Genomic DNA, 243,212 nt, shown 5'->3' on the forward strand with positions numbered 1-243,212 from the left:
ACCTTCCACTCCCTCCACCGCACATGGGAGATGCCCATTCACTTTATTTTTTATTTTTAAAAGCACTTAACATAAGATCTACCCTATTAACAATTTTTTTCATACAGAATTTTATTTATATGTATTTTGATACATATCAAATACATATGTATTTTGATACATATGTATATGTAATGTTTTTAAATTTTAGATTATAAGGGTACACAAATTTAGGTTACATACATTGCCTTTGCCCCACCTGAGTTAGAGCTACAAGCATGCCCATCCCCCAGACAGTGCACACCACACCCACTAGGTGTGAATATACCCATCCCCTCTTCCCCCCTCCTACCTGCCTGACATCAGATGAATGTTACTACCATATGTTCACATAAGTGTTGCTGGATTAGTATCAATTTGATGGTGAGTACATGTGGTGCCTGTCTTTCCATTCTTGTGATACTTCCCTTAGAAGAATGGGTTCCAGTTCTATCCAGGATGATACAAAAGGCGCTAGATCACCATTGTTTTCTGTGGCTGAGTAGTACTCCATGGTATACATATACCACCTTTGAACCAAATTGTTAAGCACACCATACAATATCATTGACAGTAGGTACCGTGTTGTTCGGCAAATCTCTAGAACTTATTTATCTTGCTTAACTGAAACTTCATGTCTTCTGTTGATTAACAACTCTTTATTTATGATGGCTAATTATATGTGTCAACTTGATTGGGTTAAGGGACACCCAGAGAGCTGGTAAAGCATCATTTCTGGGCACGTCTGTGAGGGGAGGTATTTCTGGAGGAGGTTAGTATTTGAGTCAGTGGACTGAGCAAAGACGAGTCCCCTCTCACCAGCATGGCTGGGCACCGTGCAATCTGTTGAGGGCCTGGATAGGGCAAAAGGCAGGGGAAGGGTGGCTTCTCTCGAGCTGGGACGTTCATGTCCTCCTGAATCTTCAGACAGGTTCTCAGGCCTACAGGTTTGGACTAGAACTACACGGACCAGCTCTCCCGGGTCTCTGGCTTGCAGACGGCAGGTTGTGGGACTCCTTGGCTTCCATAATTCCATGAGCCAATTCCCGCATAATAAAGGCATATCTACTTATTTGTTATATATCTCCTATTGGTTCTATTAGCATTTCTCTGGAGAACCCTAACTAATACGCCATTTCCCCCTTCTGCCGGACCCTGGAAACCACCATTCCACTCTTGGATTCTACGAACGTGACTGCTTTTGATAATTCATGTGAGTGGAACCAAGCAGTGTCTGCACTTCTGTGACAGCCTTATTTCCCTTGACGTCAGTCTTCCAGATTCAGCCATGTTGTGGCCAGTGGCAGAATATTCTTCTTTACAGAGGCTGAACACTATCACTATTACGTTGTACAGACAGACCACTGTTTTCTTTTTTCATCCATCCATCCGTGGACACTGAGGTTGCTTCCAGACCCACACACACTCTCAGCGCCATCTCTGCCCTGCTGCGGGGGTCACTAGTCCTGGGATGGGGCCAAGGCCTTCCTGGTTGGAATTCTTCCAGAATCACATAAGCATAAACTTTGTGGATAGAGGGAAAAGATTTTTTTCCTTGTAATCTTAAGGAAATCAAAGTCAATAAAACAAGATATGGATAACCATAACGATAGTAAAAATGAGCATCCATTGAGTACTAAATTGCAGGCACTGTGATAAGCAAATCACATGGAATATCTCATTTTATCCTCCCCCAAATACCGGAGCTAAGACCCTGCATGATCTGGTCCGTGCCAAGTTCCCCCGCCCTGCCTCTGCTACTCCCTTCACCCAGGGCCACTAAATCCTGCCACGTGGGTCTCTTTCTTCCACTCCATTCTCATTCTCACCTCCCACGCATGACCCATTTGGTTCCCTGTGTCCAGAGTTTTCCATCCCACCCCCATCACCACCAACATCTTCACCAAGACCCCACCAACCTTCAGCTCTTTCTCATCACTTTGGTTCCAACGTAACTTCTCTTTCTGGCTCACTTCTACAAAACATCCCCACCTTCTCTCCCTGCCCTCGTTGTGGTTCCTCTCTCCTTGAGTTGCGGTGCTCGGTGTGTGTGTGCATGTGTGGGTTTTTTTTCCTTTGCAAATGAGTATGTGTATTTTGTATGTGTTTGTTGCCTGCCGCCTCCACTAACGGGTAAGCAATTCCTGAGCAACTGGAATTCGGCCTCGTCATCAGACGGCTTGCGTTGAAATCCCACCTCCTCCTCATGCTAAACACGTGACCTTGGACCCCGCTTTCCTCACCTCTATTATGGCAGCAATGACAGCACCTGCCTCATGGGCCCAAGTAGAGACTAATTGAGTTCTCAGGTGAGAGCTTGGTGCAGAGCGAGGGCTTTGCGGGTGCTTGTTATGTGTGTCGCCACATTCACGGCTGCTTCTTTGTAGTCCCGGCCCCTGGTCTAGCATCTGCTGCATAGTAGTCACTCAATAAATGATGGATAAATTCTCTTCTTTTGTACATATTATATATTTGTACAAATGACAATAAAGTAAAAAACTTTCTTAATTGGCATTTGTGGGGGTGGTGGAAAGTGGCCAACACAGACTATTAATAACATAAACACACCAAATAATTGCCTCTCAGGGAGTCGGCATCCAGACTAGATAAGAACAAGCTGTGATTCTTCTGCTTTTCTTCTTTTGTATGGGAAAGAATAAATCCCAGGTGCTTCAAAATAATTTGTTCTCTTAAATAGTGTAAACATCACCCGGGCCATCTGTGTGCATTATTGATTTTCCCATTTAGCTCATTCTCTTTAGACCGTGCAAAGGAGCTGGGAGCTGAAAAATCCCCTACTCCCAAAACAGAGGAATCTAAGTGCCCACTGCCTCATTCCCCTGTCTGGGCCCTTCCTGGCCTGCCCGTCTGCTGAATCTCACCCACCACCACTTGTCCCTCGCTCCAGCTGTACCTACCGGGCTGCACAGGAGGTGCAGAAACCCTAATGAAATCGGGGTATTTATCAAGAGAAAGGGACTAGATCTGGGGGAGGCCACCACAATGTTCCTGAAAGGCTTAGAAATTTCACCCTTATGTTTTGGAAGAGAAAATTGAGATGTAGACATGCTAAGATCCCTTATGGCCACACATGTAGCAAAAGCCTGAACCCAAATCACTTCTGCTTCTGTTCTAGAGCTCTGGCCATATTGCCTCTCTTCAGATTCCTTCAGAACTCCACCTTTATTCCTGCCACAGGGCCTTTGCACGGACTGTCTCTGCCACCTTGAACAGTCCTCCTCATCTCCTGTGCCTTTTGCTTAGATAACCCTCATGGCACCACCTCCTCAAGGATGACAGCCCCCAGCCAGGTCACATCCCCCTATACAGACCCTCAGAGCCACAGTCCGCTTTTTCTAGTACTTCTCACAGTTGCGATTTACACGTATCTGTGTGGTTATCTGACTGATGTCTGTCCCCCCACCAGGCAGCAAGCTCTCAAAGCCTGGGACCCTGCTAGCTTTCAGCACAGTGCTGGACTCATAAAATGCATTTAATAAATATGTATGGGGTAAGCAAACAAATAAACAGGGGTATGAATGAACGAATGAATGAATGGACGACTACACAATACCTGTGCATGAGATCAGGACACTGGACCCGCCACGGGTGTCTCCCCTCTTGGCCGGAGCTCAGCATATGCGTATGCACTGGGGCGTCGTAGGCTGGGCCGACTCCTGGAACTCGGGGGGTTTGCGCTGGGCCAGGCTGGGGGCAGGAAGGAAGCGTGTCTGACAGCTTCCTCCTCTGGGAGGAGAGAGGGCCAGTGGGGCGGAGGGGAGAGGGAGAGGGGAGTCACAAACAATTTCTGCTTTAATTAGAGCTCTGTCGGCTTCGGTTAGCCTGGGTGTTTGTTCCCCTGTGTGTGTCAGGGAATTTGGAACTGACCTCAAGCTTGTGAAATAATTAGTGCAATAGTGCCGATCTAGCCATTTCTGAAAAGAGTAATTTACTCCCAGCATGGCCTCCTGGCAGAGCCACTCATTAATCAAACCGGGCCGCGCACATCAGAGCGGGTCCCCTCTCCACCGCAGCATCCATCACCCGGCGGTGAGGGACTGCGGGAGCCGGGACCAACGTGCTACCTCTGTGGGGCTGAGCCCGCCTCCTGTTGTCACCCAGTGCCCCGGGGGGCCAGGCAGGGGGCTGGTCGACACGGCAGCCAACACCGGGGTGCGAGGGCAGGGCTCCGGGCCCCTCTGGGGTGACGGGAACCTCCCCTGCTTGGGATGGGGACCTAAGATGATCACTTCCTCAGCGCAATGTCCACCTTCACCCCCAGAAACAAAGAACCTGCCCAGGGCGGCTGTTTGGTCTTTATCACTTTCCCTCCTGTGGCCTGCGTCTACTAGAAATCATCTCGTTGGTTTGTTTAGGGACTCTCTATTTTCTGTCTCAGGCCCTACAGGGTTGACATCAAGAGAAAAAGAACTTGGTCAGCGTCACCATTTTATTCCCAAAGCCTAGCACAGTGTCTGGCAAACGGAAAAAAGTTTAACACGTGGTTTCTGAACAGACAAAGGAGCGCCTGCTCAGACTTCTCGGCACTCTAAACTAACGGTGCTCTTTCATCTTAAGAATCCCTGCAGTTCTTTTCCTAAAGCTCTGTTGGCCCTCGTAGCATCTGCCTCAGAGTAGATTTATTTGTTTGCATTTCTCAGGTTTTTTTTAATTTAATTGTTAGGTACTGGTATTCGTTATCTGTTGCTGTGTTACAAATTATACCAAAGCACAGGAGCTTTAAACAACAGACATTTGTTATCTCCCGGTTTCTGTGGGTCGGGAATCTGGGCGCGGCTCAGACGGGCCCTCTGTCCCGCTGTCTCATGAGGATGCGAAGTGTGGGCTCGGGGCGGGCGGTTTGCTCTGAAGGTTTGACCGGGGAAGGGTCTGCTTCCACACTCGCTCGGTAGCTGCTGTCAGTATTCAGTTCCTCAAGGGCCGTTGGGCCACTGAGGGCCTCGGCTCCTTGCTACGGGAACCCTCTCCAACTGGCATCTTGCTTCCACAACGGATGCAAACCAAGAAGGCAATAGAAAGAGTCTGCCAGCCAGACAGAAGTCAGAACCTTTAACAACCTGACCGCCAAAGTGACATCCCCACAACATTGCCACGTTCTATCGGTTAGGAGCAAGCTACTCAAAGGGAGGGGATTACACAAGGCCATGACTACCGGGAGGTGAGGATCATCGGGGGGCACTCTAAAAACCGCATATTCGAGAATAATAATAATAATATATAAAGAAGGATATTCAGTACTTGCTATTTACAATAGCCCCAGACTGGTAATAACTCAAATACCTCTCAATGAGGAAAAAGTTGAAAGTATTAAATTAGGAAAATTCCATTAGAATAAAATGCTGTGCATTGAAATGAAAAGGAGATAAATGAAGAGTACACTCTGATCCAAATTATATAAGCACTTAAACACATGTTTATATGTGCATATACACCCCCCCAAAAAAATATTTCTTAGAATGTTTATGAAAATGTTAAAAATGGGCTTCGTATTGGGAGGGTTTAGCAAGCAAAGGTTTGGGCCCCTTGCCTAGATTGTAGACATCTTACCATGAGGTTTATTTCATTCCTCCACTTTTGATCATATTTTCAGCCCAACTGGGATTTAAAACACATTCAGCATTGTCTGCTTTTTCGTTGTTTAACCAGGAAAAATAAAAAGGGAGATTCATAAATTATATAGACTCACTTTCACAGTGAAATAATTCTATTTGGTTTCCGAAAAGATGGATTTTCCCCCCTTGTTGGATTCTCAGCTTATTCCAAGAATCAATTTAATTTTGTCCTCTTGTGTCCTCTCCTCCAGCTTCCACTGTCCTTTCATACCCGAGTGTCTGATGACCATAATCGTGACTTATTTCTCCCTCTTATCTCCCTGCAGTTGACTGCAGAACTTGGCACGATGTAATGAGACCAGTTGGAACCCAGCTCGGGTTCGGTTGTGTTGTAATTTCTCCCTGTGAGTTTTTAACTCCATTTCTCTATGACTAAGTTAGAAGTGAAGTTTACAATTTTGGGGGGATTCAAATACTTAGTGAGTGCCTACCATGGCAATGTTTTTTTTTTTTTTTCATTAAAGGAGGATGTTATACTATCTAGCTCAAAGGAGAAAAGAAAAGAAGGCGCAATGTGGAAGTAAAAATCAACAGAAAACAAGTAGATGGGAGGGGCGAGGAGGGGGTGGGTAAACTCACACCTAACAGGCACAGCGCACACTATCCGGGTGATGGGCACCCTCGTAACGGGGAGGTGGTAGCAGGACCTGCAGTTAATGCATTTTTTAACTCTTTGCATCACCAGTGACCTCATCTGAGCAAACACTTCATCCTGGTTTCCCACATGGGAACTCTCCCCAGCAGAGGCGGTGTGATGCGAGGGACTGAAAATCCAGAGTCATTACTTGGATTCACCAACTTGCTCAGCGTCGTCGTTGGCAAAGTCATGAACTTTTTTCAGACTTTGAAGTTTGCCAATATTCAATGCGCTTTTAAAACTGGGGTATCTAATGCCACAAGGCTGTTACGAAGCCCAGATGATGGAAAGCCAGTCAATGTCTCGTTTTGGAGAGCCAGAGAGTCTCTCCTACTCAATGCAAACCTCCCTTGGATGCCATGACAAAGCCACCTCTGCCTACTGCATGAACGAAGTCAGCTAATATTTTGAATATGTGCATGGCCTCACCAGGAAGAAACGGTTCTTCTGCGTGCCAAGAGCCACGGCAGATGTGATGCTTCAGAAATGAAGCCATTCTCAGAAGGCGAATCACAATCAGGGTGGTGGAGACCATTGCCTATCCTTCCCTGGTCTTAGTAAACTCCCAGATACCCAGAAAACTAGAACATAAGCTCTTGGTCATGGGGGACTGCGGCGCGACCTTGAACAAGCTACTGAACTTCAGTTTTTTCACCTGCGAAATGAGAATATGCACAGCGCCTACATCACAGTGTTTTGAAAACTGGGAGTGCCATGTTATTAACACAGTAGGTAGTAAGCGCTCAATACATGGTGGCTATGATGACAGCTGTCTCTGTTACTATCATCAGCATCCTAACTTCAGCCACTTTAGAGGCCATCCAGAAGCTAAGACTGTTAAAAAAAAAGGGGGGGGGGGACCTGAGGAACCAGAGATTAAACCACAGCTCAAAAGCCATAGTAGTTGGAGCTATTGTTACTACTGTTATTATTATTGTAGTTAGGCTGTTGTCATCTATTTATTTTCATCTTGGTATTGCTGGGTTTTTAATAGGACTTCTTTGGACATTCTGACCTGGCCCCAGCTGTATTAGGGTTCATAAAAATAAAGTTGTCCTTTCTTCACTGTTCTCAGTTAAAAGAGAATGCCAGTGACACTACAATTCTTCTTTCCCCAACCCAGCACTGTGATAATAGCAGTACTAAATGCAATAGTGAACATTTATCGTTTACATTGTAATAAACTCTTTGCACACATTAGTTCATTTAACCATCACAGTAACCCAGCAAGTGATCGCTATTCCCACTTTCTAAATTAGGAAACTGGGGCTTAGGGAAGTTAAATAATTTACTCAAGGTCATAAAGCTAGCAAGGACTGTGCCTGGCACCAAAAGCACTCAAAATGCTGGTTGCCTGCTGACAGAGCAGGGCAGAGAACGGAACCCAGGCATTTCAACCCCAGAGTCCAAGCCTGTAACCATTTTGCTATATTGCCCTCTGCTTGGAGAGAAATATCCCCCAGGGACACATTTTATTGTCAACCTTTGAGTGTCTGTGTATTATTTTTATTAAAACAGCTATTTCTTTTGGGCCACAGAAGTCTTCCTTTGCGGTGCGCCTGGTCCTGCCTTCATCAGCGTTGAGTGGAGATGATCATCTCAATGACAACTCCTCTGTGGTTCCCCAGGCCTTCCTGATGAGGATCCAGGTGTTCTCCGAGTGTTACTGTCTCACCTCTTCCTCTTCACCCCCCTCACTGCACACTCTAATTGCCTGTTTCCCCAAACAAGCTCATTTTTCTGAAAAGCACTATCAGAGACACTGCCACTCAACAGGAAACACAATAGATGTTTAAAGATGGTGGGACAGGATACAAGGGAAGGTGTGAAATCAGGGGCTGCACTGTTCCAGGTCAAGGGAAGACACACCTGTGTGGTCCCACCTTCCCTCCGGAAGGCCTCTCTATTTCTAAGCTGGCCAACTCACATCTGCATATTACCAGGTAAACAAAACTTTAAGGGGAGCAGAGCTACCCAATTAAGGGCTCCAGGTGAAAAGCAGGAGATAAAATGCTTCATTTCAGCAGGAGTGTCTTTATGGAAATGCCAGAGTTTGCTCACCAGTTGCATGTAAATGAGATACGCAGGCACCATAATTACATCACCTGGCTGTCTTGCATCAGTGCAGACACTGATGGGTCTTTAGTCTGCGGACGCTTTGAGGACAGGGCTCCCCTCTTGGTCCCCCCAAACCCAGAGACTGTGATCCCAACAGGGTAAACTTAGCTCAGCCTCTGAGCCTGCAAACCGTTCATTATAAACCCCAAACTGTCACATTGCTCCCCTAATGAGGGTGTACATCTTTGGCAGCCTCAGGACAGTAGTAACTTACTTAATGACACATTCTGGGAGTTTTATGTGCCTGCTCCATAAAAAGGAAATGCGCCGTTTCCATAGCAATGCGGGGTCTTTCGGGCAGCCCCGTTGTGACAGCCAGAGCCCCCGAGTTCTTCAGGGAACTGTTTTTTTGTTTGTTTGTTTGTTTTTCTGGAAGCTCTTAAATTGTCCCCCAAGCACCTTCTTGTCCTCCCCACTTCGGAAGGGACCAAATAGCACATTCCCAGGTTTGCCAGCAATTGGCTTAGCAATTCCTAAAAGCGCTCAGAGCATCCATTACAGACCCTGGTGAAGCTGAAGATGAGACTCATCTTTCCTCTTGGATTGGGGTGGAGACGAAGCATCGCGAGGCATCACACATTAAAACAGCCGGTGATGTCTGCTCATGTCAGTCTGTGGCCTGCAGAGCTACCCTGGAAATGCGCTAGAAACCGGGAGAATCAAGTTCTAGTGTTGGCTCTGCCACCAACTTTGAGCAGTTAACTGCTTCAGAGCCTTGTTTTGAGAGTCACACTGACTTTGGGTTTGATGAGACCTGCTACTTACATCACAGGGTTGTGAAAGGGTTGGACGGGATGATATATATGGAAAGTGCAGTACTGGGTGCTTTAGAAGCAACCCAGGAATGTTAGCTATTTTACCCCATCGCCTTTGACAGGTCCAACAAGACCAGGCCCTCTCCAACCATGACTCAATACTGTCAACCTTCCCACTTATCTCTGCAAACTTTATCAATGGATTTGCATGTAGATACAGACAAGCACAGGCCCAGACAGGAGCAAGTACAGGGAGGCTCCGAAAGCTGTCCGCAACCAGAGAGGCGCATTGCCCTATCCACCAAACTCCCTTAAGCTGCATGTCACGGCAACCCCAGCCCAATCGCAGGCTGCCTAGGATCTAGCAGGGATCTTATGGTGCCCCATAGGGTGATCCCAACAGTAACACGCCAGTCATTTCCTAGATAGGGACGGTGTACCCGACCGGAGGAAAACCACCCACTGAGCGACACTCGGACTGGAACTAGCGCATCACGTTCAAGAGCAGGGGGGCCTTTCCCCGAGTCCACTTTAGACTGTGGAGTAGCCTGAGGAGAGCTGTTTTGTTCCCATCTGCTCTTGTTTTCCCGTCTATAACAGGGGAGAGTTGTCCCTTGCCTTGAATTTCTATTGACTGCCCACTCCTCCTCTCCCCCAGCCCAGACTCTTAGCATCGTACCTGCAGCACCTTACCTGGACAACTTCGTCACAGGAATATCTTCCTCCTCTCCCACCCCCTCCCATCCTTCCCAGACAGTGCACCAAAGTGTTCTAGAGGCCACATCTGGTCATGTTGCTCCCCAGCTAAACCCCGCCCTCCAATATATCCCCGTGAACTAGAAGACAGTCCCAAAGCCTTACCCGGCCTCATTTCCCCGAGTCCACTTTAGACTGTGGAGTAGCCTAAAGAGAGCTGTTTTGTTCCCGTCTGCTCATCCGGCCTCATCCGGCCTGGACCACCCCTCTGCCTCACCTCTCGCTCTCCCTCTCCCCGTCCCGTGACTTATCCGACTGGGGCATCCTTGCAGCGCCTGGCGCTTACCTGGATCCGGGACATTTAACCCACGGCTCCCGCTGGGACCGCACATTAGAATCACCTGGGAAGTGTCTAAGGCTGGCAGTGCCTGACCCGACCTCCTGGGGAATCTTATTTCACTGATCTGGGGAACCCAGGGGAAGGTAATTAGCAGTCATGCTTGAAGGTTAAACCCATCACCAGATTGTAATTGCCCTTTAGTGTACCGGTTTCCTACCCTGATGGATTTTGGTTTTGTTTTGTCTGCTGTGTTGTCGAACTTCAGGTGCAGAAGTTGGAGTTCTCTGAGCCCCCTTAGTCCATGACACAAGGCCATCGTTGTTCTAGGGGAAGGACTTCTTTTGCTTTATTTATTTATTCCTTTTGCTATCGGTCCCAACGCCATTCCCCTCCCTCTCCTTAGGCAGCCATTCAACTGCGTTTGCTGTGTAAGTTTTCATTTCTTTGTGGTCCCATTAATTGCATATTATGGTTTGTACATAATTTTTCATTACAACTGTGAAGAGGGCTATAGGTTTCATCCTGTGCCTTTCCTTCTTGCACATTTTTGGCACCTGTGTTCTTAAGAGCACTCTGTGTTGCTCATCGTTGCTGTAGCAATTTACAGAATTCCACAATGAGCTCCCCCCACATCTACCTGTCCCCTCTCCCCAGAACCACACCCACACTCCCGCCAACCCCCGCCCCCAATGTCTAAGTGAGTATCGCCGTGCCTGGCCCTTTGGGGGCCTGGGTAAGAATTTCTTCACAATATATACCCAGAAATGCAATTGTCAGGAAATGGGGCATACACATTTTTATTTTAACCAACCAAACTATTCTCCAGAATGGCTGCGCCAATCTATACTCTTAAGCTGATGTTTCATTTTTTTATATTCCAATATTTGAAGAATCAAGGATCTCTTTAAGAATCTGATACGACGTTTGGAAACTTTTCTCCAGAATAAGTAAATACTATCATAATCATTTTTGAAAGGATATTTTTAAGAAAAATAACATTACTATTGATTTATCAAGGTAGAGGCATTAGTTTACTTAATTTTTACAGCAATCTTCTATACAAGCTATTGCTGTGTTTTTTTTTTAATTTTAGACTTTTTTTAATGGCAAGAGTAGTCAGTCTATTATGTAGCCTAGCATCATAAATACAACATTAATAAAGGGCTTTATTTTTACATTAATTTCAAATGGAAAAATATCCAATAGGACTAAGCTGATCAAAGAAATCATAGAGGGACCTACAGCTATTTGTAAATGCTTCCTTCAGTGTAGAAGCTTTTTAATGGAAATAAAGCTTGGCATGCAATTAACCATTTTCAAATGCACCATTCAGGGGCATTCAGTGCATTCACAGTGTTGTACAACACCCATTTCCCTCTAGTTTCAAGAATTTTTCATCCTCCCAGATGCACACTCTGCACCCTTTAAGTAATCACTCCCCATCACCCTGTTCCCTGGCAATCTATTCCCCATTCCCCAATTATCTATCTCTACAGCTTCGCCTGTTCTAGACATCGCACATAAACAGAATCACACAATACGTGACCTTCTGTGTCTGGCTCCTTTGACTTAGCATCACGTCAAGTTGCAGCACGTATCAGTACTTCATTCCTTTTTGTAGCTGAATACCACCCCATTTTATGAATATACCACAATTTGTTAATCTGTTCATCTGTTGATGGATATCTGAGTTGTTTCTGCCTTTTGGCTATTATGAGTAATGCTTCTGTAAACATTCACTTACAAGTTTCTGTGTGGACATATGTTCTCAGCTCCCCTGGGACTCGCTGGGAGTGGAATTGCTGGGTCATGTGGTAATTCTAGGTTTAACTGTTGGAGGAACCACCAAACTGTTTGTCCACAGTGGCTGTGCCATTTTACATTCCCACCAGCAATATACAAGGGTTCCTATTTTCCCACATTCCTACCGACGCTCATTAATTTCTAGGTTTATTTTATTATTATAGTAATCTTGATGGGTGGGAAGTGGTATCTAACTGTGGGTTTGATTTCCCTTTTCTTAATGACCAATGACATGGAACATGTTTTCACATGCTCTTTGGCCATTTGCATGTTTTCCTTGGAGAAATAGCTCTTCAAGTCCTGAGGCAGATAGTACTATTAACCTCATTTTACAAATTAAGGAATTGAGGCCAAACTGGGATCAGAACAGAAGCAACAGAACTAACCAGATGGCAGAGCCGGTGGCTGGGAACTATGCCCCAATCTGCGTTAGTTTTGGAAGGGAAGGGGGCGGGCAGGATTACTGACCAAACTCCCTCCAAGATTCCACGGGGTTCGAGTTCAGAATCCCACGCTGGACGGTGGGTCTAGTACAAAATCAGGCGTGTTGATTCTCAGTATGTGCATGAATAAAAGAATAAAGTGAGTGCAAGTCCCTTCAGAGCTTCCTCCATCTCGAAATGTACCCCTGTCTTGCACAACGCGCCCTGGACTCACAACTCAGCTCCAGATGGTGTGTGCGCCCCGGGACGGCTCCAGACCATCCGCACACAACCCCCGCCAGCAAACAGAGGCTCCGGCATCGTGCCTCGTGGGCACCAAGTGAATTGGAAGCCTGTGTGTCTTATCTGGCTTGTTATTACATCTGGATCAATTCTTAATCTTTCAGTTTAGCTTTGAGCCGCCTGGTGACCTCTGACAGATCAGATATAAATCATTCCACCCTGCCCAGGTAAGAGGCGTCTCGTCAGCTGTGGCCCCGTGACATTTGAGGCTTTCCTGGAGGCCAGTCCCCCTCTGAAGGCAGCGTGTGGTTCTCAGCCGTGACCAGTGCAAAGGCAGGCAGATTCAGGGGGCTTTAGCGAAAGGTGAAATGAACAATGGCATGTCAACTCTGTCTTCGCTCCAGGTAGAAAGAGGCCATGCATATAGTCCACGCAATACCTCCGTGCTGAGAGTAACTTTCTGAGACACCGTAAGACTGATCTACTTTATTGAACTAGTCCAGAATTTGCCCTTTTAAAATTCAGAGAGGCAACACGTAAAAGGTAAAATGGGAGAAACTAATGTTGAGTGGTCGCCGCCTATGGGCCACGCATTGGAAATGACATAAACACACCGTAAAGCATTTAGTATCTCCAGCAACCCCACGTAGCAATGATCACTGTCACCATTTTACAAAGAAGGAATTATAGTTCCAGACATTAAAATGCCTTACCCAGTTCACATGGCAGGTAAGGATTGAATCTAAGACCTTGTATTTCTCTGACTTTTATCTCTATTCCCTTTATCACCTCAAAATCTCAACAGGAACTTCTGACTTTCCCAGACGTTTCTACCTCCAAATCCATGTGGAAGGATGGGAAAGGCTCTGGAGTTGAAGAAACCCAAGTTCAAGTGCTGCCCGAGCCAGTACCTACCAAGGTACAAATCATTTCACCTCTCTGCATCAGTGTTCTCATCTGCAAAATGGGATTGCTGTGAGGGCCAACTGAGTTAGGAGAAATGAATGTAATTTGAAAACTAAATGTCTTATTGTTGAAGAAGTCTCTTTAATGAAGTATTCACATTTTAAAAGAGATTCTTAAAGATGACACAACTTCAAGACCCAAAAGGATGCACATATTGTGGTGAAATTTTAGACACTAAGACAGTTTAAGCTTACTGTGAGAAAGCCCCTTAAATTGGATCTCACAGGTAAACTCTCATGATGCATAGACAGACTACCATATGATAAGGTTGGCGGGGCCTAATCATTGAAGAAAAATGATTTGTATTTTGTATCGTAGGTAATCCAGTATCTCAGGGAAGAAAGGAACTGACATCTCAGCATTCTGTCTCCCAGGGCTTGTTACCAATGGAAAGGAGAGTCTAACTTCCATCCGATTTGCTTATTTTGAAAGTTATTATTTGATCTTTATGGTTTCTGGACACTGAGAAACTTAATTTTGGCCAACCAGGACTAAGAGAACCTGGTCAATGAAAATCATGTCTGCCTGCAATGCCCTATCAGATCCATAGTTCTCATTGAAGACAAGAGGGAGCGATGTCAATAGAGCTTTATTTTTCTGATAAGAAACCACAACCCAAGCTTAATCTTCTCTACTATTCATAAACTCTTTTGTTCTCTCTTGCTCCAATTGCTCTTGATTTCTTGATTTTGGATCAAGATGACTCAAGTAGTCAATCAACAAACCAATCAGTCTACAGGGAAGCAACCCTGTGTAGTTGTAGCAGTAATGGTGGTATTAGTAGCGATGGTGGTGGCAGGAATCATAGTAGTAGTAGTAACATAATAACTAACCTCATTTGAGTACTTACTATGTACCAGGATTTATTCTAGTTCTATAACACTTTAACCCATTTAATTATCACAACAATCATATGAGATAGATACATGAATTTCCCCAATTTTCAGATGAAGACGTTACACCATAACAAGGTAGGTTATTTGCCCAAAGTCGAAAAGCTACTGAGTGCTGAAGTCTGGATTTGAACCCAGACAGTCTGAATTTAGATCCTTTGCTCTTGGGAATAATTCTGTTAATAATAACAGCAACCACATTTTACTGAGTGATGATTATGTGCCTGACTCTCTCTTCTACACTCACAAAGCCAACTAAACCCTCCTGGGAAATAACAAAAGACATCAAGAACTTATATTGCAGCAGACTGACCCACTGTTCCAGCCCCATTCACCAGGACAATGAGCTCTGCTGTTCCCCAATCCAAGTCCCTTCCAGGTAACAATGCTTGGCTCACCTTATCCTCAAGACTGCGAGTAATTGAAAACAAGGAAGTCTCTATCCTCTATATTTGACTGTTGAGAGCAAATTCCTCTACCCACTCATTTTACTTTTATTAATTCATCATAAATCTAAACACTATGACTAGCCTTCATTACCTTTCTATTGGACCACCTAGATAAACCACTGAAAACATATTCCTTACACTTAAATGCCTTAATTATGCTTTAAACACTTTCTTTTGAAATAATATTAGATTTTTGGAAGAGTCATAAAGGTTGTATCAAGATTTCACATATGCCCTTCATTCAGGTTTCCCTAATGTTAACATCTTACATACTGAACATCTTGCTTACAAAACTAAAAAACCAACCTTGGTACAATACTATTAACTAAACCACAGGCTTACCTGGGTTTCAGGTTTACCTAGTTTTTCCACCAATGTTCTTTCTCTGTTAAAGAGCCCAGTCCAGAAAACCACGCTGCACTCAGTTGCCATGCCTCCTACATCTCCTCCAACTCATGTCAGTTTCTCAGTCTTCTCTTATCTTTCATGACCTTGGCGCATTTGAAGAGCACCAGTCAGGAATTTCATAGAATGTCTCTCAAGTGGGGTTTGTCTTATATTTTCTCATAATTGGACAGAGGTTATGGATTTGGGGGAAAGAAAGCCACAGAGGTGAAGTGCCCTTCTCATCCTGTTACCTCAAGGAGTATGTGACATCAACATGACTTATTACTGGTGGTATTAACATTTATCGCTTGGTTACAGTGGTATCTGGCTTGGTTCTCCACTCTGAAGTTACTATTTTTCTCTATCCATACTGTATTCACTAGAAGCAAGTCCCTAGATCCAGCCTCCATTCAAAGGGAAGAGAATTAATCTCCATCTCTTAGAAGGATGAGTATCAAAGAATTTGTGAACCTCTATTAGTAACCACCAGAATCAGCAAATTTGGGGAGAGGGAGAAGTTTGAGGGCTATGAAATGATTCTGTTTCTTCATAAAGTTTTATTTTTACCCACTACTTTTAGAATTAATCAGTGGATCTTGGGTGATATGATTATTACCTTGTTGTTCTAATGGTGAGTTTTCTATTTTCTTCATTCCTTCTACCTTAATTATTTCCGTTATCTTCCAAAGAAGATTGGTCCCTTCTCTCATGTTCATTTATTAATTCATTTATTTATTTATTTTTATCAGTGTGGACTTGTGAATATTTTATCTTTGGGCTATAATTCAACATTATCACTATTATTTTTTTTATTATTATTTGCTTAAATTATTCCAACTTGGCCATTGGGATCTCTACTGAGTTGGCTTTTAGGTCCTTTTGATCTTCCCTCATCCTTTTCCTTTTTTCAATTTGGGGCACTTCTTTACTTTCTAACACTGCAAGATGTTCCAGGTTCAACCTCTATTATCCCTACCACAGCCCTAAATTCAGATACTTTTCCAAGTAGCCCTGATGCCTTTAGTTGGAAAATGATACTTAGAATCTAAGATCTAAGTGTTAATTATATTTTAATGCCTACTTCTAATAAAAAAAAAACCCTACTATACTTCCCTCTTCCAATAAAATTACTTATCATTACTCCCCAAAACACTACCCAACATCAGGCCTGCTGGTCATCTTTTTATATAAATATAAACATTGTCTCAGTCAATCCTCAACAAATTCTAGAAGGCAGATCCTAGTATTTATCCCCATTTTATCAAGCAGGGCCCAGAGACGTTCATTAATTTTTCTACTGTCACATAGCTGATAAGTGGTGGAGTTGGGATTTGGAGTCATTCTATAAGTGGGGTCGTAGCAAGTACCCAGTGCATCTATAAACATCTATAAAGCATTTATAACATCTACAAGGCATCTACCACAGTGTTTGATGCATAGAAAGAGCTGAAGTAATACTGTTATCTACAGTAATACTGTTATCTACAGATAACAGTAATACTGTTATCTATTTGTTATCCGCATTATTATTTGAATCCCCAACACCTACAGGAGTATCTAATTTGATATATCTGGACAAAAGCCTTTGAATGAACTCAGGCTCTGCAAGGGTAGCCCACAGAGCACTCTTTTTCACTTTGGGATTGATGCGTGCATTCTGCCCATCTCCCTACACACCTGTCTAGCATTGCACTCACCTGGCTGCTCCGTCCTCCGCAGTTCCTCATTTCCCTAGGAAGGAGTCGCCGTGCAGTGTCCCCATGAAGAAGACGCTACTGTGATGAATGGTTCAGTTGGAACTGCAGGGCATTGACAAATGCTAGCGTCATACATCACAGGGCCATCAGGACTGGCACTTTGGTAATGTATTATGTGAGTACATCATCGGAACGCTGTCACTCTAGTGATGAATTCATCAACAGATGGGGCTGCCCTAAAAAGGAAGGAGAAGATGGTGTGAGAGGAAGGGAAATCCTCTTCTTTAGGAGGAAGAGGTCTTAACAGTGAAATAGAAGGTGTCCAAACCCTCTAGCTGACAGGTGCTAAGAGTGCTGCTGGGCAGGGAAAGATGGCAGAGTACCATCATGGGTGGATTTTCAACCCAGAGCCCTAGAGCCCTGGAACACTGGGCTCTGCTCATGCCTCATCTCATAACTCCTACACCAAGCCCTCCTGGCACTTTTGTCCTCTTCTACAATGTGAGTTTGCTATCCCCAATCAGTGCATCACAGGAAGCTAGTCCTATGAGATACTCTATGGAAATTCTGAATTTAATATATTTACACAGGTTCATTTACTCTGAAAGCTCATAGAAGCTAAAATACACCAATGTTAATGGTAGATTCTCAATTGGACAGAGAATGAGTTCTCTTTCTCAATATTACCTGTCTATGAAATGCTCATTTCTGATTTGATACCTCTTAACCTACTGTTCTGTGGTAACACTGGATTCAATGGTCTCCAAGATCCCTTTCAGTTCCACAAATGTAGTGACATGAACACAGCCTTTGGGGTCAGACAGACTTGGAGTCAAAACCTGGCACCACCAGATATGAGTTTGATGAGCTGAAAAGCTGCTTCACTTTTCTGTCCTATTATGTTTCCCTTTGTGATACAAGGGAGATAATCCTCTACTCGGGGTTTCTGTGAGGACCACATGAAAGGGTGCTACTGTGAATTGCCTACGAATCTGCCTGAATGCCGCTTATGTTCGCCAATTAATGGCTCTCATTGATAATAAGAGACAACATTTATTGACTGCTACTAAAAGTGGGGCACTGTACTTTTTACATCAATGATCTTATTTAAGCTACAAAGTTACCATGTGCAGGCATTACTAAAATCATCTGATTTATGTATATACCGGAAACTGAGGCTTAGAGAGAGATTAAATGACTTGCCCAAGAACAAATTGTGGCAGGGCAGGATTCAAACACCAGGTGCCAAGTCCCAAAGCCTATAGGCTAAACCACTATGTTACTATGCATCCCTAATGTAAATCAGGAGCCACTATTACCTGTTTATAAGTCCAGCCTGAGTACTAACTATTGAGCTACAATGTCCATTGTGCCATGCCTCAGCTTTTTAAAGGTCAGACTCTCGAAAACCCTGATTTTTCTTGGAAGTTTTGCTCAGCAAATACAAGGAATTCATGTGTCACCATGCTACAATGGTATTATTACAATGTCTTAGAATGTCATCTTCAGCAAATTCTCTGTAGCTTTCACGTCTGGCATTGAATACTGATGGCAATGAACGCATAACATATTGTTGCAATTGGGGAAAATCTTTTTACAGTGTTCAAACCCCTCACCTCCCTTTGGGCTTATGCAGTAAATAAGTTTGCTCTTACGTGGAACAATGTGTGGTTTGCCCAACTTCAATAGTAGCAGACCTGCTGAAAGATATGGAACTTGGAGTCAGGGTTATTGACTCTCACTAACCAGCTCTGTGACCACAGGCAAAACATTTTTGCTTCTCAGAGCATCAGTCTCCTGGTATTTAACAAGAAAATACCTGAGCTGGATTATCTCTGAGGTTTCCTCCAATTCTGCAATTTTTCTGAACACCAAGCCATGCCCTCACCTCATTTGCAGAGGTCCAGACTAGAACAAAATATATAAAAACACTCACGGAGTGAAGTATCACATCAAGTCGCAGCCACTGGCATACAAAAAGTAAAAATGCTAACACTACAGATTTGGATATTCACCCTGGTAATAGTGAGATTTAATTTCAGCAGAGAGCTTCCATATCACATAATGTTGTATCGTTGCACTACGTTTTACTTCCCCTAGCAAATAAAGTACACAGGAAAAAAAATTGAAAAGAACATACATTGTTTTATTGTCTTGTGAAATTGCTGGGTTTCAAGCCAATAGAATGCCTTAATGCTCAAGTTCTCGAGGGTGATACAAAGTGCAGAGCATCTCTGTTTGTGAGGCTAAATTTAATAAACAGAGTAATCCCCTGGCAGGCCCTGGGATTTTTCTAATATCCTGATGGTGTCAAGGGAGAGGGCCTTGATATGTGAAAAATAGCATAAGACCTTACAACCAAGACTTACTAGAAACAATTGCCCTTTAATTGAGGCATCTGCCTTTCACATGTTGTGGTGCTGAATTGGACATAATTTTAATTGTTTGTGCACCGTCCAGAAGCCATGGGGTGCTGTCCACATGTCATGGTGCTGAACCAGAAGTTTCTAAATCCAGTGTTACCCAGCCCAGTCTTGGGTATTAGGACACAAAGACTACTGTCCTCTATAAGCTATTAAGACATCCTTATTCTACACCCCTAGAGGATCTTTTAAATACAAATAAATGCAAAATTTCTGCTAAGAAACATCATATTACTGCAGCATAATCATCACCTCTACCATTTTTGAGCACCTATTGTGTCCCAGGCAGTGATAAGTATTTTCTGAACCATATATAAATATACAGTATTTTATATGTTAGTCCTATAATGACACTTCTATAGAAAACGCCATCCTATGCCAAGTTCCCTATAAGCATAGCCAAATTGGGGGAGGGGGCAGTTCCTATGCAAATGATTTACTACTAGAACATTCTCAGGGGAAGGGGAGCTAGGGGAGTTGGTGTGGGGAGCAGAAACCTAAGCAAGTGTGAAGAGACCAGACTAAAATGTAGAGCACAAACTGCATGACAGAGTTGATTCCACGTTGAGGGATGGGCCTTTTAGTATCCTTGTGTCAGTCATTGGCTGTAGACTTTCCAGGGAAAGGGACACCTCCCAGTTGGGGTGGCTCCCATTAGACCCGAGAAATTCCCCAAAGAGGGCAACATTGAGCAGCCAATCCATTCAAGCAGCCAACATTCAAGGATCTGGGAAATGAGTGCACCAACATGGTAAAGAGAATCTTAACATAGCCCCAACTGCATCTACTACACTGTTATAGTGCTACCTAGATTCCTTTTACCAGTTTCTTGTACATTGTTCCAGTTACTGCTACATAACAAGTCACCTCCAAAACTGAGTTGTTTAAAACAAGAACGATTATTTATTTTGCTCATGATTCTGCAACTTGAGCAGAGTTCAGCGAGGGTGGTTCATCTTGGTTTCGTGCAGCATCATGTGGTAGCTCAACTGAAGGATCCACTTCCAAAAGTGCTCACTAACGTGGTTGGCAAACCAGTGACGTCTGCTAATGGGAGATTAGCCAGGGCTGAGGGCTGGGATCCTTGGTCTCTCCCTACATGGGTCTCTTCATGTGGCCTGAGCTTCGTTAAAGCAGTGTGGGTGGATTCTAAGTGCAAGTGTTCCAAGCACAGAGCTGTCACCTTTCACAATCTGGCCTCATAAGTTAAATAGCCTTCCTTCTGCTGTTCATTCATCAAGGCACTTATGAAGCCCTCAAGTCAACAGACTATACCTCTGGATGGAGCAGTAGCAAGGTCCTTAATGTGCTTATGGGGGCCGGCCGCGGTGGCTCATGCCTGTAATCCTAGCACTCTGGGAGGCCAAGGCGGGAGGATGGCTTGAGCTGGTCTTACTTTAAGACCAGCCTGAGCAAGAGTGAGACCCTGTCTCTACCAAAAAGAAAAAGAGCTTATGGGATGGGAAATATTGCTGTGGTCACTTTGGGGAAATACTTGGAACTTGCATCTCCTCACCAGCTCTTGTGTCCTTTTTTTTTTTTTATTCTACCTGTGACTTGAGACTAGAAAGCACCCAGGAGTCTAGCCGCCCTAGGAAAGCCCTAGCTAGTGACTGACGAAGGCAGGGGTATAAAAGCTCCTTGCTGCAAACTGAAGCACACTTAGAGGGAAAGTTTACATTCCAAAGCTTCTCTGCAGTAGTAGACCGAGGCTTGGGCTTCCCTGAAACCACACTATTGTTTTGCTTCTTCCCATGCCCTGCCCTGCCCTGCTTCCCCTACTATTTTATTTTTTACCAGTTTCTACTGGGAGCATTTCCTTAGTCATTTGCACATGAATCCTCATCTCAGCCTCTGCTTCTGGGAACCTCACTTAAGACAACTTTTCTCTTAGGAAATCATATCCACCATGTCACTTTTCTAATATTTAGACACGTATCACCTTGCAATCTCCCGTTTTATGCTGTTTCACCAACTTGGATATCATCATTTATCTTTATGCTTGGTTTCCTAAGCACTGGATTGTACCGTATCCTATTTATCTCCATTTCCCCAATTCCTGAAAAATAGAGAATGAAGACTGTGGAGCGCTGACTGTGTGCTGGGTACTGCTGCCCTCTTGGATCTCATGATCTCACCTAATTATGAAAATAATTCTTATGAAGAAGATTATTATTGTATCACCCTCATTGTATAAATAGGGGCTGTGATGTTCAAAGACAGGATCATTATTCTACACAATTTCGGGAGGAGTCATGAACAGAATATTCTATGGGAAAGCACCCCTGGGGATTTGGGGTGAGTGATGCCCCCTAGAGTTGTGCAATATATTAGTCCTTCTCAGAAGGACAAAGAAACTCCCCTAACGTGACTCAGCAGGGGAGTAACGGAGCATGGATTTGACTGTCTATTTGGCTCCAAAGTCCTCTTTTAAGCCAAAATACCTTCTGGCAGTTAAGATCCGTAGGTTATTTTTAATCTCGTTCTTTTACCTCAACTAAGCTTTTTAATGGTTGTGTTCCTTGTGTGGTGGTAAAAAAATATATATATAATATATTTAATAATAGTAAAATAAATTCTTGAGCAACCTGAAAATAGCCTGCCATATTCTTTAACCAAAGTCTGTGGCGGGGGCGGGCAGGTATTTACAAGATCCAGTGGCCTAAGAAAGAGCTGCCTTCCAACAGGAGTTGAATGGAAAGTTACTAGGAAAGGGATCAGGGCCCCCGTGACCTGAAGAAACTAGAATTTTCTGCCAGGCACAGCCATGTTTTTCTTCTCTGATTTTCTAGCTGGCTGTCTCCCTCTCTGCTGTCTTTGCAATGCCCCCTCCCCACAGCTGTGACGGAGAATGACATGCCCGAGCATAACGACTCAACCCAAGTGTCAGCCTCCCAATCTCAGAAATTGAAGTTTCAGTTCTAGAAATTGCTGTTTTCAGAAGTGACAGCATTGCAACATCGTGCCCTTGACAGAGAAGAGACCCCCAAATGAATCTCCCAGGGTAACTGACAGGCCTTTGCAAGTCATTAAGAGCCTGGGTATTGGGGGCCAGGCAGGCATGGGTTTGAATCCCAGCTCCCAAAACCAACCAGTCATGTCGTTTAAACATTGCAAGCCTCAGTTTCCTCATCTGTGAGATAAGGATCCATTTGATTGTTGAAAAGATACATGGAAGAATAAACGTGAATCACTTAAGTATTCGCAACATACTGAGCTATTGTTAATTGTTGTTGGTTTTGCTGATAGCCATTATCGTTAGTCATAAGGCCATTCTAGATTCACAATTATCAGCTGCACTTCTACTTGAATGAAAAGTTCGAATTATTTTGATTATCCCTTAAACCTCTGGGTTTAGTTATAATTTTTCTTATGTTTAAACTCTCATCTTGCAATACCCCCAACCAAATAAACACACACATACACACACACACACACACGTACATACAAATACACACATGCCAACTTGTGAACATGTTTAAATCATCTTGCCCCGGTCAGTTTGCACAATAAATCACAGGGAGGCGTTGCAACAGCCAGGAAGCAGCAAGGCTGGAGTTAAAATTGCAAGGAAACTGTTGTCTAAAAGGCAGCACAGGATGAACTTTTTTTTTTGAAATGATTATAATGCCTTACATGTCTGTGGCATGTTACCATTTGTCTTCTTCCTGTGGCGTTCATTATATCACGTGACCGTCTCAACCACCCTACATGGTGGGTATAATTACTAGGCAAAATGACTTGCCCAAGGTCACACAGCCGCTAAGCAGAAGAGCTCAGCTGCAGATCCAATCGCATTTGCCTCCAAGCCCACTGCCCTTTCCACTTTACCTATTTGCCTCCCAGCATTGTTTGAGCGCTTCATAGCAGACGTTTCTCCCAGAGCTGGTTGATTTTAGGGCAGATAAGTAATAACCCAGCAGGTCCCACCAGGCATTGCTGAGTTTAAGATGTTGAAGCAGAAAGAGTTTGAAGGAGAGAGGAAATGCTCTCCCCACCGCCACTCCAGGAGGCTGACACATCCCTGTGCTCGCAGATGTCACCATTAATGTCCTTTCCCCCAGAAGATTCAGGCAGGGGATCTGGGCAAATTCATCATGGCCCTGAACATAATGTTGATGAATGATCTCATTAACCAGGCAGCCTGTACCATGTCAACAGCAGCCCCGATCCCTTGTGTGAAGCCTGGCTCAGCACTCTCCTCCTTCTATCGTCCCACCTCCCAGGCCTACGATGCACCAGGCTGTGGTGCCCCGAATAATTGCTCTCCCTTCACGCAAGCCTGGGAGCTGGTTAATATCAACTTTAATCATACAGATGAAGACACAGAGTCCCAAAGGAATCAGATGATTTAGCTAAGTTCCAAGAAATTGCAACTCAGGCCTAGGTAAACCCAAAGGTCTGCTGTTGTCTCAACACAGTAGCAACTTTCCGAGACTTTTTAATAGTTTGCAAAGCCCTTTTTTATCCATCGTCTCACTCATTCACCCAACCCACCCTGTGGGGCAAACTTTCTCAAAGGAAGACTTTATAAGAAACTCGACAAACTGGTTTAAAACATATATGGAAGAATAAAATTCCCAAATAGCTAAAGTAATTTTTGAGGAGAAAGAGGAGAAAGGAAAGGTCAGAGAAGGGAACTCACTCAGCTAGATATTGAGACATCTTACAAAACCACAAAAATAAAAATAATGTGGTACTGGTGCAAAGCAAATAGGCCAGTAAAATAGAAAAGCATGAAAGAGAAGAGGGGGTGATTTGATATATAAAAGAAGTAGGACCACAAGTCTGTGGAGAAAGTAACAGATTATTTTATAAATATGTTTGGATATTTGGCATATATTACATGTGTAATAAATGTATTTATAGATAAAGGTCAAATCCCTACCTCACACCATATACAAAAGCAAGCTCCAAGCCGGGCGCGGTGGCTCACGCCTGTAATCCTAGCACTCTGGGAGGCCGAGGCAGGCAGATTTCTCAAAGTCAGGAGTTTGAAACAAGCCTGAGCAAGAGCAAGACCCCGTCTCTACTATAAAATAGAAAGAAATTAATTGGCCAACTAATATATATAGAAAATTAGCCGGGCATGGTGGCTCATGCCTGTAGTCCCAGCTACTCGGGAGGGTGAGGCAGAAGGATTGCTTGAGGCCAGGAGTTTGAGGTTGCTGTGAGCTATGCTGACGCCACGGCACTCACTCTAACCTGGTCAACAAGCGAGACTCTGTCTCAAAAAAATAATAATAATAAAATAAAAAATAAAATAAAAAAATAAAATAAAAATAAAAACAAAAGCAAGCTCCAAATACATTAAAGGTAAGCCTCTTAATTGTAAACAAAAGAAAATTTTAAACAGCTTTTGACCTCAGGGTATAGACTGATTTCTTAGATGGGACCCCAAAAGCACAAACTTTGGGGGAGAGGATTAATGAGTTTGTTTCCTTGTTGACAAATGTGAGAAGTCTTTTCAGTGAGGAATATCACTGGCAGGTGGCAGACAGGAAGGAGGTATTTGCCATATCACGGAAGGAGAAAACAAGTTAACTAAAATGTAATGATGAGAGGCTCCAACTTTTAGCATTTAGTGAAATAAAAATTAGAGTAATAATGAGATGACATTCTATACCCCTTAGATGGGCAAAAAGTGCTATCTGGAGAGGATATGGGGAAAATGCAAACTCTTTGTATCACCAATGACACTGTCAACTCCTACAGTTCTCCAAACTGGCACCGTTAGAGTAGCTACATAGGCCTTAATGTCTATAACCCAGCAAACCAACTCTTGCATACATATTCTAGACACATTCTCACAAAGGTCCACAAAGAAACACACAGGAGGAAAATCATCCCTTGTTTATAGTACCAAAGAGTTGGAGGAAACCTAGATGCTCATCACTAGGGGGATAGAAAAATACAGTATCTGAGATTATGAAATACCATGAACCATTTAGAAGCATGAAGTAGATTTACATCTGGCAACAAGGATGGATCTCAAATGACAACACTGAGCAAAAACAGAAACAGAGAATTAAAACACAATACCATTTAGGCAAATTTCAAATACACCCACCCAAAGTAAGGCCTACACATACGTCTAAATAAACATACAGACAGTAGAGTGAAAATTTGTACATTAAGACAGTGCACAGAATACCTATGAATCATGGGAGAGAGAAGACGTTGGGGATGGTAAAGAAGAAAATTATAAATTTTTAGAAAATAAAATAGGAGCCATGTACAATCTGATTACAACAACGTCATGTTGAAAACCATGATTTTGTGCACACAAAGCACAAGGATGAGATGGCTAAGAGGAAGAGGCTGATGAGCAGAGATATAAGTGAGCAGAAAATATCAGGTCATCACCTCTCCTGCACCAAGAAGAAAGAAAGTGAAAAATCAGGGACTCGAGTACTGAAATATACAGAAGGAAGAACCAAGGCAGAGAAGGAAAACCGTTTTCAATGCAGATTTGGAAGAGTGTCGGAGAGAATCGTGCCAGAGGCTTGGGAACCTCTCTCTTACGCTGTACACACTGGAGAGTACAATGATGTGTGGCCAGGGCAGCACAGAGCGACCTGCTGGTCTCTGGCTTCAATCATCCCAAGCAAAGCCACTGATGCCAAAACGAATGTCACGGGAGGGGGTTAAAGAAAAGCTTATGACACCCATGGAGCTTTCTGGCTCAATTAAGTGAGGTCCGTCCATGCCCCAAAGCTGAGTCACGCAACGTTCTTCCTGCAAGATTCAGAACTTGTGTGGCTTCAGTTTGCCTCCCTACTCAACCGTTTGCTATCCATGTGATCTTGAACAAGTTCTTAGCCTCCCTGGGCCCCTGCTTTCTCAAAATAGGGGTGATTATAGTTCCTTCTCCCAAGGATTGTGCTCTTCCACCAGTTTTCTGGGAGGTCTTAAGCAAGACACCTTACACTCATGAGCCTCTGCCTCCCCATCTGCCAAGTAGAATGAAGCAGAACGGCTCGTTCTCTCCTGCAGACATGCTGGGCAGCACCCCGCCTCCCTGTGGGGTCTCAGGGTCTCGGGCCTCCCAGTGGGAAGGGAGGCCCAGCGGGAGCCATGCTTTCAGGATGCATTGCTGTTTCTACCACTAAGTCAGAGGGAATTATGATAAAATTAGCCTTTGCATGGGATCATCAATTCACACTTACAACACCCTATGGCAGGTAAGTGTTGCTATGACTCCATTTTGCAGATTGAAAACTGGGGATCGTGAGAGTGGATGGGGGCTTGTCCAAAGTTGTAGCTGGTCAGTTTAAGGGCTGAAATTCAGACCCTGCTCTTCCAGACTTCGATGCTCTGTTCTTGTCTACCAAACTACATTCCTGATGAAAGGCAGCAGGGGGGCGGTGGGGGGAACCCAACCCGAGAACACAGGAAGGCAGTGGCAGGTGTTTGAGAGGGCAGGACGTGAAGGCGTGTGCTGCAGGTTCTCTGAGTGCCTGGCCCCGTGTGGACTGGCGGCCGTGTTCGAGAGGCGCTGCCTTTGGTGCCTCCCCCTTGTGTTCTGGAGAGAAGATGAGACCAATGAAAGAGCTGTGTCCGACAGAGCTGGTGACAGGTGGAGCCGTCCCGTGTCATTCTCCAAGAGGCGGATGGCGGAGCAGTAACAAGATTTCTGACTGATCAAATTGCCCAGAAAGACGTCCATGGGCGAAAGGGGACGTTAACCCAGCAGGGAGAGAGGCGGGTAGGGATAGGGAGAGGTGGCCTCACAAGTCCAGCCAGCAGCCAACGTCACCATCGTGTGTGTCTGTCCTTCTGCACCTCTGTTCCTCCTCCACCAGTCCCTCCAGCTCACACTCCACCAGGACTTACACCTCCAGGTAACCTCGCTTTGCCACATGCTGTCTGACCAAGGGGAAGTTCTTCCCCTCAGTCTGAGCCTCAGTGTCCTTGCCTACACAGTAAGAATATTAACCGTTAACAGAGTGGCTATCAGGATTTTTTTTCAATTTTTTATTTTTAATCATTATGGGTACATAACAGTTGTAGGTCTTTGTAGGGTATGTGTGATGTTTTGGGACAGGCAATGTGAATTAATCAAATCAGGGTAATTAGGGTATCCATCACCTCAAGCATTTATCATTTTCTTGTGCTAGAACATTCCAGTGCACTCTTTTAGTTAAAGTATGCCCTAACTTATTGTTGACTGTGTAGTCACTTTGCTGCACTATCAAATATTGTTCATTGTATCTGACTATCTAACTATATTTTTGTGCCCATTAACCATAATGGATAACTTTATACCTCTCTCCCCTCTACCCTTCCCAGCCTCTGCTAACCATCACTCTACTCTATGTCTCCATAAGATCCATTATTTTTAATATTTAGCTCCCACATACCAGTGAGAACATGTGAGATTTGCCTTTCTGTGCTTGGCTTATTTTACTTATTTATAACATAATGTTCTCCAGTTCCATCCATGTTGTTGCTAATGGCATAGCTTCGTTCTTTTTTATGGCTATATAATATTCCACCGTGTATACATACCACAATTTCTTTGTCCATTCATCAATTGATGGACACTTAGATTGATTCCAAATCTTGGCTGTTGTGAATAGTGCTGCAATAAACACGGGAGTGCAGGCAACTTTTTGATATACTGATCTCCTTTCTTTTGGATGTATGCCTAGCAGTGGGATTGCTAAGTCATATGGTGGTTCTATTTTTAGTTTTTTGAGGAACCTCCATGCTGTTCTCCATAGCGGCTGTACTAATTTACACTCCCACCAACAGTGTATGAGGGTTCCCCTTGCTATGAGGATTCTTTGAGCATTAGTTTAGCATAATCCCTGGAATGTAATCACACTCAATAAAGGGAAGTAGTCTTATCATCACTGGTGAAGAAAAGCAAGTAAGTTTCATTGTGAAACATCCCCAAAGGCTCAGGCTGCGCATCAAAGGAACAATGAGAGTTTTCCCTGTCCCAGAAGGAGGAGATGCACTGAGACCAGATCCCCAAAGGATTGTGAGCCCCTCCTCCCCCAGTGCTTTACTCCAAATCTCAAAGCTAACCTCACCCAAAGCCACTAGGTGCATTGGCCACAGATTTCCTGCAGGGCTGGTCTTCGTGTTCAAATAATCTGGCAATAACTTCTGTGCTGCCTGACCCCTTGCTCTGTAAAAATTGAAGTTCCACAGATTCCTCCAAGCCATGATTTCTTGTTGAGCAGGTTGTCAACCCACTCACTGGAGCACCTTTGTGGGTGGCCTATGGAGACCACCGCACAGAGACTGACCTGAACAGGAAACACACGGCCTTCCCTCAGTTGGACCCACAAATCCAGGCGTATTACAGAGGCCTGGAGTTTGCATGGAAACCGAATTTAAAATGCTGGAGGTCACTTAAAATAATATCAGGGGTTAGCTTTTGCCTATATTCATTATGCAGCTAGAGCTGATCTAAGAGCTTTACATTATCCTACCCATTTGGTTTTCAAACCTAAAACCTCATTTTCTCTCCCTTTTATGGATTAGCAAACTGAGGTTTGGAGAGGAGGAAGTGACTAACCCAAGGGAAGGCCACCTTTAAGGGGAGGCCACCCCAGCTGGCCGAAGCTGATACTTTCAACCAACTGTACGGGTTCAGGTACCAGAAAATGATGTGTAGACATACCCAAAATGGTTGTCAGGAACACCTCTGAGTTATAAAACATTGTTAAGAGGATGGAAGAAAAAAATCGATGGCAGCTAGACAATAATCCTGTCACTGTGCAATTTTTATTTAGGCTAAGGTTTTATGCACTGTTCTTTCTGGGATGAGGTGTGGTTGTGTATGTTGTGGGTGGTTTGGGCACGAGGAAAGTCGGGGGTTGCTGGTGTGTGGGAGGAGAGAGCGAGTGAGTGAGTGGTAGGGCATGGGGTGAGAGAAAAATGTAACAGAGAAACAAAAGGCAGGGCGAGAAAACTTGGAGAGAAGTGAGTGATCAAAATGAGTGACTGTGGTACAGGGAAGGTGTGTGTGGGTTGGGGTGCAAGTGGATGCGTGTGTGTCTGTAAGCAGAGCTGAGTTAAGTGTGAGGAGTGTGTCGCAGTGGGTGAGGAGGGCGATGAGTGATGTGGTGTGCGGTGGGAATGTGACGTTAACGGTGGCACAGTCAGAGCGTGAGTGTCCACGGTTATATTGGGCGTGTGTCTCTGTATGTGCACACTCATGCGTGTGTGTAGCTGTGTGTGAAGCAGCCAACCTCACAGCCTCCTTGGCCAGGCTTGCGACACCACCAGTCCCAAAGGCCACCAACAGTTCACCGGGGATCTGCCCCAAGGGCACAGTAAGTTCCACCCCTCGACCAGGTTCCCTTGAAGAAGGGTTGCTGCTGCTTTAAGTAGCTAGCCGAGGAGAGAATGGAGCAAGGAAAAGCTGTTGTTATCAGTCCCAGGGTGTGGGAAAACATTTGTGGCTTAAAAGAAGGCTTTGTTCGACCACCAATTACTCCTGCCTTTGAAAATGCTTTTGCTTGCATTTGATTAGGACTTAAAAGTGCAGCTTAATATTTTCTGTCTCAACTGCAACTATGATTTCCCTCTCGCTTCCAAAGAAGTCTCTGTAAATTCAAGCATCTTTCCTCCTTGCATTCTCTCTCACCTGTCAGGGGATTTGGGGCTGGGATTGCAAGGGAATAAGCCTGCCCTCTGCAGGGTGGTTCTTGTAAATGAGAACCCTCTTAATTCAATCCTCCGGAAATTTGGGCTTGCCAAGCATCGACCACAGGCTATAAGCAAAATGTGAGTGATCTGTCTAAAGCACAGATCTAACCCCATCACTTCCCCGCTTACTTTCCCTAATCCCCTGCTGCCCAAAATAAATACAAGCACTGCCATAGCATCGATGCTATTCAAAATCCAGCCTTAATAAGCCTCTGAGGCATAGCTCCTATCTCCAACTCAACTCCACACAGCCTTTGCTGCTGACTCACCTTTTGACTTGTTGCGCCTCAACGTATCTTCAATGCCTTTGCCCTTGTCTGTAGTACCCCTTCCCCATCTCTGCCTCAGGAATTCCTTCCCCAGAGCCCAATGTCACCCTCCCTGATCATCCCGCACAAATGCAATCGCTCCTTCATCTGCACATCCAGAGCACTCTTGAGTGCTCTTCATTCATGGGTTCCTAAATTACCTTCATTTCTAATTTATATGAGTCTGTCTCCCTCATTAGCTCAGACTGTGCTTTATTCATTTTTGCATCTACAGAACCCAGCACAGGGCCTGGCACCCAGGAGGGACTCAAAATGCTGGTTTTGGGTGTAGAACACTGTTACTTTCACTGGTGCTTTGAATTCTGGGTTTATAATCATAAAACAAAGAGTCGGGCCATTATCCTGAGACATTCGGTATGACAAGAGGGTGGAAAGAGAAGGGGCAATGTGACAGAGGATAACACAGACATTCTGGGAGTTGGAGGGTGCTTCCCTGGTGGCAAGGAGCTTCCCAAAGCCACCCGACCAGCAACACAACCGACCCAGTACAGCAAAGGGACTCTCCTTTGAAGAGAAAGAATGACATTTATTTTCTCCTCCGAAGACCTACTTGTAAAGTAGACACAGTTTATTGCAAATCTCTCCCTGCCTGCCCCGGGATGTTGTAAAGATATATTAAATAATGGAGGAGGTGAGTTTTAATGACCCACACAGCTGCCACCCAGTGTGCTTGCTCCTTCTGCCGGGTGGGTTTCTTTACGGCTAGAACACGTTCCTTGAGATGTGCTCTTGATAGGATTGTCAGTCATGGCTGGAATCTAAGTAACGTGGTCTGAGATCATTTCAATTACATTGAAGGAGAAATACTTTGATATTTACCAGGTTTCTTTAGAGGAGTGTCTTTTCCGCTGGTACAGCTTGGTGTCTGTTGCTTTCTGGGAAAAAGGAAACATTCTGGGAGACGCACTGGAACAGAAAAGTGGGGCAGTGTGCTAGATCCTTGCCCTTCACACTGGGAGGCTGGCCAGCCTGGACCACATCCGTGGGATCCCTGGCTTCTGGTTGGGCCAGCCGGTGTGACTCTCCCCATGGAAACTCATGCTGAACTGGCTCTGTCCGTGGGGGCCCAAAGTCACTGCTCCTCCCAGAACATCCTCCCTTGCACAGTCCCCTCCAGGGTTCCAGCAACAGCCCCCTTCTCCCGCCCTCCAGGTTTAGCAGTGGTAGTGGTTATTGCTGGTCCTGGGCTGCAGCCCCATGCCTTGTAGTTCCCTGCACCTCACTCTCACCTGAGTGAGTGGTCCCTAATTAAATCTCCTGGGGTGCCCCTAACGTGAATGCGTCACCTATTCTGTCTGGGGACCCTGGCTGATACAGACAGGGTGACTGCCGACACCAGACAAAGCTTCGAATCCTGTTCTGTGTGGTTTGAGCCAGGGCATTCCATGCCTCCATATCTCAGTGTCCACAGCCGTACAATGGGAATAAAATAATCCCACCAGGAAGGACGGCCCGAGCATCCGACGTGTCTATACGAGGAAAGTATCCAGAGAAGTCCTGATCCTACAGTGGGAGGTCAAGAAATGCAAGTTATCTCCCTTTCATGCTGTTTTGTTTTGTTTTTTCTTTTGCTCCAACACTTCCTCTTGTCTTGTAACAATAGAAGGCTTTGGACGATTTAAAGGCTCTTGTCCGTTGCATGCGTCAGAAACAAGTAACAAAGCCAAGTGATAAATTTACCTGGGCCACAGACAGCCGCGTTTCTGTGCTTGTCAATAAAATGTTTAAAATAGGACTTGATTTGCTTTCACTTTAAAGCAGGTTATTAACTTGCTTAGATTTACCCGAGGAACAGAGAGGCATGTGTTGCTCCCCATTACTCACCGGGTTTTTAATCAGCTTCCAGGGCTCAGCAAGCCTCCGTGGTGGGGGCTGCGATGGCTCAGGGAGCTGTTTGGGTGACTGGGGGGTGACAGGGACTCCCTGGCGAAGACATTGATGAATGGGAGAATTCAGCTCCAGCCCCGGTTTCGTTCTCAGTGGTTTGCTTGCTTTCGCTGTTACTGCTCCTAATCTCCCTCACATTGCAACATTCCAGCTCTCAGCTTGCAAACAGAGGTGAAGGACCCAGGAAGATAAGCTGTGCCAATGCGTCAGAAGGGGCGCTGAGAACTACCCTTTGCCCTTAAAACCAACACACGTGCATCCTGGTGTGCCAAGCCTGCAGTGCCCCCACATCGCACTCTCCAGAAAATTATTTGAAGTGAAAATGTCAAGATCTTCTTCCCTTGAAGTTCAAATAAAAATAAAAGAGGATAAAATGACTTTATTTCCTTTGGGTACTCAGTAGTGGGATTGCTGGATCAAATGGTAGGTCTGCTTTTTGTTCTTTGAGGACTCTCCATATTATTTTCCATCAAGGTTGTACTAGTTTGCAGTCCCATCAGCAGTGTATGAGTGTTCCTATCTTTCTGCATCCACTCTAGCATCTGTTGCTTTTGACTTTTTGATAAAAGCCATTCTCACTGGGGTTAGATGATATCTCGTTGTGGTTTTGATTTGCATTTCCCTGATGATTAGAGACCTTGGGCATTTTTTCATATGTTTATTGGCCAATAGTCATTTTATCAAGAAGACACATGTATATGACTGTTTGTAGCAGCACAATTCACAATTGCAAAGATGTGGAATCAACTCAAGTGCCCATCAATACATGAGTGGATTAATAAAATGTGGTGTGGAGTACTACACAGCCATAAAAAGGTGAACTAACACCTTTTGTAACAACCTGGATGGAACTAGAGACCATTCTTCTAAATGAAGTATTGCAAGAATGAAAAAACAAACACCACATGTACTCTCTATTAACTTGAAACTAATTGATCAACACCCATGTGCGCATACAGTAGTAAAACTCCACGGAAACCAAGTAGGTAGGAGAGGAAAGGAGGGGAAGGGCAGAGTTACTCCTAACAGGTACAATGCATACTACCTTGGTGATGGGCACACTTATAACTTAGACTCAAACTGCACAAAAGCAAATCATGTAATCAAATGTTTGTACCTATAACATTCTGAAATTTAAAAAAAAAAGCTGGGGGATGGTCAGGCTGGAGACTCAGACTTGGGGGGGGGGGGAAATGGGCATTTATTGAAACCTTAAAATCTGTACCCCCATAATATGCTGAAATAAAAAAAAAAGCATAATAGATGAATAACAAAAATAAATAAATAAGTCAATAGAAGGGGAAAGAAAAGACCAAGGTTGGACTCTTTCCAGGCCAGAAGAGACACAACTTGGACAGAGCCTGGGATGCCTTTGCAAAGGTGGGTCCCAAAGACCAGGATCGACACTCATGCCTTAGCCCAGGTCCCTCCTTTCACCCTTAAACAAGGGCCAGTTGTGTGACCAGCTCTTCAGAGACATTGTCACATTTTTCTCTGCCTTTGGGGAGTTGCAAGTTTAAGCCATATTTTGATTAAACAAAAGAGTAATGACTATTTCATTCATTCATTCATTCATTCATTCTATCGTGACCCCCTCCCGATTCTGCGGACAACCACCCTGGTGTTTATGGAGTTTGTGGGGAGAAGGCTAACAGAGCAGTGATGTTTCTTTAAAAATCATCTCATCAAGGGAGCATGCGATGAAATATCTCAAGACACATGGTCATGGTAACCTTTTACAAAAACCCACATAGCTCTTTCCCCAGCCACTTATGCAGCGGCATCTTGCCAAGTCTCTTCCCCATTTTTCTCCTTCATTAATATCTAAATATTCCACAAGCAAGGATATTATCAAGAAAAAGCCTGAACACGTTACTAGGAGTCTCATTTAAAGAATCTCACACGCTGAACCTGTGACAGGTAGCAACTTATGCAACCTCTTCAAACACCAGCTTCCTCCTTTGCACAATGAACACGATATTACTTACTTTGTAGACTTGCTGTGAGGACTCACGAGATATACACAAAGCATTTCCTGCGCTGCCTGGGACAGAGCAAGCATGCAACAAATGCAAGTTCTTTTGCCATTTCTAAGTTGTCACTGTCATTTTCATTGTCCTCATCATCATCGTTTTTATTTTTGTGTCTTCTTTACAATTTGTGACATACAAAACAAACAGATTAATATAATAAAAAACCTCCACAGGTGTTTCAGACACCTCACTACTGTGCAACAGAGACGAAATTGAAAATATACTGAAATATCCTGAAAATACTATTTAGCTCCCTCCTAATCATATCCAAAAAAAGGCTAAGAAATGCTGTCAGAGGTTGGGCGCGGTGGCTCACGCCTGTAATCCTAGCACTCTGGGAGGTCAAGGAGGGAGGATCGCTGGAGCTCAAGAATTCAACACCAGCCTGAGCGAGAGCGAGACCCCATCTCTAATAAAAATAGAAAAATTAGCCTGGCATTGTGGCGTGCACCTGCAGTCCCAGCTACTCGGGAGGCTGAGGCGGGAGGGTTGCTTGAGCCCAGGAAGTTTGAGGCTGCAGTGAGCTACGATGATGCCACGGCACTCAGCCCGGGGCAACGGAGCAAGACTCTGACACACACACAAAAAAGCTATTAGACAAAATGAATTCAACATCTCCCTGGGCAGCAAGTCAATGACCACAAAGACACTAACAAGGAAGAAGAAGAAGACAAACCGAGGCAGGCCTGGGCATCTGTCTCAGGTCCTCAGCCCCTTTACGGGATGCAACATTCATATTTCTCCCCCATCTCTGATCTTCTACCCACACCTCTAGCCGCCCCCCCAAAAAGAGGGGGAGTTGCCAATCTGATTGTTCTGAGCCCTGTGTCGCCACTGAGCCACATCCACGGCTGGATGCGGTTGCTGTGCCTTAATGGCCTGCTTCCTTGACTGGAACTCCCTCTGGCTTTCCACCCCCGTATTGTCAGCACATAGAGACAGGAAATTGCAAGCAGGGGACTCAATAAACCCTCCTGCAGCCTTAGTCCACATTCCCCAGCTAGCGTTCTACCGCCATGCACCGGGGAGTATTGGGTGCTTACCCGGCTATTTAAAAAGCAATACTTTGTTTCCCATTTAGCTGTTGCTTTTTGCACATACTGTACTTTCCTCACTCAGGAATCCTTGGGAGAGACCACTGAGTGTCAGGGCAGAACTGGAGCATGTCTTTGTTTGGGTTCTCCCAGAAGCAGACCCCTGAGACAATAATCTGAGCGCAAGTTGTTTTTCTGAAAGTTCATGGAACACTGGAAGGAAAGTGAGGAAATCGTACAGGGGAAGGAAAGCAGCCAGTAAAAAGGTACATTAACAAGCCAATTTCCACAGCAGGAAACTGAAGCTTAATCCCACAGGGAAACTTTGGGGAAAGCCGTGAACACATACCTCAGCATGCAAAAGTTGGGTTATGTCTACACCCACTCCCATCAGACACCGGATGAGAGCTGCCCCTAGGGGTGTTAATTTCCTGGCACATTCAGCCCACCTTGCGCATGCACAGAAAGGCTTTTCAGAAGATGCCGAAATGTGGAAATGAAGATAGTACAGCTCAAAGACGTTTGGAGCACATTGAAATGGGATGATGCGGAAGACATGAGCAGGATCTGCTATAGAGATTTCAGGTCTCTGGCCACAATGTCACCCATATGCCACCAGAACCCTTCTTGGAAGTTGGAGCATCCATAGAGCTTGACCCCAGGGACATCTCATCCCAGCTCCCTTAGAGCGTGCCCCTCCTGGAGCCTTCCCGGCTCTGTGCAAGTCGCTCTCCCAGGACCTGCGGGCATCACAGCAGCAGAACTCCTCAAGGCGGCATAGCACAGTGGCTGACAGCAGGAACCCTAGCACCATAGCGTCCAGGTTCAAATTTCAGCTTTGCTCTTTACTGGTGCCGGGGCTCAGAAAACAGCACCCCAGGATAAGGGCCTCCGAAGCAGCCTTAGAAGCAGAAGTTTTTATCTGACTTCTCCTGTCCTCCTTTCTCTCAGCCCCATCCTTTCCCGAGGCCACCAAAAGAAAATAGCATCCCTCTTCCCCAAAGTGGATCACAAAAACCAGGACTCCTTTTCCAGAAAGCCAGCCATAAAACCTGAAATTATTCTATGTAAAAACTGGCCATAAAGAAATTGAGTGACATAACTGGTTTGACTGTAGGTCATGAGACCCCCATTCCAGAGAGAGGCCTGCCCCACACCCAGAAGGAAGGATGCTGCTCAGAGAAGCCAAGAAGAAGCTAGACAGACAGGCCTTGCTGGGTTTCCCACTCCGTCTATTAGCGTTAGATCATACCCTTTTAGCCTAATCGTATTTCTACATGGCTGTCCATACTTTGTTGAACCTAAGCATAAAAATGGACAATGGCCCCTGTGTCTTTGGGTCTTCATCTTGAAGGCTCCTGGGTATACACATTAAATAAGTGTATATGCCTCTTCTCCTATTAGTCACTCTGCCTCATGTCAGTGATTTTTCAGTGAATCTTTAGCTGGTCTATACACTAGCTAAATTACTGACATTCCTAATAAATTACTTAACATCTTTGTTCCTCCATTTCCTCCTCTGTAAAACAAAGGCAATGACAATATCTATATCCAAGGGTGGATATGAATGTTGAATGAGTTAATATCTGCAATGCAGTGTCTAACATCTAGTAAACATTATATAAGTTTTAAGTAAAACAAATGTGTCTGAAAAGAAGCCCAGTAAGTGTGAGAACCACCATGAGCCATTCATTGGGCCGTTACCTCATATAATCCTCGCAACAATCCTTCCGGCTAAGGACGAAGGTTATGATTTGACGTCCATGAAGCTGGAGTCTCAAAAGCCACTACTCCACCTTGTTCAATAAATTGTATCCCCAGCACACCACACACAGCGCTTAGGCAAACCATCAGCTTTATAAGAGACCAAGCAAATATTGCTCTCCCAATCATTCCTGCCCCCCGTGTAACTTAAGGAATAATTACTCGGCCAACCCGAACAATTGTATCAATATGTTTTCCCGGATGATGAATTGGCTTGATCATAACTTGTAAAAGAGTCATTCTGAAGCCTGTTGAAGAATCAGGTCTTTGTCAAGGAACTGGCCCACGGCAAATCCACTCTTGTGTATCTTGGGATGATATAAAGAAATGGGAAAAGTTTCCAGCAAAAGGAATATCGTAGAGGAATGGCAGAGCCTGTGCCTTGGAGATGCTTTCAAAGACGCAGGCGGGTGGTTTTCATTCTCATCACATCTACGAAGAGTCCGCTTTCGCCGGACACTGGGCATTGAATATGAACACGTTGTCTTCCAGGCAGCCCCTGGAGCTCTGGCAGCCTTCCTCGCCCTCCTTCCTCCCTCTGATGTAACACCGATCATCCGCAGAGCAGCACTCTCTGCCCTCTGGGTGTGTTGCCTTCCCGCGAATTAAACTTGCCTTTTTAGACTTCCCGCTGACAGAGGAACCAGCCCTGGCAGCCAGCCGCTCTGTTTACCCCGAGCTCTTAGGTATGCATGGCTTTTCGCCCCCAGAGCCAAAGCGCCAAAGTGTCACTGATGAGAGCCGAGCTTAATTAAGACCAGGCCCCTATCAGCATCCCCGCCATGCTTGGTGCTCCGCTGCCTAGAGGTCCCGCTCCTCCTCCAGCAATTCTGGTGGAAGATAAATCACTTAGGTTTTTTTTTTTTTTTTCTTTTTTACCCCCGCAAGCCATTCATTTTGGATCAGAGAGATTTTTGCGGAGTAACAAAAAGAGGCCAGGATACACGGTTGGATAAACCTAGATTTAAATCCCATAATGTACAAACTCTGATCTTGGTTGAGTTGCTTAAATTCTCTGAAGTTCCAAGTCCTCGTCTATAAAGTGGGAAGGAAAAAAAACTGGACTCATAAAGCCCTTTGCTGAAGGTTAAATCATACATATACCTGGTATGAGAGCCTGGGTAGGGCTGCATAAATAAATCCGTATTTGTCTGCTGTACATACTCCAGGCTTGGGGGTAGGCTGAGATTACAGCAGAGACATAGTTCCTGCTATCAAAGACTTTTTCTCCAAAAGGACTCCCTGAGAAACTGTTTACACATCACCATGTTTCGCTAGGGCGAGAAAATAATTTTAAATATGGCCCCCAAATCTGCTGGTGGCTAGTTTTGAAGGGCCTCCTCCCTTGGGTACCATGTTCTCAAGGTTGTTGGCACATTTCTGTGGCAAACAGGGGCTGACTTGAGCCAACCACTGTCTTGTCCCCTAACTCAGATATCCCTGGGTCAGATCTACTTTACCATTGGTGCAGGAGCTCTGGGTGTTCACATTCAGGTGTGTTTCCCCCACCCCCACCCCTCTTCCCATCTCCTCAATCTCTGGCGACCAGGCGACCAGGTTCATAGGCTGGTTGCCTATAAACCACCTCCTCAGGCCACTGGGGAAGAGACCAGTGATGAACATCTCAACCAACCTAGGGAATCGGGTTTCCTCTCTCAGGAATTTGGAATTCAGACTTGAACTAAGACAACAACACTCTGAAGGTCATTTTAGCAAGAAAAAAAAAATCGTAAAAAATGTTTTTCTCCCCTGAAGAGGGATAAAAATGAATCATATATGCAGAGGGAATTACAGATGAGAGATCAGACAGTCTTGTTGCCTGGCCAGTTCCTTGTCCCCAACTTGCCAAGGGATGGCATTTTGTATTTTCATGAGATGCTGTGATACCCTTCAATAACCCCCTACCTCTCCCTTTGTATTTTCTTATTTCAATGCCACTGGGTTTGCACCAGCAACTAAGATGGCTCCTCAAAGGCCCTGGACCCTAAAAGGAACTCATGGCTTTAGCTAGGAGTTCTTGTTTCAGCACATCACCGAGATGACCCTCCCTTGCACCCATTACTTGAGCAAACACTTTCCCAACCTTCCCCTGGCCTGGCCCTGAGCTGAGCTCAAGGAATGCAGAGGTGAATAACACCCGTTGTCAGACCTGAAGTCACCCTCATGGAGGACATGGGGTGAGAGCAGATTTAAGGGTGTCATGTCAAGAAGCAGCATGCAGAGTAGAAAACAACCCCAGCCTCTAGAGCTGGGTTACCTGCCTGCAGTTCCTAACTCCACAACTTCCGAGCTTTGGCAAGGTTACTTTTCCTCTCCAAGCCACAGCTTCCTCATCTTTAAAATGGACACGAGAAGAATGGGTTGTTGCAAAGATTAAGTGAGAGAATCCACAGAACACGCTTAGAACAACAGTGTCTGGCACCCTCTAAACATTTAAGAAATGTTGGCTTTAAAAAAAATACCTTTAAGCTCTTCGGTCCTATCTCTTGAAAGAAATGTGCCTTGGTCCCCTTGTAACAGATAAACAGGACAACTGGCTTTTTTCTGACCAACAGTTGTAACATCTTAGGCACTGTCATCACAGGAAGAAAATATAGAATGATAACTCCAAGTTCTCCGAGCAAGAATACATGAGAGACAATGTGGTGGATCACAGGGGAGACCTGCACTCCCGTGTGTATTGCAGCACAAGTCACAATAGCCAGGATTTGGAATCAACCTAAGTGTCCATCAGTGGATGAACAAACAAAGAAATTGTGGTACATATACACAATGGAATATTATATAGCCACAAAAAAGAATGAAATCATGTGATTTGCTACAGCGTGGATGGAACTGGAGAACATCATGCTAAGTGAAATGAGCCAAGCACACAAAGACAAATGTTGCTCGTTCTCACACATATGTGGGAGCTAACTGTTAAAAATAATTTATCTCACGGAGACAGAGAGTAGAATAATAGTTACCAGAGGCTGGGAAAGGTAGCAGGGAGGGAGGGATAAATGGGTACAAAAATATAGTTAGTTAGAATGAATAATATTTGATAGCACAACAAAGTGATCAATAATAAGTTATGGTATACTTTAAAATAACTAAAAGAACAGAACTAGAATGTTCCTAACACAGAGAAACTATAAATGCCTGGGGTGATAGATACACCAATTACCCTGATTTGATCATTACACATTGTAGCCTGTATCAAAACATTACATGTACCCTATAAATATATACAACTATCATGTACTCATAATAATTAAAAATAAAAGAATTATTTTTTTGAAAACCTGTCCACAAAGCACAAAGGGGCCAAATGGTCAACAATCCTTTTGAATGAGGCAGATGAACAAAACAGATTCTTGACTATAAGAAGCTAACATAAGGTAGGCATTACTACTAACTCCATCTGACAGATGGAGAATTGAGGACCATGGAGGTCAAGCAACTAAGTCAAGGTCATAGAGCATATATCTATATATAGAAAACCCGGGTTCCTTTCTTTCAAAAGTACCCTTCCAGTTTGGGTATTAATTTGCTATTGAACAGTTTTCTTATGAGTTTCAGAAATGTCCACCTTCTTCTTCCATATATTTTCTTTTGTTTCTATTCTGGCTGAACAACCATATGACAAATTGCATATCTCATTAGGGCCGGTGAGATACAGAGGTACATGGGCATCTTCACAGGCAACGTTTGAGGTTAAGCCTTGAGAAGGTGATGAAACACCCTCACTAATCAAGTTGACGAGGTCAGCAACACTCGTTCTCTTCATTCTTTTCATTCTTATTAGGATAATTTTACACTTCCTGTGCTTGGCAATTGAACAATGATTACTTTGCTAAATACTACATGAGTTTTGACAAAAACAAACCCCCGAGGAATCAAAATAAGTAATTTCTATTCAGCAGAAATCATTCTCAGATTAGTCTGCATGCAATATTATACAACCCAATTATCTCAATATGCAGACATGTATAATAAATAAAGAACACACCATCTTGCGTGAGCTGGGGTTAAGCAAGAGGTGGGGGTGGCAGCATTTCCAATTAGAAACTGTCAATTTTTCGCCTGGTACCTCCAAGAAATGAGGTTTAAGGAGGACTCAAACCTCCATCCTAGCAACACAGAAGTTCTTTTATAGGTGACTTTCCAGTTCCATACGTGTAATAAAGATGTGTTTGCTCATTTATTTAAATTTTTAACACAGACAACATTCATTGGGCCTTACACTTGTGTTCAACATGGTTCTGGAGATCCAAGATAAATACAACACAACCCTGGCTCACAGTGTGTTGTGTGGAAATTTAGGCCTATTGGCCTAGCTAAAGCATGAAGCACTATGTCTGGGTTGCAGTAGACACAGGTAGAGACTCAGGTTAGCACCTTGCTCTCTTGCCTCTGCAGATGCTGATTGACACCATCCACTTGCCATGTTCATTCATTCATTCATTCATTCCCTGTTCACTTTTTATTGCACCGGGACTACAAGGGTGAATGGAAGCAAACCCAGTGCCTGCCTTTGTGGAGCTAACGGTCTGGTGGGAGAGACAGACATTAAATAATCATACAAGAAAATGTCAGACTGCAACTGTGACAGGTGTCAGGGGGAAGGATGCAGAGTATGATGAGAACTCCTTACAATAAGGAGAAATAAGAAAATACAATATGAAAACCCCTTACAATAAGGGGTTTTTGCCCCAGTCAGAAAGATCAGAGAAGCCTTGCCACCCACGTCACATCTCCTAAGCCAAGAGATGAAGAGGGAACAGAAAGGAGTTAACTGTATAAGTGGAGGTGGGGAGAAGAAGAGTCATGTCTCAGTCCACCTGGGCTGCTATGATAAAGTATCATAGACTGGGTGACTTACAAACAACAAGCATTTGATTATTACAGTTCTAGAGTCTGTGAAGTCCAAGATCAAGGCACCGGCAGATTCAGTGTCCGGTGAGGACCTGCATTTTGGTTCATAGATGGACAACTTCTCACTGTGTCCTCACGTGGTAGAAGGAGCATGGGAGTTCTCTGGTATCCCTTTTATAAAGCCACTAATCCCATTCATGAGAGCTCCACCCTCATGACCTAATCACTTTCCAAAGGCCCCACCTCCAAATGCCATCACATTGGTGGGGTAGGCTTCAACATCTGGATGTTGGGGAGGACGCAAATATTCAGTCTATAACAAAGCACAATCTCAGTTAATTTTACAGCTACAATAAGGGAGCTGCTAAGAATACTTCTCTGCTTTATAGATGAAGAAATTGAAGCTTGAAGAATTAAAGCGACTTGTCCAAGTTTGCACAGCTCATCACAATGAAGCTAAGATCTGAACCCAAGACCGGAACCAGCACAGGGCTAATTTCAGATCGTGGTCTCTTTGTGACAGATATCGCTTGCTCTTTCATATCCCTTGGATAATCGCCATCTGATGTTCAAAGTAGGAAAAGCAGGTAGACGAAAGTAACCAAGACGTCACAGAAGGTTACCGAGACTTCACCCAGTCCTGCACATTGCTGGCATTCACATTTCTGCCCACGCCCAGGAGTAATGAGTCACCTGGCAATGAGTCACCTGTTAGTCCCTACACCAGAGGATTTACCCAATGCCCTCTGTGCCAGGATCGAAGCAACCACAGAGGGCTCTATGAAAAAAAAAAAAAAAGTCCAATAAATGTGGGAGGAAATGGAGCAGTATACAACCTTCCTGAAATGCCTGAGCGATGCCTGACCTTCCAATGGCCTTGGCTCTGAGTACGCTTCAGAGCTTCCCCAGTTCCATTTTCTAAGTAAAGGCTGAGGCCAAGTTTGAGCCCCTGGGTTATTTATTAGGCAAAGCGAGGCATTTAAGGTTCCAGTCAGTGAACAAAGAGACTGCAGTGAGGAGCTGTTTCTGATTAGATGTGCTCAAAGGAAGCCTTGTAAAACAGGAGCTTGGCGCTATAATTGAACAAGCAGCTCCGAGCACAGCCAAGACACTAGCAGTGAAGGAGAAAGGACGTTAGCACAGCCAACATTATCTTTACAGAAAAAGGCCCCTGAGATCCCACCTGCATTTATTTTATTTATTTATTTAAGAAGTCCCTATTTCAACCCCACAAAAATCTGAGTCACCTATAGAAAGAAAACAGGAAAAATACATGTGATTCTATAAACCAGAATAAAAGTAATATAAGGAATAGGAAACAAAGATATAGTCAAGGATAAAGTTATCCACAAAATACACAACAGACATTCTACGCACTTACCAGAGTGGGGCTAACATTTGGCTTGGAGCTTCCTGGCAGCCAAAGCAAAGAGAAAAATCATTTTCAGAAAATTAAAACTGAGACAGCTGCTTGAGTAGGGGGATACAGTTCCCTGATACTGAAGCCTGAAAGCAGTTTATCCTGATGGGAATATTGTTTTATGACCTCAATCACATTCCACAATAAATCATTGATAGACTTTAGCTCTAGAATTAATTAATTTAGTTCTATTATCTCATAATAAAACTTATTAATGAGAAATTCAGTACAAGTAGTTAGAAGAGGCCAAAATAAGGCAGGCCAGTTACAAAGCTCCCCGGTCTGCTTTGGTTAGAACTTAGACTTTAGGCCAGGTGTGGTGGCTCACACCTGTAATCGTAGCACTCTGGGAGGCCTAGATGAGAGGATCACTTGAGGTCAGAGCTTGAGACCAACCTGAGCAAGAGCAAGACCCCACTGTCTACTAAAAATAGAAAAATTAGCTGGGTGCAGTGGTGCACACCTGTAGTCCCAGCTACTCGGGAGTCTGAGGCAGGAGGATCACCTGAGCCCAGGAGTTTGAGGTTGCTGTGAGCTAGGCTGACACCACAGCACTCTAGCCAGGGCAACAGAGGGAGACTCTGTCTCCAAAAGAAAAAAAAAAAAAAAAGACTTTATAGAGAGCATGCTTCTCTGCATCTATGACTGGATCGTGTTGAACAATTGTTATCCTATTAATAAAAGAATCCATGACCAAAACATAAGATTGCTTTGGCAACTGGTTTGGGGATATTCATGCTAAAGACTCTGACTGGTTCCCTGGTTAGGAAACCTGCTCCTTTGCACACATACATGAGCACTGGACCTTTTCGCTGACATGGCATACCTCAAGCTCTGGACGACCAGCTTGATAAGAAAGTGTCTGTCAGATGTCTGGTTTCTATCACTAGTAGCTTCCCAATGAGTGGTTATTACATATCTTTATTTCATTTTATCCTTAACAGTCCCTGTGAGACGCGTAGTATGCCACCCCTTAAACAATGGGAGAAAGTGACAAGCAGACGGGTTAAGGGCATTGCTCAGTGGCACAGAAAGGAAGCGACAGAGCACCCGTTGTCGCCTTTCCGCCATGCTGGGAGGGCTGTCAATCACACCCCCTTAACCAATCACACTACCCAAGCCCATCATTAATCCCTCCCACAGCTGCTGTGATTGGCTGGGGCTGGCACATGTTCGAGGGCAAGGTCACTCATTCTCCCCCGAGATTAACGTGGCAAGTAGGGCACTTTCTGCTCCGCGGATACGGCCTACCTGGGAGTGATTTCCCCCGTGCAGAAAAACAGCAGCGGAAACAAGCGCGCGTGTGTGTGTGCGTGTGTGTGCGCGCGCACGTGCGTGTGTGAGAGAGGGAGAGGCGAAATCCCACCAACACGTTTGCGTCCCCAGGGCAGTCTGAAACCAATCTCACCTACACAGATCTCTAAGTTTCCTTTTGAGCAGTTTGACTTGTGTTTCTGTCACTTACAACTGAAACCATCTTTTGAATAAATATAGCATGCATATGTGGTTTTTCATAGAAGAGTATGTGCGTGTGTGTGCAAATGCACATGCGTGTGCATGTGTGTATGTGACAAATATATTTGCACATGTGTGTGTCTGTGTGACAAATATATTTGCGTGCGTGTGTGTGTGTGTGTGTGCGTGTGTGTGACAAATATATCTGCACCGGAGCCACACATGGTAAGAGTGGCAATAAGGTCCATTTGTCTAAATATCAGAACCTGAAATGGAACTAGATTCGGAACTAGGGAGAATAATAATAAGGATGAAGAAAGACATTTAAAGCAGATTTTGAAATCCCCACAGAACTCGGTTTTGTTGGGAAATGCTGACACAAGCCAAACCACAAAAGCACAAATGGCCCCACTATAATTAGTTTACCTTTCAATTTTATCTGAATTCGACTCCTGAGGACTTTGGCTGAACATTCCGAGAGGAGCAAAGTCATAGCCACTAGTATCACCACCAGAAGTCCCTGCAGAGGTCCTATTGACTTTGCTAAGTTTATTCTGCATAACCTCAGAGCAGCCTAGAAGATGGCTAACAGCCACATGCAATTCCCTTATGGGCCCCAGCCTCTGGATCACAGCCTTGGGAAGACCATGTCAGCAGGCTCTGAAACACCCCAGGTGCAGGGCGTTTAATGAATGCAGAGCACAGAGCTAGTAGGGCATTTGTTAATGGAGCAAGAGAGAAGATCTGTGTACAAAGCAAGCTTGAATACAGTATATATTGCTGCTGCTTAATTACATTGAGCTGCTGAGTCCTTCGCTAGTGGAAAAGCACCAAAGTTGCATGCACACACACACACTCACGCACACACATAACCCACACAAAGAATGAAAAGAAAGAAAAGAAAATCCATGCCAAGCATGCACAATGCAACTCCTGATTGATTTGCTAGCATCCTCCAAAGTCATTGATGCCAGCAACCCAGTCTCTGCAAGCTCTCGGCTTCTCTTTTAGGAAAAAAGAAAAGAGAAAAGGAATGCTGGCTCTCTTGTATTTGAAATTGTTACAAAACAAAATTATAGGGAGATAAGAAAATGCCCTAGCCTTATATGACAGAGTAGGAGAACAGTCTCCCATCACGCGGTCAATGCAAATGGCACCCTGAGAGCCATGCGGTGGACAGCATTCCTAACTATGGGTCTGCGCTGGGGGAGAAGAGTCCAGGTTTTCTGCCTGGCCATCCTCCTTTTGCTCCTAGTGTTATTCTCGATGTCCCCATCTTCATACATGTTTATAAAAATCCCTGTTTTATTGCCTCAGTTTCTTTATCTGCAACACGGGGTGTTGAACTAGATGCTCTCTAAGGAACTGTGCAACTTTATCAATTATATCTTTGAGATGGAAAAAATTATCTGGAATCAGAAAAGTTATCTGGGGGGGGGGAATGGGCATTTATTGAAACCTTAAAATCTGTACCCCCATAATATGCCAAAATAAAAAAAGGAAAAAAAAAAAAAAGAAAGAAAAGTTATCTGGTCCAGTCCTGTATATTTCAAACTCATAAGATCAACATAGTATATTGGTTAAGGATATAGACTTTGGAGTCAAAAAGAATAGAGATAGACTCATCTCTTCCAATGTGTAGCTGTATGCGGTTAGGCAAACCATCCCCCCTTACCCAAAACTCCATTTCCTTGTCTGTAAAATTGGGTGATAACAGATCTATGGGTTGTTGTGGGCATTCAATAAAATAAAGAATTCAGGGCTCTGAACTCATGCCTGGCCCTTGGTCAGCATCTAAAACATGTGCTTCTTTTTACCATTCATACTATGATGATGCTCATTTTTCACAGGCCATGATATGGGTCCCACAGCTGGTAAAGGAGGTAGAAGGCAGAGACTATCTCTCACTTTAGCATTCCTTACACACATCATTGACACCATGCAACAGCAACTAGGAGGATAGAGAAAACTTTATCCACCATGAAAAGGTAAGATGGCATCACCCATGTTCACCCTAACCCCAAAGTTCTACAATGGCAGCTATAGAATTTCAAAGAATATCTGCACATGTAGCTGAATTTTCAGGGTTCTGAGAAGGCCCTGAGTTGTCAAAAGTCTTTCCTGTTTAATGGAAAGATCTGAAATGTCACCATTAAGAGTTTTACCATTTAGGTAAAGATTCCGATCTTCATTAAAAGCCAAATATCCACAAGTGAAGAGTTAAGTTATAAGGAATTAAAAAAATAACCTGAGAACAGATTGAAGGAGAACTGTGAAACACTAGGGAGGAGAAATAATGCAGCTCCGAGAGGACTCCAACTTTGCCCAATTTTCCCTTTGCCAAGAGATAGCATGGGTCTATAGAGGACACATTACAGTAGTCATGTCTTTGGCTGTGGGCTTCAACTCAGTAAACTCACAGAGAATTTAGAGAAACCTAATCTTTTCTCCCTGAGTAAATCAAGCCCAAGGGAGGGAAAAAGAACCATGTGTGCTCCCATAGCAAGTTGGATAGAAGAACTCACCCCTCCAGTTGCCCAGGGCTCATTGCCTGGGTTCATTACATTAAATCATGCTGCCTCCTCAGCTAAAGGAGAAGTAAAGAGGCAAACTGGATTAATTCAAGTGTCATGGCGCTGGCAGAGAGTTAGGCTGTCAAAGCTAGACCCAAGAACCTACACCTCACAAAAAAGAAGGTAAAAGAACACAGGTCATGCTTCTGTTGATGAAGCCTCAGATGTGGAAGTAGAGGTATCAGATCCAAGTCCTGATCTTGTGTGATCTTGGCCAAGTTAGGAAACTTCAGTTCCCTCAACCGAGAAGCAGAAGTAATGGTCCTCCCTGTTTCATAGAGTTGCTGCAAGATTCGTAAGACAAAGCGTGAAAAATACCCTGCAAGCCTGTAGTGCACTGGGTCAATGTTTCCACTTTCTATTTTTCAAAAATCCCATTGTATGTCTCTGATTCCTGAGCTTATATTTAGAGGAAGCCCGCTTCCAACCCTTCCCTCCTTACCCTTTTTAAGTTTTCCCAGATATCCAGTGCTCCAACGTTCTGACGAAATGAGAAGACCCATACCTAAGCGTATTTGACAAATGAATCTATTTATTTTCATTTCAATTCTGCACGACGCGTACCAGTCTGTGACTATCTCGGCAATCATATCTTTGTGAAGAGTACCTGAAGGTACCTTTCTGATTGACTTCCTCAATCTATATGCAGATTTGTGCTAAGCCAGTAAATAATTTGTAACAATTTGCATTGAGTTTATGGTTTCTCTAATCCAACCCTGATCATTTGTAAATTGTTTCTATTCGTGTGCAGATCAACTATAATAAGATTGCTAATAAAAGAGTGGTTAATAAAATTTATAATGGGAAGACAAAGCATACTTTGGAGGCGGGGATTTTTGACATAAGGGCTTTTCCAGGCTGTAGGCAAAAATATATTAATAAAATTCTATTTGTTTTTATTTCACATTCTAAAGAATACCTTATGGTGAAATGTGGTCTTGAATCTTATTTCTTCCTCCTAGATTTGACTGCTGGTCTTGAGTGATAGCATTTTCTGATGTCTAGAGAAACTTTCCCAGTAAGGGCTCAGCCTTTCTGCAACTCAGTGTTCGTGATTAGGAAGGATATGAATGGTATGGACACATTTGTCTATTCATTTATTCAGGAAACATTACTGGAGTACCTACTGTGTTCCAGATACCATGACAGGTCATGGAAATACCACCGTGAGTAAAACAGGGCTGATTTTATCAATGAACGGACAAATTTGTAACAATCAAGATTTTATCTGTGTTATTTACCACTAAATCCTCAATGCCTAGAAAAGCACCCAATAGATAGTACGTGCCTAATACACGTGTGGAATAAATGAATATACTGGAAGCGTTAGGCAGGTCAACCATGCTAAAGTCGTCAAACCTCATCCCCTCCACCCATGACTATGGCCCTTTTAGGACTATAAATGAAGGCAAAGTCCATTTGGCTGAAAGAATCATAAAATATTTTGACATGTGTCAGATCATCAGAATCAGGTAAAGCCCCAGGCCAAATCTGACTCCACAAGAGATGTTTTCATATAGCTTTATGAACTCTCCTAGCTAGTAAGTACCTAAGAAGGTGAAAGACTCTGGATTCTACCATTTCATGGGTTACAACAGCCCTGTAAGATTAGTGTTATTATTCTTATTTTGCAAAATGAGGAAACCATGATTTACTGAAGTTAAGCAACTATCTGAGGTCACAGCTAAAAGGTGGCATATCTGTCTCAGTTCAGAGCCTATGTTTGCAAACAGCCATTCTCCTTTAGAGAGGTAGACTGAGGGTGGGGGAAAACTGTTATACTAGCAGAGATTCTTTCATGGGAAAGGAAACATAAGGAAGGAAGATGTGTTTCCCTCCCCCAAAAAAGTCTTCTGTTGTATTTGGAAATATTTCCTCTTATTTGGTCCCTTGTTGGCTGGTCTGAAACATATACACCCCCACCCCAGGAAAGACAGCCCTCTGCACCTGTCATTCTAATCTCCTGCTCCTCTTACAAACCCAGCTCAGTTCTTCCTTTTAGATTATCCTCCATCAATTTCCCAAATGGAAGGGTGGAATCCCCCATGGAGAAGTCAAAGGGTATATGCTTTGGAATAGAAAGCCCATAGCCAACATGGGCCGAACGTGTCAAATATTCCATGGGACTCCAGCAACGACGTGGTTTCACGCGGCAGCTGCCAAAGTCTTATCTTGGGAAGATTACCTCAATTTCCCCTTCTGTCAGTCAGGCCATCTTTCCAGGCCCCGTGTTTAGCTCAGAAGCCTTCTGTACACTTCAAAGTCACCCCACTTTGCCCCTGGGGCTCGGGGACTAGAGCCAATGGTGTCCACAGCCACCTTTCTCTTTCAATACTTTTTATAAAATAAGGAGTGATTGAGAGTGGGAATTGCAGATCAAAAGGAGACAGTGAAATGTCATCAGCATTACATAATTTGTACTATCACTTGTCAACATTGATCCCCCTAATACCATCCCTCTGACAGATGAATGAGGCAGGATTGTAGAATACTAAGAAGTAAAAGAGAGGGATAAAAGACAACCATGTTTGATTACCCTCTGCAGTCCAAAGGATTTGAAAGTCATGACACTGGTTATTACTATGGCCTTTGGAGAGATGAACAGAAACTTAATCTATCTAATAAAATTGCCTCGAGAGATAAACTTAATCTAAACTTTCTTTCAGCTATCTCTCAGTATAATCTAATGGATTTTTCTTGGTCTCCGTAGCAGCGCAAGACAGCTGGGTGGAAGATAGACCCACCACGTTAATTAATCCACTTCACTCTTGTCAAATGGACGTGGCGTGTGGAGCATAAGCTGGTACTTGTGACTGTATTGGGGGCCCATATTTAACAGAACTCGCCTGATGAGACAATCACAGTCTTACAGACCAGGGAGACTGCCAGAATGCCAGTGCACGTGGCTTGTAGAACTCTTGGAGGGGGACAACGGGTGGCAGGAGTGAAAGAAGTCAGGGACAGCTGAATGCATCCTTTTAAGATTTTCTGACCTGTCACTACAGAAATGTACTTAGAAGTGGGGAAAACTGAGTGGTCACCATATGCCAGAAATGGGGCTAGACCCCAGAGGAAACAATGGTATGTATGACAGATGGCCTGCCCTCCCAGAGCTTACAATCTAATACAGAGACAGCCGATTGAAAAAGCGCATCTCCTGATGGGTAACATATGCTGGATGGCACCTGGATGGAAGATGGACAGGTTGGGAAAGAATGTTGTCAGTCACCTGTATCCCTCCCTGCCCCAAGATAGAACAACTTTTTCCAGGAAGAGTTTGGTCATCCTAAATTCTCTAAGCTGTGTCAGATGCTATCTTCCCTATTGCAGGTAATCAGGCCAGAAATAAAACCAACCAGCATGCACTTGGACCAGTGCATGGTAGTGTGCAACCCAGAGGACTAACCAGTCTTAGAATGTATGTGGCAGGATCTCTGCCTCCCAGAGTGAGCAATTTCCACTGGCCTTTCTTCCCCAGTTCCACTTCCTCCCCCTAAAGGCAGAAGAGAGGTACTTGAAATGGAAGCAAGTCTTACTTGAAAGCGCGTAGCCCCCATTGATGAAAATCACACAGGGATGAGTGACAACCAGTTCACATTGCAAAGTAAGCAATTTCCTTCTCCATCCTGGGGGAGGGGTCCCCACTGCTTTCTGACCCTTTTTCTAATATCTGTGTCCCTTCGTCTCTATTTTTAACTTTTTTGTCTTCCTGGTATCTGTCTTTATATGTGAGATGAAGGAGTTGATGTGTATACAGACTTACTACGTGCCACACCCTGAGCTAGGTGATTTGGGTAATCATCTAAAGTCTTTTTCAGCAGAAGAAATGAGGATTCATCTTAAAGAAAGAATTACTCTCATGGACATTAACTGATAAGCCTGTTAAGGTTAGAAGCAAGTGTCTCCACCGTGTTTGATGGGAGCAGGGGGCGGATGTAATATTCAGGAGCAGGTGGAACGCAGGGTGCAGAACTGCTCACCCCAGGGGGAAGGGAAGGGCTGAAGGAGAGGCTCTCTCCTGATGGCCTCACGGGGGTGGGGGCTGGGGAGTAAATTGCGTGATGTGTGCAACCCCAGCACTCCACTGGCGCCCATGTAAAAATATTCCGAAAAGGCAACATTTCTCTCCAAAACACGGTAGAGTAGACTCACTGGGGGAGACACAACGAGACAAAGAGGAGAGTCCATCCAGCTTGTAAGGACACAGAAAGCAGAGAAGAAAAGCTTCATTGGAAATCTCTGCTATAATAGCCAACATTTATGTGCCAACCCCTCCCAACAGCCCAAGATACACTATTGCATTTTACTTCCATCTTACAGCTGAGGAAACCCATTCATTTATTTATCCGTTCAATCATTTATTCCAGAACTGTTCAGTGACTATGCGATACTAGAGAATGTACCCAGTGGTAGCTTACATCAATGGGCAAGAGAATGGGCAAGCTCTCGTTCTTTGTTTGTTTGTTTGTTTCTTTGGACTTTTTCTCCCTCATTTTTTTCATAGTCTAGAGGAGATAATTTCCACTCAAGGGGAGGGATGACACCTGGGCCCAACAGGCAGAAGAAGGACATCTTTGGAAGCTGCCTCTGACACAGTGTGTACAGGAAGTGACCCCTCTGCTCTCTATTTTGGTAGAAGTCACATTCACTCTTAAATCTGGATACAAACTCTCTATAAAATGGAGTAATATCCACCTAGCACAGTGCCTAGCCCACAATGAGAACTCAGGAAATGATAGCTACTTAGCAGTGGGCTAGAACCAAGCCCCTTCCAGCTTTATGAATCTGATTTTTCTGATCCTTTCTAACGGATGCTTATCCTATGAATTCCTTTCTTAGACCATTGGCAAGTGATTTCCTGATCCTTTGGGTAGCATTTCCTCAGCCCCTTTCCAAAAGTTACGCCTCTCCTATTGAGATAAACTCACGAGGTCACAAGAGACTGTTCATCTTGAAAGAAAACATCCCTACACAGATGAAGGCAAATCCATTAGACAAATGCTCCTGCTCATGCTAATAGACCTCTTGAATCATCTCCACGTCCCGGGCGGCCATAAAACACAATCACTCCTTCCTAGTTTTGCAAAGAAAACAGCAAGTTTGGCTGGCACGTAACCCTTTCAAAATCTCCAATTTCATCGACCACCTCACCTGTTAGCTCCCTTTCAAATGCCCACTTCCTGAGGTGTTTGTTCCTCCCTCAACAAACACATTCTGGGCCTCCCAAAGGTAAAACAACTCATTGAAGACAAAATCTCAAAGCTCACTTTTTCTTTGCAAAGCAGATAACTGACCAGGCAACTGAATTCACTGGGCTCCCAAGATGTGGTTTTCTCAAAGGCTTAGCAGAGAAGTTGGTTTGGTGGCAGAGAAAAAGTGGTTGTCAGGCACGAGGACAACGTGTAGGAAACGTACAGATGACCACAGGAGAGGACCAACAGGCAGGAAACTCAGGAAGGAGGGAAGGAAGATCACACCGATGGAAAACGACCACTCGGGACAGTGATCCTAGCCAGACTCGTGAGTGCAGGGCTTGCTGACTCATTCATTTATTTAATTGTGCATTTTCCCCTTAAAAAATATTTCTCATCAGCGTTATCAGCATGGCCTCAAAATGACTTTCCTACTATTGCGTATAAACAAACCTTTATCACAGATAGCTTGCCTGCTGAATTAAGACACTGTGTTAAGCAGTATATTGCTTCTGTCTGGCAGATCAGCTGTTTGTAGGAAGATAATAATACCAAAAGCAACCACAACAATCAGCTCCTGTAAATTAACTTAACTGTGTGAAATAATGCCTCCCCTATCAGATTAGCTTTCTGAATGACTTTATCCTTAAATTAAAGCTTGCTGGGGCTGAAGAGTAAATCATTTAAATGGTGCCGGGTTTTTCAGGTAATGTCTTCATATATTACTGTAATTTCAATTCGCCAAGGCATGCAGATGGCTTTGGTCTCTAGCTGCTTGTCTCCAGAAAACCTCTCCTGCGCTGCCATTTTGTAATTACAGCGCTGCGGCTCAGCGCCTGCCTCTGCTAGATTTCCCAGGGTGCACCGGCAGCCGAGGCAATGTATCTTAAAATTATTATTCTTGTGTGGCCCTCGTAACATAAATGTAAATCTTTTATGCTAACGCTGTCAGAGGGTTAGCTCTGGGGCTCCAAGGTGTGATGATGTAGAAATCACCCACCATCCATCAACTGCGGACCATTTGGGATTCGGCAAATAACTCGCTTTGGGGGGAGGGGAAGGGATTGTAAGCTGAATATTACTTTTGGAGTCTGGGTGGTAGCAAACAAGTCACTGTTTTTTTCTTCTTTCTTTTTTTGGGAAGTGAGGCCATCCTACAAAGCCATCTGTAGGTGGGGAGTCTCATAGCTCAGTAGTCCTCTCTTGGAAGGATAGGAAAGTTTGGCACAAATGTAGGTCACACTCTAATTTTGCAGTGATGCCTGCTGAGGATTACATTTTGGAGAGAAGATGGTAAGTAATATCTCCAGAACGTTCCTGGAAGTTAACCTCTTTGAGCTCCTGTGTTGGGTAGGCTAGTTTTGAGGAGCACCTCACTCCTCCAATGAAAGAAAGCAAGTTTATAGGTGTCTGAACTTGTGATTTGTTTGTGTGCAAATCCCTACAGCCCTCCCCTCTAGAAGAGTCAAGAAAGCAGAAGGAGGGATGGTTCTGCCAGGCTGGGGAGGGGAACGGGGAGAAAAGGCAACGAGAAGGCCACGGAGGCAATCAAACAACAGGCCCTGATGCTCACATGCTAGCAAGACAGATGAGCGCTAACTCCAGAGAGTGCAAAAGGCAGCAACCAGAGGAAGCTCCTGGGAGATAAAATGCTTTCTAAAAATCCAGGGAAATGGAGGGGGAAAGGCAGACCATGAGACCTTGAGAGAAGACAATATTAACAGTGGTAGTAGTAATGATAATACCAGTAGTGATAATGGCAATATTAATAATAATAGTAACAACAATGACATTTATTAGCCATTATTGTGTGCCAAGCACTGCTCCAAGATATTGACGTATCATACATTCTATCTTTACTAACCAGTCTTTGAGGCTTTTCTTTACCAACTCAGGTGGGAATGATAGGTGAATAACTCACCCTGGCTTAAAGACAGGCAAAAGGTGAATATTTTGCTTTCGCTGCCTGTTTCTTGGTAAGCATCTAAATTAGACGGTGGAAACTGAGCCTCATTCACTATCTGGCATGCAGAAGACAGTAATGAAATGAGTGTTGGGTTGAGTTAGAGGGCTTGTAGCTTGCCTGAGACATCTCTAATAAAATTGTCCCTGGTTGGTTTGGTGGACTATGACAACAGTGGCCAAATTTTATCAGCATGTGAATTCTTTATCCAAGATGGTTTTTTCCTCATTCACAAGTTTATTGATAATAATAAAAATAATAGTTCAGCAGTGGAGTGCTTCATTTGTGCGAGGCACCAACAAAGCATATATTGTAGATCATCTCATTTATTCCTCCCAACAACCCTGTTGGAGAGATACTGTTATCATCTTTGCTTTACAAATGAGAAACCTATAGCACAAAGAGGTCAAGTTACTTGACTGGAGAGTAAAGGGTGGAGCCAGGATTTGAGTCCTAGAAATTTGACTCTCTACCCTATTAACTGTTAATCTACATAACCTTGGATGTGAAATTATACCCATGTGACACTGACATCATGAGAAAGGTACTAACATTTGCAGGGTGCCTTCTAATGCCAAGCCTTGTTTTAAATGATACTCATTATTTTAATTCAATGAGGAAATGGTAAGTAACTGTATTGAGACATGTTCGCTCTTGTCCTCTTACCTCGGAATCTGCGCCTATCCACAGCCTCTGATATTTATGTGACACCCTTGTATACATATAAATAGAATATATGATAGGTAGATAGATTCTCCTATTGGTTCTGTTTCTCTGGAAAACCTAGTACAGGCAGCGAATATACAATAATATGATCCATCTTCTAACCCTACCACGAGACCTGCCATCTGCAGCTGATTATGGGACTATGGGTAAGCGCTCAGTGCGAAAATTGCTCATCCTCAGCTGGGGCCAAGGAACTTAAAATCATAATTTTAGACTCAGGAACTGGAAGCAGAAAGGTCATGCTATCTAGTGCGGAGAGTGTCAGCAGGTGGGTGTGCTAGCTGAAGAGTCAACAGGGGAAGCCCATTTGCAGGACAGGGAGACTAGACAGACACATGGACAGGCACAAAAACAGGAGAGATCCTGAAGCCCTGAAAGAAAGAGAGAGGAATTCCTTCCTATTGGTATTTAAGTTAGATCTTGAAATTCATACAGAGTCATTACCAGAGTAGGTTTCAGTGGACTTCTGCTTCTTATAGACAAAGCTATGGCCTCAGTTACGTCACTTGCCTAGCTCACATAACACTTTGGTGGGAGGAAGAGCCAGATTTCAACTCTGCATCTCTGAATACGCATCCTTGTCTACACTTATGATGACATAATTGACCTCCAAGAAAACATAATCAATAGTAAAATAAATATCTGCGCACCCATGAACCCGGGCTACAAACATCGTACCCATAGAGTACGATGGGTACCCTGTTACGATGGGTAACATCGTACCCATAGAGCTGGAACCTCTGTGTGCCCCGCCCGGACCCTGTTTCTCTTCCTTTCAATTGCCCCTCCCCACCCAAAAGGTAAACACGCTTCTTAAATCAGTATTTATCATTCCCCTGCTTTATCTAGACATGCGTAAAAGGTATATGTATATCCTTGTATGTGTTTAAATGTGATAAACATTGTGTTATTCTGTATGTCTTCTTCTAGAGACCTTCCCAAGCAAAATGCACTGACTTTCTCAAAGTCGCTGGTACGTGAAGGTCTAGCTTAGGATGGGCTCCCCACGGAAACAGACTCCGGGATGCCCACGCAGAAGGTGTGTTGCAGAGCAGCCAGCAGCACGGACACCTGCCGCAGAGGGGGCAAACCCGGCTGGAGGAAAGGGAGGAGAGACGCAGTTGCAGGTCTCAGCCAACCCCCGGGGAGCTCTGGAGCCGGGATGGCCTTCAGCATTGTCTCAAATCGAGGCAAGAAGCCCCCCAAGCTTTTATTTCCCCAGGTTGTCCACTGAATGCACTTGGGCTGCCCCTGGGGAAAGCGTGTGACCTTGGTCACTGTTGCTTTCTCAGGCCAAAGGCTACTTTGGGAGAGCAAGGTGGCTGAGCTGTGTCTGCCAACCACCCTACCAGCAGCAGGGGAGTGAATTCCTCCATCCCGAAAGGGTATCTGGGCAGTGCCACTCACCATCCATCACTGGTCCTACTTATTTTATTTCGGGGCCGAGGACTGCCCACCTTGCCTTCTGAGAGAGGTTGCTGCATGCTCACTTTAGATGCATCTGGAGACGACCAGTGGTTCATCCCCCATCTCAATTATAACGTGCAAGCCAGAGAGGGAATGCCTTGTTTAAGATTTTTAGAGTAATAGGCTATTATTTCTAAGGAGAAGAAATCCTCCCTGGGGGCTACTGACCTGTACAGCTTTTCCATTTTTCTCCTCCTTTTTAAAGCATTTGTGACCTGAGGTATCGGAGCTGCCGTATTATGTAAGAAGCTCCAAGCAAAGAGATTTGAACTTGACTTGAAGTCTTTCTTTAATATTCAATAAAAAGTTGGAGATTTATTGGCCTATGGCAGAGACCAATTTCCTGTTACATGGACCAGAGAGGAGATTAAAAAAAGATTTTTAGAGCAGCGCCCATATTTCTTGAGAGGCAAAGAACGGAGCTCACCTAATTTTGTGGATCGGGCTGCTAGCACGGTTCTTTTCTCTAGGCGGATCTGAAATTAGAAGGCTGGAACTAAAATCCCGCAGTCTCCCCCACGGGGACCATTTCAATTTTCCTCTGAGTAACAGCTCCGTAAGGATCGTCTTCACGATTCTAAGGTCAAGGTTGGAAGTGGCTGAGTGTGGAAAAGATTGAAGACCATGCCACAGGCTCTCAGTGATGTACATTGGCATGCTCTCTGCAGCCAGAGGAGGGAGGAGTAATTCTAGCAGGATTCTGAATTTAACGGCTCTGCTGCAAAGGTTTGGGACAGGGCCACAGGAAATATGGCATCAGGGACTGAAAACAGGTGCGTATGAGCTATCAATTCCCAAAGTGCACCCAGCTCAAGGGCAGACTATCTGAGTTTTGAATCCTGGTTCTGTCCCTCATTGGCTCTGTGACCTTGAGCAAGTTACTTAAGCTTTCTGTGCCTCATCTGTAAAATATAGACACTTACAGAACCTATCTCATACCTAGATGTATAGGTATTATAAAATGAGATAATACATGCCAAGCTTTGAAATGTTGTTGGCACATAATAAGTACTCAAAATGATAGGTTATTGCTATTATGGTATTTGCCCTTTGGAAAGCCCACTAAATGTGGTTTGAGCCTGAAATATCCAGTGTCAGCCTCTGAATGGATATACTGAAAGAAGCTTCGATGGAAATAGGAAACAAGAGATTCAGTTCAACTAGGCAAATATTATCAAGCCCATGATGTGCTGGACTCCAGCTAAGCACTGGAGATACACATATGATGAAGACGTGATCCTTGCATTCAAGGCATCTACAACACTGAATAGGAGACAGGTGCACAAGGAGCAGCACATGGACAAAACTTCCACGCTCAAAATTATGTTCAAAGCAGAACATGGAGTCACTAAACTTGTTCAAGAGTGGCCTGCAAAGGCATCATAGAACGGTGATATTGGAATAGGGTTTTGAAAGATGAATAGGAGTTTGACAAGGTGAACGAGATGGGGAGAAGTGCCAGGCAAGGTGATAGAGAAAACAGCATGTCTGTCTGAAAGTACATGACATGTGGGTTTAAAACTTAAAGATTTCAATAGCATGGGCTTGTGGGAAGAAATTTCAGGTAGAGAGGTAATCAGAGATAAGAGTAGACAGGGCCCTGAATGTCTTGATAAAGAGTTTGAGCATCCTGCAAACAACACAAAAGTTGCCATGTATATCCCCGCAATTGCCCCATTGTGTTCTGTGCCTTGACTTGTCAATATCACCAATCCTTTCTGGCTGCACCAGGTAGCACTTTTCATTCACCTCTTGAATTGGCCTTTTTCTTCATGTCGGGCAGAGTGTCATCCATCGGGATGGTTTCAAAAATAAATACGCCAGTATCTCTGCCCTGGAAACGCTTAACGTTGAGAAGGAAAGACAGATAATCACAATGCAACCACAGGTAATATGGGTTACTGCAGGAGCAGAGAGGAGGAAACCTGGGGATGAATAAAAAAAAAGGTGGGGGGGGCTACAGAGAAATGTGACATTTGCATGGGATCTGGAAGCACGAGTCAAAATTCCATCAGCTGTAGAACATGGGGAACAACATGAATGACCTAGGGAAGACATATTCAACTGTTCAGGAACATGAAAAGGTTCAAGATGGCCGAAATGACTGAGGGTCAGTGAAATTTCTCCCAGAATCCCTAGAATTCATTTTTAAAATCCCATTGGCCAGAACTGGGTCACATGTTTGTCCGTAAGCCAATCATGAACATAAAAGGTAATGAGGTCACCATATTTGGCTTAGATATTATGGATCATTCACTAGGGGTAGAGGGGTCATCCACTTTCCCTGAACACATGTCCTGTCCAGACTTAAACTAAATGGGATTTTGTGAACAGAGAAGGGAGGATGATTACCAGGTAGGCAGCCGATAATTTCTACCACAGGGAACGGATGAGATCTCATGTAGGAGAGTCCAGACAGAGTGGAAAACAGGGTCCATGACTGATGCCTGAGGAATGTTAACATTCTGAAGTTGGGGGACAGGAAATATCAGCAAAGAAGCCTGAGAAGGAACAGCCAGTGAGGTAGGAAGAAATCAAGTAGGTCCTGGTGTCACGAAGACCCAAAGAAGAAGTGTGAAACAGAAGGGCTATGAGAATGTTAATTGCAAGGAGGCATAAGTACCTCCAAATGACACAGAGTTTAGGCTATTTGTACATTCCAAGAGGAGCAGGCAGAAGGAACGACGGCAGCTGAAGACCTAAGGAATAACTTTTGACTGATAGAATTCCAAGTACGAAGGCACCTGGCTGAGAATCCTTCCCACCCCAACACAGAAGCAATGGCCTCCCTGTAAGTCAGCTCCTGCAGGAACTGGATCTGGGAGATTTCTGTCCCAGAAGGTCTGGCCATGACCGGCTTCAGGGAAAACGCTTCTCTGGGGGGCAGGGAGTTCTTTATCCTTCCTGAGCAGGAAGAAGGCGATCTCTCCTGGCAGTGAGGTGACAGGGCTCCGATAGATTCCCTTCTCCCAGATCAGAATTAAACTAGAGCCTGTCAGCCACTCGCTGAGCACTCAGTCTTCCATCTTTACGGGTTTAGCCGTGATGTTATTGCAGGACTCTTTCAGCAAGTGAAAGGGAGGTCGTCCTTGAAGAATAGATGCACAGAGCCTTCTGAGTTCTCCTTCTGGGGGCTCAGGACATGCATCTGGGCTTGGGAGGTAACATCTCGCACAGACGGATGAACAGACAGACAGACGGACAGTACTCGCCATGGATCCCGGCCACAACGAAAGCCAGCCTCAGCCTTCGATACCCCACCCACAAAAACTGATGTATTTTCTCTCGTGCTTATGTAAATTGGAGTTGTCTCGTGATTCAAAATAGTCCTGTGGATTCCACCGTCTCCGGGTTACTCCTTCTGAGCCGTGGTTACTTTCATTCATGAGATGGAAACAAATAGCATCAGTCCTGCCTCGCTCCTGTGGCTGGCAGGAAACTGTTTTTGCAAAATGTCAAGTGTCATAAGGCCGTAAGTCATCCTGGATACATGGCCCTGGCTGTGCAGAGGGCTGCGGAACTCTTGACCCGCAAAGCCTGCCCTTCCCCTCTGGTCCTCGTCTCAGTAGATGATAGCGCCCAGCTTCTCCGTCTAAAATGCACGGACTCGCTTTGGATGCCTCTCATTCTCCCGCACTCCACGTGCCATCCCTCAGCGAATTCTGTGTGCTCCGACTTCAAAATATGTCCCCAAATGGCGCCCTTCTCGCCTCCTCTGCAGTGACCCTCCCCATCAAACAATCACAGTCACCCTGCAACTGGTCGTGTTTCTGCCGTTGCTGTTCTGCAGACTGCCCCAGACCAAGCAGCCCTGAGATGAGACTCGGGTCAGGTCGCCGCCCTGCCATCAGTGCTCCAGTCACTTCCTGTCAGCTTCATGACACGCAGGCTTCTTCCCTTGACTTGCTTCCCGGCGTCCTTCATGAATCGGACTCCCAGCTGTCTCCTTCAGCTCAGTCTGACCCCACCGTCTGTGGTTCTCTGCTACTCTTTGAACATGCCAAGCATCTCCCATCCTGGGACCTTTGCATGTGGCCTTCCCTCTGATTGGAGTGATTCTCCCCCAAATATCAGTATGGGTCTATCCTTCTCTGCCTCAGTGATACCTCCCCAGAGATTGCTTTCCTGACAGTCCTGTTTAAAGTAACACAGAGACACCTGGAAACCACATAGACACACACTGCTTTCTACGTCTTGCAATCTCCTTGCCCAGCTTTGCTTTTTCCCCCCTCCTTGAAGTTATCATATTCATTTCTTTATCGGTTGATATCCTACTACAGAAAGTAAGGATAAGAAATTTATCTGTCTTGTTTACCAGTCTTCCCCCAAATCCTAGAACAGTGCCCTGAAATATAGGGAATGCAAATATTTGTTGAGCAAATGAATAAATGAATGAATGGGGTTATTCCCCAAAATTGACTAGCTGTAGAAAACAAAAACAAGTACTGATGTGCAACTGTGTATGTATCTAAATCTCTAACTTTAAGTTAGACTCCACCAAGCCCACTATTTCTATCAGAGGTGAACCCCTGTCCTTCCCTGGTTAACCAAACAGTGTTACAGTCTGGGCTCCTGTGTATTTCTGTCTCTAACCTGTTGAGGAATATACAGTCTAGACAGTTCCTGGAACCTAATCCTGAACATTGACATAGTCCCTAAACTTTGGAGTTCTCAAGCAGTGTGGTAATGGTTGACTCATTGTTTACTTTATTCTGAATGCTAATAGAGCTCCAACTATTCAGAAATCTGCTCTAGGCTAATAGCGTCGTGGTCCCATCTGAACACAGGAGCGGCTGTGGGTTGAGTACGGATATGTGAGTTAGTAAGATGTGTGTGTTTAATAACACCAGCTCCAGGTCAGAAGGAAATTTTTTTTAAAAACGGTATATTATCAAGTAGTTTTACTGTAATTACCATGTGGCCAAAGTTAGGAAAGGTAAATCATTAATGGGATTTTGAATTATTTCCTTAGTTCCACTCAGTTCGTAAGAAAAATAATAATTGCTAAAATCTTTAATGAGACCTTATTCTGCGCCAGGCACGATGCTAAGCAATTTACTTATCTTGTCATCTAATTTAAGAAGACATTCACTTTCTACAACCACAAGGGGAATAAAATTGATGGTAATCTCCAGTCTCTAACACCTGTCTTGAGATTCAGACCTACTTTTCCAGCTGCCTAACGAGGCACCCCCATCTCAATTCCCACAGGCACCCCTAAGTCACCTTGCCCCAGATGAACTCACAATCTCATTTCCTGGCCCTTTCCCTTGGATTATCCATCTCAGGGAATGCTATCACCATATGCCAAAGAATCAAGGACAGAAAACAGAGTGTGCCCCATAGTCTCTGCCTTCTCCTTCCTCCTCCTCATTCATTCTCTCTCTGTATTGGCAAAAGGATCAGTCTCCCCCTCTTTGTTAATTCTGTTCCTGCCTATGGTGCCCATCCCTTGGGAGGTTTATACATCCCTGCCTTGTTGAGTCCAGGAGTAACAAGACCTGTTTTGTCTAACAGAATATGAGTGGAAACATTATGTGTCTCTCTCAGGCATAACCTGTAAGAACCAGTATGTGACATGCTATGTCTACTTTTCCCTCTCCTACAAGAGCTGAAATGTTCTAGATAGAGGTTTCCCTGTCAGCCTGGATCCTGGGACAATGATAACAAGGAGCAGAAGCACCTCCAGCCTACAACAGAAACCAGCCTTGCAAGCCACCGAGATGTGTGGACTCACTTGTTACTGCAGCACAACCTGCCATATCCTGACTGATACATTAACTTAATAAATATCTTGCTTAGATTAACAACAGTTTACTACTAAGATTTCTCAACTTCCTGGTCATCTTCCCAACTGCTGCCATAGTGATTTCTCTAGTGCGATCACATTAGTCTCTATCCTCTAACTCAGGCATCGGCAAACTTTTTCTGCAAAGGGACAGACAGTCAATATTTTAGGCTTTGCAAACCATACGGTCTCTTGCCACAACGACTCAGCTCTGCTGTTGGAGTGCGAACATTGCCACAGACAATAAATAAACAAATGAGTGTGGCTGTGTTCCAGTAAATTGTATTTATGGACACTGAAATTTGAATTGCATATCATTTTCACATGTCACAAAATATTATTCTTCTTTGGAATTTTTTTCCCAACCATTTAAAGACAGGAAAGCCATTCTTAGCTAATGGGCCATTTAGAAGCAGCAGAAATTCAGGCAGCAGACTGGATTTGGTCTTTGGGCTGTAGTTGATGTGGTCCTTGGGCTGACTGGCCCCTGATCTAAGTGAAGATTCCCGAGTCCTAAGGATGGCATTGAAAGGCCTTTTCAATGTCATCCCAATGGCTTTGTCTTGCTCCCACTCCTTCCCCCCACCCAAACACATGCTGAGCTTCAGCCTTATTGACGCTATAGTCATTCTCTGAATCCATCTTGTTCTTACATGCCACTAGACCTTTGCATGTGCTGGTCCCTCTACTATGAATGTCCTTCCTTTTCCTGCATACCAAGTAAGCTTTTATTAATCTATCAAGGCTGAGCTCAAATGTCACATTCTTCATTAAAACAAAAAAACTTCCCCAATGCATGAGGCTTATTTAGTTGCTCTCTTTGTGTTTCTTTGGAACCTTCATGTGCCCTTATTAGAGAGCTCATCACCTAATATTCTGAAATAGGATTTCTTAATCTTGGCACTACTAACATTTTGGGTGAAATAATTCCTTCTTGTTGGGGCTGTCCCGTGCACAGTAGAATGTTTAGCAGCATCCTTGGCTTCTACCTATAAGATGCCAATAGCACACTCTTCCCAGTTGTAACAACCAGAAATATCTCTAGATATTGCCAAATTCTCTTTTATGCCCCCCAACCACCCAATGAGAACCACTTCCCTAAATATTTACTTAGGCATGTAAACTCATAACCCCCAACACCCCCCCCCCCCGCCAAGACAAAGGATAGATATTATTCCTTATTCTCAAAAGCACTGAACACCTGGTCTGGCCCATAGCAGACCTTCAGCAAATATTTGTTGAATGAAAAAAAAAAATGAATGAGATGTTGAAAATCATTGGCTCCCTTGCATCAATCTAAATAATTTTTAGAAAGATCTAATTCTAGTAATTCTGCTGTTATTTTTTTTCCTTTACCTTTGCAGAGAAGCTAGTTTTGTAAAAATCCGAGCATCGTGGAAGGATTTTCTAGTACATGTATTGTTTTATTTATGCTGCTCACAAGTGCAATTAACACTGCATCTGTTTTACTAACAACCCCCTTTGTTTTATATAGTGCTTTATATTTCTCCAAATGTGCACAGGCCTGGGCTTTCTACAATCTGCAAGTGGATAAATTGCTACATATGGATGGGGAAAAAAAAGACAACCAAAAATCTTCTAGAATCATTTCTCTACTCTCTGGCCTATCCCAGACTACAAATGCGAGTTGGTTTCTGTGGCCCATCCTACTTCCAGCAGAGCAGAGCAGCGATCATGCTCTCCAGCAAGAGCATCCTATTTGGGATCCTGTCGAATCTTCCCTTTGGTATTTGAGTAGGTCCTACTGGAGAATATTTCCTCTTAATAGTCAGAGATGGTTCAGTAACATCCACGTTGAAAACTCGTCATATGGCACATCCAGTACGCAAGGAATCTGAGGTCCATTTGGTCAAGGGAGATCAAACTTTAGTTTGGAAGCACATTTCTGTCCAATGCCCCAGACTGGCTAAGTTGATGCCAGAACAGATTTCCTTCCTGGTTTGAATATTAAAGATGATTGGTAAGTGCTTAAACTAATATTAATTACTAATGAGAGTTTTACTTTTCGGAGAATTAGGGTCATAAAACTTTAGAGGGATGGAGAAAAGTGGAATGGCGAGAAGCCTGAAATCACAGGATGTTTGGTAAGAATGAAAACACCAGTGTCCCGTGGATGAAGCCCTGATCCAGAGGAAAATTGAGATGAGTCTCCCAGAAAAAAAAAAAAAAAACAGATAAGAGAGAAAAGTATTGTGTGTATGCACTGTTCTGTTTTATTTCTTTTTCTTTTTAAGCCCGAATCACCAAAGCTCCTTTTACTCATGCCCTGGAGATATATATAAGCAAGACACAAACATTAACATTGAAGACCATTTTTCATTAGTATTTCTTTACCTCTGCACCAAGGGGGAAATATATTTATTCCAAACCTTAACGAAAGCTTGATTCCAAGCCTTGATGAAATGTGCCTCATTCTTCCATGAGTTACTCGTTTTGATAATCCTCCCCTAGAGATCCAGCCAGCTCAGAGTACAATGATTGCCATATTCTAAATTTAACTGACCGCATAGATGCATTACTTGCAAGCAGCAAGGAGCCTTTGCTTTCCCGGCTTGGAGAAGCGGGATGTTTATGACCTGTTTATAAAAGTCTGCATAAAATACAGCTTCGGAGCCTTGTCTGTGAGTAGGCTACCTGGAGTCAAGTGTGTCTTTTAAAATACGATGCATCACTTACAAGAATGGTTTCTTCGTCTTCAGCATCCCCCCATACCCCTCAAATCCATTGTTCTCCCATAAATAACGATATGAGGTGACGGCTTGACCACTACTTTCATCGTGCCCCCACCTGTACGGGATGTCTTCCCCAGTGGATTTTTGTTAAGAAACAAAATACAACTTTTATTGAGATCAATAAAAGATTAAGGTGACAAAGTGATTTATTGACTATCGAGGAGGCTCATTTTTTCCCTCACAACTGCTATATAGCTACCAGAAAGGATGTTTTTTTTTTACCCTGGATCTTCAGGAAAGTTGTGAGAAGCCAAGGCTCATTTATCAAGTCGAAAGAGAATGATTAAAAACCATAAGGAAACAGACAAAGAACACACATGAGCAAAAGATGCCCTATCATGGACGATCTTGCTAAAATACCCAGGTCGTAGAGCGCTAAGGGACGGGGGGAGAACATGGGGTATTACAGGGAACAAAGCTCAGGAGGACATGGGGAGTGAGGGGTCGGAACAGCTCAGGCTGCAGCCAGAGTAGGGAAAGAGCTGGGCATTGACTGAGACACAGGAAAACAGGCTGAGCGCCATGGAGTCAGTCGTTCACCGTGGTGAGGGGAAAACTAGACTCCCGGCAGCACTCACGTGACATGAGTGCCGGGAGGGTTACCTGCTGTGCGTGTGGCCCAGAGTCTTCAGTTTTCCAAACACCCTAGTGCTCTTTCACCTCTGTGCTTCTTCCCATGTTTTCCCCTATGCCAGAAAATTCCCCATAAAAAAAAAACCCTTCCCTTCCTGAAAACCTATGGCCTCATCCTTCAAGGCAAACTCAGATACCTGCTCCTCTTCCCCAACTCTCTCAAACAGAACGTGTCCCTTTCCACCCTCTGAGGGTGATAAATGCCAGAAGTCCCCGTGCACAGAGCCCCTGTCATATGGCAGGCACAATGCAAAGCACATCATATGCTAATCATATCCATGAGGTCAAGGAATTTTGTGAATTTTGTTCAGGTCTGCATTCCCGGAGTCTAGGATAGCCTCATGCAAGGGTGGGGTCTAGTAAATATTTTTTAAATTAGTGAATGCATGAGCTAATGAAATCCCCAAAACAGCCTCATGAGGAGTAGATATTATTATCCCCATTTTGCAGAAAGGAAAACTGTGGTGTCCAGAACTTCCCATAATGCTTAAGTGTGTCTAACGTTCTAAGTGGCCCTCTTTCTGTCCTGAGTCTTTTGCTGGGGAAAGCAGCCCTTCTAACCACACCTCATCTCCAAATGCAGCTGCACAAAAAGAGGGAAAATACCCTCTGGTGAGACAAGAGGCAAAGGCAAATCCAGAGACACTTATATTGAAGACGACCTGAACTTCGGGCTGCTTTGAAAGAAAATTAGGTCTTGTGCTGTTGTTAAGAGAAAATTATCCCATGAAACGCTCTGCCACGTACAGCCTTCTCCAGGCAGGAAGCAGGGGTAGGAGGGGAGAGCTTCCCATTTAAGAGTCATCGCAAGTCCCCATTAGCCGGATAACGAGTCAATTTTTAATTTTGACATAATGACACACAGCAGCACTGCAACCCTCCACATCAGCATTGTCATGAATACCCCTCTCGAGAAAACTGAACTTGCCAAACATTGATTTTTTTTTTTAAGTCAGCCAGCACCATTTCACTTCTAGGAATCCATCCCAGAGACATGCCTGCCTTTGTGAGAAATGATGCCAGCGCTGTGTTATTCATTACCGTCACGTCTGCAAGAGCAAACTATTGGGAACTGCCCAAAAGTCCATCAGCTCGGGACTGGTACAACAATATCTGCATGCTCGTATAATTACATAATAGGCAGATATTTAAAAGATCAAAGGTATTCTTCATGCTGCAATGTAACAGAATTACCAAGATACTAAGTAAAGAAAGTAAGGTGAAAAACAGTCTGTGTATGATGCTCCTACAGATATAGATAGATGTAGCTATAATATAGATACAGATACACACACACACAAACACACGTTTGTATACAGACCAACTCTGGAAGGAAATAGCAATAGCAGTTGCCTCATGGGAGTGAAGACCCGTGGCCCAAGGATAGTAGCAAAAAAGAACAATTTCCCTCCTAATACCTTTTCAATTTTATATTACATGCATGTGCTGTCATATAGATGTCATTCAGCAGATGTAAACTAAGTGCCCACTATGCGCCAAGTGCATAGCAGTAATCAATACATGACAATCCGTATGCCCCTGCTAGCAGAAAGATAGAAAATAAACAAGTAAATAAATATATATAGTATGTTTTAAAATAAATTTTATTGTATATATTTAGGGTATACCACTTGATGTTACAAGATACATATATAGTAAAATGGTTACTATAGTGAAACAAGTTAGTGTATTCCCTGTCTCATAGTTACCCTTTTTTCCCATCTGTGGCAAGAGCAGCTACAATCTGCTCATTTAGCAAAAATCCTCAATCCAAAGCACTGTTATTAACTAATGTCCTCATGTTGTTCGTTAAATCTTTTGACATGTACAAGCATTAAGGAGAAAGAAAATAGAGAAAAGATTGGGCTATGAATGAGTGAAGAGTGGTTGAAATCTTAGCAAGGGACTGAGGGCAGGACAGAGGGCTTAACTGAGAGGGTTACTGTAGAGTAAAGAAGTGAGGAGGGAGCTGGCCAGGAAGGTGCAGGGGGAAGAGCTGGCACTGTGGCGTGTTTGTGTTTTGGGCACATTTGAGGATGAGTAAAATCCGGGTGGTCAGAGTGAGCAAGGGAGAGAGTGGTGGCCAAAGAGGTGACAGTTGGTTATTCCTTTAGGTCTTGTAGGAAGGAGTTTGGCTTTTCCTGTGAGGGAAATGGAAGCCACTGCAGGTTAGCAGGAGAGAAATGGCATGATCGGATCGGGGTGACCACGAGTGGTGACTCCGGCTGCTGTGTGGAGAACAGATGACACAGGCCACTGCAGAGCCAGGGGACCAGACAGGAGGCTGTTGCAAATCCAGAAGAGAGAGGGCAGTGGTAGGTCTGCCGCAGGCTGGTGGCCACAGGGTGGAGAGAAGATGTTGAATTCCAGATACATTTTCAAGACAAGGATTTTGCAGTTGGCAGAATTCAGTAAGACATCAGATGGGAGGCATAGGGAAATGAAGGGAGCCAAAGATGGCACTGGTATTCTTTTCTTTAATTATCATCTTTTAATTGGCAAGTAAAAATTATATATGTGTGTAATGTACAACATGCTGCTTTGAAATATGGACACTGTGGAATGGCTAAATCAAGCTATTTAGCATATGTATTACCTCAAATGCTGATCTTTTTTGTGGTAAGAACACTGAAAATCTACCCTTAGCAATTTTCAAGTATACAATACATTGCTATGAGCCATAGTCACCAGGATGCCATAGAGCTCTCAAACTTACTCCTCTTGACCAAGTGCAATTTTGCATCTTTCAACCAACATCTCCCCATTCTCCTCCCTCCCGGCCCAACACCAATATTCTCTGAACCTCTGTCAGAACGTGTGCGTGTGTGTTTATGGGTAAACAAAGTCAATTTGGAAGAACAGGGAAGTAACTGGGAAGAGAGCCTATTGCTGGGCCAGCAGCCTAAGCACTCTTCAGAGCCACAACATCATTGTCAGCATCACTGGTCCAGGAGAGTCAAGGGATCCAAACATCCTGGCCCAGCTCAGGAGATGGGCCGGGTCACAGTCTCTCCACTCCATGGAGGTTAACACACAGACTCTGCATCCAAAACATCTGTTTTCTTGTCCCAGCTCCGCCACTTCCTGGCTGTGTGACCTCAGACCAATAACTTAACCTCTCTTGGTCTTTCTCTGTCTGTTAAATGAAGATAATAATAATAATATCTACTTCCTAGGGTTGTAGTGAACATTAAACAGTTTAATTCATGCAGAGGGGCTTTTAGCACCATGACTGACTCGTTGTGACCGTTCAGTCAATATCAGCGGCTGCTGGAAAAATGGAAATGATTTTACCTGTGTCATGGGTTTAACCTGTGGCTGGAAGAGGTAGTATGTTACAAAGCCTTGGGGCGTTTGTACTTTGGAAAGTGCCATGTAAACCTAAGTGGTACACGGATGATGATGGCAATGATAATGACGAATGCTGCCACCATCCTCTTGACTCTTGAGAACAAGATAAGAATCAAGCCCTCCTTAGGAGATCGAGGGGTAAACTGAGGTCCAACAGAGGGCAAGCTGGTTAAAGAAAAGATAGGAACTTGGTTAAAAGAACCAATAGTGCTGCTTATCCTGAGCACAAGGAAAATTCAGGGCAGGAAGCTGCCTGCAGCTGGCAGGAGAATGAATTGCTTTAGTGCCGCCAGCTCTAAGCACATTCCTTCATGGGAACTAGTGGATGCCGTTGTGGAGGTGCTGGTATGCGGGCCTCGTTAGCAGCAGAGGGGAAAGAGGCATCGATTTCAACCAGGTAATTCTGCCCCATTAGAGAGTTTTCAGCACATGGCTGCACAGAGCTGGGGTGGGGGGGAGGAGGAAGGCAGCCTCAGAGGGCCTGCAAGCCACGCCTCAGACACATCACAAGGATGGCTGCCTCTTGCCACAACAGTCCAAGCCAATAATTCTCCCCACACTTGAAAATGGATGATCTGGCTCCATCCACAGAAGAAAGAGGGGTGACATGGAAAAGAAAAGCATTTGCAAGGTAGGCACATGCACACACACACACACACGCGCGCGCGCGCGCGCACGACCTACACACCCAGTCAGATAAGCCAATCCTACGCACACACAGAGAGACAGGCAGACCTATGCGGGCACAGAGAGACATCACGAATAAACACTGACAGACATGCAGACACCGAAAGACCATGTAATAGTACGTCCACAGAGACGCCCATAAAGACATGCAGGAGAGAAGGTGTACACAGATATACGCAAATGCAAACACAGATCAGCATGGTGAGAAATGCAATATGCAGACACGCGCATACCCAAAGATGCACGCACATATGCATGCATGCACACAAGCATGTGCGCGCACACGCACATACACACACACACACACACGCACACAAAGTGCAATGATTAAAAGCTAAACTTCTACTAGCAATCAGCATGGAAAACATAAGAAAAGACTACGGTGAGAATTCTGCCATTCCCAATGTTCACAGAAGGCTGGGTAGTCCCCTCCCCGGCACAGACTCTGTGTGGATCTCTATCTAGTGCGGTTTGCTCTGCACGTAAGCAGTTCTGATTTACATGATAGATAGAAACCATTTATACAGTTAAACACAGTGGGGGTCTAAACGCTGTTCCCCGCAGAACACCAGATGTGAATAGATGAACATTTGATTGTCCTCGCGCCTGTTTCTGACAAGCTAACAGATAAGACACCATCCTACTGAATTCCCAGAAAACTGGAGACCACGAATACAGATAGCAACACGCAGGAAGAGCTGGGATTTATTAAGGCAGATTTCTAAATATTAAAGAGATGGCAGCTGGCTGTGCTTCCCTCAGCAGACTTTGTAGGCGGGATATCACTTGATAACAAAGATGAACGAGCAGAGCTGAAGCCAGGGAATTTTCAGAGCCTAGCCGAGAGCATCTGGGAATGACCTCACACAGGCGTTAAAGAGGTACCACGCACATGCCTGAACACTAGGGTATTCGGAACTAGGGCGGTCCCATGCCTACTATCACCTCCTAGAGCTGCCTGAAATTCCACTGGCAAATGCAACCCAGGCACTAGAAAGTTTTCAGAGGCTCACAAAATTCTTTATTAAAATAGAAATACACAGATGAAAAGATGCTCAACATCACTAATCATTAGGGAAACACAAATCAAAACTGCAATGAGATACCACTTCACACTCATGAGGATGACTATTTAACAGAAGAAGAAGAAAACAAGTGCTGACGAGGATGTGGAGACATTGGAAGCCTTGTGCACTGTTGGTGGGGATGCAAAATGGTGCAGCCAGTATAGAAAACAGTGTGGAAGTTCCTAAAAAAAACAATTAAACCAGCATGTGGTCCATCAATTTCATTTCTAGGGATATACCCAAAAGAAATGGAAACAGCAACTCAAACAGATATTTGTACACCCATGTGCATAGCAGCATCATTCACGACAGCCAAAGTGTGCGAGCACCCCAAGTGTCCGTCGGCAGGTGAATGAATAGACAAAAATGTGGCATATACATAGGAGGGAATGTTACTCATCCTTAAAAAGGAAGGAAATTTTGGCACATGCTGCAACATGGAGGAATCCTGAAGACATTGGGCTAGTGAAACCAGTCCCAAAAGGACAGTATTACATGCACTTATATGAGGTTACTAGAGTAGTCAAAGTCATGGGGAGAAAGAAAGTAGAATAGTGGTTCCCAGGGTCTGGATGAAGGGAGGATAGAGAGTGAGTGAGTGAATAGAGTTTCAGTTTGGGAAGATGAAAACATCCTATAGATAGCGTGGTGGTGATGGTTGCACAACAATGTGAATGGACTTAGTGCCCCAGAACTGCACACTTCAAAATAGTTAAAATGGCAACTTTTATGTTATTTTACCACAATAAAATATGTGTGTGTGTGTATACACACACACACACACACACACACACACACACACACACACATATATACTGCATTATGGGTTAATGCATGCAAACATCCACTATCAAAGGGATCATAAGAACTAGTTTGCAGTCAGCGGAAAGCAAGATGTCTCAGGAGGAAAGGAAAGGGATCTTAGAAATGTAATCACAGAGAAATACATCCAATGATAGAGGGCATCCGAATGTCTGCTGTGACCGCCCCCCAACCATGCCTACTCCCCCCATTGAAGCTGGCCTGCCTTGTGTCCCAGTACCTTCCAGTCGTCTCCACCCGAGCAAGGTAGCTGAGCCCACAGTACGACTCCTCTGTTCCATCGCTCCATCCCAACAAGATCACAAATCAAGAGGCAGTAAAGAAAGACAAAGGCCAACCTGTGATGGCCCCTAGGTCTAAGTATACTAAGGGCAGGAAGAATAACTAACACATGGTGCATCTTTTTTTGCACATGACCCCCATGCTAAGCATTTTGCATATATTATGTGAACTCACAACAGCTAAATGGGTTGTTATGGAGTTATCATCTCCATTTTTCAGATAAGGAAACCAGAGCAGAAGCAATTTTTAAAATTTGCCACCAGTCACAGAGCTAGCAAGTGGCAGCACCAGGATTATACTAGAATATCCACCTCCAAAGGTTCAAAGTCCATGTTCCTTCTTTACTTACTTACTTACTTATTTATTTAAGGAAGGCGCAGTGGCTCACGCCTATAATCCTAGCACTCTAGGAGGCCGAGGAGGGAGGATCACTTGAGGCCAGGAGTTTGAGACCAATCTCAGCAAGAGTGAGACACCGTCTCTACTCAAAATTAAAACATTAGCCAGCCATGGTATTGGGTGCCTATAGTCTCAGCCATTCAGGAGCCTGAGGCAGGAGGATCGCTTGAGCCCAGGAGCTGGAGGTTGCAGTGAGCTATGACGACACCACTGCACTCTAGCCTGGGCAATAGAGTGCAACTCAAACAAAACAAACAAACAAAAGCCCATATTCTGACTCTTGGCAAGAAGGGGGGAATTCCATGAAACATACCCGCCATTTGTAAAAGTTTAAAGAATTGCATATTGGCCTATGTAAAACAACTCAAACCACCGAAAAAAAACCGATGTAGCTTTATTTTGTGCTGGAATGCTATCAGCGGCTCACAACTGGGGGAGGTTTTGTTCTTCTCTCCAGGGAACACTGGGCAGTGCCTGGAGAAGGGTGGGATGAGGATGCCCCTGGCATTTAGTGGGTAGAAGCTATGGGAGCCGCTAAACAACCTACAGCGCACAGGACTGTCTCCTGCACCCAAGAATGATCTGGCCCCAAATTTCAATGGTGCCAAGATTGAGAAACCCTAAATTGCATCAGCTATGCATGAGAATGCTGGCTGAGAACCTCCCTCCATTCATGCCTTTACCTGTCCTCCCTGTCTCCCCCCTAATTCATTCTACTCACTCACACACCCGAATAGAAAAACATCCACCCATGCTAATTCACTGGACCTTTAGGAGATGCGGCATTCCATTAATAAGTGCTCATCAGAACTTCTGATCAAACTTACACAGGTTGGGCATACAGAGAGTGGTTGTTGGTTAAAAATCCTATATTTCATGGGAAAACACAATTATTCAAAAACATGGATTGGTAGACATAGTTTCCCAGCCTACGCAAACTATGTAGGAATCATAATGATAATCACTCTGTTCTAAAGGTGCGCATTAGCACCCCTGAACTCAGTGAATCCTACCATATTGGCTTGGAGACCTAAAACATATATCTCATATGCTACAGTGTAGAATCAAAAGTAGACTTGGCCAAGAAAAGAACCTCCTTTCTTCTTTCATGGCATTCTACAAAAATAAATAAAATTAAAAAAAAAAAACAGGACTACTGCTTTCTTATTTTTCCAAAGCACCCCCGTATTTAGGAGTCCTTCCTTCCTTCCTCCTTCCTCTTTCAGCAGCTCAGGCTAAGCACACCTGACTCGATCAACCTGTGGCAGTGGGATAGGGAGGCATAGTGACAGACTCCAAGGTGACCTTCAATGATTCCCCACCTGCTGGCATTCACACCCTTGTGTGATTGCCTCTCCTTGAGCATGGACAAGACCCATGACTTGCTTCTAACCAACAGAATACAGCGAAAGTGATGAGCTGTCCCTTCCATGACTATGTTACATCATATAAGACTTCATCTTGCTAACAGACTCACTAGAGACCCTTCTCTCTGGCTGGCTGAAGTAAGTAGCAATGTTGGAGACGTTCATGCCACAAGGAACGGCAGGGTCAAGAGCTGAGAGCAGCCTCTGGCCAACAACAATAATAAATTTAAGCTGCAGTCACGAGGAACTGAATGTTGCCGACAACCACAGAAATGAGGAAGCGGCCCCTTCCCCAGTCGAGCCTCCAGATGGAAACTCAGCCCTGGCTGACGTCTTGATTAAGGACTCATGAGATTCTCAGAAAAAGAAAAACAATTAAATTGTGTCTGGACCCCTGATCCATGAAACCATAACCTAATAAATGTGCATTGTCTTAAGTCTGTGGTCATTTGTTATACAGCAGTAGAAAACTAATACAGAAGGACTGTGTTAGCAAAACACTTCTTCATGCCCTTAAACCCCTCCCATTCTCACAGAGCCTTCCAGAAACAAGGACATTTTGCTCAGCTCTGAACCCAGCGAGATGAGGAGTTGTGGAACCACGATTCTGTCCAAGCGGCCCTAGATTTATGGGTGGCTCTAACTTCCATTAGGCTGCGGGAAGGGGCTGGGGTGTCTCTGCTCGTGTTTAGAAGTCCATTTGTTTCCATTCCTTGTCAGCAGTTTGCATAAGTGAGTGGTTTTATTTCTTGTGAGAGAGGAGGGAAAATGCACGAGTTACCCCAGCAGTGGAAGATTTGTCAAATAAAGCTTTTAATAATGGGGCTGTTTGACAGTTTTATAGTTCTTCAACTTCCCGGCCATTTGAAGGTGGTAGGTTTTCAATAAAAATTAAGTCCTTTTCCAAGAGAAACTCGGTCCCCTGTTATTTTAAAACAACTAGTCCAGGGTGCACTGAAGCACCTTAATTCCACTACCGAAAGTAAATCTCCCTCCTTTTCCGTATTAATAACTCGGGCAATCCATCAGCCTGAGACGGACTGTGAGCTTTTTGCACTAGTATATCCAGGTGGCCTGATGAACCACATCCGTAACCAGACTTGCTGGGTGATTATTAGGCCGTTCCCGAAAATAAATGGCCTGCCTTCTCTGCAGCTTACTTAAGTACGCCAGGGAGGGGGGCCAGCAGCCTGAACTTCATTCTTTAATTTCCTTGGATTCTTCCCAAGTTCTTTGGGGTCAAAGGACATGGTTCAGAGATTAGGCCATTAGGAAGAAGGTAGCACATTGGAAAGGACCCAGAATTTGGAGTCTGAAGACCTTGGTTCTATAAAGAGCTCCATCACCCCCTAATTGTATGACCATGGGTCTGTCACCTGATTTACAAGATTTTTAGTTTCTCCATTTGTTGGTGGCAGGGTGGCCAAAGGAAAGTGAAAGCATGGGCTTCAAAGTCAAAATTCTGGGGCTCAAATTCTGCCTCCATGATCTACCAGAATGACCAGGGGTGCACATTTAGTCCCTCTGTGCCCCAATTTCCTCATATGAAGAAAGTGTATGGTTCTAGAAGTCCTTAGGGCCTTGTAAAGATTCATCTCTATAAAGTAGTTGGCCAAGTTTTCTTGTTTCTTACCAAGTGCTCTTTGAATGCTAGTTGTTCTATTATTATTACTCTTATTATTATTGAGTAGGTCATCACCATCACAGTAAAGAAATTTTTATTAAGCCCAGAAATCAGAAACTCATATTAAGTGTAGAGCCCTTGCTTTGCCAAGACCCATTCTCTCTGCCCCTACCAGAAAAAGCATCCGGTGTTTGATGGGTACTGGGTGGGACTCCGTGTTTCCATACCATCGATGTCATTGCAATCAGCATCTCTGAATGTCAAATGTTGCTGCAGAGAGAATCAGCTAAAGGCCTTAAGGATAAAGATTCAGAGGTGAGAAGGATTGGAGAAGGGGCCATTGCTTTTCATTGTAAACCCCATATATAATGCAGGTTATTTTGCAATGTGCCAATACTATTTTAATTTTTTTAAGAGACAGAGTCTTGCTCTGTTGCCCAGGCTAGGGTGCAGTGGCATCATCATAGCTCAAACTCCTGGGCTCAAATGACCCTCCTGCTTCAGCCTCCCAAAGCTCTGGGACTACACGTGTGAGCCACTGCACCTGGCCACCTCTTTGATTTAAAATGTGCTTTTATTATAATTGCAAAAATAAATGACATCAAATCAAAGGTACTAAAGAGGCACCAGCTGTTACTCTGGTTGACTCCAGGCCTGGACATTCAAATACACCTTCCACCAAGCCTGAGATTTTCCTTATCCTCCAGGACTGTAGAACTGCAGCTGACCATACAGCAGCTCCCCAAATGCAGCTTCTGGGAAGCAAACACAGTATGCCTGAGTCTTCTCCTTTCCAAAGTCTCAACAGCACCACCCATCACAGGCTTGGTAGCTTCCTGACTCCTATTCTTCTCGATGGAAGCACCAAAACCCGTCCTTACTTGGTACTGGAGGTCCTTGCCCAGAATCCACTAGAGGTGGCAGCCAGCCCCAGTGCAACCTTCCAGGCACCAGGTACGCTCCCCAGCTATGCCCTCCAACCTACAGCCTATTGTCCCCAGAGGCTCTTTCTTCTCATGGCACAACCGTGGAGCCGTGTGTCCTCAGAGCATCCAGTGCTCCCAACTAAGTCCCCACCCATTGCCAAGTGCACCTGTTACAGGTGTAAATTGTCATCATCATCTTAACCTTCTTCATCATCTCTATCACCATCCTCACTGTCAATCGCTCTCCTTAAGAAGTCAAGAATCCACCTCTACCCACAGGTTCCTCTATGTGAGTGCCCAGCAACCACTTATTTTCTTGCTACCGTCAGTTTAAACAGTTCAGTACTCTCCATCTCTAGCCCTTGTCTTTCCAGGCTGAAGATGCAGAATATCTACCGTTTGTATTCTATTAAAATAATTTCTTGGCCAGGCACGGTGGCTCATACCTGTAACCTTAGGACTCTGGGAGGCCAAAGTGGAAGGATCACTCAAGGTCAAGAGTTTGAGACCAGCCTGAGCAAGAGCGAGACCCCATCTCTACTAAAAATAGAAAGAAATTAATTGGCCAACTAAAAATATATAGAAAAAATTAGCCAGGCATGGTGGCGCATGCCTGTAGTCCCAGCTACTCGGGAGGCTGAGGCAGGAGGATCGCTTGAGCCCAGGAGTTTGAGGTTGCTGTGAGCTAGGCTGATGCCACAGCACTCTAGCCTGGGCAACAGAGTGAGACTCTGTCCCACAAAAAAAGAAAAGAGTCTCTTAAATTAAGTTTCTGATTTTCAGGCATTCTTTGAAACACAGTAGCCCTTTTCCCTATTTTTCCTACCTCAGTCACTTGCTTCTCCCGGACACTCTCACCCCAGACCCCACCCGCTGCCTGCCGAGGAGTCAGTTCCGCCCAGGTCTCTGTCCTGGCAGGGGGACCCGCTTGGAACAATGTGGCTCCGTTATGATCACCCTCCATCATTCCTTCCTGGAGTTTAATTGGATTTTTCTCTTCCCTTTGTTAGTCGAAATCACATCATAAAAATCTCCCCGCGTGCAATCACTTTCCGTGGGCACATTCCAATGGGTGTCACGGCGAGGCTTGATAGAAAAGGGGCTCTCCCCTACGCCACGCAGAAATAAATATCTGACTCGCAACCACGTCTTTATTTATGAAATAGATTAACTCATACAACTTCCTGGAGGGGAGGCAAAGGGGAGGTCTCCAACTTCCTATTTACAGTGCAGGTCCATCCATCCGTTGTTTTCATCAAGGAATCCCGCGCCTGAAATTGACTGCGGATTCCAGCAGGGCAGAGTTTCCTACAGTGCCGTCCACAACCCGCCTACATCGGAAAATGCCCTGGCGCGCTTCATAAAAATTCAGATTCCTACACTCAACCTCGGGCCTATTGGGTGCAAATCTCTGGTGGATCGAAACTGAGAGTCCATCGCTTTTTCAGGAAGGGGCCAACGGTTCTCAAATTTTAGTGTGATCCGTTAAGACGCTGGGGGAAGGGGAGGAGAGAAGCACTCATTTATTTCACTTGCTGGATGAAATTTTAAAAAAGAGGAAATACTTGGTTCCGTCAGACACTCGGGTTACAGCACTATAAGCAGGTGTGAGGACATTTCTCTACTCCCACACAAAGAGCCTCTTCATATAATGTACCAGATTTTTCTTTTCTGTCTTCATCATACTCCAAATCCTGTGTCTTGAGGGTGAGTTTTGAAAGAACTCTTTCACTTTGTGGAGGTTTCGTTGGCTTTCTCAAAAGTTGGACACCAGAACTCAAGATTCAGTGGCTTGAGTTGTCTAAATACACACACATGCACACACTCATAAACACATACCTATACATAAATAAAAACACTGGTTCTGCAATATTTAAGCCATCAATATTAGGGACTGATATTGATGTGCAGAGTAATTAATTATGCATCATTTCAGTTATTATTCATGTTGATCGAAGGCCAAAAGATACCTTGTGTTTTAAAATATAAGGGCCTATCTCGGGAGCAGTCAGGGCTAGGGAAGGAAACTGAAACTTCCTCAGAATGAGCCAGAGAGTCCTTAAAGTCCTAGGGAAAAAAAGTTGGACTATTTTCAATGATCGCTTTGATATTTTTCATGATCTCTTCTGAACCCACGAGGAGGTATTCATGGTTTAAGTTGAGAAGTCCTCAAAAATGTGCCCCAATTCATCAGTTTGATCCATTTCACCCCACTGGTTTTGAAATCCTTGGCAACTTCAACTTGGCTTTCGTCATTAAGAACTGGCTATGTAAATAATAGTCTCTGCAGAAGCAGGATTAAAATAATGCTAACTGTAATCCCAGCACTTTGAGAGGCCAAGGCAGGAGAATTGCTTGAGCTCAGAAGTTCAAGACGAGCCTGGGCAACATAGCAAGACCCTGTCTCTACAAAAAATTTTTAAGTTTTAAAAATTAGCTGGGCATGGTGGCACGCACCTGTAGTCCCAGCTACTCAGGAGACTGAGACAGGAGGATCGCCTGAGCCCAGAAGTTGGAGGTTACAGTGAGCTATGATTGTACCACTGCACTCTAACCTGAGTGACAGAGCAAGACCCTGTCTCAGATAGATAGATAGATAGATAGATAGATAGATAGATAGATAGATAGATAGATAGATAGATAGATAGATAGATAGAGTGAGCGAGCTGTAATGAATATCAAGTATGTAACTTTTTCTTTGGTTATTGCCTTATGATAAACTTTAGAGGTAGCCCTTTCTTGGGTACTTGTTTGGGGAGTAAAAAGTTGGAAATATTTTTATGACTTTTGATGCATATTGTCCTATAACTTTCCGAAATGCGTCACACCACTTGTATTAGTTTGTTATTGCTATTATGACAAATCGCCACAAATTTAATAGCTTAGAACAACACAAATGTATTTTGTATAATGCCAAATATAAAATTTAGTACCATCTCTCTTCTCAGTGAGGCTTCTGGCTCTCTCATCAGCCTTGTCACCTCTGTCCCTGGCCCTTGCTAGCACTTTGGCTGGGTTTAGCTGCCACACACTTTACCTGACCAACTTCTTCCTCATTTTTCAGAACTTCATGCACATCTCCGTTTCCTTCTTCTTTCTGACAGCTCTCCCTTCTCTATTTGGTCCTTTTCTGACTTTTGTAATAGAAACCTATCCTCCCACTAAGTTCCTTTTATTTTATTTTTTTCAAGCTAACACTGAAAGCATGACCTGCCTTTTCCAAAGCAAAGGAGACAGTTTTGACCCACGACTGACATAGGTTAAGCTCTGTTAAACTGTGTGACACAAGGATTATAAATTAAAGGTCAATCCATTCCTTCACATGGTTGCTATTGGGGAAAAAAAATCTTCAAAATGTACTAAATTCAGATGAATTGGAATCTCATGTCAAGGCTACAGAAGAAACGCCAGTGTTGGAAATAAAGATCTGTTGCTAAGAGCGTGTTTAGACAGAGCCTGACCCTGGGGATTCATCTCCGACCTGGTCTCCTTAATCAGACGTTTGTTCATCCTCCCGCTCCTAGCATGGAAGTCAGTGGAAAACCCACACCCACTTCGACCCCCAGCTCATTGTTCAATCTGTGGCAGAAAGGCTCTGTTTGACTCGGGGAGATTTTGCAAAGCTTCACCAAGAAGTGAGTTTCCATTTCCCCAAGGCAGCAGTACTCAGAGTGACAAAGGGCTGACCCCCCAGGTCAACAGCCAAGAGTGAGGACAGCCCTGTTAGCACCAGAAAACGCTAATGAGGGACCCGACTCTGCCGAGATGAGAGACATTCTGCCACCTTGGGTTCAGCGGCTTGACTGAAATACGGGGCACCGACTCAGCCAGGAGTGCATTACTCACGGTGACTTCCATTTGCATTTTGCAAAACACTGGCATGCATATTATCTCATTGTGGGTCATCAACAAATCCGTCAGGTAGGAGGAGCAGGATGATTATTGGTAGAAGGCTTTATTTATTTCTCTGTGCAAGACGGCACGTATACACTGCTGCCGTGCTGCACCCATGCTGCCCAGGAGGGAGTGTAGACTCGAACAGACCAAGAGAACCAGGTCTGACCCCGAGGCAATCATGATTGCACCCAGCATTCAGAGGGGGTGCAAAATACGCCTTCCCTTCTCCCTCGGGTCTCTTTTCAGTCTAAGCATCCACTCATAATGGAAAAAAATCCCCTTCTTCTCAAGCTCCCTCTCTCTACCTCTCCATGTCTCTGCCATTTCTCCTGCTTAGTGCTTTCATTCTACCTGTGCTTTGCGTGGACGTTGGTTTTGTTCCTGGAAGCCATAGCAAAATTCACTTTCCCTGGGCCTTTGAAAGCCCCTCTCTCCCTCCCTCCTCCTTTCTTCTCTGTCCCGGGGGAAACATTTTCCCCTCAGTCTGAGGCCAGCAAATTCCAAATGCCCTGCATCCAGAATAAAGTAAACACAAAAGACAAGCCTTTCTCTCCATAATCTGGGTCGCCTCCCCGTAGAACAATGCCATCGAGCTGTTGTACCAGAGACCCCACCCACCGACGACGGGGAAGATGGGGAGAAACAAAGGACCCTCTCTGTCCACGTTTGTTGACTGCTGAAAATGCAGAAGGTGAAGAACAGTAGGAAAGATGCCAATAATCTCACCAGTCAGTGATCGCCTGTTATGAAATAAAATTTGTAAGAGGCCATCGACTTGGACTTGGCCCCTCTACTGGGTCCATCCTTTGGACCACACCGACTTGGAGGCGTTCACGCTAAATGACACTAATGAACTTGGGAGTATATTCAGAGCTGAGTTGAGGTTAGTTCCAGCAGATGAGCTTTAGTTAATCATAAGTGGTTTAAATAAGACAAAAACATGGAGCTATGACCAATTAAGTGGTTCTTTTTGCCCCTCTTCTGTCCGTAATGCTGCCTGACCATATAATGGGCAGGACCTCTTTGAACTTGCTCTGGTTCCGAGCTCAGGATTTTTTTTTTTGCTCTGATAAATTTAAACTTTAGGTTTATCCTTTTCTAACACTTAACATTTTGATGTGGTTCCTTCCAATCTCAAATAATTTGTATGTATGTATGTATTATTGATTGATTGATTGAGACAGAATCTCACTGTGTTGCCCGGGCTAGAGTGCCGTGGCGTCAGCCTAGCTCACAGCAACCTCAAACTCCTGGGCTCAAGCAATCCTTCTGCCTCAGCCTCCCGAGTAGCTAGGACTACAGGTATGTGCCACCATGCCCAGCTAATTTTTTCTATATATATTATTGGCCAATTAATTTCTTTCTATTTATAGTAGAGATGCGGTTTTGCTCTTGTTCAGGCTGGTTTCAAACTCCTGACCTCGAGCAATCCACCCGCCTCGGCCTCCCAGAGTGCTAGGATTACAGGCGTGAGCCACCGCGCCCGGCCTCAAATAGTTTTTAAATAGGAGCCATATCACATATAAATTTTCATCGTACTTTTCTTCACTTAATTCTGGAGCATAAGCGTTTCCCCTGTGCCATTAAAACTTCCTTAAAAATGTGACTTTCTAGTGACTCTAACATTCCATTGTCTGGAAGTGCCATGATTTATCACAACTAGGACTGTCTCCCAAGACTATATTTGCAATCTATGTAAATGGTGCCCCCTTCAGTTGTGCAACAAGGTGGTCTATCAATTATTTGCCATTACAAGTGATCACAGCTATTTTTACTTGTGGAGAAACTGAAGCTGAGGTAGACTCAATGGCTTGCCCTCTTCACGTCAGTGAGCACTGTAACTGGAAATCCAGCTACCTTGGTCAGCTCAGGCTGCTGTGACCAAATACCATAAACTGGGTGGCTTAAAGAACAAACCTTTATTTCCCACAGTTCAGGAAGTGGCAGCCCAAGATCAGGGTGCCAGCATGGTCGGGCTCTGGTGAGGACCCCCCCTCCAGGTTGCAGACTGCCAACTTTTCACTGTACCCATACACGGTGGAAAGAAAGTTAGAGAGTTCTCTGGGGTCCCTTTTATAAAGGTGCTAATCTCATTCATGAGGGCACCACCCCCATGACTTAATAACCTCCCAAAAGCTCCACCTCCTAACACCATCACGTTGGAATGAGGACTTCAACATATGAACTAGAAGAACACAAGCAACCTAGGTCAGTTAACCCTAAAGCCAGTGTTTTTGTACCATTAAAAAAGAAAGAAAGGAAAGGAAAAAATTTGAGGCCAGGCACAGTGGCTCATGCCTGTAATCCTAGCACTCTGGGAGATCAAGGCGGGAGGATCGCTTGAGCCCAGGAGTTTGAGGTTGCAGTGAGCTACCATGACGCCACTGCACTCTACCCAGGGTGACAGAGCGAGACTCCATCTCAAAACAAAGAAACAAAAAACTTCATATGACTATTCAACAACAAAGAAACACCACTAAACTGTAATTTTAAAAAAACTTGAAATCACTATTTCCACTTTGCCAAGGACATTAGGAGACAGGAAAGAAAGGAGGGAGGGAGGGAGGGAAGGAACACGTGTAACCACCTACGACCTGCCACGTGCTCTCTGTGCATCATTTCATGTAATTCTCACTCAGAACTGTGATGGAGGTGGATTTTCCCCCACTCTGCAGATGAAGAATCTGAAGATAAAAAAGGCTAAAAAAATGCTCCAGAGATTTTACAACCAGCAAGGGGCAAAATAATTATAACTGGCGTTTCATTGAGGGCCTACAACACCCTGAGTACATGAGTTCACATGTGGCAGGCACAGCATCTGCCCATCAGGAAGTGGAAGCTCAACACATTGGACTGTGTAGGAGAGTTAGGCTTCTAACACTGAGCTCCGAGTGCCCCCACCCACACCTGCCTCACTGCAGTCCCAGCAGCTCAGTAAGTTCCCTACCCTCAACACTCATTTCTATTTTTGAGACAGAGTCTCACCCTGTTGCCCAGGCTAGAGTGCTGGGGCGTCAGCCTAGCTCACAGCAACCTCAAATTCTTGGGCTCAAGCGATCCTCCTGCCTCAGCCTCCTGAGTAGCTGGGACTACAGGCGTGCGCCACCATGCCCGGCTAATTTTTTCTATGTATTTTTAGCTATCCATGCAATTTCTTTCTATTTTTAGTAGAGATGGGGTCTCGCTCTTGCTCAGGCTGGTCTAGAACTCCTGAGCTCAAGCGATCCTCCCACCTCGGCCTCCCAGAGTGCCAGGATTACAGGTGTGAGCCACCATGCCTGGCCCCAATGCATGTTTCTTGAGCCACTTTTGCTTGTGCCAGAAACCTGGGGCAGGGGATCTGCAAGAGACAACCTGGTTCCTGTCCTGATGGAACTTACAGACCAGTGGGGGAGACATAACCCCCCAAAACAGCAAGTAAATAAACAAGAAATTAAACTGTGATGGCTCGTATAAAGGAAGACACCAGAGACCAGGCTAATGAGCAATGACTGGGGGTAGGATGTCCTTCTTCAGCTGCAGGGATCAGGTTTGGGTCTCCGAGGAGACATTTCAGCCATTATTTCTACAAGGGTAAAGGGCTGACCCCATGAATGAAGAGCTGAGGGGGTCAGCGGGAAGGAGGGTGCAGGAAGAAGGAACAGCATGTGCAAAGGCATCTTGTGTAGAGGAACAAGGTCTGTTATAAGGGACCGACAGAACAATGTGTTGAAAGCCAACGAAGGGAGGGGAAGGCATGACTTGAGATGAGAGAAGGGAGCCTGAGATCAGATCGTTGAGGGTTTGGTAGGCTGTGGGGAAGAGTTTGGGTTTCATTCCAGATGCGATGGGCAGCCTTCAGAGAATTTTAACCAGGGCTTAAACATCAGGTCATCTTCTGACCATTTTTAAAGATCATTTTAACTGCTATGAAGAAGAGATTAGGAGGAGGCGAGCTATGTGAGTCGGGGCAGGGAACTAGTAAAAAGGCTACTGAACTAGCTAACTGGTTAACTATTACACTGTACCCCAGCGAAATTCTGCTTTTAAAAAAACCCCATGTAGGGCACCAGCAGTCAAATTTGGGGTGTGCTGGGGCAAACTGCATCCATCTCTCCTCTGACATAACATATCCACATACAACCAAAATCATTCCATTAATGAGTTCGGCCTACCATGGGCAGCAAACAAGGGCTTATGAGAGATTGCACGCATGCACACACTGCTCAAGACAATTTCCAGGCACACAGCAGATATTCACATATTCAGATCTAGGAAAAAAAAAAACTAACTTTGCAATGGCTCAGTTCTGCCACTGCATCCATTTTATGTTGCTAAAAGGAAGCGTAACATCTCTGTCTGAAGCATCTGCATTATGGTTACTTTGCGGTACTTAGGGATCTCCAAGACTGTGGGGAGGTATCTGCCTGGCATCTGTGCATCGAGTCATGCCCTGCAAAATGGTCCTTCCAAAAGACATAAAAGGACCGGCCATAAAGCAAATTTCAAAGTCCTAAAAAATAAAAACTGATTATCACCCCCAAATCGGCAATTCTTTCCAGATTTCAAAACTTGAACTCCAATCTTCACCTGACATCCTGTTACTCTAAAGTGCCAATATGCTAATGAGAACATGTAGCAAGCAGACCGGGTCTTGTTTTCTTGAGTAGCTTTGCAGGTGGCTGCTTTTCGCCGCTTCTGGAAAATATTCTCATTTGAGGTGCTGCTTTCTCAGTTGGTCCGCACACCATCCCAGGTTGGGGATTTCTGGTTACTTTCTGGATGTGCAAAAGCAGCTAGACTACTTTGGCCACTTCAGACATCCTGGATCGTTAGCTTCACGAACACTAACCTCAATCGGGTATTGAATGCCAGCTCATTCTGAAGCCCAACACATTGGACAGTGTTTAAAATCTATCTTCTCTTGGCAAGACCCTGACAGCCATAGCCGGTTAGGATATATCTTGTATATTTCCAGTCAAAACAGTGGCCACTGTTGTATATTCTTGAATATACAAATGAAGTAGAAGGAAAGACTAGGTAGGTCTTTTTATCTGGAGTCAACAAAGTCCTAAGCTCGAAGACTCAACTGACATCTTTGCAGATCAGGTGTGATGTGCAAATGGTGCTGTCTTCTTCATTCACGTGTTTCTTGGACAGTTTCTAGAAAAGCTGAGTTAGTGGATGAGGACGGGAAGGATGAACAGAGGAGTTAAGGAGGCACGGGTCTCTTGGTTTGGGGCAGGGCTCCTTGGAAGAGGTCAATTTGTGTCAAATGGCAGCCTGATGGGTCAGGGGCTGCCCCGGGATTCGGCCTGAATGTGTTGCCATCCATCATGGGGAAAGTCCAATAAATCCCTCCTCCCTGAGCATTTGAAACACAGCCTCTGTTTCTAAATCCACAAATCCAGGAGGTACACAGGAATGGCATCTCGCATTTCTCCTCCACGCACAACTTCTTCTGGCCCTGCCCCAAGCGGTGGGACCAGCACACATGCCTAGACGTTGCTCTTCCATTCTCTGAAATCTTTCTTCATGGTTCCACAGCCATCATCACCAATGTCGACAATTTGAATTTACATTGTTTGAGGTATTTTACATTTAGTGTCTCATCCGACCCAATTGAATCCCCATTTTAAACAGGGATAACAGGAGATCCAAAAGTCAATTTACACCAGCTTTTACAAGGGCCAACAGTAATAAGAGTGTCTGCTCCTTACACCTAGAAGGCACGGTGACTTACAGTCTTTTAACTGGACAATTTGGTAGGTAAAATGATACCTTGTTGTCTTTCCAGTTTCTATTTCCTTGATGCCTATTAAAGATGAACATATTCTTCATAGGTGTATAGACCATTTGTACTTCTCGCTTTGAAAATTAACATTTTATGCCCTTTGCACATTTTTCTTCCAGATTTTTTAAAGATTCGTTTTACATTGTGAAACTATTCATCTTTGCAATATTTCTCGCAAATCTTCCCCTTCCTTAACTGCCTCTTGGCCTTTAATTTTGCTTAACTTGCTTTGTTTTACAAAGTTCTCGATTTTTTAATTGAATCCATTAATATTTTGCTTTGTGATTTTAATGAGTCTTATGCTTGGTAAAATCCTATCTAAAAACTGAAATAAATATTTATCTTCATTTTATTCTAATTTTTTTAGTTCTTCCAGAGTTTTTTGTTAATGTTTATCAGCTTAATTCATTTGGAATGTATTTGAGAATAGAAAATAATAGTGAAGATCTGTATTGATTACTTCTTTTCCCCCAAATAACCAATTTTTCTAACATGACTTAAATTTTCCTATTTCCCGTTGACTCATGATGCCTTCTTTGTTATAGTCTCACGTGATACGTATGCTCAGGTTTTCATCCATAGCATTTTCTTGATTCCATTGATTATTTCTTATACCAATAGCATGTTGTTTCAATTGTTTTAGCCTCATAAACTATTTTATGACTTGGTTGGGCAAGTATCTTTGTTTTCAAAATGTCATCGAGTCATCATTTTCCTTTTTTTCAAAATGTTCCCAGATAATCTCACCCACCAATTCTTCCAGGTGGACTTTAGTATCATTTTGTAAGATCCTCGAGAGTTCTAACAGAATTTTGATTGAAATCTTGTGAACTTATATGTAAATTCTTTCATAATTTATGCCTTGACAATATTTAATCTTCTCATTTTCAAGAGAGGTATATTCTTTCAAATATGCACCTCAGCCAAATTGTATATATTTATGCATATAAATTATTAATATATGTTCTATTGTGATGACTTCTAAGCACCTGTGTTGCGGCTATGGAATCGTTTTCTCCCGCTATGACTTCTAACTAAGTATTGATGATACTTTAAAGGTTTTGCTTTATATATTTCTCTACTGAATTCTGTATTGATCTTAAACAAATAGTTGATTGTCTCCAGCTTTCCAGATGTCAATTAATATAACCTACAAATAACCAACAATTGAGTTCTCTTTTTAACAGTCGTACCTAGTATTTCTGTTTCATACTTTATTACATTATCCCAAACTTCAAAAAATAATTAGGGCAGAAAATATCTTTGGGAATCCTGCAATTTTAATGGGAATGCTTTGTGTGGTTCTCTATTATAAAAGATGTTTGACTGCTTATTTTAAATTAATATTTTATCATGCTAAGAAAATATTCAATTGCTCTTCACTTTGACTAGTTTTCATGAGTAACTGGTATTTAATTTTCTCTAGTGGGGTTTTTTTGTGACATTTTAGCCTTTCTTAGTATTTATTGGACTTAACAATGGGATGCATCATATTTAAGTTCATTTAAAACATATTTTAATTTTTTAAATATGATTTTTCTTGTAAAATATTTAGCATTGTGTCTAGAACATAACAGGGACTTAATAACTGTTTCAGATGTAAGTTATTATTATAATCATTATTATTTACCAGGACTAGAATGAAACAGTACTTGTTGATACTCCATCTAAAAGAAAAAATTAGCATACTTTTCCTTGTCATTATGTTTCTTTTTGTTTCCTTCGATGTATCTCTCTCGTCTTTCAAAAAGTGTATCAACATTCATAATGAATTTTATTGCCAGTCCTTTTATGCCAAAATATTGAGTTTTCTATTTTGATTATCCTCTCACATGGCTGCTATGCATCTTGTTTTAAAGAAAAAGTTCAATGATTTCTTTTCTAAGCCACTATATATCCTACAGTAACCAATTACCTGAGCATAAAATATAAAAATATATAAAAAACCTTTTTCTGCACTACTCTATCATGACAAACATCAGCATCCACAAAACAGAGACGGTCTAGTGATATCCACTGGATTCTGGAGGTAAAGGAGACAAAAAAAATTTCTCCTTAGCTGCTTATAAATATCACACTTGCCCTGTTCTAGACATCAAAATAATTTTAAAGTTCTCAATTCAGCTCCATCAGTCTTATGATTAGTGGAATTTCCTTGCTGATTTTGACAACAGCTTCAGTATCAGTTTGGATTTTCAAGGTTGTGTGAGTTTCCATTTTTCTACGTCTTCTTAAGGCCCTTTAAAACGAAGTTCGAAAAGACTGTGTCCAGTATCATTTGTAAACAGGAGCCCACTGATCATGTTTGGTATGGCATTATATAATTCTTTTGGCAGTTTAGAAGAGTATGAGCTGGGGGATGGACATGCCTGAAGCTCTGACTAGGGGAGGGAGGGCAAGGGCAACATACGTAACCTAAATATTTGTACCCCATAATATGCAGAAATAAAAAAAAATAAATAGAAGAGTATGAGCATTGGATTCAGACAGACCTGGGTTTGTGTGCTAGTTAAGAATCTTTTTGTTTCATGGAACAGAAAACCTAAATTAAAGTGGCCTAAGCAATAAATGGAATTCATAGGTTCACGTGACTAAAACATCCGAGAGAGGACTTCAGATAAGGCTTGTGATAATGGGACCAACAATATCACCAAAGTCCTAGTATCAGTCCATCTCTCTTCTCTGCCCTCCCCAAACAGAGAAGTGCCTCTACTGGACACTGCCTCATGGCAGCAAAATGGCTGTGGGAGCACCCACCTTCACATCTTCATACTGCATCTTCCTGCGAAAGAAAGTGGAGATTTTCTGAAGTCCTCTGCAAAAGAGAGGAGAATTTCTCTAGAAGGTTTAAAAATTATCTCCTTGTATCTCAGTCAGTGGCTTTTGGGGATTGAGACGCCCAACCCGAAACCAATCACTACAGCCAGGAGATGGAAGCCTGTTTAAACCAATCACAGCCCACTCCCGATGCGGGAGCCAGTCCCAAACAAAGTGCACAACTGAAATAACGCAGGATGCTGAGGTACCCAAGGCCAATCATGACGCTGTGGGCGGAAGAAGGGGGAATGGTTGACAAGACAATCCCTAAGCATCCACTTAGTGTGAGTGGTACCTCCACCTCTCACCTCGTCAGGCTTCTGTTGATTCTAAGTGACAGAAACCAACTATATTAGTTGGATAATTGGCTACTTTTATTTATTTGTTTATTTATGAGATAGAGTCTCCCTCCATCGTTGCCCTGGGGGTAGAGTGCAGTGGCATCACTATAGCTCACAGCAACCTCAAACTCCTGGACTCCAGCAATCCTCCTGCCTCAGCCTCCTGGGTAGCTGAGACTACAGGCATGAGCCACCACACCAGGCTAATTTTTGTATTTTTAGCAGAGACGGGTCTCACTCTTGCTCAGGCTGGTCTTGAGCTCCTGAGCTCAAGCGATCCGCCCACCTCTGCCTCCTGGAGCGCCAGGATCACAGGTGCGAGCCACCGCGCCCGGCCATAGTTAGCTACTTCTGCATAACAAATCGCCCCCAAAACACGGCAATGTAGAGCAACAAGCATTTGTTATTTCACAGCTTCTGTAGGTCATGATCGGGGACTCTGTTGAGACAGCAGTGAGCATGTCAGCTGGGGCTGCGTTTACCTGGAGGCTTGAGGGTCCACCTACAAGACGGCTCGCTCACACAGCTGTGGGCAGGAGGCCTCAGTTACTCAGCACGTGGGCCCCTCCACAGAGCCTCCTGAGCGTCCTCACAACATGGCAGCCGCTTCCCCCAAAGGGAGTGGTCTGGGACAGAGAAAGAGCAGACAGAAAACTACAGCGCCGTTATAACCCAGTCTCCAAAGCTGCACACCATTTGCTTTCACTTTATTCAATTTGCTAGAAGTGAGTCATTAAGTCCAATCCACACCCCAGGGAAGGAGAATTAGACTCTACTTCTTGAAAGGCGGAGTATCCCTTTGTGGATATTTTTAAACCGCCAGACCCACCTCAAATATACTTAAGCCACAAAGAAAATGTGCTGGCTTCAGGGCAGGGGAAGATAATAATGTGGTTTCTTTCACAGAGGGAAGAGCTGCATAAATCAAGTCCTTCGGAACAGGAACTGGACGCTACGCTCTACCCGAGTTCTCCCTCCACCTGTCTCTCATCTTTGTTTTTTTCAGGTTCTCTTTGTGCGTCGGTCTCATGTTATGCCTAAGGCAGAAAGAAGAACTTCTCCACATGGTGGGCAAAACAGCCACTGGGCCCCCAGCTTAGCAGTCCCAGAAGGATAAAATTGCTTCCTCCTCCCGATGTCTGAATCTCAGCATGGGAGATGGGTTCAGTGGACACGCCTGGTCAGTGGCCACCTGGGCTCGATCACAATTGCCCAGAAGGTGAGTCCTGTGATCAGTCTGACCTGCACCACACGCCCAGTGCTTACATCAGAAGGCCAGAGTCATTCCCAAAACAAGAGGGGTGGGAACAAGGGAGCCATCACACTCCATTGTGGCTGCTTCCCACCTGCATGACTTTGAACAAAACACCTGAACTCTCTATGCGTCCGCTTCAAAATGCAAATAATAACACCACCTCCCTCTCGGATGGGTTTAGTATTAAATGGGACGATGTATATGAAGCACCTAATACAGTAACTGCATACAGTAAATGCTCAAGAAATAGAGTTCCTATCAATGATTGCCGTTATGGTGCCTGATGCCTTTTGGGAAAACAAGCCAGAAAGCAATCCCCGGCGTGTGGCAACTCTAGCCTTTGTGGTTTTGCCGGAAACGTGGGAGGGAACCGCGCCACCCCGCCGTTCTGTGCGCAGCGTTGCTGAGGCTCATTAGGAAAGGGAGCGAGCCTAGCAGAACCCCCGCCCACTCGTGAGGCCGGCAGGAACCAGCGGACACGCGCCTGCCCGCAATGTATTCCACTGGTGCTGTGTGTGATAAAGAAGCAGATGTTGAACAGGAGCCTGCCCCTGGCGATATCTGTTAATTGATGTGATGTGTGTTTTTATGGAAGCTTGATCAAGGTGTTTTATCTCTGACTATCAGAGAAACCCCAAAACGGGCAGACCCAGTCTATTCTTCTAAAAGAACTTTAGAGGAAAGACTCAGGGTCATGATCAAAATCTCTATACCAGCCAAGAAGCAACTACTTTGGGGCTTTAAAAAGCAAGAGGAGGGTACGATATACATGAGTTGCTTAAAGGAGGAGCAGTAAGGGGGCTATTTTCTCTTTTTGGATAAGGGTTTTGTTTTTACAAACTGAATGTGATTGCCATAGGTATACAAAGGGCCTCACACACATAGGCATATATGCCTGGACGCAGACACACTCAGGTAATCGTCACAAGCCCACCAAATGGAAGAAAAAAAAAAGCAGCAAAGAGAAAAAGGAAAACAAACACACACACACGTACAGAGATAAACAAATCGAGACATACACGGATACAAGCACACTTTTCTTACATACCTAACAACCTGGCCAGTCTGGAGTCCTTGGGAAATGTTAGCTGATACAGCTAAACAGGGAGCAGCTACACAATTAGCCTTGAAAGATTCCTTGGCCAGAGGCTTCAGTATATGACCAGTGTCCAAGGCAAGGAGATATAAAGCCTGGTGTCAGGTTCCAACCTGTGGGTCCAGTTAATTCTCAGCCTTGGAAAGGGACAGACAAAATCCATCAACCTGGTACATCCCATCAGTCCTCCGTGATTCATCCTGTCATTAGCAGAGTGGGGAAGAATGATGGGTGGGGGCTAACCTGCTGGCCTGGGATATCTTCCCTCAGGCCTTACCGAACCGGAGTTAAGAGAATGACAATAACAGCTCATAACATGCAGCGAGCTCTGACCATCTGCCAGGTGCGATGCCAAGTTCTGTACGCACATCACCTCACTCTACTTCCAAAACACCACAGCCGCCTTTTGCAGAGGTCACGACCAGTCCCAGAGTAAACCCAGTGAACACCGTGGGAGTCACTTTGATTCATCGTGTGCAAGTCAGCCACCCAAAAGGTGTCTTTAACAAGGATATTGCCAACTGGCCACCAGGAAGAGTTAAAGTTCAGGAGCATGCAGCTGGAGAGCTAGGTTGCGCGTTAAACTCTACAGATTGGAGTAAGTGACGCATCAAAGCCTAAATAGCCTCTTAGGCCCAATCAAGTGACATGTTGTTTAAATCTGGATTGGAAACTGAGTGTATGACTCCAAGGGCACTCGGAATCCCCAGTGTCCCCAGTTCCTGCACTGAGGGCACGTGAGATTACTTAGTGACTCTGCAGAGCTGTGGTCAGTCTGCAACAGGTGAAGCAGAACAGGCAGCAGCTTCTGGAAACGGGTGGATGACATCTCAGCCCTGGTCGAGAAGGTACAGAAGAGAGTCCTCAGTCACTACTCTTTGCTTGCAAGTAACAGTAATCTGGTCTACGCCATTTGTGTAGGAAAAAAGGATGAATACGTGACAGTCATTGCAGCACAATTTTATGTTCGGTAAATAGTTGTTGCAGAAGAACTTAAGTCCAGTGGGAATTCATTGTGTTGTAAGGACTCAGGGGTCTGTCACAGGATCCAAGGCAGGGGTGTAATGAGGCCACAGTAAGAAGCTGGCAAGTAAAACTCAACCAGTGACTTGTGTCTTTCCCCTTCTCACCTGTACTTCTGTCTAATAATCTGTCATTCTCTCCCTGCAAACCTCAGCACACATGGAAAAACAGAGAAAAGGAAAAACAGATATACCTTGGCTCCTAAGCAACTACAGACCAGCGTGATAGCAGCCAAAATCTTTTAGGTCCAAGTCCAAATGCCCTGGGAAGAGGCCACGTGTGGCCCAGGTGGGTCACGTGGACACTCCCCACCTGCTCAGCTGTGTCTGGAGCCCAGACCACACTGTTGGGATTTGCCCTTAGGACTCTTTGGATGGGGGTGGGGAGGTTCCAGGGGAGGGGCAACTTTTGTCAACTGCTAAGACCCACAGAAAAGCATCTGCTACAAAGACATAGCAGGAGACGGGAACAGAGAGCAAGCAGATACCCAACATTTTGAGCTGTGTATATGCAAAAGGCATTATGCCAAGAAAGTACTTAAAACACATTACATCAACTCTTTCTTATTTTTTTTTCCAACTTCTGCATCTAAACTCTTCTTTCCAGTGGGATTCAAAATGACCCCAGAGCACTCAGCAAAGAATAAACATCATCATTCCATCCCTCCATTCTCCTTTTCCACACTTTTGCCCTCCAATACTCGCCCCCTCAAAATATATTTACCCTCCTAGTTACAAGACAAAACTCCCCTACTCAAAATTGGAAACAAACAATATATAGGGAGACTATTATCTATGTGAGCAGCAGCCAATTAAGAAGGTTCAGTTATGTTTACTTTGAGCCTAATCCACCTGCCTGCAATTTCCGCTCATCTGGTTTGGTCTTCATAACTTGAATCTCTTCTCAACAAGTCATCTGTTGAAATCTGTATTAGTTTGCCAGGACTGCTGTACAAAGTGCCACAGACTGGGTGGCTTAAACAATAGTCATTTATTTCATCACAGTTCTGGAGGCGAGAAGTCCAAGATCAAGGTATCCATAGGGTGGGTTTCTTTGGAAGCCCCGTTCCTTGTCTTGGAGACATTGTCTCCTCTCTGTCTTCACAAGGTCTTCCCACTGTGTGTGTCTGTCCTGATCTCTTCTAACAAAGACACCAGTCTAACTGGATTAGGTGCCACCTGTGTGACCTCATTTTACCTTAATTACCTCTTTAAAGGGCCTGTCTCCAAATACAGTTACAGTCTGAGGACTTTCAACATATGACTTCTGGGAGGGACACAATTCAGCCCCTAGCAAAGTCTTGGAGGACAGTTCTTCTTCTACCTCCAAACCTGTAATCTCACCATTACAGAACCATTCCTTGCACTGCAAGTCTTTTTGATTTCCAAGTTGTACTTTATCAAGGTACAGGGGTACAAGTCTTCTCCCATGGAAACTGATGTCTCATTGGAAAAGAGCTGGCTGCCATTGCAGATTTTTAAAAAAACAGTCTAGACAACGGGACTTGGTGGATTCCTGGGTTGGAAGCAAGAAAATCTCACAGAAAGAGCAGAGAGAGGGAGAGAGAGAGAAAGGAGACAATTCTGGGGCAAATTTTGCCTCCCTTAAGCCACGTAGCTCTAGAAGTATCGTGTATCTCATAGCTTCGACTCCTACCATGGCAACTTCAATGACCTCAGAGATGACCGAGAAGGTTGACAGTGTCCTTCCACCTCCAAAGCACATGCCCCATTTTTTTAAAGATCACTGCATCTCTGACAACTTTGCTTTTCAACACAAGCATCCTGCATCAGACCATGACCTTTGCCCCTCTCCAAGAGGGACATCACCAGGTTAAGATTCTACACGTTACTCTCAGTCTCTCCTCAATCAAGTGTCAAGAGCTTTGCCTAATTTCCTTGGGATCCAGGAAGGTGGTTGAGTTCCAAGTTTTAAACTTCACTCTCCCAGGAGTCTTCCACAGGAAAAAGGGATGGTGGCTGGTGATGAGCTAATTTAGTACCTGCCGCCAACGTACTCAGTAGTTAAATAGATTAAATTAATCCTCCTTAGAGCAGCAGTTTTCAACCTTGGCTGCACATTGTATTTACCTGGGGAGCTTTCAAAAAAAAAGAAATACTGATGACTGAGTCCCACCCCTAGACTCTGGTTTAATTGGTCTGGGGTGCGGCCAAGTCATCAGAATATTTTAAAGCTCTCCAGGTTGTACAAATTGCAAGCAAGTTGAGAATGGTGGTTCTCAAAGTGTGGTCCCTGGCCCAGCAGTGTCAACATTACCTGGGCACTTATTTGAAATTCTCAGGTCCCATCTCAGACCCATTAAATCAGAATTTCTGGAAGTAGGGCCCAGCCATCTGTATTTTTTACAGCTTCCCAGGTAATTCTGATGCACGACAAAGTTTAAGTGCTCCTCCAGCACTGGACTGCACCCTGCTTGTCAACAGATATTTGACAGGTCTTGCTCAGCTTCTTCTTACTGACTCTGCTCACAACTAAAGCTCCTTTGTTCCACTTCTGAGTCCAACCTACCTTCATTTCTAAACCTAATTCTGGCCTGAGATAGGAAGGATGTCAGGGATCCAGGCCCAATACCAGAGCTCCGCATAGAGTTCATCTTCCCGGAAGACACGTCCTGGCCTTTGGACAACCATCCCTAACGAGCAGACCTGGCTTCACGAATCCAGTTCCAGTCTGCCCCAGCAGATGTGATAACCATGCTATTGCTTTATTCTGCAGGATCAGAACTTGTTTCTGAATCATCTGCCTCATACCCTGAATCCCTCTAACACTGGTAAGCCTACAAACGCATATTGATCCCACTTTACCCCAAAACCAATGTCTTCCTCTGAAATAACTGCTTATTTCTCTAACTATTTTCCTGCATAGACTTTTTCTTTAAGAAAATAATGAATTATGTGGGTATAGGTTTATTGTCTGGCTTTATAAAATAACACCTGTGGTGTTTGTTTTTCCATTCTTGTGATACTTCACTTAGAAGAATGGTCACTTATGTGCACATATGGAAATAACATTCATCAGAAATCAAGCAAGTGGGAGGCGGGAGGAGGGGATGAGTAAATTCACACCTGACAGGTACAATGCACACTATCTGCGTGATGGGCACACTTATAACTTTGACTCAAATAGTACAAAAGCAATTTATGTAACCAAAACATTTGTAACCCCATAATATTCTGTAATAAAATTTCAAAAAAACACCTACTCATCTTAGAGAAATTAAAGGGACAAAGAAGAAAACAAAAACCATCCGTCATCCCACCTCTCTGAGACAACCATTGTTAACATTTTGGTATGTTTATTTCCTTTTTTTTCCTTGCACATTTATGTATGCTGTGATCTACTTTGCTCCAAAAAGTATATGAGATGGGTTACAAAAGGCATAAAATGCAAGACACAGTAAGTTTGAAATATCTTATTGATTGAATTATTACTTCAGTGCTTGAATATGCCTCAGTGCTTTGCTGACATGTGTTATATATATCCACATCCTTGACGTAATGGGTGGAACATGCACCCTGGAAACATGGAAAATGCACACGCATTTTTTTTATTTTTATTTTTACTTTTATTTATTTATTTTTTGAGACAGAGTCTTTCTTTGTTGCCCAAGCTAGAGTGAGTGCTGTGGTGTCAGCCTAGCTCACAGCAACCTCAAACTCCTGGGCTCAAGCGATCCTCCTGCCTCAGCCTCCCGAGTAGCTGGGACTACAGGCATGCACCACCATGCCCAGCTAATTTTTTCTATGTATATTAGTTGGCCAATAAATCTCTTTCTATTTATAGTAGAGATGGGGTCTCGCTCTTGCTTAGGCTGTTTTCAAACTCCTGACCTCAAGCAATCCGCCCGCCTCGGCCTCCCAGAGTGCTAGGATTACAGGCGTGAGCCTCCGCGCCCGGCCCACACACACATCTTGACTCTGGGATTGGCCATGTAACTTGCTTTGGCTAATGGGATATTAGCAATACATAATGCAAGCAGAGGCTGAAAACGTACTTGTTTCATTAGGCTTGCTCTGTCATACTCCAAAAACCTACCACAAGAAGAATATACCATGGTGTCCACTGCCTCTTTGGCCTGGGCCCCAAAAGACTGCAGATGCATGAGCAATAAACAATCTCTTAATATTGTATGCCACTTAGTTTCATGTATATAGTTTCTTTCTCTAGTTTTATTATGCCAATAGCTAATTGATACATATTCTGTTTCATCAATCTAAGATGTACACATTTTCACATTATAACATCATTGAAGTCAAAATGTGTCATAGGTTTTTTTTGGCACTTTTTTTTCTTTCTTAACAGTATATTTAAAAATGGTGTTTATATTTGCTGGCATCTTAAGAGTCTATGAAATATAGCAGGTGAAAAATAAGTTATAAATTAATATATACAGTATTATTCCATTAAAATTCATATATGTACACATATGTGTGTGTGTTTGTAGATATAAATTTTGTATGCATGTGTGTATGCATATGTGTATATATGCAGACACAGAAACATATGTGCAATTTCAAAAGAACTAAAACTTGGTTGTTCTAAAGGGACATTATTAGGGAAATAATTTCTCTTTGGTTTAGGAGAATAACTGTGTAGTAATCTGTGAATTCAAAGTTCAAGGCTCTTTATACAAGTCTAGATGGGATAAAACAAAGAGAATTAAATTGTTTAATGTACTAACAGAAATTAAGAAATTACATGCTCGTTAAGACAGCAGTTGGGATGGTGAGAGGCTACAACTTACAGAAAAGCACAACAGTAAGAGATTCCCAGTGGCAGGGAACAGCCAATGAATTCCAGGAGTGATGTTTAACACTCTTTGCAATTAATGGCAGTTTATCCTAGACCATTTTCACACCACATCCTTTTTAGAGGACAAAAGGAAAGGTGCCACTGTGCCCCATTGGGGGTGACTGATCCCAGGAGGCAGAATGGTGAGTAGGTAGAGGGAATTCACTAACTCCACAGATACCTTTGGAGGGCACTGGACTACCTGCAGATTAAGAAACAGAGGCTCAAGCTACGTTAATTGCAAAGGCAAGCATGTTTCTAAAAATTCTGAAGATAAGAAATCTAGGGTAACACATGCAGGAAGAAAAAATTACAACTAAAAGGAAATACACCAAAACATTGGCACCAGTTTTCACCACGTAATGGAATTGTGGGTTGTTTTGATTTTCTTTTTTTGTAAACTTTTCTATGGTTTCCAAAATTTCCACAGTATAAACTGACTCCATAAGCATAAAACAAAATATTTTTTATTATGTACATGAGAAAAGAAGAAAATGGTAAACTGTAAAATGGAACCAAGAGTATGATTGACATTAAATACTATTTTTATATGCTGCTCATTTTTCATGGATCAAGAGTATTCCCTCATTTTATTACAAATTCTTCACAGTATCATTAGTGATGGATATATAATAGCATATAAATGAATGAATCATAACCGTTTTAATTCTCTGCTATTATATAGTTGGGAAATACTGAGTTATTTCCATTTTTCATACTATTATTGGTAACTGTGCTGAACATTTTTGTACATAAATCTCATCCACCCCATCAACATTTTTATATGCCTGATTCTCTGATTATCTAAACACCTTATCCTCTTACTTTTCTTACCCTCTGGATCACTCCATGAACATGAGCTAAATATCCTCAATGCCTTTTGCTTACCCACCTGTTTTCTGTCACTATCTCCTCAAATTAGTGGGTTCTGATTCCTGAGCTGGAACCCTTCCAGCTCCAGCCGGTATCTAGAAGGCCTAACCTTCTAGTGATTCAGCTCAAAGCAGCATCTCACCGCACTGCTCATTTCTCTTCAAACAGTGCCTCAAATAACATTTCAAACAGCTGTGCACATGCATCGCTGGAATAATTAATGAAGTTGCTGTTATTCATTAAATGGGCAGAGTAATTGTGTCACTAGGTACTCCCAAATTCCTACTAAGAAGTCAACCCCAATCTCTTTCCCTCTCTCTCTCCATTTTCTAAGATCCATATGAATCAGGAACATTCACAGCAGTCATGTAGGAAACAAACGATTTACTGATTTCCATTTACTTGATGGTGCCTTAAGCAATTCTGATTTTATAGGGGTGTGGGGTCCTACACACACACACACACACACACACACACACACACACGCACACCTTAAACAAACCTTGATCTTGTAATATGTGAAACCCCATCAGAAAACAGTCTCCCTGTGGCTTCTTATCTCTGTCTCAGCACAGAAAGGAGGGGGTGTCTGGCATGTGGATTAATGCAGATGGAATTCCAGGCCTGATAAAGTGCCTCCGTGGGCCCCAGAAAGGAGGATTTCCAAAGTCCTGAGCAGGTAAGTCGGGAGAAGATGAGAACTTACTACCGTCTGGGCTGACAATTCGATCCTCTCGAGACAGTTGTCAATAATTAATCCGACCCCTCCTAGTCCAGTGTCTTGGGCACTCACTGTTTTTCCTCTCCAGAATCCATTTGATTCTATTAATAGCATCCCACCCTATTGTCTTGGAAACGAGCCGCTCCTCCCCGTCTTGGGTCCAGGCGGTCAGGTGGTCTTAGGGACCTGACATCACCATCTCTTTGATGCCAGGGGCAGTCAGGTGATCCAAACCTGACCAATGAGACTACCTCATTCCCTTCCACACAATGATTGGTTTAAGAAAAGGCACATGACTCAAGCCCAGCCAATCAGAGCCCTTGATATCACTCCCATAGCCAACACACAGGAAAACCAAAACAAGAAATGGGGGTTAGTGAAGATTCCTTACCACAGGCTTTGAACACCTAGATTCAGGATACTCAAAAGTTTAAAATGATGTAAGCTAGTGTGCTCCTTTTTTGTTTAAGCCATATGGACTTAGGTTTCTATTTATTTAAAAGCAACAATTCTGATGGACATAACCTGCAGTTATTTGTTAATTTAACAAAGGTGTCAAGCACCTGCTACAAACAGACATTATGAGAGGCCCCAGCCATTGATACAACGCTAGCTAAGCACGATGGGTAGAAACCCGAGATGCCTCCCTGTGAATAGGGTTATAAAGAAATCCCAGTGACAATACACACAGAGAGGTTTAATGAGAAAATCATCATGCTGAGGGTCAGAAAACAGATCTGTGTCCATTCTCTATCAATACAACCTTGGGTAAATTATTCAGCATTTGTAAACCTCAGGTCTCTTGACTGTAAAATGGAGTAAAAAAATATATATATGCATACCATTAGGTCATTATAAGGTCTGAATAAGAAAATGTCTTTGAAGCACCTATTATAGTGCCTTATATGCAGGGCAAGGAGTGTGAACTTGTTGCATGGGATGTTCCTTTCTCAGGATGATGTTAGGCAATGACCTACCTCTTCTGGGTTTCCACTTTCTCATCTGTAAAATGAGGGCTTTTTCACTACATAGGTGGTTTTCAATCCTGGCTGCAAACTAAAATCACCAGGAGAGTTGTAAAGTATGCAGATACCCAGGCTTTCTGCCCAGGGATACTGATTTAAGTGGTGAGTGAGGGCTCTTGGCACTGAGAACTTTTTAATGCTCTCAGGTGATTCTAATATGAAGCCAGAATCGAGAGCCATTGCACTGGATGAGGATCACTTTACGAGTTAGCAGTCTAAAACTCTTATTAAGAAAAAAATAATTTAAATAATCATTAAAGCTATACATTCTCCTACAGAAATATCCTGAGATGATGCATTTAAAAGTGAGCCATTAACCCTTCGGCAGAAGATGTTTAAGATTTTTAATACAAACTCAACAAAGTCACTCTCTGTTTAAGGAGAAAATTCATTAACGAGGGAAAATCTTTATCACTCTGAGATTGTTCCACAAACTCTTTTATTGCCTCTGCCATGGTTTTTGGTAGAACTCATATCCGCAAGTAAAAAATCTTGGGGGAGAGAGATATCAATTTTATTTTGTAAAAATACTTGATGGAGCTAATGAGTGTGTGTGTTTTTAATAGTTCCCTTGGGAAATGCTATACAGTAAATATAATTGAAAGTGGGAGATGGAGCTGATTATTCATCAAGCATGTATTTTAAGAACCCAATTATGAAAAGAATGATGCAACATGGAACAAGAAATGGCTGCTAACAATGCGGCATACTTTCTAAAGTGTTTTAGAGAGCTCTCAAATCCCTGAGATTGATAAAAGTACTACATTGATATCTTGCTCAGCCTTTGCTATTTGCCATGCCTCGTATTTGTGAAAAAGGTTAGAATACATCCTCTTCTCAAAACAAAATTCTTGTAGGGAAAATAGGTCAGATTCTCTAAAAAATTTCAATTTAAAAATACCACATAGTATTCACATTAGCAGCAATCTCCAATAGTGGTAGAACAAGAACTGAAATATGAGATAACAAACTGAGATTTTATTCCAAGCTCTAACACCAATTACCTATGCAGCCTTAGAAAACTATTTAGGCTCTAGAGCAGGAGTCCTCAAACTTTTTAAACAGGGGGCCAGTTCACTGTCCCTCAGACTGTTGGAGGGCCAGACTATAGGTTAAAAAAAACTATGAACAAATTCCTGTGCACACTGTACATATCTTATTTTGAAGGAAAAACCCAAATGGGCAAAGACACCTGCATGTGGCCCACGGGCCATAGTTTGAGGACACCTGCTCTAGAGGATGTCTGCTTGTAGCCAAGGTTCAGTAACAGAGGCTTAATTTAGTCTCCCACCTAAAGCAACCAAATAACAAAAGAGACAAAATATATGAAATAATGATTTTCAGGACACTGGACATCAGACAACAAAGGGAAGTGATCCTGAGAGATTGGGAGCAAATGAAGTGAGTGAGTCCTATGACTTCCCAAGCATTAGCCTTGAGGGATGCCTCAGGCCACAGTACCAGGAGTTGTCATCCAGGCGGAGCCCAGTGGACTTCTTCAGTTGAGACGCTAAGTTCCCAGGAGACCAACACAGCTAGGGTTTGCAGAACAGAGTATTGGAAAGGAGTGAATAGCACAGAAAAAGAACACTGGAGATTTGCCAAAGATCTTCCTTGAGCGTTCAGCAAAGTCCTGATTGCCACATATGCATGAGGAGCTTCCGAAAGCCAAAGACATACCATTTGAGGGATGAGAAAGAACCGTAGCAGACATTCACATTAAGCTGGGAATAATGGCAGTTTCTACAAGCCAGACTGAAAAACTCATAATTTAGAGTACTCAGAAGAGTCTTGCCTCACTAGTGGGGAACAATTAGCCCTAAACTAAACACTATTCTCTGGTCTCTTCTAACAAATCTTTTTTTAAAGCAGACCCAAAAGATTCAAATTGTTCTCAAAAACAACTACATTCCAGGAAAAAAAAACCTCAAGGTTTATAGGAACACAAAAATATCCAACAGCCAACAATGGCATCCTATTAATCAATAACTAGGTCTGCAAAAAACAGAAAGAAAATAATAGCCCATGAGGAGAAAAATCAATCATTCAAAACTAAGGGACAGATTATTAGAATTAGAAGACAAGGAAATAGTTATTACAACTGTATTTCATATATTCAAAAAGCTAAGTAGAAACATGGCATATATTTTTAAAGACCCAAACAGAACTTTTACAGAGGAGAACTACAATGTCTCAAATGAAATGCACACCAGCTAGGATTAAACAAAGATAAGATATTCCAAAAGAAAAGTAGTGAACTCAAAGAGCAATAGAAACTATCCTGAATGAAACAGAGACAAAAAAATATTAATGGAAGAGTATCTGAACTATTTCAAGCAGCCTAATATATGTACAATTGAAGGACTCAAGGAAAGAAATGGGAAAGGAATATCTTTGAAAAATTAATGCCCAAATCTAATGAAAACTATAAACTTACAGATTCAAGAGGTTCAACAAGCCCTAAGTACAAAAGAAAGAAAGAAAGAAAGAAAGAAAGAAAGAAAGAAAGAAAGAAAGAAAGAAAGAAAGAAAGAAAGAAAGAAAGAAACTACAACAAAACACATCACCATCAAACTGCTCAAAAATCAGTGATAAGAAGAAAAATCTGAAAGGAGCCAGAGCAAAATGACATGTTACATAAAGAGGAACAAAGATAAATTTGATGACAGATTTCTCTTCAGAAGCAAGGCAAGCAAAAAGAGTGACATCTTTAAAATAGTAAAAGAAAAAAAAGTTCAGCTAGAATTTTATACCTAGAAAAATATTTAAAATATATTTTCAAAATGAAGGCAAAATAAAGATAATTGTAAACACACACACAATAAATTCCAAAAGAGGCCAGGTGCAATGGCTCACACGTGTAATCCCAGCACTATGGGAGGCTGAAGAGGGAGGATTGCTTGAAGTCTGGAGTTTGAGACCAGCCTGAGCAACATAGCAAGACCCTATTTTGACAAAAAGTAAAAAAAAAGAAAAAAGAAAAATAGCCAGAAGTGGTGGTACATGCCTATAGTCCTAGCTGCTCAGGAGGCTGAGGCAGGAAAATTGCTTGGAATTCCAGGAATTTGGATCCAGGAATTTGATGTTATAGTGAGTTGTGATCAGACCATTATATGCCAGCCTGTGTGACAGAGTGAGACCCTGTGTCTTAAAAAAAAAAGAAAACAAAAGAATTTATCTCCAGCAGAGCTGCACTTTAAGAAATGCTAAAAGAAGTTCCTTCAGGAAGAAGGAAAATTACAGCAGATAGAAATTGATCTACTCAAAGGAATGGTGAACACTAGAAGTAAATACATAAAATTTTCTTTTATTATTTAAATATATTTGAAATATAATTGACTATTAACGGTCAAAAAATGTTTGAAGTTTAGAATATATATGTAGGTAAATGATATGGTAAATATAAAGCATGAAGGGACATATACTATACATGAAGTGGTGAAATATCCTTGAAAATAGATTGTGCTAAGTTATAGTTACACTACAAACCCTAAAACAACCATACAAAATAACAAAACAAAAAGTTATAATCAGCCAATAAGAGAGATAAGATTAAATCATAAAAATTCAATTATTCAAAAGAAGTCAGGAGAAAAGCAAAGGGGAAAAAAGAACAGATAGGACAGAAGATAAGCAACAAGATGAAAGACTCAAACCCAATTGTATAAATAGTCACTTTGAATTTAAATGGACTAACCACCTCCAATTAAAAGGCAGAGACTTTCAAATTCGATAAAAAAGCAAGATCTGACTATATGCTTCCTACAAGAATGTACTTTAAATATAGGCACAAATAAATTTAAAGTAAATTGATAAGAAAAGACATGCTATAATAATACCAGTCAATAGAAAGCTAGAGTGTCTATGTTAATATTAGACAAAGTAGATTTTAGAGCAAAAAATATCACCAGAAAAAAGAAAGCCATTTCATAATGGTAAAAATAGTTGAATCATCTAGAAGACATGGCAATCGTAAACATTTATGCACTTAATAACAAAGTTTCAAAATACTTAAAGCAAAAAATAATAAAATTTCAAGAAGAAAGAAACAAATCCACAATTAAGAAATTTTTAAAAACATTGTCTCAATAATTGATAAAAAAGCAAACAAATCAGCAAGCATATAAGGGACTTGAACAACACTAACAGCCAACTTGCCCCAATTGACCTGATTTATAGAACAACTCATCCAACAGGAGAACACAAAGTTTTCTTAAGTGCAATGAAACATTCAACCAAAATAAACAATTTCATGTATCATAAAAAATATCTCAATTTGAAAAAATTTAAGTCATCCAAAATATGGTCTCTGACCACAGTGGAGTTAAATTACAAATCAATAAAAGAAAGATATCTAGGAAGACATCAGGAAATACTCAAATATTTGGAAACTAAATACAATTCTAAATAGTCTAACGGCCAAGTTAAAAATCAAAAAGAAAACTGGAAAGCATTTTGAAGTAAATAAAAAAGGAAACATACATATCAAAATTTGCAGAATGCAACTAAAGCAGTACTTAGAGGAAAATGTGTAGCCTAAATGCCTATATTAGAAGAAAAGGAAGGAAGAAAAGTCTCAAATTGATGGCCTCAGCTTCTGCTATAAGAAACTAGAAAAAGAAAACTAAACCAAAAGTAAGCAGATAAAGAAAATAAATAACAAAGATCAAAATGGAAATCAATGAAATAGAACACAGAAAAATTATAAAGAAAATCAATGAAACAGAAAGCTGCTTCTTTGAAAAAAAATCAATAAAATTGATAAACCTCTAGCCAGACTTACAAGGGAAAATAATAGAAGGGATAAAGTACAAATATTAGAAATGAGAAAAGTGACATCACAACAGATATTAAAAGGATACTAAGGGAATATGATGAACAATTTTACACTAAATTCAACAACTTAGGTAAAAATAAATATATAATTACACAAATCAATGTACAAAACTCAATTGTATTTTTATTTTGAAACAACAAACAATTGGGCAGTGAGGTTTTAAAATAAATACTATTTATAATAGCATCAAAAAATATGAAATATTCAGGGATCTGACAAATGATGACGTATTAGATCCACACTGAAAATCTACAAAACATTGATGAGAGAAATTAAAGAAAATCTAAGTAAATGGAGATAAAGAACCTTGTGAATGGATCAAAATGAGTTAAAATGTCAATTTTCCTTCAGTTGACCTATGGAGTTAACAACAATCTCAATCCAAATCACCAATCACTAACAGTGTAACAAAATTACATTAACAGTGTGGTTAGCACCTGCCAGGAGCTATATACTTAATCCTCACAACAACCCTACCCTATTTATAGGAATGGAAAAGCTGATGCTAACTTCATGGGGGAAGGCAAAAGACCTAAAATGTCTTTGAAAGTGACTTTGAGAAAGAAGAAAAAGGGTAAAGAGCTAACACTACTTAAGTGGTTTCTTGATGTGTGCCTTTTAAATTTTATGTGCATTTTGAACCATGAATGGGTACTACTTTTTCCAAATAATAATTTAAAAAATAAGAAAAATGCAACATAAGTTTTCTCTTGATAAAAATAAAAAATAAAGTCATTTAACTTCTCTGAACCTCAGTTTTCTGACCTGAATATGGGAAATAGCGATGCTTGCTTTAAATTGTACCATCCCTGTGTTTATGGTTGCACAGTGATCCATGAACTCACTGAATGTTTACTGGGCATCTACTATGTGCCTGCACCGTGCTAGAGGGTGGTGATGCTTGATGGAGTGCAAGGAGGTGTCATTCCTGTGCCCTGAAGCTAAGATTTGGGGAGACAGGAACAAACAATGAGTAATTAATCAAATTTGCACATTCAATAATTTTAATTCTGATTGTAAGAAATGTTTATAAGCTAAATAGGGAAAGAGGGAATAATTGGGAAAGAGAGCCACCTATTACGGTTCAGATAAATGTTTCAGGAAAGATCTGACAGGTGACATTTAAGCTGAAATTTAAATAATCGGAAAAACTCGGTCATGAGAAGAGCACCCTAGGCTGATGGAAGAGAAAGATAAGAGAAGGGGAAGAAACAGTGAAGGGAGAATGATGGTTTTAATTTTAATTAAAAAAAAAAAAAAAAACTAGTAGTGGCAGTTCTTCAGGGCCAAAGGAATGTCCCCCAGAAGCTCTGCCAGGAAGAGCAGAATGCACACAAAGGAGCCAAATGGCCAAGGAAGCTATGTGCACCCCAAGGTGATCTGTCTAGCCTTCTACCTCTAAACACCGATCCTTCCCCGGGGCAATGTTGCCAACAGGTGAAAAAAGCCTTCCTCATCTCTTATCTTACCACCAGCAACTGCTTCCAGAACAGAAGTAAAAGAGAGAGCGTTCAAGCCACCAGTGGGTTAAAAAGAAAACAAGGGAAATAGCATCAAGTAGCAATAGCAATTGTACCTACACACATAGATGTTTATGATTGCAAAAGAAAAAAAAATGTCTAGAAGGACACATCAAATTCCTAATGCTGATTATCTCTGAGAATGGAGTCGAAATATGTTATAGCAAGCCTGTATTCCCTCTATGGTAATAATTTTGCCTCACATTTATTAAATATTTTCTAGCTGCCAGGCACCGTGTTGAATGTTTAACTTACATCGCCCTGTCTCATCCTCGTAGCAACTCCATAAGGTGAATGTAATTACAGGTCCATTTTACCAGTGAAGAGATGGAGGCCTGGAGGTCAGAGGACATCTATAGGTCCCAGAACAGAAATGGCACCAAATTTAGGGCTGTATAATTCCAAAGATTCATGCTTTGAACCAACACACTGCCCCCTCCAATTCTAAGTGAATTAAACTTACATTAACGGTGTGCTTAGCACACTGTAGGAGCTATGCACTTAATCCTCACAACAGCCCTATCAGTCTGGTGCTACCTTGGTCCCCCTTTAATAGATGAGAAAAGTAAAGGACAGTGAGGTTAGTTACCTTGCTGGTAAATGATGCATCCCGCATTCAAACCCAGGCTGTCTGGACCCACAGCTGGTGCTCCCACTACCAACCCACACTGCCTTGAAAGTTAAATTCCTGCCTGTTTTGTGCCAGGCCCTTGGCTGAGGATACAAAATGTGTGAGATTGCCCCTTCCTTCAAGGGGAACCATGATTGTGGGAAATGCTATCCTAACAAGATAAGTCAAAATCAGGGCACTACATGGTGGACCCTGTGTGTTAGCAATCATGTAAAACACATGCATATGGGGCCAGGCGCAGTGGCTCACGTTTGTAATCCTAGCACTCTGGGAGGCTAAGGCAAGAAGGTAGCCTGAGGTTAGGAGTTCAAGACCAGACTGAGCAAGAGAGAGACCCCCATCTCTACAAAAAAAAAATAGAAAAATTAGCCTCGCACAGTGGTGTGCGCCTGTAGTCCAAGCTACTAGGAAGGTTGGGGCAGGAGGATTGCTTGAGCCCAGGAGTTTGAGGTTGCAGTGAGCTATGGTCATGTCACTGTGCTCTAGCCAGGGTGACAGAGTAAGAAAGACTGTCTCCAAAAAAAAAAAAAACACGTGCATATGGAAGTCTTTAAGACATTCATGTACTTCCAGTACATGACAAGTAATTCCACTCCTAGTAACATATCCTAAAGAAACCAGCAGAAATGTGATCAAAATGTATGGGCCAAGATGCTCCTTACATCAAAATGTACGATAGCTAACGTCGTCCCCATGTGGGGGATGTTGAATTAATTATGGTACATCTATTGGAACAGACATTGTGCAGTCATTAAAATATTACGTTGTAATGTTTACTGCTTTTTAAATATCTTTTAAAGCTTTTAATTACAAGGAGAAATGCTCATGATATAGGATTAAGCAACACAAGAAAATGAGGACTGCAGTTTTAGCACAATATCAGTCACATAAACAGTAGGAAATACGACTGCTGCAACTAATAATGATGTGAGAAACAGGCCAAAGAGTTAATAGTGGTTGCCTCTAGGTGGTGGAATTATAGGTGATTTTTGTTCCTGCTTTCTTGTTGCTGTATTTTCAAATCTTTAGAAAGTCATCATATATTACTTTTATAGTCAGGAGAAGGTGAGCATAAAATTATTAATAGGTGGAGGAGAAAGAGCTAGAAGAAAATATAGAAAAATATTAGCAGTGGTTACGCTGGTGGTGAGATGGTTGGCATTTTTCCCCCTTTTCAAGATTTTATGTATGGTAGTTTTGTCACATGTGTAATGAAAAATATATGAAATCAAAAATGAGTAATCCCAGCATTATTTATAAGAACGAAAATTTGAAAACAACATAAATATTCAATTGAAGATTGGCCGAATGAATTACAGTGTTACCTGAAAAAAAAAAAAAAGGGATATTATTCTGCCGCTGGATATAACGTTTGCAGTGGGCTTTTAATGAGGGAGAGGCGTGTTTATGGTATACGTTTAAGTCAAAATCATATATCAAAGATGCCCCTCCATTTTTAAAATTAAAAAATAGGGAAAATATTTAGAGGAAAATACATCTAAGTATTACCAGTTATTACCTGTAGGTTACAAGTGATTTTCATGTTAATTACTGTGAATTCTCTTACCATCTTATACATACTGAACATATGTAGCTTATAAGTTTTTAAAAAAATTTTTTTTAGTGTAAGAAGAAACAAGACTCAGTTGAGGATTTCAAACCAGTCACTGCTTCCTTGGTAAGAATCACTGTGTCTTCTCTCCCAGGAACAGAGGCTTTGTCTCTGATTTTACTGTGGATTCGGACATGAGTAGCTCTGGCCCCTGGATGAGAAATGACACACCTCAGCTAATAGGTAGGACAGAGGCTTTAGGTGATAGGAGAGGAGGAGAGCTGTACCAGCCCCTAAAATCACCCACTCGGAGAATGCACCCTGCCTGGGTCAAAGCACATCTCTGTGTAATGCTCAGCTTTTTAGGATTTTATTTTTAGTTCACAACTGCTTGATTTTATCACATATGTCATTGATATCTGGTTAATTTTTTTTGCAGTCTTCTCTTTATGCTTTATTTTGGAGAGTTGCTATTGCTATGTCTTCACAGTCACTGAGCTTTTTCTTTGAAGTGTCTAATCTTCTGTCAAGACCATCAGGCTAAATTTTCATTCCAAATATTGTATTAGTCACCTCTTGATGTGTATAAAATGCTATGGTTTGAATGGGGACTTTCCAGCTTCCAGAACCATAAGAAATAAATGTATATGGTTTATAAATTATCTAGTCTATGGCATTTTGTTACAGCAGAACATGAAAACTAAACTATAAATTGGCACCAGAGAAGTGAGGTGCTGCTATAACAAAAACCTGAAAATGTGGAAGTGGCTTTGGACTGGGTAATGGGGAGAGGCTGGAACAATTCTGAAGTGAATGCTGGGAAAAGCCTGATGAGAGCTCAGAAGGAGAGAGCCATAGAGAATGCCTCAGTCTTGGAAATTATGTAAATGTTTATGAGCAGAATATTGGTAGAAACGTGTTACCGAAAGTTTTAGCACTTGTCCCCAAGGTCACATCAGAAGAATGAGGACAAGTGGTTTGAGAAGGAAAGAGAAGTTTATTAATTTGCTGGCAAATGAGGAGGTTGGCAGACTCCCATCTTGAAGTACCAACATCCTGCGCCTGGGCTTTTAAGAAGTAGTGTGGTCCCTCCTCCTTGAAGTCTCACCCCTTATGAAGATGGATGAAGATGGTAATTAGATGCTAGAGGATAGAGCAGCCACACAGAAGAAGGAGCCTCAGTGTCTTCTTTGAGAAGATGCACCCATCTAACTTGACTACCTGCCCAACTCTGTTACATAACAGGAAACAGACTTCTGTTGTGTTGTTCTGTTACATGTCGGGGGCTGTTTGTTACTTCCAGGTAGCCTATCCTAACTAATACAAGTAATAGTGCTAGAACTACAAACAGGTTTCAGCTCATAAAAAGTTTAAAAGTGAAGCAGAGTTGAGTGCTCATTAACGGTCAGTTGAATGATTAAAAAGTTATAACACTGGTAATATCAAACAAATCAAAGATGCAGGGAAACGTCACTCGCGCTACCCTCCCAAAAGATGTTGAAAGGGGATGCTGAGAGACGACTTTGAATCTCTGCTTTCGCTGCGTCGTATGTAATGAAAGATGCTCCGTCAAGTCATCTCAGATGCCCACGGCAGTCCTGGGGCCAGGGAATTTATTTCAGAGAAAAATGGGTGAAGATGTGCTCGCTTCATCGGGTGCCCATCCACGTGGAAGACGGACCAAAGAAAGATGTACTTCCAACCTCTCCCGAGAAAGAGCCCAACGGGTTTTGACGGATATCCCCGTAGTCCGTGTCTGCAGCTTTTAAACAGTTGGCTTAACAACTGCCTTTAATTTCGCTGAACATAAGTTATTGATCCTGATCTCTGTTGCCTGGAAGCCCAATCTTGATTGTTAATTGAGCTATTGATTTTTGGCTCACATTAACTGTTGCTGAAGGGGTGAAACCTGGGTAATGTGGGCAGGTGGGCTAGCAAGGTGGAGACGGTGAAGGCTCTACAGGGAAGTGATTTTAATTAGTAATAATAGCTTCATACTTAGCCGACTGGTTTGTAATACATGCAGTGACACACCTATAGATCAGGCAGACAAACCGGCAGCCGTCCTTCTATAGGAAAATTAAATTGGGTCAATTATCTAACTGTTGGGTGATTTCAGACAGTTACTTAACTCAAAATGAACCTCTGGCTGCATGCATCAGATCCACAGCTCAGCCCCCAAAGCTTACTCAAGTTTGGATGTATCGTTAGTCAGATCAGCCCCTCCCCTGCCTTTCCAATATAACATTTTAATGTTCAGAAATCTCCAGCAAACAAAGAAAATGGCCATTAATAGGGTAATGGATATATAAGAGGACTTACATCTCTGTCACAGAATTATTATGTTAGTCACATGTCCCCAATTAACTTAGTGGAGCAGACTTCACAACAGATATTTCATGAGTTTAAAAACCTTGCTCCAGAGAGGTGCATATAATACGATCACAGTTTTACAAAACAAGCAATTACCAACGACCATACATGATTATGTAGGCCAAGAGACAGAAGCATCCACAACAAATCCTAATATTTACTAATATTGGGGTGGGCATGGGGTAGGGCAAGGGGAGCACAAAGACACTTTTTTAAAGATGTAATACTAATACATACTTACATAATGCTTATTATGTGCCAGGCACTATTTTAGGTGCTTTATCAATATCAACTCATTTAATCCCCTAACAATTACCTGATCTAGGAACGTTATTATTTCTACCCTACAGATAAGGAAACTGAGGAACAGAGAATTAGGTAAGCATTTGGGCAAGTTGAGTAAGTGATAGAGCTGAAATTTAGCGCCATGATCCGAGCTCACAGGCACTGTGTGTGCCCTGCTGTCTGTATAGAAGGAGGGTCACCAATAGATTACAGTCATTAACATAGGGTAATTTTTACTTTTCCACGTACTTTCATATATTATTCAAATTTGGGGTGAGCATGAACGATTTATACAATTAGAAAAAAGTAAAGTACTACTCAGCCCCACTCAATTAAACCAGTGGCCTAATTTATTCATCCAATAAGCATTTATTGAGTTCCTACTATGTGCCAGTATGCTAAGAAGATTGCATGCATAATCTCATTCAATCCACATACTATTTCTGTGCTTTCCTGTTATTGTCTATATCTTACAGATGTGGAAATGAAGCCTGAAAAGTAGCTGGCCCAAGTTCACAGCAGAAGATTACAGTAAAGAGGGAAATGAACCCATGATTCTCTAGACTAGTACCATGCAATAAAAATACTATGTGAGCTAAATATGTAACTTTAAACTTTCTAATAGCCACATTTAAAATTAAAAGTAGGTGGAATATTAATAACATATCTTATTTAACATAATATATCCAAAATATTTCAACATGGAATCAGTACTTTTTTAATTTTTTTATTTCAGAATATTGTAGGGGTACAAGCGTTTTGGTTACATAAATTGCTTTTGTACCACTTGAGTCAACATTGTAAGTGTGCCCATCACTGAGATAGTGTGCATTTTACCAGTTAGGTATGAATTTACCCACCCCCTCCTCCCCACTCCCACCTGCTTGATTTCTGATGAATGTCACTTCCATATGTGCACATAAGGGTTGATCAATTAGTTCCAATTTAACCCTTTGCACTCGGATGTCGAGTGTGATTCCACACGGTGAGTATCGGTAGCAGCTCGTATGTCGAGCCACACTTGACATATAGTTTCACCTCGGGGGTGAAGGGGGATTTTGTCTATTTTTCCAGTATATTTTCTTGTTTTCATTAGCATGAAAGGACAAGTAAAATGTAAATGCAGAGATGGTACACTAACTTCCAAGGGTAAATTATTATCCACTAACTTAGAGCAACATTTAGATGGAAAGTTCCACATAATCACACCTCAGCCTAACAAAAAACACAAAGATTGTGTTGTTTGTTCTAACAGAAAAATCAAAGGAGGAAGAAGAGAGACGATTTATATTTGCGAAACATGTGAATGTAAACCAGGTCTTCATGTGGGTGAATGTTTCAAAAAATATCACACCACGAAATATTATAGAGATTAAAATTACTCTTAGAATGTATCAATAATTTGAAATACAAAAAAAAAATCCAAACAAATAAGTTTGTATGAAAAGAAACTCCAGTTTTTTATTCTACTGCTGCGCTTTGTAAAATCTGGGGTATTTAAACAATTAAATCCCGAGTAGAATAAAGGAATCAAGAAAAAAGCAAGTGAGTGCAAAGGGTTAATAATGAGTGCATGTGACTTTTTTTTTCCATTCTTGTGATACTTCACTTAGAAGAATGGGCTCCAGCTCCATCCAGGTTAATACAAAAGGTATTAGTTCACCACTTATGGCTGAGTAGTACTCCATGGTATACATATGCCACATTTTAGGTTACATTCTCTCTTGTACTAAGACTTCAAAACGTAATGTGCACTTTACATTTACAGAACATCTCAATTCAGATACTCAATTTTCACTAGAAATAGTTGATTTATAGTTAAATTTCATAAAAAGTATGATTGAAAAAATAGATTCACACATTCAAATTGTTCCACGCATAAAGTTTTTCAACAACTGAATCAAGTATCAGTCTTTAAATTTAAGTAAAATTGAAGATTCAGTTTCGTATTTGCACTAGCCACATTTTAAGTGCCCAAGAGCCACAAGTGGCTAGTGGCTACCGTACTGCACAGCACAGATCGAGACTGTAAGCATCACAGAGGCAGGGAGCACTTGTCTTACTGACCCAGCAGAGAGCCTGAAATATAATAAGTGCTCGATAAATATTATGGGAATAGAGGGAAGGAGGAGACAGATTTAAACCAACTTATCATAAGTTTTCTTGCTATTCTTCATTTATTTGTAGCCAGTTGAGTTGCTAGAAAAAAAGGAAACCCCACAAAATTAATGCATTAGTACTTATTGAGCTTCTACTTAGAGCCAGGGACAGCTGCTAGGCTTATCAGCTATGCATGGATCCCATCTCCATCTCACAGATGGGGAAGCTCATTCTCAGACACAAAGTCACGTATCATCTGCCTCACAGTCAGTGAGTGGCAGAGCTGGGATTTGAACTAAGGTCTTCATGACTTCAAAACCCATGCCAGAAATCAAAACATAGATGTTGTTACATCACAGTGCCTTCCAATTAAAAGTTACTGCTAATTCAGCCTGTCATTGACTCACGGAGCATCTGTTAGGTATTGGTGAGTTGCTGGGCACAAACAGACATGGGAGGTTCAACAGCACAATTACAAAACAGTTTCTGCCCCTGAAGAGCACAGGCCGAGCACTGGAAAAGGAGCACCTGCTTCATTTTGCCAGTAATCAGGGAAGGCCTCTCGAGTAAGGAACAGCTTAACTAGGAATTGAAAGAAGAATATGCGTTCACCAGGGAGTGACATGGAGGAAGAGCATGTCAGATACATGACCCTTTACAAAGTTGTAGAAGGATGATGATGGTGATGATGGTGGTGGTGGTGGTGATGACAACAATGATGATGGTGATATGATAATGCTAATAATGATGGTGGTCATGGTTGTGATGGTGGTGGTGGTGGTGGTGGTAGTGATGATAGTGATGGCAATGATGATGATGGTCTCTGTGATGATAATAATTATGATGCTGATGGTGGTGGTGGTGATGATAGTGGTAGTGGTGATGATGATGATGGTTCTGATGATGATAGTCATGGTGGTGATGGTGATGATGATAGTCATGGTGGTGATGATGATAGTCGTGGTAGTGGTAATGATGATGATAGTCATGGTAGTGGTGGTGATGATGATGATGATGGTGGTGGTGGTGGTGATGATAACAATGATGATGGTGATATGATAATGCTAATAATGATGGTGGTCATGGTTGTGATGATGGTGATGGTGGTGGTAGTGGTGGTGGTAGTGATGATGGTGATGGCAATGATGATGGTCTCTGTGATGATAATGATAATTATGATGCTGATGGTGGTGGTGATGATGATAGTGGTAGTGGTGATGATGATGATGGTTCTGATGATGATGGTCATGGTGGTGATGATGATGATAGTCATGGTAGTGGTGATAATAATAGTCATGGTGGTGGTGATGATGATGATGATGATAGTCGTGGTAGTGGTAATGATGATGATGATGATAGTCATGGTAGTGGTGGTGATGATGATGATGATGATGATGGTGGTGGTAGTGGTGGTGATGATAACAATGATGATGGTGATATGATAATGCTAATAATGATGGTGGTCATGGTTGTGATGATGGTGATGGTGGTGGTGGTGGTAGTGGTGGTGGTAGTGATGATGGTGATGGCAATGATGATGGTGGTCTCTGTGATGATAATGATAATTATGATGCTGATGGTGGTGGTGATGATGATAGTGGTAGTGGTGATGATGATGATGGTTCTGATGATGATGGTCATGGTGGTGATGATGATGATGATAGTCATGGTAGTGGTGATAATGATAGTCATGGTGGTGGTGATGATGATGATGATGATAGTCGTGGTAGTGGTAATGATGATGATGATGATAGTCATGGTAGTGGTAGTGGTGATGATGATGATGATGGTGGTGGTGGTGGTGGTGGTAGTTGTGATGATGATGATATTTCATCAAGTGCTTCATATTTGCCAGGCACCTTGCTAAGAACTGTACACGAATTGACTCAGCTTCACAAGGTAGATTCCATTAATATCCCTCATTTTATAGAAGGGGAGATGGAGGTTCAAAAAAGCAACTTTCCCAAGTTCCCACAGATCATAACTGAAGAATTTTGAGCTTAGCCCCTGCACTCTAAGGACACTAGTATATCAGGTCTTAAAAATACCACACAGCAGAAGCACAGGTATATGTAGGACGAACCAGGAGAGGCAGGCTAGAGCCAGAGGGCCAAAGAGCCATAAGGTTCAAATGTAACATTCTGAACCTTATCAAGTGACTGGGAGCCCTTTTATTAGGTTCCTATTGCTGCTGTAACAAATTGCCACAAACTTAGCAGCTTAAACAACACAAATGTATTATCTTATAATTCTGGAGGTCAGAAGCTCGATTCAAATCTTGGGCTAAAACCAAGGTGCCAGCAGGTCTCCTTCCTGTCCAGTTCTAAAGGAGGGAGCACATCTTTTATCATTCAGGTTGTTGGGAGAATTCAGTTCATTGCAGTTGCCCACCACTTTTAGAGTCCTTGTTTTCTTGCTGGCTATCAGCTGAGAGCCCTTCCTGACTTTTACAGGACACCCTCATTCCTTGGCTCGTGGCCCCGCCCTCTCAGCTTCAGAGCTGGCAATGGCAGATCAAGTCCCTCTCATACTTTGAATTTCTCCTCTTTGCATCTAATCTCCTTGACCCAACAGAGAAAGGTTCTCACTTTTAGCAACTCATGCATTTAGATTAGGCCCGCCTGGAAAATCCAGGATACTCTCCCTAATCTCCAGAGCTGTACCCTGAAGCACATCTGCAGAGCCCCTGTTGCTGTGCAAGGTAACATAGGTACAGCTCCTAGGGATTAGGAAACAGGCTTCTTCAGAAGTCCATTACTCTGCCTACCACATCCCCAAAGGTTTTCATGCATTCAGAAGACACACTGTGTTGTCAGGTGTGTTTTCATTGTGAGGATAAAAAGGGCTGAATCAAACCCACTCTCAGGTCCCTTTCCAGGAAAGCGAATGGACTTAGCAGGTCAGCCGGCTCTACAGGGCTCTGGATGCATGGAGAAGAATCTTTAAGATGATGGAAATGCTAAATACTGATGTGATCGTTACACAATGCATAAGTGTATTAAAATATCTCACTGTACTCCATAAACATGTATAATTACTGTGTGTCCATTTAAAAAAAAATAAAGATAAAATTAAATAAATAATTTTTAAAGGAATCCAGTTCCTTACCACCACATTCCTTGGAATCACAGACATTGGTTTTTCTGCAGTAGAAAACCCTTCAGTAATTTTCCAGGCAGGAAAATTACCTAGACCAGAGTGTCAGTGTCTCTGCCACACTCTGACTTCCTCGTGTAAATACAGATGGCTCGAAATCAAAACTGGGCTCAAATCCTACCTCTGCCACCACTTGCTAGCCACAAACCTTCCTTAGCCTCGCTGTAGGAGGGGGGATGGGGGTACCCCCTTCCCCAGAGTGCTGAAATGGGGACTGAATGTAAAGCTCCCCAGACAGAGCCCAGCACATTGCAGACAATCGACTATCTCCCTCCCTCCCCAGCAAAGGAGTGCCACGGATCAGCAGGCTGGATCTAAAAGGAGGTAAAATCTTACCAGTGAAAGACTTTAGTGACATCAGAAGACACTTGGGTAGAGACACTTTTTTTCTTTTAAGAAATAAGGTCTTGCTCTGTCATCTAGGCTGGAGTGCAGTGGCGTGATCACAGCTCACAGCAACCTCAAACCCCTGGGCTCGGCCGGGCGCGGTGGCTCACACCTGTAATCCTAGCACTCTGGGAGGCCGAGGTGGGTGGATCGCTCGAGGTCAGGGGTTCAAACCCAGCCTGAGCAAGAGCAAGACCCAGTCTCTACTATAAATAGAAAGAAATTAATTGGCCAACTAATATATATAGAAACAATTAGCCAGGCATGGTGGTGCATGCCTGTAGTCCCAGCTGCTTGGGAGGCTGAGGCAGGAGGATCGCTTGAGCCCAGGAGTTTGAGGTTGCTGTGAGCTGGGCTGATGCCACGGCACTTACTGTAGGCTGGGAAACAAAGTGAGACTCTGTCTCAAAAAAAAAAAAAAAAAAAAACTCCTGGGCTCAAGTGATCCTCCTGCCTCAGCCTCCCCAGTGGCTGGGACTATAGGTACACACCACCATATCCAGCTAATTTTTTAATTTTTTTTTTATAGAGATAGGGTCTTGCCCAGGCTGGTCTCAGACTCTTGGCCTCAAGCAATCCTCCCCCCTCGGCCTACCAAAGTGCTGGGATTACAGGTGTAAGCCACCGCACCCAGCCAGACATTATTATTCATATAGCTTCTGATGATCACATTTAGGGTAAACACAATGTAGCTTCCACAAGTTCAGAACTGTAGAGGGAAAATTTCTATGGTGAAGAAGGCTCTCTAGAAAGAAGGAAAAATAAACCTGCACTTGCTTCAATTTTTATCTCTTTAGAGCAGTGTTTCTTGACTTTTTTTAATTAGAGAATTTTTAAGATTTTTTTTCTAATCGTCATCTCCCATGAAATTGTAATACCACAGATATACTATATATCTGTATATGCACTGCATACGGATCTCTGCTTTGGCATAAAAAGAGTAGGATTTTTTTGCCACCCAAGGACCAACTTTGACCCTGTTGGCAGTGATACCACCCCTAACAAGAATGCATGCCTTAGACCAGTGGTTCTCAGCAGGAAGTAATTTTCCCCTAACCCCCACCTCATAACCAGGGATGTTTGGCAATGTCTGGGGACATTTTTGGTTGTCACAGCTGGAGGAGGGGGTACTGCCGGTATCTAGGGGGTAGAAGCCAGGGATGCTATTAACATCCTATAATGTACAAGACAGTCCCCACACACACACACACACAAAAAAAAAAAAAAAAAAACAAAGAATAATCAGGCCCAAAATGTTAATAGTGCTGAGGCTACGAAATCCCAATTTAGGCCAACTCACTCTTTTCTGTCGTGCTAAATGAAACACCACATAGCCTGAGTCCACCGGTCCCAGATCTACATCAGGAGTGTGGAAGGTGTACAGAGGATGGACGCGACCCACGGCTACCTGACGTCCCCACTGGGGTCACGCAGCTGCTCAGGGAATGGTCACCAGGCAGCCACCCTGGAAGCAGAGTAAATAGCTACCCTTCCCATGATCCTTCACTACAAATACAGGTCAGGGGGGTACAAAGAGCCCAGACAGACCCCGTTCTCACACTCAGCCCAGGAGCCGCAGCTCAGCAGGGAAGTGGGTCTGTTTGACAAGTGTCAGCTCCTTGTCTGCCGTTAAAGGTCTCAAAGCCTCTCTCTCCAAGATGGAGCCAGGCGTCCTTGAAGGAGAACTCCCCCCCCCAGCCCCAGCCGGGTCTGATTCTAGCAGCAGCGCCTTCCTGGAGCGGAAGCCTGACCTTGTGCGGGCGGAGCTCGGCAGAGGGGAGAGCTACGCTGATGTCTGAGGACTGTCAGGCGAGAGCTACTTGGGGCTGAGTTGTAGGGAACTGGAGATCTATAAACCTTTTTACGTGCGGGCAGAAAGGAGCCAGCCTTGTTTCCAACAAGTTGCCCAGGCGAGGGGAGAGGAGCAGAGGCCGACTGGCAGTCGGACAAGGAGCAAGTTTCCCTGTTATTAACAGGCTCATAAAGCTACTTTAAAAAATAAATTAAAGCTAGAAAAATATCCTTGGATTTACTGCCGGAAGGGATGGGGGATGGGGGCTGTGCTGATGAGCCGGGCTGTGACATTGCAGGACAGCTCTTGCAAGCTCAGCTGAACGTCCAGAGGCTGCAAGCTCACCCGAGGCGGGCGAGCCAGCTTGCATTTGACCCCAGGTGATTGGCACTTGAAGTCTGCAGCCTCGGGTGAGTCCTGAGACAAAGAGTCCATCCCTGAGCCCCGTCTGTGCGGTTCATTCTACACCATTCCACCAGGCCCTGAGACGGAGACCTGTGAATCACGGTGACAGCTCCTGGAGCTGGAGCCCTTAGGCCCACCCTGAGGCTCCCCGATAATCCAAAGACGACCCTCATCTCCTTCCTTTCTTCTGTCCCTTTTTCCTCCTTCCCTCTCTTCTTGTTTACCTTCTTCTCAAAAAATTCCTATTGCCAGCTGGTAAGGTAAGGCACACCTCATCCTCACCTGGGCAGGTGCAACCACACCCCTCCGCCCTGCCACATACAGTCCCTGGTGGCTTCCTGCTGATGCCAGCCAAGCCCCCAGCATGGGGCACAAACATCGAAGCTTGACTCCTGCCAACTGCCCGGTCTCACCCCATAGCACCACCATGCATACACATGTGCACACACACACACACATGCACACACCACTTTCTGCCATTGCCAAGCTCAGTGTATCATTTTAAGCCTCTACTCACAATTATGATAAACTAACATTTAATAAATGACTCCCTCTAGGCTGGAAGCCTTCTATTGATTAGTTCATTGAATTTTCACAAGAATTGGATGAGGTTAATTCTGTTAGCCTCATTTTCCAGATACAGAAACAGAGGTTTAATGAGGCTAAAATGACCGTCCAAGACAACACAGGGTTAGAGATGGCATTTGAACCCAGGGAGACCCAGCAGGGCAACCACAACAACCCTGCTGCCCTCAACACCTGTGTCCCTGGACATGTCCTGGCTCTGCCTGGGAAACCTCACTCTTTCTCCAGGTGAAAAAAAAAAAAAAACCATTTGCTTTTCTCTGTATCAACCCACTCTGATATGTGTGTGCCCTGAAACTGTCTCTTTTCTTATTCCATTGGGCACATTTATTGAATGCCAAAAGTGACAACAGACACTGGCCCTGCAGTAATGAACAGAAACCCATCTTTGAAATGAGGCCCCTGGATTCTGAGTTCTGTGACGCCAGGCATTGAATCCGTGTCGTTTGCTACGTCCCTGAGACCTGGCACTGCACTTGCCACAGAGCAGGCGCTCAAAGTCCACTTGAGGAAGAAAATGGGAGACTGAGTGAACGGGGGCAACGTCAGAGGGAGGTGGCACCTTCGTGTTCAGATTCCATCTTGAACAGAGCCCTGAGCTGGTGTCCTAGAGAGACTGCCCCATAGCCACACCCCACCACCCCTACCAATGACATCAGTCGTCCGTTTGACAAATGTTCATCTTAATCCTGGCTAATCGCTGCACCTGGTGTTAGGTGCTAGAGATGTGAAGAAGGATAAAATACGGTCCCTGCCCTGGAGGGACTTAGCTGGTAGGAAAGCAAATGACAATAATTGTGCAATGTCCTAAATCTACCACAACAGGAGTAAACCAGGGCGGGCGGCTGACAGCACAGGGATGAGCACCTATGCGTACAGGACAGAGTGTGGGAGACTTCCTAGAGAAAGCAACATCAGAGCAGAGATTGGAAGGATGAGATGGAATTAGCGAGATCTAAGAGCGTGTGTGTGTGTGTGTGTGTGTGTGTGTGTGTGTGTGTGTGTGCGCATGCACTAACATGCACCTACAGCAGGTACTGAGAAATGTGTTCCATTTCCAAGGTGTCAACATACGCAGGCGGCAGAGGGGAGAGAGAGCAGCTCACTGTGGCTGGTGCAGGTGCTGAGCATACAAAGTTGGTGCACACTAACACTGCAGAAAGTGTTCCTCTCATGTCATGCGAAAGGCTTGGATTTTATTCAGAAGAATCATTGATCTCACTTATATAATATTAAAAAAAAGAAGGAGAGACAGACACATAGACCTCAGCAATTTGATACTCTGGAAGGAGAATGGGACTCCCGGGCTGCCAAGTACAGAAAGAAATTACTCCAGAAAAATACGATGGCACCAGAGTGACCTCGTCCCTGTGCTTCCTCCACGGGAAGCTTTCCGCGTCTCCAGCCTGGCGTGATCAGACGTGGAGTTCGTCTGCCTCTGGGGCCCCTTATCCAACAGCCTTCCTTCCCTCATATTTTGTTACTTGCTGCTTTTCTTCTAATCAATGTCTAATTTTAATTTTTTTTTCCTTATTGGGTTTTGTAGATATTGATCATGTTAAAGCAAGAGTTTAAAAAGCCCCAAGTAGGGTGAGGCGGGAAGGCAGGTGATTAAGAGAAGGTGCGGTGTCAGCCCTCATCTACCGCGGCTGAGTGGCAGCCTTGTCTCATCTGTGCACTCCCAGCAGCAATAAACACCGGGAAGGCCTGGGCGAGGGAACAGCGAGCTGAAGAAAACCACGTTAGGTTGGCCGAGGTTATTGCTAGAGAAGCCGGCACTGTTTATAATCACTTTGTGTGGCTGGGCTTTCGCTCTCTTTAGAATATTCTTCCCCTCCCACTGCACCTTTCAAAATTCAACACCGTTATCTTCAGGTCAGACGACATTAATCGAGCACCAACTGCATGCTGAGTCCTGGGAAATCAGAGAAATGTGCACCATTTCCCATTGTTGAGGATCTCAAAATCTAACCCCTGATCAGCTAGAATTGGATTAAAGGAAATAGGCTTTAAATATACATGCATAATGAATGTGATGTGCACCAACTGGGGGATTGACACGCTTGAAGCTCTGACTCGAGGGGGGAGAAGGGGCAAGGGCAATATATGTAACCTTAATATTTGTACCCCCTACAATATGCTGGAAAAAAATTTAAAAACTGAAAAAATAGTCGATGCCCTTCACAATTCCCTCTGCAGCTGCTTTGCATGTGACTTATCTCTTCTGATGCCCACAGCTACCCCGGGAGGTAGGTTTCCGCTGTGCCCCACTTCATGGATGAAGAGACAAGCTCTTAGAGGCCAAGTCACTTGCCTGAGGTCACACGTCTGGGAAAGGGTGAAGCTGGGACTCGAATCCAGATAGGCTGTCACTTAGTCCCAAGGTTTAACTACTACAATACACATTTTGTAAGTGGCAAAGCTAAGTCTTCCTGGACAGAGAAAAAAATAAAAACCTGGTGACTTGATACCATTGTTGAGTTGCTGGGGTAAGCCACTCTGAAACCACTGCACCCCAGATTTTTTGTGCAAGCCACTTGTAATTATGCTTTCTGTCATCTGAAGCCAGTAGCATCCTAAGTGATACAATATCACTGTCCCCTTTATAAGTGACCACACAGGGACCAGGAATTCAAACCTAGGACTTCTGGCTCCCAATCCTGTGGTCCTTCCGTTGTACATCACAAATGAGATGAAAGTTTATAGGCAGAAAATGGGGTGGGAGGGGTTGGAACTGTGCAGGCTGAGGAAAGAGTATCAGACGAGGTTGGAAATCAGAGGAAGGGGAGTGTGTGTTTGTGCAGAGGGAGCTCAGATGTTGGGAAGGTGCATTCATCACTATCCCAGTGGGAATGAAATATCAAGTCGGAGCAGATCCCGTTACATCGTGCATGGGGGAAGAGGTGCTGAGAGGCACGTACTCCCTGAGCTCCTGCCTTCCAAGCCCTGGGACTACATTGATGGTTACAAGCTAAAGGAGATGGGAGGTTATAGGAAGTCACTGTCACGGCCCCAGGTTCGGGAGCAGTGGTGGTAGGTTTAGGAAGAAGGGAACAAGAGCAGAAGTCACTATTGATATCCACTGATGAATGTGATAAGTGGCTGATGCCGGGGAGGGAGTAGAAGTCAAAGTGACCTGCCATCAACACACCTCCACCCTACCAAAGACACGTTTTCTCAGTTGGGCTGGTGCATGTTCCCTCATCAGCAGGAAGGCTGTACCCGCTTATGTATGTCTGTTTCAGACAATGATATCTCCAATTCTCAACATGCCGGGAACCAATATCAACAGTTCCGCTTGTGCTGCAATGTCCGGCACAGGCTGCCCGGCTTACCTCTCTGACCAGGTTTTCTACCACCCCTGCTCTCTCCAGGTGCCCTCGCCAACCCGCTTCTTTCTGCCTCTCTCACACTGCAAGTATGTTCCCGCCCACCAGGGGCTGCACCCTTATTCTTCCTTCTGCCTTAAACCCAACTGCCAAGTTCCTTTACAACAACTTTGTTCTCAGCATTCAGGTCTCAGCTAGCATTTCACCTCTACAGAGAAGCTTCCCAGGAAGTCTACTCCCTTCCTCCAGAGACATGCAGAGAGAGGGAGAGAGGGGGCGGGGGAGATTGGCTTTGTCTTCTGCACCTGACATTATGAAGAAATCCTGGGTGCTTTAAGAATAAACATTCTAGGTAATAGAAGCACCAAGTGCAAAATGCCATTTCCATGCAAATGACCCTGACAAGCAAAGCACTGGCTCGCCCCAAGAAGCATCTACCTGGGGAAAGGAAAGTTGTTTACAGGAACAATAGCAGATGTTGGACTCCAAATGCCCTGCCTTGACATTTGAAGGCTACCAGGGGAGATACGGGGGACTTGAGGGCAGGTGAAGCAGAAGTAGCAGCACAAGAGTTCATTTAGAAGTGACTTTACATATTAAGTTAATTCCCGGTATAATTCAAGCGTCTGATGGGGGCTGGAGGAATAACGGGGCGGAAGGAGTCCTTTAAAAGTGCTGAAGAGAGAGCAAGACCCATAATTCCATCTGCGAGTAATGGTAGCTGAAATTGGTTGTCCCTGATTTGAATAATCTTGATGGCATCGTTATTTTTAATTGTGATTAGTGGTCGTAATGTGCTAATAAATAAGACTAGAGACAAGGTACAACCTTGCCTTGTCCCACAAATGGTTTGGAGTCTAGACTGCTCGAGGCGGGCGGGCTCCGGACAGGAAGAGCCACAACCCGGAGGACCTGTGCCTTAAGACTAAAAGATGATTTTCCTGAGCTTCCGAGACAGAACACTTAGGAGCAAATTTCCTCCACTCCGAGATCAAGCAATTCCACAAAAAAAAAGTTAAGCAGGAAGCACTGGGCTTGCTTTTCGTTAGGGTAGCTCTCTGGTGGAAGGAAGTCACTTGTGTGCCCCAAGCACTCAGAAAGCCTTTTTCCTGGTCTGTTAACAAGGCATGATCACAGTGGCCCCCTGGAAGTTTCTCCTCGAGATATTCTGAAGACGTTCTCAGTGGTAGGAAACTTTTGCGGTGGTTGCGTAGGTAGGTAAGAGACCAACCTCAGAACCAAGCTGGCAAACAAGCCACGACTCCAGCGTCAGCGTGGCATGGGTCCCACGAAAACTCTGCCTGAGGAAGACGTACTGGTTTCCTAGAGCCGCCGTGACAAGGCGCCACACACAGAGCGGCGTGGGAGACAACGGACATCGATTCTTTCGCAGAGACCAGAAGTCTGAAATCAAGGTGCCAGCAGGGTCGTGCTGTCCCTTCTAGCCTCTCGTGGCTGTTGATAGACCTGGGTGGCCCTTGGCTGGGAGCTGCGTCACTCCAGTCTCTGCCTCCATTGTCACACGGCCATCCTCCCTCCGTGTGTCTGCCCTCACATGGCATTCTCTCCTCTCTGTGTCTGTCTCTTCCCTTCTTATGACACCAGTCACACTGGATGAAGGGCTCAACGTATGCCAGGATGACTTCATCTTAACTTACCTCTTAATTACACCTGCAAAAACTCTATCTCCAAAGGAGGTCGCAGGTGTGTGAGTGGTTCAGTGGTAGAATTCTCGCCTGCCAAATGAGGTCACATCCGCAGGTACCAGGGTTTAAGACTTCACATATATTTTGAGAGAACACAATGCAACCCACAATAGGAAGTGAATTGCTATGGTGATAGGAAAAGTCTGATTGAAAAGAGAAAGGAAAGGAGGGAGGGAGAGAAGGAGGGGAGGAGAGGGGGGAGGGGAGGAGGGGAGGATGGAAGGAAGGAAGGATCTGAGGCAGAAAGCCCACTTTTTCCCTCTGTTTTTGAGAGTGTGGTATACACATTCTCTACTCCTCAATTTGCCAGAGGCAATGTTCAGTGTGAGCTGTGCCATTCAGACTTTGCTTTGGAACTCAGAGCCCTAAGAGACGTCAGAGTCCGCTGTCCCATTTCGAAGCACCGCTCCATCTTCCGAGACTGTGTTTCCTATTCCCATGTGTCTGTTCTTGCCAATTATCATACTAAGCTAATGGAGGGGAGTTAACAGGAAGTGTCAGGGAGTTTTATAAAATTATCCTGTCAACTCTCTTCCTGTCACTGTGCATAAGGGGAGAAGACAAGAAAATGATATTGTCGTTTAATAGTTCACTTTAGATCTTCATCTCTTATCACTCATCGTTACTCCATATTAATTACTCGGTATTGGCAATCTCTAGCTGTCAGTTACTCCATAAAGGATCTCACTGAGCTCGTGGCTGGGCAGCTTTCATTAGGAAGCAATTTGAACCAAATTTAACTGGGGGAGATTAACAGATTAACTGGAACCACTACCCCACCCCACCTCCCACCAAGGTGCAGGCAGCAAGAGACAGGTGATAAAGACATGTGGGATTTGACGACACGTGAACTTGAATCCTGGCACAGCCACTACCTGCACTGAAGGCATCACCTCACATCTTTGGGTCTCAGTTTCCCAATATGCAAAATGGGGTAAGAAGATCATACTCCTTGGAGGACTGTTGTAAGATTTCAAATATATGTAAAAAAAAAAAATGCTGTACACAGTCCTTGGCATAGATTTAGTGCCAAGAAATGACACCAATCAGTATTTTAATTAGTGTAAATTGAATGAGAGAAGATTCCATGGGCTTATCCCAAGATGAGGCTACCTCCCCTTTCAAAATAGCGCCCCGTGTTCTCATTTTCCCAGCAGGAGGGAAGGGAAGAGCTGGGCTCAGCTCATTTCAGCAAACTTTTGCCAGGTGCCTGCTGAGCACCAGGTGTGATGTCCACTCTAGGGACAGAGAGAAGAATAACCTGGGATATCCCTCAAGTCTTTGATCCCTCCAGCCATGGAAGCTCATGCTGTTCCCTCTGCCCAGAATGTTCTTCCCTCTCTTCACCCTGTTGACCCGTCACAAGGGTCATTCTCTCTGAGCTCAGGCCACACGTGCGTTGGTCTGGGAAGCCTTTCCTGACCCTCCCATGCACCTGCTGTGCATCCATACAGCTCTGACCACAGCTGTGAGTGCACGTACGTGATGTGACCACAGCACTGAGAGTCTCCCCTGCAGATCACAAGCTCCAGGAGAGAAGGACATTTGTTTTGCTCATTGTTGAATCCCCAGTGTCTGAAACACTGCAAGAAGGGAGGATAAAAGAGCTCATGGAGGACAGTCAACTACATAAACAAACAAAAAAAAGGTGCAAAAGGTGGTCATTACACCTGAGCAGATGCAACCCCAATACCACAAAGACATCCCCTTGCTTTCCTCCTCCGAGCCCTCAGCTTAGGGAAAGGCAGCTCTACCTGCTACTTTCTCATCAGTTTTGGCAGGGGGAGGTGCCAGCAGCCGCAGAGTCCTATGGAAGCAGCTTCTCTCAACACTCAACCCACTACCTCCCGGTAGGAGAGAAACTGAGCAAGTCCTTTATTTCTCTCATTCATTGTCATAGTTTCCATAGCCCAGCACCATGCCTACTACGTGGCACTCTTAAAAAAATTGAATGAAAGAACAAATGAATGACTAAGCTTTTGCCACTGAGTCAATGGCAAACCAACCAAAAGAGTTTAAGAAGACATTGTGCCCAAACCTGGGGTTGGCCCTTAGAGATTTGGGGAGCTTGTCCTGCCCCCCTGACTTGGATGAAGACTTTGCCTGCCCTAGGCAAGTCCCCACATCATGCAAGTCATTCTTTCGCAGGCACACAAACTCACAGGGCGAGAAAAAGACTTCAGAATTCACCTCCGCCAGCCCCTCCACCTTGCGGGTACAGCAACTGAGGCCTGATTCAGAGTCTGAGCACTTGGGTGCAGACCTTGGCTAAACCACTGAGTCATTCTGTGATCTTGGGCAAGTCACTCCATTTCTCTGAGCCTCAGGTTCCTAATCTATAAAATGGATAAAATAATACCTACCATAAAGGATGATGGTGAGGATGAAACAGAATCAGGTCTGCAAACACATTTTGAAACCTCCAAAGTCTGGACATCTGGGAGAAATTTTTTCATCATTATCGTATAAGTATTTGGGTCTGGAGATGGGATCTTCGATATGATTTCAACTCATTTTGGCTCAAAAACCATATAGTAGGCTCTTGCAAAGTTCCGAGCACCGGGCTTTGCCCCAATGACTTCAAAAAGCAATAGCAACAGTGAAATCTACCGTGTACTGATCCCCGTTCCAGGCACTGTGCCTTGTGCTTGCAAAGCATTGCCTCATCTGTCCCCCCGACAACCCTATTAACCGTGTCCAATTATTTATCCTCATTTTACAGAGGGGCAAAAAGTAGAAGCGCCAGAATTTGACCCCTGAACTCCCTGAATCCAGACCCCATGCTCTTATCCACTACCCAGAATAAATAATAGACAAACAACCCAATTTAAAAATGGAGCAACAATTTTAAAAGACGCTCTACAAAAAAAAAAAAAAAAGGAAAAATGCCCAACATCATTAGTCATCAGGGAAATGAAAATTAAAACTAAATGAAATACCACTTCATACGCACCAGAATGATTAAATTTAAAAAAGAAAGAAAAAATCGACGAGACCAAATGCTGGTGAAATTGTGGAGCAACTGGAACTCTTATCAGTTGCTTTAGAAATACATTGCTTATATAACTCCTTTGAAAAAAGGCTAGCAGTCTCTTACAAAACTAAAATGTACTTGCCCTATGACTCAACAATTTCATTTCTAAGTATTTGCCCAAAATAAGTGAAAACACATGTTGGCAAAAAAGACCTATTCAAATAATAGTCACGGAAGGTTTATGCATAGCAGCTGATGACTAGAGACATCCCAGGTGTCTATCAATAGGAGAATAGATAAGAAAACTGTGGAATATCCATACAACAGAATACTACTGGGCAGTAAAAACAAATAACCTACTGATATATGCAATATAGGTGAATCTGAAAACATTATGCTGCATGAAAGAAGCATTAGACAAAACATGATACACTCCATGGTTTCATTCCTGTGAAATCCTAGAACAGAGCTCTATTCCATGATGGGGAAAAAATATCAGAAAAGCACTTGCTTCTGGAGGGTATGGTAGGGACCTCTGCAAGGTGGAGGGACTTAAGGGGACTCTCTGGGGTGACGATAATGTGCTACACCAGGATCAGGGTTTGGGTTGCATGTGCATTTACCAAAATTCAGCTAATACATATCTAAGCTTTCGCTGTTTATAAATTTTACATCAAAAGAAAAATCTACACAAAAAAAAATTGTGGAAAACATAATATAATCAAACCATTAATGATTGACTACTCGGAAAACAGCTAATGTTTTAACGATTCATCCCATGGCATGACAAAAGACATCAAAAGCACTATCCCAAAATGTCTCCCCTGTAGCTGTACCAGAGCGATCACTACAATTTCAGAAATGAAGATTCACTCATTTGCAGTAGTAACTCATAAGCACAGGAATAAAACTGTCTGCAGACAGGGCTCTTCTTCCACAGTACTTCTGGGGGGCTTCATGTCCCACCCCCCAGCCACCTTGTTTCTCTTCCTGAGCTCCAGGTATGGCTTCCCTGGTGGAGGCAGCCGCCTCGCCCTCTGGGTGTCCAGCCTACACCCCCAGCACCTGCTAATTGTAAGAAACAACATATGGCAGGCAGCCTGTCTGCAGACCCCACCGGCTCTCCTGCCTTGCAGCCCAGCCGTGGAGGCAGGCTGCATGCTGAGCTGCTGGGATCGAAGAGGTGTCATTAGAAAATGATTCATATCCCTCTGCCTTAATGAGGACTCACACCCGAGGGCTTCCAATTACCCAATCGATGGCTAGAGTGCTGCTCCCAGCCAGCGGCCTCTCGTTTTCCTTCCTCTTCTTTAAAAACATTTGCAAGAGGGCTAGTTGTACTTTCTCTCCTCTCCTTGGCCAACCCAAGCCTAGGGAGGAAACCAAACCAGACAACCATCCCAGAAAGTTCCCTGGCTCAGACTGATGAATCCTACGTGGCCCAGCCTAGAAGACAGAACACTGCAGGTGAATTCCATGCCTAGAGGACCAGCTCTGAGGAGACACCGGAGCTCAAAGACTGGGAAAATGGCAGTGTACAGAGGAATGCAAGGCCCTGATATTGGAAATGACTGGGCATGTTTGAGGACTTGCGAGTGGGCTGTTGTGAGCCAGGGGAGGGTGGCAGGAAATGACGCTGGACAGAGAGACGGTAGCTCAGAGTGAACTCAGGGAAGAAAACACAAATGTTTTGGACTCAGGGTCTGGGCATGGATCTCTATTCGTGACTCCCCGTGCACAGGGTATTTGTATGGTGAAAATGACTAAGTGTCCCCTGAAATCCATCCTCCCCTTCTGCAATAATAGCATTCTTGCTTATCTTGGGACCTCACTACATTTTCGTGCCCTTCCTAAACAGAGATGGAAGGTCTTGCCAAAAGAATATGAGTGAAAGTGTGTGCGCGCACGCGTGTGTGTGTGTGTGTGTGTGTGTGTGTGTGTGTGTGTGTGTGTGTTTGCTCACACACGCACCCATGTACAACTTCCAAGACTGGCCCATAAAACCGTGTATGTGTGATCGTCCTGTATTTATGACTTATCACTTGCTGGGAAGGACAGTATGGCCCCAGGGCATGGCATAGCCACTAATAAGGGTGAAGACCTGAGACCAAGAATGACATGTGCAGCCCGGCTACCTACCTGCCTGCAATCATCACCTTGGACTCTATCAGCAGAGAGAATCAAACTTCTTTGTTCTTTAAGCCTCTTAATTCAGTAGGCCCCTGTGTTACACGAGCTTAGTCTACCCTGGGTAATATTATTTGGCAAGCATTTTGACCTCCGTTTGTTTCAGTTTGCTCATCTGCAAGGGATAATTTCTCTCCCCCAAGGCTTTTATGAGAAGTAAATGAGCAGACACCAACAAGAAGCCCAGAGGTTAGAGGGGCGGCATGAGTATGTCTTCCTGGCCACCACCCTGGCTCAAGCAATCTCTGCTCAGGACTCCAGTCCGACTATACCCTCTCCTCCACCTCCCATCCCAACCTCTATCCCACAGCGGCTTCCTCCTCGCTCATTACAGTGGAAGCAGGGCCTGTCATCTCGCATGGAATTCTGCATCTTGCTGTCACCTCTTGGCTGTCCACTGCAGCAGCCAGACGATGGATCTCTTTGTTCCAGCACTGCCATCTCCCAAAGGCTCAGAACTCTCTGTTGATTTCTTTTTGTCATTGCTTTCTAGAAGCCAAGTGGAGTTCACACGACTTTGACGGACTTCCTGACAGGTTGCACTGTGAGCCCACCTGTAGCTCAGCCTAATACAATAAAAATTAAAACACGTAGAAAGGATAGAATCGTTGATGGCTAATGCTGGAAGGTTCCTATGAGAACATCTCTTCCAACCCTTTTGTAACACAGATGAGGAAATTAAGGTTCACAGATGAGGAAACCAGCCCAAGGTCACCTAGAAAGTGAAGTCATCTAGGTGCAAAGGCAGCCAAAATCAGACGTAGCCAAGGCTTTCATTTCTAGGGCCTCGACAATTGCTGATTCAGAGACAACATCTCTATAAGACAAGTAAGAGTTGGGCTGATGAGGAGACCAGCTCCTCTAACGTCAAGAGAGAGTGAGCCCTACTTATTTTGTGGGGAGTGTTATTTTCCCTGTATCTAAAATCCAAGTTCAGCAATTGCTAGAAGTCAGCCCTGGATGTCCAGACCATTCACTCACGTAATAAATATTTTCGAATGCTTCCTATCTGCCAGGCATTGTGCACAATACTGGAGATTCATCGGAGGGAAAAACCAGAAATGGTCTCAGCCTCGCAGGATTCATGGTTAACGGGAGGGGAGAGCGAAGAATCACAGAATTAATTATAAGATTGCAGCTGCGGAAAGTACTTCCAAGGGTGAGTTCTACAGCACAATGAGAATTTTAAAAAGAGGAACTGACCAGGTGTTGGAGGCAGGGAAGCTTTGCCTAGGGAAGAGGACTATTTTTAAAAATCAGCTGAGTTTACGATCCAAGGAAGAGAACCTTTGAGCTGAGAGGGTACTGCTTGATCTGTCTGTTCCCTATTTATCCCCACATTCACTCATTTAACCAGTCTTTCGTTCAACAAGCACTGATTGATCACTTACTGCATACATGGGAGATAGTGCATTGAACAAGACAGACCAAAATCACACCAATTTCTAGCCTGCTCATCTGCTATGGCCAGGTTCCCACGAACATTCTTCTATCACCTCATCTCTCAGGGTTGGTTGACATCTGATTATATTCCCAACCATCATCAGCTGTCTCTGGATCTTATATGTGTGCTATGCCAGGCCGGCTCATCAGTGGAAATGTCCTGAGAGAGGCAAATTTCACACTAAAGTGTGAATGACTGATACCCCAGACCATGTGAGGAATGGCTGGAGGAACTGGGCGGGCCATTCCTGGGAAAGAGAAAACTCAGGGGTGCATGGTCAATGACTTCAAATGTGTTCATGGCTGTTTGGGAGGAGAGAGCTCAAACTTCCTGTACAGGGTAAAAGTTACACAAAGATGGATTTCGACATCACACGACCTAGAGCTGTCTAATAACGAAAAGGACTCCTTAAGGAAGTGGGCTCCTCATTAATGGCATTTAGGCAGAGGCTACCTGGCCGCCTATGGAGACTGTTGGGCTAGACAGTTTCTACGGACCCTTCGGACTCTTAGAATTTATGATTCTATCGTTACATTCTTAACATAAGTTCAAAGCTAGATTCTTAATCTTTCTTCCTAACCCTGCTCTTCCTACAGCTTTCCATCTCAGTTAACAGAACTTCAGGCTGCTCAGAACAAAAACCTTGCAGTTCTTCTCGATGCCTCTCTCTCTTTCATACCCCATATTCACTATGCCAGGAAATCCTATGAGCTCCACCCTCATGTACATCAGCATCTGACTATGCCTTGCCACCCCCATGGCCACCACAGTGACAGAAGCCACCAATGCCCACTCATGCCCATTTGTTATAATATTAATACCATGGGTGAGGCCCCAAACATCCATAGACCCAGGCCTCTTCTACCAAGCTTGCAGCATGGTAGAAGAAAAAGATGTGGATTAAATTATTACACAGATATAAGTCTGCAAATATAAGTAATGCAAAGGGAGGACCCTGGTGCTAGGAGAGGGTAACTTCCTTAACCCAGTAGTATCATTTGTATTTTAACTATACCTGACAATCTTTTGTATAGTTATATAACTACGGAATTTTTAAGTGGCTTTCCCTGGCTTGTATGATTCTCTCAGAAACCTGGTGAGGTGGAAATAACAAGGATCCTCATCTCCGTTTTACAGAAGAGGAAACTACGACTTAGAGAGGTAAACTGAGTCGCCCCAGGCCACATAACTAGAAAAGGAACAGAACTAAGCAGATGACTAGGACTTACACTACCTCTAGTGCAGTTCTGTAAACCCCTTTAATTCAAAGGTATCCCAGACACATTAGGAAATGGGTAATGTCTTTGGGGCAAGAGAACTAAAGATAACCATTAAATATATGAGAAGGGACAACCCATGTTCCAGAAGCTCAGACCAGGATGGCGAGCCCCAGCTGCGGACCTGCCCACTCTCCTTTCCCTGCAGATACGAACGTGGAAGAGCTACTTGTTACTTCGCAAGAGTAAATAGGAAAAAATAGAAATGCAGCAACATTTACAACAGCCAAGGGTTGGATCACTGCCACTCCGTACATCAAAAGTCACAGTTTAAAGACTCTAAAACGCATTACTATAATCAGGCTGCTCTAAGAGTGGGAGAAGTGATTTGGGACAGTCCCCATGTCATTGCCAATGATTTTGGAGGAGCTGTTTCAGCCTGGATCAGAGATATAAATTCCTGATGCTCCAGGTATCTGAACTATCTCCTAATGTTAGGCTCTTTCAAAAGAGACATTAGCCATTGCCTCCAAGATGAAAGATAAAAACGTCAAAAGGCCTGGCCCCCAAGAATGGGACGTGCTCAACACTGCGGAGCTTGTGGTATCTGCTGCTGCAGCCATTTCTTTGGCATTTTATCCAATGATAGCAGGTAGGGTCAAGTCAGATCTCTTCTTCTTGAACATCGTGCTATGTTATGCAAAATAATTAAATTTCTTACTTGTTCTTTCCTCCTTTTTTTTTTTTTTTTTTTTGTTCCTTCATTTTCCCGGCCCCATTCCAGAAAGGATTTAAGGTGAATGCACCTCAGTCATAAAATGGAAAATTATGAACTCTAATTAACATATTATTAATTCATAAGATGTAACCGGGAAGAGATCTTACAAGTAAAGTTCAGAGAGGTTAATCAAGTCATCCAAAGCTATAGAAAGTCTTTGTTCCATAGCTATTTATTGAATGCCTAGTCAGTACACAGTCTTGTGTTTTTTGTGACAGGTTTTTCTTTCATTCCACACATATTTAAGTGAGCATATATTATACAGATCAAAATCAACATTAGAGCTTGAGATGGACAGAGAGGAAAGAAGTGCATCTTGAATATTTACTGTGTCCCAGAAATTGTACCTATGTCCAGATTTAGGTACATAATTTCATTGCATCTTCACAAAAATCCTTTGTGAGAGGTAATATTTGTTACTGTTTCTGGTTTCTAACCCTCCTTTTGGCTGTGGCCCTGGGGTCCTACAAATTAGGATAGGGATGATTCAGCAGTGAAACTGACAATGTTATTGACGAGCTCATCAGTGCACTGGAGGTAGATAACATTCTAAGCCAAGCTTGATGCAGACAGGTAGGGTTTCACAAATATTTTGTAAACTCCAAAATTACAGTAATTGCCAACACTAATTCAACAACCTCTCCCACCTTCCCTTGTAACTGCCCACATCCACACAGAATTGCATGGTGGGGGGCTGGAAGGAACCTCAGCAGTAAAGAAAAGAGGTAGTTAATCCCTCCTCCTCCTTTCCTGGGAGGTCTTTTCTTACTCTTTAAACATCCAAATACGCTAAAATTATTCTAAACTCTATATTCTTCACCCTTCTCACCTATGTAGCCTTGCTATAAAATGGCTGTGACCAAGGCCCAGGTCTGGAGGCCTATTCATTAACAGGAGTACTCTAACTCAATTAATGGGGCAGCAAAGAAACAAAGGAAAGTCATTATGTAGGTGGCCGGACATTCAAAGCCAAGGGACCCTAACGTAATGACAGCTCTCCCGCAGCAAATGGGGAACAGAGATAGGTTTAAACAGTTTGTATTCAAAACCCTTCTTGTTTTGAATAGGAGAACATTCCAATAGGAGCACATTGCATGATTCATGATATTTCCTGTATCCACAGGCTCTCCATGGTACAATGGACACGCAGAGAGCTCAAGCAACTCAGGACTGGCAAATATTAAGACATCTCTAACATTAATATTTATATTATATACTAATTTAATATTATAATTAAATTATAATTAATAATTTAATATTATAATTAATTATTAATATCCTGAGAGCTCAAGCAACTCAGGACAGGCAAATATTAAGACACATCTGTATGTCCCCTTGTGCTACCATGGTTTCTCCCTTGACTCAAGTCCTCGTCTGAGGCTACAGAGACACCGAAGAGGTCCAAGGAGGTTAAATGACACTGGTGTTTCACAACGTTATAACACAAATCCGGCAATGTGATTGCAAGTGATTTTTCCATCACACAACTCCAGCACATTCTCAATTGTGTGAATGGTTAGGTGCTGTGGTCCTTGTGGCCACTTCATCATGTTTGGATTCTTGATCTTGGGCATTCACTCTAGTGGTGCAGCTTGTCCCTTGAATCGGTGGGTGCCTCTCCAGGGGGTCTTAGGAAATAAATTTCCAACTCCAGCTCCACCCTGTTCACTCCCATTGGCCAGGTTGGGCTGCTTCTCCTCTCCCATAAAGGGGAAGTTTGGGCGGGGGTCCACTCTTAGAAGTTAATCCGCTTCTTCACCTTGGGTAGGCTCTGCATTTGGCGAACACACTCGACAAATGAGCCTCTGAGCTCAGGGAAAAAATAAATAAGTGAAAATCTCGCCATTAAGCCGGACAGTATGAATCGTAATTAAAAACCCCCATTATGCCATTTCAACAGGAACACTCCAGCCGCCATTAAGCTAAAACAGAATTCCTTCAGGGAGAAATTATTTCTCGTTTGATTTCTGTCAGAATGGCTTTGACTTTGAGGACACATCTACAGAGCGGTGTCTCCGGGCTCCACCTCCGGGGCTTGTGCTCAAACAAAGGAGACGTTTGCTCGGAACAGATGAAACCCGATTAAAGATTCATTTCAAATTAACTTTCCCTGCTTATTTCTCTTTTGTAATCTTTATTATTACTTTAAGGGGGAACAAAATAGAAAGAAAAAAAAAAGCAAACCTCTCTAGATCCACACATAAATCTTCCTAGTAGCCACTCAACGGTATCATTCCCACAAATAGTCCGGCGACGTGAAGTAGCTGGCTCTTACGCCCTGGCGAGTTATTGGGAAAGGAAGCCCCCATCTCTTTTTTGATGTTGTTTTATTAAAGTGAGAGGGGGAAGGCACTGGTGAGATGAACGAGGGTGAGAAATAGGGTGACATGAACTGGTCCTGAGGTTCCAAGTCCTGTCTTCAAGGTGACAATAGGAACAAGGTAGGTGGAAAAGGAGTTAACCTCCGAGTGCCCACATGATGCCGTGCTCTGGGCTGTGTAGCATGGTTCTTGGCTGAGCAGAGTTTGGGCTTCATATTGCTTCTGGCGGGTGGAGGTGGGGGACAGTGCTCCCCATCTGGGACTCCACAGGGGCTAAGGAGCAACTTGGGAAGAGAGACCAAACCCTGGTCTCTCAATACAAGGATTGGGGCATATTTCAGGCATATCTAATGGGTGAGAGTGTCCCAAGAGAGGTTGTTTTAGAGGAAGTAACAAAGGACGATGAGAGAACACACTAAGAGATGTCACCAACTAGGAGAAAGGAAAAAAGCTTTGGAGGAAGGTGATGAGGTTGACAACTCTACAGATATTCCCTGGAGATGACCAGTAAACATTTAGCTGTGTTATGCCCAAGTCTTTAGGAAGACGTCTGGACTGGAGATGTGATCTAAACGTTACAAAGAGTTCAAACCAGAATGGGAATAAAATGTAGAGTGAGAAAAAAAAAAATACATGAGGCTGCCAGCACACTGAGAAGCACCAGTAATACACGCAGAAGCTGAAGGAGAAAAATACTCAAGGAGACAGAAAGGAGCTGGCCAGAGAGGCGTGTAGAGATCAAGGAGAGCGAGGCCTAAGAAAAGCCAAGGGTCATGGTATTTCAAGAAAGAAACAAAATCAATATTAGCAGATACATCCACGAGGCCTAGAACAGTAAATAAACTGGACCCAACCAAGAAGATGTCATTGAGCATAAGAAAGAACTTTACTAGCATGTTGGGAGAAGTCCAATAATAACAGACCGAGACGGAATGGAGGTAAGAAATGAGGGGCAAGAGGAGCAGACAAATCTTTCAAAAAATATTCAATGAGAAACGGGGAGGAGAAGGGAGGGAAGCTCGAGGGGGAGAAGCCAATGGAAGGATATTTAAGGGTGGGAGAGACATGAGCACGTCGATACGTTGACAAGGCAGAAACAGAAGGGAGAAAACGGAAATCCCAGGAGCGGTGTGCATCATGGAAGAGAAGGACACCTCACTGACTCAGCATGAAGGAAGCAAGATGACGAAGGGTCAGATGTAAATACATCTGCAGGAAGCTGAGACAGGAAGAGTCTGATGACCTCAATTTTTTTTCAATGAACTTAAGAGTCAGTATGGACTAAGTTTTGCTGCGGGAATAACAATGACCCCAGTATCTCCTATGCTTAACACAACGAATCTCTCACTCACACTGTGTGTGGTGACTTGGGTCCACAGGAGTGTTCTCATCCTGGTCACCTGAGGACCCAGGCTGACGGGGACACAACTCCCACCCCACGCGATTGCCACAGCAGTGGAAAGGGAACGTGGTAAATCCCACATCTGTCCTGCAAGCTGCTGACGCTCACATTTCACTGGCCAAGCAAGCCACGCGGGCAAGCCGAACCTCAAGGCTGGCATCTGCCCGGAAAGTGGAGAGCTAGAAATATCTGCTAAATGGCACAGGCGGTTATTGCGCTGAATCTGGAAGTACGGTTTCCACACAGAGCCGGGGAAGTTGAGTGGGGATTTGGAAGTGTCTTTAAGGGAATTAGAAAAGGGAGATGACTTCAAACAAATAAAAGGATTGATGGGTGGGCCTCGATAGCCCAGCTGAGTTCGGCATCCACAATTTGCAGTGGTGTTAGCCTCGCTAGTTGCATGACCTTTAGCAAAACCCGTCACTCCTCTCTGAGGCTCTGTGTCTTCTGACCTATAAAACAGAGGAGGTGGGTCCAACGGCTTGTAAAGTGTCCCTACCAAATTCCAAGATGCGTCGAGTGGACAGGGAATCTGGTGACACTGAAATACCACACGGTCTCACACCCCCAAGGCCACCACCGGTCTTATAGGAGAGTAGAGCATCCAAGATGTCCCCTGTGGTGCACACGCTCCGTGTCAGCGCTGCCCTCCTGGGGCCCTGATGCATTTAATGAGTGAAGCAGAGCCCACCCTTTCCCACCTCAACAGACGCCACGTGGGTCCAGAGGTCAATGGATTTGATCTTCTTTCTCTTGTTTTTCCTATTCCCCACCACCCGCTCCAGTTCTCTGCCTCCGACTCACTGCTGGTGAACAGAGTCACACCACTGGGGTGGGTGGAGGAGGAAGGCAGAGGGGGAGGCAGAGGGAGGAAAGAGGGAAGGAAGAAGGGGGAAGGCATTAATAGAACAGAGGCAGGCAATGATGGATTAGGGGAGAAGCCATTAATTTTTCATTTTGACAGATTATCATCCGTCAGAAGGCAGAAGAGATGGCTCCTGTGCCCAGAGAGGAGACACTTGCTCTTTGTAATGCAGGCATCTCTCTCTCTGGTTTTTTTTTTTTTTTCTTTCTGGAATTAGGTAGTGGGCACCCAAAAGAATGAAAAATTTATGACAATCTATAATTTACATGCTAGAAGATAAATAATGAACTAAATCCTGTCATTAAATTGGCTCTTCGTTTTTCTTAATCCCCTGGATGATAAATCTGATTTTGCAACAACATTTAGTATAAATTGATTTTTTTATTTTGGGTAGAGTGGGGGAAGGGAAGCTGTTTCAAATACTTTGGATATAAATAGATTGTCCTGGGCAATCTATTTGCCTAAGGCCTTAAGATACAATAGTCCTATTAATGTGGTTTTCCATTAAGACTGGCATTAATTAAGGGAGGATGTTCATAAGGCATTCTGCAAACCAACGCCGATTCCATGAAGCTTTCGAGTCTAATGAATGGAAAGGTGGAGTGCCAGCGTGGCATGGGGGCTGGCTTTCACACGAGGACAGCTGCGGAGGATGGCTTTGCTGGGTACCACCAAGATGTCTTTGCTAGGCGCCAATTAAGGACATGACGGCAAAACGCGTTGCCTCTTAACCCTTCCGTTTCCCCATCTTTAAACGAGGATAACAGTGTTTAAAGGAGTCCATTAGATGATATATGCAAAACAAATGTTGGCACGGTGGGCGGTCATTCAGGGAGAGCTGGTGTCCTGAAAGCAAGTGGCATCCGATGGGTTACACAACAGCGGTTAGCAATGATGCAGAGCCTCGCGCGTGCCTGACCGTTTCAGCCCCTTAGATGCATCAGCCCCCGGCATCCACCCTACGGGGGGGGGGGGGGTGTCGCCATTTTCTCGGTTTTGCTGTGGAGGACACCGAATGATCACGGACATGCTTACCTTGGGACAGGCATATCCAGGAGTAGGGGATACAGCAGTGGGTAAAGTGGGGGGGGGGGAAATGCCTGCCTTCACAGAGCTTACATTCTTGTTGAAGGGATGACGACAATAAACAAAATGCCTAAGGACATTAAGCGACCTGCGAGAAGGTGATGAGTACTGGAGAGAAAAATAAAACAGAGAAGGCGGGTAGAGAATGGGGGTGGGGGTGCTACACTTTTAAGGAGTTGTCAGCTTTAACAGATTAAAGTACAGGACACCTGGCTCCAGAACTGGAATCCTTAATGACCCGACTCCATCGTTCAGGGGAAAGAGCACGGGTTTGCGCATCGGACAGGTCTGTGCTCCGAATCCCATCTTAGCCTGCTGTGGCCTTGGAACGGGAGGCAGTTCGCTCAGCCTCTCCAAGCCTCAGCTTCCCCGACTGCGAAATGAAAACACCACTCGGACAGGGCTGTTGTGAAGATGCAGAATGATAGAGATAGAGACAAGGCCACGCGGCCTCCTAAAACCTTCCATTCCTTATCCGTACCTTGGACATAACGGTAACACCTACCACGTAGGTGTGCTGTACAGAATAAACGAGATAATCTATATTAAAGCAAATAAAAAAAGGATTTATAGGCAGCCCCGAGGGCCTCCCTCAGTTTGGCATCCATTACTTTTTCTGGCCAGATATCAAGAGTTGTATGACCCTAAGCAAGACCATTTTCTAATCTGTCAAACAGCAGCGCTGGATCGGATGGCCGTGATGTAAGTAAACATGACGCCGCAGCGTGAGCAAAGCATCCAACACTCTGCCTGCACACGGTAAGAGGCGATGTCGCCAGCTGGTTACAGAGCACTTCCTGTGCCCTGGGCGCTGTACCGACCACAGCACAGGCATTGCCTTCCCCAGCATGCACCGCAACCTTGAGTGACCTGCACGTTACAGACCTGCAGACGGCGAAATTTGCCCCAGCTTCAACCAGTTACCAAGTAGCAAAACTGGATCTTGGGCTTAGTCTTCAATCCTAGAATGATTTTCTTGTCTGAGCAGATTGGCATCATGAAGACACGTCTCAGGACATAGTAGGTCCTCATTAAATGTTTAGTGAAAGAATGACGAGCAAGCCACCCCTTCCTCTACCACCCAGGCCAGCTACAGAGAGATTGGATCCAGTGAACCCAAAGGAATCAGTCTTTTGTCACCACCTCCTCCCAGAAGTCCTCACATTCCACTGTATTATCTGGCAAAGTGTTCCAGTGGAATTCATATGATAGGTTCTGTCAACACCTGAACACAGTCCCTCTCTCTCTCTCTCTCACCCATTCATGGCAAACGCATCCTGATAGCCCACTCTGAAGGACTGGGAATGATGGGATTCAAAGCCACATTTGCCTTCCGGGTACAGAGAGGTGGCACCAGGAGGTCCCTAGAAGCGTCTATGAACTCACTGAAGATTGGGGCCAGATGGCATTTGCCATAGCCTTTTAGGACTCAGCCATCGCTGTCAAGCACAAGCTGCAGTTGCTAGTTTCCAACCTACTGGGATTGACAGGGAAGGAGCATCACCGTGAGGTGGGTCTGTGGGAATCAGCCGGTCTAGTCGATCATCGTGTAGATGGAAAACTGAAGTTCGAGGAGACAAAGTGACTTACTCCAGGTCACACGGCAAGACTGTTACAGAGCCCAGGCTATATTAACCAGGAATATTTCCCCGCAGAATAGGGTTTTCCAACAGGACTGCTCTGAAAATCCAGGTTCTGCGTTAGGAAAAACTAACTGACATCCTGGAAAACTCACCATTACACAGCTTGGTGATGACTAGATCTCTTCTTTGCTCAAATTAGACTTAAAAGCCACAGCAAGAGACACGCAGGCGAGACATCAGGAAGGACTGACAGTGACCGCACAGAATATGCACTAGAGGCAGGTAATGGCCCGATCATTCCTAGACTCTGCAAGTGAGAGACATGCTAGGCCCCTGAGGCAAGCCTCTGCCTCAATGCCAGAATAGGTTTCAACAGGACTATGGTGCCAGAGGATTCTTCCCAGTCCTAAAATGACATGATATGAGGTACTTCCTAACCTATTTCTCTCCAAAGGAACAGATTTGATTTTCTTTGCCTTTAAATCTTTAAGTGTAGACTGATCTTCCCATTCACTCGTTTACTTAATATTTATTGGATGTCAACTGTATACCAGACACCGGGGATACAGAGTTAAGACAGACTTGAGTTCATCCCCACAGAGAGGCAGATAGCACCTAAAGAGATACAAAAGAAACAAGAGGGAGAGAAAAAAAAAAAAAAAAAAAAAAAAAAACAGAGACAGAGACAGGGAATAAAGTATAAGGAGAAACCAAGAGACCCAGAGAGAACAGCAGAAACCCAAGGAGACACAGAGAAATTGGGAAGGAAGGAGATACAGCATAAGAGATGGAGAGAGAAAACAGAGAGGTTCATAGAGATAGAAAGTGACAGAATGAGACAGAAATAGAGTAATTCACCACAGACAGTATCCATCCAACTCACAAGTGATTGGCCCAAGGTTTGGGCACATGACCCAAATGAGGCCAATCAGAGACTTCCCTGGGATTAACATATGGGTTCCAGGAAGGGTAGGTTCTAGACAAAGACTTCTGTGATGAGGCATAAATTTTAATGGCCCCAATCCAGGACCAATATCTACAGACGTTTCTTTCGCAAATGGACAGAGAAAGAAGAAATAGAGGGAGATAGACAGACAGATGTGGAAGAAATGTGGATGCCACAGTATGGAGTCATAGAGTACAGCCGAGCCATTGGTGAGTCATTTTCAAGTCTCACCTTTCATTTTCTAATGTGCCAGTAATGTACCCTGCCTAATCTCTTCCTTCCACAGCCCCAGACATTGGGACATACTTGCAAGATTCAGAAATACAGTGGAGATTAGAAGACTGGAGTGATTTCCCAGATTATCCAATAAAAAGCTAGTCCATCCCCCACAAGGCATCCTGGGATTCTGCTCAACTCACCTACAGAAGGAAAGAAGTGCCTACACCAAGGTTTTCCCTTTGTCACCTCACCCTGTGCCATGGCTTTGTATGGCCTCCATGAGCTGCTAGCTTTCAGGTGTATACATCCAGCCAGACTCTCCTTTGAGCTGCAGGCTCACCCAGCCAATTGCTATTTGATACCACTACCTGGATGTATTTTAGGTATCTGAAGTTCAACATGTCTAAAATTAAACTTCTAGATTTGAAAAATATATATCTGTATACAAATAAGCCTTTTCTAATTTCCAAGGAGGGAATTTAGAGTTGGATTATTCTCTAAGTCAGTATATTTCTGGCAATTTTCCATTACCCATCCTGGCCACTCACGAGCAAAACATCAGCACCTGAAAGTTGAGAGTATCACTAATGTTTCTAGGAGACTCTCAGAAAACCTAGGCGATGAGAGTGCATTGCTACCTGCCCATCCCCAGGGAAGCCTCTACTTCCAGGACAGGAAGCTCCCTGTGTGGTCTGTCCTTGGGTCTGGTCCTCAGATGTCAGCAGCCCTGAGCACTCTCTGAAATAAACAGGACAGGTTTGGGTTGCAAAAATGAGAGGTTTTACCTAAAAGGGCCAATTAAACCATGAGAGATTATTTGCAGATAGACTTCAGAGGAGGGCTTTAGGGTTCCCTTCCTCTTTTCTGTGTTTTGTTTCTCTGCAGATGCATTTTGTCTCTTTGCAGGTTTCATTAATCACTGGAATTTAACTCTACTGGAAATAAAATACGTATCAAAGAGCTTCTCTAGAAATTACTGACGGCCTCTGTTCCAGGGAGAGATGGGAGAATTTCTCTCTTCAGCTGGAGCCACTAGAAATTCCTCCCCATTCCAGAAACCTTCTCACTGCCTCTCCCTCCCAGCAACCCTCTGTTAATCTCAGGAAAAGATTCATTGGCCTTCTTGGGTCAACACCTTACTCTTGTACCAATCATTGTCACCAGAGGACATGACTGGCCGTCTTTTGTACACAATTATAGTGACTGTTAGTGGAAGGAGGAGGATAGGGAAGATCTCCGGACAGATTTTTTTTTTTAAACAGCTACTAGTTTCCACTTCTCTGTCATTGGATTCCTTTGATGATGATGATGATGATGATGACAATGATGACAAGGACAACAATGACAAAGACAGGGATGACGTCATGGTGATGATAGCTGTCATTTCTTGCTCACATTCCAAACATTGTGTCAGCGCTTTTTACACATGACCTCATTTAGACATCACAACAACCCCACGATGTGGGTGCCACTTACACATGAGACACAACCAAAGCCTGGAGAAGTTTGAAGATATCTTGTGGCACTCATTAAAAAAAAAAAACCAAACAAAGAGAAGTTAAAAGTCATACCCAAAGTCACATGGCTAGGCAGGAGAATAGTTTGAAAATCACTGCTTTAAAACTTGCATTAGTTATCTATATCTGTATAACAAACGACCTCAAAATGTAGCAGCTTCAGACAATAAACATTTATTATTTCATAGTTTCTGCAGGTCAAGAATTCAGGCATGGCTTGGCTGGAGGTCCCTCAGAGTCTATAATCAAGCTGTCAACCAGGGCTGTGGTCTGATCTGAAGGCTCAACTGGACAAGGACCCAATTCCAAGCTCACTCATGGGTTGTTGGCAGGACTCAGTTCCACGTGAACTGGTGGAATAAGGGCCTCAGTTTCTCCCTGACTGTTGGCCCCGGGCAGCCTTCCTTACTTCCTTGCCAAAGGGGCTCCCTGGAGCAGCTGACGACAGGACAGGACAGGACAGCTGGCTTCACCAGAGCAGCGCGGGGAGCTAGAGGGAGCACATGTGCAAGATGGAATTTGCCATCTTGTTTTAACCTGCTCTCCAAGGTGACATCCCATCACTGTCGCCTTATTCCATTGGCTAGAAGTCAGTCACTAGGCTGAGTCTACACTTAAGGGCAGGGAACTGCACAAGGAGGCGGGGGGACACTTAGGGCTGCCCACTGCCGTACTTTCCTTTCTGGATAACCAGACCGCAGCCATGAGCAAACCGTTTAGCATTGGGGAGGGCCCGTCTCCTTCAACTCTCCAAATTCATTCACTGGATTTGTTTTGCCCAAATCCTCATGGGATCGCCTGACACGTTCATTTGTGAGTCCAGCTACACTCCTCCTCGGCTGCCTGTTTTTCCTCCTCCACTCCTGAAACCTTGGAGCCCGAGAAGCATCACATACAGTGATCAGCTTGGGAGCCACTAATCCAATCCCCCCACCACCACCACCATCCCCCCCCCCCCCCCGCCCCGTTTTGCAGATAAGAGCACCAGGGCACAGCAAAGGGAAGGTGGCCTTCCTGCACCCCCGCAGGAAGCCAGAGGCAGGACTGGGACTTCAGGCTCCACCCTGTGACACAACCTACACTACAGGCAGGATCCTTGCTGGGAAATCAATCCGAACCAGGCACTTGCACTCCACAGAGACTGCCAACATTTCATCAACATACAAATGAGGGGAACATTTAGGAGTCCTTCTCCCCTTGTCCCCATCCCTGTCTTTACGGGGAGCTGACTTCATTCTCTCATGGGAGCAGGAAGGACTCACTTGTTAACTGAGCAATGAACAAGCCTTTTTGTATGAAAATCTAAGGCACTCTCACCCTGTGCCTGATGCGGTTTCAAGGTACACAATGCCCTCTAGCCCTGAGTCAGGGTAGTTCCAAGAAGGAAAGATTTTGAAAACAATAGGGGATCATTGAGATATACAAAATCCAACGTGGGATGTAATTATTCACAACAAAGCTCCTCAACTTAGGGCTCCAAGCATTCCAGGAGCTCCCAAAATTCCATGTCAATTATTACATAATGTAAAATTTTCTAAGGAGATAGTCTATACCTTTCATCAAGTTTTTTTTTTGGTTTTTTTATTTTTATTTTTTGAGACAGTCTCACTTTGTTGCCCAGGCTAGAGTGAGTGCTGTGGCACCAGCCTAGCTCACAGCAACCTCAATCTTCTGGGCTCAAGCGATCCTCCTGCCTCAGCCTCCTGAGTAGCTGGGACTACAAGGCATGCGCCACCATGCCCGGCTAATTTTTTGTATATATATTTTTAGTTGGTCAATTAATTTCTTTCTATTTTTGGTAGAGACAGGGTGTCACTCAGGCTGGTTTTGAACTCCTGACCTCGAGCAATCTGCCCACCTCGGCTTCCCAGAGTGCTAGGATTTCATCAAGTTTTAAAAGAGAAACCATAGCTATGTCTCTTTTTAAAAAAAAGGTTGGGACCCACTGGTTTGGACTTTCAGAATATCTGGAACACCTTCACTGGTTTAAAAGACATGTCTAAAATAACATTCAGAGCATGCATTTTTATATATATATATATATATAAACCCAAAGCACTTTGAGAGTTTAATATCTACATCCTTCCTGTTTAATCCAGATTTCAAAGTATTTCATTCCTTCCTACAGACTGTGATTTGGAAGCTGGCATTTGTATTTCAGGGTTCAATTTCATTTCATTGTTGTTCACTAAACGCCTGTCCCATTCTAAGTACTGGGGATTCAGAGATGAACCACGGTGGGCACTTGTTAATTTGCCATTCAATATCCATCTCCCATTCTGTTGGCAACATCACCGCAATTTCCTTCTAAAAACTGCCCTCTCTCCTATTCCTGCACCATGGCCTCTGGGGCTTCCCTACGCACCAGGGATAGACTGAAAGGACGGAGGATGAATCTGCAGCAAAGACTGAGAAATCCAGCGGAAACCTGGAAGGAGAGAATCGAGCCCTAGATGAAGCTGCAAGTAGCAGAGACTTAGACATTACATTCCCTCTAAACTTCATCACTTTCAACAAAAAGAATATCAGTGAATAGTCTGCCCTTGAGGAAGGCAAAGTCCAGTAAGGTAATTCGTTTATAATTTAAAATATTACACAACAAGTGCCGTAAGTAAATACATACGCACGCACATACTCATAGATCACGTTCACAAGAAGGTAGAGGGAATATTAAACACTCATTGTTTTGCATTAATAGTTCGCCTTCTGCCTTGATGGAGGGAAAGGATTTAGGCAGGAAACAGTTAATCAGGAGGAAGGACGTTCCTCAGGAAAGAATGATGGAGCAGGAGGAACACAGACAGCCCAGTGTGCCTGAGCCCCTAGTGGGGGAAGGGCCAGGAATCCCAGAGATTGTGACTATCCACGTGTAACTGAGCTGCCTCAGACCTCAGCGACCTGGACGACAAAATAAGATCACATTTTCTTTCTAAATTATTTTTTACCGAGATATAATTCACATACCATAAAATTCACCCTTTCGAAGTTTACAATTCAAGGGTTTTTAGTATAGTCACAAAGTTTGGCAGTGTTCATCGCCATTAAATTTCCGAACATTTTCATCATCCCAAAAAGAAATCCTGTCCCCTTCATCAGTCACTCCCCATTCCCCCCTTATCCACCCCCTGGCAACACACTAATATGCTTTCTATCTCTGTGGATTTAACTATTCTGGACATTTCTGATAAATGGAATCAGACGACACATGGCCTTTTGTGTCTGGCTTCTTACACGTAGCATAATGTAGTTAAGTTTCCTCCATGCCATGCCATGTATTGGAATTTCATTTCTTTTAATGGCTGAATAATATTTTCATCATATGTATAGACCACATTTTGCTTATCCATTCATCAGTTCATGGACATTTGGGTGGTTTTTTTCTACTTTTGGGCTATTTTGAATTATGCTGCCATGAACATTGGTGTACAGGGGTTTGTATGAACATATGTTTTCAATTCTCTCAGCTATACACCTACGAGTGGAATTGCTGGGTCCTATAGTAACTCTACGTTTACTCTTTTGAGGAACTGCCAGGCTGTTTTCCAAAGCAGCTGCATTATTTGACATTCCCACCAGCAGCGTATGAGGGTTTCAATGCGTCCACGTCCTCACCAACACTTGTTATTGTCTTTTTCACTGCAGCCATCCCAGTGGATGTGAAATGGTGTCCCATTGTGGTTTTGATTTGCATTTTCCTAAGGTCTAGCGCATTTCCTTTTAGTGACCAAGCCATGATACTTGTGTCCCCTCTAACTTGATTGCTAGAAATGAGCCTCTTTTTAAATGATCTCCAGTCTTTAATTTCTCCTGGTACTTCCTGAGCCCACGAACCAGTCTGTTAGTTGCAGTTACCAGTTACCAGGCCTTTTCCTCCTCTCCTCCTGATCACGCTGGTCTACACCTACTGCTTACACACCCACCTGGAAAGACCCCACTGTGGTTACTACTCAGTGTATCCGTGCCAAGAATTCCTTTTGCAGCAGTCCCCATGGCTCGCAATCCCGCTGAGTTCGGGAGGAGGGGTAGAGTGCTGCTGGATTCCACTAAGTTGCAGAGAATCATGTTTCTCCAACTCTGGGGCCAAAACCAGCTCCCTACAGAATCCTTTAAAGAAATGTTCTCTAAGCTTCTGACCATCTCTCCTCTAATCAAAAGTGTTCAAACCCAGTTTGTAGAGCCAGGTAAGGAATGGAATCCACACAGCCTACCCATCCACAAGTACTCTCTTGGGCCTCCCCCCAAAACTCTTCTTCCTTCTGCCAGTTCAGGACTCCTTGGCTTTATCGACGCTTGGAGGCAAATAAGTATTTTTCTCAGAAGGATGTCCTGTGTGTTGTGGGGTGTTTAGCTGCATCCCCTGGCCTCGATCCACCCACCCTACTTCATGACAACCAAAATGTCTCCAGACACTGTCAATGTCCCAGAAGGGGGAGATAGGTGGCAGAGTCACCCCCTGTTGAGAAGCATGGTATCAATTTGTGGTAGGCAAAATTCTAAGCTGGGCCTCGGGAACCCAGGCCCCGGACACAGATGCTCTGTGCATGGCACCTGTGACAATGATGGGCGGTCACTCCCATGGTTAGGTTACATTGTACAGCAAAGGGGAATGGATTTTGCAAACTAATGTCCCTAATCAGTTAACTCTGAGTTCATTTAAAAAGAAGGATTATCCTGGGTGGGCCTGACATTATCAAATAAAGCCTTTCAAAGAGAGTATACCTTGGCTGGGCGCGATGGCTCACGCCTGTAATCCTAGCACTCTGGGAGGTCAAGACGGGAGGATCGTTTGAGCTCAGGAGTTCTAGACCAGCCTGAGCAAGAGCGAGACCCCGTCTCTACTAAAAATAGAAAGAAATTAGCTGGACAACTAAAAGTATATTAATAAAAAATTAGCCGGGCATGGTGGCACATGCCTGTAGTCCCAGCTACTTGGGAGGCTGAGGCAGGAGGATCGCTTGAGCCCAGGAGTTTGAGGTTGCTGTGAGCTGGGCTGACTCCACAGCACCATAGCCCAGGCAACAGAGTGAGACTCTGTCTCAAAAAAAAAAAAAAAAAAAAAAAAGAGCGTACCAAAGGAAAACAAAAGAAAAAAGAATAAAATAATAAAAATAATTTTTTTAAAATCAAAAAAAAAAAGAGAGGAAAGAGTACAGATGAGAAAACAAGGAGCAGAAGCAGGTGCTCTCCTGCTGGCCTTGCAGAAGCAAACAACTGTGAACCCTGTCAGCAACCCTGAATTAGCTTGGAGGAAGACTCCAAGACCCAGAAAGGAACACATCCCAGACAGCACCTTATCAGACTTTAAGCAGAAAACCCAGCCCAGCCATGCCTGTACCTCTGACCTACACAAGCTAGGAGATAATAAATGAGTGTTGTTTTAAGTCATTAAATGTGTGGTCATTTGTTACACAGCAATGGAAAGCTAATACATCATTCCAAAATAAATGTTAGCATGCTTGTCTATAGACAAGAAGAGTTAAGAATAAGGATTTTCAACCCTAGATGACTCTCCTGAAAAGTTTTTTAAAAAAATACTTCTGGTCCAATCCCCAAAGATTCTGACTTAATTAGTACAAGGGTGAACACTGACTTCTGTATATTTTAGGGTCCCCAGGTGACTTACATGTTGAAAAGTTGAACTGATTTAGAGGAAAGGGGTAGGGTTTAGAGTATCTCTAGCCAGTGGAAATATTTTTACTAATAATGTCAGGGCCTTACTCAGCTCAAAAGGAAAAAAAAAAAAAAAAGCCACAACATAGACCTGGAATAGTTTTGCACATAATGAAAATTTGATGTCTATTTGGGAAGGATTTGGACCTTTCTTTGTTTATATTGGGGTAGAAAGACCAGTCAGAAGTCATCAGAGTTCTCCTGGTTGCCAGATCTAGTAACACTCCTTATATTTGACTTCCTGGGGCATTTTACAATGTCAGTCACTTTCTTCTACCGAAAACACTCTCTGCCTTGGTTTCTGCAACCCTACACCCTTCCTTCTTTACCTCTCAGTGTCTCTGATGATTCATTTTAAATATCTTCTCTCTCAAAAGTCTTCTCATCCTTCTCTATGAAGCTCCGACCTTGACCTTTTGAGCAAGAGCAAGACCCCATCTCTACCAAAACCAGAAAAAATTAGCAGCATGTGGTGGCGCATGCCTATAGTCCAGCTGCTCGGGAGGCTGAGGCAGGAGGATCACTTGAGCCCAGGAGTTTGAGGTTGCAGTGAGCTATGATGACAACCTCTCCACTCTAGCCCATACAACAGAGTGAGACCCTGTCTCAAAAAAAAAAAACAGAAAGAAAGAAATGCTGGGGGAGCCCCACCTCTTCCAGAGTTCAACTGAGTCTTTCCAGTCCAGGTGTCAGAAGTGTGAGTGAGTGGGCCTTCAGATGTTTCCAACTCCTGCTAAAACATGACTACAACCATCTGAAAGTCTCCCCAGCAAAAACCACCTTGCTGAGCCAAACCAACTCCAGAACTGTAAGAGAAAATCATAAAATTATTGCTGCTATTTCAAGCCACAGTTTTGGAGTATTCTGTTACATAGGAATAGATGACTGGAACAGAGTTTAGTCTCTGAATGTGGGGTGCTGCCATAGCAAGACCTGAAATGCAGCGATGGCTTTGGGACAGGGTGGTGTCTGTAAGTTCCGAGGACTTTGTAAAATGTGTTAGTGGAGGCTCTGTGGTCCCTGGGGAGGCTGCCGATGAGGACTTAGTGGAGTTAGAAAAATGTTGTGACCCTTGTTCTGTAATAATGGGAACTTTAGCAACACAGACACGTGTGGTGAAGAAATACAAAATGTATGTAACTAATTAACTGGTGGATCTGGACAAAGAGATTAGAATTCTAGACAGAATGTTGATACTAGTTTGTTGTCTTTTAGCAGTGTGGTGAGGACAGAGGAATATGGGTTTCAATTTGGTTGAAAAGATGATTTTCAACCAAATTTAAAGAAAATACAAAGGATCCTGGATTTGTGGGTTTGAAAATAAAAAACTGTATTCATAAATTGTCCTTCCAAAACATTACCGTCCGAACTGCCATCAACAGTGTTTAAGAATGTTCTTATCCCCACATCTTAAACAACCCTTGCCATCATTGCTTTTACACTTTTTCATAAATGGCCTTGGAACAAAGAACAAATCCAGAATGAGACTGTATGATTCTTTCTCAAGACTGGAAAGATTTAAGGTGATGCTTCATAGAGCTTCTCAGCAAACAAAAGGTTCTCTAAGGATCTTAGCAGCACGCCTCTCAGACTTTCTTTACTGAACTTCATTAAACTCTTAATTATAATAAACATCTTCAGTGACTATCTAAACAAACATGGGAGGATGAGATAAATTTTGAAACTTAAAAAAAGTATCAGGGTAGAAAGAAATTGCAGCAATTGATATGACTTCAAAAAACAAAAAGAGGAAGAAAATGAAGGGGTTTTCAAGGCAGAGTTTCTGGGGTGTTGGGAGAGCTCACATCAGAAGTCTGGTCAAGCTAAGAACCCTGTGGAGGAAGGGGAGAAGGAATGATTCCTGAGCCAGCCTCTGCTCCCTTTTCTGTAATATTTTTCAAAGAAGTTCATGAAACACTAGATTATGCAGCTTTTCCTCAGTTAAGTAACTCAAGGCAGCAACACCTACATTAGTTTGTCTCCATATTTAGCAGGCCCCCAGAACACCTCAAGTTCTTATTTTTAAAAGCAGGCTCTTGGGCACCATCCCTAGAGATTCACACAGTCCCTGAAGCAAGTGGTCTAAGGAAGAGACATTGGGAAACACCAATTAAAAAGACTCTCTGAGGCAGGGCACAGTGGCTCTCGCCTATAATCCTAGCACTCTGGGAGGCCAAGGCAGGAGCATTGCTCAAGGTCAGGAGTTTGAAACCAGCCTGAGCAAGAGCGAGACCCCCGTCTCTACTATAAATAGAAAGAAATTCATTGGCCAACTAATATATATATATAAAATTATCCAGGCATGGTGGCACATGTCTGTAGTCCCAGCTACTCTGGAGGCTGAGGCAGGAGGATCACTTGAGCCCAGGAGTTTGAGGTTGCTGTGAGCTAGGCTGACGCCACGGCACTCACTCTAGCCTGGGCAACAAAGTGAGACTCTGTCTCAAAAAAAAAAAAGAAAAGACCAGACCCTCTGATTCAGGCATGGCAAATTAAGTTTCCATTCACACGTTAACTGGAATTGATTGAGAGTGTCTGCTGAAGCCCTAGATCGAGACAAACTCTGAGCCTGAGCCCATTGATTGGTGATGTCTGCCATGAGCAGGGGATAAAGAGTGGAGACATACGTGTCACGTTTCCATCCCTTCTCTACCCATTCGTTGAGCACACATGGGCAAAGCACCTAGACCTAGGAGGATTCAGATATATCCAGTCCATACTGCAGTAAAATATGTGAGGAGATACGTTACAAAACCAAAAGTGTGATTTTTCACAGAGATATGAACACACTGCTGTGACGGGGCAAAGAAGGGATCGAGGAACTATGCCCGAACAATCAGGAAGACTTTGTAGACCAGATGAAATTTGAGCCTTGTCTTGGAGAATGAATAGGAATTTCCCAAGTGAAACAAGGGGAAAAAATACATTTAAGATAGAAACGATAGCACATGCTGAAAGCACACATAAAGGAGAAATATTTTTCCTGAAATTTGGAGAGGGATATATATATACACACTATACATACATATATACACACACATGTACATGTAAGTTATACATGTATATATAAGTTAATTGGCTAAAACACAGAATAGGTCAGTACAAGTGGCAAGAGACAAAGCTACAAGGGTCAGGTGGGTGCTAAAATCTATCCCTTCCTGTAGCGATAATCATCAGGGTCCCGGCCAGACATAAATCAAGGCAGAGATCATTCGGCTGGCAAAATCTTAAGAGATTTTACTGGCTACATATTACCTTCCTATAAATGTGAATTACAGACCAAACATAATTGAGAGATCATGCAATAACGTTTCCGACCCACTCCTCTCCAATCGCAAGGATAACCTTAAAGGGAAAAACAACTTGGTTCTTTAAACTGCACCTTTGTCCTGAGAGGTACGAAACTCCCAAGCAGACCGAGACTTTTTGCGAGCTTCGCCTTTGCCTACAGAGAGCTTTGTAGACAGAGGTGCTGTGACCAGCTCCATTACCTGGAGGTGCATTTGTTAACTGAGGTTCTTTAACCCAATTAGCTGGGAAGGAAGGAAAACCACTATGCACACAAGAAGCTATTCAAAGCTGCCAGACTTGGAGATCTCCCTCCAAGACTTGCAGAGGAGGAGCAGATCTAATTTCCTTATAATATCTGACTTCTGTATAAGCATTAATGAAACACAGTAGAAGTCATATGTTAAAGTACCTACGACCTCCAAAGACAAGCTGGGTAAGGGAACTACCAAGCAGCAGGGAGCTCCAGGGACGTGGCAGGAAAGAGGGCAATCACTGGGAAGCCACCCAGGCCTGATAAGAATTTCGGGGTGACTTCCTCAATGAACACTGAGACTCTTTAAATTTTTATGTAAATAAAACTAAGCCACAGCTGTCAAAGCAGGGAAGACAACTATTGGGTTGTGTTTTTTCTGCCGAGCACTTCAAATACATCATTTCATTCATTTATTCTGCAAATATTTGTTGAGCATCGACCCTGTGCCAGGCACTCACGCGTACTGGGGATATAGAAGTGAACAGCCCAGGCGAGATCTCTGTCTTTAGAGAACTCACGCGATCGTGGAAGGAGACAGTCAGCAAACCCAGAAGCAGATATATTTGTTTGTGTGTGATAACAGCTATGAAGAAAATAAAATTGTGTAACTAGAGACGGAAAGACATAAAGGGAACAGGGGGAGGGGTCACCTTTAGCCTGGTCGGGCAAGAAGTGACATTTGAATTGATACAAACAATAAGAAGAAGCCAGGCTTACAAAGATCTAGGGGACAACACAGAGGAACAGAAAGAAGATCAGTGCAGCTGGAACACAATGGTGAAGGAGAAGAGTCAAGAAATGTGGTTGGAGAGCCGGACAGGGCGGGACGATGAAGGGCCTGGCAGAAGAAGTATGGATTTTATGCAAATTAAGTGGGAAGCCACTGGGGTTTTTCAAGCAGAAGGATGATGGAATCTGATTTACACTTGTAATCATCACCGTGAATACTATATGGACAGTAGCTTACAGGGTGCAAAGGAGAAACCAGAAAAAGCATTGCAGTTGCCTCAGTGAGAGACAGTGGTAGCCTGGACTTGAGTAACCACAGTGGAAATTGTTTCACTTAATCTTGATGATGACCCATGATGTCAGTAGCAGGCTGCCCGTTTCACAGATGGAAATACTGAGAACTGTCAAGGTTTGTGTAACAAGACGAGAGTCACACCACTAATGAGTAGTGGGACCAAGATTCACTCAGGTCTGTAGGAACCGAAGCCCACACTCTCGCCACCACACCTCTCTGTCACCAGGTAGAGTTGAGGGCTAGTAGGAAAGTCACCAGAGTTTAGAGACCTGGACTCCCGGGCCCTCAAAACCACGGTCAGCGATGCAAGCATTGGCATAAGGACATTCTGAATGCTGAACCCCACCAGCTCCATGAAGTGGAGAGTCTTATGAGACTGCCATCTGGGATGTCTGTCGGTTCCAGGTTACCCTTGCAAAGGTGGGGTTTTTTGTTTTAGACAGGCCTTTAAAGCCTACAAATATTTATTGAGCACTTGCTGTGTGCCAGAGACTCTTGTAATTGCTTTACATGTTGAATCTTCCAACAACTCTATGACGTTGGCTCTAGGATTTATTCCCATTTTAGAGATGAGAATACTGCGGCACTAAAGGATATCTTCTGATTGCGTGTGCGTCTCCCAATGAGATTGGAAACTCCTTGAGTCAGGTTCCATGTCTGACGGCTCTGTGGATCCTTAGACCGTGTGATAATGCCAGCCACAAAGGAGGAACTCAGGAAGTGCGGCAAATGAATTGTCTCCCCCTTTCTCTCCCCCCTACCCCACCCCACGCCTGCCTTCCTCCCTCCTCTCCCCCCTCAGACTCACTGACCAGGTGCCTCGCATCACCATCCCGTTTAATTCTGCCAACAACCCTGCAAAGTCCTCGTTCTCTCTATTTCATAAATGAGAAACTGAGAATCCCAGAGGTTTCGCATTTCGGGCTAATGTTTTAAAACTCAGGCCTTTTCCACAACTGTGTTATGCGTTCAGCCCTAGGATGGGACGCTCATCCCGAGACCCTAGGTCTGAAGAAAACGTGCAAATGGAAATGAATAAATCCTGGTGTGTAACTACAGGGCTACATAAGTGATATTAACAGCTGTGTCTTTACGGCTCTCCTATAGTCAAAAGTGACACTGTTTATTAACAATAAATAAGTTAAAACACAGAAGAATGATGGTTCCACCGTCCACCGAATCCACTTTGCCCCATGCCACGTGTCAGCATCAGGATGGGCTTTGATGTGGGGAAGCGTTAAGCCTTGAGTTATTATCAGAATTAGGGTGCTTTATTGGTTCACATCGTCCAATCTTCCCCAGCCATTATGGTTTTGCTGAAACATTAAACTACTTTAAACTTTCATTTTCCTCTTAAAACTAAATTAGTTTGGAGGAAATTGTATTTTCTGAGCTCCAGCACCAGCCTCAGGCAGAGGGAGTTACAGTACAGCGCACAGATAAACAACAATCACGGCCTAATTACTAAGTGGTAAGTGCAGCGTTTCTCAAGTTACATTTGCTTTGGAGTTTCTAGGGTCCTACAGGGAGGCAGCTCTCAAGCGGATTTCCCCAGGAAGATTTTGAGTTATTTATACGGTGGCCTTTCTGCATCTCTGGCTACAGAGAGGGGAAGGACAAAGGAATTTACAAAGCACCTACAATGTTCCTGCACTATTAGGTCCTATTTCATCCTCACTACTAGTAGTATGAGATTTGCGTTTTATAGATAAGGTTCCTCAAAGTTAGGGCTAAAGGATGAAGGCTGATTTGCTGAGGACCTGCAAAGTACCAGAAAATAAGCTATTTTTTTTTACTATAATAGACATCTACTACTTCTGTTGGCCCAACACCTCCTTTCTTTGGGGAAATACTCTTTCTTTCATTTCAGCCCTATATTTAAGCCCCAAGAAGAGCCATGCGATTAAAACTGAGCCCATCATAAGACCTCAAACAGTCATGTGATCAAAGCTGAGCCCATCATAGGACCTCAGTCATGTGATTAAAGCTGAGCCAATTGCAGGACCTCACCACCCTGGTCCAGTGATTGGTCCAAGAGGCGGGAACATGATGGAAGCCAAGCCAATCACAGTTTTTCCCAGGATTTTTCTACCTGGAGCTGGAGGTAGGATTCTTCCTTGCTGGTGGTGAAGCTAGAAAGATGTAAACTTTTCCTATGGTGGCCATCGAGGCAAGTGGAAGCTCTTCTCAGAAAGACCGAAAAAAAAAAAAAAAGGTTAACAGACATAGAAGAGAAAGCTGAGAGGTGCTGAGCGGTGGGGGGAGAAAAAGAACCCCCCTCCCTCCCTCCCCCTCCCTCCATCTCTCTCTCTCTGTCTTTTCATCCTATCCATAATTTGGTTACTCAAGCCCCAAACCACCATCACCTTCGCCCTAGATGAGTTCAGTCAAGATGGGTTTCTGTCATTTGCAAGCAAGGGTGCTTGACAACCTCGTCACCATATCTAGCATTTACTGGGCATATATTGTATACTGGGCACTAATCTAGGTGTTTCACTTGTATGGACTCATTAAACCCACACAACTTTATAAGGTAGGTACCAATGGGACTCCCATTTTACATTTAAAAGAAAACTGAGGCAGAGATATTGACGTGACTTGCCCAAGGTCACAAAGCTAGAGCTTCTTCAACTGAAAAATGTGGAACTATGCAGGGCTCTTTTTCGATCAATGCATGCTTGCACAGTATGGGTTGGGTACTGAGTACCCCATTTCACAGATGGGGAAAACAAGTCTTAGAGTTTAGGTAAGTCTCAAGGCAGTGGAGCCAGGATTCGGACCCAACTCCAGAGCTAACACTCTTAATCTCTACCCTCCATTACCTCAAAATAAAACCATCCTGTTGGATTTGCTCAGAGGCTGCACCATTTCACAGCCCTGAGCCAATCTTTTATTTATTATTATTTCTGCAAATGGAAATACCTTTATTGTGTTTTCTTTTTCCCCTGAATCTGAAGATGATACATGCAGCCTGACGTTATTCTCTTCGGCGTGCCCCAGCCCGCAGATGGTGAGGACTGAAACCTCCGGTTAGACAACTGCTCCGAGCTGCCAGGGCTGATTGCCCCTGGCAGAAGCAGCCCCAGACCAACCAGAGCGTTTGATGCTGAGAGCGCGTGTCAAGGCTGCCTAGGCATTTGCTAGTCCCTTTTAATTTTGAGATCGAGCGAGAGAGTCTGAGTGTACAGAACAGAGGGGAAGACAGAAAGACAAGGAGAGAGAAGGACAAGGCAAGATGAAATGGAGATTTTGCAAAGCAGCCGTCAAGAGTAAGACCGATCCATTATTGCTCATTCCCCTGCTGGGTCCCTGATAAGACAGGACATTTGGGGTTGCTCATGAAAATGAGGATTTGACCAAGGTGACCTTGAACACAAGGATGCTTTATTCGCCAAGGAACCCAAGACCCTTCCTGATCAGGTACGGTCTGAGAATGGTTCCTTATCTCCCCATCAAAGCCTTGCCTCACAAGTGGACTCGGAAAACAAACTGCCTACTCATGCACGTCTGCAAGGAGCCTCTTGGGAGTGGAAGGAGGTGGCTTCAATATCAATTAAGACGTGGTCCTGACATGACTAGAGTTTGGTGTCAAAATGCGAGTCGCTTTGCAGCAATATTGACACAGATTGCTGATCCAGTGCCCCTGGCAGCCTTGCTTAGGGCTTGCCCTTCCCCAGCCTCCACCCCACGAGTTCCATGAAACCAGTCTCAGAAATAGATCCTCCTCTCTGCTCTGGGCTGTGAGAGGGATTTGGGGACCGGATTTGTATCCATTTCCTATTGCTGCTGTAACAAGTTATTATAAACTTAGAGGCTTAACAACACAAATTTATTATCTAGCAACTCTGGAGTCTGAAATTAGTCTCACTGGGCTAAAATTGAAATGTTGGCAGGGTTGTGTTCCCTCTGGAAACTCTAAGAAAAGAGTCCATTTCCTAGCCTTTTCCACCTCCTAGAGGTCGCCTACATGCTTTAGCTCGTGGCCCCTTCCTCTTGTGATAAGGCCAAGTTTTTCTCATGCTGTCTTCTGTCCAGCTCCCTCCCTCTCTCTTCTCTCCCTCTTCCACTTATAAGGTTCCTTGTAACCACAACTGACTCACTCACCTCAATAATCCAGAATAATCTCTCCATCTCAATGTCAGCTGATTAGCGGCCTTAATTCCATCTGCAACCTTCATTCCTAATTGCCATGTGACCTAATATGTTCACAGGTTCCAGAGACTAAGACATGGACATCTTTGGGGGTGGCTGGGGTGAGGGGGGTGTCATCATTCTGCCTACCATGGAGGTTTTAGCAAAATTCTTAATAGCACATTCAAAGCCCCGCCCTGCCGTGTCTGTCTCTGAGGCTCCTCTCATTCCCCCATTGTGTACCAGAGGATGGAGGAGGTGGGGGTGGCTCTTTCTTCTCTTCTCTCTCCATCAGCCCCAAGACCTGAGCTTATGCCCCGGCTCTGCCCACACCATATCCTACAATGAAATCTCCGACAGCCAAGTCAGCCGCAGATGTAAGGGAAGCAGAATCTCCCCTTCCACATCCAAATGCCAGTGCACTTGGTGGGAACCATCACTATTTTAAAATAGGCTGCAGCGTTCCCAGTGGCAGTCTTTGATTCTCCTCCAGAAAAGCAGAGACCGCCAGCTTCCGAACCTCCCCACACGAGTGCCATGCACCCGCTTGCAGTCAGCAGTTTTATTGTTAACTTTCTCCATAAGGAAGCTCTGCCTCTCCAGAACTGTTCGGGAAAGAGGCTGGGAGAGGGGGAAAAGATAATAATTATGTACCCAACTCTTGTCGGTTGCAGATTTTTTTCTTCCCATTTTATATAGCTAGTCATAATCCTGCACACATAAAATTTAAGCACCACTGCATTGTTACCATTTTGCAGAGAGAGATTTTCTAATACAACACTAGCAATTCAGTTGAAAGAATAGTCTGTATTTACAGCTAACAGGCTTACATTTGCTTATAACACTCCTGGTGAACCAGGTGTCGGGCACCATTGGCTTTCCTTCATTCCTTTCCTCACCTGTGTAATGTGCAGGCCTATTATAGACATGCTGCTGCCAAAATGGGGACCAAAGCTCCCGCTCCTGGCCTCTCGTTAGGGAAGACAGCAATGGCATGGGGGGATGGAATTGGGTTTTGGAACCTCCCAGAGCTGGATTTACATACCAGTTCCTTCATTTTCTATCTGGGTTACTTTGGGCAAATCAACCCTCCTGAGTTGTGCAGCTGCTGATTCCTCACTTGCAAACAGAGATAAGAGTCCTGTCCCCCAGGCTGCTGTGGGGATGGCATGACATGTTGCAGGTGCCCACTGCACACACACTGCACACACACTGCACAGCACAACACATGCCCATGCTGCTCTTCCTACTAGGTCAAGGCACAGGGTCTGGGAAATATTAGGTGCTCAATAAACGGTTGAGAGAGTGTATGGGGCTTGGGTGGGGAATGGGTGCACGGGATTCGTCTCCCTGCTTTTCTGGCCATCAGGAAGCCTTGGGGGAGGCCTCCGAGATAAGATTTTGAAAGTCCTTTTCTTCTTCCTGCTTCACAGGCAGTTGCTGGGCATTTGCAGCTCAGGCATTTTACAATTTCAGGACTCCCAAGAGCTGACAAAGAGAGAGGGTCCCTATGAGCCAGGGCTCTATTTAATGACAAAAACCCATATCAAATTACCTGAAGCAATGAAGAATAATATTGGATGGCATAACTGGCCTCCTCTCCAAGGGGCAGCTGGCTTCAGGCATGGCTACATCCAGGGGTCGGCAGCTATCATCAGAGCTCATTCTCTCTGAATGTTAGCTCTGTTTTCCTCTGAGTTTGTTTCAAGAGGGCTGTCTTCAGGTGGGCCTTAGATTCCTACATTCCAATGGTTTCCATTTAATGTAAGGGTTGGTCGTGGGCCAAATCTGGCCCACTGCTCATTTTTATAAATAAAGTTTTATTGGAACACAGCCACACCCATTTATAATATTTATGTATAGACTATGTTTTTTTGTACTACAACAGAAGAGTTGAGTGGCTGCAACAGAGACTATATGGTCTGAAAAGCCTAAATTATTTACCATCTGGCTCTTTACAGAAAATGTTTGCCAATCCCTGATCTAAATTAAAGATTCCTACTTTTGCCAGGTGTGGGTATAAACTCTCAGAGGTCATGGGAGTCATTTGCTGGGGCCAGGGATGTAGGAAGCTCTGACCGGCCAGCCTTCATTCTGGGACCAGTCCTGCAGCCATGAGCTGGAGCCGGGCAGGGCACCTTGATTGAAAGTCCCACCGAGGCCATGGGCGATAGGAGAACAGCACTTCCCCTGGGCTACAGCAAAGGGCTGTTACTGAGGAAGAAGAGGAAATGAGTGCTGGGCAGGCAAAATCCAGGGACTCCCAGTACAAACGAATGAATGAATCAACATCAGCGTCAAGCCCAGGGTAACAGGTACAAATGGTAGATTTGCTACTTCTCAAAAGCATCCAATCCCCAAAAATTCGCTTTGATAAAAGTTTTAGGCCAACCAGCAGATGCTTATTTTCTGGAAGAGGGACTCAGATCATTCCTGTGATCAAGAATTCTAGGGCTTCTCTGTTCTTACCACTGATGATTCAGCAGAGGAAAGAGAAAACAGAATTAAAAACTATTCGTCCTTCAGTTCCAAGATATTGCCAAGGGCAGAGGCTGAATTGTTCTAGCCTCTTAAACCAGAGCTATAATCTGAAGCTGGAAATGTCCCTTCAGACATGGCCCAGGCCCTCTCTTGGCTCTGACTAAAGGGCTGGAAATGCCACTTCCTTACCCAGCAGGGCTGTGAAACTAGCCCAAGTCCAGATAACTCAGACCAGGAATGTGAATGCCTGGCAGGTGTCATTCCTCCCTCCCTCCATGAGCATGGAAGGCATAGCTAATCAATCACAGAGCTCTTTCCCACAGCCCAACACAGTGGCCACACACTCACCACAGGCTGGTGGTAGAACCGGTTAATTCTATTTCTCTCTCCTGGTTAGCCAGACACAGACTCCGCACCTGCCCACAAAGAGGAGTCCACAGTGCCTCCCCCATCCCAAACACCTTCCCACACCTCTTTCCTCTGTTGGCACCCAGATATAACAGTCCTCTGTTCAAAAATATTAAATGAGAAGCCAACTGTCCATCAACAGAGGAATGGACAAACGGTAGTCTATACCTCCAATGGAATATTATCTAGCCTTAAAAAGTAAGGAAATGCTGATACTGATACAATACGGAGGAAACTTACTAAGACACTGTACTAAGTGAAATAAGCCAGACACAAAAGGGCAAATATTGTAAAATTCACTTTTATGAGGTACCTAGAATAGTCAAATTCATAACAGAAGGTTATAAATAAACGTTACCAGGGCCTGGGTGGGGGGGGCGGGGAGAGAATGGGGGGTGCATGTTCAATGAGAGCAGAGTTTCAGTTGAGGAAGATGAGAAAGTTCTGGAGATAGATGGTGGTGACACTTGCACAACAATGTGAATGGACTTAATGCCACTGAACTGTACACTTCGAAGTGGTTAAAATGGTAAGTTTTGTGTTATGGTGTTTTAAAACATGGCTTGAAATAAGGAAACATGGCTTGGAATACCAGCTTGATATTTCAGTTCTCCCATTCTTCCTGTCCATAATTCCACCTTTATTCCCCTATTTTTTCATATTTGTAATGCTCCTACCCTAGTACCACAGTTTACATTCCCAAAATGTACTCAATGTTTGTTTTTTATCACCATCCCTTCCCCAAGTTATTTCCCCAGCCTGTGGACCAAGCCATGGTCACTATTAACATACTTCTTTCTGTCCAGGTCATATAACCATTCCCTGGTTTTCATTCCTTTGGGGACTCCTTTTCTTTGCCATGTGACCTCCATACCCTGCAAACCTCACTCTACACCCGCCTTTCTTCTTTAATACTCAGTGGATTCCTTTGAGGCAGAATTCATCTCGATTCTCATGCTTTCCCAAAGCATCTTGGTTCATGATCTCATCTCAGTTTACCTTGTTCTAAGACACGTTGTGCTCCAGTCTTCTCCTCTACCATTTTCTCCTGAAAATGCAGTCACACCAAGTCCAGATGCACATGACCCATGAGGAACAAGTCCCCATCGTCCCCGTGAATCCAGGACATTTGTTCTCAAACATTTATGTGCATTAGCTCACCTACGAGTTTGTCTAAAATGTGGGTGCTGGTCCCACCCCAGAGATGCAGTTTCATTTTGCCCAGCACAGACGATTCATGGACCACACTTTGAGAAACACTGTTCTAGAACCTAAGTCACGGTAAGTTCTAAACTCCAGTCTGTGCAAACATCAGCCTGAGGTCAGGGTAAACAGCAACTGCCATGAAGGAGAAAGTTCCAATATATACCGAGGTGTAATATTTCTTTGACTTTCACTCCACTTCATGTCCAATCTATTTCTTACTTTGTGTTATGAAGTTCCTATTAAATATTGTCATTTCAATGGCTTGTTTTTCTACAAATAGTATAATTTCCAAATTTCTCCAGGTGTTTCTTGACTTTCCACTCAATTACCCATAGCTGAGCTATTTTAACCACTCAGGTGCTAAACCATGAATAGACACCACCATCCATATGAGAGCTACTTGATTTGTAAGTACGGTGTGTAGGAGCTAACACCCACCTCCACACACACATCCAGCTATTATCTATGGACTTTTACCCCATCCCAGCACTGTGCCATGCAAATGTACCCTGAGAATCCAGTCAAGTAGAAAATTAAATAGTCCACCAGTCACAATAGCCAAGCTAATAATCTGGGAGGCTGAACTAATGGCAGTTGGTAAAGCAACTGTCCAGTGAGACGTGCAAAAGGAAGATTGCCTCTAAGCCATGGATTAACCATGGTCGTTCTTGTTTCTCATTGCCTGCCTTACTGCAAACCCTTAACAACCTCAGGGTCTCCTCTTTGACTATCCCTGAACCAATCATAGCACCCAAGGGAATGAAATACCTGATTCCCCAGATCTGAGCCATGTTTCATCCCTGGGGCCGAAACGGGGAGACTGGACCAGTTCTACCCCATCCATAAAGGCTGCAAGGCAGGCAGGGGCAGTTCCCCAAAGGAAAATGCCTCACTATCGCCAGAAGTCCAGGGTTAGTGCTGTATAACCCCAACAGGTGCTCTTTTCACTGCCCGGGATTGCGGCTCCACTGGGGCCTCCCCATCTCCATACTTAGTCATTGCCCATCAGCACTCTGGGACTCTGCATCCTGTCCTGGAAAGTGTCCACACCTGGCATGACAGGATGAGGAATTGGGAGTTGGCTACTGGCGTTGGAGGAGGAAGCCAGTTTCTGCTTGTTCCCATAACGATCGGGCACTTCTGAGAGAGGCTCTTAGGAAAACATGTGCATCCCTGGAGACCTCTTGCTCATAGACTTTAGCACCCGCCGCTGCACCCTGGTGTGGCTATTAATTAATATCATCATCTTTTGCTGAGATGGATAGAAATACTCATTGCTCCTCTCCCACAAATCTCCCCATGGTCGTGCTTATTGTCAGACAAACACCAACCTAAGGACAACTGATTGGCTCTCAACATTTAGCATCCGTTTTGTTAGAGCCGCCACTGCCTGTCCTGCTTAGCAGCCAACTCGTCCCGGGCCCGCAATGCGCACTCTCCAACGGTCTGAGGGACAGTGAACTGGCCCCCTGTTTAAAAAGTTTGAAGACCCCTGTGTTAGAGGAACAAGGAAGAGAGCTTGAAATAAGAAAGTTGAAATTCTGCGATGGAGCTGCCTGTGCCAAGATGCCTGTCACCCTCCCGGACCCTCTGCTCTGTAGTTTTCATTTCTGTCGCCCTTTCTGCCTGCCACACCTCTGCGTTCTCTCACTTCTGCAGCCACCGGCCCCTTAGTTTGGCGCAGAGAAAATAGAGAAACTGTCTTTGAAATACAGCAAGGCAGAGTGGAAACTCATGCTCCAAGCCCCTCTCCTGCTCTTCCTTAGCTGTGTGACCCTGAGACATCACCAACCCCTCAAAGCTGCCTCGGTTTTGTGGGTGTAAATGAAGACCACCCAAATAAGAGCGAGCAAAGGCTATTTATACAGGGCTTGCTGCAGTCACGGGATCGGCCATGGCTACTGCGTTTGACAGAGACCCGAAGGCAGGCAGAAGAGCAGGAAAGCCTTATCAGGGAACAAAGGGAAGGGCTCAGGACTGCCCTGGTCGGAGGCTGCTGGCCTCAGAAGCTGGAGGTGGGCTCAGGTTGAGACGGAGCAGTGACAAGTAACCTGACTGGCATTTCTAACGGGTCATCTGGAATTAAGAAAAGGTCAGCGTGGTCTGGGCAAGGGGGGGACGTGGCTTGGGCTGAGGCACAGCAGGGACAGAGGAAAATCACCCAACCCAGCGTGCGCGCAGAGACAGAGCGACAGAGCCTGCTGGTAGGCAGGACTTGGGCGAAGGGGAAGAAGAGAGAGAAGGCAGAGACGGCTCCGGCTGCAGTGGGTGGAGGAGCCGCCACAGTTATGCTCTTGGTGACTCTGCTCCCCAATTCAGGGTGGGGGTGGGGACAGGGAAAGGAAGGAGAGTGGCTGGGGGGGGGGGGGTGGAGACACGCTCACCCGTCTCAAGTCCCTTCTGAAAATCCATGAAACATAACTTTGTGGTCCAGAGGTCTGCATACACACAGACTCTTGCTTTTCTGTCCTCTCTCCTCCCACCCTGTTGCCGTGATTTGACTCCAAGCTGCTCAGTGTGGGCAGCTGCCTAGAAGGACGCCCCCCTCCGCCATGCGCCTCACAGCCCCCTCCCTTCCCGTCCATGGGAAGAGGGGGAGATGGGTTGCAATGGCCAAACTTTCCTAATTACCCTCACAGCAGCTCTCGGGTCCCTGGCCGACTCTCCCGAAACAAAGAAATCGCCTCTAGATGCGGGGCCCAAGCGGGGAGCTGGCCTTCGATTGGCCGGAGATAATTGGGCTGCTGTCTGGGTCTCTGGGAATGGGCTGTTCAGGAACATTAGCGAAGGCCACTGGCGCCTTGCTGGGCCGGGGCGTGCAGAGAGACGGAATGAACTAAGCAGGAGGCGTCGTGGTCATCAGAAACTCTGCTGGGGGCCTGGCTGCCTCTGGTCCCCGGGGGGTGGGGATGAAGACGGGGCCACCAGAGTTTCTGGGAGCTATGTGGGTGTCCTCTCTGGCTGCTTCTCCCAAGAGCCCCCTTTTGGAGCAGAGTGGACAAAGCACTGTGTTCCTGGAAGCTCTGAGAGGTGTGGTCCAACTGCCCGCTCTGCCGCTTGATCCAGTTCGCTTTTGGGAACCCTGGAAAATGGAGACAACGATGCTACCTTGGGTTTGGGGTGGGAGAATTAACCACCACCGGTTATTTTCCTGAGACTCGTCACATTTTCTCTGAAGGGCAAAGGTGAAGGGACCCTCTCTGGCTCAGCAGGGGAAACCCCAGGAGAAATAGAAGAGATTGCTGGGCTATCAGTCAAACCACCACTCTGTTCTCTTGCACAAATGACCTGGACCTAGCCCAGGTCGTGAGATGGGTCCATCCAAATGCATCGGAAGAGCAGGAGGCAAGATGTCCTAGCTGGTCCGAGCACGGCCTGGCTGTCTGGTCTACGTCTGCAACGGGAGGGCTTGGAGGACAGTAAAGCCTTCTACACAGCGAGGCAGCTGAGATCGGGAATCAGGAAATGCTGGGGCTGACCACGTCGGTGTTATAACCGGGTGCCCAATCACAAGTGTCACTGTCATGAAAGGACTCAGGAGGATAACACTGACCACTGCCTGTAAGGTACCCAGCCCAACGCAGGGTACTCAATAAACCCTGGGACCCCTCCCCCCCATCAATCACCTGGTGGTTGGCAGTGGGTACCAGAGATTTCCCATCATGCCCCACAGCCAGAGCTGTTCCAGCCTTGACGGTTTTGTTACGGTGCAGGCCCTCGGGTTCTCTCTGCAGAACCGCTCTATGCTAGACTCCCTCTAGCCAGAGACCGAACGGGAGTCACAGACAAGAGTTTACTGGGAGTTCATGTTCGAACACGAGGGAGACAGTGCTGGTTAAGAAGCGACCAGACCAGCTCCCCAAACAGGGGGATGGGGAACATTTAAAGGCTACAGAGAGAGAAAGGTTAGCACCAGCATTGAAATCACAGCATGTACAGGCCCAGATTGGCAGCTGCCCATCCCACGATCATACTTCTTCATACATCGCATGTGCCATTAGCATGTTAAGTCACCAGCCCTAGGCATGATTAGCTTTGGCTCAAGGCTCAGGCAGGTAGCCAAAGTCCACCTGCTACACTATCTCAGTCTCTCTTGCCATCCTCCCCCACCATCCCTGGGCACCACCCACGCCCCAGCCCTGGCCACCATCCATCTCCTGCCAAGCTCACGTGGCTTCCTTGACACTCACATCTCACCCTTTCCCATTGGCTCATTTCCTCCTTATAAATCCAGCTCTGCCACCATCTCCCAAAAGCGGTCTCAGAGGCCCCTCCAAGACAAAGATGAGAATGTTTTCAATACGGCCTAATTGCACCCCAGGGAGCCTTGCCCGGAGCCTCAGCCCTACCCCCTCAACCATGAATCGATGACTCGCAACTCCTAAATTTCTTCTGGAGCCCCTGGTCCTGTTCACCCTGGAGGGAGGCTCCTTTCCACCCTGGAAGTCAGGCAGCTCCTCTACGTTGTTCCTCTCCCACGTTACGAGCCCTTTGTGCTCTCTCCACCCACCGGTGTTGGCTCCGACGAGGGAGTGTCCGCGTGGGCTCGCAGCTCATCTCTCAACTAAGCAGAACACTCAATTACTGAAAATGTCCCCGAACGCCCTCCTGAGTGAACACCTCCATCCTCAAACTCCGCAGCTGGCTGGGATGTTGTTGCATTTCTGAAATGGGTTCTGTGAAGGTCCCGTGGGCGGCATGAAGGTAATTCCAGCAGGGCTGCCCGATGACAGGTAGGCAGGGCGCTTACCCTAGAACTGAATGTAAATTGTGGTGAAAATCAGAAGACAGAACCGAAGTGGCAGTATCCAACACTCAGCAAAGTGAGGCTACAAAGAAAAGCAATCTGGGCTGGAATATTGGGAATAAATCAGAAAATGGCGAACAAGGTGAGTTGGGTGAATGGTTCATAGAAAAGTTGAAGACGTTCCGATTAGACCGGCATGAGCGCTGACCATGCACATCTCTTCCTTACTCTGTGACATCATGGCAGTAGCTTGAAGTTAGCCATGGTGGGAATATTTGCATACAATGATTGACAAATGGTACAGATCATGGTTCAGTTTATTTGTTTTTCCAGAAAGTGGATTGTTAAACATTTACCAGTGCAACACTGGTCGAGTAGTAAAGTGATAGAGTAGTCAAGGGCACGGGCATTATTATCAGGGAAGCCTAACACAAGTTATTTAACCTTGCTGATACTCGATTTTGTAATCTGTAAAATGGGTTGGGTCACCTTAGAGAGATTCATTCGGATTAAAAGCTCTCATTGTACAAAGTGCTCGGCACAGCCTCATGCACATAGAAAAGCCTCTCTAGTGGTGACAGTTACCGCGTCCCTGGTGTGACCACAACAGGGCTAAAGGTTTCTTTTCCTGCCACCTCCTCCACAGTCCCGCCTGACTGGCTTAAGAGAGGTACTCGGGAGCAAAGTGAAGTCAAACATATATAGTTTCAGAAGTGCCAAAGTCAAGAAGAAGATTTCTACGACTTCTCATCTTTGCCAACTTACTTTCTGGGTGTTTGTTAAAGAAATAGAATTCAGAAAGCCAAGTCATTCTAGGAGGATTTTTCAATAATTGCCTTTTTTTCCTTCAGATGTTCAGAGATGATTCCCGCCACCACTGAGACACAGATAGAAAGAAAGTGGAGTGTGCCGGTGCCAAGCCCAGCCTGTCTTGTGAGCAGGGAGGTTATAACAAGAAGATAGCTGTCTCCGAGAAAAGCTAATCCGTCGTTTTCATGTCCAACCTTTACAAATTGTGCCCGTGTGGCGGAGTTTGAATCACTCTCTCCAACAGCCTCCGAAAACAAATGCGAAACCTCTCAAGTTCATTCAAAGTCATTAAGACACTTTCCAGAACTGAATCAATTACGGTAACCTCTGTGGGTGTGTAAAATATGAAATTACCAGCACCCTCACGGAGCCACAGAATTGGCAAATTAGCAGAAATTGATTATGGGAGCTCTGGGAGCAGCCCCTGGTGTATTAAGCATCTTGATGACAAACAGCAATATATTATCTGTGAGACTTTGTTTGATGAAATCGTCTTGCACGCTAATGGCGCTTTGTCCGGCGATCACGGGTTTTGCCACCTCGCAGATCGGCGTGGGGGCTGAGCTTACCGTGTTGTGACTGATGAAAACAAGACAACGCAACAGTCCTGGCAGGGCCGATGTGGATGTTGCTTCGCAATCTAGATGAGAGTTCGGGCTTTCCAAATGAGCTCACCGTGGTTTCTCCTCTCTGGACACCACGGGTCACACATTCTGAACAGACGATGATTTAGACCAGGGGTCCTCAAACTTTTTAAACAGGGGGCCAGTTCACTGCCCCTCAGACCGTTGGAGGGACGTTAGAGAGTGCAGTGCACATTCCACACAGGCAGCGGTGGCAAAAACACCTGGCGGGCCAGATAAATGTCCCTGGAGGGGCGTATGTGGCCCGTGGGCCGTAGTTTGAGGACACCTGATTTAGATGATTTGGATGTAGGGTAAGTTGTTCATCCTTCTCTTCACTCCCTTCTCGTAATCTATCCTTTCTTCCCTTACCCCCATAGCGTCTTACGGATCCACTTTCTGAGCCAGGTATATCAGGAGGCAGGATCACTGTACCCTAAAAGGTCCGTGTTCCCAGTGTAGCCTCCTCTCCTAGTTCCTGCTTTCTTGGTCCATGTGTTGATTTGTCTCAAAGCAAGAAGGTAAGCTTAAGATTGTCTTTGCTGAGAATGGAGGCAGAAAAACAAAGGAGTGAAGACAAAACCTCCCAGCATCAATACACTACAACCTCTTGGAATGTCTCTCTGTCTCACAACAATGACCCTACCATAGGACCTGCCCCTCTGCCAACCCAGCCATAGCCTAACGATCCCTGGCATGAGCACCTGACCTGAGCTGGGAAAATCAGATTCCCTATTGAGAATCTGACATTTGGAAGACCAAGATTTAGAAGCCCCGTCATTGGATCTGAAACACTGTAACAAGAAGCATCATGGGTCCTCGAGCTCGTGCCCCAGAGAAGACCTGGCTCTTGCCCTTATTGATTCTTGGTTATCCAATACTTTCTGGCTCTCCTGACACCACCCTAGTACCGTTCCAATAAAGCCCCAACTTGTCTTTACCTAAATCCACCACGATCCATTTCTACCCCTTGCAGACCAAGTAACTGTAACCAACACGATCAAAGTGGACTCAGTAACATGACCCAGCGAAGGGGCTTCACTGAGTCCTTCACCCATGCATTCAGCAATGGTCATTAAGCACCTGCCTCGAGCCAGAGGACATCTCCAGGGCTGTGGATATAGCAGGGAAGGGACAGTCATTTACATTCTCCTGGAGGAAAAGAAATAATACACAGGAGACAAGTCACTCCACAAAACGAGTGCGGCTTGTGCTGACTGCTGGGAAGGAAAGAGGGTAGCACGACAGAGAGGCAAGGCAGGAGCACTGCTGGGGCTAGCGTGGGTGACATTGCAAGATGAAGAAGAGCCAGAGGGGGCTACCTGGTGGGAAAAGAGCATTCCGGGTGGCAGGACGAGCATGTGCAAAGGTCCTAAAGTAGAACTAACTCGTCTTGCATGATGCAAATATTCAAAAGTGAAACAGACGCCCACCCCTACCTGCATGACAGCTGCAGAGGAAGAAACTGTGCAAGATGACCAAGTCCAGCCCCTCGTTCGTCGGGTGTGAACACGAGGCCTACGGTCACTTGCATCTGATCAGTTGCATTCAGATGCAGTGTGTCTGTCTCCTCGCCTAGATTGTGCTGGCAAACTAGAATCCAAACATGGGGAATGATCCACCCTTGCAGCCAGCATGGCGTTTAGCATGTGGCAGGTGCACAGCCAGTGTTTAATAAATGCGCATCCCTTACTGCTCCCCTCCCAGGCTCTCACTGCTCCCAAGCCCTTGAAGCCATGAGGTCCTTGTTAGGTTTGTTCCAGGTGGGAACCTGAAAAGTGTGTATAGGACGGAATGCAGTTGATGGAAAACTTAGGCTTGTGAAACAATGGTCGCGGGAGTCTGGAGAGTCCCCCGACATTGTAAATCTAACAGGCAGCTGCGCCAGCGTTCCTTCCTCTCCCCCCATCGTAGTAGGGATGAAGGTTAACCCTCCTATCTCCCCTGATAAGGATGACACTGAGCCGAGCCAAAGGATGGATGCAACTGGGGCAGGGGTCCTAGGAGCTGGTTGTTTGAAAAAGAATTTATTACAAGCGGCTGTTCTGACCCAGTTACTTACTCCCCCAAGAAAAGCCCTCTATAAAACCCAAGGCTCTCCCCTTTTCTCTCATGGACACTTTTGCCTCCACCCAGATGCTCAAAATAAACAGCATTTTGCTACACATGAGGCTTCATGTGTCTCTCTCTTGGCTCTGGACCTAACAGTCCTCCCTCCGGAAAAGAAAACTTCTTTTCTCTGTCCATCCCCAGCGCCAGGCAGAGAGACGGGGCCACGGCATGTTTGCCAAATGAATTGACGAGGAAACTTTGTCGCTGGCTATTTCGTGTTTGCTAAGGGAGGCGGGAAAGCCCTGGCTCTGGTGCCAGGAACACCCGTGTTCCAACTCCAGATCTGCAAGTTCGTGCTTTTGTGGCTGGGGGGCTCATCTCTTACCGAGGCCTCAGTCCCATCGGGTGAGAGAAGGGCACGAAACAGACACTTCCCATGGGTTCGCTGTGAGCACAAAATGAGATAAGACGTGTAAAGCCAATCAACATGTCTGCTCTGTCTTAAGAGTTTTTTATTATTAATATGGAATTTTGTGTGTTTTTAGCCAAACTGCATTGCACTCCATACTCAGTGCCTGCACTAAGCCCCTCTCCTGCGTCGTGTCTATTCATCCTCACAAGAAACCACTAATGGAGGTGCCGTTTTTGTCCCCAATTTACATGGGGGGGGGAGACTACTCTCAGAGATATTAAGTAACTTGCCCAAAGTCACACAGCTATAAACACTAATCAATAGAATCTGACTCCATACCCATACCATTATCCTGTCTCCCCCTGATAAGGGGTGGGGAGGTGTGGGTCTGTGAGCTATTTTCAACAAGTTATCTCTCATCCCCGTAGCCTAGACTGGGTCTCTAGTTTCCTGATATTTTCTGATAACAAATTTGTTCACCCAAAATGCATGCACACACGCACATGCACTTTCTCTTTTGAGGGAATCTGTAAGTTCTGATGAAGGAGGAAGATGCATGCTGCTTCACTCTCCTGCCCCTGCACTGCAGAGGAAGAGCCTGGCTCATGCCCTGTGCTGCTCCAATTGAGAGGCATCAACACCCTGCCCCCCTCTGGCCTGCTCCCCGAGCACAGTAAGCCCCCTGAAAGCCTCCAATCTCACTATCCCACCCGAAACCTCTCACACCAAGGAGGAGCCTCTCCTGGAAGCCAAGAGTTTGGGGGGCGGGGGTGGTGCTTTCATCAAGAAAAGCACAACAGGCTTTTGACAGATCACAGGGAATGACTCTCTCCCCGTTAACATAATGAGGGGCTAACCTGGCAACCACGGTGGTAAATCTGCATCGTCAGCCTTCAACGTGATTTACAAAATAATTTAAAAATGCATGAACCTTCTCCTTTGTAAAGTATGAGGATGCTAAGTTAACTTCTAAATATTTCACAGCCCAAGGTGAGCTCTTTGCCTCGTGGCCATCACTCACTGAGCACACTCACCGCATGAGCTTCTGAAGACGTGCCTTGATAGACTGTGCAAATGTGCAAGGCGCTCTTGGGGGTGCGGTGGGGGGGTTATTTTGCCTCTGGTCATTTGAATATCACTATTGTTCACCATCTTCCTGCAAAATGGCTGCTGCAGACATCCCCGGCAGACTCTAGATCTTGTCTTGTTCATGAGAACTGAGCAAGAGACCATTGACTTTGAAGGTCTCTCCTGCAAGGTGGAGAAGACACTCTCAAAAGAGGGTTTTAGAGAGCAGTTTGCAGAAGACAAACTGGAAAAGATTGAAGCTGGCCAGGGTGAGAAGCGATGGTGACCAAAGACCCTCAATCGATCTGGGAAGACAAGAAAGGCGAGGCTTGGAGGAAAGTTGTTTTTCCCTTGTCACTAGCTTCCTTCTTCTCAAGGCTGGGATCGCGTGTACATCCCTGGAGCTAAATGTTGAGCACTGCTGGGGCAAAACGATTATGACCAGGACTCCCCGAAGCCATCTGGAACTGCTGGCTGTGAGTCAGAGCTCTCTCACTGCGGTTAACCCATCCGTGGAACTGCTCCTGCTGTCACTAAAAGAAGCCAAGTGGCAGCCGGGCAACCAGGATGGCATGTGTTAAAGAGAGTCATCGAACATTACATGAAGAGGTAGACCTGGGAGTATTTCTGAAACCGTGGCCCTCAGATCAGTAGCGTCAGCGCTATCTGGGTTGTTTGTTCAAATGCTGATTCCCAGCCCCTTTCAGATGAACTGAATCAGAATAGGTGAGCGGAGGAACCCAGGAACCTGCATTGGTAATTAACTTTGTTGGCGTTTCTTGTGCACACTCAAATTTTGGAACCACTGGGCTTACTAATATTATTGTTCTGAATCCCAACTGAACTTTGGAATTCTTAAAGGGGAACTTTCAAAAGTACTGGTGTCCCAGAACCCACCCCTAGAAATTCTGATTTAATCAATGGGCAGTGTGGCTTGGGCATGGAGAGCTTTAAAAACTCCCCCAGGTAATTCCAAGGTGTAGCCAAGGTTGATCACTACTGAGCTAGAGGAATTTTAGGCTCTTGGGTTTCTATGAATTAGTATCTGCACTCAGCGAGAACTTCTCTAAGTGATGGAATGCTCACCACTTCACCAGGTAGTTCATTCCTTGATTGATGGCTCTAATTGTAAAACTTTATTCTTCCAACTGAACTGAACTTTTAGTCCATATCAATTCCATTTGCTGGTCCCAGCTGCCTTGAAATCAACTCATCCCAACCAACAAACTGCAGAGCTAATGAAATCTGCATCAGCTTTGCCCTGCTGCATCCTTTTCTTCTCCTTCAGTCCTCACCTCTTTCCCACCCTCTAGATAGCCAGTGCACTAATCTCTCTCTTGCTCCATGAAAATCAGCTCTCAGGAAGGTGTCTGAGGTGAGGCAATAGCACTCTAGTACAAATGAATCGACAGAGGGAATACTGGATGCCAGAGACCTGGCTCCTCCTGGCTCTACCCCTGTAGGGCCTTGGACAAGACCCTTTCACTCTCTGGGTGTCAGTGTTCCCATCTCTAAAACTAGCAGGACTAGTCTAGATTAGTTCTTAAGATTTTTTCAACTCCCACGATCTAATCTGGGAAAGGATTAGGAAGTGTAGGAATAATAGCTAATGTAGTCAGTCAATGGAAGAAAGAGAGAGATGGGGGAGGGAGGGGGAGAGAGAGGGAGAGAGAGAGAGAGAGAGAGAGAGGGAGGGAGGGAGGGAGGGAGGGAAGGGAGAGGAGGAGATGGGGGAGGGGAGGATGAAAAAAGAGGAAGGAAGGAAGAGGGGGGAGGGAAGGGCCATTGGAGCCTTTTGAAACTTTCTCATGCACCAAGCAAAATATTTTGAAAATTTAGACAACAACACTACTCTTTATATAGTTACTTATTACACGGTGCTGGTGTGCTGTTTGAATCACAAATTGCATGCTAATGGCCTAATTCATAAACCATTGACATTCTTTATGAGTCCTTAGCATTCAGAAATGAAGAATTTGTGTTCAAAATATAATTTGCATTGCAAAATTCAATAATTTAGTTTCTCATATTCATTAATGCCTAAAACCACAACACATAACTTATCCCATTCCAACTCCCTCCCTAGGACACTGGAAAAAGAAGTGTTTCAGCTGGGAAATCAAGTAGTGCGTTTTATGGCCGTATTTGAAACTGCTCTGAGAGTCATGATGAAGGGAAGCCATGCTCGTTTTCCTCTCGAGGAGCAGGTACGGGAGGATTCTGCCGCAACAAGGTAACAGAGCTAGAAGGGCTTCTCAAGCCCATGCAGAAGTTTATTTAACCTTCCCAACCGCAGAAACCCCATCTAAGACAAAAATTCCTACTGAAAGAGATGTGCAATTTTCAGTGAACTTGTTAGTAGGAAACTCAGTGAAATGATCAATGTCACATTCAATGTAACAATCTAATAGTCGATGGAACACTCAGTGAAATGATCAATGTGGGCCAGGTGTGGTGGCTCACACCTGTAATCCTAGCACTCTGGAAGGCTGAGGTGGGCAGATCACTCAAGGTCAGGAGTCGAAACCAGCCTGAGCAAGAGCAAGACCCCGTCTCTACTATAAATAGAAAGGAATTAATTGGCCAGCTAATATAGAGAGAGAAAAAATTAGCCGGGCATGGTGGCGCATGCCTGTAGTCCCAGCTCCTTGGAAGGCTGAGGCAGTAGGATCGGTTGAGCCCAGGAGTTTGAGGTTGCTGTGAGCTAGGCTTATGCCACGGCACTCACTCTAGCCTGGGCAACACAGTGAGACTCTGTCTCAAAAAAAAAAAAAAGAAAGAAAGAAAGAAAAAAGAAATGATCAATGTAGCATTCAATTGAAGAGTCCAGGGGACAATTAAATAGTCAAGGAACACTCATAAATATGTCAATTAGATATCTAATGGAAAGGGCTATAGAATACTCTGTAAACTAGAAATGGGACCATTCTATTAGCAGATACCTCTGTTGTAAGACAGGGAACCTGCCTCACATATATGAAGGACCAAGTTGGATTCATACCATCTCTAGCTATTTTTGCTTCCTAGCACAAGGTAGGCACCGAAAAATTATTGAAGAAGAGAAAGGAGAGGTAGAGTGTTTATGGAGGAGCCAGTGGGAATGTTTACCTGGCTCAGGTGCCCTTTAATAGCAGGTCTTTTGTGGTGCTACCTGGAATTCAGCTCCAACACACTTACCTTGGTTTGATAGATTTTACTGGAATGTGCTAAGATAAATCTTTTCTTTTGGAACAATGCATAGGCCGCTGGTTCAAACCAGAACCCAGAGCTGAGTATCAGGACAATGAAATTGAACGAACACAACTCCTGGAGTCAGAGACCCTGCATTTTCATTTTCACTGTGCCTCTAGCCTGCTGTGAGAACTTGTCAAAGTCACATCCTCTCTCTGGGACTTGTAAATAGAGAGATTGGTATGTCATGATCTCTACAAACTCTTTCAACACTGAAACCTCCAGGAATTCAGGACCTGACCCTAGTGTCATGACCAAAACAATGGATACTTGCCACTCCTGTCTGGGTGTGTTTGCCTCCCAGAGCTGGTATCCAAGTCCTTAGATGGTCAAAGGCCAAACGCTTCACTAGAATGTCAAGTGGTCCATCAAGGGAAACCACGTGTATGTCACTCAGTGCCATATTCCCAGTGCCTGGCTCACAGCGTGCACATCATCAGTGCCCAAGGAATAGTCACTCATTTGCTCAACAGCACTGACAGCGTCACAAGCTACATTCTAAGAGTTGGGGACATGGTGATGAACAACATAAAGTCCCTACCTTTATGAAGCTTAAGAGCCAGACACAAACAAGGAAAGCACACATCAACCAACAAAACAAGTTCAAATAGTGATGACAGCTGATAAGGTAACTGGGTGCAGAGTGGTGGAGATGAAGGACGACTTTAGATTAGGTGTTCAAGAATCTCTCTCCTCTGACATTTGGTAGAGCGTTAGAGTTGAATCCTACATAACCAGAAGAGGCCAGCCGTGGGAAGACCCCAAGGCAGAGCATTCTGGGGAGAGTGAGGAGCAAGTGCAAAGGTCCCGAGGCAGAGACATGTTCTGTGTGTTTGTGGAAGGTAAGCAAAGGCCCGTGTGAGCGGAGCATTGTGAGTGAGGGGCAATGAATGGGTGAGGGGTGAGGGAGCAGTGGCTGTGGACCATGTAGGGCCTTAGAAGCACATGGTCAGGAGTTAGGATTTTATCTGAGATCAGAAACTATGGAATGCTTTAAACAGGTGAGGAGTATGATCTGGTCCATAGCTTTAAAGGTCCACATGGATGCATTATGGAAAATCGAATTGCTGAATGAATGGAGTACAAAGCACCTACTATGTGCTCGTTAGAAGAGGGTCAGCCTGGGAAGGCGATGCCCATCCACAAGGAGGACACGGGCAGGTATTTCAGAAAGCATCTGCAGTGTGACTCCTGCTCTGGGGGCATCTGCCTGGAAAGCCATCCCACCTGCCCGGCACCCAGCACCTCTTTGTGAAGCCTGAAAGTGACTCTCATTTCCAGATTTGCTCAACGTCCTCCTCCTTCCAGCTCTGCAGACTCAGTAGCAGAGTAGCGAGAGCAAGTCGTTCATCAGCAAATCTGAAATATTTATCGCGCATATTTTAAAGGCCAAAGTGCTACATCACTGAGCTCTGTCCAGATGGGGACAAGGTTTCACGGCGCCGATGACTGGGATGAGGACGTGCCAGACAAAATCGCAGACAATTAATCTGTGCAAATGGAACTCTTCAAAGGGGACTGCAGGACTCGCTTAAGCACCAAAGACAAACCAGCCTATAATGACCATCATTAAAATTTAATGCAATTTGCTTATTTGAAAAAAAAAATGAATTCTTCACGTCTCATAGCTATCGCTTATCCTGCTCCTACGTGGAAATGTGAAAAGTGGTGGGGTGTAGGGTGTAGATGGCTCTGAGGGCGAGTCTTGCACCCAATTCCTGAGAAAAGGTCTCTCCAAGGCACCTACATCCATAGAAGTTCCTCAGTCTTGCTGTCATCACTGTTTTCTTTTGGCAGTGAAAGAAAAAACAGTGACGGTGCCACGTGCCCACTGGGACAATACGCCCGTGTGGTTGGTGGAGATGCCGAAGATAGAGGCGCCACTGGACATGGCGTGCAAAGGGACGGTGGTCACCAGCTTTGAGCAAGTCCTCCGGTCTTCAGGATCCTCAGTTGTAAAACCTATGAATGTGCTTGGCACATGCTCAGCATCGGATGCCGTGACTATCGTCCTGGCCACTCACCATTACTATCGTTGCTGTTGTTGCGGCAATACTGGCTGTCAGATCTGGGGCAAATCTAAGATTTCTGTAAAAGGGAATTACGAGTGTGTCTTCCCCATTCGGTTCCTGGGAAGATTAGACAAGGTAGCACGTGCCCAGCACTTAGGCCCATGCGCAAGTGCAGCGAACAGCTGCTCCTGTCATTGTCACATCGTCATCATCCTCGGTGACTGACAGTCTCCTTAGGTCAGGATGTGTCCGTGAACGGGGCCAGCGCTGAGACGCTACAGCGGATGGGTGGTGGTGGAGGGGTGGGCGTGGTGGGAAGTCTCACCATCTGGGTGCCTGCACTGCCTAATCCCTGAGCCTCTCTATGCCTCAGTGTCCCCCATCAGTAAATCGGGAAACACATTGGACCTGCACACTGCATTCCCATTGTTTTGAAATAAAATGCAATCACAGAAACTAAGGCACTAGAAAGGGTTAAAAAGCACCGTGTAAATATAAAGTGTCGATAGTTATTGTTTATTAAGTAGAGGGGAATTTTTTTTGTTGTTATTTGATTCCCGTAGTCCTGAGATAGCAGATAAATCAGGAAAATGTCAAGTCGGAGTGAAACATGGATCTCTAGGAACCGGGATACAGAGCTTCAATGGGATTTTTTTTTTTCCTTTTTGCAATCTTTGCTGAAAGACATTTGAAGTGAAGTTAATAATTGAAACGTAATGAATAATTGCAGTTTGGGGTCCATAGCACAATCATAATTGCCAGTTTATTACTTTTTTAATATATTTGCCAAGTATTAATAATATTGAAATAATGCGAGAAGATCATGGGGAATAAATGAAATATATCATTTGTCAAGGACAAAGGATTTGCAGACTGTAGGCACTGCTCTTATGAGTTGGGTGATAAATGCGGCTCCGCACCAAATCCTTCATCGCGGGGACGTCACCTGCAAATCCGGGTTCCTGCATAATTCTCATCAAGTCAAATAAAAGTGGAGGTATGGAAGACTCGCCGCATACGTAGAGAGCCCTGCCATCTTTCATGTGCTTCTTGGGGCGTGTGGAACCCAATGTCAAAGCAAGTCCCAGAGCTGGGAATAGTAACACCCAGGCTTTGGCCCCGGGTCTTTGGTTTGATCTTGGGCAGGTCCCTTCTCCTCTCGAGTCCTTGTGGTCCTCATGGTGAAATGAAAGAGGACAACCTGATAATAGGATGAAGGAGTCAGAATAGGTCCTGAATCCGGACGGCTTTTATCTCTAAGAACCCATTTTATTATTTTTCTTCCCCAGGGACCGCAATGTTTTGAAAAGCTCTTCATAGAATAATTTGTATATAGCTAACTTCACCAAGCCTTGAAGTCTTTTTCAGGAACTTTATGGGATTTAACATCATCATCATCATCTATAAAATGAGAAGGTTGACTCGGGTAAAAGTTTTCAACCTTGGTATCTCAATATTAGGAAATAATGACAAACAATGGGGAGAGTCACAAATAATTCATTACCAAAATCAGCTAAAGTAATGAAGTCTGCAAGGAGTTTCTGAAACAAATTAGGATGGATTAGAAGGTCTCTCCAACAAAGCCGTTCTTGCTATTTTACATTCAGACACTTTTTTAAATCTGCCTCCAGGTCTTAAGCATCTACGATGTGCCGAACACTGAGCTAAGGAAAGGCATGGACCCACAGGTAGGCGAGGAGCATGCGCAATTCAGGGTCTAGTTATCCGAAAGCAGAGCAGGTATGATGGTATGTTTGTTCCAAAACAATGATAATATTTTCTTGTTTCTGGCTGTAAAAATTATACATTTTTATTTAAAAAATGCACACCATCTGGGAGATGGACACGCTTGAAGCTCTGACTCAAGGAGGGAGGGGAGAAAAGGGCAATGTATGTAACCTTAACATTTGTACCCCCATAATATGCTGAAATAAAATATATATATATATACATATAAAGTAAAAATTGATAATAAACCCACCACCTGGATATAACTGATGCTACTATTTTAATGAAGATTCTTCCCAATGCATATATTAATTGATATCCATATATACATGTAGCTTCCACTTTTCACAAACATAATAAAACCCTACAGCGCAAGACTGTAATCTAGTTTTCTCTCCCATTTTATTCTATGCCAGGAACTTCTTCCCATGCCAACAAAACCCTGAAGAAGTTTTCCATTGTGTTGATTTACTGTTAATAATTCACCACCGACATCCGTACGGCTATCAAAAACCAGCTATAAAGGCGAACAAGAAAGCTTTTTGTGTACTAATATAGAACAATCTCCGAGATAGGTTATTAAGTGTAAAAAGCAAGGTTAGAACACTGTTTGCTTTGCTGTCATTTGTGTAAAAAAAAAAAAAGAGAGAGAGAGAAGAAAAAGAAAGGTGGTGTTAGGGAAATATGTAAACTTATTTGCTCTGGGGCGGGGGACCCAAAGAATTGAGGGTGCTGGCTGTTTCTGGGAGAAAACCCAGTGGGCAGGGACCTCCCCAAGGCAGGAGAGAGAAGTGTCATTGTATACCCTCTTGTACCCAGGGAATTTTGGACCCTATGATTGTATTAACCTCAAAAAAATATGTGCATGTTGTGTTTTTATGTTGTGCATACTCCATTGTGTGTGCATGTGTGTGTCTGTGAATATATTTAATTTTACTATAATAGATAAATTCATTGTATTTAAATCACACAATTATATATTTATGACTTAAAAAATAGTTCATCCCTGTGTCCTCAGTCCTTAGCCAAGTATGTGAAATATAAGAAGAGCTCGATAAGTGTGTATCAAATAACCTGATGTTCAAATAAAGAAATCCTGATTATTACAATATTATATTGATGAGTTGTAAGTTTTTTTAGTTACTTCCAATTTTTTTCAATTTGAGCTTTTTGGCACACTCTGCATAGTGCCATGGGAGCGTGTCACATATGTGAACAAAGTCCACAGTGTGTTTGGTGGGGAACAGATGTCTGGGGCTCCCTGGGCCAGTTGTACTCGAGGTGTCAGGGTCCTTCTGTCTGATACAATCTGGAATTGCAGGATAGGAGAGATTCTTGCACCTGAGAGATGCAAGATCTGGGGATGGTTTCCCTCTGAGAAGGGGCCTGGGGAGTGGGAGGACGGGAGGAGAGGGTGGTGTGAGGCTAGGGCGGGAATCTGTGCACAGTGACTTGAGTCTTCCTGCAGGAGGAAGTGCCCTCCACTGGGTCTGAGGCGGCTGAGCAAGAAGGTGCCCTTACAGAGAGAGATCGGTCACAGGGACCATGAGGGGAGGTTCTGGGTAAGTCTCGTGTGGGGATCCTTCCTCCAGGCTCTGCATCTCACCAGGAAGAGCAGAACATGCTCAGTGAGGGGCAGGAGTTCTGGGGTCCAGCCACCTCTGCAGGAATCACTCAACCGCTGGCCTCGGTTTCCTCATCTGTGAAATGGGGGTGATGATGATTGCATCAAAGTCACTGGATTGTTAGAAGTCTTGAATGAGAGAATGCAAGTAAAATGTCTGGTGTACAGTAAATACTCAAAGAATCTCAGCCATTGTTACTGTTACAAAAGCATCCATTTTATCCAAGGTTGAGGAGTTAATGAAAGGTTCAGAAAAAGACAGGGAGACTTGGGAGTTGACAGGGACAGATGAAATAGAACTCAACAAGGCAAGAAGTGGTGATACTCAATTCACTTGCTCAACCAGTTTTCAGGGGCCACTCACTCATCTCAGCATCGCACTAGGTACCGGGAGCCAGTGGCACAGAGGTCCAGAGATGGACACACTTCCTGCCCTTTCTGGGAGAGATGGACGTGAACCAAAGAACCACACACGTCACTGTTAAATACCTTCAGTAACACAAGCTACAAAAGAGCGATGTAGGATGTTTCAAGAGTTGATAACAGGGGGACTTTATCTCGTGAGAGGGGCCAGAGCAGGCTTCCCTGGGGAGTGATGTTGGGGCCAGGATCTGAAGGACCACTAGGAATTATTTAGGTAAAAGTGCCGGCAGCAGGTGCAAAGTCCCTGTGGCAGAGACACGCACACAGAATTGAAAGAAGTACGAAGTTTCTGGAGACAGGCCACGAAGGGGAGTGTGGGGTTAGGTGAGGCTGAGAGCCAAGTACAGACCAGCCCTTTTTGCAGGGTCTAGTGATAATAATGGCCACAAGTACGATGGCAGCAATCATATATTGATCACTTGCTGTATGCCAGGCATATCATCTCATCTAAACTCATGACAATATCATGAAGTTGGTGCTATTATTATCTCCGTTTTATAAATGAGGAAACAGGCTAGAGAAAGGTGACAATGGTTACCAAGGACTTGAACCAGTTATGTCTAACCCGAAAACCCTAACAGTCTTAGACTCAGAACATCATACAATTTGTCACACGATCGGGGACAGTGGAAGGGTACATTATTAATACTGCTAAGACCACAGACATACACGAGGATCACCCCAAGCAATACTGGATAATATCTCAGGATAAAGAAAATAAGTACTCTGTAAACAATGATGTCCCTTAAGAGATCAGAGACACTTTAGCTGACCGTAGGGTTCAGAAAGGGAAAAGTTCTCAGTATAACTAAGAGCTTGCTTTATTGAACCAGGTTCTTCTTCTGCTATAACAGAAAGCCCCATTCTACTGGTCCCACATCTTAAATATATTTGACATTTCAAAAAATAATTGTCTGTGTTGGTTTTATTAATGTTTTAAAATATAAATTAAAATTGTGACAAATGCATGAGAAACAGCAGTCTGTTTTAATGAAAATTTCATACCTGCCGTCGATCAATCATAGATCAAAGGGAACCCAACACAGACCACGATATTCTCACCTGTCTGTGTAGGGGGTTAACGTGGCAGACAGTTCCACCTGGGAGCTGGGAAAATTCTGGAGTTCTGCAGGGCCCAAGAGGCTGGGCTTGGGGGATCGGGGGTGGCTTGAAGAGACGTAGCACGGTGGCCCGACGAAAACTTCACCTCTAAGGGGTCCACCGCCCTGAGGGCAGCTTTTTCCAGCACAATGTGGTGATCAGGAAAAAGCACCTTAACACGGGGTTGCCATGCAGCAGAACGGCAGCAGTGTGCAAGCAGGAGGGCCCTAGTCACCCTCCCTGGCTGAGATGCTGAGACGGCCCAGGGTGGCCGTCCTTGCTCAAGGAGGATGTGAAGCCCAGGTCCCACCCACTTCCCTGCCAAGGTGTCCCTGCTCCAGACCCTGTTCCTACTTTAGGCCCATTCCCCAACTTGGTGTCCAGACCCTCCACTGAAATTTACTTTTCCCTTTTTTGACACCTTACAAGAGAGGTCTTATCTTACCCCTGGGTGGCAACAAACCAATTCCATCTATTTCATACATTTCAAGAAATCCAGAGAAGGAGATGCTATGGTCTCCCCTCAGTCACGCAAGGTCATTTTAAATCCTAAAGTCTGCTCCCCAACACCATGTCGCAAAAATTTTCATATTTGATTTCGGGTTTGCAGAGAATTGGGTCGCTTTACTGTGAGCTGGATCAGCTGTTCAAAAAACTTTAAATATGTAGGAACGACGTGGCTTTGGTGGGGGTGGGGGTTGAAAATGCAGATTCCCTGCTTGGCTGGAGTGTTTAAATGCTGATTCTGCGGGTCTGGGGTGGGGGAGGTCAGGAAGAGGTGGGGGGGTGTGCTTTGTACAACAAGCACCCCAGCTACACTTTCAGAAGCACCAGGCTGAATGAGCCACGGCAGGAGCACAGGAATTAGAGCCTGAGTCTGTGGGTTCTTTGGGGACACCAGTATATTTCCAACCAGCATCACCTCGGTCTCAACTCTCCAATCCTCCCAGCTCTCCCCTCCATCCTCCCTCTGCACCGGAGTTTAGCAAACGTAGTCTTCTTGGGCCAGATTGAAATGCCAGAATGTATGGAGATTAATCACAGAATAATACAAACTGCCGCTTATCATCTCCCATATATTTGACATAATTACCCTACAAGCAACATGAAAATGTTATACTGTAATAACTCCCAGCCAGGAGAAAAGGCAGCGTTGCTGATAACACGAAAACAGAGAAGACGAGACAGAACAGAGCCCTTCGAAAACTTTTAATTAATTTTTCCCTCTTTCAGCATAATTGATGTTAGTTCAGGCTTCAGTGTTTCCAAAGTGCTTGGCTTCGCAGCAGAGAAATTTAGGGCGACGGCAGAGTGACTCCAGGGCAAAGCTGGGCCCTGGCGGGGAGCTAAGGAGAGGCAGCGTGAGGAATATTTCTACATCTCCAAACACATAACTTTTGTCACTTTTCCATTTAAAATTCTCTCATAGCTCCCCCTTGCCTGCCCTAGGGAACCCAAAGACCAAGGTCCTTTGGTGTCACTGGGGACCCTTCCCTGTGGCACACGCTTGCTTCCTTCGTCAATTTCACCTGCTGCCCCCTCCCCGCAGGTGCCTCAGTCTTCACTGAATTGCTTCGATTTTCTCAGTGCACCATGCTTCATTCCTCCAAACCTTTGCCCTTGATGTTTAAACTCCCAGGACACGCCCTCCCACCCTATTGCCTCCAAACTTCATCTGACCAACCCAACTCATGCTTTAAAACTTAGCTCAGGTGTCATCTCCTCCCATTCCTTCCTCAACCACAGCCGAGGTTTCTGTCCTGGGCTCCCAAAGCCTCCTAATCTACCTTCTAATACAGATTTATATAATATAGTGAAATATACTCTATTTCTCTCTCTCTTCCTATACCATATGAGCATATCTTATTCATTTCTATAGACCAGGATCTGTACGTCTAGGATAGTGTATCCTCAGAGAATAGTTGAAGAATGAACAAATAAATATTCTCTATAGCTACTAGAGTAATGTAATGCTTTGTTGATACTTAATAACATAGGAACATATACACAATAAATTCCTTGTATGTTACCACTTACCTCTCTCGATTAACTACTGTGACTCATTGGTCAAATTGACATCTATAGCTCAATATTTCCCTTTTTGCCTAGACTGCCAGGAAGCTCAAAGCTAAATGCCATGATGACTCATAACACCAGTATTAGCTGAGGTTTTTTTGTTGATTGATTTATATTTGGGGGGGGGTCACTGTGATTTTGTTGTTGTTGTTGATATTTTCTATTTGCCATTTACTGGCCCATTCAACAGGAAACAACTTCATATAGGTAGGCTGCAAAGGATAAGTAAAGGGTATATCCTCAAATGCTTATTTTATGTCTGACTTAGATAAGCACACCTTTTAGATAAATCACAAGTATGAATTTTTCTAAGCAGTAGACAAAAACACTCAGCAAATATTTGTCAGGCATTAACTATGAGCCAAGCATTAAGCTTGGTTCTGTGTGTACATGGAAGAAAAAACATGGTCTCCTCATTCAAGGGGTGCCTTGTCCATTGGGGGGCAGACAAGTGATTCCAGCACAGTGTGGGTACTTGCCATGACAGAAGTGTATCCTGGTTCCCATGGGAGTAGGGAAAGCAAAACATGAGACTTCCTGAGAAAGGTGAAGGAAGCTTTTCTAAGGGGCTGATATTTGAGAAGGGTCTTCACGGGTATGTAGGAGTTCACTGGCAGAAGAAACAACTAACCTTCAAGAATGTCAGGTGAATTGACATCACTAAAGGATACGTGTGACTGAGGGGTTAGTGGATGACCAACCTACTGAGACAAGGAAGAATAGCTCGTGAAACACTTAGGGGCAGACCTTGCCGGCAAGTTTAGATTTTACCCTACAGGCCACTGATGTATAACTGTTTTGCATAGGGGGACCCCTCTTCAATGTTCAGAAATTTCATGGCAATTGTTTCAGTGCAAAGTGACTGAGAAAACACATCTCAGCAAAAGTTATGGTAAGTTCAGTGATGCATTTAAATTAATTTGTACTTTGTTCAACCCAATCAAATCCACAGACATTTGAAAAATAGCTGCGCCCAGCAAAACATACACTGTTCTCCTCACAGATAGAAATAAAATACGATCGTGTCTATTCCAAGTGGTTTCTCTTCTCCCAGGCATCTTTTTTCCTTGCTCCCCAACATCTTATCTTGTGATGCCAGCATTGAAATATGGTTTCCACGTTATGCATTTCCAGCGTGGTTACAACTCGAACACTACTTTTATCAAACACTTCTCTCTTTTATTTAATTAGGCCCATGTTGCACCTTCCTCCTTTCTAATTGTTCTTCTTTTTCTTCTATTACTATGTTCTCTATCAATCCTCTATTGTTGTCGAGTTACATTTTAATGTGTTTATCTAAGTTGGTGGTCCTCAAACATTGGTGTGCATTGGAACCCCCCCCCCAGAGGGCTGTTCAACCACAGGGATTGCTGGGCACCACTTCCAGAGTTTCTAATTCAATAGATCTTTATCGGGGCCAGAAAATATGCATTTCTAACAAATTCCCAAAGTCATACCGATGCTACTGAACCAGGGACCACACTTTGAGAACAACTGAGCTATATTTTCTCCCTTCTCCCACTTTATTAGCACTTTGTCTATGGTTTCATAGGTTTCTCACATGGGTTTTTTTTCCCCTTCTTAAGATTTTCAAGCCCTTGGTTTCCTAAAGAAATGCTAAAAGTGCATAAAATAATTATGAGAGCATAAATGTTCAGAAATGCATGTGGTTTTGACAAACGCTTTTACATGCTGCATGATGTTGAAGAGGGACCGTGTACACATTATGGGATTTCTTGACTTGCTTCAAACTAAGTAAATAAATGCATATAATTGGCATTGCCTCTAATCGTCACCCATCAGTAAATGTAAACATTTATAAATGCAGAGCAAAGACTTTCAAGTGGACACTCCATGTTTTTACATGTTTACTGGGGGGACTGAATGGCCAGACCATGCATATAAAAATGGAACTTTGACTCACAACCTGCAGCACCAAGCGCAGAAAACCAACCCTTTATCCACAGTAACCAGCCCAGGGAGCTAGCCTGCTCTCTAGAAGTTAGGCTTATAGGAAGCCTGAACACTGTATCTAGCAGGTGGTTCAAGAAGCCAAACAACAGCCCCAATTGGCCAGGGCTCAATTAATAACTGACAGCTTCCCTAATTTTTTGTCCCTGTGTCCAACCTGGGATCAACCAAGGGAAGCTAAGTATGTACCCCTAACCAACCACATAAGATGACCACTTGCAATTACCCCCTACAGCTTCCTCATGCCAGGAGCCTCCAATCATAGCAGACCTGAAATCTTCCCCTCTCATCCACTATAAAGCTTTCCCTCTCCTCCACCTACCTTTGAGTGTCTGACAAAAGGCACGTGATGCCGGCTGACTCCCTTGCTGTAGAAAGCTCTGAATAAATAGCTTTTGCGTGCTCTCATTTGGTTGGTCTTGGTTTGTTTCTGAAGCTATCTGGGAAAACAGGGGAGAGCTATATCTAACAGATCCTCGGGGAAATGCCTCTAAGCAGTTCACAGAAGACTTTTTTGTACAAGATCCATTAGGATGTTTATCCTGTCTATGTATGATGGTTGCTGTATATATGTGTTCTCAGGCTCCTTCTTGTAATTCTGTGGAAGGATCATGTGGCCTTGATGATGGCAATTAGTGCTGGAGACAAAGGGGGAGTCATTGAGGAATTTTTGAGCTGAGCTGTCAGGATTTGTGCATTAAAGACATCACCCCCTAGGCCGGACACGGTGGCTTATGCCTGTGATCCTACTCTTAGAGGCCAAGGCAGGAGGATCGCTTGAAGTCAGGGGCTCAAGACTAGCCTGAGCAAGAGGGAGACCCTGTCTCTACAAAAAAAAAAATAGAAAAATTAGCCGGGCATGGTGGCACCTGCCTGTAGTCCCAGCTACTTGGGAGGCTGAGGCAGGAGGATCGCTTGAGTCCGGGAGTGTGAGGTTGTAATGAGCTATGATGATGCCACTGTACTCTAGCCCAGGTAACAGAGTAAGACCATGTGTCAGGAAAAAAGAAAAAAAGACATTATCCTGGCAGCTGTGTGGAGGATGAGGACAGGGTTCATCGACCGGGGTTTCTTTAAGGGAAAGCAAGAACTCTGGACCAGGCCCTGTCTCCATGGGGGCCTTCCCTTGTCCTGCAATGCATCCCCATTGCCCCTGGAGAGCCACGCTTGCTTTCCTGGGGAACAAACAAAGGATGGCATCGTTATCTTCCCAGGCAGGGAGTGGTTCTTGCATGGCCTCCCAGTAAAGTCACGGTGTAGCAGTGGACCACAATCACCTTTATTTAATTAGCATGATAGACTCTCACCAGGAAGCCAAGGGGCAAGTTCACAGCTGAGAACCCCTTCTTAATTGCTGGGCTTGGGACAGCCCTCATTCCTTCACTGGGCCTGTGGCTTGCTCTTTTGACCTCTAACATCTGGATTTGCTAGGGCTGTGGAAATGATTTCCCAGTCTGGGCAATAGGAATCCCAGGAACAAGACTCTGGCCAGAACATTTGGCCAGAACTTCATTAATTTCATGAAGAAGAGGGGAAATGCAGATTTCACACTCCCAGAGCTGCTGCAAGAAAAACCGCTCCAAAAGCCTGATCTTCAAATAAGTTCACCGGACGCCCAGAGTTTGAATCCAAGCCCCAGCCCTTAGTAAGGGTGGGACCCTGACTGAGCAAGCACCTTAGCTTCTCCGCCCCCGATTTTCCCACTTGTGAGAAGGACGTGATACAGGCACCTGCCTCTCAGGGGTGCTGTGAAAGGGTTGCATTTAAAGCGCCTGGCAGGGTGCCCGACCCAGAGCAAACTCTGGCGAGTATAACACACGCTTCCCCAGTTCTTGGTGTCACTTCTATTGTTTCCTACAGTGAAGGTCGGTGATTCCCGAACACCAGCTGTGTGGGCCTGTATGGCTCTACATACAGCATTGCTTCCCGACCTTTTACTCATTATCACCTCCCTACAGAGCTTTTTAAACTTTCTTCCCCCTAATCACCACCCCCCTTTATCCATGAAATTTTAGTAGCACAGGTACACTGTGTATCTGTTTATGTACTGTGACCCTTTGGAGGGCCACAAACCACTGTAATATCTAAGGTCTTTTTCACACCTCTGAGAGCCAGATAAAATTTTATATGCATTTTTTTCTTGCCATAGAGAAGTGAGCTATTAAACAAAATTCACTGTGTATGTATATGAAAAATATACACCCATATATGGGAAATGGTCAGTTTTCCTTTAATGGATGGGTATGACCCTGTGAAATATTTCAGTTTTACTAGTCAACATAGGAACTAGTGTTGAAAGAAATAAAGCATCTCCTAATTAAAGAAAAAGAAAAAGGAGACAGGGAGATCTGCTTGTCTCCTGTGTGAAGAAGGCATGACCTCCAAAGGAGATCTGAGTGAGCTGAGAAAAACAAGAAAGCCTACATGTGTTTGTTTTAAAGTTCAACCTTTTATTCAGAGATACTATAGCTCCCTTCCAGGGAGAGGAAAGGGAGAGGAGAGGGAGAGGAGAGGGAGAGGAGAGGGAGAGGAGAGGGAGAGGAGAGGGAGAGGAGAGGGAGAGGAGAGGGAGAGGAGAGGGAGAGGAGAGGGAGAGGAGAGGGAGAGGAGAGGGAGAGGAGAGGGAGAGGAGAGGGAGAGGAGAGGGAGAGACGGGGAGAGAGGGGGGAGAGGGGGGGAGAGGGGGGGAGAGGGGGGGAGAGGGGGGGAGAGGGGGGGGAGGGGGGGAGAGAGAGAGAGGGAGGGGAGAGGGAGAGAGAGGGAGGGGAGAGGGAGGGGAGAGGGAGGGGAGAGGGAGAGAGAGAGAGGGAGAGAGAGGGAGAGAGAGGGAGAGAGAGGGAGAGAGAGGGAGAGAGAGGGAGAGAGAGGGAGAGAGAGGGAGAGAGAGGGAGAGAGAGGGAGAGAGAGGGAGAGAGAGGGAGAGAGAGGGAGAGAGAGGGAGAGAGAGGGAGAGAGGGAGAGATGGTTGTAACAGGAAATAGTAGTGATTATTTGCGTTTGCACAAGCGCGTGCACCTGGGTGGCCGCTTAATTGATGAGCGTGCTTGGTAGGTAACCTTGTTCCCCAGAATGTTTTTCCTGTTTTCTGAAGCCTGAAAGCTGGTCCCTCTTAACACTGCAGATCTTGGGGCTCTGAAGTCTCACCTCCCGCCCACTCCCACTTGCTCGTGGCTGCTGGAGGGATCTGTCCTCACCGTTACCCTGTGGCCCGAGCTGGGCCCGCAGGACACAATGTCCACTGCTGTCCTCGTGAGGGAGCCACAGTAGAATGGTGAGCAGAGCATCAGTGGGCACGGCTATTCCACAGCTCTTTGTTCCTGGCTTACGGGGCTACAAGGATGGACAGTTCACGGTTCTGACACTCAGAGGAGCTCAAAGCCTAGCAAAGGAGACTGAGCTCTGCCCCCGTCCTGGGCACCCCCTCCTCCCTTATTCTCCTGGGCGCCCACAGTGTGTCGCCGGGGAAACAGGCTCTGTCTCCAACACTGGTTGGATTTTTCACTCCAAAGAGGTGATTACCTGGAATTCCGGTAAAATTCTCCATGCTGTTATACTTAAAATAACATTTAAGGTAAAAAAAAAAAAAAAAAAAAAAAAGATGAAAAAGTCAAGGCCAGGTTAGATGAGAATTGCCTAAGAAAACAAAACTGGAGAATTTCACAAATAAACAGTTGGCACCAAACTCAGCTTCCTGGCAGTAAGAGCAAAGAGAGGAATTTCACGGTGACAAGATTCCCCATATCCTTTAAAACACACTAAAAGTTGACAAGAAATTTTGCTTTTCTGTATCTGAGGCATGACAGAAGTTCTTCTTCTCAAGAGCTCTCATAGACTAGCACAACTGATATGATGGGAGCGTCTAAAACAATACCCTGAAATAGATAAAACAATACCCTGAAATAGATAAAACAATACCCTGAAATTTAACAGTGTGTTCCTCAGGGGTGTTTTACTGAACCCCACCATTCAAGCTCATGTACCATTCAGTAAAAACAATGGTCAGAATTGTGCAAAGGTTGATAACCACCCAAATGTCCTTCATTGGGTGGTTGGATAAATAAATTGCACTACAATCTGTACTGTGGAATATTACTCAGCAATGAAAAAGAACAAACTACTGATACATAAAACAGTGTGGATGGATCTCAAAGGCATTATGCAAAGTGAAGAAAAGCCAGTCTTGAAAAATTACATACTGTGTGATTCCATTTATATAGCACTCAAAAATGACAAAACTCCAGAGACAGAAGACAGTAGTTACCAGGGCCCAGCCAGACTAGAAATGCATAGCTCGAGGGACCTCCTTCAAGGCGATGGGAAAGTTCTGTGTCTCGATTGTAGTGGTGGTCACACAAATCTCTGTGTGACAGAAATTTGCACAGAACTGTATACACACATACACATATAAAGATAAGATCTGTAGTTCGATTAACAGTATTGCAATGTGGACTTCCTGGCTTGGATATTGTACCGTAATTATCTACGATGTCACTACTGGGGAAATATGAGTGAAGGGTTGATGAGACTTTATGCACTATTTTTGCCACTTCCTATGAGCCTAGAATTATTTCAAAATAAAGAGAAAGAAAAAAAAAAGAGACAATGGCTGTTCTCTATGGTCCTACCTGCTCCTGAGTTCTCTAACTGAGGGACTCAGCACAACCTCCACCCTCCCTGCAGCCCCCGATTCGCAGGCTTAGGCAGCTCCCGGGGCTGCCGAGCTGTGATTCTGAAATTCACCTTTGATCACTCTAAGTATCCTACCACTCAAGCTGTGTGTATTTAAACTCTCCCTGAGAGACCAGACCAGACGCAGAAGAGGAGACCAGACCAGACAAGACCAGACTAGCAAGAGGAGACGAGACCAAAAGAGGACATGAGACTGAAAGAGGAAACGAGACCAGAAGAGGGGACGAGACTGGAAGAGGAAGAGGAGACGAGACCAGAAGAGGAAGAGGAGGCAAGACCAGAAGAGGAAGAGGAGGCAAGACTGGAAGAGGAAGAGGAGGCAAGACCAGAAGAGGAGACCAGACCAGAAGAGGCACTCTAGCCAGGGCAGCAGAGCGAGACTCTGTCTCAAACAACAACAACAACAATAATAATAAGAGAAGCTAACACTGCTTTAGCACTAAGCAAGAAGCCCCATCCCAAGCGCTTTGCAAGTTTTCACCCATGCCATTGGCCCAACCACCCAAAGGTAAGTCCCGGCGTTAGCCCTGTCTTAAAGATGAGGAAGTGCCTAAGCAACCTGCCTGGCACCACAGCTGGAAATGTGACTGTCCAGACAACCTGTGCCCCAAGCCCTGTGCTCCACAGCACCCCAAAAGTAAAAGCAGAAATGTGGTGCTCACTGAGTGTTGGGGTTCCACAGGTGTAGCCTTTGGCTCCATGGCTTCCCCCCTTCCCCCTCCCAAGTCCCTCCTTCCCAGTAACCTTGGTGACCTACTCTGGTTCCTCCCCATTGGACTGGTGTTTATCACAGACACTTCCTGAGCCCCCTCCTCTTCTCACACCACACTGCCTTTCTAAGCATCCTATGCACCCCAAAGGCTTGCACTACCACCTACACGCCAATCACTCTCCAGTGCATCTGACCAAGGGCAACTGTGCCCCCCAGGGACATGTGACAATGTCCAGAGACATTCTTGGTTGTCATGGCTGAGAAGGGGGTGCAACTGGCATCTGCTGGGTAGGATCCAGGGATTCTGCTAAACATCTTACAGTACACAAGACACCCCCACACTCACAACAGAGCATGTGGCCTCAAATGCCACTAGTGCCAAGATCAAGAACCCTCTGCCCCAAAAAGTGTTTTCAACTGCCTCCTGGGCATTTCCACATGGATGTGGACCCAGCATCTCACACTCAATCCTCCAGAAGGAATTCGTTACCTACTCCCCTTCCCCAACACCCCCAGTCTGCCTGCCTTCCGTCGTTTTCCAGCTCTGTAAATCACAATCCCAACCACCCTCATATTTCATCTGGGAACCTGGTCTCTTCTTCCTCCATCAATCACTCACCTAGTCCATCAATTCTTCTTCGTAAATGCCAAGTCTAAATTCCTCGCTCCTTCCCGTCTGCTCTGCCCACACGAGCAGCAGCCGCCTCTCTGCTGGCTTTGATCCCTGCAGTTTTCCAGCCACCCCCTGCTGCCCATCACACAAGCGACAGGCAGAGATCCTTCTAGAACACAAGAGTGTCACCTCCTCCATAGAACTCCCCACTGGGCATGAGGTTTCCTTTGGAGGTGGTGAAAATGTTCTGGAACTAGATGGTGGTGATGTTTGCTTGGCTTTATGAATGTCCTAAATGCCACTGAGCTGTGCACTTTAAAATGGTGAAAAGGTGAATTTTACACTGTGTTATTTTAACACAATTTTTTTTAAAAACCTCCACATTGATCTCAATTATCTTCACAGTGGCCTTCAATGATACAGACCCTGCCAGCCACTCCAGCCCCCTTTCTTGCTAGGGACTCAAATCATTGGATTTTTCTGGGGACCAGAGGTGGGGATGGCTGAGATCCTGTTGGTAGAAACAATGAGTCAGTGAGGCTTGAGGAAACAGGCTCCTCTTGGAGAAAGGGTAGCAGATTGCACTTTCTAAAGACGCTGTGACACACTCTCCAATCCCCCACGCCTCTATTATGATGTGAGTTTGATACTCTTCCTGGGGAGGTTGGGGCTTAATGTCCCCTCCCTGTGAATCAAGACAGGCTTGTGACCATGGCAGCCCTGACATGACCATATTGCCAGGAAGCCCAGTTCAGCCCATGTGACAAGGCTACAAGGAAAGGCCCTGAGATGACAGGAAGAAAGAGAAGTGCCCAGCCTCCCATACCCCACAGTGCTCTGCCCCCTGCTGGTCCAGTTCCAGCCACTGCCTGAGACAGACTAAACCAAAACCACCCAGCTGAGCCCTTCCAGAATTCCTGACTCTCAAACACCATAAGCAACATACAATGGTCACTACTGATTTTACCCACTACATTTTAGGTGATTTGTCATGCAGCAACAAAAAAGACAGACAGGTGTGTCCCTCAAGAGCACAGGAGCTGGTCAGCAACCTAGATCCATTTCCCAGACCCACCTTGTTACCCAGGGCACGAGTTTGGACAATTATTTCCCCCTCACTGAGCCTCGATTTCCTCATTGTGGGAAAGATAATAACAGCACCTGCTGCACAGGTATTGTGGGAAAACTGAAGAAGATAAAGGACAAGCAGCGTGTGGTATACACTGGTAATGTTAGCTGTTATTAGTACTTTGATCCTTAAAATAATCTTGTGTTATGGTGATTGTAGTAATTTCCTACAGCTGCCCTAATAAACTGCCACAAATGGGGTGGCTTGAAACAACAGATATTTATTCTTTCACAATCCTAGGGGTCAAAAGTTCAAAATCAAGGTGTCAGGTGGGGGGTGCTCCCTCCAGAGACCCCAGTGGAGGACTTTCCTTTCCTCTCCCCACCCCCCACCCCCGTGGTGCTAGGTGTTCCTCAGCTTGTGGCAGCTTCACTCCAACCTCTACCCTGTCTTACGTGGCCTTCTCCTCTGTGTGTCTCTGTATCTTCACGTGGTCTTCTTATAAAGACACCAGTCGCTGTATTGAGAACACCCTAATCCAGTGTGACATCATCTTAACTACACTAATCACATCGATAAAAAATCCTTTTTCCAAATAAGGTCACGCTCACAGGTACCAGAGCTATGAATTCAACCTATCTTTCTGGAGGACACACTTGAACCCACGACAGTCCCCTTGTGAGGCAGGCAGCTACAGCAACCCCACACATGCCTCCTACTTCCCAGGGCCTGGTAAGTAAAAGGCGGAAGATGAGACGTGGGTATAATTCCACCCAGGTCTGACGCGAGCTGGTTCCACGGTGCAAATCAGGACCCCTGTCCCGGGCGTGGAGAAACACCCGTGGCCGCTGCAGGAGCCACAGGGGAGCGGTCCGCTGGCCTCTCCAGCTCCCCAAGGCTGCCCCTTGCAGGCAGGACCCAGCAACCCGACAGAAAGGAGCAAACCCCACAAAGGAACAAAGGTGGGAGGGCTGGGGGGGCATAGGCTCTCTCGATGCATAAATGTTTATTAGTCATCAAATGGCTGTTCCTCTTCTGGGGCTCTGAGTACTCCGTTAAATTAAGCATTTCTAATTGAGGAAATAGAAATGAATATGGAACAAATGCCGATGTTCTGATAGAAGCCCCGAGCCGTCCTCACAGAGAGATGGGGCCGTGCTCGGCCATGGAGATGTTGTCGGCTTAGTGCTGCCGGCGGTGAAAGAGCCTCGTGTGTGCGAGACCCGGGTGTGTGCAAGACCCGAGCATCCCTGACACAGGAGGAGCTTTGCCACCGGGACGATGACCGGATGCCACGTGGGGCCCTTTAGCCCCCAAGGGTGGGGAGTGGGGACTGTGGGGGGTGACGGGGAGCCAGCAGCGCGTGGCTTGGCTCGGCAGGCAGAGGCCCGGGTTTTGAGTCTCATGTCTGCCACTTCCGGCCAATGGCCTTGGGCGCATCCTGGACCTCACTGACCTTGTCCCTTGGTTGCAATGAGGGTGGACACCCCTCCTTGCAGGACAGCGGCAAGGATCCGACGAGGACTCAAACTTGCTCTGGAAACTCTGAAGTGCTCCGAGCGCTAAGATAGGCTCACACGCCAGGGAGCCCATCCTAACCCCTGTTACCCAGGGGCTTCTAGAAAAGGCCAGCGCAGAGGACAAGCACTGTGCCGAGCGCAGAGGAGACGCCTTCTGCAACCTCCAGGTGGCAGCAGCCACCCGGGACCTCTGAGTACTGATGAAGTCACGTCACTTAGAGGCTCCACGTCTGCCCTCTCTGGCCCTCTGTCCGCCCTCTTGCGACCTGTACACAACCCGCTGCACAGGTGAGACACGGAGGCTTGGCTGGGAGGGAACTGCCCAGGTCACACCCCAGGAAAGCGTGAGAGCAAGTTCTCGGGGTGCGCAGCTGCCCGACCCCACCCCAGGCTCCTGCCCCACTGGGGAAAGTCCCCTTTCCTTCCCAGCCTCTCGGCCAGCTCCCTGCACATACAAGATGGCAACAAGAGAACTCGGGCCACCCTTGGACGGCAGGACAAAGGTGTGTGCTCCCCTGAGCAAGATTGTCTAGACACACCCACAGCAGCTTTCTCGTCGGGACCTCGTTACCACCTGTCTGTCTTGGTCACCGCTGTGTTTCCCTACCTGGCATAGAACAGGACACACAAAAAGCTCTCAGGAGACATTTGTGGAGTGGAACCCAATGGGTGGGCTTGGGGAGGTAGACGGAGCAGAGAACAGTGGGCCCATTTTACATCCGAGAAGACTGAGGCCCAGAGGGAGACAGGCACTTCCGCAAAGCCATGCATTTGGGCTGGAATCGCAAGAACTAGAAGCTCATGTGCATCAGGCTGTTCCCCGCCTTCCTCAGCCCTTCCTGCCCTGACCCTTCATGGCTCCCAAGTCTCAGTGGGGCTGGGATGCCACCCCGGGATCCCACCCCTGCTAGAGCACGGTCTGTTATCATCTAGGGCAGAGGTTTGGCGGAACACGATAGATGAGCAATTGGGACTCCATCTTCCCTTCCCCCCTAGTCTGAAGAAACACCTGCCTCCAGGTGGGCAGTGAGGGCAGAAGAAAATGCAGCGTGAAGGATGCACTTCCAGCCCTGCACCCACCAGCACCAGGCCGGCCCCCTCCCACCCAGGGTCCAGGCACAGGCTGGCCCCAAGTGCCATCTGCTGAGCCCGCGCCAGCCTCGAGCCCACCCGGAGGGTCTGCACGGGACCACCTTTCTGTCCCCGACACCAGCTGGGTCTAAGGGTCTCTTCCACCACCTCAGTTCCTTCCATCTCCGGTTTTTCAGTGTGTATTTCTCAGTTCCTTTCCATCTCTCGGCTGAGTCTCTCTTAGGCTCTATCCCCCTGTTTCTACCTTTTTCCAAACCTCCTTTAGCTTCTTTCTCTCTGTGCGAAGCTCCTTCCTTCTCCGTCTTCTCTCCATCCCTCCCACCCCACCCTCTATAAGCGTTGGAGGGAGCCTCCCTTGTCAGTCTGGGAAAGCACCGTCTGCCGTTGGAACGAGGCGGGGATGATGAATCTGCCTCCGGCGTTCGCAGAGGCCTGAGATCAGTGTCCCAGCTCCTGGGTGTCATATGCTGGGAAAACGACGAGTGGAACTTCTCTGAGAGAATAAGCCAAGACCATGACTGCACCCCTTTTTTACTATAAATTAAGCCCAGGCTGTCCCGCACCCACTCTTGCCCCTACAGTCCATTCACGCAAGAGACCTGAGGTCTTATGGCAATGGCTCTCACCTCCCTGCCCGGCCTCGAAGCTTTGATTCCACTGGGCTCTGCGGAGGCCCACGTCTTAGAAATTGGTTATTTTTTTTTTTAATAAGTCCCCAGATGACGCTAATGTGAAGCCAGAGTTGAGAACGACTGTCCCTTGTCTTAAAGGTGTTTCGCTGCTCTCGAAACAGCATCCAAATGGAACGGAATGATAGGAGAGAATGAGACAGGACAAGACAGGACAGGACAAAAGAGAACAGATAGGAATAGGTCTGAATGGGTCGGAAAAGAACAGGTCAGAGCCGAACAGAACAAGTCAGAAAAGAACAGATCAAATCAGAACAGAACAGTTCAGATCAGATCAGAACAGGTCAGATCAAAACAGAACAGGTCAGATCCGATCAGAACAGGTCACATCAAAACAGAACAGGTCAGATCAGAACAGGTCAGATCAAAACAGGTCAGATCAAAACAGGTCAGATCAAAACAGGTCAGATCAAAACAGAACAGAACTGGTCAGAAGAGAGCAGGACAGAACAGAACAGGTCAGATCAGAACAGAATCCTAACCTGCTCAATCATCAGCACCTCCTTACCAGGGGCCGTGGGCACCACCCCCCACCTCCACCCCTCCCTCCCACCTCTAACTTCCTTTCTTACTACTCCCCCCTCAACTCTCCTCTCTCTTTCCTTCACACACACCTGCTTTTTCCCACCTCGGAGAACTTGCTGTCGCCTGCCTGGTCTGTTTCCCCACCTGCAGGCTCCACATTCGGGTCTCAGCATGACGTCACCTCCTCCAAGAGGCCCTCCCTGACTGTCCTTCTAGAGTAGCACCTGTCCCACACAGCCTCCATCTCATCACCCTGTTTCGGTTTCTTCGTAACACTAATCACTGTCTGAATCTCTCACATACACCGCTGGCTGGCGTCTTTATCATCTGTTTCCATGGAAACTCGCAAGGGTGGGGATCCTGCCAGCTTCCCCACTAACGTGTTCCCAGGCTCGGAACGGTTCCTGGCACACGGTAGGTGTCTGGCAAACACTGAATGGATGAATGGATGAATGAGAGTCTTCTCTCCTGTGTCGTCAGCTCCTGGGAGTGCACACAAGGTTCGGTTTTGTTGTTATTTGGTTTTGTTCCCCTAGCAGGGTGTCTTAATGCCAGCACCTCAGACAAGTGGACCAGTGTTGCAGGGCTGTCCTGAGCGGCACCGGATGTCTAACAGCATCCCTGGTCTCTACCCCTACATGCCAGTAGTACACACGCCCATTGTAACAACCAAACTGTCTCTAGACATTGCCAAATGTCAGGGACATGGAGATAGAATCACGCCAGCCTGCTAGTGTTTAACACAGTGACTGCCACACTAGAAAAAAAAACAAATTTTCCCTGGGGCCACAGTGTTTTATTAAAACAAAATAATCCTTTCCAACTTGTTGTTTTCTATTTTTTTCTGTGCATGAGTTGCATGCAATGCAATCCACATTTTTAGAATTAAATTGTCAATATTAATTGTAACAATGAGAACATCAACAAGTAATATTTTCACGAACCAACTGCAGGGTTTTGCTTCACCAGGCCCTGGGTTCAAAACTAGCCTGAGTGAGTTAAAACAACTCACATGCCAGTCAATGCGTTAACCCAGCGCTGGGAGCTCAGAGGGCAGGGAACAAACGTCTTTTGACTAAGCTGAGAATCCAGCCCTGCCTCTGACGCAGTTCCGCCATATGACCAGCAGGTAGCAGCAGAGACCGCCCTTTCGGCAGCGCGCTTGCCCTCGCTTTGCGAAAACGCTTTCTTTGCCCAGCCTAGTAACTGATGTTGCGACAGCGCCCGCTCGCCTCCAGGGGGCCTCGTGAGTAACCCGCGCGTTTACCCTTTTCCAGATCAGACAGGGACGTCGCAGCAATGTCCTGAACCAAAGCTGAGCAGTACAGGCGTTGGGGGAAGTGGGGACAGAATTGTCTTGGGATCAGGCGGTTCTGAATTTTACTCCCAGCTGTAAACTTTTGTCTCCTTATGCCTTTGGTCCCGTCACCTTAACCTGTTTATGCCTCAGTTTCCTCACCTGTACCCTGCTTTGCTTATCCCCATAGTCCTCATCATTGGCTATGTATGTCACGTGGCTCTCTCCTGTCGTAGGTCAGCTCCGGGAGCAAGGGCTGGGAGTGTAATAGCCTCCATCATGTGTCTGTTGACTGGCACATAGAGTAGTGGCACAGATGCATAGTATGTACTCCATGGTGTCAGCTGTGATGATGATGATGTCAGCACGAGGGTGACATCATAGGATGATGATGTCATGGTGAGGATGATAATGTCATGTGAGGATGATCATGTCATGCATGGTATTGATCACGGTGTTGTCATCTTATAACCCACATAACCCACACGAGTGGCCCCCAAACCTGCTGTACCATCAGCACCTCCCAGACCTTTTCCTACATCTAAGTCTCCCCAGGTCCAGGCCCGCCCCCCACACCTCATGACTCAGAACCGTCCAGAAACAGGATCTCAGTCGTGGCTGCACGTTAGAATCATCAGGAGAGCTCTTTAAAGACACCAATGCCTGGACTCCACCCCTAGAGACTGTAGGATCAGGGATGCAGCTCAGGCATCGGGAGTTTTACAAGATGCCCAGGTGATTCTAATGCGCAGCAAGGCGATGAACCTTCCCCATCCCTTAAACTCCCAGGTGTTAGGAAAGGTGGTTCGGGAGCAGCAGCCTCACCTGCGAGCTCGTCAGAAACGTGAGTTCTCCGGCCCCACCCAGACCTTCCGACTCACACACCCTGAGGGTGGCTTGGCCACCTGGTACCAACACGCCTGCAGAGCCTCCATGCGCTAAAAGTGAACAGCCCTGCCCCGGGGGACCCGCACGTGAGGCCTGCACTCTGGAACCCCCCGTTCCCGTGGGCCAGATGCCAGGATGAACAGAAGGATGGATGTTTCTGGGGGAAGAAGGGAAAGGAATGTTTAGGCCCTGAGGAATACCCCAAGGGACTCTTTCAGCTTCCCATGCTAGGCCCAACCCCAGCACCCCACACCACAGAAAGCCAACGGCTCACCCAGAGCTATTTCAGCCCAAAGGCACTGCAGGCCGCGGCCTCCCTGGAGAGGGCTCGATGCCAACAGCGCCGAGGCGGCAGGCACCCTCTCCAGCCCAGACCCCCACGGCCACGCCAGGGACATGGCTTCCCCTGGCCACACAACTGCCAACGGCACATCATTACTTCACAAAAGAACTGTCCATAGTGTGACCAGCACTGACGACAAAGCCGGCTGCACTGAAGGACAGACGATCTCGTGTGTGTGTGTGTGTGTGTGGCTTTATAAATCCCCTCTACTCAAAGTCAGCCCACAGCACAGCCGCAGCCTCACGCAGGAGTGTGTTGGCCACGCAGAATCCCAGGCCCACCCACCCCACCGAGTCAGAGGCCGCATGGTAACAAGATCCCCGAGAATGTCTGAGCAGCAGTGGTACGAACCCAGTAAGCCGGCACGCTCCCTCTTGCCCTTGTACCGAGTGCGACTTCGTGCAGAGTTCAGCTCGTCACACCAGGAAACTCGATCCTTGGTTATGAAGTCATACGCAGCGCCTGTTTGGGATCTAACCCAGCTCGTTGCTCGTCTCAGCTGATTACCTGTTGCGATAACCTGAGCACCTTTGCGCCTTTTAAAGCTAATGCTCCCCAGCCCCAGAGACGGTGATTTGATTGGCCCGGGCTTGGGCTTGGGCAATTATCTAAATTCTTTGGGTGATTTCGATGGGCAACCACGGTGGAGACCCACCTCATGCATTCAGGGGGTGTCTGGGGACTCAGCGAGTGACAGTGTGTGCGTTTCCCCGGGCTCAGAGTTCACACCAGAGAGCTGAGCTCAGGCGTCACTGCAGAAATACTTTCACCGCAGGCATGAGGGTGACTGGAGCTACCACTGAGCATTTGGACTGAAGACGCAGTAGGAAGATGATGGCCCAGGAGTTAGCAGCTGTGTTTTTGGGGACTCGTCTTCCCTACTAACCGTGAGTGTGCGGATGAGGCTTCCCTCCCAGGTGACTTTGCCAATGGCCTCTCCCTGCTAAGAGTGAGTCTGTTGATTGTTCTCCTCTTCTTACAAGGCCTCCTGACAATCACGAAATGACTCATAAGGGGACCAGCACACTGACCACCTGGACGTTCGAGAAGATGTCTCAGCTTGGGGGTGACTCTGTTTAATGTCTCAAAAGAGAGCCACTGATCGCCGAGAATCATTAACACCGTTAAGTGACCTTTCCCGATGGAGGTTCAGATTCCAGACCAGATAGGCATGAAGCCACCAGAGTAAGTGAAGTCAGAGGAAATTCCTCCACCACCTGGTGGCTGAGAACCCCAGGTCTGTGCTGTCTCCCCTTTGGGGTTTCCCATAGCGCCTTCCTTCCTGGATTGGGGGTCATTTAAAGCATGAAGCAGTGTCCGGGGTGGAATGTATCTCACACCCGATACCCACGGCCAGCCAGCAGGAAGCCTGCCCAGAAAAGCTGTGTGAAAGGACAGAGTCCTGGTCTTGAAGCACGGAGTCTGCCGTGAGCTCGCTATGCACCTTTGCACAAGTTGCCTAACCTCTCTGATCACCCTTAACATTTCCTTAACACAGAAGAGCTGATCCCGAGGACATGAGTGAGGATGAAATGAAGCCAGAGGAGGCAGGTGGACGTTACAACCTGCAGAGGTCTGCAATGGATTAAAGGGTGGTTGTTGTTTATTTCAGGTGATGCGGGTTTGACACTCTCTCAGCCCTCCCCCAGCCCTCCCCAGGGCACACGGACAGACATACGTGAGCAGCACACGGCACATCCCGCGCAGGGCAGCCCGGACGGCGCTGGGACAACAGCCAGGCCCCGAGCTCAGTCCACAGGGATTTGGGGGCTGCCCCTGTGCTCCCCCGGCGGCCTTTGAGGAAGAGGAGGCTGCAGCCACCGCGATGGGTCCATGAAGCGCCCAGGGCTCCCGTCCGCAACCACAGCCTGGCGGTGGCTAGGCTCCTACATCCTGGTCCTGCCTCTGTCTCAGGCCGAGCACACGGGCTGCTGCCAGGAAGGCCGCCCCGGTGAGCAGCTCAGCCACGAAGCTGACCCAGCCCAGGGCCAGGGACCAGCCGAAGCGGATGTCCACCTGGTCCAGGAGCGCCTTCTCCTCCAGGAGACACAGCGCCTGCCGGAAGGCAGCGGCCGAGTACGCGATGTAGATGCTAATGCCAGCGAGGGTCACCGCGGCTGCAGGGGAGGCAAGGGGAGAGCGGATCAAACCCCACACACACCCTCCTCCTCCTCCTCTTCCTCCTCTTCCTCCTCCTCCTCCTCTTCCTCTTCCTCCTCTTCCTCCTCCTCCTCTTCCTCCTCCTCCTCCTCCTTGCCCTGCCCAACCACGAAAGCCGGCCGAGACCCAGAGTCCTCGTTCCTTCCCACCCCAGGGCCTTTGCCCGTGCTGGTCCCCTCCCCTTCCTCCCCTCCTCTCCCTCCCACCGTCAGTAACTGCCATACTTCTCTGCGTCTCAGCTCCTGCCAGGGCCCTGGGTCTGCCTGTGCGGTGACCCCTCAGCACCTCGCAGCCGTCCAGCCCCGCCCAGGGCACATCTGCAACTTTGCACTCGCCCGTGTAATCACTTAGCTGACAACAGCCGCCTCCCCCAGTGGGCCGTGAGTTCGGGGGGCCGGAGCCATGCCCGTCTGGCTCGTCCTCCGCCCCCAGCGCCTAGAACGCTGCCTGGCACACAGCGGGCCTCCAGACGCGTTAGATTTGAGCTGTGCTGTCCAGCACGGCAGCCACCGGCCATGTGTGGCTGTTTAAATTTAAGTCAATTAACGTAAATTAAGTTAACAGCTCAGTCTCTCATTGGCACCTGCCGTGCACGCCTGGTTGGTGGCTCTCCCACCGCACAGACATGCTAGAGAACTTCTCCGTCACAGAAACTTCCCCTGGGTGATGCCGGTCTCAAGACTTAGTCACTGGGTGAGCTGTTAATGCCAATATTAACAGCAATCGTGGGCGGTCGGGGGAGATCAGAGCTTCACAATACTTTCACCTCCAGACATTGCTCTGGTTTTCTCTCTTCGTGGATCCCAAGTGTCATCGCCACTGTGTCGTTTTTCAACGCGGGACCATTGCTTACATGCAGACCTACGGGGAGCCACACAGCAGCAGCCTGGGCCAGATCCCGTTTCCCAAAACCTCTGGTCCGCCGAACAAGCGGTGTTAACCCCGCCGTGGTCCGACACCCCTACTGTATTGGTTTGGTTTGGTTTGGTGTGTTGTTGTTTACCTGGCAAGATCGTTTGTTTATGGTGCATGACATGCAAGGTTTTGATACCGGTGTACATGGAGGAACGGCTAAATCGCGCTAACGAATGTAGGCATCGCCTCACACACGTACTGTTTCCCCGAAAATAAGACAGGGTCTTATATTTATTTTTCCTCAAGAAGACACCCTGGGGCTTATTTTCAGGGGATGTGTTATTTTTTTAAGTAGAGTACAACAATCTGCATTTATTCAAATATAGTTAAGTCGTCGTCTTCTGGAACATCATCATAACTCTCCAAACCCCGAATGCCATCCTGAATTTCTTGCGACTCTATTTGCTTTAGAACCATTGGCCCCAATCTCTCCTGTCGAGCAACAGAGCTCTCGTGGGGCAGAGGAGAAGGGCTGCTTGTCGTCGTGACCGCTCTGTTACGAAATGCACGGGTTGTGCAGATGAGCTGCTTAGCCATGCCCATCACTAGGTCTTATTTTCGGGGTAGGGCTTCTATTGCGCAGATGCTTAGAAATCCTGCTAGGGCTTATTTTATGGGTAGATCTTATTTTTGGGGAAACTGTAGCACCTTTTGTGGTGAGAGCACTTTAAATCTCTCAGCGATTTTCAAGAATATGATACATTAACTGCAGTGACCATGATGTACAATATATCTCTCGAGTTCACTCCCTCATCTCACTGAAATTTTGCATCCTTTGACCCACATCTCCCCACCCCCACCCCCAGCCTCTGGTAACCACCGTCTTACTCTCTGCTTCTCTGAGTTCGACCTGTCTAGATTCCACACATAGGGGAGGTTGTGCGGTATTTGTCTTTCTGTGCCTGGTCCTGCCAGGTTTTTAGTCAAAATATCTACCACGATGTCTGATCGCCATGAGAGAGCGAGGGTGGCCAGAGTGAGGGTCCTTTGCCAGCCCATGGCCCTAAAGCTCGCAGCTAGCATGACTTCGGGCAAAGGCAATGCGCACGGCTTCTTTGGTGAGATGAGGAAATGATTCCTGGAACCAGAGGCCTGGGGATCTTGGGCTGGAAACCCCTCGTGTCTCCCAACTGTGGTATCACCGGTGGAGAAACTGAGCCTCGAGAGGCCATGGGGCCCCCTGCCCCACTGAGGCTTCATGGGCAGCACCCACCACCCACCTCCTCCTGAAGCCTGGGCAGGGTGGGCACCTACCTCCAAAGAGGAAGAGAGTCCCAGTGAGCAGCAGGAGGAGGTAGGCGCGGAGGAGGAAGCTCAGAAACCCCGTCATCCCCCCGAAAACCATCAGGATCAGGCTCAGAGGCAGCAGGATCACAAACATCCCATGCATGGCTTAGGAGAGACAGAGAGCACAGAGGGCAGGAGGGTTACTACCATCCTTCATTCAATCAACAAACACTTCCTGAGCACCCACTATGGGCCATTTCCCCGAATGCTGGGGGGGGGGGGATCTACACCACTGTCACTATCCCCACCACTGTCACTAGGACTCTTTCTAATGATGATGATGGTAACGACAGCAATAGGACAGGGGTCCTCGTGTGCAGGGCTGTGAGCCTTACAAGCATCATGTCACTTAACTCCCACAGGCCCATCCAGGGAGCCATCGTTATTGTTGTTCACTCGTTTATTCGCTCGTGTGGACACCGAAGCGAATAAACCAAGATCCCTGCCCTGGTGGGGTGGCACCCTAGGAGCAGAGTCCGGTGGGAAACAATTAGTAAATGGCAACACCGCTGAGACATGGGAACAGAGACAGGGCCAGGGATGAAGCAGAGAGGGGGTGGGGCCGGGGCCGGGGTCCCCCCGGGGGAGGGATATTTGAGCAAAGTCTGGGGGAGGGAGGCAGGGCCGCAGGTGCAGAGCCCCCCCCCCAGGTGGGAGCGTGACTCACAGTGTGATGGAGACACCTGGGGAGGCAGGGAGGTGGCGGGGTGAGCAAGGGGACGAAAGGAGACGCAGGCAGAGGGTGAGTGGGGCAGATCGGTAGTGGAGTCGTTGAGCTTCTCTCTGAAGGAGATAGAGCCGCCAGAGTGTGGGGTGGAAGGACCAGGGGGTTAGGCTGGTTGCTATATCGGGAGCGGACGGCAGAGGGGTGTCGTGGGTCAAATCCTGACTCCCAGTGTCTGTCCACCCAGCCCTAAGGAGGTGATCTTATATGGAAAAAGGTTCTTTGCAGATGTGAGCTAAGGATCTCACGATGAGCTCATCCGGGATTGGGGTGGGCCCCACGTCCAAGGAGTGGTGTCCTTAGAAGAGGAGAGGAAAGGACGCAGACGAGAAGGTGGCGCGACGAGGACAGAGGAGATCAGGGTGACCAGGATTGCTGGCCACCACCAGAAGCCAGGAGAAAGGCTGGAACAGATTTTCCCTCAGAGGTTCTGGAAGGACCACCCCTGCCAACACCCTAATTTTGGACTTCTGGCCTCCAGAACTGAGAGAGAACAAACTTCTGTTGTTTTACGCCACCCACTTTGGGGTCATCTGTTACGGCAGCTCGAGGGACAAGCTGGAAGCAGAGACCTCGGGGTTGGGGGGGATTCTTGCAAGAACCCTGGTACGAGGTGACCGTGGCCCAGACCAGGACACGGGAACAACAAGCAGTGGGGTGGTGAGAAGTGGTCAGATTCCGGGTAAATCTTGAAGGTAAAAGAGGCCACAGCCTTGGCCCTTAAAGGGTGAGAGAGAAAGAGAGAGAGTCATGAGAGTGAGATTTGGGGCTGAGCCACTGGGTGCAGGGAGTTTCCACCTGCCAGGACAGGGAAGGCGAGGGAGGGAGAGGCTGGGTGGGGAGGACGGTGTCAGGACACGCTGAATTTGAGACGGATACCGTAGGCCAGCGCTCAGCAGGCGGTCCGAGATGGGGCTGTGACCGGGAAGCTAGCACACACAGACGTGTTTAGAGGCACGAGACTAGTAAGGTCTTGCGGGGCAGAGAACAGAGGTGCAGAGGAGAAGTGAGTGAGAACTGGGCCCAGGGAGCTGCAACAGGTACACATCAAGGAGGAAGGAGGAGCCCGGGGTTCAGAGGGGCCAAGGAGCACCTTCCCCTCCCGGTGGGTGGCTTCCATGCCTCCCCCATTCACAGGGTGTCCGGCCTCCTGCCAGTGCCAGTCAATCCCCAGGGCAAGCTGAGGACAGTGATGGGCAGGGGTGAGCAAGTGGCAGGGGGTGGAGGGACATCGCATAAGGCCTGTCCCCAGTGTTCTGCCCCCAGCCCCAGCACCCAAAATTGTGGGTGTCCTGTGAGTCCGAGGGACATGACTGATATTGTGCTGGGCTGTCCTCCCTGGGCTGTCACGGGATGAAATGTGACTACAGGGGACAAGACGTTGGTCTTTCTCTCTTTCTTTCTCAAGGAAAAAACCTTGGGCAGGGAAGTAGAACAGCCGGTGCGAAAACCTGGTCCTGTAAGTTCTGTCCCCTGCACGGCTTCACCTCCAGACTGCAGCAGAGAAATGAAACCAGCTCTCATTTAGAAATTAATGAGGTTTCCCAGGGTCGGCGCAGCCCTGGCGGCCCTGCATGCGCCCGCCAGACACGCTGCAATCTGACATGACGTTCGCGTGCAATTAAATGTCTGGGAAAGAACAGGCTCCCCATGGGAGAGTTGTAAAACCTCCTGCTGAAATTTGCTCTGGCTTTCTTTGTGTCTGTGTGCCTTATTCGTTGCTTTTTTTTTTTTTTTTTTTTTTTAATTTCCAGGATCGTGGTCTTGGAACATGAATATTGATTCCCAGTTCTGTTCTCCTTGGAAATGTTCCCATCTCCAACCACATCTCTAAATGCGCCTGGGGAAGACGTTCCCCTTTGGGATGTGGATCTGACAAAGTCATCAACTTCTGGAGCTGGGATATTCGGGAGGTGGTGTGTATGCAGTGGTTGGGGACAGAGGGGTGGGGGGGCACCCAAAAGACCACCTGCTAAGAGTCTGAGTCTGCGACATACAAGCTGTGTGACTTTGGATAAATGACTAGACCACTCTGAGCCTCCCTGACAAAATAAGAGTGAAATCCCCTGCCCACCGATCTCCTGGAACTTACTAAATTCGACAGACATGCAGAGGGCATCTGCTGTGAGTCTAGCTCCTCGCTAAGCAGCATGGGGATACAAATGAATAAATCGCCGACAGTTCCTCTCTTGTCATATTGATGGAGTACCTGTATGATTGATCACCCAAACCACAGCTTTTGAGAGTCAAACAATCACCAATAGTTATCAAATTCTCTACTGTGACCACAGGTGTATACCGGGACCAGTCAGGGCAAACCAGGACAACCAGGTCACCCCACGTAACCATTTATTGTTCCAGCAAACATTTACCCAACACCTGCTGCCTACGCCTCCCGGGGCTCCAATGTCAGCTCTGTCACCTGCCAGCGGAGGGGCCTCAGGCAAGTTATTACGTAACATTTCAAACCTCAGTTTTCTCATCGGCTAAATGGAAATACTAAGGTATCCACATCACAGGATTGTGTGCTGAGGATGAAATAAAACAGCCAAACCTCTCGGAACAGCACTTGTCACCTAATAAGCCTGGTACACCTGTCAGTTATTATTGTTAGCGTTGGTTTTTCGGCTTGGTACTGTGCTACCTAAATGAAAGCTTACAAACCCTTTAGTAACATAGGAATCCTGCTACAACCAAACTCGGCTCTGGGAGTTTGAGAACCATGAGAACTGATTCCCATTCAGCAACAAGCCTCTAATGAGCCTCCGTGATGGGGAGAAAGAAACGCCCCCCGATGTCTGGGAACGGGCCTGGCGCGCAAAGCTGGATGGCGGTGTTCTCCTGTTGGGCGTAATCCCACTGAGCTCCAACCCCAGACAAGGCTGTCTGCGAGCACAACGCAGTAAGAACAAGCGCGGCCGCTTCACCGTGCTGCCTGAGCACAGGCAAAAACAAGGTCCACCCACAAAACACCCGCTCCTCCCAACTAATATGAGTGCCACTCCCTTCTCAATCGCAGCTTCAGCCATGCTCTAGTCTGCCTCCCTATAAATAGGATTGATCAAGACATTCATCAGAACTGTCCCTACTTCCTGACACTACCCGGCTCACAGCGAACCCCTGCTTCCTCAGACCCCCTCCAAAATCAACCAATCAAAACCCAAATCCTGTAACCACCTCCTACTGAGGTTTTCCCTACGGTGTGTGTTCTCCTCTGTTGCAATGAGCAGTAAACCCCAACTTAGTCAACTACAGGTGGTTCCTGGTGGTCTCTGGCTGGAAGACGACAGGCACTGGTGAGGGGGAGGGTGTGATGGAGCAGGTCAGAGGTGGAAGGAATCAAAGACCAGCAAGGCCCAGGAAATTTCTTTCTCAGGATGTATTTTTGCATACTCTTGAATGCCCAAAAACTTGCACACACACAGCCTCAACATAGTATGTGCTCTATGTGAAATGGATGGCTGAATTAATGAATGACGGAAGGAAGGAAAGAAGGAAGGAAGGAGCAAACTGAGCATTTGTTGAGCAACTAATACAAGCAATATTTGGGGCTAGGTATTATAGAGCTACAAAGTTAAATCATGCATAAATCCTGCCTCCTTGGAGTTTATAATCTAGAAAGAAAGTTCAAGTATAGACATAAATTGCTGTAATGTCAGCTGAAAATGATGTCTTAAGAGATTCAGGGCCGGGCATGGTGGCTCACACCTATAATTCTAGCACTCTGGGAGGCCGAGGCAGGAGGATCACTTGAGCTCAGGAGTTCGAGTCCAGCCTGAGCCAGAGCAAGACCCCTTCTCCTAAATATAGAAAAAATTAGCTGGGCATGATGGCACACACCTGTAGTCCCAGCTATTCAGGAGGCTGAGACAGGAGGATGGCTTGAGTCCAGGAGGTTGAGGTTGATGTAAGCTATGATGACACCACAGCACTCTAGCTGGTCAAAAGAGCAAGACTCTGTCTCAAAAAAAAAAAAAAAAAAAAAAAAAAGATTCATAAAGGGAAGAGCAGAATACTTGGGCTCAGAAGCAAGCTTCCCAATTCTTGGGTTCCTATCTCAGTTCTGTCATTTCCTGTTGGTGGTCTTGGGAGGAAAGGGTCCCGGGTCTGAGGCCAGCCAGACACACTGACTCACCATGTGACCCTGGGGGAGTCCCTTTATTCCTGGCAGCCCCCATTTTCTCACCTGTAAAAGGGGTTACCAGGGCCTCCCTGCAGAGAGGTCATCCTGACGGGCGATGCTCTCAAAAGCACCCAACGCAGCGCTGGGCGCACACGTGCGTTCGTAGACAGACACCTCGGCAGAGGCTGGGGACCGGCATGCCCTCGCAGAGCTCACAGCCTGGTACAGGAGGCAGCCCAGCTGGGAAGCAGGGGAGCGAAGGATCACTCCTGACCGTGACGGGTCAGAAAGGAAACAAGCATGAAGATACAGGAAAACCGGTGGGCGGTGGGAGAGCCTTATTCTTGGATAAAAGGTGATCGTATCAGTTTCCTGTCACTGCTGTAACAAATTATGACAAACTGGGTGGCTTAAAGGCAATAGGAATTTATTCTACTGCAGTTCTGGAGGCCAGAAGTTCAAAATCAAGGTGTCAGCCAGACCGTGTTCCCTCTGACCGTTCTAGGGGAGAATCTTCCCTGCCCCCTCCACTTCCTGGTGGCTGGTGGCTGGCGGCTGGTGGCAGTCCTTGAAGTCCTCTGGCTCCTGGCAGCATCACTCCAATCTCTGCCTCCATCGTCATATGCCATCTTCTCATCTCCCTTCCTTGCTTCTCGCTTTTCTTTCTTTCTTTCTTTTTTTTTTTTTTTTTTTTTTTTTGACTGTCACCCAGGCTAGAGTGCTGTGGTGTCAGCCTAGCTCACAGCAACCTCCAACTTCTGGGCTTAAGCGATCCTCCTGCCTCAGCCTCCCAAGTAGCTGAGACTGCAGGTGCATGCCACAGCACCCACCTAATTTTTTCTGTTTTTAGTACAGACAGAGTCTCACTCTTGATCAGGCTGGTCTGGAACTCCTGACCTCAAGCGATCCTCCTGCCTCAGCCTCCCAGAGTGCTAGGATTACAGATGTGAGCCACCCCATCCAGCCTGCTGCTTCTCTTCTTATGAGGACACTTGTCATAGGATTTAGGGACCACCCAGTTAATCTAAGATGATCTCATCTTGAAATTCTTAACCTAATTACATCTACAAACATGCTACTTCTAAATAAGCTTCCATTAACATGGACATATCTTTTTTGGGGGGGTGACACCATTCAACACACTGCTGTGTCTTGCATGGCATACAGTAGGAACTCAATAGAGGGTAGCTATGATTGTTATATAGACTCAATAATAACATAAACATGTTGACAGATCACCATTTCATCAAGGGTAAACGTGTGTGCCTAAGTGCAAGAGATATTTTAGACTCAAAAATGTTTTGTTATGAGTAAAGAGGAAAGCAAACCCAGCAAGAAGAAAGAAGCAAATATGTTTGTGCCAAAAAATAAAAATAAAAAGAACCCTGCCCTGGTGACCGTTCCATTATCTTCAAGCACTCTTCAAAGAACTGCTTAACGGGAAGAGCAGGCTTCCACGATGCCTGCAAGGTCAGGAAGCCCCAGGGTGGCTAGTGCTCTTGAAAAGAGCAAGGTCGCCCTTTACCCCAGCAACAGCAGAAGCTCTGGCAAGGGAAGAAAGTCTCAGGGACCATTTACGGAGGGGAAATGTCCCTGCCTTTATTCTCAAACCTTGTCAATGTGACTTTGCACTCCAGGCGGGGCTCGGAGATATTCAGTCCTATGATGCCTGGTAAGGAAGTGGCTTTTTAAAAATGTTTACAAATATTTGTCCTTGAATCTACCCTTGAGGACAAGGGCTGCATCTTAGCTATTCTCGTGGTCTCTAAGTTGTATTATTGTGCTATGGCAAGAACAGGGGTCTACAAGCAAAGACCTGGATTCAAATCCTGACTCCACCTCTTACTGAGCAAACATCACCAAACAACATCCTATCTCAAAAGCCTCCATTTCCTCACCTGCCAATTGGACTGTGGACTCTGACCTTACAGAGCTGTGGCGAGCACTGTGTATGGGAATAACTGTTGTCTTCACGTACTTAGGCTCTACCTTAGTTAAAAATGCCAACGAGGCATTTTCACAGATGGGAAAACTGAGGTTCAAGGAATTTATGTCAGTTGCCCAAAATCAAATAGCTATAAAGTGTCGGAGTTCGAACAGGATACCAAAGGAGGTGACAAAGGCGTCCTGGGACTGCAGATGGGGGGACTTGCCCCAGCCTGGGAAGTTAGGGAAGGCTTCCTGAAGTGGGGGAGAGATCTCAGCTGAGACCTGGAGGTAAGAAGGGGAGGCGTTAACTGGGCTGAGAGGAAGGAGAGTGTGTCCCCAAAAGAGGGGACAGAAAGTGCCAACATCAGAAGCAGGAGATCTGGGAAGCAACACATATCCCAGCTCTTGCAGTTGGAGAGATGAGCCAGGGTCACAGACAGTCCCACGAGCCACACTAAGGAGAAATCCAATCACTGCGGCAACCCTCTTAAGGCTTATTTTATAGCAACACGTAACAACATTGTTCTTAGAAAAAAATTAAAGCAAGCTTCATTTGGCCACCACTCTAACACCTCTCCTCTCCTTCACCTCTTTCCCAGAGTAAACCTCTGTGAATAGCTTGCTGCACATCCTTCCTGACTTCCTTCTATATATTTATATTTTTCCACATATTTACATATTTCTCCAATTCTATGATGCATATTTGATCTGAAATCTGAAAACAGGACATGTTTGACCACCCACCACATCTCACAGTGTAAGTGGCGGAATATTTTTCTGTCTTAATGGCACATAAAGATGCATCTTAAACTTTTGTTATATACCCACAGAAAAGATGTAATATTGGGGGATTTCTGTTGGGAGGGATAACAAATGGCATCATACTGCCTGTAACACTCTGTAACTTGTTTTTTTAATTCCACAATACATCTTGGTTTTCTATGCACACTAGTATATTCTTTTTGCAAGCTATATAATATTCCAGAAATTGGATATATACATATAAACACCTAGCCATTTCTCCAACTATGGGCACTGAGCTATACATATCTTGTTTATCATGGTTTCAAAAGTGGTATAGTGGCCAGGCATGGTGGGCAAGGCACTCATAATCCCAGCACTTTGGGAGGCCATGGCCGGAGGATCACTTTAGGAGTTCAAGACCAGCCTGGGCAAAATAGTGAGATCTCCACAAATTTTTTTTTTTTAAATTAGCCAGGCATGGTGGTGCATGCCTGTAATCCTAGCTACTCAGGAGGCTGAGGTAGGAGGATCACTTGAGCTCAGGAGTTGGAGACTGCTGTGAGCTATGATTGGGCCACTGCACTCCAACCTGGGCAACAGAGTAAGATCTTGTGAAAGAAAAAAAGAGACAGAGAGAAAGGAAGGAAGGAAGGAAGGAAGGAAGGAAGGAAGGAAGGAAGGAAGGAAGGAAGGAAGGAAGGAAGGAGGGAGGGAGGGAGGGAGGGAGGGAGGGAGGGAGGGAGGGAGGGAGGGAGGGAGGGAGGGAGGGAGGGAGGGAGGGATTGAGAGAGAAAGAGAAAGAGAGAGAGAGAGAGAGAGAGAGAGAGAGAGAAATGGTATGGTGGACCTTTTCTTATGCCTCTACCAAGAAGTAGAATAACTTTAAACATGAACTTTTTTATTTTAGTTTAAAATGTGGCTTTGACATGCAGTGGGCACCTGAGGAAGACAAGCTGAAACCCAGGCCTTCAAGCCCAGAGGAGCGAAGACCCACAGACACCAGCCTGCCTCCCTGCCTGCCTGCCGCACAGCTACAGCATAAATCACACTGACAACTCCCTCCTGGGCCCAGGCAGCCTGGTATGCCCCTAGTTCCTTCTATTCCTGTCCCTTGCCACCTCCACTCTTGCAATTGGCACCAGGCATCATGGGAGGGCGGGTTTTAATTTTCCACACCACTGTGACAGCCCAGCACCCAGAAAGACTGGAGACCCAACCTCGTGATGGAAAATACAGGACAGGCAGGCCGACCACTGGCCCTTGGTCCAGCTTCTGCCACTGGCATGCTGTGTGGGCGTTTGACCTCGCTGGGTCTGGCATCTCTATCAGACCAGCCTGACTGTCCCCAGGGGCTCTTAGGAGACTCAGCCAAGGTAAAGCATAGAAAATAACATGAGAGGCCCCTAACAAGGGGCACCACCCTCCAGAAACATCAGCCTTCCTTCTATTTCTGGAACACACCCAGCTCAACCCTGCATTGTAGCTTTGCACTTGCTATTCCTTCCGTAACGCAGGTCTCTGGTTCCCTGTCTGAAGGAGGTAATATAGGATGGCAGGACTCTGAACCCCCAAAAGCAGGCTAGGAGCTCCTCCTGTGGGCTCCCGTGGCTTCTGGTCTTTTTGTTTGTTTGTTCGTTGTTTTTGTTTTACTTCTAACTGCTCCTATGGATAACCACTGGTCTTAATATACACACATCATACTGAAATTACCCTCAGTGTAACATTGAAGCAGGGCCGGGATTCAAAGCCCAGTGAGTGATGTGGGCATCTGTGGGTTTCGCCTGCCCCTGCACCTGACTACAGCACCTTGACCTGCCCGTGTGAACACCCATCCCTGCCTGGTTACAAGTGAGCACATGACTCGGCCTGGCCAAGCAGCACATTCCCCCCCACCTTGGCTATAGTGGTTGGCTCAAGACTGAGCATGTGACCCAATCTGGTCCAGTGGAAGACCTAGCTGGAAGTTGTGTGGGATTATTGAGAACTAGACAGTCTCCTCTGTTAGGGTTGCTAAGATAGAAGAGAACTTAGCTGACTCAAACAGAAGAAAGCAAAATCCAAAAGAGAAGATGAAAGAAACTGAGTTTAGCAGTATGGGAGCCAGCTTTCCAGTTACATGGACCAGTAATTGCTTTTCTCATTGAAGCCAGTATGACCCGAGTTTCTTTCTGTCACTTGCCACCAAAAGATTCCTGGCTCGTGCAGCTAGCCTGGTTGGTTTTAAACCATGGCTCTTTAATCTACACTGTGCTGAATTTGATCATCTCCTTTCCATCAAAAATCATTCCAGCCCCTAGCCAAGGAACCAAACCTGTGATTTCCCCACAGCTAATCTGAAAGATAAAACCCTCAAGCAAGGTGGATTTTGCTGACAAGGAAACCATTTTGTTGAGACCTTCTCTCTGTCACCTGGCTGCAATAGTTGAGGTTGTAAGGTGTTCCTGTTCATGAACTTGGTGTTTCTGCTCAATTTCACCAAGCTGGCTGAGTAGAATTAAGGAGGCAAGAAAGCGATGGAGCTTTGCAGTTAATTATTGCGCACTGAAGTGGTCTGCCCACTTGGGTTTTCCTGCAGGAAAAAAATCAAGGTTTTTGTCCTATACACCCCTACCAGGATTTGTCTAGAGGGCTGACTCAGAGAACATGCAACTTGTCAACTGGCTTCTCCTCTATGGCCTCCACAGCAGGTCCTTAAAAGAATGAAATGTTTTTACATAATAAAATAGCTTGGATCAAATTCAAAATTCATTTTGGGGAAAAGGAGATTCTGGGGGAAATAAAAGCTCTTTCTGGGGTGATTTCCAATGAGCATGCAATCTGAAGAAGCAGATTGCCCTCTTTCTTGGATAATATAATGGTAATAATATTGGCTGGGCATGGTGGCACACACCTGTGGTGCCAGCTACTTGGGAGGCTGAGGCAGGAGGATCACTTGACCCAGGAGTTTGAGGTTTCTGTGAGCTATGATGATGTCACTGCACTCGAGCCAGGGTGATAGAATGAGAGTCTGTCTCAAAAAACAAAATGGTAATAATAGCAGCTACCACTTATTGCACACTTACGGAGGTCAGGCACTGTATTAAATACACTCTCCTATTTTATCCTCATAAAAATCTTAAAAGGAGGGACAATTACCCTTGTTTTGCCCATGAGGAAAAAAAACCTGAGGCTCAGGCAGCATAAGGAGATGTCTGAGGCCACACACCTAGTTGGCAGTAAAGCTGGGAGTTAACCATAGGTGTGAGGGTCAACAGATGAATTGACTCTGGATGGGAGTTCTGCCTGTTTCTCAAAATCCTACAATAAGCAGGGTTGTTGTATTATCAAGTTTCAAAAGAAAGCGAGCCCAGTGCCTACTGTAGTTAGCCACCTAATCTACCCACTGGTGTGATCAGTCCGCTGAAAGCCAGCGCCCAGCCGGGCACAAGGTCTGCACTCTACAGATGTTACTGCATCTAAAAAGAGGCTGGAAGGAAGGGGAAAGGGGAGAGCTCATGCTTATAAAGCAATTCCTACATGGCTGGAAACTCTGTGTCAAGACATTCATTCATGCAACATGGAGCTGTCACAACACCCAGGCACTGTGTGAGGTCCTAGGTAAGGTCCATTTTCTCACCCACTTTTATTCCATTTCATGGAATCCTGACCACACCCCTCATGGTTTCGACATCTCATTTTGATAGATGTGGAAACTGAGGCTCAAAGAGGTAGAGACACCTGTCCCAGAATCAGAGAAGACCCGGGTAAGGGTCTCAGCTGCAATGTGATCCCCATCTTCCTTAATCCAAGACAAGAATTCTTGGTGACTCTTGAAACGATGCTTCAAGAACACCCAGCATTCCTCCCAGTGCAGCTGGGGGCTCAGGACAGAGTATTTGACACCTCCACCTTTCCTCACCTCCTCCATGTGTCCAGGGGTGGTGTCTCCTTCAGTGGGACCCTACAAAGTGGTGTGCCCGTGCTGACTGGTAGCAACTCACAAGAGCCGACTAAGATTTTGAGAATTTTGTGAATCATATTGGCAGCTTGAAACTGACCACAGTGGAAGCATTTACACCCCAGAAATTGGCAAATCCTACAAATCAGGGCTTTGTAAAAATTTTCCCAGACAGCCAATTGTTAACTCTTATTTCCCAGCACATCACTGGACTTTAGAGAAACAGTTCTGGTTCACCGTATACCCACACAGTCATTCAATAAATACATATAGTGAGCTCCCCTTTTAACATAATACAGTCTGCATTCACTCTCATACTTGTTCAGCAAACTTTGACTCATGGCCTATTATATGCCAGGTTTTATGCCAAGTACCGAGAATTCATCACTGGCAAGATAGATGTGGTCCCTGCCCTCATGGAGCTGTTTTGGGGAAATCTCAGAATGGTGTAGAAAAGCTGCCCTCCAAACTGAGATGGTGCCAAGAGACCAAAGAAATAACCCAAATCAATCCAGCTGGGCAAGTGAGATGAGATTGTTAGAGGTTGATTACATAGGGCTCTCATTCTTAGGTGAACACTCACTTATGGCAGTGGCAGGAATTCTTCGGAGAGCAAGATCGGCACTGCCTGCCTGCCTGTTTGTAGAGCCTTAAATTTCTTTCTAGCAAGTGACCCAGAGCTCTCTCTCTGCCTCACTGTATATTTGCATATGATGCAGGTTAAGCATTACTTCTGGTTAGCCAGGGACTTTAGTATTGCAATTAACTAAAGGGGACTAAGGTAACTAAAGAGGCTTAAAACTGTTTAAACTGGTCTCAAGATTTATGATCATTTACACAAAAGGAGCTACTTAGGAATACCCTTTGTGCTTTGTATTTCTTTCAGCTCTTTTTTTGTTTTGATTTATATTTCTAAATTCAAAAGAAACCTGTCCAAGTTCTGTTAAACACTAGAAGCCACTGGTGGGGACCTTGTATTTTTCCCTCTAGAAGTCACAGTCTAACAAGGCAGCCAGATTTTAACATCCCCACCCCCCGCAAAAAAAGTCACACAACCTGTGCTATGAGTAGAAGTTAACCAACTCAAGAGGCAGAATGGGCGCAGGGAGACTCCAGGCACAGGGAACAGCACGTGCAAATTCCCTGTGGCAGGAGAAAGCTTGGTGTGTTCTTGGAACTGCCCCAAGGCCAGCAGGGCTGGAGAGTAAAGAGTCAAGGGCCTGAAGAGGGCCCCTGCCAGGCCTGTGGGCCATGCTAGGGACTTGTCTTCATTTTATTAACAGGAGTCCCACACCCAGGCCTCAATAAGTCTATCAAAGACAGCCCACGCTTTTCAAGGTCTGTGGAACTCCGTCCTCATTTCCTTATCAGATCCTTCTGTGATACCTCTGTAGGCCTCAGTTTCCTCATTGGAAAATGAAGGTAAAAGCGGAGATAATAATTTTATGGGATGGCCATGGGAACCAAATGAAGACCTAGATGAAAAGCACTTATCTCCCTGTCTGGGCCTTTGCGAGCCTGAGCGAACTATTAGGTTATGTCCCTCCTTCCACAGTGTGCATTCAGCCCGTCCGTGTTCTTGTTTCCAGGCCTCACAGCTTTACTCTGGCACCAGGAACCAGGCACCAAGGAGATGGGCACAGTGGCCCCTGGGCGGAGGTGCCCTGCCTTGCATCACTTGACAAACTTGTACCGCATCCCTGCTACCGCCAGGCGCCTGTTCTAGGCACTGAGGATTTGGGAGGTGCTGACATGAGGTCTCTGGGCTATGAGACCTCCTTTCTTTCAACATCCAGCTCCCTATGCGGGTTTAGGTGTCGGCTCAGGCTTCCCACTCTCCCTCGTGCTGCTGGTCTCTCTGAAATGCCACTGTGTATTTCCACCTCTCTCCCCAGCTACACCATGAGCTCCTGAGAGCATGGCCTGGGTCTCCATCATCAATGGGCACGGTGCCTGGCACACAGAAAGCCATCAACCAGCGTCGGATGATTGAATCTTAACCCACACGTTACAGGCGGAGCAAGGGAGGCCACCCCAGCCGCCCCCTCCACGGTGCCCGGGCCCGCTGTATGGAGAGCAGTCAGATCCGGGACGCTCCCTCTGTCCTCACCCTCTCGGGACTCACTGAGAAGTTGTCGGCTTGAGTCGCTGAGCGTCACGTTCTCCTGCCAAAAGGGGTTCATCAGCGGTGTGCACGGGCTCTGCACTGGAGGGGACGGAGGAATCAATCAGTGGATACAGGTACCCTGGAGTTCCGACCTCTGGCTGGCGGGTCGCCCCACGTTCGCCCTAAATGCCCCACCCCAGGAGGACGTGGGGAGAACTGGAGCAGTTGCCAGCGGAACTGGGCGCCTCTCAGAAGGGCTTCTGCAGCCCCGGCGCTCTGCCCGCCTTCCCCGCACCCCTAGACCTTGCACTCTGCGCTTGGGGCTTGGGGGAAGGGTGCGCGTCCAGCAACAGGTCCCAGGCAAAGGAGCAGGGCACCCAGCGTTTGTGGACACAGCCTCCGGCCCCCTGGTGCACCTTACCCCGGCAGGTCCGCCAGAGGCCCGAGTGGGAGCTCAGAGGCTCTGGCTGGCTGCGGTTGGCGGCCCCCGGCTGGTCCTGCGCCCCCGGGCCGCTCCTCTCCAGCCGCTCAGTGTCGATGATGTACCAGAAGTCCGTGCTGATGGCGGCTGCCAGGAGCGCGAAGCTGAGCGCCCCAGTCAGCGCAGCCGCGCCCGCCAGCGCGCCCAGGTGCACCCGCATCGCCCAGCCAGACCCCGAGCCGCTGGTTTCTGCCGCAGAGGTGCGGGCTCCAAGCTCCACTCCCGGAGCCTCCGAGTTCAGATGGGGCATCCAGCCCGGGGAACTCAGGTTCTAGCTCAGACCCTGGCTCTGCCCTCCGACCTGAACGCACTCCCGCTCAGACCCGGTTCCCAGCCCTCAGGTGCCACCTCCACTTGCAGACCCCTCACCTGTGCTGTCCACCTCCCCCTCCGGGCCGTCCCAGGACCCTAGCCCCTAGGCACTTGCACTTGACCCACCGCCTCCCTCAGCCCCACCCATAGCCTGAGTCCCAGCTGAGCCCTGCCCGACCCGCGCGCTCCAGCTCTTCAAACTGCTCGCTTGTCCCTGAGACCCTGCTCCCTGCCTCACTCTCCACCCCCCCCCCAGCCTGTCCCCACTCTGCCGGGGTCTCTCCCTTTAGCGCCCCAGTCCCTCCTTTCCTCCCCGCTCTGTCTCACTGCAGGCTCCCCACTCCCCGGGCTCCCGAGGTTCTTCCCTCGCCCGCCTTTCTGCCCTTCTCGAAGCTCAGCTCCGGCTCTGGCGCTGCGCTCCGTGTGTTTCAGCAGCCTGGACCCAGCTCCCAGCAAGCGCGGGAGCCTGGCGGGGTGTGTGTGGAGGGGGGCCTTCAGACCACCGTGGGGAGTACGAAGGAAATCGTGAGGTGAGCAGGTTTGCACATGAGCCGCAGTAGCCCCTCTCCCTCGAGCTCCAAGTACTCTTCTTCCAAAATCCACCTTCGAGTGATTTTTCTGAGTTGATCACAGAGAGAAAGGAAGATCAGTTTTTTACAAAAGTTCTTGAAAGCACTGGGGCAGTCCAGGTCCTCCGAGTCTATCATTTCTAACACCAAAATGTTTCTTCATTATCTAGCCACCACCAGCACTGCCACCACCACCATCATCATCATCACCATCAGAACCACCACCACCATCATCATCATCACCATCAGAACCACCACCACCATCATCATCATCACCATCAGTAAGTACCACCACCACCACCACCATCATCACCATCAGAACCACCACCACCATCATCATCATCATCACCATCAGTACCACCACCACCACCACCATCATCACCATCAGTACCACCACCACCATCATCATCACCATCAGTAAGTACCAACACCACCACCATCATCATCACCATCAGAACAGAACCACCACCATCATCATCATCATCACCATCAGTACCACCACCACCACCACCACCACCACCATCATCACCATCAGTAAGTACCACCACCACCACCATCATCACCATCAGAACCACTACCATCACCACCACCACCACCATCATCATCACCACTATTATCATTATCGTCATCACTACCACCAGCATCACCACCATCACCGCCACCACCATTGTCCTCCCAAATTGGAATGAAGATCCCTCAGCCAGAGAGAAGCTTCTTCCAAGGATTATGGGATAGAAGGGAAAGAACTTAGACCAGGAACCAGCTCTGCCACTAGCCTGCTAAAAGATCCTAATCTGGTTACTTCGCCTCTCTGAGCCTCAGTTTCCTCATCTGTAAGAGGAGCTAGTAAAAGTCCTCTTCTGGGAATCTAGTCCAGCGACAGCTAATATGCGCTGAATCATTACAGCATGGCAGGCACAACAAGTACATTCCTTTTTAAATCTTCACATCAATTTCATAAGAAAAGTTTGCTTAGTACAACCATGTTACAGATGGGGACAAAAAGTCTCAGAGAAGTTGAGTAAGTGAATCAATATCACACAGCTAGGAAGTAGAGAAGCCAGGACTCCAAACACAAGTCTGTCTAACTCCAGAGCCACACTTTGAATGTGGGGTTGGTTTTATGCATTTGAGTAACAAGAGCCTAAAGCAAGACAAATGTATAAGAGATACTCAGTCAATATTTATTAATGTATATTGGCTGACAATAGCTTAATATGGGAAATGTTGTGGAAGGAATTTAAGACCTCACTTCAAAAGTCATCTCCACCACTTATTAGCTGAGTGATATAAGCAACTGTTTCAGTTCTCTGAACTTCATTTTCTTCAGAAAAATGGATGTTTTGATACCAAAGTCACATAGTTATCATCAGAATTGAATGAGATGATAAATGAAAAGGCTTTTATCCCAAAGCCTTGCATATTGTAGCTGCTCCATAGATTTTTAGCATCTACTTTCCACAGGTATTATCTAGGTCATTGTGTCTCCATTTTATAGGTGATTAATTGCACCATGTCAGGTATTAGTCCCTAATTCTTTTGTGTGTATTCTGTGTATCCATACAACCCCAACCCCACCCACCACACCTCCCTTCAGTTTTCCTTAGAGTCCTCAGCAAGTGCACAAGCCTGGAGAACATTCTTAGGCACAATTGGTCCATAGCAGATGACGGGGGAATTGTCACAGGGGAATAGTGTCATGGGGGAACTGTCTGATCTCAGCTACCTGCTGGTCTCATGTCCTCATTCCCGACCCAAGGTCAGTCCTTAAAGAGCCTATGTTTACAGCAAGTGTTGGTAGGCATGTGGAGAGATTGAACCCTCGTCCACTTCTAGTGGGAATGCAAAATGGTGCAGCTCTTTGGGAAACAATGTGGCAATTCCTCAAAATGTTAAACATAGTGTTATCCCATGCCCCAGAGATTCCACTCCTAGGTGTGTGTACCCAAAAGTATTGAAAACCTATGTTCACACAAAGACTTACACAGAAATGTTCATAGCCTCATTATTCACACTAGCCAAAAGGTGAAAACAACTCAAATACCTGTCAACTGATGACTGGATAAACCAAATGTGGTACATCCATACAATGGAATATTATGCAGCAAAAAAAAACAGACATGCTACAACATGGATGAACCTCAAAATTATTATGCTAAGTGAAAGAAGTCTATAACAAAATATGTATTGTAGGGTTCCATTTACATTAAGGGTCCAGAAAAGACAAGAGACAGAACCACACTAGTGACTGCTTAAGGATGGGGGTAAATAAGGAATGATTATACACGGGCATGAGGTTGTTTTAGGGTGGTGATACAAATATTCTAAAATTAGATTATGAGAGTAGACCCCAAATGCTGTAAATATACTAAAATTGAATTGTCTAAATATATATATGATTTTTTAAAAGCCTATGTCTAAGGCCGGGCGCGGTGGCTCACGCCTGTAATCCTAGCTCTCTGGGAGGCTGAGGCGGGCGGATTGCTCGAGGTCAGGAGTTCGAAACCAGCCTGAGCAAGAGCGAGACCCCGTCTCTACTATAAATACAAAGAAATTAATTGGCCAACTAATATATATAGAAAAAAATTAGCCGGGCATGGTGGCGCATGCCTGTAGTCCCAGCTACTTGGGAGGCTGAGGCAGTAGGATCGCTGAGCCCCGGAGATTGAGGTTGCTGTGAGCTAGGCTGACGCCACGGCACTCACTCTAGCCTGGGCAACAAAGTGAGACTCTGTCTCAAAAAAAAAAAAAAAAAGCCTATGTCTAACTTACCCAGGCTTGAACCCAGAGGAAACAGGACAAGAAGAGCTCAGAAATGAGGAGGAGGAGGGGGAGGATGGTGGTGAGATGATGCTGGTGGAGGTGACAACAATGATAATAATCACAACAGCGCCACTTTCTGAACGTGAACGCCAGCTCTGTGTCAGACACTGTCTGACCATCATTGTTAATTACCATGACACTCCTGGGAGGCAGATGTTGCCATTAGGAGGTGGGGTTAGCGAGGGTGGGGGTGGCTGCAGTCAGCACACGTGCTCTGCAGGCAGCTGCACCTGCACCCCTTCCTAGCCCTGGACCTCGGACAAGGTCCAAAGCCTCACCGGGCCTCAGTTTCTCCATCTGCAGAAGAGGTATAAAGACCATCCTGACCTTGAGATTGTGAGGACATGACCTAGAATCTCTCTGTGCTGCGCAGAGTTCCAAGTAGCCCGCAGAAAACAGATGCTAAGCGTTAGCTCCGGTTATTAGCTCAGGTCCCTGTTTTACAAAACGCGACACAGCAGCTCAGTGCGACCCAGCAAGGTCACACAGCTAATAAGGCATGGACTTGGCATTCAAACCCAGGCCTGACTCCAAACTCAGGGCCGTCGCCACTACCTGGGTATTAATCTGAACAATTAGGTCTGACATCTTCGCCTGCCCCTGCGCCACAGACAGCAGACAGCCTGCCCCGGCCCCCTCCTGAGAGCATTTGCAGTTCACAGGGAGGCAGCATCTCTACAGATTGTTAATGCCAGAATTGCCACATCAGTGCCCGGCGCCAGCCTCCAGCCAGCTCCCCACAGCCCTCCAAGGCCAGAAATCCACCGATAGAGATTCTGAACATCACAAGGGATGGCAGGGTGAGGGAGCAGCAGCGGGCCAGATCTCCCAGGCCATGTTGCCTTGAAACCACCTGCCGCTGGGGCCACTGGCACCACCTCCCAAGCCAGGAACTGCAATGAGAGCCCACAGGAGACAGATTTGGTCCTCCCCCTACTGCTGCTTGGTGGGGACAGGTGGAGGGGCAGAGACACCAGAACCATAGAGCTGGGAGAGATCATAGCATCCGCCCGTCATCTTATGGAGGAGGAATGTGAGACCTAAAAGAAGAAATGTTACTGAAGCCCTCACAGATGACAAGAAAAAGGGCATCTCAGTTCAGCCTGGCAGCCACTAACTTATTGAGCAACTACCACATGCCAGGCACTAAGGATACAACAGGTCTAGGACAAGGTCCCCTGCCTCCTCCAAGGAGCTCACAGTGTCCTGGGGGTACCAGAAAAGGAAAGAGACACATGTAACACTGTGTAATACCTGTAGTCCTAGAAAGAGGCTGAAAGAATACTATTTGATGGTAATGACCATTTGTTGAGTGCTGAAATAAGAAGCCCTTCCCACGCCAGGGGGTTCACATAGCCCTTACTCCCACCTCCACCCCAACAATCCCCCCCATACCCACACCAGGGCGGTGAGATTTCATCTTCACAGCAACCCTGTATCACTGTCCTAGGGCTGCTGTGCCAAATTCTTATGAATTTTATGGCTTAAAACAACACAAGTTTATCCTGGAGATCAGAAGTCTGAAAGCGGTCTCCCTGGGCTGATGTCGAGGTGTTGCCAGACCTGCACTCACTCCAGGGGCCGTTTCCTTACCTTTTCTAGCTTCTAGAGGCCGCCCACATTCCTTGGCTTGTGGCTCCCACCTGCACCCAAAGCCAGCAGCTCAGCACTTCCTCCCCAGCCCCTGCCACCATCCCTCTGTCTTCTCTTTCTGACCATCCTGCCTCCTTCTTATAAAGTGCCTGGTGACCACACTGAGCCCACCCAGACAGTCCCGGGAAACTGCCCCACCTCAAGATCCTGAACTTCATCACACCTGCTGTCACCATTGCCATGTAAGGTGGCACAGTCACAGCTTTCATGGATTCCAACATGGCCATCTCTGGCAGGCTGCAATTCGGCCCTCCACAAACCCTAACAAGGTAGGCACTCATGATCATTCCCATGTTAGAAATGAGGAAACTGAGGTTTAAGGAGGTGAAGTAACACGCAGAGGCACAAAAGGAGCAGGGCTGTGAACCCAGGCTTGCCTGATCCCTGAGAGTATGGTTGGGTTTCCACAGCACTACAAAACACAGCGGAGAAAGCAAGAGCAGGCCAGTGAAAAATGCTTCTGGGAAGAAGGGTCTCAAGACAAATCATGCAAGATAAATAGGGCGTCCCAGGGTTCAGCCGCAGGACACCTGGCAACCCTGTCCACCCCTGCTCCGCAGAGCGACATGCATACATGCAACATCGAGGAAAAAAACTGGACAGCCAATGTCCCCAAAGCACACCAGGCCAGTTTCCCCTGTGGGACCATGTCTTCAAGGCACAAACGGTAGCTTCGGTGGAGGCTGTGACAGTTTGGCGAGTGATCTCCATTCCCTAACTCATTTGCATGTTTGAGAGGTCTAAGAGCATCGGTCTCCTGTCTGAAAGAACGGGCATTGCTGATGCCTACCGATGTAAGTGCATTTACCACCCGCCCCTGCCCGCTTCATTTCTTCTCCCTGACCCAGGAGTTTTTGTTGTTGTTGTTGTATTTATTTATTTTAGGGAGGAAGGAAGTTGTTGTTTTTTAATAGAGCAGTTTTAGGTTCACAGCAAAACTGAGCCAAAGGCACCAAGGTTTCCCATGTACCTCCTGCCCCACATCGGCACAGGCTCCCCCATTGTCAGCACCCCCCACCAAAGTGGCTCGTGTGTCACAAGGGATGAGCCCAGGTTCACAGAGCGCGATCACCCAGAGCCGGGACTTGCATTCACAAACACGCTTCCCCTGTTAAGGAGTATCTCATTTCCGCAGCAGGCGAGGGAAATAAAGCGTCTAGACACAGCCCAGACAAGCCCGGCCTTGTCCAGCCTCGGCCATGACTTACAGTCTGAATGGCATCCCCCAGAGAACGTGCACGCAGACACTCCTGGGATCGTCCAGGCGGGGAAGGAGCAAAGATGTTTATTATAAAAATAGCATGTAACTTTTTCTTTAAAAACTTGGGGAAAAGAAGAAAATAAAAGTCACCTATTATTTCACAAGCAGAGAGGAAGCTCTATTAACATGCCAGGTACATTTCTTTCTGATGTTTTTTTCTATGGATAATATGACCATAATAGCATCTACTGAGCTTTTTCAGGGTACAGGGCCCTGCTCTAAGTGTTTTGTACACATTGTCTCAATCCTCCCACCGACCCTACAAGGCAGGGGCTGTTACCATCCCAGTTAACAGGTGAGAATATGGAGGCAGAGAGAGATGAAAATATACAAGGATAAATGGACATTAATACATATGAAAGCAAATGGAAGCCAGGATGGGGGTAAGAGTACAGACTTTAGAGGCAGACCACCGGGGCTTCTTTTATTTTCCTCTAACTTTATACATTCCGTACGTAGGTAATATTGACACAAGTTATAAAAATACATAAGTTTTAAACATTCAAAAGGTACAGAAGGCCACACTGTGAAAAGTCCCCCTTTCTCTCCTGAGCCCAAGTATCCAAGGGCAACCGCACTTTGCAATTTCTTTGTATCTTTCAAGAGATATTTTATGCGAGCAATTGTAGCTTTATACAGGTGTGTGGGTGTGTGTGTGTGTGCGCGCGTGCATGTGCGTGCATTCCTTTTTACACAAGTGACAGAGTAATCTATTCCTTGCTTTGTTGATTTAACAAAACATCTCATGGGTCATTACGTGTCAGTCATGGGTGGGTTCTGGCATATCCGATGCATAGCATTGAGACAATATGTAACTAGTTCCACCTCCAGCGGGTCTTTGTGAGAAGCAAATGAAATAATGCACTTACCCAGAGCCTTACACAGAATAAGCACTCACATGTAAGATATGATAACTAAAATTTTAATTATCCCGCATGGAGGGTTTTCCATTCTGTGTTCTTCGACTAAAATTATATCACTCAATTGGATATCATGTGCAAACATAAAAATAAACCTTGATTGTTACCTTGTACCATATACAAAAAAATTATATATCTGGTTGGTCGTGGTGGCTCATGCCTGTTATCCTAGCAATTTGGGAGACTGAGATGGGAGGATTGCTTGAGGCCAGGAGTTAAAGACTAGCCTGGGCAACATAGTGAGACCCTGCCTCTACAAAAACTAGAAAAATTAGCTGGGCATGGTGGCACACCTGTAGTCCCAGCTACTCAGGAGGTTGAGGTGGGAGGATTGCTTGAGCCCAGGAGTTTGAGGTTGCAGTGAGCTATGATGATGCCACTGTACTCAATTCTGGTTGACAAAGTGAAAGCTTGTCTAAAATTAAAACAAAAAACACTCTAATTGGATGCCAGACATAAATATAGGAACCAAAGCAATAGAACTAGAAGAAAAAATAGGAGAAAATCTTTGCAAATTTAAGTTACCAAAAATCTCTTAGATAGGCTACAAAAAGCACAATCCATAAAAGAAAAAAGTGGTGGCCCCCAGTGATCACTCATCCAGGTAGTCACCCCCTCTTTGTGAGCGTGGGTGAGCCCTGTGGTTTGCTTCTAACCAGTAAATACAACGAAGTTGATGGGATGTCATTTCTGTGATTACATTACATGAGCTTGTTGTTGCCATCTTGCCAGCAGTCTTTGTCTATTTGCCCTCTCGGCTTGCACACTTCATGTTGGACAGACCAGTGTTGCTAGAAACTAAGGCTGACCTCTGGCCAACACCAGCAAGAAACTTAGACCCTCTGCAAGCAGTCCTGGAGGAACTGAGCTCTGCCAACAGCCTGAGTGAGCCTGGAAGCAAATCCCTCCCCAGTCAAGCCTTCAAATGAGACCCCAGCCCCAGCCAACCACTTGATTGCAGAGGACCCAGCCAGGCTGTGGTCATGTTCCCGACCCACAGAAATGGTGAGATAATTAATGTGTGTTGTTTTAAGATGCTAAGTTTGTGGTTATTTGATACACAGCAACAGGTAACTAATACAGTCAGCATATGTCTGGAGAGAAGTTTGTTGCTATGAGTCAAGGACCTTAACAAATCAATACTCTTTGATTCTGCAATTCCACTTTGGGAATTTAGCCTAAGGGGAAAAAAAGAGGCAATTGAACCCAAAAGTACATACAAAGCTATCCATCACAGAATTCCTTAGTCAGAGAAATGTAGCTAACATTTAGTGAGGTTCCACTATGTGCCAAGAGTTCTGTATTCTTTGCTTCACTTAAGCCTCATGACAATCCCATTCTTATAAGATCATTCCCATTTTATACAATAGCAAATGAAGTCTCCAAGAGATGAAGCAACTCACCCAAGATCAATCAGGCAATGTTTATTAAATTCTTAGCACCATGTCTGGCACAAGGCAAATGGTCAATAAATCACATAGTCTTGGGAATTATTCAGCTTCAAGTTGCAGAAACTTGGCACAAAATATTTTAAGCCAAAAAGGCTCACAGAACTGAATGGCTCACAGAACTGGGTGTTCAGCAGTGCAGCTGGCTGCAAGCATGGCTGCATCCAGGAGCTAGAAGGATACCCTCTGAGCTCTGTCTTTACCAATCTATTAGCTCTGCTTGCTTCTATTTCTCAGGCTCTCACCACATGACAGACAATGGTCCCAGATTTATTTCCTACAGGCCTGGGAGAACAAGAGCATCCCTCTCCCAAAATCCATACTCTAATCCCAGAGAAGATTCTGACTGGCCCTGACTGGGTCATATGACCTTTTCTGAAATTACGTCACCAAGAAGTTGGGACTCCCTGATTGAACACTCTGGGTCTCATGACACTCTTCCAGGGGCATGACTGTCATGATTGACAGTCCCTCCCAAGACCACATGGTTGGAGCAGGGTGGTTCCCACAAGGAAGGATGCCGACAGAATCAGCATGGCCACAGCATGCAATGATTATTACCCTAGCATGGATGTTGAGGGGTGAAAGCTGCACATTGAGACTATGACCATCCAGCTCCAGAGGTCGTGTCATTTCCATTGCACACACCTCGTCTCCCACCTACCTGCTCTAACCTTTTCAAACTTTAGGGCAGCTCAGGAGATAAGAACTGAAGGCTGTTGTCAGCAGGCCTGGAAAACAATTCTTCCACCCGACAGCATGCAGCAAAAAGCAGCTCACAAGGGAGCCTCCCTCAGTGAACACAAGACAGTGGGATGCAAAGGTCAGAGCCAAGCTGAGCTGACATGCCCCTGTCCTCACACACGAGGGCTACAGTGCTGCCAACGTTGTCAGCGACACAGCAAGCCCGGGACAGGCTCCTGAGAAGGCTGAGGGGTCAGCAGCTCCTCCTTGGCCCCATCCAGAGAATGAAATGATTATAATATAGATGAATGTTTATCGAGTACTTCTCATGTGCCAGGCCCTGTTCTAAACACATTGACTCACACTGCACAGCCCCATCAGGCATGTACTATTATTATTCCCATTCTAGAGATGGGGAAACTGAGACACACAGGGAGGGGGAAGTAACTTGCCCAAAGGCACACATCTGAACTTGAGATTCAAAGTCAGACTGTCTTGCTCCAGAGGCTGTGATTTTTTTTTTATAGAGGAATAAAAGGGCAATGATTTCCTGAGTAACACTCCCAAAGCACAAACAACCAAAGCAAAATTGGACAAATTGAGATCACATCAAACTAAAAATCTTCTTCACAGCAAAGGAAACAATTAACAAAGGGAGGAGACAATGCACAGAATGGGAGAAAATATTTGCAAACTACTCATCTGACAAAGTATTAATAACTAGAATATATAAGGAGCTCCAACAACTTGATAGGAAAAAATTAAATAATCCAATTAAAAATGGGCAAAGACATTTCTCAAAAGAAGACATACATAGGGCCAACAGGTATATGAAAAAATGCTCAACATCATTAGTCATCAGAGAAATGCAAAATCAAAACTACAATGAGATATCATCTCACCCAGTTAAAATGGTTTTTATCAAAAAGACAGGCAGTAACAAATGCTGGAGAAGATGTGGAGAAAAGGGAACCCTCATACACTGTAAATTAGTGCAACCACTATGGAGAACAGTATGAAGGTTCCTCAAAAAGCTAAAAATAGAACTACAGTGTAACCCAGAAATCCCACTTCTGATATATATCCAAAGGAGGGGAAATCAGTGTATTGAAAAGACATGACCTACCTTTGTCGTTGGTCTCCAAGCCTCTCGGGTTTAGACCCTGCTGACGCCTTCCTCCTTCTAGTTCTGCTCCACAACCGCTTCCTGTGGAGTCTTCTGTGGAGGTTCAGGCGCCCTTCCTTCTGACGCTAATCCAATCTATGTTCGTCTGTCTGTTTATTTCTTTCACTTTCCTTTAAAATCTTTCCTTCTTGCAGAGACTCTCTGGCTGGAGGTGTTTCATGTCCACCATCTTGCCTCTCCTCCCATTGCTGAAATCTATAAGTCGTATAAGGAAGAAATAATAAGTCTTATATAATTGTTTTAGAAAATAAAGGCGGAGATAACACATCCCAACTTGTTTTATGAGGATGGCATAACCCTGGTTCTAAAATGTAGCAGAGACATTACAAGGAAAATTATTATCTAACTTAACCACATGTCAAATGAAGAGACTACAGTTTCACATATGTTTGTATTTGATGTTTTAAGGACTTGGATGTTATAAATTACTCTCTTATATGAAAAAAAGATATCTGCACTCCCACGTTTATTACAGCATTATTTACAACAGCTAAGATTTGGAATCAACCTAAGTGTCCATCAACAGATGAATGGGTAAAGAAATTGTGGTACATGTATACAATGAAATATTATATAGCCACAAAGAAGAATGAAATCCTGCCATTAGCAACAACATAGATGGAACTGGAGAACATTATGTTAAGTGAAATAAGCCAAGCACAGAAAGACAAATCTCACATGTTCTCATTCACATGTGGATGCTAAATATTAAAAACAATTGATCTCATGGAGACAGAGAGTAGAATGATGGTTACCAGAGGCTGGGAAGGGTAGTGGAAAAGGGGGGATAAAGCAGGGATGATTAATGGGTTCAAAAATATACTTAGATAGTTTGATATAATGAACAATATTTGATAGCACAACCAAGTTACTATACTCAACAATAAGTTAGAGTATACTTTAAAATAACTAAAAGAGTGGAATTGGAATGTTCCTAACACAAAGAAATGATAACTACCTGGGGTGATGGATACCCCAATTACCCTGATTTGATTAATTCACATTGTATCCCTGTATCAAAACATCTCAAGTATCCCATAAAGACATACAACTATTATGTGCCCATAATAATTAAAAATAAATAAAATTTCAAAAAATATATAAATAAGCACTTGTTGAATGAATAAATAAATTTCTAAGCACAAAATCTCTTTCAAATATAAAAAGCAGGCTGGGCGCGGTGGCTCACACCTGTAATCCTAGCACTCTGGGAGGCTGAAGCGGGAGGATTGCTTGAGCTCAGGAGTTTGAGACCAGCCTGAGCAACAGCGAGACTCCGTCTCTACTATAAATAGAAAGAAATTAGCCAAACAACTAAAAATAGAAAAAAAATTAGCAGGTACAGTGGTGTGTGTCTGTAGTCTCAGCTACCCAGGAGCCAGAGGCAGGAGGATCACTTGAGCCCAGAAGTTTGAGGTTGCTGTGAGCTAGGCTGATGCTATGGCACTCTAGCACAGGCAAGAGAGTGAGACTCTATGTCAAAAAATAAATAAATAAAACATAGAAAACAAACACAAGCAAGAAGACAAAGGACTTCATGTTTCAAGAAAAAAAATGCGTGACAGCGTATTCATCTACTGGAGTATTGATATAAGTAAACCACATATTGGCATGACTAGGCAGGCCCCTGTGAACATTTGAATTTGGGTCTCCCAGTCTACAGTGACATAGCAATGAACTCCAGAGAATGGTGGAGGTCTATATAAAAGACATGTATCTTATGTATACAAGGGGTCAGTCAGCTTTTTCTTAAAGGGCCAGATAGTGAATATTTGAGGCTTTTCAGGTCATAGCATCTCTGTCCCAACTATTCAACTCAGCCACTATAGTACAAAGGCAGCCATAACCAATTGTAAGTGAATGGACCTGGCTGTGTTCCAATAAAACTTTATTAACAAAAGCAGGCAGCAGGGCTAGATTTGGCCCGTGGCCCACAGTTTGCCAACCCTTGTTCTATTTGCACCCTTCAGGGACAGTTGTTTAAGGATAGCAGGAGAAGAAAGAAAAATGTGTTCATTGATCAGATATAATATGCAGCTACCAAGCTGGGCTGTTTCATTTAATTCTAAAACAACTAGGTAACTATTATCCTCATTTCACAGATGAAGAAAATGGAGGCTCCAAGACACTAATGCTGTGCCCAGAGTCATGTAGCTGGTTAGGGAAAATGTCAGAACTTGAATCCAAGACTCCAAAGCTCAGGCCTTTGTGCCCACAGCATGCTGCCTCCCCTGCTATCCCATTCCAGGTCCCTCAACTCCCAGGTGTCCCTGGCATTCCAGCCTCCCCCATCCAGCTCCCACACTCTCCCTACCCAGGGCCCACACGGGCTCTCTAGCTCTCTCCTTCTCCGCAGAGCTCAGCAACGCTGCTCTGTCTGCAACACATTTTCCCAGCTGAGAAAGAAAAAATCGAAAATTTTGTCTTTGTACAAGCTGTACTTTTTGCCTGTAGCTAAAATTCCCCTCCCATACACAGAACAGGAATAATATCCAAAGTCATACAAAAATGAAGCTGGAAACTTGGCCCTCCTGTCAATATTTATTGGGCTTGCACCATGGGCCAGCCGCTGCCTGGGGACTAGATAGAGGAGGAGGAAGAGAGCAGAGCCTCCTTGAGGAGCTGATAGAAGAAGGAGCACAGAGTTCCCTTAGTGCAGCCTGGCAGGGAAGGGGGAGACTCTCAAAAGGATGGAGAGCTTGGAGGATGTGCAGACATTAATCCATGGGCGAGTCAGGAGGAAACACATTCCAGGTGCACAGACCCGGAGGGAGAGCATGGTCTTTGCAAAACAACCGACAGCCCGGCATGGCCGTCACACCAGCAGCAGGAAGAGACTGTGTGGTGGGTATCTGAGGACTGGGAGACTGGAGTTGCCCAGCATCCCTTCCCCCTTCTTCAGGCAATGGTACCCCAGTTTTCCTTAGGGGAGTCATTCCTTCCCTTGACTTTTGACTTCTGGCCTCCAGAGCTGTGAGAGAATACATTTCTGTTGTTTTAAGCCACCCCACTTTAGTAATTTCTTACAACAGGCCTAGGAAACTACCACACTTGCCTCAAGGCGGGTCAAATGCTAATCTGTGCCCCAGAGCTCCCCACAGGGTCAGGCGAAGGCTGTGATCTCACCTGAGCATCCCCTCTAGCCTGGCTCCTTCCCTAACCTGCTAATCTACTGCCTCGGTGAAATCATTTGCACTCTACTCCTATGTTGGGGTCTGCTCTTGGGAGAACCTGACAAGACAGGTAATTAGGGCAGGGTCAAGGTTTGCACCAAGGCTCTCTGACTCCAGAAAGTTATTAGTAAGAAACTCGTGTCCCTTTTCACAGACCCACCTGAGCCAGCCCCTAGGAGCTAAGTGACCACAGGCAAGTGACTTCACATCTCTGAGCCTCAGTTTCCTGATCTGTAAAATGGGGCCAGTCATCTTGCTTCCTCCCCCTTAGGGTAGCTGGGAGACTTAAAGATGATGTACGTAAGGATGCAGCAGGTGCCCAAGCCTGGGGCACTATGTTCTGCACTTACCAGTGAGTCTGAGCTGGGTGTGAGCACTCAAGTGACTCAATCTCACCCTCGGGCAGTGCTCTGGAAAACAACTCTGGAGGATGTGGACCCTCTGAGAGCCCTTGGCTGCCCTGCACTGATTAGATTTGGCTTGCAAAATGTTCCCAGGATGAAAGGAGCTGCTGGTGAGCCACATAATCAAAGCACATTTGTTAGATCTGAAGGCTCATGGTATATCATCAGCTGAAAAAGAGGAAAAATGTGAGTTGAAGGGAGGGAAAAAGATCATAAAGGCTGGGAACAGAATGAACAGAATGAAAAGAGCAGAGTGTGTTCTGACACTCCGACAACAGCCCCCTCCCCTCATTTTCAGGCGGGGGTGCTGACAGGGGAGGAATTCCAGGTGCAAAGGCATTGACTAAGTCGGTCCCATTTCACCCAGAGGAAGCTCACACTTAGAGAGGTCGCCCAAGGTCTCACAAGTGGGGTCAAATCCAGGTCTGCTCAAGTGCAGAACCCCAACTTTCAACCCCGGTCTCCTTTAAGCTGCCGAGCTCTCTCCTGACCCTGACTCGGTCCTTTCCTCCATCCTCCCCGTATTCCCCATCCACCAAGTCCACGTTTCAATCCGCAGCATGTTCTCGGAGGTCCTTACTCAATGCAGCTATGACACCCAGAGGATTCTCAGAAACAAACAGGAAAGCACCTCTGTGAGAGGAACTGCAGTCATCCATCACACCATGATCTTGGACCCATAGTCACCCATCACGTCACCATGGTACTAGACGTCAAGACCATAACTGCACACCTGCACAGGAGACCTCAAGATGCCACCGAGAATAAATGCCACTCAGCACAAAAAGTTCTCTGGAGCCAGTTTTGACATTCTTTGTAAAGAAAAAGAAATCTGGTGAGAAATCAGTAATTTCCACCCTGATGGAGCTGGACAGAGTTTAAAACTTTACCTGCTCTATGTTTACTGCAGAGCTCAAAGGGAGGTTACTGGGACAAATTAACTGTCATATTTGCTCCACGTGGGGTCAACATAGCCTAATAGAGTGGAAAGAGCAGGCTGAAATAACTGAAACGGAATCAACCTAATGTCCATCACAGTAGTTTAAATAAATAAATCATATTATGTTCATTCTTTGAAATATCCTACTGCTATGAAAATGACCAACTGGACTGGACACAGCATAAATTAACCTTATAATATTGAGCACAAAATAATCAAACACGAAGAATCAACACAGTATGATTCTATTTAAAGTTCAAAGCCAGCAAAACTATATTAAGGGGGTGCATACTTAAGCAGTAAAACTATATAAACAACCAAATGACTGAGCACCTAACCCGGTACCACAGAATAAAGGATGGTGGTTATTCAAAGGGAGAGAAGTGGGAATAAACAGGGTTTTCTGGGGTTCTGGCAATATCTATATCTTGAACTTTCTGTCAGTTACATGGGTGTTTTCTCTATAACTATTTGTTACATTTTATATATCATATATGTGGCACGGATGTGTTATATGAGTGCTATATTCCACAACAAAAATAAGAATGTCATTAGGGAATTGCAAACTAAAACAACAGTGGGATACCACTACATACCTATCAGAATGGCCAAAATCCAGACCACTGACAACACTGAATGCTGGCAGCAGGAATGCTTGTCTATTGATGGTGGGGATGCAGAATGATACAAGCCACTTTGGGAGACAGGTTGACAGTTTCCTACAAAATTGAACATACTCTTAGCATATGATTCAGCAATTATGCTCCTTGATATTTACCCAAATGAAGTGAAAATTGATGTTCACACAAAAACCTGTCCACAGATGTTTATAGCAGCTTTATTCATAATTGCCAAAACTTGGAAGCAATCAAAATGCCCCTCAGTAGGTGAATGGATGAAAACTGAAGTACATCCAGACAATGGAAAATTACTCAGCACTAAAAATGAAATGAGCTTTCCAGCCATGAAAAGATATGGAAGAACTTCAAATGCACTTCACAAAGTGAAAGAAGCCAACCTGAAAAGACTACATACAGTACAATTCCAACTATATGGCAGCCTGGAAAAGGCAAAAAAGTATGGAGACAAGAGAAAGATCAGGGGTTGCCTGATCAGGGGTTGGGGATGGGAGGAATGAACTGGCAGAGCACAGGGGATTTTTAGGACATTGAAAATACTCTGTATGACACTGTAATGTTGAACACATGTCATTATACATTGGTCCAAACCCACAGAATGTAAACACCAAGAGCGAGCCCTACTACACATTATGGACTTTGTGAAAGGCGACCTCACTGATAACCTCTCTGACAGGGGAAAATAAACTATTAAACAGAAAGTAAGAGAAATAAACTCTCAGCACACAACTGTCCCTATAAGAAAAACTCACAGCACAACTGCTCCTTGTCTTGTTTGATTACACAGCTGGGCCTCAACTTGTCTTCAAGTCTAACTTGTCTCGAAGAGTTTGTTTCACAGCCTTGAAGAGCACTAAGCAGTCAGGGGTGCGAACTCTCTGCCTCAGTTCCTGCAAAACGGATTTCAAGGACTCTGATAAAAAGTCAGCCTCACTGAAAAAAGGGGGGGAAATGGAAAAAAAAAAACAAAAACAAAGCAACTCCACAGCCACTACTGTTATCAGTCTGCAGCAAGGAAAAAAAAACCAACAAAAAACATTTTTACCCTTTAAATACATCAAGCTGCTTTTCCTCAGCTGCCAGCACTACCTCTACCTTTTTTCAATGCTATGCCACATCTATTATTTTCTAATTTTCTCTCTTTTTCTTTTCTCTTTCTTGGGAAAGTAAATATACTTTTTGCATCTTTATATCCTAATCTTTGTGTGAGAAGTCTTTCTCATCCCAGGTACAAATTCATACCCTAACACTTTGGGTGACATGATAGATAATGATGTGTCAATGTCAGTGTGTAACCATGTACCACACTGGTGGGGGACAATTCTAGAAGGGGACTTGGGGGAAGGAGCCAGAGGATATATGGGAAATCTCTGTATTTTCCACCCAATTTTGCTGGGGACCTAAAACATCTGTAAAAGTAAAGTTTATTAATTTTTTTAAAAAAATGTTTTAAGAAATAAAGGGAAGAGAAGGGAAAAAATAGAAGGATCTTGGGCATAGAGCTTAACCTCTCTACTCCTCATGTATAAAACAGGAACAACAATGCTTCACTCATAGGGTCGTCATGAGGGTGAAAAGCAACACAATACACAAGATGCCCAGTGGATCTTACATTCGTCTGGGCACTACTGACTAGGACGCAGGATTGTGATCCAGAGTCACTGCCCCCTTTACCAGTTAGAACAGATCAACCTGTGCCCATCACATGTAGTTTAAATAAAATAGAAACAAGGCCAGGCACAGTGGCTCACACCTATAATCCCAGCACTTTGGGAGGCTGGGGCAGGAGGATTCCTTGAGGCCCGGAGTTTGAGACCAGCCTGGGAGACATAGCAAGATCCTCTCTCTACAAAAAAAATTTTTTTAATTAGCTGGGCATGGTGGCATGAGGCTGTAGACCCAGGTACTCATGAGGCTGAGGCAGGAGGATTGCTTGAGCCCAGGAGTTTAAGGTTGTAGTGAACTATGATGACACCATTGCACTCTAGCATGGACAGCAGAGTAAGACACTGTCTCAAAAAGAAAATCAGACTTTGATTACAAAACACAGTCTGTGCATACAATGGAATGTTATTCAGCCATAAAAAGGAACGAAGCACCGATTCTTGCTACAACAATGGGTGAACCTTGAAAACATGATGCTAAGTGAAAGAAGCCAGATTCAAAAGGCTACATGTTGTATGCATTTATTTATAAGAAATATCCAAAATGGGCAGATCCACAGAGACAAAAAGCAGACAGTGGTTGCCAGGAGTGACTTTTAGGGGGCTGATGAAAATGTCCTGGAATTAGCTAGCGGTGATGGTTGCACAAGCTTGTGAATATACTAAAAACCGCCAATTTGTACACTTTAAAATGGTGAATGTTATGACATGTGACTTATATCTCAATTTGATACTTTGGGAGTTTGTGAAAATCCTGTTCTCCCCCTAAAAAGCCTTTCTCCCAGAGGTTTTAATATCCATTGATGACTCTCACCTAGATCACTCATTCTTAGGGTAACTTTCTATTTCCAGTCACCCTTCCTCTATGCATATTTGTTGAAGCTTTCCATATATTCCCTCCCTCTCAAAAAATTATTTTAATATCAGTACAGCTTCATGCATTTTTTTATTGAAGTAAAACTCATATAGCATATACATCACCATTTTAAAATGTACATTTCTGTGGCATTTGGTATATTCACAATGCTGTGCAACCATCACCTCTATTTCCAAGCCATTTTTGTCACCCCAAAAGAAGATTCCATACCCACTAAGCAGTCACTGCCCACTCTGCCCCCTCAGTCCCTGGTAACCACTACTCTGCTTGTTGCCTCTATGGGTTTGCCTTTCCTAGACATTTCATATAAATGGAATCACACAATATGTGACATTTTGTGTCTGACATTTCACTTAGCATAATGTTTTCAGGGCTTATCTTTCTTTGGCTGAATAATATAACATTATATGGATGTACCCCATTTTGTTTTTCCATTACTCAGTTAACAGATATCTGGGTTTTTTTTTCATTTTTTGGCTATTATTATGTTATTAAGAACATTCACATGTAAGCATTTGTTTAAACACCTGTTTATAGGAATTGTTGTCATTCAATGTGTCACACTTTAGTCTTGTCACTCTTCATTTCTATACTCAAATTATCCCACATTCGACCAGTGAAAACTCCTTTGCACTTTTATTTTAAAATAAAAATTTTAACTATATAAGTAATATATGACACAGCTTTTTAAAACTTAACACAAATTCCTCCTGGACCTGCCCTTACATAAGCCCCCTCACAAGAAGAAACTACTGTTTCAATTTGAGCTTATCTTTGCAGACTTTTTTTTTGTGCATTTTATAGAATATGCATCTAGCCTCAGAAAACATATTTTATGAGGTTTTTTTTTCTTTTACATAACTGATCTTATACAGTATGGATGGCACTGTAACTTGCTTTTTTTCCATCTAACAAGATGACTTAGTGAAGCGGGTGAAATTGGTGGGTTCTTAAAAATACAACGGATCTGGTTAGATTACCTAAAGAAGGGGAGGGGAGTCACTGCCTGCAACTTTCCATGGGTGTATGTCACTCATCCTCACAACAACACTTCAAGAAAGGTAGTGTCAGTATTTGAGAAATTTTAGAAAATTAAGTTTCTAAGAAGTGATTGCCCGAGTACCTAACATGTGAAAAGCTCTCCAAAATTAGGTACTGAATGAATGAAAGTGATTAATCATCAGTGGCCAAGCTGGGGATTTGAATCCCACTCTGTGCACCTGAAGGTCAATCTCGTGCATCTGTGCACAGAACCAGGAACCAGAGGCAACTGCTATATATTGAAAGCAGCTGCTATTACGAGCTGATGGGAGGCAGGGGGCAGAATTATAATCACCCACTCTCAGCAGTCCTGGGGGACAAGCTCTCTCTCCAGGAGGACAAAATCTTCGAGGGCTGACTGGGAAAACACATCAAGTGCTTGATAAACGCACGACCTTTGCAGAAAGGGCTGTGTTGAATAACCAAGCTAATAATAATCGCCTGATAGCAATTTCCTGCAAGCTGGTTTCTTACCACACATCTGGCAGTTCCTCCGCTGTCCCCAGGCTGCATACATGATTTGTCATTAGTCCAGGCGGCAGGAGTGATGGACACTCTAGCACGGGTGAGCTCTAGCCTTAACCCTTGCCTCGCCAAGCCTGGAGGAGACCCTCACAGGAAAAGCCCGTCCTAGGACGCTAGAGAGGGCTTGTCCTCTGAGGCTCCACCCAACAGACTCCCTGGGATGTATTGGAGATCTGAGGCTGCAGCTCACTAGCTGGGTGGCGTTGAGCGAGGCGTTTCACCTCTGTGAGCCTTGAGGTGAGTGCAAGGATGAAGGAAGAACATAACGTGAAGGGGCCAGCAGGGTGCATTGTGCATAACTGGAGCTCAGGAACAGAGGGCTCTCCCCACCCCCCTAGCGACTACCTCATCATGGCCCTGAAAAGAAAGGCTGGCTGTCTCCTTATCTGACGATAGGGAGAAAACAACCCTGAAATTGTGGCCTAAACAATAACCCTTTTCTTATGTCCATGAATTCTGTGGGTCAGTCTCTAAGGCCATCTGGGATGCTATAACAGAATACCATATATTGGGTGACTTATAAACAACAGACATTTATTTCTCACACTTCTAGAAGATGGGAAGTCCAAGATCAAGGTGCCAGTGGATTCCATGTCAGGCAGGGGTCTGCTTCCTGGTTCATAGATGGCTGTCTTTTTGCTGTGTCTTCATATGACAGAAAGGGCAAGGTAGCCCTCTGGGGTCTTTTTTATAAGGACACTAATCCCATTCACAAGGGCTCCAGGTGACATTATCAGCTCTTACTATAGTTTGGATACTTGACCCTCCAAACCTCATGTTGACATTTGATCCCCAATGTTAGAGGTGGAACCTAACAGGAAGTGTTTGGGTCATGGGGGCAGGCCCTCATGAATGGCTTGGTGCCCTCCTCACCTTAGTGAAAGGGTGCTTTGCTCTATTAGTTCCCTTGAGAGTCCCCCCAACAGCTGGTTGTTAAAAAGAGCCTGGCACCTCCTCCTCCCTCTCTTCCTTCCTCTTTTGCCATGTGATCTGCCGCCATGAGTGGAAGCTTCCTGACATCCTTGCCAGAAGCAGATGTTGGTACCATGCTTCTCATACAGCCTGCAGAACCATGAGCCAAATAAACCTCTTTTCTCTCCAAATTACCCCACCTCAGGTATTCTGTTGTAGCAACACCAACAGACTAATACACCTCCCAAAGGCCCAACCTCCAAATACCATCACAGTGGGGATTAGGTTTCAATCTATGAATTGGGGGGGACACACACATTCAGTCAGTAGCGGTCCAGACAGAGCATGGCAGGCTGGCTTGTCTCTGCTCCACATTGTCTGGAGCCTCAGCTAGGAGGGCTCAGACAGACGGGGCAACTCACACAGCTGTGGGCTGAAGAGCTGTGTCTGGAGCATCTAATCCAAGTTGGTTTCTACTGTGGGTCAAACTGTGTCCCTCATATTCAAGTACTAACCCTGTATCTGTGAATGTGACCTTATTTGGAAACAGGGTATTTGCAAGTGTAATTGGTTAAGGATCTTGAGATGAAATCATCCTAGAGTTTAGGGTGGTCCCTAAATCCAGTGACTGTTGGCCATAAGAAGAGGAGACACACAGAAGGAAGGCCACAGAAAGACAAAGGCAAAGGGAGTTAGGCTGTCCCAAGCCAAGGAATGCCTGGAGCTGCCAGACAGAAGCTGAAGGAAGCAAAGAAAGATTCTCTTCTAGAGTTTTCAGAGGGAGTACAGCTTTGCTGACACCTCAATTTTGGACTTCCCATCTCCAAAACTGTGACAGAATATATTTCTCCTTTTTTAAGCCACCAAATTTATGATAATCTGCTTAGGAAACTAATATACCTACCAATGCACCCACCATTGAAAGGGAGTGGGGTCTTCATGGCCATGGGAAGGAGACCACGGCATGCCAGTGGGCTGTGCCAGGGGCTTTACTGATAGATGTCATGTGTGAAGATCTCATGGGCCTCTTGGACCCTTGGGCAATCCTCCTTGTTTGAGTGCTGGGGACTGTGCTGTGGCTGTTTCTAAGGGAGGGACATTTGCAAGTGACTCTTAAGTAAAAGCCCCAAGAAACAATAATATTTGTAAAGCAGCAGTAGCCAACAGATCTTTCTGGGATGATGGAACTGTTCTATACCTGGAGCTGTCCAATATAGCAGCCACCAGCCATATGTGGCTATTAAGCCCTTACAATGTGACTTATTCAATGACAGAGGAATTGAATATTTCATTTCATTACATTTCAACTCATTTAATTTTTTTAAAATTACTTTTTAGAGACAGAGTCTTGCTCTGTCACCCAGGCTGGTGTGCAGTGGTGCAATCATAGCTCACTGCAGCCTCAGACTCCTTGGCTCAAGGGATACTCCCACCTCAGCCACAAGAGTAGCGAGGACTACAAGTGCATGCCACCAAGTGCAGCTAATTTACATTTTTTGTACAGACGGTGGTCTCACTACATTGCCCAAGCTGGTCTTGAACCTCTGGCCTCAAACAATCCTCCTATCTCAGCTTCCCATTACAACTGGGATTGCAGGTGGGAGCCACTGCGCCTAGCCTAATTCATTTATATTTAAACTTAAATACTACCTGTGGCTAGTGGCTACCATACTGGACAGCATGGCTCTGGAGAATTTTAATTTCCTCCTCCTCCTCATTAATGCTTTCTGCAAGACAGAGAGAAAGACACCCACAGAATTGAAGGGGAGCTGAGGTGGCCAAGCAGGGCAGGTGGGTGTCCAGAGTTGAAGTTTCTCAGGCCAACGAAACAGCCAGTAAGAAGGACTTGAAGGAGATCATGGCTGGGGTGGGAGGGACAGTGAGGAGGTCAGTGTGGCTGGAGAGGGGAGAGGAGAAGAGATGGGGAGAGGATGATTGTGCAAATACTGGTGATGGGGATAATAAGACCACCGGGGCTTAGGGACCCCATTTCTGAGGCTGTGGGAGGAGAGAAGGAGAAGGAATGCTGCCTGAACAGGAGCCATAGATAAGGGCAGAAATTAACTGCCTAGTTGGGGGACATTCCAGCAATCTGGGAGTACAGCAAAGCAGACTCCCACCTTAAAGCCTGAGGGGTCTCATGCCTAAAAAGCCGCAGAGTGGCTTGACATGAAAGCCACCCACGGCTGTAGAGGAAGATTGCAAAATGTCAGCCCAGGAGAAGGGTTGCCAGACTCCAATTCTTAAAAAATACCAGGTTGAGTTCTTTCTTGCCCCTTTCTCAGTAGAATGCCTCCATTAACAGGGAGTTAACCTCCGAATAAGATGTACTAATCACTTTGTTCCTCAATGGAATGGGCCACAGCTGCTGAGCTCAGAGATACTATCTACACATACCTTAAGGCATAGTTGTGCTTAGTAATGAGCTATGTGTTCCTGATTTTATAGATAAAAGAGTAATTAGCTAAGGCATCTTGTGACTTTTAGGGGAGACTTGAAACTTCTACACATTGTAACCCATGAGCTTTTCACGTGAAATCATTGTAATCTATAGCATGAAAAAGAGAATAAAAATGGGTGCTATATTTCAGTCAGTACCACCTGGCTCACGGGAACATGGTGGTCCCCTGACCTCCCCACACCCTTTCACCTTACTTTCTGTGTCCGTGTCTTTGTCTCTCCCATCTCTTGCAGCACACACTGCCCGGGGACCGGTTATATCAGGGGCATCCCAAACCCCCAATATACTGGCTTCTCTTTCTATCCAAGATGGAATCTCAAAGAGTTTGATCAGAGGAGGGATGTGATTGGACTTTGCTTTTAAAGGATCCTTCTGCTTGCTTTAAATTTAAAGACAAAACTCCCAGGGGTATGAACACCACCTTCCTCCTGCCCTCACCACAAGCACAACATGCCCTGGGGGTAACTGAGAGAACCCTCAGTGAACTACAGAGAGAGCTAGGACTAGAATCCAGTCCCAAGATGCCCATCTGGCTCTCAGTGTACTGTCGGGGGGGGGGGGGTGTCAGGGTCAGGAAACACAATCTGTTTCCTTAAAAATGATTTTCTTCCCTCATTTGTTACTTGGTCATCCTATCAACTTCCCATTTTTATCAACACTAACTGTGAAATTGATGCTGACACTTCTGGTTTGAAAATAGAAATCTCTGTTTGAAAGTAATTGAGACAAAAAGTGCCAGCTGAGGCTGTCTGTGTATGTGTGTGTACACATCTGTGACCCCATAGGCCTGTGCTTATATTTGTGTGTTGGTTGACCTGTGGTCTGTGGGTGGGTAGTGCTGTGCCTGTCTACACATGTCCGTGAACACAGTGTGATGTATATCCCTGACAGCTCCCCATCTCACACACAACAAAGTACGGAGCTCTTACAGTGGTCCAAAAGTTTTGGCCTTGGCTACCTTTGCATTCTCGATTCCTACTACTCATCCCCTGGCTTGCTCTGGGCTAGCCAGCCTGACTTCCACGCTGTCACTGGACTACATTTAACACAGTCCTGCCCCAGGGCCTTTGCACTGGCTGTTCCTTCCACCTGGAATTCCCTCCCCTAGATGCCTGCGTGGCCAACTCCTCACTCAGCCTCTGCTCATCTCTTGCCATAGCATCCTGGCCTCCCTAGGCCACTAGATCTCTCTCCATTCCCCAATGCCCTTCTCTGTAACTCACATGGCCACCTGGCACACTGTATTTGTATTTATATATTGTTTCTTTATGTCTCTTCCCCCAACAGAATGTGAGTTCCATGAGGGCAGGAACCTTGACTGTCTCATTCCTTGTTGTGTCTTCCTCCTTCCCCTCCCACCCTACATCTAGAATACCCGCTAATTTTTTCTATATATATTAGTTGGCCAATTAATTTCTTTCTATTTATAGTAGAGATGGGGTCTCACTCTTGCTCAGGCTGGTTTCGAACTCCTGACCTTGAGCAATCCTCCTGCCTCGGCCTCCCAGAGTGCTAGGATTACAGGCGAGAGCCATCGCGCCCGGCCTAAAGTTAGTTTTCTTCAGAGTCTTACTGAGGAATGCAACCCGGGAGGAACATTTCAGAGAGTTCTGTTAAGGCTGTCCGGAAGCAGTGCTTCAGCCCAATATGCAGGTGGTGGCGGCTCTGTGTGTGCTCAGAAGTTACATTAGAGGCCGGGCTTTAGATTGTCTCACACCTACAATCCTAGCACTCCGTGAGGCTGAGGCAGGCGGATGGCTTGAGGTCGGAAGTTCGAGACCAGCCTGAGCAAGGGTGACACCCATCTCTACTAAAAATAGAAAAAATTAGCGGGGCGTGGTGGTGCATGCCTGTAGTCCCAGCTACTCGGGAGGCTGAGGCAGCAGGATCACTCGAGCCCAGGAGTTTGAGGTTGCTGTGAGCTATGCTGACACCACGGCACTCACTCTAGCCCTGGCGACAGAGCGAGACTCTGTCTCAAAAAAAAAAAAAAGTTACACTAGAGCAAAATCTGATCAAGGTTTGGGTGCAAGGGTACACCTGGTTTTAGATTAGAGGCATCGTCACTAATCCGGCCAGACGCTGTATTTTACACACAACGGGCGAGGGCCAGGATCACCTCTTCCATGGAGTGCCTCAGGCCGGAGCGCGGGAAGCT

General features: G+C 45.3%; 1 protein-coding gene and 1 long non-coding RNA gene across 2 annotated transcripts; both read right to left on the reverse strand.

Annotated features, from left to right (window-relative positions):
• Window positions 1–1,938: 1,938 nt before the first annotated feature.
• LOC142861020 (uncharacterized) lies at window positions 1,939–232,258 on the reverse strand. The gene is made up of 4 exons (XR_012913480.1): window positions 231,943–232,258; window positions 228,360–228,614; window positions 17,058–17,293; window positions 1,939–3,726 (listed from the first exon to the last, which is right to left on the reverse strand). It is a non-coding gene; the product is annotated as an uncharacterized LOC142861020 (long non-coding RNA).
• Window positions 200,742–217,865, reverse strand: TMEM114 (transmembrane protein 114). Its single transcript, XM_012785380.3, has 4 exons — window positions 217,504–217,865; window positions 217,101–217,181; window positions 203,486–203,623; window positions 200,742–201,273 (listed from the first exon to the last, which is right to left on the reverse strand). Exons 1-4 carry the CDS (start codon window positions 217,811–217,813, stop codon window positions 201,035–201,037), a joined length of 768 nt encoding a protein of 255 aa, XP_012640834.2. The 5' UTR covers window positions 217,814–217,865; the 3' UTR covers window positions 200,742–201,034.
• Window positions 232,259–243,212: the final 10,954 nt, after the last annotated feature.

This window comes from Microcebus murinus, chromosome 19 (genome assembly GCF_040939455.1).
Source record: "Microcebus murinus isolate Inina chromosome 19, M.murinus_Inina_mat1.0, whole genome shotgun sequence".
NCBI lineage: Eukaryota > Metazoa > Chordata > Mammalia > Primates > Cheirogaleidae > Microcebus > Microcebus murinus.

What these genes read in the sequence shown, in the direction of transcription:
- TMEM114 (XM_012785380.3), bottom strand. Translation starts at nt 217,813, where the DNA reads ATGCCCCATCTGAACTCGGAGGCTCCGGGAGTGGAGCTTGGAGCCCGC. An exon ending in CCTCTGGCGGACCTGCCGGG is followed by an intron (nt 217,182 to 217,503) that starts GTAAGGTGCACC and finishes CGTCCCCTCCAG; the next exon opens with TGCAGAGCCCGTGCACACCG. An exon ending in CTCAAGCCGACAACTTCTCA is followed by an intron (nt 203,624 to 217,100) that starts GTGAGTCCCGAG and finishes GTCTCTCCTAAG; the next exon opens with CCATGCATGGGATGTTTGTG.